The sequence below is a fragment of the Trichosurus vulpecula genome, chromosome 1 (genome assembly GCF_011100635.1).
Source record: "Trichosurus vulpecula isolate mTriVul1 chromosome 1, mTriVul1.pri, whole genome shotgun sequence".
In the NCBI taxonomy this organism is placed as follows: Eukaryota; Metazoa; Chordata; class Mammalia; order Diprotodontia; family Phalangeridae; genus Trichosurus; species Trichosurus vulpecula.
In genome coordinates, this window is record NC_050573.1 from 275,944,474 (window position 1) to 276,232,831 (window position 288,358).

Consider the following 288,358-nt stretch of genomic DNA (forward strand, 5'->3'; position numbering starts at 1 on the left):
GTTCTTTTGGGAGGCAGTGCTTGTATTCTGAAAATAGTGTTATTACTAAAAACAGTTTTGTAACACATCTTAGAACTGTCTATAGAGTTAGTTTATTGGCCTCATTGATTTAGAGTCAAAACTTCTTGTTTTGCACTGACTCAGTTTCATCATATCTGACTTCAAATTGCTTTTGGCTTTTCTGACAGTCAGTTCCACTCTTACTTAAAATTTGCAACTATGGTGAATATTCAACAGACTATTTCTAGGTGGCTAATTTTGGTAAGGGGTAGCAGACAAAACTCACTTGGTTGGAGAAATTCCAGGTAAGTTTTGTCTCTCCACTAACCAAAATGATAGTGCTGTGTGTGTGTGTGTGTGTGTGTGTGTGTGTACATATACATATATGCTAAGGGTAGTTTCAAAAATTGTTTTAATTGTCTTATTTGGCTTTGATCTAAGGTAACATTTAGAATGCAGTATGTAATTCCTTCATAGCAAGAACTATTTCATTTTTTTTCCCTTTGTATCCCTACCACCTACTACAGGGACTTATACATAGTAAGTACTTTGTAAATGTCTATTGAATTTCTAAAATTGGACAGGAGTCCCAGAACTCTTTCCTAAATAAAAGTAAGAACACAGCTTGCAAAAATCTATTCCATAAATAGTTAACAGTTTGATACTATCCTGGACTGAGGGAATACTTCTTGTTGTCTCTTTTTGACAAAAAACAAAAACCTTCTCAGGCTCTTCCCTTTGAGAGTCATATGTGGTATTTCAGTACTTTACCTGTGAGTCTGCCCCTTTCTTTCCTTTAGTATTGTGAAGCCAAACTTCGGGCAGGAGGTCCTTTCTTGCAAACTGTGGTTCTAGCCATTTTGGTCATTTTCTTCAAGGAGATGACAGGAGGTATTTAAGGGAGTTTTAAAAGTCTTCTGAATGTCCCATTTGTAACAGTTTCTAAGACCACTGGCTTAATACAAATAATCTGTAGAGTCAATGTTCACTTCTCAGCATACTGATAGTTACTTAATAATTTACACTGAGTGAATCCTCATTGATGCTTTTCTTAACTAATTCTTTTTTTAAAGTGTTGATTTTTTTAAGTGTTAAATTTCTCTTGTTTTGTACACCGCTTTCTTTCCCTGATCTATTCCCCTACTATAATAACCCTTCTCTTGTTTAAAATAAAAATTATTTAAGTGAAATTGACCTACTACAATATGCCCCAGCTGATGGTAATGTGCTATACCTGTAGAACCCTATCCCAATACTGAGATGAGGGAACTATATTTTCAGCATCTCTTCTTTTGGGACCAAGATTGGCTATAATTAGTCTGAGTTCTGTGACCTTTTCATGAGTTTCAAAAATTTGTTTGTTTACATTATTGTAGTCATCTATAATTGCTAGCTTTTAAGACAGGTTGCTATTGCTACAAATATTTGTTATTTTTTTAGACATCAGTAGAATCAGGGAGTTTCTGAAAAAGGACTTTTGTCATACTTGTAATTGTGTAATTGGCATGCTTTCACCTCTATTTTAAAGTAGAAGATGGATTGAAAACACAATTATTCAATTTTTCCCATCCATCAATTTCATTGGAACAGTAAGTAATGGTGACCAAATTAGTAATAAATATTACTGTAGTAGGACCTCTCTTATTTGGAGTTCGCTTATTTGGCAACCTCATGGCTAAGAATCATGAAGAAAGTAAAAGGCCTTTGAGCAGTCAAAAGAGACATCAGGAAATCTTAGCACTAAAATTTAAGCACTTAAGCACTTTGTCTACAGTCTCATTCAGAGCCTGTTTGCCCTTTTTTTACACGTGATTTTAATAACCTTGGTTATCCTGTTACCCAGTCAGTAGACTCCTTTACACTACTATCATTTGAGCCTGATAGTGAGGAGAGAAATAAAGACAAAAAGACCATTAAAGGCTAGAATAATAATACCAAAAAAAACCCCCAAACCAAAACCAAACCTTAGCCTGGGGCCATATTACATAGGAGCAATATTATATAAGGGCACATAGTCCTGTATTTCCTCAATAGCCTGTTAGAGCCCTACTGTAATACAGAAACAATGTTTATCATGATTCCAAGTTACCAAAACAAGGTTAAAATGTGTTCAACACACAATTCAATTAATCAGAAATTTTTAAAAGTACCTGTAAGGCCCTGTGGGAAGTGCTCGAGATACAAAGATGAAAAATGACATAGTGTTTGCCTTTATGAATCCTATTTGTAGAGGGATTAGAAAAAAATCCCATGTATAGGAATTGGTCAGTTTCCATTGACCCAGTAGCCCTTGTTGAAAAACCTTGGGTTGTTTTTTGTTTGTTTTTTACTATTCCTTATTCCTTAATTTTCAGATCCATTTATATATCAAGTCCTATGACTTCTCCCTCCTCAGCATCTCTTACCTCTAACCCCTCTTTTCTTTCCCTCATACCACTAACCCCTTAATACCATCCTTCAGTACTTTTTGGTTACTTCTTATCAGAGCTTTTCCAACATTCTCTGCCATTTGTCATCCATCTTTCAAAAGCTGCCTGAATTGTCTTTATATATGAATTTAGTTGTGATACTCTTCTGCTCAAAAACCTTTAGTGACTCCCTATTAACTAGTCAATCACCTAGCAAGCATTTATTAAGTTCTTATCAAATTCAAACTCCTACCTGGAATTCAAGTGTTTTTCATAATTTGGTGAAACCTACTGTTTCCTGCCTTTATTTTATGTTATTCCATTCTGTGTACTCTACACTGAAGCTTAAATAGTGCCTCCTACCTTCTCAGAACATATCCGATATTTTCTTACCTTTATGTCTTTGCTCAGGCTGGTCTCCCCACGTGCAATGTCTTCCCTCCCCATCTTCCTTTGTTAAATTCTTTTTTAACCTTGAAAGTTCAATTTAAATGTCACCTCCTCTGGGAAACCTTTTCTTTATTCCTGTCATTTTACTCTGAGTTGATAATGACCTTTCTTCCTTTAACCCACATATAGAGCACTTCTGTCTCTTCCATGCTCTTAATATTGTGTATTGCCGTTTTCTTTGTTATTTATCCTTTCACCAGACTATAAGCTATGTGAGGGCAGGGTTCATAGCTTATCTAAATTTGTCCTCTCCTTCCCCAAATACTGCTCTGCACACAATAGAGGTTTGATAAATGTTTAGCAAATGAATGAAATGGTGACCTGAGATGTTAGGAGGTACAGGGTTCTCTTTTATGTGTGTGTGGGGAATCAGAGATGATATTATCAAAAAAACATGTAGATCCGGAGATTGGAAGGTGGGAAAATGTCCAGAATGAAGGGGGAAGAAGGACCTCTGAGTATTTGGCAATATATAACAGGTATGAAGTGCTTCCCACAGAGGAAAGGTCTGGAATGCCTGATGAGGAAACAGCTTCTCACACTCCACTGAAAGAAAAGGGGGATTCACAGATGCCACCAAGAGTGAGGGCATCTGTTATTGGCCCCAGGAAGAAGAGTTGTGTCGTGGTGTTAGGTGGCTCCCTGGCGATAGGTACGGAAGTGGCCATATGTCGACCTGGCATGTACAATTGGGAGGTGTGTTGTATTCCTGGGATATTCATTTGGGATGTGACACAGACTGTCCTGAGGCTTGTCAAAGTGAAGTAGCTCTACCCACCACTGGTGATCCATATGGGAGCGAATGATAACTGCCAAAAGGAACCTGGAATAATGGAGTTCCAAGCAGCAAACTGAAGGACTTAAGGACACAGGTAGTGTTTTCATCACTTTACATTGTTGCCAATGTAAAGACCATGGAAGAAGAAGTAGGATATAAAAAGTGAATATCTTGCCAAGAAGATGAGGTCAGAGTGAGATTTGGTTTTCTCAATGATGGCATGATGATAGCTTCTTGACCAAGAAAGGTTTACATCTAATAAGGCTACTCCTATGGGCTGACTGGTCTGATTAAGAAGTCTTTTAAGAAAATCTAGCAATCAAGTTGGCAAAGGATCTGTTGTAGGGAGCAGAGATATAAAATAATTAAGAACAGCAACTAAAGTGGTTGTTATCTCATAGGGGACATTCACCAGAATAGAAGGGATCACCACAATCTACACAAAGGGTCACATATTGACTTAGAAAACCACAAATTAACATTTTCCATATTGTATTTTTATTTATTTTGTTAAATATTTCCCTGTTACATGTTTACACAGCTTGCTCCAGGAGGGCCATGAGTTTGATGCGATCTATATCAGTCAAGGGATATGGCTATTTACAAACCAGCACATCAAAGAATGAGCACACTTAGAACATTAAAGAAAATGATAATTACAGGTAATATTGAGTCTCATAGAATGTTTAATAAGAGTATGGAAGTATGAAGACATATTTGGCTTAAGAGGAACAGATTAGTAGATGAGGGAGAGTAGTAGTGCATCAACAGTATATTCACTTGTGGGGAAATCATGAATTTAAGGGAAAAACATAGTAAAAAGCCCTTCTCAGTGGATCTAAGGAAAGGCAAATAAACTGATATTTGAAACATACTACCAAAAACTTCCTAATGAGAAAGCTCCCTAAAATATAATAGGATTCCTGGGAAAGGGTGGGATAAAGGAGAAAAGTAAATTCCTAGTCAGTGAAGTCCCTGAGTAGAGGGTGAATAAGCCTTCTATAGAGTACTGAGCTTGGAATCAGAAAAACTCACCTTCTTGAGTTCAAATCTGGTCTCAGACACTTCCTAGCTGTGTGATCCTGGCCAAGTCCCTTAACCCTGTTTTCCTCATCTGTAAAATGATCTGGAGGAGACATGGCAAACCATTCTAGTATCTTTGTCAAGAAAACCCCAAGTGGGGTCATGAAAAGTGGGATGCAATGAAGAACAACCAAACAACAAAAAGGATTCCATAGAAATAGAGAAAATCAAATAACCAAAGCTTCTCTCCCTAAACACCAACACTTTCTTTTCAAAAAGAATCTTACAGAATTATTGGAATCATTCACCAATGATGCCAGATAAATGAGGTATTACTCTCACTATTGTTTTTTGACTTCAGAGGCATAAAGTGCATCACAGAACACATTTTTCCTGTTCTATAGAAAGAAGCAAGCAGAGTTGCAGTAACAATGATGACTACGGTTTCATAGGTGTGGAATTTTGTATATGATCAGTGTTCTTTGTAGAGAATAGACAGTTTGTATTTTGTAAATTGCTTAGACTAGTTGACATCCAGTTGACTGTCTGAGATCTCTTCCAACTACTAAGATTCTTTGATTCTCTTTAGCAGTGGCACACCTGAGCTGGACTTGGGAGAAGGAGAAAGATTTCAGTATGAGTACATGATGGTTGGGGAAGTTCAAGCCCTACAGGACAGAATCAGGGAAGAGTGAGACTAATAATAGTAATAATAATAATACTTAACATTTACTTAATGCTTGCTATATGTCAGGCACAGCGCTTTGCAATTATTATCTCATTTGATCCTTACAACAGCCCTGGGAGGTAGGTGCTATTATTTTTACAGATCCTTTTTTACAGATGAGGAAACTGAGCCAAACAGGGTTAAGTGACTTGCCCAGGGTCACATAGCTAGTAAGTATCTGAGGCCAGATTGGAATTTAGGTCTTCCGGATTCTAGACTCAGGATCTATCCACTGTATCACCTAGCTCAGGATTTATAGGAGAGTACTTTGAAAGGGTAGAGTCAGACTATGAAGGAATTTGACTAAGAAATTTCTACAGGAATGCTTAGGTCAGATCCCAATATTATTTTGGATTTATGAAGGATGGAGGCAGGGAAACCAGTTAGGAGGCTATTATAGTAGTTTAAGCTATAAATAATGGTGAGTCTGAACTAGGATTGTAGTAGTAGGACTAGAAAGAAGTAGGAATGATATGAGAAGTGTTTTTGAAGTAGAGTGACAGAACTTAGGAATTTAATTGGATGTGAGAATGAAAGGGTGGAAAAAGGCCAAGATAATTTTGAGATTTCAAGCCTGGGTGAAATTTGTGCTATTGAGAGAAATGGAGAAGTTGAGAAGGATGGATAGGCTTTTTGGGTAAGAAGATCAGTTGAGTTTGAGTTATCAGTGGGATATTCATCTGTCCCATAGATACATGGAAATGTGAGATTGTAGCCTAGGTTATAGTCTAGGGATTTGGGTATAGATTCTAGAGAAAATCAAGTAAGTACGTGATACAATTTAGATTGCCGTAGAAATAGAAAAAAAATCAAATAACCAAAGCTTCTCTCCCTAAACACCAGTACTTTCTTAAAAAAAAAATCTCACAAAATTGTTGGAATCGTTCACCAGTGATGCCAAATAAATGAGGTATTACTCTCATCATTGTTTTTTGGCTTCAGAGGTATAAAATGGATCACAGCACATATTTTTCCTGTTCTATAGAAAGAAGCAAGCAGAATTGCAGTAACGATGATGACTACATTTTCATAGGTGTGGAATTTTGTATATGATCAGTGTGTTCTTCCAGTTCAGTCCTGTAGTGTTTTAATTTGTTACTAAGCGTGACGGGACTTTTTTTTAAAGGGAGGGATTTCCTAAAAAGGGAGTGGGAATGTACTTTATCATCTCCACCTCTTAAGATTCCTAGCTTTCTTCAAAGCCTTAACTCAAGTGCCACCTCCTTCATGAAGCCATTCCTGATCCCTTCCCACTACTAATTGTTCCCCCTATTTTGATTCAAGTATTGTATATTTTGCACTTTATGTATATTCGTGTTATTTCTCCCCCAGTATAATGTAAGCTTCTGGAGGGCAGGGACAGTTTCATTTTTTTCTTTGTATTTTCTAGCACTTAGCAGGCACTTAAAAAAGATTACTTGAAAGAGAGAACTTAAGGGAAGTCTTTATTAATTATCTACTTTCCAAGGACAATATGAGAAGAGTTGAAAAAGCTGTATGTCAAGCTGTCACCCCATCTTATAGCAGGGAAGAAGCTGGAGGATCAGATTTGACCCGTTGTTTCATTAGTATAGGGAATTCTTTGGTGAGAAAACACTTTACCAAGCAAGGCACATCAACACTTTGTCTGCCATTTGTAGAGAATTATGTAGAACACTATAAAGTTAAAATTCTTTGCTTAGGTTTCGCGCAGCTAGTTTGTATTTGGGATAGAACTTGAACCCAGCCAAGACCAGATAGAGAGGCTCTATGCACTATGCCATGCTGTCTTACAGCAGGTTATTTCTCTATAAAAGGGATCTAGATTTCAAATGCCAAATAATGTTGAACTTTTTACCACTATGCTCTATTGATCACTACTACCTGTGGTAAGCACTACCACCCAAATCCTTCTGACTACCCTATTATTGTTTGAGTAAAGTGTTTCAGGAAAGGATAAATTTTCTTTTCACCTGGTTCAGGCAAGATTTCTGATAGGCAGATTGAGAAAGTGAATCTCTTTAAGGTGTTTTCAGATTTAATATAAAAGGAATGTGTTAAGAGAATAATAGAGTAGATAAGAAAGCATTCATTCTTGGCTTTGTGATATACTTATTAGACTTTGTTTAAGTACCAAACTGCTTAATTTATTATTATCAAGTTTTAAGTACTTGTTTTTACATGGCTGCTGAAATATCAGAGAACAGCCCAGAAACAAATGATGTAATTGAATTTATTATGAGATCTGTTAAAAAAAGATGATGGTACCATTTGGGAACATCATATTGAGTAAACCTTTCTTACCAATTCATTAATCTATGAAATATGTGAAAATACCATTATAAAAAATTATTATATGTCTAATTGCCTATGATATTTTGCTGAAGACTATAAAAACAACTATATAGATATAAGACACATGGTTTTAGAGCTTATAATTTGAGAATGTCAGTTCATTGCGTTTTGGGACCATTCTAATTATGAATAATATTTTACATTTACATTTAATATAGTCCTTTGAGTTGAAAAGTGCTTTTCTTACAACAACCTTGTGCAGTATTATAAGAATTATTATCCACAATTTACAAATGTGGAGAGTGCAGTTTAGAGAGAGAAAGTTACTTGCCTGTGGTTACATAATTAGTGTCTAAAACCAGCTTTGAATCCTGGAGTTCAAACCTCTTAACATAAATAATAGTCCATGAAGTTTGCTGTCATTCATGGTATCCCTTTTTTTGGTGGGGTGGGGAAGTGGAGAGAGAGAAAATAAAAGGGAAGTAGGTGAGAAAGTGATAAAATCAGGACTGTAGGAAGAATAGTTAAAATTTGCCCCTTTGAGTGTAGTATGTTAAGGAAAGTGTTCAAAAGTTTTATGTCTTATTCACCTGAACTTTACAATTAGCATTGTAACTTCTATCCATTGGTCCTAATTCATCCTTCTGGGGCCAAGCAAAATTAGTCTGACTATGAGGTAAGGACCTTCTTTCCATCAGATGACATAAAAACCACCACAAAGGATCTTCACCAGGTCTCAGAGTATTTAGGATAGAGGATGTTATAGGTAAACTTAAAAAAAAGTTACTGTATTTACCCACAATTCAATTAAACAAGCATTTATCAAGCACTTACTATGTGCCAGGCACATAGCAGACGGTACTATGAATACAAAGGTACTATGAATATAAAGACAAAACATGGAGTACTTTCTATTCCATAATGCATCTATATGGAAGTGAACAACAACAGAAATTACATTCCTTCACATTTACCAGAATTTTTAAAACCACAATTGCAAAGAAGTAATTTAGTGATTTGGAGGTGGTGGTAATGGGGACCTTTGCTTATTGTGAACTAGACAGTTGAAGTTTTATTCCATTCCATTTGTCTTCCAATTCAGTTCGTATTATAGATGATAGCTATTCATTTTTGATTTAAGGCACATTTTGAGAAGTGTAAAATGTCGATTCACAACAGGAGACTTTTATTGCACTAAGACTTATTTTTTTACATTTAATTTTTATTTTTTTTTCAATTACATGTAAACAGACATTTTAAACAATTTTTTAAAAAAATTTTGAGTTCCAAATTCTCTCCATCTCTACCTCTCCTCCACCCTTCTAGAGAAGGCAGACAATTTGATATAGATTATACATGTGCAGTCATGCAAAACATTTTCATATTAGCCATGTTGCAAAAGAAAATGCAGACCAAAAACTCCTCAAAATAACAAAGTAGAAAAAAAATGCTTCAATCTGCATTCAGGCTCCATCAGTTCTCTGTCTGGAGGTGGATAGCATTTTTTATCATGAATCCTTTGAAACTGTCTTAGATCATTGTATTGCTGAGAATAAGTCATTCATAGTTGATCATCATACAGTATTGCTGTTACTATGTACGGTGTTTTCTTGGTTCTGCTCACTTCATTTTTCATCAGTTCATGTAAGCCTTTCCAGGTTTTTCTGAGAGCATCCTGCTTGTCATTTCTTATAGCCCAATAGTATTCCATCACAGTCATATACCTTAACTTGTTCATCCATTCCCTAGTTGATGGGCACCCCCTCAATTTCCAATTCTTTGCCACCACAAAAAGAGCTCCTATAAATATTTTGTACATATAGGTCTTTTTCTTTGATCTTTTTGGGGGTACAGACCTAGTAATGAGACCTCTTTAAGTGGTGGAGTGGGTCTGCTGAGTTTTGGATAACTGAATTGTAACTATTAATGTAAAGAAGGGAAGTAGTTATTCTTACATCAAACCTCAGAAAAATAAGAAATGTTCAACTGTAAGTCTCTATGCAGTGGTATTTATCACATCCCCATTTGTTTCATTAGATGACTGATACAAAAAAGTGTATCTCTTAGATTCACAAAAGATCCAGATTTTCCACCTCTTATCTAATCACTCTGTTACTACAGAACATTGAAAGTATTTGAAGACAGATGCACTTTCCATTCTTAATTCTTTCCCCCTCTAGACTAAATGCCCCCTCATTTCATTAATTGATCTTTATGGCATAATTTTGAGACTTCACTATCTTAGGCTCTTCCTGGATGTGCTCCAGTGCACCTTAGAAAGTACCCAGCATTGGATACAAAACTAAAGATGCCTATTTATTAAAATGACTTCTGAGTCTTTTATAACTTAATTATCTAATGTGAATTTGAATATGGTAGTGACTTTTGTTGGAAAAGTTTACAATCTGGTTCTAGTCTCACCTTTTATTACTCTATTTCGTATTTTCTTCATTCAGCCAAAATGGATTATTCTGTGCTTTTCTTGCTTTTTTTCCATCTGCCCATCTTTCAAACTGGAATGGACCTTCTCTCCCACAACCTAGAAATTCTTGATGCTTTTATAGTCTTTTAAGGTTTAACTCACATGCACCCTTATCTGTGAAGCTAATCTGATCCCTCCAGATGAAAGTGATCTTTTCTTTAAATGTCTCATAAAAATAAAAATTTCTCTTTTCCTGATGCTTTTCTTTCCATAGGCTGCTGGTGGTGCAGTGAATAGTGTCCTGGGTTTAAAATCAAGAAGACCTGAATTCAGATCTGGTCTCAGACATTTACTAGTTGTGTGACTGAACAAGTCACTATACCTCCACTTACTCCAGTTTCCTCAGTTGTAAAATAGGGGTAATAATAGTGCCTACCTCCCAGGATTGTTGTGAGGATAAAATGAGATAATAAGTGAAAAGCTCCTAGCTCAGTGTCTGGCACATAGTAGATGCTATATAAATTCTTTTCCCCCTCCTTTTACCTTCCCAAATTTACCTTTCTCTCTCTTGTGTCATAGTTATTTGTTTATTCATCCTTCCTGAAGAAAAGTTAAATGAAAAATCAGCTGGTCGCATGGTGACAGTGAAGGATAACCAAGTGGGCAGTCCATGGGTTCGTTTCATTGTTATCCTTGGATTGTCAGTATAACTCAAGGAAGGTGCTCTTTTCCCCCATCAATTCGAATGAACTCCCTGTTTTGAATTCATGGGAGAACACGGACAAGAATCATACCAGGTGGTCAGCACGGATGGATTATTATATTCATTTTTGGAAGTAATAGACAGATCCCCAAGGTCACAGATCTTATTGGGAATATTGTCTCCTTCCTCCTCACATCAGATTGTAAGCTCTTTGACGGTAAGGTCTCTATTACATATTTGCAGTCCCAAGACCTGGACAGTTACTTACATATAGGGATCAGGATTGGATCTGTAATTTCATTGGGCTGAGGAACATCTGTCTACCAATTCAGATTGGCCCATTCTCTTTAATTTCTTGTATTAGTAGATCAGTGATGTCAAACTCTAATAGAAATGGGACCACTAAACCATACATAACAATCCCTGCCAGGAATATATTGACTTAGAAAACCACATATTAACATTATTTATGTTCTTTTGTATTTTTATTTGGGGAGAGGGGTAAGGTGTTTGACATCCCTGGCCTAGGTCACTGGAGGTGAAGTGACCTGCACAGAACCACATAGCCAGTACATGTCAGAGACAGGACTGAACTCCAAGGCTGACTATTTACTACTCTAGTTTTATATATAGTTGGTGCTTTGTAAGTATTTTTTGAACTTAAACCAAATACATAACTCCAATTATAAATTCTCATAAATATCCTTAAATTAGGCTGATCATTTTCATAACAAGAAACTTAGAGGTGGTAGCCAATGGTTTCTTATCTTTTCATGCTTTCTAATGTTTTCACTTTTATTTATAGTAGTCTCTTTTACTTGGATAACATGTCATCAAATTAGTTTTTAATTGGTAAAATCCTTAAAATGGACTCTCTTTGGGAAATCCAGAATGTATAGAAGGACCTAATATGAGATGAGGCTGGAGAGAGAGTGGTGCCACATTTTGAGGGTCTTTGTATTCCACTGCCATCACTCTAGTAATGCTCTCATTAGCATTAATCTGAACTAATATATAGCCTCCTTATAGATGATCCCATCCTCAGTTATCCCCCTACACTAATCCTTCCTTCATGCCACTGTCAGAAAAAAATCTTTCTTACGCATAGATCTCATGCCACTGTTTTGCTCAGAAATTTTCGATGGCAGAGCGAAAATCACATTCCCCATCTGGTCGATGAACCCGCAATACATGGTGTGTAAGCCTCTCTTTCCAGCCCTAGCTTATGTTACTCCCTTCTATACGTTCTATGTGTCAGGCAAACTCTTCTCCCCTTTGAACTCTAGTTTTTCCCCATTTTGTTATCTTTGCTTGCTCCCTAATCCTAGAGTATCCTTTCTCCTTCCCACTTGTTGAAATCTCACTTATCCTTTACAAGTTAAATTCAGATGCCCTTCTATGAAGTTTGATCCTCCTGAGTTGCTTATGAGGTTCCTTTATAGGGATCATGTAATGCCTTGTTTTTTAAACTCTACCTGATCTGTTGTGTAATACTGTGTATAAAGCTATGTTAATAACTTATTTCCCTATTAGACTGTAAGTTCCATAGAGAAGGGATGGCCTCAAGGCCACATGTGGTGTGGCCCTCTACGTCCCTGGGTGCAGTCTTGACTGAGTCCAAGTTTTACAGAACAAATTATTTCGTTAAAGGTATTTGTTCTGTGAAGTTTGGATTCAGTCAAAGGGCCCTGCTTGAGGACCTAGAGGGCCACACTATACGTAGTAGATGAATATTGATTGACTCGATTTCCCAAAAAAAAATTCATTTTGAGCATTTGTGGCAACTAGGTGGAACAGCGAAGAGTGTGCTGGGTCTTCAAGTCACTTACCTTCTGCCTGCCTCAGTTTCCCCAACTGTAAAAAGCACCTACCTCACAGGATGATATGATATGTAGTTCCTACTCTATGCCACCCTGTGCTAAGTAAATGCTTTTTTTCCCCTACAAATATCTCATTTGATCCTCACAATGATCCTACTATGAATAGATGCCAAAGAAATGCTTATTTCCTTCCCTTACCTTCTCAATGTGGTAAAAGTTTTTCTGTGCCAAAATGTATATTTTGCCTAGCAAAGAGGGACAAGTTTTAATGTCAGGAGTTTTAATTTATTGAAGCCTCTCACCACCAGATTGGCCACAGGGTGATGAATTTTCTATCATAGCATTTCTTAAAGACCATTTAATAAGTTGTAGAGGACTTGTGATTTGCATCAGTAGAGGGAAACAAATTATTGAACTTGTTACACCATAAGCTATTGATGGAACAAGTGTTATCCCGCTGTAATTGCAATGATATGTTTTGGGGGCTGAAATTTAAACTATCTACTAAAAATTAAGTAATTTGTTTCACTTATACTGAAACATCCATCAAGAACTATATAATTTTTGAGCTTAAAATCTTAAAGCTCATGAAGTACAATTTTTATACTTTACGGGGGAAAAAATTGTAGCTCAAAGAAGTTGAGTGATTTGCCTGAGTTTGTATAAGCAAATGAATCACTGCAGGCCATTTCCATTGCGCTCTGCTTATTTTGAACTTCTGCTAAATTCAGGATGGCTTTCAAAATGAATACTCCTAAATGTCATCAATAGTTAAATTATAGAATCACTGGATCATAGAGTTATCTACTTTACACTTCTCATTTGAGGAAAACTGAAGCCCACAGAGGTTAACTGATTCGATATATTTTCCTCCGAATACAAGTACAATGCTCTTTTAACTAATGAATATATGTTAATGAGTATATTTTAATTATTAAGAAAATATTTTGTTTATTGTGTAACAATGATCAAGAAATATTTTTGTAAACTATTCTTTAATTTTATTGTAATTCTTATCACAAATATAGTATGTATGCTGTATTTTGAAGAAACCTTTAGGCTTCCTCCTGTTCCAACTCCCTTCAGTTTTGATTATCCATTTTTATTGTGCATTAGTCTCCTTGCTTCATTGAGCATGATTGAAATTTGAAATATTATTCCCTATCATTTCTCTTTTGCATAAAATAGCCGTACATTAACAGCTGCAACCCTTCAGAAACCTCCCGGCTTACTGGTATGACCTCTGCCCTTTGTATCTTTTGACACTCAGCCTGTCTCTGTGCTCAAGTTTTTTCATGATAGATAAGATTCTCTGCCAATCCTATATGCTCTGCTCTAGCAAAGAAAGTAGATAAATTATTTTCATCTGTAGTCCTGCCAAACTTTTCAGGAGAAATGTTGGTAGTATGCATGCGGGAAGCCTCCCGTAACTGGAATACAAAAATGGGGCTACTTGCAGCTTCCTAAATGCTTTTTAAATTCTAAAAAATGTAGGAAATTGCTAGGTCAATTAATCATTGACAGTTGCAATAAGTGTACAAAAACATGGTCCTTAACAAGAGTGATCGGTTGTTCTGGGTATCTCCCCACCCACCCCCATCCCCACAACTTCAGTATGTTGCCCCTTGGTCCACCTCCTGAATCCTCTAGTGGTTTAGTGTCAGCTTTATGAGACTAATTGCTAGAAGATCACTTGACAGTTGACAGCAACAACACAATGCTCTCTCCTCCTTATCCAATTCTACTCTTTCTTCCTTTTTGGGTTTTCATCACATGGCTGTCCTGTGTACACCAAACCAGGTAGCTTAAGCATGTCTGGAATAAATGGGAGAATGATGCTTTCTAATGGTGATTTTTATTAGGTTAATAAATATGTGGCGTCAGTAGCTTTTATGAACTTAATCAATATTTTTGTTAGGCCTAGGATGTTTTAAAGGGTCAAGATATGATATTAGCCACCACATTTTCTAAAACTTGCACTATTCCAATAAAGCTCTACAGCCTAACTTTCTTTCCAAGAGCACTAAAAGTTGATTTCTCCAGTTTCATTAACATGTAACTTTTCTGTTTGTCTTTCTGATTAGTATTTTTCTCCAATAGATTTAAAGTAATTTAGGAAATTAATTTATTTAGAGATGTGACATTTTTTTAAAAGTGTGTTTTCTGCCTTAGTGAATTGTGAGGTCTTTCTGCTTCGTATGTTCTGTGTGAATTTAGCTATTTTAAAATTACAGACTTGCAAGGAATCTTAGACGTAATCTGGATCACCTTCTACCTGAACAGGAAACCCCTTGACAGCATTACTGACAAGTGTTCGTCTAGTCTCCACTTGAAGCCTTATAGTGAGGGGTGAACCACACCTCTTGAGACAGCTTATTCCACTTTTGCACAACCATAATAATGAGGATGGTTTTTTCCTTATTGAGTCAAAATCTCTCTGCTCCCTGTCACTTCCACTTGTTACTCCTAGCTCTGCCCTCTGGGGCCAAGCAAAACAAGCCTAATCCCTCATTTACATGACAGCCCTTCAAGTGCTTAAAAAACAACTATCTTGTCTTTCCTAAATCTTATCTTCTCTAGGCTAAATATCCCTATTTCCTTTACCTGAGCCTATATGACATAGTTTCAAATCCTCTTAACCTGGTTGCTTTTCTTTGGACATGCTCCAGCTTGTCATTGCATTTTCTATCTAAGCAGAACAATCCAGACGTGTTCTGATACTGTAGGGCTGTCACCTCCCTTTTCCTGTCTGAAGTTTTACATTAGCTTTTTTAGTTGCCACATCATACTGTTGAGTCATACTGAGTTTGCGATCTGTCTTAGAAACAATCTTCTTAAGTTTCTGATATTGAAAAGTATAAACAGACTCATCCTTAAATCCCAGCTTATTAGGAACTTGAAAAAAATGTATGTGATGTGCATCTATAGTAATGTATATATACATGAAGACAGGCTACTGTAGGATAGGTGGATGGCCAGCCCATGTGTTGTTGAAAGGATACTGCTAATGGAGCAAGAGTGCTTTTGAGGCATGGATGGTAGACCTTAGCCAAAATTTTTTGCATAGCTCTCTGGGACTCCAGCTTGCCTCTTTCGGGGATAGTCAGCTTCAGCTCAGTGGAGAATCTAGGCTAGACATCATACTCAGTCACTAGGTAAATGGCTTCCTTGGGCCACTAAAAAGGTGAGTTTTAGTTTTTCTAGAGTCTCTGGCAGTATCCAGTCAATCTTTTCAAATCTTTCAGTTTACCCATTTGTTAACACATTTCTTCTAGATTATCCTTCTGAGGACAGCATTAGCCAGTCAGCTGATGCACTGGCCAGTAAAGCAAGGGTTTGTGCATGTGTGTGTGCGTGCGCACACGCGTATGTGTGTACGTGTGTGTGTGTGTTTGCAGGCATGTGCACAAGAAATACCTAGGGGGAGTTACTTGATTATCATAGACCCTGATAGTTTTTCTATCCAGTGCACACAGTTCACTAAAATTCCAAGATCTTTTCATATAAACTGGTGCTTAAACACTTGTGCATCTGACACTTTTTTATATTTTTCTGTTAAATATCATCTCATATTCCATTCTTATACAATTTCAAGATCTTTTTAGTTTTTGATTCTGTTATCCAGTGTATTACCTCTGCTTCATGTCAACCACATGATAAGCATGTCATCTGTATTTTCTTCCTAGATTTTGAAAAATATTGAATAGAAGATAGGGGTAAAGACAGATCGCAGTGGTACTCTATTAGAGACTTCTCTCTATGTTGACATTCTTTTTAGAAGCTGTGAAGATAGTCCTGGGTCCTGTCTGTAGTTTACACTTTCTATGATGGTCATATTTAGCCATGTTCTTTGTCAAAAGCAGTGTACTCTTTCCTTTTCCCAGAGGACTTGAAATTTAAAAGGGTTAATTTCAAAGAAATAGTACTTTTAAAGTTGAAGTGCAGGGTGTTTTTCCTTCTGTCAAGGAACATGTAGAGTTTTCTCTGGCTCCCATGCTTTTATGAAGCAACTTCTGTTGCTCTGTAGGATCTCATTAATATTTTCATTGATTTTTCCTTTATTGTCACGTACTTGTATTAACCATGGGTTGTTAGGTGATTTTTTTTATGGCATGTGATTTAAAAAGAAAGCATTTAAATGTTCTGAAAATTCTTGAAGCTTAAATGTTACATTGAACATATTTTATCTTATAAAGAAACCACCATAATCAGACTCATTTATGTGGAAATAACTGAAATTTTTCTGCAATAAAGCTGTGAAATACTCTTATGTAATGTGGTACTAGTTCACCATTGCAAAAAATAAAATAAAATGTTAAGCATAACTGTGCTTTGTGTCTTGCAAAAATATGGGGCAAAACAAGTGGAATTACCTTAAAAATGAAATCATTTTTGGAAGCCACCTTTTCAACATTGCAGTTTAAATGTTCTTTAGTGATAATTTTTAAGTTGAATAATTATTTGTTGCATTTGTCAGAGTTACATATCTTTTTTTCAAATACAAATGTGTTTTAGAAATCTTTTTTTTAAAAGACAGTATCAGTCCTAGCATTCACAGGTGTTATTTATTATGTTAAATTGCAAAATGAAGCATAGTATAATTTTACAACACATAAATTTAGAATTATTCCTTTTTTCTACAAAAATGGAGTTTGACTACTGTTTACAAAATTGGTGGCACCATAAATGAATTCATAATACTTATTGACTTTGTTCTTTAATTTTTCTGAAATATTTGGAATTTTACAAACTTTACAGACACTGTCCTTTCTGTAGGACTTTACCATTTTGGCATATTCTTCTAATAAATTAATGACTGATATGAATATATATATATATGTATATGTATATATATCACATAAGTAGAAACTTATTGTATATTTGACAACCTAAGCTTGTAAATACTTTCTTGGTATTGATGGTAGAAGAGAAAATGATTGTGTTTCTAAAATAACAGATACTTAAAATTTCATTAGTTTAGCATGACTGTTCAAAGAAATTATTCCCTTCATAGTAAAAATTATGTTTTTAAGAAATGAAAATATGAGGAAAATATTTAGTAAGAACGTTATAGGTGTTGAGGATTTAAAACTTGAAATTTATCATGATGTTCAGGAATAATGGAGTTGTTTCATCATGTCAGTGAGTTTGGAATTGAAAAAAAAAGTAAATACCTTCAAAGTGGCGGTGTTTAATCAGATGCTATTTTTCTTGAGTGAGGATGTGCAGAGTAGAATTAGTTATTTTTTCCAAAAAGTATTGAATTTTTATTCCATCTAAGAAAGAACATTACATCTTACCTGCCTTGCCAAAGAATGTGATTTAGAAGGGAAAAAATATTTTGGACACTATTTGCTTGCTGCACGTGGTAAATCTGCAACTGATAAGCTATAAGTTCCTGCTTCTTCCTGTAGGTCACTGTTAGTTAAACATACTGTTCTTGATTGCCAGCAATCTGCCAGTTCAGTTGACTTGAATTTCCACTTCCCAAAGGTGGCAGATATGATGATCACACAAGATCCCATTGGGCATCTCTGATATAGCCTTTGAAGGATCCTAATAAAAGTACTTTATTGTAAATGGAAACTCACTGGTTTAGAATACTTTAATATAAGATTATTCACGCATTTAGTCATGATTTCTTTAACCAGGGCAGGGGGGTTGCTACTTTTTTTTAAGGAGAACAATTTGATTAGTTCAAGACACAAAAGTACCCTGTAGAATCCACTAGGGAGGAACTCATGTTGCTCCCATTTTGCTTGTGTATAAATTTGCCTGTGTTGGAAAGTCCTCATCCTTGCAGGATGGATGGTTGCTTACTCAAGTAGGTGGATGAGAAAGGTAAAAGAACTAAAAGAAAATAGTTTTTATATGAAACATGTGACCACATGACAAAAAAGCACATTTTAATAACTCCCTTCGGAGGAAATGTCCAGTATGTGCTACTAGTACTGTCAGATTTTTCCAGCAAACTAGTTCTAATGATAAAAGCAAGAATATGGAATATTATCTTATCTTAAGAAAATTGTATCTGTTAAGAACTAATTGTTTGAGATGTAGGAAATCAGAAATTAATGGAAAATAATTGAATACTATTTTTAAAATAAGCTCATTTGAAAATGTAGTACTATATTTTCTCCTCCTGATTTCCCAGGTAGCATTTCCTCCTTCTGAGGATTCATTTTTGCCCAAGCAAATGTTATTCTGTGGTTTTAACTTGGCATTTTATTTTCCCACTTCCTAAAGAAGCAGTTGAAATTCCTGGTGTGTGTTTTTAGTAGCCAAACCCTGCTGGCATAGGTGTTTGGCTCATTAAAAGATGTGTAACTCATGTCACCTACATAATCATTTTTAAGCATTGAAGGAATTTTCCATGATCCTTGCATGATCCAAGAGGTACTGCACAATTATTCCCCAAAAGATAAGAAATCCTTTATTTTATATTCTCCTTATATTTGTTTGTGAGTCATTTCTGAGTAAAAGGAAATGTATTTATATTTTTATTTTTCCCTTGTTATCAGATTCCATTTATTCGTTTTGTTTTTCTTGGCCAAAGGACATATGTTTAAAACTTATAAAAACCTTAAGAAGATGCTTGCTAAGTGAAATCTATAAAAGAGTTTCTTCTTCTGTAAAATGAGGAGATATTTGACAAGGTGATCTCTAAAGTTCCTTGTAGCTCTACATTTCTGTGACTCTTAGAATTGGTTTCACAGCAAGGCTCTATAATTCTGTTAATTCTCACCTTTGTTAGTTGAGAAACCTGATAATTCTTTTCCCAACCTCACTCATCCTACGAGAGACAAATAGAGAAAGGTTCTTCAATTCACTTTTCACATAATATTAAGCAGAGTGCTATGATGAAAACTCATATTACTGAGACTGTATTATATTCACTAGCCATATAGCAGGGCACTTAACTTATTTCCCCTGGAATATATAACTAAAGCAGTTGTCAAATAGATAACCAATGAACATTTTATGATATGGTATCTTTAGTATTTATCATTTTACCTTATCCTTTTACTTGTTGTCTAAAAGTGACTTTAGAAGTTTTACAAATTAGAATGATTTAAGATTTAACCATAATTTTATGTAAAACTCTAATTAGGCATAAATACCAATTAAATATTTGTATACTCTCCAAAGAGCAACTTAAGGGAAATAATTTCAAGACACCATTATTAACTGGCATTTTTATCTTTTTTTTGGTTTCCTCTCCAGTAATCTCGAACATAGCAATTTATTTCTAACATGATGACCGGGCTTCCTCACACTCTATGTAATTTTTAGGGCAGGGGAAGGATCCTTTGAACTCTCATGTTTAGTAAGATGGGGTTTTTTTTTTTAAAAATTCTGAACTTGACAACCACCAAATAAAATAAGCAGCCTATACATTATAGAATCAATTTGTACATAAAACTTTAATTCTTTACTGAGTAGAACTTATTTTCAAGCATATAATAAATTTAACATGTAATTTTTAAAGTTGTTTGCTTGTCAGTGATTCTCTGGCCTTTTGTTCTCTTTTCATTTTTAGTGGGGAGTAATCCTATCCTGAATGCCCTTCCTCAAACCACTCCCTTTAAAAGCCCATCCAAAAAGAAAAAGATAAGCAAAATATTTGTAACAAATGGGCATAATCAGAAGTAACATTTCCAAAAGTGTACTCCTCATTCTGCACTTTGAATCTGTTGCCTTTCTTTTAGGAGGTGGATAGTATGCTTCATGATTGGTCCCCTGGAATCATGGATGATTGTTACATTGGTTAGAGTTCTTAAGTCTTTCAAAGTTGTTTTTCTTTTCATTGTTGCTGTTATTATATAAATTGTTCTCCTAACCTTACCCTGCATCAGTTCATATGAATCTTCTCAGGTTTCTCTGAAACTGGGCCTTTTGTCATTTCTTATGGGATATTCCATTACATTCCCAGTCCAGAATTTGTTCAGTCATTCAACAATAAATGGACACCCACGTTGTTTCTAGTTCTTTGCTACTACAAAAAGTTGCCATAACTATTTTTTTTTAATATATGGGTCCCTTTTATCTTTTTGTTGTTGTTGTTATCTTTGGCTTATAGGCAAAAGGTATTTCTTGGTTGTTGGTTTTAAAAAAATAAGAAAGTGTTGTCTCAAAAATATAGGTTAAAATAAGTAATTTTACATGAAGATAACGTCTCCTTTTGTATTCTGGACCAGTCTTCCACCCCTAGGTAACCAAGAACTTCAGGGACTAAAGTTTGAAGAGCTTTGGTTTGTAAAAGCATTTAAATAGCTATATACTTCCCATGCTAAATCAGTGCATTTTCTGGTGAATAACTAGTCTTCATGATTTTAAGTTCTATCATAGTTTTTAAGTCATTATCAGTTTTAATTTCTAATATTTCAAGTCCAGTGCTTATGGTCCTGAAAGGGAAAATCAATCTTGAATAAATTAACTTGACTGAGCTTTTTAGGTAAATCAATTTAAAAGATTTCTCTTGCTTTTTGTGATGTTGGTTTCTGTTTTACTTTGTTTCAGATGCTTCATAGTACACTTACACATGTAGCATGTTTACCAGTAAATTTCCTTAAGTGCTCCCCTTATTTTCACCTATTTGATTTCTGTTTCTGGGAGGAAAAAAACCTAGATCTGAAAGGTTATAGCAGTCAGTAGCTTAGTGGAGAGAATGCTGACTTCAGTTGACAGCTGTCATCTGAAAACCACAGACCTCAGGACCCTTTTAGGTTATAAGTCTGTAGTTCTGGCATTGAATTGGGATGCTGTTTACATTTTATAAAAAGTAAATCATTGTCTTGTTAGGAATGTTAGAATAGGGCAAAATGAGTCCGCAAGGTTTGGTCTGGCTAGTATATTCCCATAAGAGTTTCTTGCTGTGGCCTTCAGGTCATTTAAGTTCTCATATGATAATTATCATCCGTAATTTAGACTCTCCTAGTAAATCACCATTGAAATTTCTTGAGAATTAATTGTTTTCAAGAGTCAGTATTGTACAATTCTTTTATGTGCTTATAAAGGAGAAAAAGTATAAATTTGAAAAATGCTTCAGATTTTAGTCATTTTTCAAAAATTAATTAGAACCTACATACAGATTCCATTAATGAAAACTCAGGAAAAAATACTAACTTTAACTACAGATTCATCTTATTTGAGGAATCGTAGTATAGTGGAAAGAATGTTAGTCTTATTATCAGAATACCTGGTTTGATTTTTGGTTTTGACAGTAACCATGTAACTAAGGTGAAATTACTCAGCTTCTCTAAATTCTCACCGGCAAAATGGAGATGATAACAGCATTACTACCTGTTGTAAGAAAAGAAATTTGTGAACTTTAAAGGGCTATTTAAACATGATAAGTAGTTGCTGGCACAGTGCAAAAGTATGGTTTGAAACCAAATGTTTCTTTGAAGCTATTTAAATAAAATACTATTGGAGACTACCTGCTAACTATGTGCTACAGATAAGGTAGTGCTGACTATATGAAATAGTTTAGACTTTGTTCCATGGAAATTACTTTCAGTATTGCCTAATTTTATTTAATAAAACTTTTATGTTCTTACAAATGGGAATAATCTTGTAGCTAGGGTTGTTTTTTGTATCTAGTCATCAATGGGATCCTGTTACGTCATTAGTAACCACTATGCCTTTGGATGAATAATGCATCTTGTGATTGAACTTCCTTTGTCATCAACACATAGAATTTTGGCACAGATCTTCTATTCAGTGGGCATTGAGCCATATTTATTAGTGTGAATATGGTACTTAGAAATTTGTCTTCTTGACAAATGAAAACTACCCTTTTAAGTCTTATTTTAAAGTATGTATATTCATATTGTTAACTATAATACAATTATGAATGTACTTTACTGTCTTCCAAGCTTGTTTTTCATCTCAGTTTTAGACAAGGACAGGTGGATGCCTGTGACATGGTATGTTACCTGCACATTTGTAGGTTGACTGTAGTGCTCTAATTTCAGATGTAATGACTTCTTTTGATGTTTATAAGGTACTTTCATAAATTGAATGATCTTTAGCTTATCACAGCCGTAGATGACGGTGCTCGCTCATCTGATTACACTGCCCAGGGGAATAAGGTTAAGGACATGCTGTTGGTAACTAGAGCATTTTCAGGGTTTTAGTTCAGCAGATGGGCTGCTTGGCTAGATTCATACATCTGCCTGCCTGCTGTGGCAGCTGCTGCTGCTGCTGCTGCTGCTGCTGCATGTTGTATGTTCTTTTGTTCTGTTCCATCCAAGAATGGAGCACCAGGAAGTGTAGTGAATGGATTAATTTAAGGTTAAGGTTAGTGTTTTGCTTCTGATGGAAGCTAATGAGTTTCTCTCAAAGTGAACTAGATTTACAAACTACAGTTCAGTCGGCGGGATAAATTAGTATTGTTTGAATTAAACCAAATTCAAATGTGTAAAGTCTTGACAATTTTCAATGTTTATTTCTAATTCTGTGTCTATTTTGTCTCCCTTCTCTTATTTTTTCAGGACTTATAATCAGACTTTGCTTGACACTGCGTGGTTCAAGAGAATTAAGGAAATATGGAATGACATGAAGAAGATTAGTTAAGGATTAAAGGCTTTGGTGACAAACACCTCAGTGAAGTGGTGAAGCACAGACTAGCTCTCTCCAATTGTAGCTCTGAGGAGCTGTATTGGAAGAAGATGGCGGATCCAGGAATGATGAGTCTTTTTGGAGAGGATGGAAATATTTTCAGTGAAGGGCTGGAAGGCCTTGGAGAATGTGGTTACCCTGAAAATCCAGTCAATCCTATGGGTCAGCAAATGCCTATAGACCAAGGTTTTGCCTCTTTGCAATCCTCTCTTCATCATCCCCCCACTAATCAAAATCAAGCAAAGTTGACCCATTTTGATCACTATAATCAATATGAACAGCAAAAGATGCATCTGATGGATCAGCCTAACAGAATGATGAGTAATGCCCCTGGGAATGGTATAGCCTCTCCTCACTCACAGTACCACAACCCTCCAGTTCCTCAGGTTCCTCATGGTGGCAGTAGTGGTGGTCAGATGGGAGTTTATCCTGGCATGCAGAATGAAAGACACGGACAGCCTTTTGTGGACAGTGGCTCTATGTGGGGACCACGGGCTGTTCAGGTGCCAGACCAGATAAGAGCCCCTTACCAGCAACAGCAGCAACCACCCCAGCCACCACAGAATCCATCTGGACCCCCTGGACAGGGCCATCCTCCACACATGCAACAGATGGGAAACTATATGGCTCGTGGTGATTTTTCAATGCAACAGCACGGTCAGCCACAACAGAGGATGAACCAGTTTTCTCAAGGTCAAGAAGGCCTTAATCAGGGAAATCCTTTTATTGCCGCCTCAGGACCTGGCCACTTGTCTCATGTGCCCCAACAGAATCCCAGCATGGCACCTTCTTTACGTCACTCGGTTCAACAGTTTCACCACCATCCCCCCACTGCTCTCCATGGAGAATCAGTTGCTCACAGTCCCAGATTCTCCCCTAATCCTCCTCAACAAGGGGCTGTTAGGCCACAAACCCTTAATTTTAGTTCTCGGAGCCAGACAGTACCCTCACCTACTATAAACAACTCAGGGCAGTATTCTCGATATCCTTACAGTAACCTAAATCAGGGATTAGTTAACAATACAGGGATGAATCAAAATTTAGGCCTTACAAATAACACTCCAATGAATCCGTCTGTACCAAGATACCCAAATGCTGTAGGATTTCCATCAAACAGTGGTCAAGGACTAATGCACCAGCAGCCCATTCACCCCAGTGGCTCACTTAACCAAATGAACACACAAACTATGCATCCTTCACAGCCTCAGGGAACTTATGCCTCTCCACCTCCCATGTCACCCATGAAAGCAATGAGCAATCCAGCAGGTACCCCTCCTCCACAAGTTAGGCCTGGTAGTGCTGGAATACCCATGGAAGTTGGCAATTATCCAAATATTCCCCACCCTCAGCCATCACACCAGCCCCCTGGTACCATGGGAATTGGACAGAGGAATATGGGCCCCAGAAACATGCAACAGTCTCGTCCATTTATGGGCATGTCCTCAACACCACGGGAAATTAGTGGGCACATGAGACCAAATGGTTGTCCTGGTGTTGGCCTTGCAGATCCCCAAGCAATACAAGATCGATTGATACCTGGCCAACAACATCCTGGTCAGCCCCCATCTTTTCAACAGTTGCCAACCTGTCCTCCAATGCAGCCCCACCCAGGGATGCATCATCAGTCTTCACCACCACCACCACATCCACATCACCAGCCTTGGGCACAGCTTCACCAGTCACCCCAGAACACCCCTCAGAAAGTGCCTGTCCATCAAGTAAGTTACTTCTCAACCTGTATTTATTGAAATGTGAAATTAAGCCCACATTCTGTCTTGTCTCATGTAACTTGTCTTTGTGTCTAATATAACTCTCCCCTAAATGAGCAGAGGTCTTTGCCTTTCCAGTGCTGTGCACAGTGCATGGCACATAGTAGGTGCTTAATAAATGTTTATTGATTTCAGTTGTAGCTTCCTTAGTTTATGTTTGTAAGCTATTTGCTCAATAAATCAAAACAGTTTTCCAGGTTTAACTAGGATCTTAAGGTTTGTAAGATAGTGTCCTCACAATAACTCTGTGATGTTAATGATGAATGTGTTATTATACTTATGATATAGTTGAGGAAACTGAGGCTCAGAGTGGATAAGTAATTAACGTATTTCCACCCAACTTTTTCTTTATGATAATGAATTTTTTTCAGAAGTTGTACAATACTTGTCCTTGCTTTTTATAGGGTGATTACACCTCTCTTTAACGTTTGTGTACACTTAAATTGCAAATATCAGAAAGTCAGAATAAACCATACACTGCTGCATTGTGTTTAGATTCATGCAGATTTGGTTCTTAAACATTGAGAAAAATAGTCTTCCTTAGCAAAAATTGTCTTTCAGCTATGGATTTTTTCATGCATTATGTTTTATGAAAGTTGCTAACTAAATAATGCATTCAGTAAAAGCATAGATCTAGATCTCAAGTTTTGTAAATAAACAGAAACTTCTTCCCATTCTAAATTGTGTACGTGTATTTTAACAAATATCAAAACATCTAAGTGAACAGATTTCTCTTGAAGTATTGTTGGGTAATGGCTTTTAGGAAGTACCCATTCTTGCTACCTGTATCACTCATTTCGCACTTAATCATAAATTGGTCTGTGTAGAGGCAGGGTAGATGATAGTGCCTCGTGGGTCTCCCTTTGACCAGAAGGAATGGAGTTGGTGGCTCTACCTTATTCTGGGGATTTAGGGGCTGATGGGTCTTCCTACCTCCCTGGATGGAGGCAAGTGTTGAGGTTCTTTGCTTTTTCTTAATTTTCAGGGATGTCCATGATCCTGAGGTTACTGTATCTTGACTTGTAAAGTCAGTGGTGGTGTAGTGGAAAGAACACTTGACTCAGAGTCAAGTGAAGCCTGGGCTCTGACATATTAGTTATGGAAGAAAGTCCTTTAACTTTTCTGAGTCTCAGCTTCCTCTTCTTTACAATGGAGATAATAATATCTGTGCTCTGTGTCTTTCACTGGGCTATTAGAAGGTTTAAATCGTGTGTGTGTGTGTGTGTGTGTGTGTGTGTGTGTGTGTGTGTATGTATGTAGACAGAAACACAGTGAGTTTTGAAGACCTTAAAATCCATAAAATATCAGTTATTGTTATTACTACTTTCTAGTCAGTAATAGCTACACATTTTTACATTCTTTCAGAAATTATTTTTAACCTTGTTTTTCCACTTCTACATTGTCTGATATTTTAATTTTTGTTGTAGTAAGATTGTCATTGATAGCATCTAAATTTTCTTCAGATTTCCTATCATATTCTCCCAGTAGGCCTTTTTAATTTCATTTTAAAAACCATTTAAAAATTCTAGCTTTAGTTCCTGGATTAAAAAAAGAGACAGTTTTAATTTCTCTCGTGATATGTTTACCACTGTTAATTCTTAAATTCTTTAAATGTGTCAGTTATCGATGTCCCTTTGGACTGTCTTTCATTGTTTCTTTTTCCCATTTGCATTACTGCTTGTACTTTAGGTATTGCATTTACTTTGTAGTATTTTAAAAATATATGCATGTGTGCATATCTTTCTATGTATCTGTCTATCTATCTGTCTTGGCCCTACTTTTCATTCTGCTTTTTTGGGGATTGAGAGGGTGGGGACAAGAGGATGGTGAGTAGACTTGTTATCTTGTGGCTTTTTTTTTGCAGTTTTTTTTCCTTCAGTATTTTTCTTATAGCTTTAGGAGAGGGGTATTGAGGAACCCATTTCCACTAGAAGTTCTTCCTCTGCCATACTGAGTGAGAAGATGGCAGAGGCTTTGCTGTTTGCGTCTCCAGTGCCTAGCACATAGCAAGTGATTAATAAATGTTATCTTGTTAATTGAAGACAGACTAGACAAGGTAATAAATGGAGAGGGATAAAAGGAGGTGCAACATATTGGAGGAAATGCCTCCAAAGCTTCTAAATTTGTTGGACAATGAATGTGCAGTTGATAGAAGTCAGAGAAAATTAATTTGGGGATAAAATATTCCCTTTTAGACATGAACTTGTTGCATTTCAGGTAACATTTTAGTGGAAATGTCATGTTGACATCTGAAATTAGAGGAATAGGGGACCTGGAAATAGATTTTGGAGTCACTTGCATAGAGGGGACAAAGGGATGGATTTTCCAAAGGACAAAGACTGGACAAAGATTAGAGGGCTGTTCCCAGCCCTGCAGGTGACTGACAATTAGAGGATAAGAGGATAAAGAATTGGTGGAGACAGTAGTTAAGTAAAAGAATTTTTTTCTATTGCCACAGAGACTAAGTGCAAAGACTTTAAAACTGAGCAGGTCATCAGAGCTTTCCAAAAAGTCATTGATTTTCCTTGTGAAAGTAGTGATTTTCTTGTCACTAGAGGTTTCCATACAGATTTCCAGATATTGTTGAGTTGGTAGGTGTTAGATGACTTTTTTGGCTTCTTCCAAATTTCTCTACTAGCTGCTATGATTCTAAAGGATGAGTACCAATAAATATCATTAGATTAGATCATAGTATGCAAAGCAAATGTAGCTACTTTTTTTTTGTTTTACCTTGAATTTAGATTTAAGTCTGATTATCTTTTATGTTCAAACTCCACTAAAGGCTAGCAAATTTGTTTTCAGGTCATACAGGGAAGGACATTTTGGGTATCTTAAGAAGACTTTATTTCTAGGCATCTTTTCTATCTGTCTAGAAATTCTGCCATTTACAATGAAAAGTGCCAAGTGATCCCACCTTTTTGAGTGGTATAGGTAAGTCAGTCAGTCAGTAAACATTTATTAAGCACCTACTGTGTGCCAGGTAGCTAAGTGGTCCAGTGGATAGAGTGCTGGGCCTGGAGTCAGAAAGACTCGTTTTCCTGTGTTCAAATCTGGCCTCAGACACTTAATAGCTGTGCAACCCTGGGCAAGTCACTTTACCCTGTTTGCCTTAGCTTCCTCATCTGTAAAATGATCTGGAAAAGGAAATGGCAAACCACTCCAGTATCTTTGCCAATAAAATCCCAAATGGGTTCACAAAGAGTCAGACATGAAAACATATGCCAGGTGCTCTGTTAAGCTCTGAGGATATGAAAAGAGGGAAAAGATAGCCCTTACCCTCAAGCATCTCACAATCCAGGTGCAGATTTATGGAGAATCATAAAAGTGTTAAAAGTTGGAAGGGACGTTAGAGTTCATTTAGTCTAATCCCCTTATCTTGTAGATGATAAAATAGAAGCTCAGGGAGATTAAAAAAAAACTACTTTCCCTAGTACTATGGTTAGATGAGTTGTAGACTATATTTACTTGGACAGGCTTCCTGACTTTTCTTACTATACCACCAGACATTTCAAACTCTCTATGACTTGTGATTCAAAGTCAATGCATGATTGTACCTACAAGAGATATAAATAAGAAGACATTGCATATGCTTAATAGAAATACGGTATCTTGAAATAGAGTGGCCAAAGCATTTAAAAAATGCAAAGGTGAAATTTTTTACTGTTGAATTTTATTATTTCTTTATTTTTAAAAAAAATTTTAAATTTTTATTTAATATTTTAGTTTTCAACATTGATTTCCACAAGATTTTGAGTTACAAATTTTCTCCCCATTCTACCCTCCCTCCCATTCCAAGACGGCATATATTCTGATTGCCTTGTTTCCCAGTCAGCCCTCCCCCCACTCCCCATCCCCTTTCTCCTTACTTTCTTGTAGGGCAGGATAGATTTCTATACCACATTCCCTATATACCTTGTTGCCCAGCTGCATGCAAAAAGAACTTTTTCTTTTGAGCATTTGCTTTTAAGACTTGGAGTTCCAAATACTCTCCCCTCTTCCCTTCCCACCCACCCTCCCTAGGAAGGCAAGCAATTCAACATAGATCACACCTGTATCATTATGTAAAACACTTCCACAATGCTCATGTTGTGAAAGGCTAACTGTATTTTCTTCCATACTATCCTGTCCCCTTTTATTCAGTTTTCTCCCTTGACCCTGTCCCTTTTCAAAAGTGTTTGCTTTTGATTACCTCCTCCCCCTATCTGCCCTCCCTTCTATCGTTCCCCCTTTTTTATCTCCTTCCTCCTTCTTTAGTGTGGGGTAATATACCCAATTGAGTGTGTATGGTATTCCCTCCTCAGGTCAAATCCAATGAGAGCAAGATTCACTCATTTCCCCTCATTTGTCCCCTCTTCCCTTCCTACAGAACTGCTTTTCCTTGCCACTTTTATGTGAGATAATTTACCCCATTCTATCTCTGCTTTTCTCCCTCTCTCAATATGTTCCTCTCTCACCCCTTAAATTTGTTTCATTTTTTTAGATGTCATCCCTTCATATTCAACTCACCCTGTGCCCTCTGTCTATATATATGTATATTCCCTTCAACTCCCCTAATACTGAGAAAGGTCTCATGAATTACACACATCATCTTTCCATGTAGGAATGTAAACAAAACAGTTCAACTTTAGTAAGTCCCTTGTGATTTCTCTTTCTTGTTTACCTTTTCATGCTTCTCTTGATTCTTGTATTTGAAAGTCAAGTTTTCTATTCAGCTCTGGTCTTTTCATGGAGAAAGCTTGAATGTCCTCTATTTTATTGAAAGTCCATATTTTGCCTTGGAGCATTTTACTCAGTTTTGTTGGGTCATCTGACTCTTGGTTTTAATCCTAGCTCCATTGACCTCCGGAATATCATATTCCAAGCCCTTTGATCCCTTAATGTAGAATCTGCTAGATCTTGTGTTATTCTGATTATGTTTCCACACTATTCAAATTGTTTCTTTCTGGCTGCTTGCATTATTTTCTCCTTGACCTGGAAACTCTGGAATTTGGTGACAATATTCCTGGAGTTTTCTTTTTGGGATCTTTTTCAAGAGGCAATGGGTAGATTATTTCAATTTCTATTTTACCCTCTGGCTCTAGAATATCAGGGAAGTTTTCCTTGATAATTTCTTGAAAGATGATATCTAGGCTCTTTTTTTGATCATGACTTTCAGGTAGTCCAGTAATTTTAAAATTGTCTCTCCTGGATCTGTTCTCCAGATCAGTGTTTTTTCCAATAAAATATTTCACATTGTCTTCCATTTTTTCATTCCTTTGGTTCTCTTATATAATTTCTTGATTTTTCATAAAGTCACTAGCTTCCACTTGCTCCAATCTAATTTTTAAGGTGTTATTTTCTTCAGTGGTCTTTTGGACCTCCTTTTCCATTTGGGTAATTCTGCCTTTCAAGGCATTTTCTCCTCATTGGCTTTTTGGAGCTCTTTTGACATTTGTGTTAGTCTATTCTTTAAGGTGTTATTTTGTTCGGTATTTTTTTGGATCTCCTTTAGCAAGTTGTTGACTTGTTTTTCATGGTTTTCTTGCATCACTCTCATTTCTCTTCTCAGTTTTTCCTCTGCTTCTCTTACTTGCTTTTCCAAATCCTTTTTGAGCTCTTCCATGTCCTGAGACCAATTCATATTTTTCTTGGAGGTTTTTGATGTAGGCACTCTGACTTTCTTGACTTCTTCTGGCTGTATGTTTTGATCTTCTTTGTCACCAAAAAAGGAATCTAGAGTTTGAATTTGATTTCATTTTCACTGCCTGTTCATTTTCCCAGCCAACTACTTGGCCCTTGAGCTTTTTGTCAGTGTATGACTGCTTGTAGAGCAGAGAGTACTTTGTCTCAAGCTTTAGGGTCCAAGCACTGCTGTTTTCAGAGCTACTTCTACTCCACCATCACCCCAGGCTCTGTCACAGCAGTGTTCCTCCTCCCCCAAGAACCGCCAACCAGGACCGCAATGCAGATCCAAGCAGGACACAGCAAGAGAACCTGCCTTTGTGCCCACAAAAAGCTCCTTGCACTCCCACTCTGACCTGCTGCTAGACTCCTCCCACCTTGTGAGCCAGGGACTTGGGAAGCAGCTGATGCTGCAGCTCTGGAAGCAGCCTCAGGAGCTTCCTGCTGCTGCCACTGCCATGCTGTACCACCTCCACCATCCCCAGGGCTGGTGGTTGGACCACTCTGAACTCAATTCCACAGTTTCCCACTGACCTTCTCTTTGGCCTTTGTGGGTGGAGAAGTTTGGTAACTGCCACAGCTCAATGATTAATTGTCCTGAGGTCTGTTTTGGCTAGCTGACTCCTGGTCTGGTCTGTTCTGGCGCAGCCCACACTGTGCGATAGACCCTTCCTGACGACCATCCAGGCTCTCCTGGGCTGGAGACCTGTTTCCCTCTGCTATTTCGTGGGTTCTGTAGCTCTTGAATTTGTTCCGAGCCATTTTTACAGGTGTTTGGAGGGATTTGGGGGAGAGCTTAAGCAAGTCCCTGCTTTCCAGGTGCCATCTTGGCTCCGCCCCAAATTTTATTATTTTTGCTATTGCTTTTAAAAACTACTTCTAGAAAAAATACTTTATAGTTTAATTGGGGAATAGTTAAATCATGTACACCTCATGGAGTACCTAATATCCTTTACATGATTTGCATTGTAAAATGGTGGATTCTCTGATGATGGTCTAGTAGAAATAGTTTCTGTCCACTGTTGGCATTGCAAGCCCTTCAGGGGCAGTTATTTTCACCTTTAGCACTGTTTTGTGTGGTCACCCCACAGGCACATAAATTAATTCAAATTAATATCACTGACTTGCAGTGCATTTGCTAATATTTTCATTAAGTGTGCGGAGGAAAAAAACATGAAAAAATGTGTTCACTATCCTTTTCCAACTATCAAGAACCTCAGAGTCTGTATGTAATATTGAATGCATTTAATATCAATTATGTGTGGTCTTCTGTTACAATTTGCCCAATTTTTTTCTAACAAATAGAACTTTTAGTTTTGATAGTTGAGTTTAGAAGTTCACAGTTGAGCATTTTGTCTTCAAAGATAGATACTAGGAAAATAATATTGTGTTCAAGGGAGTTACGCATTCAGAGACTTCAGAGCTCAGTTAGAACACTTACTTTCATTTAGCAACAAAGAAGCTCTTTTAAAAACCCAATGTAACACTCAAAGTACCATACACATTTTAACCATTTGCTAAATACTTACTGAAAAAAAAATGAATGAGTGTATTGGTGAGGACACACTTTACCTTCTCAAGTTTTCACCCAAAACAAATGAAAAGGGGGGAAAAAGTAAACCTAGGGCTATTTCAGCTATGCATTAATTCAGGAAATAGTTTAAGTTCTGGCCATGCAGGTGCCTACAAGCTAAATGAGAAACACCTTAATATTATTGACTCTAGATTTATTTCTCATTCTGTGATTTATTGATTAATTGTGCCTTCTATTGCTTGGTGCTATAGTAGGCCCTGGGAATGCAAATACTTTGTCTGAAACAGTTCCCTATTTCTAAGGAGCTTATATTCTAACAGGAGGATAACAAGGACATATATGTCTATATAGAATAAATATAAAGAAAATAACTCCAAAATAGTTAAATATAAGGTGGTTTGAGAGGGAGGACACAAGCGGTTGAAGGAATCCTAAAAGGTTTCGTATGCAACAAGTTTTTGGTCCTGGTTTTTTCTTTCCTGTTTTAAAGTATGATTCAATCTGCATTCAGAGCTCATCAATTCTCTCTCTGAGGTATATAGCATTTTTCACCACAAGTCCTTTGTAATTGTCTTGGATCAGTGTCTTGATCAGAGTAGCCAAGTCTTATACAGTTGATTGTATTTAAAATATTTCTATAGAACAGATATTCTTAACCATTTTTTGGTGTCATGGACCCCTTTGGCAGTCTGGGAAAACGGATACCTTCTCAGAATATTGTTTTTAAATACATGAAATAAAACACAGGATTACAAAGTAAACCAATTATATAGAGATACAGTTATATATATCTCATATATACACACACATATATATATACATACATATACATACACACACATGTGTGTGTGTGTGTATGTATGTATTTTAAGGTCAAATATAAGAGCCCCAGAAGTAGAAGGTTGTACTTGAGCTAAGTAAACCTTGAAGGAAAAAAGAGATTCTCTGAAATGGAGGTGAAGAGAAGATCCATTCCAGGCATGGGGATCAGCCAGTGCAAAGTCCCAGAAGATGGAAAATGATGAGTCATGAGAGGAATAGAGAGGAAGCCAGTTTGGCTGAATCACAGAATAAAGGAGGAAGAGTAATGTGAAGGTTGGAAAGATAAGTTGGGAGTTTGTGAAGGGATTTAAAAACTAAACAGGAATTTATATTTTCTAGTAGCAATAGGAAAATATAAGTTTTTTGATTGGGGGAATTGTCATAATCAGATCTGCAAACTCTCTTTGGCTGTGTGGTAGTGGGGAGAGACCTATGGCATGGATGCCAATAAAGACACCATTGCAATTATCTAGGTGAGAAGAGGGCCTGAAACAAGAGAGTAGCTGTGTGAATAGAGAGAATGGGTCAGATGTGATAAATGCCACAGTAGAAACAATGAGATTTAGCAAACTGATGGATATTTGGGGCAGATAGTCAAGGATGATGACAAGGTTACCAAACTGGGAGAGTGGAAGAATAGTGGACAGAAATAGGGAATTTTGGAGAAGGATCAGGTTTGGAGTGAAAGATAATTATGGCATGGTGAGCTTGAGATGTCTCAGATAGTCTGAAATGTTGATTTTGATACTTGTTGATGCTGGATTGAAGCGCAGTGGAGAGACTGGGAGAAGAGTTAGGGGATCTAGATCAGAACCCTGGGTAATGCTATGGTAGGGTGTGTGGATGATAAAGCTTTAGAAGCCTCTCAAGTTTTCATATTCCTTATGTGTGCCACTGTGCTAGGTACAACATAGGTTACAAAAGATATGTAAGACATTGTCCTTTTCTCTTGGACATTTTCACTGGAGAAGAATAGGTAACATCCATATGGGAAACTGTTCAGTTGCAATACAATCAGTTAATGAACATTAAGCACCTTCTATGTGTCAGACTCTCTTTTGTTCAAAGAACAGCAAGGAGGCCGGTGTCACTGGATTGCAGAGTATGTGGGGGACGGGTAATAAGGTGTAAGAGGAATAGAAAGGTGAGAGGTGGCAGGTTTTGAAAGGCTGTGAATGGCAGAGCATTTTATATTTGATTCTGGAGGTGATGGAGAGCCACTGGAGTTTACTGAGTAGGAGGGTGACATGGTCAGACCTACACTTTAGGAAGTTCATTTTGACAGCCAAGAGGAGGATGGACTACAGTAGGTAGAGACTTGAGGCAGGGAGATCAACTAGCTGGTTATTGAAATAGTCCAGTGGTGATGTGATAAGTGCTTTACCAGGCTATTTGCAGTTGGAGAAGGGAGAAGGGTCGTATATGAGAGACATAGCAAAAGTAGAAATGATAGGACTTGGAAACAGATTGGATATGCCAGGGGCTAATAGAGAGTAAGCAGTCAAGGATGATAACTGGGTTGAGGATTGTGAAGATGGTGGTGTCCTCAACAGTAATAGGAAATTTTGGAAGGGGGAAGATTTAGGGAAAATGATAATGAGTTCAGTTTTGGATACATTGAGTTTAAGTTGTCTTCAGGACATTTCATTTTGAGGTGTCCAGTAGCCAGTTGGAGATGTTATGTCTGGAGGTCAGCAGAGAGAGGTTAAGTCTGGATAAATAGATTCGAGAATCGTCAACATAGAGATGAAAATTGAATCCTTTGGAGCTGGTAAGATCACTAAGGGAAATGGTAATAGAAGGAGAAGAATAGAAACTTGTCTTGAGTTTCTAGGACAGAGCCCTGTGGGACACTCATGGTTAGTGGACACTGGCTGAAGATCCAGGAAAGGAAACTGAGGGGTGGTTGGATAGGTAGGAAAGCAGTGTCACAGAAACCTAAAGGGAAGAGGTTATCAAGAAGAGGTTGATCACAGCATCCTTAGCTGCAGAGAGATCAAGAAGGATGAGGATTGAGAAAAGGCCATTAGATTTGGCAAATAAGAGAGCAGTGTTGATTGAATAATGAAGTCACAAGTCAGACTGAAGAGAGTTAAGAAGGGAAAGGAAAGGAAGTGTGATTGAGTGCTAAAATGAGTGGGGCAGATGAAGGTTTTTAAAAGCTCAGGGAAGGAGATAAATCAAAGCTGAATTTGTGGAGGAATCTCAGCCCTGGGAGAGACTAAATCTGAGGGAGGCTCAGAATGATGGGTAGGATTTAGACTGATAGGTAGAAAGGGAAGCAGCATTCCAGATAGGGAAGTAGGTGTAGAGCAAATGTTTAGACTTGATAACCAAATCTTTGAGTGTTCAGATAATAGTGTAATGGGATGTAAAAGCAATAGATCCTTAGGATATAAAATTGGATTTGGTAAAGTGAGGGCAGATAGTTCACAACTTTGAATGGCTAGTTGAATGATTTTGGTGGTGAAGAGCCACTAAAGGCTAAATTAATGCTTTTGCCATGGATTTAAACCAGAACTTTTAGAGGAAAATAACTGTACTTTAGACATTTACTTTATCGTCTAAGTGAGTCTCATCTTTCTCTTCTGTTCCTAGTGTGCCTTTACTCTGAAATGCTCTTCTGATTTGTAAGTTCATATTTTCATCTCATTTTAGAAAATATTTTAGAAGTCTGCTTACACTGATTTTTCTGTAATAGGCATCTTGGTTCCTAACCCAAGCTAATTTATATGTCTAATGTAAAATGCTAATCTAATTTTTAGAGAAGGAAAATAAAATGTAATGTAAATTTACATGTTTGGTAGAAAATAAGTTAATGGGCTATGTGAAATTATTTTCTTGAATATTTTTTGAAATTTCATAATGTGGTCAACTTTCTACTTTCTGTACCAATGAAGGGGAATAAAGAAATAAAGAAATAAACTAAGAATTTTTACTTTTCTTTGAAATGAATTCTTTCCTTTTTCAGCAGTTATGGTTATATTTTTACTTTACTGCTATTAAAATTATTTGTCATTTCTTGATGACATACTATAAAGTATCTCTAAATAGGCAAAAAAACCCCACCCAATCACATCTATGATCTATTTCAGTCTTTTTAAGAAATGTAAGTGGAATTTTAGTTTTAGGAAAAAAAAATTGTCCAAAACTTACATTGAAGCTGTGTTCAAAATTCGTCAATACAATTTCTGAACTTGGAGGGATTTTCAGGTAATTCTTGCCTTGTTGTCTTCAGACAACACGTAACACTGTGTCAGATTCTGGGTGCCATATTTTAGTGGGGACATTGACTAAATGCAGCATATGTAGGGATAAGGTTTGGAATGGTGAGAAGACTGAACTCTACCATTTAAGGATCATTTGAAGGAACTAGGGAAAATAAAGATGTAAGGGCTAAATGATTGCTTTCTCCAAGTACTTGAAATTTTGTCATATGGCAGGAGGAACCAGTCTTGGTTTTGAATCAGTGTGGTATAGTGGAAAGAGTACTGGACTGAGATTCAGAATGTTTGGGTTTGATTCCTCATTTTCCCACAAATTAGGTGACTGAGCAAGACCCTTGATCTCTTTGAGCCCTAGTCTCCTCAACTCTAAAAATGGGAATAATAATACTTGATCTACCTGTGCAGCAGGGTTGTCTATACTAGACACTTTATAACCTGGAAAAGGCTCTATGAATGTGAACTGCTGTTATTGCTGACCCCAGAGCTTCCAGCAAAGCGTAGAAGTTACAGGGTACAGATTGTGGTTCAGGGTTAAGGGAATAAAAACTTCCTATATTTCAGTAGGAATTTCCCTGTTCCTTTCAGTCTTTAAGAAGAGGCTTGTCAGGAATATTGTAAGGAGGCTTAAAACTTCAGATAGTTTGGAACTGAATACCATCTGAGATCTTTTCCAGCTCTGAGACACTATGATTCTAGTTTGACAGATGGGTAAACAGATATTGAGAGACTGACTTGCTCAAAGTCACAGCAAGGTATTGGCTCTTTCTATTGTGATGGAAAGTTTATCCTTTAAGTTTTTTAAGACACTGGAATTTGGAAGAATTGTGGGTGGAAGCAGAATCTCACTATCACTGTTTTTTGTAAGTTAATTTATGCCAATATATTGTGTATGGGTTGTTTCACATTCAAAATGGCCTATTGCTATATAAAACAATGTGAAAAAATATTTTTGATTCATCAGTATTTGTGATTTAATCTGTGCAGATTGTTCCTCTACTGATACTGTTCACAGGCCCTCTGTACTTTAGCAGACTTCATGATGATTTCCCATGACTAGAAAAAAAATCCTCTCCTTGTTTCCATCCATTACAAAATTATCAAGGTTTGTGCTTAGTTGAAAAACCACATATAGGCCATCATGGCAATTTTGTGAGTTTGGTGACCATATTTAAATTTCACATTACAGAGACTTCAGAGTTCAAGTTATACTTCATGTGTAAAGAATCATGAAGAAAAGACAAAATCATGTTCTGCTTATGTGTAGGGCATTTTTCAAGGTCATGAGGATACAAAAACAAAACTCCCATCTGTGGTATAGTGATGAATTAAGCCTCAATCACATATCTGAAATTTCAGTGGTACATATGTTGGTACTTTCTCTATATAGTACTAATCTTAACCATATTTAGAGTCATTTCTTGCACCTTCATTGTTGTTTTGTCTTGGCATATTTCCTGCTGCTAAGTAGAAAATTTATTAATGATAGCACAACCACAGAATTAATTTTAAAAACAGAGAGATTGTTGAGATAGAGATTGTCTGCTTCTTCATGTTCTTGGTGAGCATCAAGACTTTTTTTTATTTTTAATTAGGAGAGTAACCCTTATTATCCATATCCTACCACTGACACTCTGTGAACATCATGAGTTTATATATTTACAAATTTGAGTCCAGTTAACTATTCCTTACTTTCCCGAAATTGTCTATTCATTTGACTCGATAACACATTAAAGTCTAGACAAATAGTTAGAATAATTACCAATAGGCAGATCTACAGGCACATGATGTTGAGTATTGCCAGATTGTAATATAATAATGTAATAGGTGTTCTGATAGCAAACCTGGATATGTCTCTTGAGCCCTAATGAAGACTATGGAAAATGTGGATTTTTATTTCTAAACTTCTTAAAGTTACATAGTGTGAAGTCCATCAGTTAATCAGTCAAATAAATACTTATTAAGTGCCAGACACAATATATAAAGAAACAAAATGCTTCTAAAGGAATAATCCTTTACTACCTCTACTTTCCAGTGTCCCTTTTGAGTGTTTCCAGATTAAGATAACAGAGATCATATTTTTATTTGTTTAAGGAGGCTTCAGATGATTGTATAGGCTCATTTATTGTAGTGGGTGACCAAAGTTTCATAGTATATTTAGAGTTTGCTAGTTGACAACTCTTTACTCTTTAAGGATCCGTTGCTTGTTAGTGGTCATGTTTCTCTTTCTAATAGGTTTCACCCCATCTCTTATTTACAATGAACCTTAATTATTGTTCTCTTTTATGGTCTTTCTTTGGCTTTTACTTCTCAGTCTTGATCCTTTAGGCAATTTTTATGAAGACTTTGTAGTGCTTCCTTCTGTTTGCTTCATGTTATCCTTTTCTGCCTCCTGTTAACGTGCCTTCTGTAATCTTCAAAATACACATTATTATTCTACCACCAGAACACGGTGCCAGAGAGTAGAGTTCCATTTAATATTACTTGTGATGGGCAGTAATACCAAACATGTTGTTGCTAGCAAAGGAGAAATTTTGCAATATCTGTTTTCACTGACATTAGCTAAAAATACGAATGACACGGACACATTATATGACAGCCTATTTTTTTTTTTTGCAACAGGTTTTTATTTCTGTTGGGTACCTTAGCAACATATTTGCCTAAGAAATATTTGCGGGAATAGAGTTTTGTGTGCCCCCAGGAAATCCAGGGCACTACTAAAATGTCCAAATAGACTTTTAAAACTTCCATCCATTTAAAGACCTATTCAGATGCTACTTCTTCCATGAAGTGTTCCCTGAACTCTAAAGTAACCTTCAAGGTTCCCCTTTGAGCCAAACATAACACTTTGTTTTACATCTATATGCTACCCTTACCGTGTATTATTTTGTGTTATAGCTACTTGTTTGTATCTCCCTCAAGGATCATTTCTTGTACCTGTTGTGTACAAAGTACTGTGCTGATTGGTGGAACAAAGCTAAAGTTTAGATAAGTCCTTTGCCCCTTATTCACTTTCCCCTACTTGACTGTAAGCTTAATGAGAGCCAGGATTACTTGTCTGTGTATCTCCTGGTGTTTAGCAAAGTGTTCTGTAAACAGCTGTTAGAAAATATTTATAATTTAAGTAGCATAATCCCACATCTTGGGGCGGTGTTTTTTTCTTTTTGGATGGGTAAAGGAGAGGATAGAACACTAGATATCTGTTTTTATTATAGTAGCCTATTTGAGTATAGAACTGTAGTATTTAGCAGGTATGTGTATATTTTAGGTGATATGTGAGATGATTTGATCTTTGAAGTGAGGTCCTTACCATTTGTTTAAATATTAAGATCTTATTGAAGAAAACCATTCTCCTTTTCCCCCTCTGCCACAGTATATCTGTCTGTCTGTATGTATGTGGGAAAGCAAGGTGGCATAGTGGATAGAGCACTGGGCCTGGAGGTCAGGAAGACTCATCTTTGTGAGTTCAAATCCAGCCTCAGACAGTTATTAGCTCTGTGACCCTGGGCAAGTACTTAACCTTATCTGTCTCAGTTTCCCCATCTGTAAAATGAACTGGAGAAGGACATGGGAAATGATAGCCCAGTATCTCTGCTAAGTCACTCCCAGAAGGGGGTTGAGAAGAGTCAGACACAATTTAAAAAGGACTAAACAACAACAGCAGTGTAGGTATGTATATATTACTCCAAAATGTGGCTTATATCAGTTTATAAATTTCTCTTTCAAATATTTTGTAGTTTATTGTTTTTTTCTAAGTCAAGCGGAAACTCTTAGTTTATAACACATCATTATAAGAACCTCTTGTAGCTTGGTGACCTAAGATTTGGAGTGAGGCAGATTTAGGCTCAGTGTAAGAAACAATATTCCCGTCAATAGACTTATCAAAAATATGGTCTGAGCTGTCTCTAGAGGTACTAGATTCTCTGCCACAGTAGACATTTATGAGCACGATCACAGATTAAGGTCACAGATTAAGAGCTGGAAGGAGTCTTAAAGGACATTAAGTGTAACCTCCTCATTTTACTTAAAAAGTAACTGAGACCCAGAGAAATTAAGCAACTTGTCCTGGGGCACACAGCTAGTATCTGAGGCTGGATGGGGAAATCACTTCTTGGGAAAGTCACAAAGGAGATTCCTGTTCAAGTATGAGTTGGCTAGATGACTTCTGAAGTCCCTTCTCACTGGTAAATTTTGTGATTCTTTTGTAGTGAAGGTATGGGACCTTTCTTGTTAACCTCTTTTATTCTTTTCCTCTCTTTTTCTTTCTCAGCTTCTACCATCCTTTTACTTTGACCCAGAAGTTGGCCAGTTCTGAAAGGAGGACAGTTTGATACAGTGGGAAAATGGGCAATTAGGAAGAAAAATCTCTGTATAGGTTAAGAGCTCAGATGGGGGAAAAGACAGTTTAGAGTAGAAACAGTGGAGAAAAAGTAATTGACTCCTGGGGAATTTATTAAAACCTCAACATCTCAAGATCATTCATAGTCTCTATATCCAGGCTAGTTGTAAATAAACTTCCAAGAAATGGCCCTTTCCTTCATCTATAACTAGATGTAAAAAAGTTTTTTAATAAGGGGGAAATTAAGCTTCAGTAGGAACCCTTGATGCATGGATGACATTTCATCAAAATAAGAATTTTTTCCCCCTTAAGGTATGAGTTTAGAAAATCTTACTAAAAGAAGTTAAAGTAAGTGAAACATGATAAAATTGATGCCATTTATAATGTTGCTGTTCCATAGAATGTTTATTTTTTTTTATTTTTTTTTTTATCTTCCTCCCTCTTCTTTCCTGTGGGGTAAGATACCCAACTGAGTATGTATGGTATTCCCCCTCAGGCCAAATCTGATGACAGCAAGGTTCACTCATTCCCCCCTCACCTGCCCTCTCCCCTCCTCCCATAGAACTGCTTCCTCTTGCCACCTTTATGTGAGATAATCCACCCCATTCTATCTCTCCCTATCTCCCTCTCTCAGTATGTTACTCTCTCATCCCTTAATTTCATTTTATTTCTTTTAGCTATCTTCCCTTCATCCTCAACTCACCCTGTGTCTGCTCTCTCTCTTTTACATATATATATATGCACATACATACACATACATACATATACACATAGATACATACATACATACACATTCACTTATATATATACATAAACATATATATACATATATATATACATATATATATATATATATATACACATATATATATATGCATATTCCCTTCAACTACCCTAATACTGAGGTCTCATGAATCATACTCATCATCTTTCCATGTAGGAATGTAAACAAAACAGTTCAACTTTAGTAAGTCCCTTGCAATTTCCGTTTCTTGATTACCTTTTCATGCTTCTCTTGATTCTTGTGTTTGAAAGTCAAATTTTCTATTCAGTTCTGGTCTTTTCACTGAGAAAGCTTGAAAGTCCTCTATTTTATTGAAAGTCCATATTTTGCCTTGGAACATGATACTCAGTTTTGCTGGGTAGGTGATTCTAGGTTTTAATCCTAGCTCCATTGACCTCCGGAATATCGCATTCCAAGCCCTTCGATCTCTTAATGTAGAAGCTGCCAGATCTTGGGTTATTCTGATTGGGTTTCCACAATATTCAAATTGTTTCTTTCTGGCTGCTTGCAGTATTTTCTCCTTGATCTGGGAGCTCTGGAATTTGGCAACAATATTCCTAGGAGATTTCTTTTTGGGATCTATTTGAGGAGGCGATCGATGGATTCTTTCAATTTCTATTTTGCCCTGTGGCTCTAGAATATCAGGGCAGTTCTCCTTGATAATTTCCTGAAAGATGGTATCTAGGCTCTTTTTTTGATCATGGCTTTCAGGTAGTCCAATAATTTTTAAATTATCTCTCCTGGATCTATTTTCCAGGTCAGTGGTTTTTCCAAGGAGATATTTCACATTGTCTTCCATTTTTTCATTCCTCTGGTTCTGTTTTATAATATCCTGATTTCTCATAAAGTCACTAGCTTCCACTTGCTCCAATCTAATTTTTAAAGTAGTATTTTCTTGAGTGGTCTTTTGGACCTCCTTTTCCATTTGGCTAATTCTGCCTTTCAAGGCATTCTTCTCCTCATTGGCTTTTTGGAGCTCTTTTGCCATTTGAGTTAGTCTATTTTTTAAGGTGTTGTTTTCTTCAGTGTATTTTTCAGTATTTTTTTGGGTCTCCTTTAGCAAGTCATTGACTTGTTTTTCATGGTTTTCTCGCATCCTTCTTATTTCTCTTCCCAATTTTTCCTCTACTTCTCTAACTTGCTTTTCCAAATCCTTTTTGAGTTCTTCTATGGCCTGGGGCCAGTTCATGTTTTTCTTGGAGGCTTTGGTTGTAGGCTCTATGACTTTGTTGTCTTCTTTAGGCTGTATGTTTTGGTCTTCTTTGTCACCGAAGAAAGAATCCAAAGTCCGAGACTGAATCTGGGCGCGTTTTCGCTGCCTGGCCATATTCCCAACCAACTAACTTGACTCTTGAGTTTTTCAGTGGGGTATGACTGCTTGTAGATTACAGAGTTCTATGTTCTACGTTTGGGGGGGAGGTGCCAGCTCTGTCAGAGCCGCACTCCTCCTTCCCCAAGGACCCCCAGTCCAGACTGGGCTCAGATCTTCGGCAGGCTGTGCACCCCTGCTGTGATCCGCCACTTAATTCCTCCCACCAGGTGGGCCTGGAGCCGGAAGTAACAACAGCTGTAGCTGCCCCACCTCCGCTGCCCCCGGGGCTGGAAGCCGAATCGCGAACTCCTTCCACTCCCGCAGCTTTTCCCACTAACCTTCTCCGCAGTCTTTGGTGTTTGTGGGTCGAGGGGTCTGGTAACTGCCGCAGCTCACATATTCAGGGCGCTAGGACCCCCTCCGCCCGGCTTCTGGTCTGGATCGTCCACGCCGCTCAGGCTGGGCTCTGCTCCACTCTGTTCCCAGCTCCCAGCTCCGTGTGGAATAGAGCTCACCCAGAGACCATCTGGGCTGTCCTGGGCTGGAGCCCTGCTTCCCTCTGCTGTTCTGTGGGTTCTGCCGTTCTAGAATTGGTTCCGAGCCATTTTTATAGGTTTTTGGAGGGACTCGGGTACGGAGCTCACTCTAGTCCGTGCTTACCAGCTGCCATCTTGGCTCCGCCCCCCTCCATAGAATGTTTAAAGCACCTTCTTTAGTCTCCTTTGTTATTCTCTTTTTTGCAGTCAGTGTTGGTTTTTGTTTTTTTCTTTTTGCATTTGTTATCTTTCTCTACAACTGTCCCTTTCATTGAACAATAAAATAAAATAACTCTCATAAAAATACGCATAATTCAGCAATACAAATTCTCACATTGGCCTTTCCCAGAAATGTATATCTCAATCTCCATTTAAGTTTATTTATCACCCTATTGGCTGGAGGTGAGTAGTGCGACTCATTTTCAGCATGCTAGATTTATGATTTACCATTGCATTAATCGTAATTCTAAGGTATTCCAAAGTTGTTTTGCTCTGTAATATTGACATTGTATAGATTGTCCTCCTAGTTCTGCTTACTTTACCCTGAATCAGTTCATATAGTTTTTCTCAATTTCTCTGAAACTTTCCATTTCATCATTTCTTGTGGCACAATAATATTCAATTATATTCCTATACCACAATCTATTTAATCATTTCCTAACATGTGGGTATTTCTTTTCCATCTTTTGACTACTAAGAAAAGAGCTGCTATAAATATTTTCGGTACATAATGATTCTTTTTCTCTTTCTTTAATCTCTTTGGGGAGTGGGATGGAGACCTAATAGTTGTGTAGTTGGGTCACGAAGGAAGAGCAATCCAACTCAATCCAACCCCAGACCAACACTTTAGTAACTTACACATAGTTCTAAAACCAATTCACAGCTCAACCACCAGTGCATAAGCATAATTGTTTTCCCAAAGCCCCTTCCAACTTGTTCTATTTTCTAAACAACTTTCTCATTTCTAAAGATATCCAGTTGAAGGAGCCATCATGACTGTTACACCCAGGAAACCAGGAAATTATATTGAGAGCCTGAGCCTTTAGTTCCCTGAGCCAATCAAATCTCAAGGATGGTTTTAATGTCTTTTAAGAATAAGGTAGCCTAATTTGCATAAGACAAAGGATTAGGATATTGCTTCCACTGCACCAAGTCTTTTCTTAAAAATAGATTTGGCTTTCATTCCCTTAATTCTGGGCTTAATTCAGATACCATAAAAGTAAGTCCCATTTAATATCCCCTCTACAGATATACCAAGAATTTCCTGTGCTATGAAAATTTAAATATTTTATTAACAATAAGACAAGACAAGGGATAGAATATTAGTCCTCCAGTCAGGAGCACCTGAGTTCAAATCTAGCCTCAGACACTTATTAGATGTGTGACCCTGGGCAAGTCACTTAACTCTGTTCACCTCAATTCCTCATCTGTAAAATGAGCTGGAGAAGGAAATGCAAACAACTCCATTATCTCTGCCAAGAACACCCCAGATGGGGTCATGGAGAGTCAGATATGACTGAAACGACTGGACAACAACATGACACATTTACAACAGCAAAATATTTAGAGTTTTAATTCAGTTCTTAAAATTGAATTTTTCAAAAAAGGAACTGATTAACTCCATTTTGCTCTTATGCTCTCCTTTCATTCTTGGAGAATAAAGGGTCCATGTACATTTTTATAAATAAGAGAATAGGGGTATTAGCTTTTATGAGAGTGTGTTGCAATTATATGTTTGAGAGAGAAAAAAGACATTTGGGAAAAGTGGATTTGAGGAAAGTACACACAATATGGATAGAAAATTCTTGTTAAGAATTATCTGTCCCCCTCAGGTGCTATAAATTGACTAGAAGAAAGTAATTTGTAGCATTTATTATTTATTCTTGGAGCTGACTAAAGCCAGTTTTCAAATTAGCATAAAAATACAAGCCCACCACCAGAGGTTTTGGTAGACTATAGAGTCATCTGACCTGTTCCTAAAGGGTAATGGGCTCTGTGTGGGTAGTCTGAAAAACTGTACTGGTTTTTGCCCACTGTACAGTTTCAGAATAGTAGTTCCAAAGTTGGTAATTGGATAAATGTGTGTGAGTATGGCCAAGCATAGTCTTTATTCAAGTGCCCATACAGTGTTTGTTTCCTGGGAATTTAAATACTTGTTTCATAATAGTTGTCAGTTGACTCTTACAGCAAGGAACTTTGTTTTACAACATTTTAGTTTAAGTTTTCTGATAAATTCCTTTAAGGGATTGTTGTTGGAATACATTTCTTTTTTTTTTCTTTTAAGGTTTTAGCTTAATATGCAGGGTGTCCTAAAAATCTTAGTTTAGCTTTAAGCTGTAGAAATGCACGAAGAGTTTTGGGACTCTCTGTTTGTATGAGCTTAATTAACATCATTGTGAGTTAGACAAACCAGGTATTCATCAAATTGGAGATGGGAGAATGAAGTGAGGCAAGAATATGTAGTATGCATTTAGTTTGACTCAGTAAATCCCAGGGGGAGTTCACACACACACACACACACACACACACACACACACACACACACACACACACACACACACGTTGAGTATTTCTCTGAGTCACACAGCTATTAAGTTTCTGAGACAGGAGGTTTCTTGAGGTGTTTCTAACTCTGAGCTGAGTGCTCTATCCACTAGGCATACCGCTTAGTTTTTTTTCCTTTTATTTCACCTGTGGTGTAATTACAGAATTTAGCTGATTTTTTTTTAAGCACTTCACTCTCTTTTTTTGTGTAGGACCCAGCTGCAGGACATTTCTTCCTACTTCCTATCCTTTAACCAACTACCAAGTAGAATGACTATTTCACATAGAATGTTAAAAAATATATTTTATTTCTTCAGCCTAACCCTCTAGTTGTCAGACCAACTGTGAGGCAAAAAGTTGACTGTATTTTTAATTCATGGGACTGAATTTCTATTGCATATTTTTCTTTCTCTTGGGATCTGTAGAGAAACAGTAGAAATCCAACTTTGCCATTTACTCACTAACTCTGAAAATGAAATAAAAAACTACAAAATTTAGTCACCAGGATTTAATGGATTTACAGCTAAGGTGTAAAATTTATCACCCAGTATTTACATCTGCAGGGAACCATAGAAATCATTGAGTTCAGTGTCCTCAGCTCTTTTGCTTGTCTTCAACCATTTATAAACTATACACTAAGTCTTAGTTTTGTAGGGGTGGGGAGTCATTTAGTCAGAGTATTGATGAAAGAAGGAAATAAATGTCTGAAAAATCAGTGGTACTGACTATAGGATCTTATTTGGTCCAATACCCGTCAGCCATGGTGGTATTTTATTCCAACAATATGTTTATATTTTGTCCAATTTTGAATTTGAGAATTAGATAAATTCAGTCAATTCTCTTATACGTTTAGATAATTGTGTAATTTACAAAAGGACTTTTCATTTAAGTGGTTTTTAGTGATATAAACAGTAAAGATTTTCAAGGCTGTCATGATTTCTTTAGATTCTTTCTCTGTCATCTGCCACAAGACATCCCTGTTAGCTTTGTGTCATTTATAAATTTGGTAGGCATGACATCTATGTCTTTATCCAAGTCATAGATGAAGATATCGGCCAGCAAATGACCAAGGAGAGATCTCAAGGCTACTCTACTGGAGACCTCTCTCCGTTATGACACTGATTAGTTAATGACTTCTCTTTAGTTCTCATCATCTGCAAGTCCCAAGTTTTCTTTTTTAATTGCACTGTTATTTAATCCACATTTTATGCATATTCTCCATAAGGACAGTACATGAAACTTTGAAAAATTTGTTGTTCAAACATATATATATATATATATATATATATATATATATATATATATATATATATATATATATAGTATGCCTGTGATATCCTGATATACCAGTTTAATAACCTTGTTAAAAATGGAAATTAGATGAGTCTGGCATGATTTGTTACATAATAATGCTTTAGTGACTGCTTATTCCCTTTCTAAATTCTTACAAACTATCCTATTAATGTGTCTTAGCAATTTAAAAATAATTGGACTCAATATATCACCATTCTATAGTTTGTAGACTCCATCTTCTTTTTTATTTAAAAAATAGGTACATTTGTTTTTTTTCTAGTGCTGTGGTATCCTCTGTCTTCCAGGAGTTTTCAATAATCACTAATAACAGTTCAGTAATTTGTATTTGGCAGCGATTTTTGTACCTTAATATGCAATTTATGTAGGTCTAGTGACTTGAGTTCATTGAAGGCAATTAGATATTTCTTACAATCTAATTCATCTTAGATTTCAAGTTCCAGATAAGCATTTTTCTTTTTCTTCTTGTCCTGAAGACTATTCTTTTTGGCAAAGAAAGCAAAAGCAAAGTAAGATTTCATTATTTTTGCTTTCTTCTCAGAGAATAAAGCAGATAGGGGCAGCTAAGTGGCTCAGTGATAGATTACTGGCCTAGAGTCGGGAGGACCTGAGTTCCAATCTGACATTAGACACTTGACTAACTAGTTCTGTGACCCTGGGCAAGTCATTTAACTCCCCATTACCTCAAACCTCCTCCGCCCTGCCCCAAAATAAAGTAGATAACTGGTATTTCTATTTACCTTTCTTTGGAAAGTATGCTATGGATTCTGGTGATGGGATTTGTAAATGTAGGGATTGATAGTGGAGAGGTATATGGGGAAGAGGCACACAGGTTGGGGCAAGGGTAATTTGTGGTAGTTCAGCTAAGTTTTAAGAATAAATGTGTATTATTTCTTAACATAGCTCTAATTTAAAATTGTGGCTTATAGATACAGAATTATTTAAAAAAGAAACACGAAACCAAATAGCTTAAGTTTTTAGCATTTTCTACTTTCTGAGTTTGAAGAAGTGTGCCACTAAATTTTGCAGACTAGTTATCAGGAGCGTCCAGTTTCTATGCATGTCTTATGGAGTCGTGATTTTTGGCTAACAGAAGTAAAAGTACAAATGAGATTTTAAAAGGAAATTATGTTTTGCTGCCAGTGTAAGCTTTGCATTTCCATTTTTCTTCTACTCACCAGATGGCCCTGTATAAACTTCCAATAGGGGTATTCAATGTTTTTTGGTCTTGCTAGATTGTGATAATACTGTAATGTTGCATATATAGTATGGCTAGTTGATATCTCACACTTTTTTGGGGGAGGAAATTGTTTGGATACAACCAGCCAATCGTCACTTTATATATATATTTTTAAATATTAGTAGAACTTCAGGTTCTAGGTTCAAATAGATAGTAGGAAAATAGCTGTGTTTATGTTTTCCAAAAGTGGCTAAATTACAAATGCTTCATAAAAATAAGACACAAACTTTTTTGGTAGTCAGTTTTCAAATTGAGTATAATATTGCATTGCTTAAAAGAATTTCTTTTGAATTTCTGATTTCTGGAAAAAAAATGCTTCCCTGCTTAATATCTCTTCTAGCCTTCCTACTTTTCAAAACTATGCTCAGTATTTTCCCCAAGTGCTTATGGGTGGCAGATGCACTCCATGTTTTTGGCCTCATGGACTATACTTTCTATGTTCCCGGTCAGTAAGTCTGCCACCTGTCTTGGTCTGCTTTGAGCAGTAGGCACCAACAGACGCTTTTGGCAACTATTTAGTTCAGTGCAAATAGAGAATCACTTTATGTACAGAGTTGGCTTGCAGCAAGCATGTGATGAGGGCTTATGTTAAAATTGACTTTGTTGCCCTGGAATTTCACAGGATCAATGACTAAGAGTAAAAGCAATAAAAACAGAGATTTAAATAGTCACCCTCAAATTAATATTTATCAGTCTCTCCAGCTACTTATTCATATTACCAGATAGCGTTATATATAGACTGTATTACAGGGAAAAAAATCTAACGGGAAAATAGTCATTACTCAGTAGATTTTTTATATTACTTTTCATATTTATTCAAAAAAGGACAACAACTGATATTTTTAAAAAATCTGTTAGTAACTTCTTAGTGGTTATATTTTTTAAAATTTTCCTGTCTCTTTTTTTTGGCTAACTGTATCCCAACTTTCTGAGTGACTTCCAGCTCTTTAGATATTTTTTTGCTTAAATAAAAGAGTATTCATGCTATTGATACAAAACAAAAACTTAACATCTTGGGTTTGCAAAGCTGGAAATCATTTCAGTGCATATCATCATCATCAAAAAGATCTTCAATATCACTAAAGAAATCTATATCAACTGTTTTTTTCATTGGCTGCCAAATCCATCCAGGGTTCCTGGCTGCCTCCTGCCTTGTCCGAATAGGGTCTTCCTCCTTTGGGAACATTGTATCTACAGGCAGTTTCATGTTTCCACCAGCCTAGCCATCCATCTTATCTTGGCCTGTCCAGTCCTGGCATGTCCAGTTCCCTGTTTGGCTTTCTCTGCACTTCTGTGAAGCCTGTAAATTAAAGGCGCATACTGAACGCTAAGTTAGGAAGACTTAGAATGGCCTGTTGAAAAGTGAATGAGATCTTTTTGAGAGGATTAAATTATTTGTAACAATGCACTATAAATATTTCATGATTTTTTTGTATTTTGTATTCATTTCAGCTTAAATGAATACATTTTATTCATTTTTATCATTATTGCTCTTTATTTTTCATCAAGGTTGGTTATTTTCTCAGCACAATTAGAGGCCACTCTTTTTTTTTTTTTCAAGGGAAAAGACAAAGTTTATTAGGGATTCACCATAATGGATTGTCTTAAGAAATCCCACTCTTTGTGACGCCTGTTTCGACAAGCGGGCCAGATTCAACCTACTGAGCCAGATTGAATCTGAGCGCCTTCATGGAGGCAAGATGGAGATTATATACACAAAGATTGTGGGAGGGATTGAGGGGTGGTCTGGGGTGACTAGAGGAGGGGTTTAGGGAGGGCCTTGAGGAGGAGTCTAAGGAGGAGCTTGATGGGACTGAGATGAGGTCAGACTCTAGGGTGGGAAATAGCTGAAGGCTACATGGAGATGACAGACAATAGACGAGGTCACTCTTGAGTTATTATATAAGCCCCTACATTTTCTCCAATACATTTTTAAATAGGTTCTTTAAAAGTTGTCTAAAGTAAAGTTACATATATTCATGTATATGCTATGTATATGTATGTATATATGTATATGTGCACATGTATATAAATATATTACATGTATTTATACTTATGACCTTATTTTCCACATTAAACTCTATTCTAAAATTGAAGATCAGTTTCTTTAGCAGTAAAAAGTGGGAGAGAGGGGTTTAGAAGTATATCCTGGACAGGGAGATTCCTCTGGGGTCTGTCCTGAGCTAGGGGGTGGGTCAGAGGTAAAGAAACAGCTATTTGTGCCACTGACAAGGATGACTTTTTCCTTCTCTCACAGCTTCTGCTAAAATGATCTTTCTTTTTTAAAAAAAAAAAAACATTTTATTGATACCTTTTTTTTAAATGTAGTATTCATTTCCAGATGTGTACCTCATTTACCTCTACTTCAACCCTGATTTCTCTTGTAACAAAGAAGTTAAGCAAAAACCTCTGAGATTGCATGATCAGTGTGGTCTGTGACCTTGTACTTTTGAGATTCTGTGGAGAGGAGCCAGGCTCTCTGAACCAAGATTATTTGTTACAATTACTTAGACATCCCCCTCCTTTTAGTACTCTTTCTTTACATTATCACACTGTATATTTTGTCATCTTGGTTCTGCTTACTTTATTTTGCATTAGTTACTACCCATTCCCATATTTTTTTCTGAATTGTGCATATTTCCCATTTCTTAGGCAGCTAGGAGGTTTAGTAAGCAGGTAGGTGGTGCAGTAGTTGGAGAGTTGGGCCTGGAATCAGGAAGACTTGAGTTCAGATTTGCCCTCGAACACTAGCTCAGTGAGCTTAGGTAAGTTACTCTGTCCGCTTCAGTTTTCTTGATTGTAAAATGGGGATAATAATACCACCTTCTTCCCAGGATTGTTGTGGAGATCAAATGACACTATATTCGTAAATTGCTTAGCACAGTGCCTGCACGTAGTAGAAACTTAATATATGTTACCTTCATCTCCCCTTCCTCTTATTAGTACACAGTAATACTCTATTGTATTCTTATACCTCTGCTTGCTCACTTGTTTCCCCAATTGAGAGTAATCTACATTATTTACAGTAGTTCTTTGCTGCTTGAAAAAAAAAGTGCTACTATTTATATTTTGGTATTCATGTAGCAAAAATATTTATTTGGCATAAAGTTGGAGAATTAGAAGGCTCATAGATTTTAGAGCTGGCTGGAACCTTAGAATTAATTTATTATAATCCCTCTTCCCCATTTTGAAAATGAGGCCCGAAGAGGTTGAGTAGTCTGCCCAAACTGAAACAGAGTAAGTGACAGTCACTTTTGACCCCCAAACCAGCATTCTTTCCACTGTATTTCTTGGGTGACTAGGCAGCAGTTTCCCCATGATTTGGAAAAGGGGGAATAAGGGCTACTTGGGCTCTCCTGGGGAATGAAGGCATCATTTAACTCACTACCAAAAGTTCCCAATTTAGAGATTTAGAAGTCTAGAAATGAATTCAAAGTAAGACATCAAATTAATCTCTTTGTTACATTTTATGTTTTAGCATAATCCTAAATTTTTGTTTATAGTATTTCAGTGGATATCAGTAATGCTTCAGGATTACAGGAAGACATTGCTATATAGTACAAGGAACTTTGAATTAGAAGTCTGGGAATTTGGGATACATCAGTTATTCAGAGACATTCACTAAACATTAGTACCTACTATGTGTAGGCATTATGCTAAGTATTGGGGACACAAAGGAAGACATGATACAGTTCCTGCCCTCAAGGAGCTCACAATTGAGTGGTGGAAGACAACACAGAAAGAAGCCGAAAGGGGAGGGAGTAAGCACAGCATGGGAACATGAGGAAGTGCTGCACCTGGGCAAGATCATCTGAAGAGGTGAGAATTTCAGAGTTGAGATATATAGCTTTCTACTTAATTACCCAGATATGAGGGCAGTATGATAGAGTGGATGGTGAACTATACTTGAGGTTAAGGAGAACTAGCTTAAGTCATAGATCAGTTGCCAGCATGAGGGGGATTACACACCTTTAATATTATGACTTTGGTTCAGATTTGAGCTTTTTACTTACAAGTAACTTTGAACAAACCATTTATTCTTGATCTGTTTTCTCTTCCCTTTCAAATGATATGCTTGAGCTAGGATGATTGGTAGGTCCCTCACAACTCCAAAACTATGATACCCTGACCTTTCTTGCTCCCCCATACTAAAACAGACAAACAAATGAAAGATTATAAATAATTTTTGCATTTCTTGATTGATGTTTTAAATAAATACTCTCAGCATTCAGTGATGCATCCACCCTCTCAGGAATGGGACGGGACAGGGTGGGGTGGGTGGCGGGGAGGAGGTATATGTGTGAACTTAGGTGACTCAGTCAGATACACATTTATAGGTTGAGGCAACATGAGATGGTGGAAATAGTCTGAACTTGGAGGAGTCAGAAGACCTGGACTTAAAGTCTGGTTCTGAAATTTAGAAAAACTCTGTGTCTATGGACAAGTGTCTTCACTTCCCTTCCCCCACCCCCATCTGTGAAACAGGGACGGTGATATTCATACTATGTAACTCACAGGATTGTTGTGAGAAAAAGTTCTTTGTGAATGGCAAGTGTTGTATAAATGTGGGTTTATTTACATTCTAATGGATCATCAATGTGGACATTACCTTCATTGGTGCAGATTATAGTCTATACCCAACTTTTCATCCTCTGCCATACTTATCTATTTTTCCAGAGACCTTCCATAGAAGATCTACCTACTTTGAAGCCTTCTTTTGGTTGTTTAAATATCGGTGTGTGGCATTCAGTTGGCTAGCTATTAATTTGTTGCTCTAACTACTTTACTAGTTGTACCCCTTCTTTTCTAGTCATATGTGTCTTTCGGGAGCCATTTCTCATTCAAGTGATCATTGGTTACATGGACCCCATTACAAGTATTTTATCCTGCCCTTTGGCTCACCTGAAATTTTAATCTTTCTAAATTCCTTGCCATGTAGCATCACCAGAGTAGTATGGTTGTACTTTTAAAAAATGTGCCCTTGTAGCAACAGGCAGCTTTACATCATTTAAAGTGCTACCTAATTCCCCCTAATTAGATCTCATTCTCATATTCAATTCTCAAACTATCTCATTTTTATCTCAGTGCCTGTTTGATACATACACATTCATACACACATACACCACACCACACTGTAATGTAGTAGTTCTATGGACTGCCCATCTAAATGCATGCCAATGTATTATGCTTTCTTTGCTGGATTTGGCAAAAGCCTACTGTGTATATATCTTTGTACTTGTTGAAAAAGGAGCAAAGCTGAAGACGACAGACTCAATACTTAAGAAACTTGCATTCTAGTTGTGTGGGAAAATATAAACATAGAAGAGCAATAAAAAACAAAAAACTGGAAATTAAGGGGATGCCCATCAGTTGGGGTATGACTGTAAGAACTGATGAAAGGAACAATTTGGGAAACCCAGGATGACCTATGTGAACTGATGCAGAGTGAAATGAGTGGAATAATTTACACAAACAACAACATTAGAAAGAAGAACTTTGAAAGACAACTCTGATCAATGTAATAGTCAATGATGATTCAAGAGAACCATTTAAGAAGCATTCCTCCCACTTCTTGACAGGGAGGTAATGGACTTAAAATGCAGAATAAGGCACCTATTTTTTGATACGGACAGAGGGAGAATTCAGTTTGCTTAAAAAAATGTTACAAGAGTTTTGCTTTCCTTTTTTTCCCCTGATGGGAATCTGAGGAAGGAGGGAGTAGTAATTGGGTTGTCAAAAATAAAAAAAAATAAAAAGAGGGTCATTGAAGCATTTTAAAAAAATTATCAAGAAAGTCCAAAAGGAATCACAGATGTGTGGGACTACTTTGAAAATTGCATGTTAAATTCATTATATACTTAGAAGCAAAAAACAAACTATGTAATAGAGATTCTTGGTTTATAAACAATTCTCATTTTCTGTTCTTTTTGTGTAGAAACACTCATTTGTCATTTGTTAAGTTCAGAACAAAAATAAATGAAAGCATCTTTAAAAAGGTAAACTATGAGGTAGAATGTGAGTTAGAGCAAAGGCAAAAGTACACTAGGAAAATATGAGGAAGGAGAGAAGACATTTAGTGAGGAGATCAGGAAAGGCTTCCTTGAGGAGGTAGTACTTCAGTTGAGTCTTGGAGAAAGAGAACTTTAACTGGCCAGATGTGAGGTCTCTGGCATGGGAAGCTGCCAATGAGACTGTATGGAGACTATATGGGGGTAAATTTGTGGCACGTTTCAGAGTCTTCTTGGGTTAGAATGTTGTGTATATGAAGGTGCAATGTTTGGAAAGGTATATCGGAGTCATATTTTGGAATGCCTTAACTTCTACGCTAAATTTTTACTTTATCCATGACAATATGAAACAACTGATGGTTTTTGAACAAGAGAGTGACAATGACAGCCATATGGCAGTGGTGTATAAAGGATGGATTAAGAGGACAAAATCAAGATAGGAGACCAGTTTGTGAGTTAGAGTACTACATGTGCTGAGAAGTGATGAGGGCCTGAGCTAGGAGAGTGGCAGCCTATGGGTACATAGACTGTGGTTCAGCACACCCAGCCTATGCTCTGTGCACATCTGTGCATGTCAGTGTAAATGGGAAGAGGTTATAGAAGTAGGATCAGCAGGATGTGGCAAATAATTATATGTGGGAGAATGAGATAGAAATGTTAACACTACTTCCCAATTTTTAGTTCAGTTTTGGACATGTTAAATTTGAGGTATTGTTGTAACATCTAAGGTGAGATATCTGCTGGGCAGTGCAGGTAGAAATGCAGGACTGGAGTTCAGGGGAAAGACAGTTAAGATATATAGATTTAGGAATCATTTGCTTAACTGAACTGAGAGGTAATGGGAAGAGACTATTATTGAGATGGGAGGACGGTGCCTTGGTGGGGACACCCACTTAGTGTGTGAAAAGAGAATGATGAAGGAGACTGAGAACACAACTCATCCTCTCTTCATGTGTCCCATCGGGGTGGGACATTCAGCTTCAGAAGAGAAGGCATAGGGGGTCAGGGACACGATAGCTGTTTTTGAGCATTTAAACTACAGCATGAAAAATTTGTTAGACTTGTTCTGCTTGTTCCAGAGGGCAGAATTAGGAATATATGGAAGTTTCCAAGAGTCCAATTTAGGTTTACTTTAAGGAAAAACTTCCTAACAATTAGAGTTATCCAAAAGTAGAAGGAGTGCCTCAGGGATGTACTTAGTGGGCTTCTCTTCACTTACATCTTCAAACAAGGCTGGATGACAATTTGTCAGTTGTGCCATAGAAGGGATTCTAATTGAGGCCTTGATGGATTCAGAGGTACCTTCCAAAGCTGGAATTTTCTGATCTATCAGTACTCTGAAAGCAGCACAGCATAAATGTGCAACTAACCCTGGGGACAAACACATCCCTTGTGCTTGTGCTTGTCTTTCTCAGAGGACAAGCAACTAGCAACACATGCTGATGCAGAGAAAAAGATGAGAGCATCTGTGAGCACCTATATTTGCCCCAGTGCAACTTTCTGCAAGATGTTATATATGGACTAGTGGTTACTGGGCTTAAGTTTTTTGCTTGACATACCTCTAGAATCAGCAGTTTCTCTCTGTCATCCATAGGATTTAGAGCTGGAAGGGAGAAAGGATGTTTATAGTCAGAGGTGGCTTACCAGGATGATATGGAGACTCTAGACCATATCATGTGAGCATCAGTTGAAAGAATTGATGATGTTTACCTTGGAGAAGAAAAGGTTTGAGGGAGACATGATAACTTACTTCAGATATTTGATGGGCTGTCATATGGTAGAAGGATTCGATTTCTTTTGTTTGGCTCTAAAGAGCAGGGCTAGAAATAATGGGATGGAAGTTGGAGAGAAAGAGAGAGAGAGAGAGAGAGAGAGAGAGAGAGAGAGAGAGAGAGAGAGAGAGAGAGAGAGAGAGAGAGAGAGATTAACCCTATAACTAATGAAAAACTTACCATTTAGAGAATTATAGAAGTAGAATGAGTGGCCTCAGGACGTAAGAAGTTCAGCCTCCATGGAGTTCTTCAAACAGAGCCTAGATTCTTATTTGCTAAGGGTAATAGAGAAGAGTTTCTTGTCCTTCCACATGGTAGGTACCTGATAAATGTTTGTTGACATTGCATATAGTATATGCCATAGACTTCATTGATGTGTTGCTCAGTTTTGCTGAACTGCCTTTTCTCTCTTTATTCTTACAAGAGACAGCTTTCTGGGGAAGGAGAGGGACAAGGCATATATTTTGAAATAAAGGTAATGTTAAAAACAAAGTATCAAGGAAAAGAATTTAAATATTAATGAATTCAGATCTTTGAGAGCTAACTCTGAGACCTCGTGACCTTAGTGTTCATCTAGTTCAAGCCCCTCATCAATCAGCAAACCAGCAAGCTTCTATTAAGCACCAGCTGTTTGCCAGGCACTGTACTGAATGCTGGGTATACAGAGAAAAAAGGGAAATCATCCTTTTTTTGAGGAGTTTACGTTTGAATGGGGGAAACAAGGTGTAAATGTAGACATAAATCAAATCTCCACGAAATAAAAACAAGGTAGTTTTGGGAAGGAGTGTGCTAACTGTGGAGGGAATCTGGAAAGGCTGTATTTCTTTAAGGTGGTTTTTGATCTGAATCTTGAAGGAAGTAAGAGATTGAGGAGGGAGGGCATTTCAAGCAAGGGGACACAGTCAATGCAAAGGCCTGGAGATGGAAGCACAGTTATATAGTGTGTTGAGGGGATTACTGTATTCAAAAACTAAAGGTAGAAAGATGCCAGATTATTAAGAAGTTTAAATGCTATTTTACAAATGAGAAAACTGTGTCCCAGAGAAGTCAAGTGACTTACCCAAAGTCACATAGTAATTTCTGGGACATTTTCTTTCTTTCAAAAGCACGACTCTACTGCTTTCTCAGCTTGGAACTTTCTTCAGCACCTGGAGCTGAGCTGGAATATTCAAGCATTTTTTTTTTGTACTGCTTTCCATGAAATATATCTCTGTGAGGCCCAGCCTCTCCTCCTGCCATTTGTGCATCCCTTCTGAAGCTTCTGTTTGGTGAAGGGCCCAGGCTAGCCAGCCTTCATTCTGTCCTTGCACTTGTTCCTGACTTTCTGTACTTCAAAGTAATGTCCATGTGCCAGCTACCTTTCCTACCCTGCTCCATGTTTATCTCCTTTTTGTGTTTTGTGTTCCTCTTTTAGAATAGAAGCTCTTTGAAGGTTTGGACTGTCTTTTTGCTCAGATTTGTATCCCCGTTGCTTAGCATATACTAAGTGCTTAATACATTCTGGTTTCCTCCCTTCCTTTCTTTACAATGTTACACCTGGGCTCTCTAGCCTCTGCACCCCACTGTTTTCTTTTCCTATGATAGCATTGATGAATGGCAGCAGTAACAAAGATATTTTGCCATGATTGGACAAGGCTTTGAACTGGAAGTTTGTTTTTATTTGCATCTGGTCCAGGCAAGTAGACTAAATTATCTGCAGTGGCCTCTATTCCATGCTCCCCAGGTGAGCTGTGGCCACTTTCTTTAGTCCAGAGTGGTTACCTGGCTTCTGAGGTCTGGTGATTAGTCACTGGAATAATATATATTAAAAGCATTTTGAAGAGTTAAAAAGCACTATTAAAAAACCTAAGGTATCATTATAGGGAGTCCAAGAGTCCAGAAAGGATAACAGCAGTCTGCTTGTCTCCTGGCCCTGACCTGGACCAAAATTTCCAAATCCTACTATGAAACTTTGATGGATTGTGTCCTGAATTAGAAGTCAAATCAACCATTAGGTGCCTACTATATAAAAGGCACTAACATTTGTTTATCTCTAGTCTATAATCATTACAAATAAGAAGGGCAAGATAAACTCCGTCCCTCAAGAAGCTTACATAATAGTTCCTTCTTCGTCCATTGATTTCCCCAGAAAGGGATCATGTAGACTGTTAGGAAAGCCAGACCAGACTCTGACATCTTGATAAGGATACTGAGTGTTGAAGCTTGCACTGGTCAATCACCAAGTCTCATGGGAAGGGACCAAGGCATAAAATCACTCTAATGAAGCAAAGATCACATCTTCACCAGAAAGTGGGATGGGGAGACCAGGATAGTAATCAATCTGGGTCAAGGGCCAGACCTGGCCCTTGTAATTTAAAATAGCATATATTTGAAAAGTCTTGGGATCAAAGGATTTAAAGCTGAAAGGGATCATATAGATCATTAGTCCAACTCTTTCACTTTATGGATGAGGAAACTAAAGCCCAGAGACATGAAGTGATTCGCCCAAGTTATTAGAGAGTTGGGATTTGAACCCAAGCCTGCTGATGTCAAATACAGCGCTCTTTCCACTCTGTTATGCTGTCATTTATATTAATCTTGAAATATCCATACACTCCATTAAAATGAATTTATTTTCTTATATTTTGCTGAGCCTGATATTGACATTAGTTTGCATTTTCCAATTGGATAGCAATTTAAAGAATAGCTATTATCAGCTAAGAAGAATTCTGGGTAGTAAGAGAAAACCATTTTGATATGAAAAATTTGATGCAGATAATCCAAAGGATGGACAAGCTTTATATAAGCGATTGTGAGTTGTGTTTCTCTGTGTTACTTAGGAGGAACCTTTAATTCATGTAAAATTGAAATTCATGTTGTATGTGGTTTTTCACTAAAGTTATCAATTTACCAGAAATTTCACTAGTCTCTCACACTTACATATGTGATCTCTGGAAAATAACATGTGATAATGTTGATTTTGTCATTGCTGTTCAGTTGTGTCTGACTCTTCATGACCCCATTTGGGGTTTTCTTGGAGTGTTTGCCATTTCCTTCTCTAGCTCATTTTACAGAGGAGAAAATTTAGGCAAATGGGGTTAAATGACTTGCCCAGGGTCACTCAACTAGTAAGTGTCTGAGGACAGATTTGAACTCAGGAAAATGAGTCTTCCTGATCTCAGGCCTATCCACTTTACCATCCAGCTGCCTGGTGCTAACTAGCAATGATTTTAGTTTCTATTAAACATTTCTCCTAACCATTAGAATATTTTAAGGCCCAGGTTAAATTCTTCTTTGGACTTTGCTTCTACTTGGGGACCCATGCCAATTTACATGCCTAAATTAGGTGTAAACAACTCATTGTTGATGGTTGTGGCTTGGTGATGCTGTTACCAAAATGTACATGTCAGTGTACACACCATTGGCCCCATCAGTAAGCCAGGTAAGTGATGAACCAGAGGGCGAAGTCTTGAGCATGTAAAGGTGGGATTGGGTTGCCGTTGCAGTTCCTATGTCCACCTCCCTTAAACATTGCTGACATTTCTTGGCATTTACTCGGAGTGTTGAGGTTTGTAAATCAGTTCCTATAGTGCACAAAAGAGTTACCCAGCTTAGGTGATGAGATTTTCTAAATCTTTAGGTGCCTTGAAACTGAACTTAGATCCTTCAAACCCAGCATGAAAACACTTTAACCTTCTGTTAAGTTTAAGTAGCCCAGTGCTGTATGGAATAGAGGGCTACACATTTTCCTCCGGTTTTATTATTAATTATTAGTGCACTAAGACCATCTGGTAATGGTTTCCTTATACCTTTTCCTCTATCTTATTTACATTCTTATATTTGGGGCCCTAATGGGGTTATCTGTTTTCTGCTGGTGAATGGAGGTGGTGGTTGTAGAAGGGATCAGAAAAATCTTTGAAAGGTGAAGTCTTTTATTTTTTACAAATGTTAAAAATTTCTAAGCTTGCCTTAGAAATTTTTTCTTCTGAGATAAAAAGTACTTCACAATTTGTTGGTTATATTTTATTGAAAATGTGTGAAGAATATCTTGGAACAGTCACCAAAAATATTTGTATATAACCTTTTTACTTTTGAAAGTTGAATTATGAGAATTACTATTAACATTGTAGGTGTCTTCCTTTATGGGAAGTTTTTTTTGCAAGGGTCTCACTAGGAATGAAATGAGTGACCAAAACTTCCTCAGCAGCATTTGGCTGCTATTTACTTTAAGATAATGTAAGTACTTTTAAGTACCTATGGTAAAGTCTGGCTCTCTTTTTTCTTGGAGCCTTTTGGAACTTTTTCATCACTTAAGTGTGGATGAATTATGTCATGAGTGGTTTAACTATTGTCTGATGGGATCCCTGGTATCACTGTCAGACTCAAAGCAAAGAAAAAGAAGAAGAAAAAGGAGAAAGTAGGGGACAGAGATCCAAAAATGAAAGTGATATATCTGGGCATAATAATATGCCACCAACACTTGCCTCAGATTAAACAATATTATAGTTTAGTGAATGTCAGCTATGTTTATTCAACAAATATTTGATTGCTTACTATGTGAAGGACATTTGGATAGACATTGTAAATGATCCCAAGTTATATACACCACTGCCCTTGCCTTTAAGGTTTAATGATGGATTAGAAGGCAGACACATAATTACATATAGCTACAATATGAGGCAGGCTAAGTGTACATGAGTGGCTTACACAGTGTTGTGCAGGAATTTAGAGGAGGGAGTTATCACCTCATACTGGAGTGACCAGAGAAGGCTTAATGGAGAAGGCATGTTTGAACTGGCCTTTGAAGGATGGGTAAGCTTTTTGACCATTGGAAGTGTGTGTGGAGCAATGGTCAGAGATAAGGGAGAGACAATGGCATGAACAAAGGTGTGGAAGTGAGAAGGCAGAAGATGTGTTTTGTGGGAGGGCAAACAGACCAGTTTGTCTGGAGGATAGGGTGTGTAAGTATGCCACAGATTCTCTGTTCAGGTTACCTGAAAGCAGAATCTTCAAGGCAGTGTTTATTAACTGAGGTTATTTTCACAACATAACAAGTACCCATGAAACCAAATTTTCCTTGGTGCTCATATCCTGTAATTTCTACTCCCACTACTGTAGTCCAGGGTAGTTCAGTTGTGAGAATAAGCCTATTTCTTAGATATTCTGCTTTCTTGTTTCTCTCAAGAAGACATTGCTTTATCTTACTTCCCTTCCATCCCTTGGATGGTTCAGACTTTTCCAAACACTTCCTTTGTCCCAAATCAGGTGGTATCGGTGACCTAGTTGCCTGTGTGTGGTATTGAGGTGTGATTTGTCATAGGTCTCCAGTTTCAAACCACTGTACCAGTAGAGACCCAGGGCAGACAGTCTACTTTAGGAAAAACACAGTGTCCCTCAGAGGAGCTGCTGGCTAATTTTTCTCCCCATCATTCCTCCTTTTTTTCCCCTTTTCTTTTCCCCATTTTACCTTCTTCATCTCCCCTCTTGTCTTTTCCTTCCATTTACCTCCTTATTTCCTCCTTTACCTCTTGAACTTTACCCTTTCTTTTTCTCTCCCAATTCATCTCCCTTCCCCCATTCACTTCCTCTCTTTTCTTCTTTTGCCTCTTTGTCTTTCTCTTTTCTCCCCCCTCCCCTTTCCTTGATTCTAGTATAGCTAGAACCTTAAAGAGTCACAAGCCCGAATGAACTTTCTATAGTTACATAGTGTTATGTCATCTATATTGTGGTACTTAATAAATATTGATGACATAATATTGAGTGGCAACAAAAATTTCTATTCCTAAAAATTATGGGATGCAGGTAACTTTTTTCTCTTAAGGGTAAAAAGAAAGCATTTATTTTAAAAATTCATTTAAGTATATAGAATGAAACTCTTGACCCTTGGGCTTTAGGAACCCTAGGGTGGTTAATTTTTATTCCCAATGAAGAGGCAAAACAGCATGAGAAGTTGTCTGTATACCTTCACCAACTTCCTGAATTCTTTTCCATGTTGATTAGGGAAATTTCCTAAATTCCTTCCAAACTTGGGCTTGGCAGCAGAAGTTCACAATCGCTGCTTCCAGAGAAGCTGAGCCTAGTGGATCTCTTCAGCTTGGGAGTTCAGAACTGCTGTGGACTAAGCTGATCAGGTGTTTATGTTAAGTCTGGCATCGATATGCAGAGCCCCCCAAAAGCATGTCAAAGCTCCCATGCCAGTTAGCAGTGGGAAGGGTCCTGTGAATACCACTGCACTTTCTGCCTGGGTGAGATAGGGAGACCCAGTCATGATGATGATGATGATGATGATGATGATAATCTTCTGGAAATTACCCTTACTCATTCTTCATAGGGTATTTAATTCCAATAAACATAATTAAAAAGCTCCCCTAGAATCCTTATTATGGGATGAGATATATTATGGGATGGAGGTGACTTTAAATCAATCAATAAGCAAAGTATCTACAAAGACAAAAAACAAAATAGACTCTGCCCTGAACGAACTTATATTCCTTAAAATAACATGTACATGTGTATTTACATACAAAATATGTACTAAATTTTTTTAAATAACAGAGTTGGAGGAGAGTCATTAGTAACTGTGGAAATTAGGAAAAAGCCTCTTGGAGGAGCTGGCATTTACATTGAGCTGTGAATGAACTGATAGGGATTCTTCAAGGTGGAGCAAGTAAAGAAGGTTTGGAAGATAGGAGTGAGTTTTGGGAAAAGATAATGAGTTCTGTATTAGACCTATTGAATGTGAGATGCCTTGCATGCATCTATTTGAAATGTCCAATAGACAGATGTAGGGCTGGATATATAAATCTAGGAGGTATCTGCATGGAGAAAATAGAAATCATAATTACTGAGGAGATCACAAAAACAGTCATGTCTAGCAGGGAGGGTTCTGGACAGAGCCACAGTACTACGCCCACAGTTAGGAGGTGGAGCATGAAAGAAAGATAACTGAGCAGTATCAGCTAGAAAGGTAGGAAGAGATTGTTATGAAAACCCAGTTTTGAGAGAATGTCAAGGAGGGAGAAGGTAAAGTTAAGAAGGGTGAGATCTGACAAGAGGATTTGGAATTTTCAAGTTCATTGGTTTCTGGGATAGTTCTCTGGGTAAGAGAAGGGGAACAGACATTTGAAAATGAATGTGATATAAAAATAAGAACAATAAAAATAGGAGGTTTAAAAGGGGTACTCGTAATTTTCAAGAGAGGAGTTTCAGGTAAGCAATGAGTTTGAAAACCTGATTTTGAAAGGTTAAGAAGTGAGTGAGAGCAGAGGAAGTGGAGCCAAGGAATGTAGACACCTTTTTCTAGGAATTTGGCTTGAAAAGAAGGAGGGATATACCTTGAGGCAATGACTAGTTCCAGTTAAAGTTTTTTAAGGATGGAAAGAACTGTACATTTTTGTTGGCAGCAGCAGAGAAGGAGTCCATAGATAGGTAGAGATGGCAGATTGGGAGATGGAGAATGAGTTTTCTGGGGCAGTCTACTGGAGCAGACAGGAGGTTATCTTGGATTGCTGAAGGCTCTGTCAGTTGGCAGCAAACTCTGGCAGGTCTTATGGAGTTGTAGATGCTGGGTGATCACTTGTCAGCTGTGTCATAGTGGGGAATACTTACAGCCTTATGGATTAGTCCTATACAAACTAGCATGGATGGGTCTTCAGCTTGTAGAAGAGTGTACCACAGTAAACTTCACTGCCTTTCTCATGTAGATTGGTATACTTCTGGCCTAGTCCTAAGGAAGTTTACTTTTCTTCTGCTGTAGCACCAGCAGGTCTCACCAAGGCCTTAGTTATCCTGAGGGCCTAGTAGTCAAGGAACCTGGTCCACCATCCATTATCCCTAAGGGAAATTGTTTTTAGTGTAAATCTGTTTTCTGGGCTTCCCTTAAAACAACTCTGACAGAATATCTGTATGACTATGGCAATTTACTTAAGTCACTGACCCTCAGTTTTCTTAATCTAAAATTTTAAAAAATGCATTAGATTATTTCTAGTGTCCCTCCTGGGTTTAAAATTATGTAACTATGGGATTGTCCCCAATTAATTTCTGTTTCTGAAATAACTGATGTGTAGTCCCTTGTACACAGCAGGCACTTAATGGAAAGGGAGGAATATAATTGAGCTATAGTAAAGACTAAGAGAATATTTAGTTATTTGTATTAAAAACCAACAAATTTTAGAATGTCAATTTCAACATAAATATAAACTTTTAAAACAAAAGCCTGTTAGGTTATATAAACTCATCTCCCTATGTATCCTTCCCTTTTCCCCTCCCAGAGAGCCATTTCTTATAACAAAAAATGAAAAAAAAGGGAAAATTAGTTATGTAAAACTGACCAATAACAAAAAAGTCTAACATCTGTAATGTTCCACATCCACCATCCCCTGCCTCTGCAAAATAGGGAGGGAGCTGGCTTCTCATACCTCTCCATTGAGTCCAAAATTGGTCATTATAATTTCACAGCATTCCATTTCAATTGTTTTGTTGGGTTTTTTTCCATTTACATTATTGTAGCTATTATGTGTATTGTTTTTCTGGTTCTATTTATTTCCTTTTGTATCATATGTCTTTCCATATTTTCAGTATTCATCATATCATTGTTTTTAATAGCATAGTAATATTCTGTTTGTGTGGTTGGTCAAGTACTGCTTATTATGTGCCAAGAACTGTGCTCTACTCCGGGGATGCAAAGAAAGGCAAGGAGCAGTCTCTGTTCTCAAGGAGCTAAGAGTCTAATTGGGGAAGATAACATGCAAACAACAATGTATAAACAAGATACATACAGAATAAATTGGTTAGATAAATTGAGGGAAGGCACTAAGGTTAGGAGAACTGGGAAGATGAGGCTTTAACTGAGATTTAAAGGGAGGCAGGGACTTGAGAAGGGGGAGAAAAATTTAAGGCATGGAAAACAGAGAAAATGCTCAGAGTTGGGAGACAGACTATCTTGTGAGAGGAACAGCAAGGAGGCCATTGTCACTGGATTGCAAAATACATTTGGGAGGGATGGGGTAGTAAAGTGTAAGAGGACTGGAAAGGCAAGAAAGGGCTAGGTTATGAAAGGCTTTAAAAGCCAAATACAGGATTTTCTGTTTGACTCTGGAGGTGATAGAGAAAGACAGGGGGATAATGTGGTCAGAACCTGTGTTTTAGATAGATCAATTTGAGGGCTGAGTAGAGGATGAATGAGAATGGAGGGAGACCTGAGGCAGAAACACCAGCTATTGTAATAGTCTGAGTATGAGGTGATGAGTTGATAGGTCCCGCACCAGGATGGCAGAGAAGGGTGCATATATGAGAAATGTTACACAGGTTGTGTATGACAGTTTGTTTAGCCATTCTCCAGAAATTGGCAGCTACTTTGTTTCTAGTTCTCTAATATAATTGAAAGCAATCTAAAATGATAATACATCTCATAGGATCTTAGAGTTGGTAGGAATGTTGACTTTTATCTAATCCAACCTATACTTCAACCAGAAAATCCATTGCTGTATCTCAAGTGGTTCACCTACGCAAGTGATACCTTATTGTGATAGAGAAATCACTATATCCCTCAGACAGCCCATTTTGCTTTTGGATTGCTGTAATTGTTAGGAAAACTTTCCTTCTATGGGGTCAAATTCTGCCTGTTTGTAGTGTTGGCTCATTGCTTCTGGTTCTGCCCTCTGGGGCAAAGCAGAATATGTCTATTCCTTTTTCTACATGAGATCCCTTTCAGATACTTCAACTGCAACTTTTCCTCTCCAGTTCCCTTTAGTTTTTGTCTATGTGGCCTGGTCTCTACAATAAGTATTTCTTTTATAATTCATGATATTCTTCTCCTCTTCAAAAAACACAACCTCTTCACACAATTATCTTATGGGGATCATGTCAACATATTTACTTTTATATATTTTCACTGTCAATATTTAACCATGTCTTATAGTGAGATGCGCCTCTCTGCAGTTATTCAGCATTCCCAAGTCCACAGGCAGCTTTAAAATCATCCTTTAATATATCTTTAGAACTGACAAAAACACTTTTCTTAAAGTAGCCATTCAAGTGATAATACACCATTTCTATAAAAATCACTAACAAAATTTAGGTACTATCTTCATATTCTCTAATTGTCTAATTGTAGCCACTTTAAAAAAAGTCTATTGAGTGGATGTTGAAGTTGAGGTGGAAAGTAAATCATACAGCAATTTGTGTTGAAATGGCACAGTTACACAGTTCATAGAATACTACCATTTTATAACCATATTTAAAAGTCTTTTCCTCTTCCACCCCCTCACACTGAGATCAGGGCTATAATGGATTCCATTACAGGTAAAAGGTCTGCGGCTCAACTATTGAGCTGCTCAAACTCTTGGCTTTTTTAATTGTGACCATTAAAGCTTTAGTACTTTTATCTCATAAAATTGATATCATTGATGTAAAATGTGTGCTTATTGAAGATACATGTGTATTTCTGTCCTTATGTTTAGAGGAATAAATGAACCAATTTTTGCTTGAAGTTAGGCTTCATATAGATCAAGGCATAGCATAGAATATATTGTATTCACTTTTAATCATTTAGAAAAAAAAGCCTTATGCTACATGATCATTATAAGGACAATTTTCTAGAATAAATATCTTTGGAGAAAGATGAGTTCTTTTGGTTAGCACTTTTACCATGGTTAATTGAAAAGGGTGGTGGTGGTGATGATGGTGGTGGTTGTGGTTCTCATTAGATTTGATCTTTTTTCAAGATCTTCCTTGAACTCTAGGAAACTAGTCCTTTGATTCTAATACTGTGATTATAAAGAGTCTCAGCAAACTTGAAGAACCATTCATTTATCCCTGCTTAACACATAGTTCTGTAAGTGTAAATTAGGGTAATTGGTGGATCCCATCCGTATCATCTGGTCTGGATGGCACAGAGGAAAGAAAGAAAAGCAATTGCAACAATTGCAAAGGGGAAACATATCAAAGTATAAAGGAAGCTCCAAGAGCAGAGTGAAGGTTAAATGTTCAAATGTTGAAAGCTACTTTGTTCTCCTGTTTTTCCCCCCTCTCAATACACTAGTGTGTCACACTCATTAATTATTCATATTGCTGTGAACAAACAAGGTAAAATGTCTCTAGAAGAGATGTATAATGAGGACATCTCAAGAAAGTGTAACTACTTAACCATTCTGTGCACATCTTTCTCTATGGTAAAAATAGATTAGCAAGTAATTGCTAGGGCTGTTTCGTTTCTTACTTTCTGTACTAATACCTATATGATTGTTGGATGATATTCAGATAGAAACAAAAATGTGACTTTAAAAACATTTTAAATACAACTTGTTATAATCCAACAGTTCTCAAACTCTATTAAAATCTACCCACACAAAGCATTTGTGATCTAATATACATAAGTAGGCTTCTATTCTTGCCCAGCTGTGTAGATTCAATTATAATAATTTTCTCAGTTGCATAACATTGCTGTTTGTTTATTACTGCGTTATTAGTCAGTGAATGAACCTCCCTCTTTTTGACCCCTTAGCAGTGTTTATAAAATACTTAATTGCTTTAGGATCTTCTGTTTCATGCGCAGTTCCAGCTGGAGGGAGTCATGGGGACTCAGTCCTCTTTAAATCTTAATATGACTGCTTCTAATGTACAATAAATCCAACCCTCCCCCAGATGAATTTGTGCCATTTTACTTCACTTTTGGTTATATTTTTGAATTCTGAAAAAAAATACTTTCTTTTTTCTTATACTTGAAAAAAAATCACCCAACTCTTGGGTGTGAATTTGAATCTAGTGCCTTGTACATTGTACAGTATAATTTAGTAAAAATTTTTTTAATTGAATTGAATCCTTAAGTACTTTTGGTATAAAAATTTCATATAACCTTTTATTTATGATGAGCCAGTTTCCCTTAAGAAATCTTTTGCATTTTCTTTGATGCAGAAACTTGGTGATTGATTAGTCTTATATAAAGGCATCAGTTCCTATTATATATTGGATAGAGTTCTGGAGCTAGACACAAGAAAGCCTTGGGTTCAAATGCTGCCTCAAAAACTTACTAGCTGTGTGACCTTTGCCAAGTCACTTTATCTTTCTGGGTCTTAGTTTTGGATTCCATATTTTCTAAATCTGTGTTCTTATGAATATTGTATAATTCATAGGGAAGGGAGGAATGGGACAAACATTTATTAAGTGCTTACTGTGTGCCAGCCACTGTGAAAAGTTCTTTAAATACATTATCTTAGGGCACTTGGGGGGTGCAGCGAATGGAACACTGGGCTTGGGATCAGGAATATATCTTTATGAGTTCAAATCTGGCCTCAGACACTTACTAGCTGTGTGACACTGGACAAGTCATTTGATTTTGTTAGCCTCAGTTTCCTCATCTGTAAAATGAGCTGGAGAAGGAAAGGGCAATCTACTTCAGAATCTCTGCCAAGAAAACCCCAAATAAGGGTAATAAAGAATCATACACAAGTGAAACAACTGAACAACAATATTCTATGTTCCTCCTCTGCTTAAAAAGCCTCATGTAAAATGAAGGAGTCAGATTCAGTAATCTTTTAAATTTTTCTCAATGTTATGATCCTCTTGGAATAAGAAAAAAATTCGCTAACACTTAAGAATCAGGGATCAATGAATATGCTGACTTTTTGATCACTCATATACTGAAATTTGCTCACTGAAAGACAAATATTGGGAATAAGAAAAGGCCTTATCCCTAAATCTAGAGATATATTGAAAACCATTAAGACTATTAAATCTGTCTTGAGATGTGGGACCTGTTTTTGTACTAAATTTTTTACTAAATTTCAAAATCTTCAGAACAAGCTTCTCATAAGAAATATGTGATAGACTCCATGTTATTCTGCTTATCACAAGTCAGAGGCAACTTGCCACTTGTATTGTTTTAATATAGAGATCCCATCCACCCAGTGTTGACATTTTAGTAATTTTATTGGTTCTAAATGCCCTTTTGTTAGGGAAACACTTGAGATAATCATGCATTTCTTCAGATAGACATATTTTTGCAAATCATCTCATAAGATTATCAAAGATACTGGCTTTCCAATAGTTGGACATATTTTGAGTGGTTTTTAAATTTTTCATAAATGGGGATGTTATACTAATCTAGCAACACTTTTTCATTCAGGCCCCATTTTTTTTACAAGACAGCCGGATATAATTTGATCATAGAAATTAAATTTTCTTTTTTTAAAGCTAGTTACTCTAAAAATAATATTATGTACTAACCAAAAATGTACTTTTGTAGAGCCAGTGTGACAGATTGAAGAGCAGTAGTAGTAGAAGGCTATAGTAGGAGTCTATAGATATGAGTTTTAGTCCTGTCTCTGTAACTAATAAGCTTTGTGACTCTTGGCCAAATCATTTCTGTTCCTCGATTTTAATTTTCTTTATTGTAAAGTGAGAGGGTTGAATTCAATTACCTTTTTTTTTTTTTGGCGAGACAATCAGGGTTAAATGACTTGCCCAGGGTCACACAGCTAGTAAGTAAGTGTCAAGTGTCTCAAACTGAATTTGAACTCAGGTCATCCTGACTCCAGGACTGATGCTCTATCTACTATGTTGCCTAGCTGCCTTTGGATTTAATTACTTTTAAGGTCTTTCCCTCCGGTTAATGGTAAGAATGTTATGGTAAGGAGCTTCTCAGTTATTAGGTGAGAAGGCCCTCAGAGACAGAGCCTGTTGTTGCAGGGATGACACTCAAAACCTTTCCAGGATAGTAGAACCTATACTCTGATGGGATAGGATAAACCAGGGGTAGGCAGCTTTGAGGCCACATATAGCCTTCTAGGTCTTTAGGTGCAGTCTTTTGACTGAGTCCAAGTTTTACAGAAGAATGGATTCAGTCAAAGGGCTGTACTTGAGGACCTAGAGGGTCACATGTGGCCTCTAGGCCATAGGTTCGCCACCTCTGGAAACTATCAAGTTTGACGAAACAGTGTTGTCTTCAGCTATTGGCCGAAATTTAGGGTTGCTATTACTAGATTAATTTACTCCTAAGGAGTGAAGTACAGCTTTTTCATTCTTGAAGTGAAGTCATCAGAAATCACAGAAGCAAAGAATGTCAGAATTGAAAGGACCTCAAATAACATTTAGTCTCAACTTCACCTCAGTGAGATGCCCCTCTATAACATGTACAGCAACTGATCATCTGGTCTTTGCTTGAAGACCTCCAGCAATGGGAAGCAGTCCATTGCACTTATGGTCTTTTGGCCAGTTCTCCCTTACCTTGTCTCTATCTGCCTCTTGGTTTTGCCCAGTGAGACCAGGCTTGATCCCTCTTCCAAAGGACAGGCATTCAAACAATCAAAGAGTTTCTCTCTCTCTCTCTCTCTCTCTCTCTCTCTCTCTCTCTCTCTCTCTCTCTCACTTTTTCTGTGTTCTCTTCTAAGCTGTTTTACCATCATAGCTGCCCTCCTCTGATTACCCAGATTATTAATGCCTTTCTAAAATGTGACACCCAGGATTCTTTGATCCAGATTTGTACTTATCAGAGAAGACTAGTGAAACTATTGCCTCCCTAGTACTGGGCATTGTGTCTGCTTTGATGAAGGCTTAGATAGCTTTAGGTTAATTTTTTTTTACTGTAATATTATACTGTTACTTCATTGAGTTTATAGTTCACAAAACTCCACTTTTTGGAGGAACTCTCTAAACATGCTTATTCTAGCTTATATTTGTGAGGTTGATTTTTTTTAAAACCTGAGTTAAGACTTCACATATATTCTTTTTAAAGTTTGTGCTTCTTAGTTTCTGTTCAGTGGTCTCACCTGTCAAGATCTTAACATGTTAGTTGTTACTCCCAGCTTTGTGTAATTTATAAGTTTATATGCACCCCGTCTCTGCCTTTAAAACAGGGCCAAGTGCAGAGTCCTGGAGTACTTAATTAGGGATTTCCTTTCAAGTTGACATCATACTATTAATGACTACTCTTTGGATCTGGTCATTCAATCAGTTTAGAGTTTACTTGACTTATTTTTAAGCCCATATTTCTTTCTTTTTTAAAAAAAAATAAGAGTAGCTTAGGAGGTTTTATCAAAAGTTCTGCTAATATCTAAGCAACTAATTTAACTTTTACTAAGTGTCTATCATGTCCAAGTTACTGTGCTAGGCAATCAAAATTGAGGGACAAAAATTAAACAGTACCTGTCCTTAGGGGACTTCTTGTGTTATTGGGGAAAACATCACTTACACAGTAAAATGAATACAAATTATATACAAGGGTAACACAAAGTAATTTTGAGGAGTGTTTCAGCACTGACCACTGAAAAGGCCTCATATTGGTAGGTAGAAATCTAGGTAAACCATGGCATTCCAACCTTGGGCTGGGGGGATGAGGGGAAGTGGGACAGCTAATGTCAAAGCACAGAGGCAGCAAATACAATGTGTACAGGGACCAGTTAGTAGGACAGTTTAATTCGAATACAGAGTGTGTGAGCAGAAACCACTTGAAATTATTCTGGAGAAATAACTTAGAGCTAGATTCTGATTGTATTTCTAAAAAATCAATTAATTTTATATCTTCTGTTTTTATACTTCCTATAGCTTCAGATACTCCCTCTGAAACTCTCCTAGTCAGAGATCTATTTCCCATAAAAAAAAAGAAAGAAAGAGGAAAAAAAAGCAGTCTGCTAATCTAGTCTACTCATTAACTGGATACAATGAACATACACAATGTCATATACAATGTTTCATGGCAATTGGGAGATTCCCCTTCTCCCCACCTCTCCAATGAAAGAAGGAAAGTGTGTTTCTTATCTTTTCTTTGAGGCCTGTCTTGGTCATTTAAGTTATACGGCTTTCAGATTTTTTTTTCTTTTCGTCCTTTCTTATGAAGGGACTTAAATGTGCCAGAGAAGTCTGCATTTTACCTTAGAGGGAATAAGGAGCCACAGAAGCTTCTTGAGCAGGGCAATGGCATGGTCAAACCAGTGCTATAGGATTTACCAATTTGGCAGCCCTGGGGAAGAGGGGTTGTAGAGTGTGTAGACTGGAGGTAATGAGACCAATTAAAAGGCAGTTGTAATAGGCTAGTTGAGAAGTGATGAAGACTTGAGCTAGGGTGGTGGCCATATAAGTAAGTGGAGGGAGAGGAGACAAATGGGAGAGATGTTGTAGAGGTAGAATTGATGAGACTCAGCAATGGATTAGACATGGTGGTGAGAGATTGTGGAGAGGTGAAGATGATTCTGTGGTTGAGAACTGGGGTGTCTGGAAGGAAGGTGGCATTTTTTACACAAGTTAGGATGAGAGGTAGATTTTGTATAGGAACCTGAAGTGACTTACAGCATGTCACTATCCCCAACCTCTAGACTCTTTTGAATTTAAGTGCCTTAGGAATAATGTAGTATGATTTTATTTTGAAATCCAGATTTCAGCCCTTTATGTACTTACTTGGAGATGTGTGTGTGCCCGCGTGCGTGCATGTGCATGGGTATGTGTGTGCATGCTATCTTTTTCTGTTTTTTTGGTAAGTCCTATGGGGCAGAAGTAGGAGCAGAGGATGAAAATTGCAGAAACGAGATTAAGCTCAGACAAAGACAAACTTTCTAATAAGTATAGTTGAGGTTCTTAACCTGGGGTCCATAAACTTAAAAAAAATTGTAACTAGATTTGTAATATAATTGGTTTTCTTTCCAATTCTATGTGTTTTATTTTACGCGTTTTAAAATATTCTGAAAAGTGGGTCTGGATTCCCTAGACATGACAAAAAAAGGTCAAGACTCTTGAATTAGAGGTTTCTATGAGTGGAATTGACTGCTTTGAAGTAGTGAGTCCTCTTTCATTGAAAGTCTTCATACAGAAGCTAGATAGATGACCATTTGTCTGTCATATTATAGCAAAGATTCATGTTCAAGTAAAATCTTATTAGTTGGGTGCTAGGTGTGGAGAATACTAATGCAAAAGTAAGTCCCTGTTCTCAAGGAGTTTATAGTCTATGAGAGGGTGCAAAACGATAAGTAACACAGGATATATACAAAATGGTATAGAGCGATGGAGGCACAAACTGGGGGTATCAGGATTAACCTCTTGAAGAAGGTAGCACTTTAGCTGAGCATTGGAGGGGAGCTAAGGATTGCAGAAGGTGTAGGTGAGGAGGGAATGCATTTCAGATTGGGGGTGGGGGAGTGGGAAGATAACTTGTGCAAAGTCATGGAGGCAAGGAATTGGAATGTTGTGGACAAGTGAAGTGTTGAGTGTGTTAGAGTCTTGGATTAATGGGCTCATACTTCCTTTGCAGTTATAGTGTATGAAAAATTAAAAGAAAACACTTTAGAAAGAGCTGAGGGAGTAGCTAGATGGCGCAGTGAGTAGAGCACTGGCCCTGGAGTCAGGAGGACCTGAGCTCAAATCCGGCCTCAGACACTTGATACATTTACTAGCTTTGTGACCTTGGGCAAGTCACTTAACCTCAATTGCCCTGCCTTCCCCCCTGCAAAAAAAAAAAAAAGAGCTGAGAAGTTTCTAAAATCATGTGTGTTTACATCAGGGATAGGTAAGGTCTGTTCCAAAGTTAGGCAGGAACAAGAAAAACCCCTGTTTTAAAATAACCTGGTAATAGGCAGTGGAAAGGAAAGTTGATGACCATCTTCAGGGCCTGATGAAGATAAGTGAGAACAAGATTTGGAAGCAAATTTAGGTTATCTATATCCTTGTAGGTTCTGAGAAAGAAATCCTATTCCTGTGGTGCCTTGATATTTACCTCACCCACCAATAGCTTACTTGCAACTCCCTCTCAAGTAAGCACCCCCCCCCCATTATCCTCCTCATCTATTGCTTTAACCCATCAGCCTCCAGTCACAGGTGGAATCCCCTGCTAATGAGTGAAAATTTATTTCCTGGCATGCAGCTCTGAACATAATGTACCATAGAAATATGTTTATGTATTATGGTCAGGTTCTGTAGTACTATTAGGACAATACTATATCTTTTGGATACATTGTAGGTTAAATAGGTTTTGGTGGATTGGCCCTGGGACTTAACTATCATGTATAACATTGTTTTACAGAAATGTCTAGTTGGGATATTTTGTGACACAATCCATTTTCATGTTGTGAATTACCTGCTTTTATCGTTTGTAGCTCCCTCTTTCTTTTCTCTTACTTTTTGAAAATCTTGTGCTGGCCAGATTTGTGTATATGGCTTGTATCCTAGTATTATACAGTAAAATAAAAAGATGGTTTAAAAATTTTGTTTTTAGATGGGAGAGTATATTCAACAGAATTGCATTAGTTTGCAAAGATTGGGAACATGTGAGCCATTAGAAACTGATAATTTGACATTACCTGTCATGTCATCCAGCACTGTTAACAGATTGAGGTTCCACTAGTATAATTAGGTTAAAACATGATTAAAGGAGATTTCTGTTTAACCAAGTCTGAAAGTGCTGTTGAAACCTGGAAGAACAGCACACCTGACTTAATTTCTTAAAAATTAATGTCTGTGGCTGCAAAAATATATGTAATTTCTCTTGATCCTGGCTTGTAGATAGAATGATAGAATTTTAGTGCTGGAAGGAAACTTAGGGATAATCTAGTTTAGTGCCTTAATTTTCCAGAAAAGGGAATTCAGGCCCAGAGAGGTTAAGATGTTATAAATACTTGGTGCTAGATCTAGAATTGGAACTCAGATCAGATAAAAAGTTATTTGAGCCATTTCACATACTTTTCTCTTTTTAACTATGATGAACTGAAGAGCTGAATATTATCTCAGGATACTTCTTTCCCATGGATGTGATTCTCATCTGTTATTAGGACTTAAGTTTTGGGTTGATACTTCAGTCTCTCTTAAAGCAACAGAAAGATTGCCTTCTTCCTTTTCTGTACTTCTTTCACTGACATTCATTCTTAGTAGATTAATTCAACAGTCTGCTACTTTACATAACAGACCTTGTTTGTTTATTCTGTCCATTTTAATAAGATATGAGTATGGAATTTTAAATGTAAATATTTAGTATTTCTAGCATATTTTCCTCTTAAAACCTTTTAAAATACACTGACTTGTTTTTATTTGCAATTTAAATATTGGACATGATGTTTTTAGTCCTAAAAACTTAGACACTCTGTAATTTTAAAATTCTTTAAAATATGTTGAAAAGCTAGAATTGGTTTTTAAAGTATTGCGATATAAGGCTCTGTGAAGCTTATTTTTAAATAATCCTAGTGCTAAGCATCATGCATGCTTCTTTTAGTAAATGTCTTGTGTGATACTATCAAATGTTAATGGCATTGATTAACTGTCAAGCAGTAGGAAATGATGAGAAAATGTCTACTGTAAAATTAAATAGTATTGGGGAAGATTCTACCATGCCTTTGGTCAGGGAGGTGCCTAGTCCTTGTAAGCTGTTGTAGGGGTATTAATGTGAGCTCCAGGTTTTTTTTTTTTCTTCACATGATTAAAGCAGGCCATCTGTTCTTTGTTAAATGTTTACAAAAACAGCTTTTCTCTAAAAGATTTAAGGAGATGTAGGTTTAGTAAACACTGTAATATTTCTGAGCACCTTTTTCACCTTATTTCAAATACTACCAAAACATAATTCTGTTGCATCTCAAATAGGATTAATATACATTTTATATTTAATCTTTATTTTGTGGAAGATTAAATTGGGTAACAAGATGTTATGTTATAGTCTCATTTATTTAAAGCAAATAAAATGCCTTGTATGTTTAAATAAACGGATAATTTTTAGATCTTTTGTTTAAATCTATATAGCATGCTCCCTTTTTCTTATTTGTAAATGGAAACCCATGTATCTCATTTAAGAACTAAGATCCTGTAGCCTGAGGTGATCCTCTACAGTTTAATGAAAGGTACAAATACTTGGAAATAAGTCACTATTCTGGATTTTCATTAGTATTTATTGATAGGCTTCACCTTGGCTCTTTTCTGTCACGTAACTTTTCATTTTCCTCAAAAGAGGCATCCACCGTAGCCTTAGTGTCTGTGTCTTTGTGCGTCTCTGTGTACATACACACATACATACACACACACAGACGGTGCATCTCATGTAGTTATGTCTTTTGCAGTAAGACATGAATTTTTCCTTCTTGCTTTGATATTAGGGAGCAATGTCACATAGCAGAGACAGTTTAAAAACACACCATAGTTGAGACCAGCATGAGTTAGGGGAAAGTGCTCTAGATTTGGAACCAAACCTTTTTAACTCTTCTGTTTACCTGTGTCACCTAGGGTAAATCACCTAGTGCCTCAGTTTCTTCATAAGTAAAATGAGGAGGTTGGATTAAATGATCTTTAAGGACCCTTCCAGCTATATGACTTCATGCTCAGTCAGACACATTATTGTACTCTGCTCCCTGCCTGCCCCCCAACTATTCTGAATTCTTGACCATTTCATTGGTAGCTGTGTGGAAGTTTATCTTGACGCTATTAATAGCATAAATAAGAATGTTCAATCTACTTAAGAGAGTGCACTATTTTAAAGCACTTTAGTAGCAGGCACCAGGAGCTGTGTTAATAACAAAATAGTCTTATCTATTCATTAGAACAGAGCTTAGAAAATTGTGTCATTAAATAAGTTATTTTAGGTAGCTTAAAGTAGTACACTGTACTTCTTTAAACATATTTAAAATAAAATTCTGACTTTGCAGTAGCTAAGACTTATCTTTTCAACAATTAGGAATAGTAAGATTACAGATTTTTAAAGAAAGAAAATGATATAACCAAAGGAATAGTAAATAATTACCTGCTGTATGTAAGTCACTGGATTGGGAATACAAAAAAATCTTGGTTCTCAAGGAGCTTTTATTTGCTGAGGGATATGACTAGTACACAGATAAGTTAGCATATGTTAATTTGAGGAGGGAATAAACCTAAATAACTGTGGGAATCAAAGAAGGCTTCATAGAATAGATGGTACCTGATGCGATTCTTGAAGTGACGTAGGATTCTAAGAGTCTGGGATAAAAAGAAAGTACTTTGTAGACACAGATAATGCTGAGAGGTATCTACTTTGGTGAGAATATATCTTGTGTGGAAGAGAATAAACCTAAAAACATAGACAGAAGCCAGAATCTAGAAAGTCTTAAATGTTAGGTTGAGGAATTTGTAGTTTAGCCTAGAAGCAATAACTGGTAGCCATTGAAGGCTTTTGATTAGAAGAGTGGCCTGGTCAATTGCCTTTATAAAATTGTTTTTGGAAATTGTGAAGAATGAATTGTAGAGGATGAGACAATGGCAGATTCAACACACTGGGTGATTGATTGGGTATGGGGAATGAGGGAGAGGGATACATAAAGGATGGTTCCAATGTTATGAACCTGGGTATCTGGGAAATTGATAGTCCCCTTGACAGAAATAGAAAACTTTGGAGAATGGGTGGGTTTGAGGAGAAATATGATGAAGTATATTTTGGCCTTATTCCTCAACTAAATAACTCCAAAGTAGAAATCAACTCACATAATGTGAGTCAAATATCATATCTTTCCATTCTCTGTCATTTTGGGGGTTCTCTTTCTCTTCTTATTTTCCATTATTCAGTGCAATATCTTTGAGCTACCACTAAAACCTGAACAAGGGAGATTTATGAATTGAAAACCTTAATCTTAGGATTTGGGGAATCTGAAAGAACATATTTCACAGGTTGGGAAACAGAGAAACCAAGAGGTTATGGTAACATAGGTAGTTTTTCTGGCAATTAGAAACTGACTTTCCTTAGTCCCACCCAGGTTATTGCTTTTTCCACTATGTAGTTGTATTTGTAATAGTGGAATCTCAACCAAAAGCAAACTTTTTGAGACACCACCTTTTGAAGTTCTAATTTTAGCGATTTTCTGTTTTCGAATTTGGCCTGCCTAATTAAAATCACTAACCTTTCTGTTAATAAGCCAGTAAACCTGCTCTCTGTTGACAACTTTTCCCCTATTTTTAAGTGTGTAGGGAAAGTATTAAAGTTGGGATTAGAAGTTGGATTCACATTGAGGACCAGACCAAGTCACTCAACCTCACTGGGTTCTCATCTGTAAAATGAGAGGGTTGGACTAGGTGATTTCGCTAATTCTAAATCTAAGGTCCTATGATATTATGAAAAAGATAGAAAATGTTTTCTGCATCTCACAGGAATCCTCTCTTGAGTTTGGTTTTCTCTTGGTTAAGTTTTCACAAGTTAAGTGGTGAGAAGGAAGAAAGAATTCAATGCGACTCAAAAAAAAACCAAACAAACCCAACAGAACAACAACAAAAGAAATCAGTATTTGAACTTTAGCCCATTGTTGTTAAGTGTAGGTATATTTTTTTTTAGTGATGATTAATTAAGAGTTGTGAGAAAAATGGTCTGTACTATGGTAAGAATTGTTTGTTGTTGGGATCCAGTGTCTTAAGTAATCAGAATATTGCATTATTGTATTACAAACTCTTGAATGGGGTGGGTAGGGGTAAGTAAATGACAAATTCTTACTTTGAGATCCCTGACTTTATAAAATTAATGGGCCCCACTGTGAATGTATTATTTTTGGTCAAACTTAAGGATAAGCAAAAATTTCATAATTTCTTATAAAGCCCTTTATGAGTAACTATGGTTAAATGCCAATATAAAATAGCACCTTTATTTTTCTTTGACATCTATTTTTAATGACTTCGCAGTAATTTTGTTTTTAGGCATATAGAATTATATTTATTCAAATGAACTTTCTCATGTTAATTACTTAATTTTACTATATGGTTATTAATTTCTCTTCTGTTTTCTCAATTAAACAAAGTACTACCATGTTATAATCATGGAAGACAGAATTTTCAAATGGGAAAAATATTAAATCCAAAATCATTTTTAATGGAATATTAATATAGTAGAGGCTAGCTTGAATATATGATTGATTCAGAAACATTACCTATTTTTTAGTTCCTTCTATTCTTTATCACCTTCCAAGGTTATCATAAACTAATTTCCATTTCTGCTTGTTTCTTTTAGCATTCTCCATCGGAACCCTTTCTAGAGAAACCGGTGCCGGAGATGACTCAGGTTAGCGGACCGAAGGCCCAGCTAGTGAAGAGTGATGATTATCTGCCATCTATGGAGCAACAGCCGCAACAAAAGAAGAAGAAAAAGAAAAACAATCACATTGTTGCAGAGGATCCCAATAAAAGTTTTGGTCAAGATGACTTCCCTGGTGGCAATGACAGCCAGGAGCTAGCCAGGAACTCAGTAGATGGGTCCCAGGAAGAGAAAAAGAAAAAGAAAAAACCGAAGGCAAAAAGAGATCCGAAGGAGTCTAAGGAGCCCAAGGAGAAAAAGGAGCCTAAGGAACCCAAGACCCCGAAAACCCCTAAGATCCCCAAAGAGCCAAAGGAAAAGAAAGCAAAAAATACCACACCAAAACCCAAGTCTAACAAAAAGACGAGGTAAGTTGAAAGGGGAAAAAAGTCACTGTAAATCAGTGATAGATTTCTGGAATAGACAAAAACAATGTCATTTTAAAAATCAGAGTATGTTAAGTGGAAGAGCAATGTATTTTGATATCTTTTTATTTTACCTCTCATATTCTTAAAATGAGAATACTTACATGAATGATAGTAGTTTAAAACTACCTACTTCATAGGCTTGTTGGGAAGAAAGTACTTCGAAAACCTTAAATGTGAGTTGTCCTTGGTTTATTGTCAGTAGTAATAATTTGTGGTACTTAATTCTGTTGGTGCTACCACTGTGCTTGGGAGAACCCCAAGAATCAGAATTGTTGATTTGCACCATTTTAAGGACTAGAAACCCCTTTGTATTTCAAGGCTAAGCTTTTTATTTGGCTCCTGAGTAGTTGTAGCAGGGAATATGTATGCTATTAAAAAATGCAACCAGGTTAGTAGCATTATTTTTTTTTTTGCAGTCAGAGACCAGAAACCTTATTTTCGGCAATCATGCAAGTTTGTAGTGGGAAGGAGAAGAATTGAAGAAAAAAGGTCACTACATTTCACTAAGCTTTTCAGCCCTGTTTCCTAGTAGTTGGAACAGGAGAATTAATTATCTCCACTTGGCAGAGTAAGCCTTTCAGGGGCAAAGTTGAAATCCTAGTGGGCGATGTGGGAGAAATCAAATAGCAGTTATCTATACTGTATGTGCTCAATAGTAGCATACATTGAAAGTTCTAAAGACCACCATCCCAGGTCCCACCTTAAATTTTTTTGGGTACAAATATTCACTCAGTAAGGAAAGCTGAGAGGAAAAGACATTGAAGACTAATTTTTTCATTTGTACTGAACATTTCTTACAACTGTTCTGAACGCGTTCCAAACATCTGAATCTATTTTTCAGGATGTGGCTCATGTTAGAAAATATAGCTTCCAGATGGAAATATGGCCAGTCTTTGTTAATCTGGATCCGTTTGCAAACTTCACTTTAAAAAGTTGATATTAACAAATCAGCTTTGCATGCTTCTTCCACCCCCCTACTTCCCCCACAAAGGCTTTCATTTCTGGATTGTCTGGGAGTTTAGGTACAGATAGACAAACACACAAAATGAGTCCCCTGGCTAACAATTCTTGGTAAATCAGATAAATTGACTACTTATAAAGCATGACCAAATAATTGTGTGAAATCTCTGAAATGTTTCTCAGCTAAAAAGCAAGCCTCAAGTGTACAATTATGGAAAGGCTTTTGACACTTGAATGCATCTCATCAGTAAGGGTAGCCCCTGTACTGTTACAGTTTGAAATAAACTTAAATTAAAACTAAACAACTTTTTAAAAAATTGCTCATGGCAGACTTCCATTTTGCCAAAATGAATGAATTGCATTTAACAGATTGTTCATTGAAATAGATAATATTTGCATTTAGCCATGGGCTCAATGTATTGGTTTTCTTTAGAACCATAATGCAGCCTCTTAATTTTGTACCTTTGAAATTTTATTCTAAACACATTAAGCTGTTATAAAATATTTCTTATTTGTGGCACAGTTTATCTACTTGCAGAAATCTCTTATTTTTTTTTGCAAGAAGCCAAATCCAATATTTGTCTCTATATTCTGTGACATTAAAATTTTCAGAGTCTATGTTTTAGAACAGCCATACATCATTTGAGAAGCAGCACTGCATAGTAGATAAAGAACTGACTTCAGAGCCAGAAAGACCTGGACCCACTTCTGACACATACTGACTGTGTGGCCCCGGACAAGTCACTTAACTTCTCAGTGCTCTAAGCCAATGGTGTCAAATTCAAATAGAAATTGGTTCCTGCTGGCTGCATAGTGACTTAGAAAATCACAAATTAACATTATGTTTGTTGTATTATATTTTTATGTATTTTGTTAAACATTTCCCAATTACATTTTAATCTGGTTTCTGGAGTGAAAGTTTGACACCTACTATAGGTAACTTTTTAAGACTACATTCCAGGGAAGATTGTAGCCTGTCTTGGTAAGAGCGTATCCTCACCTGGGAGTTCCCTATGCCAATGAAATCACAGGTCTAATCATTGGTCTGTCCATCTGATATTTACAAAATGCATTGCCAAATAGCTGAGACTTCTGTCAAGATAACCTACAAGTGTTAAACTAGTCAGGGCAAAAAATCCCTGCATATTTCATCATTTCCTCTGAAGCTATTCAACACTCCTACTTTCTGCCTATTTCATGTCCTTTGTTTTAAGAAGTGAGGTTATAATAACTTATATAATATTATATATGTATGAATTATTATACATATGCAATTATAACTTATTACAGATGTGCTCATCTATGCTGTATAACCAAAGAACAGTTTGGTGGCAGATGTTAATAGTTACCATAGAAAATAAGCTAGGTTTGCCAGGACTGTTTTGGGTGTTTTGGAATCAAGTTTCAATCACTGAGGAGATACTCCACAATCCCTTGATCCAGTAGGTAACAGACCTAATATTTAAGGATTTTTGCCAAGTATATAACTTGTTCTTTTCCCATCCAAAAGGCATGAAATCCACTGTAAATTGTAAGAAAAGTTACTACCAATGTGAAAATTAAATGTTGAGGGCTACTAATCATTGGAAGTATCTAATTTATGTTTAATACTGGAGTTGTGTCAGGAAGCAGAGGAATGGCTTTCCTTGTCTCATAGTCAGTGATTGTAATAAGTGTCAGGTATTCTTTTGCCTTAATAAATGAATAAGTAAGTAACTGAGTGAAATACCAATCAGGAGGCCTACAGACTTTTTCGTTGTTAAGTCAGATGAGCTAGTGTGGCCAAATAGGCTTTACCTTTGTAAATCCTGGGTGGGCACGGAGTGAGTTTTTTTGTTTCTTTTGTTTGTTTTCTTTTTTCAGTACACACTTACCTGAGTTGGCTGTGGTGGCTTTAAACTTTTAGAAACACCTGCTGACTTAATGAGGAAAGTGTGTTGGTAGAGAATAATTCCTGGGAGACTTGCTTGTCTTTAGCAATGCTGCAGATGGGAAGAACTATCCAGTAATATGATAATTGAATGAAGATTTTAAGGGAATCAACAAACTAAACCATTCATATGTTGAATGGTGTTTCTACTGGTCAGATGAATTGAATCTGTTGCATCATGGCCTTGCTACTATGTTATTATATCTAGGAAGGAAATAACATCCCCAAAGTAGGGATAACAAGAATGTGTACAACTAAATGTGAATTCTGAATAGCATAGCAGAATAATTATGTAAATTGAATATGCGGTGATGAAGGTAATAGGGGGTTTGGGTTATGTTAGTACTCATGTTGAATTGTCCTCGTAGTTTGCTTTTAAGCATTGAATTAGAGCAGTGGCAATTTTGTTTTTCAAAATGCTATGTGATACCAGCCATTTCCATTCGTGAATAAGTTAACTTAATGAATTTGTTTATACAGAAAATAATTTTCCTGCAGATGCTTAGAATAAAGAAACTATAAAGACATAAAATGATAAATGCTTTATGAATACTTAAATCTTTCTCTTAAGAAATTCTTTATTTCACATTGTTATTTTTGAGATTTTCTAAATTGCTGGTCTTCAGTTGGTAGGACATGAGATTGATAGTGGGTTTATAGGAATGGTGATATCTATACACACTCATCTAGTCTCTGTCATCATCAGAGGAATGGCTATGATGTGACTAGATTGAGCCTGATTACATGTAGTTTATGTGGAGAAATACTTATTTAGTTGGGAGGATGCATTTCTCCTCAATAATTATATCTGTGACCATGTTCTCATCAGTCCCATCTTGCATTTTTTTACTTTAAGCTAACCTTCCCAGATTCTGTAAAAAGGAAAGGCTATAGAAAGCAAGGTCTTTGAATCTTTTTTTTTTAACTTTAAGGTGAGAAGAATGTGAAAAGTTCCCATATTTGATTGGAATCGTACTTCATTACCTTAAGATCCCATAATTATGTCAGTTTGGATACACCTTCCATCGACAGATGACATCCTCTCTATGGTTTAGTAGATCGTCTTAGAGAGGTGCTATGGTCAAAAAAGGGAAAAAAATCATCAGCCTGTAGGATACCTGGTTATGAGCCTCTCTGAACTTAGCTAGAATGATTATTAGTCAGCAGATATTCAGTCCCTCACTCAGCCCCATATTCGGTGCCTTTCCCACCTGCTAAAACTTGTTAGAGCCTTTCCTCTGTTAATATGATCTTTGAGAAGTCAGAATCACCACCATGCTCTTATGAGGCAGTAGAGTAGGATTTTAATGGAGTCACAATTGTAGAGATCAGAAAAGGCCTCATCATGGTAGTTGAGCTGAGCTTTGTTTGTTTTGTTTTTTTCTTTTCTTTTTTCTTTTTTTCCACTTAATAGAATTTTGTTTTTCCAACTATGTGTAAAGATCAATATTCACTTTTACAAGATTTTGAGTTTTTTTTCTTCCTTCCCTCCATCCCCTGACCCCTCTCCAAGAAGGCAAGCAATCTGATGTAAGCTATACATGTACAATCATATTAAACATATTTCCACATTACTCATATTGTGAAAGAAGAATCAGAACAAAAAGGAAAAAAATCATGACCAAGAAAAAACTAGAGAAAATAGTATGCTTTGATCTGCATTCAGACTCCATAGTTCTTTCTCTGAATGTGGGTAGCATTTTCCATCATGAGTTTTTTGGAATTGTCTTAGATCATTGTATTGCTGAGAAGAGCTAAGTCTATAAAAGTTGGTCATCGCACATTGTTGCTGTTCTTGTGACAATGTTCTCCTGGTTCTGCTCACTTCACTCAGCATCAATTCATGGAAGTCTTTCCAGGTTTTTCTGAAGTCTGCCTGTTGAACTGACTTTTGAAGGAGTTGAGGAATTGTAAGAGAAAGAATTGAGGAAGGGAGTGAATTTCAGGCTGGGGAATGGTAGTGATTATAGTGGTATGGAGGACTGCCTATGTGTCTAGTATAGAAATTGAAGCTAGAATGCCATGTAAGGAACAGCAAGAGGATTCATTTGGTTGGACCAAAGAGTGAATGTAGAAAGAGAAGTATGCTGGAAAAGTAAGTTAGAGTGTGAAGGTACTTAAATGCCAATCAGAAAAATTCACATTGGATTTTAGAGTAATAGGGAGTCATTGGAAATTGTTGAAGAAGGGAGTGACCTGATCAAACTTGTATTTCAAGATTGTCACTTTTGACAGATGTGTGGAAGGTGGAATGGAGAGGGGAGAGACTTAAAGTCAAGAGACCGAGTAAGTATAGTAAGAGGCTATTTCAGTAGTCTAAGAAAGAAGTTATGAGTTTCTGAGCTAGGGTGAAGTCCTTTTGAGTGAAGAAAAGGGGATAGATTCAAGAAACTTGAAGAAGCAACAAGATTTGGCAACTAATTTAATATATATATATAGGGTGAAGTAGAGTGAAAGATGACCCCCAAGATTGCAAACCTGTGTAATGAGTACTGTTGATTTATTCTTGATTTTCAGTGCACATACTGTTAAATAAATGTGCATATTCTTTTAAATTATAAGAAAAAATTAATTGAAAGTATTTTCTTCAACTCTTGAAGGATTTGTGTCTTATATGTCTAGATATATTTAATAAGTATTTTTATATGTCATTTTCTAATGGGTTGGAAATGAGAAACTGATGAAAGATTTTGATTTGCCTACTGAAACTTTGGAAAATGTTTTCACATCTAATAGTTGTCCACACTTCCTCCAGCCTGGTCTTTCCTACCAAACAGACAAACTCGGAGTATCATTTTGTGGTTGAGATGAGAAAGATATTTAAAAAAAAAAGCTTTATGATTCTGAAAAAAAGCCTATAAATAACACTTTTCCGAATTTATGCTCCTCTTATCACTATTAAATATAGTACTTAATTTTTATGTAGTCCTTCTCTAGTGCCTCATCTTAATGTGGAAATAATCCTGGATTTACAAAGTCTATACTTCTGGAATATGAGTTCTGATAGTTTCCACCAGGCTGGAAAGGCATTGACTAAGTGACCAGAAGTGGTTCTGTATGCTGTTTAAGGGCCAAGCTTGTTATATTCTGAGTGTCATTACATTACCAGGTTGATAGTGAGTGTGTTGATTTCCATTTTTAAAAAAATTACAGCAGCTTTTGAAGATCATCCCTAAAGTTATAGAGGGATTGTGATCTATGTTGGTGGAGGAATTACCTTCACTGGCAAACCTATAGATCTTTGAAAAACTACAGGATTTATACAGCATTTTTCTTCTAAGGATGTTCAAGTTCTCTCTAAATATTTGCCAGTTTGTAATCTGTCCGTATATTCACCTGAGTGTATTTTATTCTGCCAGTAAGCTCAAAGATGATCTGTAATGGCACATTAATATGTACTCCAGAGTGTGCTACTATATTTTGATGTCACTTAATAGAGATGAGATATAAAATCAGACCTGTTTGTAAATTTATTTGTAAGCTTTACAAATAAGTATAGAAAATCTGGCTTCTCAGCCCCTCTTAAGTGTAAGCTAAATAAGTCATAAATTAATTAGACCAGTTTTTTAGAAAACTACTCTCATACTAGGAATTGTTATTCACCTAGGGCAGCAGGCAATTTGCCAGGCTACATTGTATAATTAAGTGTTCTAGGTGCATCCATCAAGGAGTGAATTCTGTAGAAAGTATGGTTAAGAAAGAAAGCTTTAGATTTAAGCAGCCCTGAATGGCAAGTAATCAGGAAGAAAAAGCAAGTGAAGGAAGGGATCCCTTGACTCCCTACATTCTTTTATATTGGCCTTTTGTTGCCTGGTCTCTTATTCGTCATGGGATCCAAACTAAACATTGGGTTTGGGAGCAGTTTGCCTTAACCTCTTGACCTGAGCAAGCTCCCAATAGGAGAGATCTCGTGACCATGTACACAGGGAAGCTCTCCATCCCGACTTGTCTTTTCCAACAGGATAATCATGGGGCCTTTCCAAAGCCAATGAGATGCTTGAGGTAAGTATCTCTACTTAACATTTATGGGTGTGTATATAAGTGTATATATATATATATATATATATATATATATATATATATATATATATATATATATATATATGTATATGTATATGTATATGTATATGTATATGTATATACATGCGTAGGTATATATGTATATATACATGTATATATGTGAGTAAATATATATGTGTACATACATATTTATACACATACGCACACACGGATATACTTTGCACTTGTTTTTAATTTTACCGCTTTCCTACCTGGTACATTTAAAATCAGCCAAACAAAGAAGAGTAAAAGGCAGGTTGTTTTGTTGTCATTGTTGTGGTTGTTGTTTTGAGTCTAAATCATAGTATCTCCCCGTACCATGTGGTTCAGTTTGTAGTTGTCAGAGGAAGCAGACAAAACAACAATTCTGAAACTTAAAAGCAAGTCTTACTGCCTCTTGTCCTGCCAGCCTCCATTGACTGGGGGCAGTGGGCCTATTTTTGTGTCCAGTTTTTGCCAATCTATTGAGCTGGGGTAGAATTTCAAAGTTGTGGCCTATGGCTCCTTGGGTTACAAAGGAAAAAGTACAAATGAATCTTACTTTCAAATTCCACTACCACCTATCAAATAAGACTTGAGAGATGAGTCTGACAGTAACTTTACAATAAAATGGAAAAGAATGGCTCTGGGAGAGACATTATTTTTGAAGTTTTACACAAGTGGGATAATAGGATAGGGTATATGAATTGTTATAATGGGTTGGAACATAGGATTAGGTTTGCCCAGAAAGAAGCAAAATGAAGATTTTTCATATATCTGTATAGCAATACTAATGAAGGTCTTTTGAAAGGTCTAAAGCTCTGTATAGATGCAAAGGTGTTTTTGTTTGTTTTTAGCATTTACTGTGTAAATCTTTTTTTTTATTCTTGAAATGTTATTAAAAGGTATTGTAAATGGATCCTGTTAGTATACAAGCATGTCAGCCATTATTTTTAGTCATTCTTATGTCAAAGCCCATATAGTTTGGATCCTTTTCCTTCCTTAAGACTAGCAATGTGAACTAACAAAGCATGCACCCTTGTCAGAGAAAAAGGAAGGGAGAAAGGGAGAGTGGACTTTCCATCAGAACAGTGTTTCTGTGTGTGGTCCTGTCTTCTGTGGGAACTAATCTAATTTCATGGGACTTCAGCCCCTCCTGTTGGAGTAGGTGGTGGTCTTTTTTCTTGCTTAGGTTTAACCATATGCTCAATACTATACTCCCTCTGCTTAAAGCACCCAGCCAAAGTTTGTAGTATGGTTTGACTAATTTGTTGTTCCACCTAGCCAGGCTAGGAAGAATAGCTTATTTCTAAGGTCAGTATTCAGTTTAATTGGGATATAGATTGCAGGGTTTGGATTGCCAGAGTTAGCCTTGGTTGTTTCATTTGATGGGTCAAGACCTGTGGTGTGCGTAGATGGGAACAGGTTAAGTTAGAATTGTTTTGGTTCTGTACCCAGCAGGCATGTGAATATGATTAGCCAAATAGATATCTCACAGTTTAGCACTTGTCAAAGTGCAGTATAAAAGTGTTACTGAAAGGTGTTGCTAAAAGGTGCAATTTGAACAATCTATGATCCTTTTGTATCTTATTATAGTGTTAGTAACTGCTTTATGGACAAATATGCTGATATGTTAAATGAGAGTCATGTGTTGAATTGATCTGGTTGAATCATATTTTATCAAATAACTTTACCTCCTTTTCTTATTATTTCTGGCAACTCTTAATATGATCCATTAAATTTATTGAATTTGGACTTTCAGTTTTAATTCTTTACCGTGACAAGAGGGATAAATTTCTGGTGCAAAGAATTTAGTGTTAAAAAAAAAAGAATGGTTAGACTTTGCTATCAGCATCCTACTATAACTTCTCTCTATGATTTGCCAGCATTCCCTTTAAAGAACTGGCCAGCCCCCGAGCAGTCATTAGGACAGGATTTCAGAACTACATGAAGGTTTAAACTCAAATCTGTGGATAATAAAAACTAAAAAGCTAAAAACACAGGTGGATTTGTTTACTTGGACATTAAAACAAATTTCAGTGGGTTGGGAAATACTAGCCTGCTCTGTACTAGTTATGTGTAGGGTTACATTAAAAGAGTATCAAAGTATCATATAGCTATTCCTGATCCACTATATTTTAGCACCCAGGCCCTCTCACCCTTTCTTCATACCCACAAACCATCCTTTCAACCTAGAGGCTAAGGTCAAGGCTATCACATCTCTCAACCTGAACACTGAAGGTAATCTCTTAACACCTCTTCCCTGCCCTGGCCAGCCCAGCCCTGTGACTGCTTCCTTCCTTTTGTCCTTCCCTCCCTCCCTCCCTCCCTCTCTTCCTTCCTTCCTTCCTTCCTTCCTTCCTTCCTTCCTTCCTTCCTTCCTTCCTTCCTTCCTTCCTTCCTTCCTTCCTTCCTTCCTTCCTTCTTTCCTTCCTTCATTCCATCCTTCCATGGAAAGTTTACTAACAGAATTACAGGTTCCTAAAATGTATATGTTGGCTGTGAAAGGTATAGGAACCAAATAAAAGTTTTGAGTTCTCAAGATGTTTCAAGACACTTTGTTCTGAGATGGATTGTTTCAATGTATTCTAATAAAAGTGTGTGGAAAATGGGGAAAAAACAGCAGACTGTCAATGTCAAAACAAAGAGGAACAATTAAATTAAGCAATCATTGTTAAAATTATTTGCTTTTCTTCTATGATGTTTTAAACATAAATTTCACAATTCTACTTATGATAATTCTGTCTTACAAAATGAAATTGTGTGTGGGAGTTGTGTTGCATATTTTTAAAATTATCTAAAATAATGTTAGGGACAGACTAAGTGAAGACTATAATTTCATTCTAATTATGTTTTTCAATAGGCATAAATCATAATGAAGTTATGGGAGGTTTCATGGCAAGAAGCAAAAACATACAGAAGCTAATATAGTAATATAGATTAGTCCCAACCAATGTGGATATGTTCATTTTACTTATTGAAGAGAAAGACTAAAATGACACTGAGGATGAGTGAATCTTTAAATAGAAAAATACAATTATGAACAGAGATATATAGTTATGAAATGTATTATATGCATGTTTCTTTTAAAATAGAGATATTTTAGCAAATTCGATTTCCCAAGTGTCTTCCTTAAAATTAAGTATTGGTTGTTCACTACAGGAGCAATGTAGGTTAGCATCTTAGATACTTTTATAAGAGATGTAGTAACATCTGCCACTTGTTCACAGCTAAGTGTTGCTGTCTCCTGGACAAATAACTTTAAAATAGATCACTAATTTGTCAGTACACTGGGAAAATTAACACTAAGATAAAATTTATAGTTTTCTATAAATTATTGTTGTGTGCTTATATCTCTCCATACACGTACATAAACACACACATATGTATATATGTGTGAAATGGACTATGTAAATTGGATAATAAAAATGGTTTTGAAGATGGAGTTTAGGCTACAGGAAGAAAAGGGATTCCAAAAGAATCATAATTAAAATATGTATGCTTTGCTCTCTTTTTGAGGATATGAACTATAAAAATTTGAGGGTTGCCCTCTTATTTGGGACCTGAATATCACCCATTTTGGCTTTATAGTCTCTCCCATTCAATTCATCCATGAACATTTTAAAAATGTATTTATACTGTGTGCAAAAGATGCTTTCTCATGCTTTCTTTTAGTGTTCAAGTAAACAAATCCAGCTCTGTTCTTAGCTTTATACACGAAGAAATAGCAGGACTCAAAACCTATAGTGGTATACTTTGAAAATATTTTTTCAGAGGTAAAAAGGGCTCACTTCTTCCAGAACCAAGAGTAACAGGAGAGAAAGAGATGGAAGGGATGATGAAGCTCTGTGTGTGTGTGTGTGTGTGTGTGTGTGTGTGTGAGAGAGAGAGAGAGAGAGAGAGAGAGAGAGAGAGAGAGAGAGAGAGAGAGCGAGCACTATTTGTAGGTGAGAGTTTTTTGATAGATCTAGGTAAATGGCCATGATTTTGGAATTGCCCCATTCTTTCTAGATCTAAATTACACATGTCATTGTAAATCTTCATACTTTTATGTGGTGCTTTCTTACTACTCCATTGACACCATTGAGAAGGACTAGAACAAACTAACTTTTCTTAAAGTGGAAACACTTTGTTCATCCATGCTTGCAGACTCATCCAGGTAAATAGACAGTTGTCAAAGAATTAGTGATGATCACTGGTGGAGTTAGTAGTGCAGGTATCAACCACTGTGTATATAACACCAAACACCTCAGTATAGCTTTTCTAGAGTATATGCTTCAACTTCTCTGAACTCATTGCAAGCATATTTGGAAAAGTTCTCTTCTTTTTACAGTCATGCTTATTTTAATCTTTACATAATAAAGATAATGGAATAGCCTGAATGTTATAACCTTAAAACTACAAACATTGAAGTTAAGCATTCCAGATTGCCATCCAAATGTGTAAAATTTTGGCGAAAAAATTTGGACTATTTCAATCTTGAATGTTGATTTGGAAATGTGTACCTTTGCTAGTATGTGGCTTTCATTGGTTACATAAGCTTGTAAAGAATTTGCTTTGCATTTATCGTGCTTAAATTTGAGGAGTTGGGTAGAACTAGTGGACTGAGTGAGATTGCTGATAACAAAGTTTGAAGTTTATTCCCCAAACCATCAAATGCAGTCTTGTTACTGTTAACAATTTTATTCATATAATATTCGTTTTACTCATTTGTTGTATTGGTTTCTTAGACCCTCCCCTCATTAACTGTGTATGCACTCTTGTTTTATAAAAACTTGCTTCTTTCTTGAGCTAAGAAAAACAGCTTCTTATAAACCATTTCCATCAAATTTTATAACAAACTTGAACTAACATGTCAAACCCAAACTATATAGGATTGCTAATTATTATTTGTGAGTGTAAACCATTATTTTTCTCTACATTATTTTGCCAAGATTGTATTTGGACGCTTACGACCCTGAATGTGAAGTATATTTTCGGGGTTTTAGTTTGTTAGAGTCATACTTTTAGAGCTGGAAACAGACCTCAGTCGTGATTTAGTCTAATTCCTTCATTTTACAAATAAGGAAATCAAGGCCCAGAGAGATAAGGTGACCTACTTTATGTCACATCAAGGACTGGGCTTGAAACCCTGGTTTGCTGACTATATGTGAGGCACTGTATTAGTTTTGTTTGAAAATTTCAAAGATGAAATTTCAGATTAAAAAGTCATTTAATATCATGTGTTTCTTGGTTGCAATGGATTTTGGTAGACATTAAGCAGTCTTTTGAGGTTTCTTAACTCTGTGTGTGTGTGTGTGTGTGTGTGTGTGTGTGTATCTGTATCACATATACTTCTAGTGAAAAACCATAGCATCTGCAGATGACTTGTATTCTGATTAATGTTATGAGAGGATGTAAGGATGAACATGTTGAGCTCAGTCTCTGTACAACGTCAGTAGGGCAAGGGCTAATGAGTTTAGAAATTTTTCGGTAGTCAGATCCAGTACCAGTGCCCCACTTGGCTGCATGCTCTTTGTCTGAATTTTCCTATGTGATAAGCAGTTGGAGAGATGTTGTATGACTTGAACAGTCATGGAGGTTCCATGGAACATTCTTAGGAAGATAAGAATCATTAGCACTTTTCTGCCTTCAGCAAATTGATATTTTATCAAACTTGGGCTGTGCTATTCTTCAAGACATTAAGCCTGTTACTCATATGTGATAGTGCACCAGGGCACAGTAACTACTACTAAATTAAATTGTGTGCTTTGCTCTGCTTCATAGAGGTCACCAGTGAAAAGCACTAGGCTGTCAACTTACTTTACCTGGCAGCGGTTCAACTCTTTGACAGGCTTACCTTTGATTTAAACAAATTTGAGAAATATGTAAAGTTTTGGAAGCAGTTTTGCACTGATTTGATAAAAGAAACCACAAAACACTGCAGCGCAGGTGTTGAGAATGTTTGAAAGCTGATTGAGGGAAGCAGATGGCTTTAGTCAGTGGCATCCAGCCAAAAGAGCAGGTGCTGATCATGTGACCACTGGTTACCAGGGTAATCTGATTGCTCTTGGCGTGCAGATGAAAGGAAAGGGGCCCAGTGTTCAGCTGTAGTATTGTATAATTTGTGGCAGTTAGAGCGGAAATAAATGCTGGAAATGGAGCCTCATAGTAGGGGAGACTTCTGTCCATGTGTAGCGTAAACACTAGGACAGTTGGAAGAGGAACTGTTGTATGGATTTTCTTATTTTTTTTAAAAATGTTATGCTTTATGTGGATCTTTCAGGGAATTAAACTTTTTAAAGCATTGTCATGATTTGAAAGACCTTTTTGGAGCAAAACTGCCTTTTGCTGTGCCCCTGAGTTTTGCTTTAAGTTGAGTGCCATTATTTCCTTATGCTTGAAGTTTTATCAGTTGTTGGTTTTTTTTAAGGGGGGAAAAACTCGAAACTGTTATTCTTCAAATAACTACTTTTACGAGCTTATAGCATTTAATCTAGTAGTCCAAAAGATAATAAACTTTACATATGATGGTTATTAACAATACTTTGGAAATCAAATTTTATTTGATACCAGATTAACTTTAAGAAAATCCAGAGAGCTCTCTGCTTCCTTTAAGGGCCATGAGGTTGAAAAGTACTGTTTAGTGCATTCAGTCAGCATCTTTTTCTGTGAAATTACAAATTTCATTGAATAAAAACTTTTCAAAGGTGACTGAAAGGAGGATTTTTCATTTTCAAAACAACTCCGATTCCTGGGCAGTATAGTAATGATGTAAAGTAATTGCTACTCAGTATAGATTCTTGTAAACATTTTATCAAAAATGATAGTTGATCTTAGGAAGTCCTGGTGCCAGACTAGAAATTGAAGTTGAGTGGTAGAACCAAATTTACCTTAAAAAAAGAATTAACAAGTAGAGCATACAGAATTGTGTGGCTCTAGTTGCTGATAAACAATTTTATTCCATTCTCTTTTCTTGAAATCCATTCTTATGTTGGCTGACTTATGTAATATTCAAACTCTGTTAGCCTTTAAATATACAGTGGGACGTCTACTTTGCAGCTATGCTTATTTTACTGTATATCTTGTCAATAACCTGGCTTTTAAAAATAGTATGCTGCCTTAAAGATAATATATGCCAATGAATAAACATACTGTTTTAACATTAAGAAAAAATAAAATGAACAAAAATATTGATACAAACAAAACTAATTGATAATTATTTTAAGGGATAAAATACTTGGTAAAAAAGTAGTAAAATCAGTAGTGCTTCTTATATTTTAATGTTATATGCCATTTGACAAATCAAATAGTATACTATAAATATATTTCAAAGCATTGATCAAATGGAGGACCTAAATAATAGCAGGGTTTAAAGCCAACTGCAAAAGGCAAGGGAAGAAGATAATCACATTCCATTTTCTTCCCCACCATTAAAAAAAAGGTGTTCCGACACCTTAAAAACTTGATAGTAAAATTATTTCTTAATGAATGGCTCCATGCTATAGTGTATCAAATATATATAGCCAGGATAACACAGTGATGTTTTATATGATTTCTCAGAATGAGTTAGGGTTTTGGCCTGCATTTTGCTTTGTCTTGGTGAGCAAATATACAGGACATGCATTGTGAGGGTTTTTTCTTTTCTTCTTTCTTTTGTTTTTTGTATGTGTGTGATTCCTTTTTTAAAAATTAGGGCAAATATTTGCAGTGGTCATCAAAAATAGAGTTTTGCCACAAGAACTTAATCCTATGATACCTCCTTATAAAAAAGAAAAATAATGCGTTATTTTATTATTGTAGATAGTTTGGAGGATATTAATCTGGGAAATATGAGGCATATATCCATGGGAGAAACTTTAAAAAGAAACCAAAAAACAAAACAAAACAAAACTGCCACTGACTAGGGAACTGTACTTTGAATTCTAGTAATAAGAAACCAGATTCTGAAGCAAGTGCTTTGAAGAAAAAGGTCAACAAGGGAAAAACAGAAGGTTCTGAAAACTCAGACTTAGAAAGAACTCCGCCACCGTCTCCTCCTCCTGAAGAAGATGATGATCCAGGTGTTCAGGTAAGAGTATTATTCTGATATCCAAGTGTTGATTAATTTTGGATAACTTCAGATGACTATAAGGCACAGCAGAAGCTCTCCTTCCATCTTTGTTAAAGAGATGCTTTAAAAATTTCTCTGTTTTAAGCTGGGACATTACTTCCAGAGAGTGAAAGTCAGAGAGACCAAGAACGAATGGAGTGTAATGCTCACTCCTGACTAGAATTTTGTAGCTTTTGCCATAGGATCACAGGACTTAAGCCTAGAAAAGGGACCTCAGGGATCATCTAGTTATCACAGCCCTAATTTTACATGACCTATAGAGCTGTAAAAAGCTAAAAAAAAAAAAAAGCACCCGAATAAATTCCGAAGTTCCTTATGAGAGTTTCTGAGTGCTTTTTCTGTGCATTCTTGGCATTAAAATTTGATCTAAAGATTTAGAAAAATTCCCTGTGTTTTTGGCAAACATTCTTTTAAAAACTACAGTGCACCAGTTTTGTTAACTTTCTTAAAGTTTTGTGAAAGTTTTCACAATATGAAAATTTTAGGCACAAAGCCATTTGTGCCTGGATCCATAGCTTATGTTGACTTCCCTTGGTCAGAGTGAGGCATCTTTGTGTGATGGCTAGACTTCTATTTTCTAGACAGTTGGTTCAGCATAAGTTTTCTTGTGTTATATTCATTTATTTCTTGGGAAATAATACATACATCAGTTGCAAAACTGCCCTTGAAATAAATACGAGAAATATTAGTTCTTTCAAACAGGGTACATTGCCTTCACTGATCAGGCTAAGAGAGACACTCAGGACATAACAGCTAGAAATCATTTCCTTTTTAGGTTCCTTGGAATCATGCCAATATGCTCTACCGGGATGCCCTGGAATGTATCTTGTGTGACATCATAGTTATCAAGGAGTAGTTATCAGGGAGCCCTGCTGCAATAGGAAACCAACCCCTAGAGGCTTGAGTGACTTTTCATTATCACATAGTAGATTCTCAATGAATATTTGCTTTATTTTTGTTTTTCTCTTAGAGTTTTGAAATAAAATACTTTGGAGTTATAGATGCATTCCAGAGTTGTAGATACTTTGGTTTTTTTTTTCCTTTAGCAAAGCTTCGTGTTATCTGTGACCTCATAAAATTATATTCTTTAAGATGATATGAAAAAACTGGTGTGTATTTTTTCTTTTTTTTCTCTTTTTAAATATTGCTGGCGTAGTGCTGATATCATCCATTTAGGATAATCATATGCTTTCCTTTTATCACTATGTACAACAACAGTAAGACTTGACAAGGTTAGTAGATTAATGAGATTTAGTAGAGAAATTGTGGTGAAAGGAGGATTCTGAATTTTATATATTTGGGTATTTTCTGAATCATGCTCACTTTAATTAGGACTTTTAAGAAAACATTTTATGCAATAGTAAGAAGATTTCTTTAAAATTCAGAGCTAGTTCTGAATTTTTTTACAAATACCAGTTTACTAAGAAGAATCATTATTAAATTTTACTTTGTAGGTTATAGAACATATGACCAGGGTTTTTTTAAGGTAATACCCTAAATGCTTTTTAAAGCATACCTTTGAGTTGGCATTTTAATCAGTTATAGAATATGTAACAGTAAAGAAAATAATTAGCTCTGTTTTCAAGGAAGTACTTTTTCTTCATATGTGCTATTCAGGAAGTGATGCTATAAAGTTGTTTATCATAGTTCTTTCTGTAACATATGCATGAAGGGTAGAAGTTAAACTTGAATTCTGTGACTGTGATTTTTAGATATTAGTAAATTTCATATAGTGCTATCCAGTTCAGAAGAAAGTACCACAGAATGGTAGAGTAGTGAGATAATGGAAACCAATTAGTTATTCCCTTCAGAATGACCATTGTGCCTACTAACCTTTTAAAAGCATTTAAAATACAGTTCTTCGGAGTGAGCCTTCTGTTGCTAATGAAACTAAAGCATTTCATTGTGGTGTGGTTGTCAAAAATAAACAGATTCTTATATTTCATTCTTACCTACAAAATCAGTTTGTGATAGGAACAGATATAAAAATTGTGATAGGAACAGAATAAAAAATTAGTTGAGTGCAGAAATGTCAAAAATTTTGGTTGATGAAGAATCAATTCATATTGGGAATATGATAAAAGAAATCTTGGTACCTCAGATAAATGCCTTGAGGATCAATACATAACTAAAAGTCATAGAAGCATTGTATCATTCTACAATATGTGGAAACTCTGGGATTCGAGTTCTAATTCTCTCTTTGTGATTGGTCTGCTAATTGGCTTTGGAAAAATTACTGTTCATCTGAGAATTTATGGGGGTAAATATAATTTACTTCATAAAGTTTTTATAAGGAGTAATTTTTATTTAAGAAATGATCCTAAACTATAAACTTCAGAGAAAGAAGGATTTCTTAATTTTCCTGAGGAATTACAATGCTATAGAGTTTAATTCAGTATAAAGCTAATTCTGGAACCCCATTCCAGAAGATTTAGGTGCTGTAGTAAAAATATATAGTTGATACAGGTCACATAGTATGGAACCCCAGCAAGGCTCTAGTGTGTTATTAGCATCCAGCTCTTTGCATTTAAGTCTCATAATCAACCTGTCTCTGTCCATAAAAATGCAGCTTAATCCTGTTTGGGTGTATGTAAATTATAATACAGCAAATTAGATCTAGAGGTTCTGTTCCATTATATCCAAATCTAGAGTTTGTTCCATTCTTAATGTGCTGTGTTGAAGAATTGCCATTCCAATGGCAGTCTGTGAATTTAATGTATGTTAAGTCAGAGATACAGTAACTCACTATGTGAACATGGATGAGATTTAGTATCTGTTGCAGTATCATTCCTTTTTAAATATGAGTTAGCTAATATTTTTCCATACCAATTTTCAGGGTTATTTTAAGAGGTGTGAACATGTAACACGTTTAAACTCCTTTTTACTCCTGTATAGAATGTACAGTTATTAATGACAGTTTTCTTATTGTGTTCTTTCCACTTTCTATATGCTTTACCAATTCTTAGAAGTATATTGTTATAGAAGAATATGGTGGCACTTCAGAACTCTAGGCAGTCATTTCAAGTCCGTGTTTTCTCAGATGATTTTCTTCATCCCATACCCTCCAACTTTTATTTTCTTTCATGTATGCTAGATTGACATTTGAAATGAAGTGCTAGACTTAAAAGTCAGAAAGGCCTGGGTTTGAATCCCTGTTACAGGTACTTATGAGCTGTTTGATGCTGAACAATACATTGAACAACTCTCAAGCTGTTTCCTTATCTTTAAAATTGAGAGAATACCTAAAGTATTTTCCCTATGGGCTGCTGTGAAGCTCAAATCAGATTATATATAGTGCTTCGGCACCTTAAAGTGTAGTTAAATTTCAGCTATTATGACAAAAGTAATACTATTTTCATATTATGTTCAACCTATATTTTTAATAAAGTTTCCAAACTATTTAAATTCGCACCAAGAACAAGAACTTTGAATTTTTAAATGATGATTTGTCAAAATCACTCTCAGCATGCATGCACCATACCTCTCCCTGCTTTCAACACATATGAGGAATGTCAGTAATTTTTAATTTTTTGTTATTTTTTTTCTTTTAGAAGAGACGCTCTAGCCGGCAGGTTAAGAGAAAGCGTTATACAGAAGACCTAGAGTTCAAGATTTCTGATGAGGAGGCAGATGATGCAGATGCTGCTGGGAGAGATTCCCCTTCAAACACTTCACAGTCCGAGCAGCAGGTCAGCTTGCTGTTTGGAATAAATAAATGAAGATGAACTGTGAACTCCATACCTGGGAAGCTGAATAGTTCAGTAGAGCCACTGGACTTTATAGCTTAGGGGTCTTCATCCAGTGTTGGTATAATATGCTAAGAAAAACTAGTTGTTTTGCTGTTTCCTTTAGAAAGCCATATTCGCTCAAATTTATTTTTCTACAAGCCTGTGATATGTAATTTGACACAATTCGGGAGAATTAATGGTCTCTGCTGAGGAAAAAAATCAGAACTAGGCTACAAGGAGACTGAATTTACCTCTGAGAATTCAGTGCTATAGCTTCTATGACTTTAATAAACCACTCAAGCTTGTCTCCTGCTGTTAGGAACCATAAGAACTCCTTTATGAAATTACAGCCTTGTAGTACCCAGCAGGGTCTACTTTATTCTCTGTGCAATGTAAATGATGGATAAAATAGTTTGTATAAAATGAGAGGTAGTAATATAAGAATGATTATTGTAAAGTTGAGTTTGGGTTTTTTTTTCTTTGTATAGTGCTCTTTTCTTAGCACTGCTATACTTTAGTTAACAAACTGGTAACCCATTGAAAAGTGTGTTAAATTCATGTCAGTGCTTTATTTGGTAATTTGGCCAGTGTTAAGCTGTTATATAATATTTTATGTGATCCCTATAGATAAAAAGAAGTTTAAAATAGTAGAGTGATCACTATATTTACCCCATGGGTATAGATGAAGAAAAGTTGCATTTCTCATTGCTTTCATGTGGAGAGTATTCTGTATTGGCAGCTGGATTTTCTGAATACTGGCTAGCTGTAGGGACTGGTGAGAATCCACAAAATTAAACCACATACCTATGAAATAATAAACAGGTATCTCTCATTTCCTCTGTAGAGTTAATTTCTTTATATCTCTAGTGATTCTTGCTTGAGTAATAGCTGGACTCATCATACTTCAGTGCCTAGCAAGTACTGAATTTGAAGGGTTGAATTAGAGAGCAACATGGAATGATCACCTATATTGCAAATGGCATAAAATCTTTTTGTAAAAAACCATTCGTTTACTTTATTTTACAGGAATCTGTTGATGCAGAGGGTCCCGTAGTAGAGAAAATCATGAGTAGTCGATCAGTCAAAAAGCAGGTAAAGAAAATTTTTATGATGACCAAAACCATATTCCTAAGATATGCTGTTGTTGATGCTCATTCTCCCCCTTTCACCCAAATCCATTTTAGAGTTGAAAGGAACCTTGGTGGCCTGCCTATCGAGCCTATTACTCTTTCTGTCCAAAAGCATTTCTCTTATTGCTTACACTTTTCTCTTATTCTGATACTTCCTTGTGTTATGGAGGATAACCATGGATTCTCAAAGGCTATTCCAATGGAGCACAAGTACTCTCAGTTCCTACTAAGCTGGAATATCTCAAGTATAGACTGTTTACCTGTTATCTGAGATGTTAAGCCAGCTCTCAAGGACCAAACTAATCAAAATTGGAGAGGCTCAGTACCAGAAGATTTGCCACCAAGGGATGACTTATGTTGGCCACATCAATTTAAGAAGACTCTATACTGATAACTAGAGGGGTTATAATCTACTTTAATTGAGGAAATATCTGATTTAATTGATGAAATAGTCCTTTGTAAAACCTAGTTCAGTAATTCTTTATTCATTCACCTTTCCCCATTCCCCAACCCCTGATCAATGAAGGTCATTATCTCTTTGGGAAATGAGTGTGTTTTATGTATGATATTTGTATTGCACATGTGTATTTTTAATAGATTATAAGCCTCTATAGGAAGATCTAGAATTAGATTGCTTTCATTCAGATGTTATCTTACTTTTCAGTTTGTATATTTCAGTCTGTTTATCTAAGTTGATATGAGGTGATTCTCTTCCCATGTTGTTTTGGATTTTGGTGGGACTGGGGATGAGGTGGGAAGTTCTATGTAGTATGCTTTTAGTCAACAAGATTTTTTCCTCTGTCAATCTTTCCTTCCCCTCTTTTTATGAGTCTTTTTACTTGTACCAATGAAATTTTTGTCACTTTCTCTATTGTTACTCTGGAGGTGGAATACATGACTATTTCTAATGTAATTTCAGATGACAGTATGACTCATTCTGAAGCATTTAGAGTTGTGCAAAGTTCATGTCCATATGACAGAGTGAGCTGGGTGCATTTATAAAACTAGCCTCTGATAACAATGTTGGATTTTTATAACTTTAGTGCCAAGTACCTTATTTGACATGACTTCTTGTTCAAACAAGAGAAAACAGTTTGAATAAATGCTCTACTCAACTCAAATCATCATGTACATTTGAGGTTTCCCTGAGACCTACCCAACAACTAAAATCTTCTGTTTCTATTGAGGTCATTTCCATCTTCTCCATTACTGAGGTTGATAACCTTGAAATTGTGCTTACCTTTCCCTTCTTTCTCATCTTCCATTACCAATCAGTTGCCAAGTTTATCAATTCTATATTTCATGAATCTGTCCCTTTGATTCTACTCACAGGGGTACCATCTTTGGTCAGGCCTTCCTCACCTGTCCTCTACCATTGTAAGAGTCTCCTCTTTGGCCTCTCTGCTTCCAGTTTTTTCCTTTATCCAGTCCATCTTACACACAGATGTCACAGTAATCCTTATAAGCTACAGTGTTGGTCATCTCTTTCCTGCCCTAAAGCATTCATTCTCTCCCCATTGTCTTTAAGATAAGATACTAATTCTGTAGCCTGGCATGTAAAATCTTCCACAGTCTGCCTCCTGTTTACCAGCTTTATTTCATCTTCCTCCTTGTCATCCACTTTGTGTGTCAATCAATCCATAAACATTTATTAAGAATCTATTATGTGCCAGGCATTGTTCTGAGTACTGGCATCAAACAAGACTACGCACTGCTTTTTGAACTCAGAACTCAATCTCTTGTTTGTATGCATTTGCTCAGACTGCCCCTCATGCCTGGATGTCCTGTACAGATCCTGTCATTTCTGCATCTCAGAATCTTTGTCTTCCTTTCCTGTTCCCCACAGTTGTTAATACTACCTCAAGTTACCTTGTCTTCTTGCTGATGACTATGTGCATCTCTGCCCAGTAAACTCCTTGAATGCGGGATCAGTTTTGGTTTTTAATCCTTGTTTGCTTAGACCTAGTTCAGTATCTTACATGTAATATTTAGTTACTGAATTGAATTGCTTTTAGATAATCCATCATGCAGTTTTCTATTCTTCTGGAAAGCACACCTGCACACATACCTGTATATATTCATTTTTGTCCATACATGTGGCTTTCAGACACAGTCACTCTTAACTTTGATTTTCATTTTTCTTTGGTGTAAGTATGGCTCCTACCATTCTTCATGTTAAGGAAGCATGTTTTAATTTACTAGTAAGTTTAATACAGCGTAGTAACTTCCTAATGAGAAAGATGAGAGATCCAAGGAGACACTTGTTTTTTGCATGGGTTATGGTCTAGAATATGAGTTGTTAAACTTCTTTTGTGTCGTACACTACTTTGGCAGCCTGATGAAGCCTATGGACCTCTTTGCAGAAGAATTTTTTTAATGCATAAAATAAAACACATAGGATTACGAAAGAAACTAATTATATTGAGATACAGTTACCAAAATATTAAAAAACACATATCCTCAGAGTCCAGTTTAAGAACCTCTGCTCTAGAAGGGAATATGGAAGTCCATGAGTACTGTATTGTATAATTAAGATTTTTCCCTTCTCTTCCTGTCTGTCATTTGTTTACCTATCACTTGCTATTCTTTAAAGTTACACAGTTCAGGGTATGAAGTGAATATAAAACTGTCACAGAGATCAACAATAAAAGATCCCTGAGTTGAGGGAAATATATATTGACTCTGATAATAGTTTACAAAAACCCAAACACGAATATATGAATTTTGATCTCCTCCTACAAATTGAATTAAGCGCTGAATCTGAGTAAAAAAATTTTGTAATGAAAAATTAGCATTATTTAACTTACCAAGGCTAAATTTCTGTTCCACTGAGGACTTTAGGGGCAGTTCGCTTAAGATTGTAGAGGTTTGGGAAAATATTGCTTTAAAGAATAATCTCCTTCAATGAGTCAAGTGACTTATTTGCCTAAATAGCATCTTGTTTGGAGAGAACAAATCAATTTTGATTTAGTTGATAGTGCTTCAGTAGACATACTCAGCAGGTTTGGTGTTTCAGATTATAATTAGGATACAATTATTCAGCAGCTAATTATTTATACACAGATTATGCAGGACATTGTTCCTCTTTCCTCCTATAGTTTGGCCATTTCATTGTTCGTTAGCAGCCCCAGTAAAGGACAAGTGGGCTTTAGAGGTAGTGGTAGTGGTAGAGTTTAAGAAGAGGTATATCCTCTTTTCACAAAACTTACAGTTTAATAGAGATAATAAAATCAACATCAGCATGTATGCGTGTAGAGGAAGATGAAGGTGTAGTGTTGTGGTAGTAGGCTAGAGGATAGGTGGAGTTGAAGAAATCTATCTAAAGGACTTCAGTTAGCAAACATTTATTAAGTGCCTACTATGTGCTTACACAGAACCCAGAGATTACAAAATACTTGAGATTACAAATACAAAGAATGAAGCAGTCCCTGTTTATAAGGATCTAAGCTTTGAATTGTGGAGACAAGAAGTAAAACTAGAAATATATACTCCATAAATAGAAAGTTAATAAATTCAAGTATATACAAAGGAGTTAAATAAAAGGTAGTTTGGGAGAGAAGGAACTAGCAGAGGTGATCAGGAAAGGTGTCATACAGAAGAGGGTACTTGAGCTACATCTTAAAGGAAGAGAGATATCTGTAAGGCAAGGTCAGACATGAGAGATGTCTGGTGCAGAGGCACATAGATCAGAAGGGAATGTCATTTATGTGAAACAGAGAAGGCCAGCTTGGCTGGATGGCAGTATATGAGAAGGAAAATAATACCCACTGAGGCTAGAAAGGTAGGGTAGAGTCAGGTTGTGAAGGACTTTAGAAGCTAAACAAAGGCATTTTATATTAGAGGCAGTGGAGAGCTGCTGCGGGTGATTGAATAGAGGAATTGCGTAGTCAGACCAACTCTTAAGAAAAATGACTTTGGAAGCTGTGGGTAAGGTGGACTGGAGTGGTGAGAGACCTGAGGCAGGGAGACCAGTTAGGAGGCTTTTGTAATAATCTGGGTGAGGGTTGTAAGGGCCTGAACTAAGATGGCAGCAGGAGGATCAGTGATTTAGAGCTGGAAGGAAAGGACTTTGTAGGTCATCCTCTCAGTTTATAAAGGAGGAAGCTGAGGACCAAAGGGATTAAGGTAGGCGATTTGCCACATAGTAAACGACAAAACTAGAATTCCAACGTGTTACTCTGGCTACCTAGTTTCGTACCTAGTTTCCCCCAAATGGGCTATAACTTAAAGAGATATAGAAGTATTATTTCATGCTTATGAGACAGCGCAGTCCAGAGAGTACAAACCAAATAGAGATTCAGAAAGCCCCTGGACCTGTGATTTTATTGGTATAGGGGAACTTCCAGATGTGGAAAATCCATCTACCAGTGGAGGTCAACACTGTCTACAACATAGAAAGAATTGTTTACAGCACTGAGAGGTTAGGCCCAGAGTCACACAAGTAGTAGATTCACAGATAGGACTTGAGCTCAGGTCTACCTGATTCCCTGGTGGGAAATGAGAGCATAAGAATGAGGTGCTGAGAACTTTTAAGTAATCCCTTCTAAAATGTAAGCTGCTTTAGGCAGGGATAAGGTCTTATTTTTTTCTTTTATCTTCCACCACTATTCACACAGCTTCTTATATATAGGCAGTCAGTAGATGTTTTATGAGTGAATGATGATACATTCTCACCAGTGTGTAAGCCTCTTGTTGACAGGAACTATTTCATACAACTTCTGTACCTTATAGTATCTATCACTGTGCTGATATTGATAGCATACCTTCAGTAAAATGATTTGTCATCTGATTATATTTGGAGAAGACTAGAAATTACTATTAGGTTACAAATTCTGTTACTAAAGGACAATTCTTTCTGCTCTCTAATCCTAGAATCTTTTGCTTTGCTGGCTTTCTGTGTTTCCTTATCTGCATATCCACATCCCTGTGGAATGTCCACCGTTTGGTTTCTCTTCAGCTTCAGGGCTGGGCATCCCTGGAGAAAACTGTCTAAAGGACAAAATCAAGTTGACATCATCTACCCTATAACCTCAGCTGGGCTCTTGCTGAAGCTTGGTAGTACTATTTACTCAGTGCCTATTGATTCCCTATTTCATTCTCCACTGTGGCTATTCCAAGCTTCCTTTCCTTTTCCCTCCCTGAGATTATTTGGCAGGGGGCTCCCTCAGCCATCCTCCTTCATTCTTCAGATCTTCAAATCATGAGATACTTTCCTTTTCCTTTTTAGAAAAGATTCTTCTGCTTCTTACAAAAGTCCATTCCTATATGTGCCTTTGATCCCGTTTACTCCTGCCTCCACAAGGACCTAGCTCCAACAGATGTTGCTACTTTATCATGTACCTTCAGTCTCTCACCATTTTGCCATACAGATATACTCAGCTTTCTCAATCCTTAAAACAAAAAGTCCCTACTGAAATTTTTAGTCTATCCAATGACCTTTCCTTTAGTGTTGAAAGTCTTACAGTCTATACCCAATGCTTTCACTTCTAGACTACCCATTCTCAGTTTATAATCTGGTGCACCCCTGCCATTTGAATGAAACTGCTCTCCTAAAAGTCATCAATGATTTAAGTCCTAACTATCAAATCCAGTGTTCTTTTGTTCTTTTTTCTTTTCATTCCTCATCCTTTACGATCTCTTTGGAGGGCAATGAGAAGATGTTGAAAATTGCTATTAAGTTAATTTTTTATCTTTGTGAATTTTTATTCATAGTTTTTTTTTATATTACCAAAATTTTTCCCATTGTTCCTTGCCCTCCCCCTCCCAGGGAGCCATTTTGTGTAACAGTATTTTTAAAGAAAAAAAAATCAGCAAACCTCATTAATACATCAAAAAAGCCTGAAAATGTATGCCATGTGCCATACCACCACTCTGCAAAGGAGTAGTGTTGGAGGTATCTTACATTTCTTCTTTAAAGCCATGCTTGTTCTTTGTAATTTTACAACATTGACTTTATTTTTTGTGGTAGCATTTTTCCATTTATGTTGTCATGATTGTCTGTATTATTTTATTGATTCTGCTTAGTTTCACTTTATCTCACATCATGTAAATTTTTCCGTGTTACTCTATTTTCATCATGTTTGTCATTTCTAAAAGCACTGTAATATTCCATTACATGCCTGTATCTCAGTTTGTTTAGCCATTGCCCAGTAGATGGGCATGTACTTTGTTTCTTATTCTCTGCTATCATAAAAAAAGTATTGCTAAAAGATATTTTGGTGTATGTGGGAACTTTCTTCTTATCAGTGATCTTCTTGGGGGTATAATCTTGGAAGTGGAATCTCTGGATCAAAGACTATGGATATTTTCATCGCTTTATTTACATAATTCCGAATTGCTTTCCAAAGTAGTGATATTGATTCATAGTAGTAAGAGTAATTTTAACTCTCTTTACCACTCCTTCCTGTTGACTACTGCTCTGACTTCAGAGACACCATTTTCATAGAGTCATAGATCTACAACCAGAAAGGACTTTAGAAGCCATCAAATTCAACCCCTTTAATTTACAGTTAAAGCAGCTAAGACACAGAGTGGTTATGTAACTTCCCAAGGTCACACTGCTTGCTAATAAGTGTCTGAGGCAGTATTGGAATTCAGGTCTTACTGACTCCTGAGGTCAGCACTCCATCCACTATACCACCCAGCTTCCAATACTCTATTGCTGCTTCTTCTAGCCCTTTAACTACTCCTGGCTCCCATGCTGACCTCTTTTAACCTAATTTACCTCTTAATATGTGGATGTTGCCCAAAAGTCTTCCTTCCTTCTCTCTCTTTTGGTCAATTTCATTCATTCCCGTGACACTAACCATTCCCGTGCACTGGTAACTCTTCTGCACTCTGGATCCACATTTCCAATTGCTCAGCAGCCGTTCATGCTCATTGACACCTCCTACTCAATAGTCTAACACTGAGGATATCTTTCCCCCAGACCTATTCTTCCTTCTGACCTCAGTATTTCTCTCGGTGGTACCTCTCTTCATTGAGTCTCCCATGATTGTAATCTTGGTCTTATTTTTGGCTTTTCCTTCACCTCATATAATTAATGATCAGATGCTATCAGTGTACTCTGCAACAGCTCTCCTGTCTTTTCCTTTCCTTCTGTTCCTACTGCCATCACCCAGGGCATCATTGCCACTCACTTTGATGATTGCAGTAGCCTCCTGATAATTCTTCTTGTCCCTATTCTCCTTTCCAATTTGTCCCTCATAACACTTCCAGAATAACTTTTGTGGGGGGCAAAAATTTGGTCATATTACTCTTATGCTCTAATCTTTGTAGCTCCCTAGTGCCTACTAGGTAATACTCCAATTCTGCTTCCTGGCATTTGAAGCTCTCTATAACCTGGCATCAGTCTACTTTACCAGCGTGACCTCATCTTATTCCCTCGATGGACTTAATATCCCCGCCAAACTGATATCCTCCCTATCTCATGAACACTTAATCATGATCTCCTCTCTCAGTGCCTTTGATCACACTATGCTAGCAATGCCATCCCTCCCCCTCTTCATCTATTGAGGCCAAATCAATTAGCAAGCATTTGTCAGATGCCAGGCACTGTGCTAGGTGCTGGGGGTAAAAAATGTAATGATTGAAACAACCCTTACTCTCAAGGTGTTTACATTCTGTTGGGGGAAAAACGTGCGTGTGTGTGTGTGTACACGTAGAGAATACACATAACAAATAAATACAATTAAATATAAGATAGCTAAATAAATGTCAGTTTGATGGGGAGGGTACTGTCAGTTGGGTAATTGGGAAGGACTTCATGTAGAAAGTGGTACTTGATTTGTGTCCTGGAGAGATCCCATGAGATAGATATGATGAGAAACTGCACTCTAGACATGGAATATGGGGGTGGGGGTGAGGAGGGCCAGTGCAAAGGCAGAGGAAGAAAGGAAATGAGGTGACATGTATGGAAGAGAGAGAAATCTGGTTTGGCTGAAACATCTGTCCTTTAGAACTGAACTAGAATGCAGTATCCTCCATGTGTTTTTTCTTGAGTTTTGTGAAAAAAGTCAATTAAAAAAGATCCCCCACTCCATTTATTTTTAGCAGCTCTGTGATGCACTTATAATGTAGCATTATACAATATAGTTAGCCATCATGTCTTCCTACTGGACTTTAAACTTTATGGGGGCAGAAACTGTCATTTATTAAAACATTGCCTCTCCCCAATGTCTAACATAGTACTCTGTACACAGTAGACACCAGCTCTACTGACTGTTTTGTTGTTGTTGTTCATTAGTTTCAGTACTGTCCGACTCTTCATGACCCCCTTTTGAGGTTTTCTTGGGAAAGATACTGGAGTGGTTTGCCATTTCCTTCTCCAGTTCATTTTACAGATGAGGAAACTGAGGCAAATAGGATTAAGTGACTTGCCCATGGTCACACAGCCAGTAATTGACTGAGGCTGGATTTGAACTCAAGAAAAAGAGTCTTCCTGACTTTAGTATGGCCCCCTATCTGATTGACTACTTACTATTCCTCTATTGAATGAATGAACAGTTTTTATTAGCAGTTCTAGTTAGGAGGAGAGGATTTTAATTTCATATTAAAGTAACATTTGAAGCCTCTGTGTATATTTTAATTATCAGTACTATTGTCTTTTCTCTTACTGTGGATAATTGCTTTTTAAGAGGTCAATTAAAACCTTTGAGAAGTTTCATTTTCTGCTGGTCATATTCCTGTAACTATAGCAGGCAATACTACAGTTGTAGCAAGGAGAATAGTACTATATCTTTATTAATACAATGATTGAAGATCATAGAGGTCAGGGGTCATGTTTTATCTTTCTTTTGTGCAATGCCTTAGCCAGAACTTCTCAAACTATGAGCAAAAGTTAAATATAAAGAATTATACAACATGCTAATCAGGGATGACTCAAGTGTTGATGATACTTCTGAAACCAAATCAGTTCACATAAACTTTAGCACAAGGGATATGTTTGGTTCTTGTGACTAAAGTGGACTCCTTTATATGAGTGTAAAAGGCTTTTGGTGAATTAATTGTCAGTTTTTCCAAGTTTAGGTCATCATATGAATTTTGCTAAGCCCTCTTCTTTGGGATTAAGGGATGGAAATAATAACTTAAATTCACTTTATGTCAGAGTAGAATTGTCTTCCTTTCTAGTTAACTGTCTGTATTTCCTGTTAATATTTGTAAGCTTAATAGAGATTTTCTTTTAAAAAGGATTTTACTCTTTTGTCATTTTTAAGTTACAATTATGATATTCAGATAATCTGTCTTAAGGGGAAAGACTTAAACCTTTTTGCATTAACATCCTTACTAGTATTCTTATTTCCTCACACAGTTAAAAATATCTCCATATCTTTGGCAGTGAATTTTCTGAAGGGTTAAAGCTTTAGTGCCTTTTTAATCATACATTTGTGTTATTGAGCAATTCACTTCAGTAGCGTTTACTAAGCACCTACTCTGTACCATGTGCTGTGCTAGACTCTGGCTCTATGAAAAAAAAAATGAAAGCAGTCCCTGCACTGAAGAAGGTGGCTTGGGTTCTACTGAATAAAAATAAGATATTTACAGATAAGTTAGTGCAAAATACATAAAATAATTTCTGGGGTTTGGGAGAGAGGGAAAATGGGATCAGGAAAGGCTTTGAACTGTACCTCGAATGTATCTAGGGGTTCCAAGAAGTGAAGGTGATGAGAGGGAGCACTGCAGGCATGAAGGTACCTTTCAGAGGTGTGAAAATGTTGGGGGGGGGGCGTGGAATATACCATGTGAGGAATTGCAAATAGTCCAGTTTGTCAGAAATGTAGAATGTATGAGGGGAATAATATAAAACCAGTCTGGGAAAAGAGTTTTTAAAGAAATTTCATTCCAATACTAGTTTTATTATTTTGCAATATATGTATTTAACTTCCTCCTTTGTGATTCTCTAACTTGGTAATAAGTGCCTAAGAAAGGCTTAATGGGTTTCTGGCTGTGTTTTAGGATTTTAGTATCAATAGGGATTGATTTGTTTACCTGGGTAACTTCAACAGTAATGACAATTTGCCTTACTATGTTTGGAACTTTTCAATTTGAATGTAAAACGTGTGGCTCTCAAAGTGACCTAATAAACTGACCATTCTTAGAGCATCAGTATAGAGTGTTCATTTTTATGCTAAGAATATAAGCATCTGTTGCTAATGAAAATGATTAGACTTTTGCCAGAAACAATACCTTAGAACACTTAATTTTTTTGTTCATAGTGATTACTTTAGACATGCACAGTCAGTAACATAGTTTTTAGTAGTTCTTATGTTTTGGAATTGTAGTCACTTGCACGGGAAATGTCCTGGACTATTTCTAAATATTAATTGTAAATGCTTATAACATAAAATGCTTTCTTTGAGCTGTGTGGGTAGCTTTGGTAGAGACAGCACTGGACTTGAAATGGGGTGACGTTGGTTTATATCCAGCTCTGCCTATTCCAGCGATGTGACTTATCATTTTTCTGAGTTCATTTCCTTCTCTATAAAATGAGGATAATGCTCACCATTCCCTCTCTCACAATTTAATTCAACTAACATTTATTGAACACGTATACTGTGCAAGATGCTATGTTAGATACAAAGGCAAAAATAATCCCTGTCATAAAGGATCTTAAGTAGTATTTAACTATAGGTTATTTGTGAAGATCAAACGAAATCAGGTGTCCTGGCCTTTGAGATAATTGTGTCAGCTGCAGATGCTGCTTAAAATAGAGCTAAAGTCTAACCCTGTGAGATGTACCCCTACTTTTTAAGCATTTTAAGACTGTGGTGCTTCACATAGATCATTCAGCAGCAAGATCCAAGATATAGTAGCCAGCGAGGGCAGGAAAACAAATACTCATGACAAAGTTAGGAAATGGTGGTCATGTGTTCATTGAATCATAGATCTAGCGATTCTTTATGGGAAATTTTCTCCAAGGTCCATTCAACACTTCTGGGAAGGTAAGAACACCCAACAGACTATACCGTACCTGGCACATAGTAGTTGCTGATAAATGCTAATTGATTGGAGAAGACAGTAGGAGAGAACTTTAAGCAAGGAAATCTAACTTAAGTTAACTTATGTAGACTTTGTGACATACTTTGAGGGGTCCAAAAGGTAGCCAGGTGGCATACTGGGTAGAGCATTGGCCCTGATTGTCAGGAAGACCTGAGTTCAAATCAGATCTTAGACACTTACTAGCTGTGTGACCCTGGGTAAGTTACTTAAACTCTAAAGGGTATAATACCAGCACCTATCACACAGGGTTGTTTTGAAGATGAAATAAGGTAATATTTGTAAAGCACTTCACACAGTGCATAGTGGATGTTTGATAAATGCTATTTCCTTTTTTCCAGTAAGGTGACTTCCAACTGGCTTTTCCAGTTTCAAATTGGAACTATATAAGGGGCACAGCAGAAGGAGAGTGGGGGAGATGAAAAGTGAAATGATTTTGGGAGAAATTATTATCCTAATGGATAAGACTTTACATTTATTTTTAAGATTCTAAGTTCCTTCTGCTACATCACCAAGTATGCAGGGAACAGATTTCTTTTTGTTTGTTTCAGCAAAGACTAGCAGTCTGGAACAAAGACGACCTGCCCTCTTTTATATCCCTTGTAGAATACAGCCTTCATCATGGGTGTAGGACATGGTAATAACACTGTGACATTTTCTAGACTGACCATTCTGGTAGTAATTCACCCTCCCATGGGGTCACTAATAGTTGTTGACCATATTGTGGGACCTCATTCCATTTCCTTCTTGGTCAGATATCTACCAGTGTTCCATGCAGGTGAGCAATTCCAAACTATTAAATGTTGTAGAAGCTGGATATATGTCTGCAGCAATTGGATAGTGTGATCACAGTAACTGATGATTAGAAGTTAACAGAGTTTGATGAGAGATCAATTTTTCTGAACGGATTCTGTAGCTTCTTCTCTAATTGGCAGGAGCTTTCAGATTTTGTGGTCTCCACTCTGTACTTGCATTTATTTTCTTTACAAGTTACTCTAAAGCTACCCAAAAGCCACATGTTCGCCTTAAGGGATGGTTTGGCCATCCCTGTAATATAATATAAAGACAATTTCTAAGCATCCTATCTCATCAACCCTTCTAAAAGAAAGTGAGCATATCTCAATCTGTTTAACACTGAAACCAAATTGCAGGGGTGGGGGAGAACTTCAAAGGTCGAGACATAAACCTAAAATAACATGAAGTATTGTTATTTTCCATAAACACACTGTAGTACTCTGGAATAAGAGATGTTACAGTCTTAAGTTTGAATACCCTTGTTTTTAATGGCATACATCACAATGTCAGCAGTACTTGAACGCAGTATTTTGGTGTTAATTTAATTTGGCTGCTATGTATGTGTGACATCTTGCTGGAGAGAATTTAATTGTACCATTGAGTAAAACTAAAGCCATGCATAGTGATGCACTAAAATTATAGCACAAGAACAGGCTTTAGTTTTATATGGTTTTTTGTTTAGAGTTATTAACTATATGGAGGATTAAACTTGCTTTAAACTATTTTAAAACATTACAAAACCCACAATGTAAAGTTGCCATGAGCCAGCCAAAAATAATACATATGGCATTCAGGAGTGCAGTTGCTAATTGGCTACTGCCTGAGAAAATGGTACACTTGGCGTCTACTTAACGCTGTGGGTTTGGCAGAAAGCCAGATTTGGGGTCAGGTTGTTGTGAATGAAGCTGCATGTGGTTAGGGAGGAGTTAAAATGATTCATGTCTTAGAAGTTAGAGTAAGCAGAGGGTAAGCTGTTGTAGAAAACGCTTTACACATACAGGCATTCCATATTACTAGCCCTCCACTGAGCTACAACATACTTTTATCCCTGAAAGGTGAACACATTCTATGCTTTGGTGGGAGGGAATAATTAAGCTGCTGAATGTCCCAGTAGATGATTTTAAGCATATTGCTGAAAATTTCTTTTGTTGCAGAAGGAGTCTGGAGAAGAGGTGGAAGTAGAGGAATTCTATGTGAAATACAAAAACTTGTAAGTAAATTGTGATTTTGGGGGTGGGGGCAGTCATTTTTGGAAAGCATACTTGAAAATCTCAGTCATTTTATAAAAATAATGTTTTGACTATTGCTCACATACATTTATTTTTATTTGACTAATAATAATTTTTAGTGACTTAAACTTCTGTGTGAAGCAAAACACATGAGATTTTTTAGACATCTCTTATGAATTGTTTACTTTGAAAAGACTCTAATTGGTGTATGGTGAATGTTAATTTCCTTGCCTAATAAACAAGAAGAATTTATAGGAAAAAAGTCAGCTTTAGTAAAAATGAATGAAAGAAGCTCTGTACTACAGTTTCTCCCCAACCTCACTAATAATAAGCATGTTAAAGATAGGCTTTCCAAATGAACTTCAGTATTAATGAAGGATATACAAAAGGAATTGTATCATTGGAGGTATTGAATACAATGAACCAAACTTTATAGCTACTAATTTGGGCAAAAGTCTATAGAGGATGAGTAGGAAACAAAGATAATGTTAACCTGACCTGAATAAAAAATAGTGTCATTTTTTCTCTCTAAGAGAAATGGTAGAAATGCTGGTTCAAGGCAGCAGCTGAAAGAACTAGTTATTCTCTGTACTGGCTAAATTCTACAAAGAGATCACTTTGGCCAAGATCAATTTATCTGGACATGAGTAGCCACAAATAATTTCAGTGCAATTTTTGGCAGTTTAGGTAGAACATTACAGTAAGTTTGGGAAAACATCAGAAAATTTTATTATGACCTGATAATGTTAGTGAGGAAGACAGTATAAATATCTTAATAAATGTGTTAGATTATGACTACTAATAACTACATTAGTCTTTTAAGCATTGAAGATTTTTCCATAATGTTATAACCTGATATTATCAAATTGGATGGTAGAGTCAGGATCTAAAAAAAAATCTCAACAGGGTAGAATTATGACTTAAATTTTATAAGATGAAATTTAATAAATGTAAGGACATTAATTTGCATTTTGAAGAAATCAACTTAACAAATATGAGATTGAGGAGACATTGCTAGACAACAATTTCTGTGAAGGAGATGGATGTTTTCATATACTGAAAGCTTAATGTGAATCAACAATGTGGTATGGCAACTCAAAAAGCTAATGCAATTTTTGAAGTCATCACTGTGCCCAGAACAAGAGAAGTGATCATTTTACGGTGCTTTACATTGTCAGACCACAGCTAGAGTACTGTATTCAGTTCTGCGCCACATTTAGTAATTGACATTAAGTTAGAGGGAAGAACTAACAGAATGGTAGTGGGATTGGAGACCATGCCATGCCAAAAAAAAAGGAACTGGAAGTGTTTATAACATGGTAAGAGAAGCCTTAGAAGGGGACATGGTAGCTGTCTTCAGGTATGTGAAGGGCAGATGTGTAGAAAAAGATTTAGGTTTGTTCTTCCTCACCCTTGGTAGAAGCAATGTGTAGAAATTGCAGAGAGGTAATTTTGGTATCACTGTAGGGGGAAAATGAAAACCTGCCTATCAAACAACAGTTGTCCAGAATTAGAAGAGAACTTAAAGAGAAACTAAGTTCCTTTTTGTTCGTTGACCACTTATGATGTTATAAAAGCCATCGCTGCCCAGGTACAGGTTGCACTAGATGATCTCTGAAGTCTTCCAACTGTGAGATTATTTGATTAGCCTTCATGGTTTCTCAGATCATTTTATATTGACAAGGAAGGCATGAATGATGGAACAGAGTAAAAAAACTTGGGTTCTGGTCCTAGATTTGTCACTATCAAGCCACTGAACTTGGCTGGTCTCAGTGTCCTCATCTTTAAAATAATGAAGATAGCTAAGATGATCTCTACGATTTTTCAGTTGTAGGGTTCCTTGATTTTAATAGAACAAATGGGAAAATATATATTTCATCTTGTTCAGTTTATTCTGTATAATCTTTCGAGAACATGCAACGAGAACCATGGAAACAGATACTAAGATAGGATTCCTAACCATTAGAAGCATTTCTATTTCAATACATCTTTAGTGTTCAGGAAAAACTATTTTAACTTAATTAAAAGTTTTTAGGAATTGATGACTATAATAGAAGATTAAACAATAAAACATAAACAAATTGGGATTACTTTGTAAAGTCATATTAGTGCTACAGATTAACAATTAGAAGATTTGGCTTGTATACTCAAGGAAACAAGACAAGGATAGTATACATTGACAATATGTGGGATAAAAGCTTGTTTTTAAACGAGTGCTGCTAGAGAAGGAGCTTGAACATCATATCAAGGAATCCAGGGGAGACTTATGTGGCTATGATGTTGCAAGTAAGTCTGAAGTTTTCTTTAGTCATGCTTCTGTCCAACCTGCAAGAGTTGGATTGACAGATGCACTAGGAATCATCACTCCCTAGTGCAATGTGTAGATCTCACTGCTTAGTTTCTACTACATAGTAGAAACTTCACAAACGTTTTATGAACAGAAAGTACCAGGTTCATCAGCAAAATTTCGTTTTCTCAAATAAAAACACCAAGAAATGCCATGGTGGGTCTTATGAGTATAATTAATTTATTGATCTTGAAGGCAACAAAGTAAGTAGAAGTAACACTTGGACGTAGCAAACCCACACACAGGGCCTAGATATTGAGTGCTGGGAAAGGGCACTTCAGGATAGGTTGATTATACTGATGGGGAATGGCTCAGTTTGAATAAGAGGCTTATCTAGCCTATGAAGAAGACAAAGACAGAGCTTTAAATAGTTCTACTAATTCACTTATAGACTCTGGATGGAATGACAGCAACTCATTTCTGTGGGTTTTTTTTAAAATTAATATTATCATCAGATAACCAAATAAATTTCATATAGCTACATTAGTATAGGAGCTTCAAAAAATAATTTTATTGTAGTATATTTTATGCAGTTTAAAGGGAAAAGACAAAATCCATATGGCAAAATGGTAAAGAAAACTTCATTACCAGAAAGAGGTCAGGATTGTGCCCCCCCTCCCCCATGGAATTTCCATGTGATATGAATATATAATATTTAGACTATGCAAACTGTAGGTACTATTTCAGACATTTTTAAAATCTCATTCTCTTTATGTCTAATCCTAATCTTGAATTCTTACATACCCCTTTCCCTCCCTCTAATTATCTATTATGATGAAGCAGCACAGCTTTAATCATCAACTCTGATTCAGCTTTCCTGTTCTTTCTTTCCAAAGTTGGTTATTATCGAGACTTAAAATATAGAGTCACCAACTGACTGGGAATTTCATCCTGCTTTGTAGGAATTGAACTGAGGCCAGCCATATTTTCCTGAGTATCTGTCTCTATTTCGTATTCTAGGCACTGCCTCCAAACTGGAACTGGAAGTTGTTTGCAAATGTGCCTGTTTCCAGTTCTAAAGGGTGGCTGTACCATAACTGACTTTTAAATATAGTGTTACTTCTGTTGACCAGGAATGTATGTCTCAGTGACAGAGCCTCTGTGTCAGAAATTTTATCACCAGAAGTAGAAACGTCCTAGGAGACATAGGGATGTGTTCTAGGAAATATAAAATGTGGGCAGAGAGGGGAGGGCAGTTTATGAGTTGAGATTAGGGAAAGGACAAGAGAGGACTCACCCATTTCTGCTCATGTAGAATATGGGTTGAGTCTGAAGGAGGGAGCCTTTCAGCAGGCAGACCATGCTTAAAGAAAGGCTGGTTGAATTCCTGGAAAAAGCAGGTGACAAAAGGAACATAGGCCATCTTCTTCCACCCATCCTTACCTCCAAAGCCCACTCTGGAAGTGTGTTCTAAGAATTTCCAGAGGCTGTTTTTATCTTCCTTTGTAGGAAAATTGGGGCTTTCTGTGATTAGCACAATAATCTTGCCTCACCTTTTAAAATGGTGGTGTGGGGGAGAAACATTGTCATAAAATGAGCAAAGTTTACCTTCACAATTAATTGAGTAGACATAATATGATGTTAAGGCCCCTTCTGATCTCCCCACTTTCTCATCATACATAAAACCTACTTTAAGGAGAAAAAGAGCCTTTTATTACAGCAAATGCCTGGAAGAGGTAACACTTTAGTATAAATGAGTTTCAGTTCAAATATAATCGCTAATTCAATCAACAAATATGAATGACTGGTTATCAGATCTTTCCGTTTTGATAGAGGGGAATAGGGTGAAGAGAAGAGGAGGCTGGAAGCGGAAGACAAAATTTCAGTCTTCTCAACTTTGCTTAGGACAAGCCTTACTTGCCTTCAACTGGGCTGGGTCAAAGAGAAGGTGCTGCACTAAGTCATTTTTGTCCAGCAGGGATAAACACTGACAATTCTACTTCTTAGAGTTTATTATTTTTTAAAGGCAAAACTGAGTTTATGTAAAGGGGTGTCCTTCACAGGGAGATATCATTATACATGTACCTTTTAGCGCCCAAGGTAATGTTGTATTCCATAGTTATATTCCAAAAATATAACTTAAGAAGAATTTGACCTTGGTAAAAGAGATTATGCTTCTCTCTTCCATGTGTCAGAGAAGAGGAAATTAGTCCTACTCATCAAATTTTGGCCATTAGTGACTACCTTTCATCTTTAGTTTTCCTTGTATTTGTTGTTATTTCTTGAACATTGACCAAAGCCATATTTGGAGTAGTAGGGAGAAGGGGTGCAGTGCTATAACTATTAATGGCTTATTTAGTTTGTTTAATTCAAGAGATAAAGGACAAGGGTAAGGTGGAGAATAAGGATTTTGTTTGTTTTTCAAGGATTATTATTTTATTCTTTTAGCTCTTACCTTCACTGTCAGTGGGCATCCATAGAAGACCTGGACAAAGACAAGAGAATTCAACAAAAGATTAAACGATTTAAGGCAAAGCAGGGCCAGAACAAATTCCTTTCAGAGGTAGGAAACATGAGGTTAATTTTGAAAAAGACTTTATTATTGTGTTAATGTGCTAAATTTAGAATTTAAATTCAATTAAATTATCAGGAGAAGTCGGTTTGCCTCGTTTTTTGCTGTTTCTTGCATAATCCTAATTGGTTATACCTAAAAAATTTGCAAATAGGAAATTTTTTTCACTTCTTCCATTGCCTGTTCTAAAAGATATTGATCTTTTCTTATAATCTTCTGGGGAAATAATTGTGATATTCTGATTAAAATCACATAATCAGGCAAAAAGGCTAGTACACAAAACTCTACTAAAGTGTAGTGAGTGAGAAAAGTCTACATAGATAAAAATGTGAATTTTAGAGTTTTATAATCCAAAATGCTGATTTGGAGGATGTGGACTGAGTTTTTCTTATACTGTATTTTAAATAGCTATATATTTGCAAAAAGGTAGCGACATTTTTAGAAATTATGTCCTGTCATAGAGATGTTATATGCTTCCTCATTCAGAGTTATTTGTGACATGAGAGAGACCACAATACCTAGGACAGAAAAGGGAGTCTGCATTCAAAAGCAATACTGGGTCCCCCTCCACAGTAGCCAATTATGCTAGAAAAATGCCTGGCATTTTCTGTGATTTGGCTTAGTGCCCACTCGGGACTCAAGGCTTTTGATCACCAATTTAATTTCACTTAGAGCCACAAATAACATAAGAGAAGAGATCGTACGAAAAATTAGACTTGCTGATTTACCCAGATCCTCCCTATGTAGCAAGTTAGAAAAAGATCTAGAGGGTTGTGAAGTTGTATATAAAATTATCATTCCTTTAACAAATAACTTTTATTTTGAGGGATAGAAACACCCAGTTAATTCATTTCAATAAACATTCTCGCTATCTTACATAGAATTTTTTTTTTAAAAGACCAGCCTAGAGGACATTTTAGGTTCATCTAGAATCCTTTTATTTTCTATGAGTCCTGTCTGACAGATTTCAGGTCTTATTTTAGAAAGGAGATCAAGCTGATTTATTTTAATCTTCACTGAGAAATATGTTGATAGATTAGCCTTTGATTTATTGATAGTGAGCGGTTTACCTTTTACCAGCCATCTCTTCAGGTTCATGGAATTACTTTACTTATTTCTTAGAGGTCTCAACAAGAGCTATTTCTAAGGGAATCCCATAAAGTTTTATTTTTGCTGTTGTTTTTCATGAGGTCCAAACAATATAGGATATTTATGGCAATGGGAAAGTGGAAAAATCAGGCTTCATTTTGAAGCCTGCATCAGAGGTTGAAAATTATAGTAGGCAGAGAGTGCCAGGCAGCAAAAGTGCCAACTTTTGTCAGTGATGAGAAAGATAGGAAATAGCAATAGTGGTGTCTACCTAGTCCTACATCTGGTCCTGACCATAGCTGTAAGTTCAGCCAAGCCATATTTCACTCTGTTCTCTATCTAGTCTCACAGTAGAGAAATTGGATTCTAATATCCTAGGGAATTTTTTTTTATTTTTTTAAATGCAATTTATTTATTTAACATATTTGGTTTTCAGCATTGATTTTCACAACAGTTTGAATTACAAATTTTCTCCCCATTTCTGCCCTCCCCCCCACTCCAAGATGGCTTATATTCTGGTTGCCCTGTCCTAGGGAATTTTTACTATCAACTGTCTATGACTTTAGGAAAGTGACACTTTCACTGAGCCTCATTTTCCTGATCAAGGAGTCAAATTTGATCTATAGGGTCCCTTCAGTATCTAAAATTCTAATTTCCAAAATTGTGGGTCAAGGCACATCACAGAATGTATGTTTTTCAAAATAGCAGTAGAAGAATAGCCTCCACCTAGCAAATAGAAAGTTTTAATGCTGTCCTGATGAAAAATATTTAATAGAAAAAGTCACATCTGTATAGAAAATGGAAGTCTTCTCACACATTTTTGTTGAAAATTTTTTAAAAAGAACCCAATTACTGTCTGTCATCCTTCATTCTACATGGTTCCACCTCTAGACCTTAATTTTCATTTATACCTATGTTCATAGCAGTTGATTCCCTGTGTTTATACAAAGTTCTTCTTTAATCTATACCTTGATAAACTGACTAAGTTGCAAGTGTTGCAGTTTACGACTATAAAGCCCACATAAAGCAGAGATTCTTAAACTTTTTTGCATCATAGACCCCTTTGGATATCTGGTGAAACCTCTGCACCTCTTCTCAAGGTGTTCTAAAGTGCATGAAATAAAATATACAGGATTATAAAAAAGAACTATGTATTTATATCAAGATACAGTTGACAAAATGTTTTTTAAAACAAATTTGCATACCCCAGGTTAAGAACCCCTGAATAGATGACCTTTTCTTATTTTTTAATTTTAATTTAAATTTTTTACAGTAGGATATTTTTTCCATCAGGTTTGTCTGTTTGATGAAACTGGGTCTAAGAAAGTATTTCAATGCAGTATGTATGTAATTTTTAGATTCAGGAAGAGGTTATTATATAGGGAATACCTCTTTAGTCCTGGTCTATAAATATTTTGGTTTCAGTGATGAATATAAATATTGCATTTATATTTTGCACGTGAATCATTTTGAATAAGGAACTGGACATATAATTTCAATGCTGTAGGGAACTTCAAAGTGAGGACACTCCATTGTGGTCAATACTTTCTCTGCAACTTACAGTCTGAGAGCATCCTTGGGTACTAAAAAGTTAAGTGGTTTGTGTCAAAGGTGGAACTTGAATCTAGGTCTTTCTGGATCTGAGATCAGGTTTCTATCCATTTCACCATATCACTGCTCCCTTTTAAATAAATCAAATAAAGCATTTACATTTTAAATAAGCTAAACATTTTACCAAACTCTTATATCTGATGTACAACTCTCTTTCTAAAACCTCAAAATACCTTACAGTTTTGCTTATTTATCCCTGATTTGTAGTGAAAAGTACCAACACACACACACACACACACACACACACACACACACACACACACACAGAGTCTCCTCAGATCTCTTGACTTAACTCTTGGCCTTATGTAATAGAATTCCATTTTTGTTAACCATGAAACTATCTTTTCAGCTGACATATCAAAGTCTAAGGATCAAAGATCAATGGTTTGTAACATGTTTAAAAATTCTTGAAGAAATCATAATCAATTATGGCAGCATGTGCCTGATTATAAGCATGCATAAAAATGGCAATTTTAATTACAATGTATTATTTGTTTTCTGGCCAAAACTTTAGCAACTAATCTGTTTTGTTTCAAAAGAGTAACATAAATACTCTTCTTTTTAAACTTGCTCTTTCTTTATGTTTCATAATTTAGCGAGTAAACTATACTTCTTAATAGTTATTTTTAAAAAAGAAAGTTTTAGGATGTCAGCCAAAACTTAAAATCCATTTCATTGTTCTTTTCCTTAATGCCTTGCTCTTACACACTATCAATATAGACAGATCACAAAAGAATTTAGAGCAATGAAGAAATTTTTTGTAAGTGGTATATCAATATTGATCAGTAAAGAAGAAGCAACAAATGATGAGCTCTTTGTATGTAAAAATTATGAAACAGCAAATAGTATTTTAGTGCTTTCAGTTTTTAAATAATATACTGTAAATGGTACTTTTGAAGCAGATAGACAAGCGCAGTGGTTATGATAATCTGATATCACTTAGTGTACATGGCTCTAATTTCTTTATTGCAAGCTGTAGTTTCAAGAATGTTAAATGCATTGCATGCTATAAGCCTTTTGGATTGCTCATTAGTGAATTGTAATTTCACACTTCATTTAAAATATTCTTAAACATTCTCTCACAGTAAAAGGTTTCACACAGTAATTAAGAGGCCCAGTTAACAAAGTCTGAGAAGTCTGATTTCCTCACGGGGAATGATCTTGCTGAATTGTAGCTTTTCAATTAACATATTGAAGTTTGCCAAATATAAATTTTGTTTTGCCATGACCCAAAATATTATTGCCTGGTGAAGAGTATAATATTGAAAATAAAGTGAATTTTGTTGTTGTTTTTATAGATTGAAGATGAACTTTTTAATCCAGATTATGTAGAAGTTGATCGGATACTGGATTTTGCACGAAGCACAGATGATAATGGAGAGGTAAAAGAAGACAGTGAAATGAAATGAAAAAGTAGCTGGGGCTGATTCTTAGCTGAGTTTGTATGTTGATTGCTTAAAATATAATTTTGATAGCATATATGTTCGTGTACAAAATATGGTATATAAACATAAAAAGGAATTTCATACTTCCCCAAGAGTAATAAATTATTGTTCTATTTACAGTACACAAATAATTTGTTGATGGAGAGAGAAGAAAAGACAGAGAGATCTAGACTATAATGACCAGTATAATGTAGTGGAAAGAGAATTGGACTTTAGTATATTTGAGTTTGAATGCTGTCTCTAACACTTACTAGTTATGTGAGCACAGGCAAGTCACTTAACGTCTCAAAGTCTTAGTTTCTTAATCTTTAAAGTGGAGATAATTATATTTGTACTACCTACTTCACAGTATTGTTGTGAGGCAAGTACTTTATAAAACTTAATGTGATACATACATAGGAGCTATTTTTAACACACTTAACCCAAGTTTAAATTTTATTTCTTCATTTATGGTGTGATGAACTCTAGTAATGCAAAACAACTTAAAACCAAATATATTCAGTGTTTTACACACACACACACACACACACATTATATGTTACTTTATAATCCATTTAGCTTGAGAAGTTGTTTATAAAATAATTTTTCTATATGAAGCCAAACTGCTTGAATATGCTTAGTGAAAAAGAATTGGTGAAATTCATTTAAATACATAGTAGGGCACCTGTTAACTTCATTTTGGTTATCTGTTTGTTCATCCTTAGTTACAATAATGACAAAAATAATAATTCACATTTTAGTAGTGATTTAAGGTTTACAAAGTACTTTTCTCACAATAGCTCTAGTACTGCTGTTTAGCCTCACCAGGTTTAATGACATTTGGTGTTAGAGACCCTTAATTCATCAACCAAATTCAAGTTTGGTCTGCAGTGGATAATATGGGATACTCATTTACATGAAGCATCAGTTAGAGCACTGCCACCTTGCTATGTGTGAGCTGGTCTTTTGCTGTTTTGGGCACTGGAATGTGCCAGCAATAGTCCCTTTTGTGCTTCTTTCACATCAAAGCTTTGGGTCATATGGCAACTATCAGCATGATCCTTAGCCAGTGTTTGAAAGTTATTGTAGTAATATCTTTTCCAGTTTTTATAAGTGTACTGAAATGGTTTCTGAGCACTTGTACAAAGATGGAGATACAAACTAGCAAAATATCAGTTTAGATGTCTCATAAATCGTATTACCAAATAACCAGAATGTCTGTTTGAGAATCTGTACCAGGACATGAAGGTCAACAAACCATAGTTGTTTTCTTAGGGGGAAAGAGGAAGGAAATTCCATAGATGAATGACTTACACTTAATGCTTTGGCTTCAATTCTTACAGAGCTCAGAGCTAGAAATACATGATTATTTTAAAACTCAGTCTCTTACACAAGATTGTACAAATAGCAATTAAGCACTTGGACTCGAATCCAAGTGATCTGACTTCAAGTATCTATCATCTCTATCTCTTTGGCTCTAATTTTTCTTTTGGAAGGGGGAAGGCAATTGGGGTTAAGTGACTTGCCCAAGGTCCCACAGCTAGTAAGTGTCAGTTGTCTTATGTCGAATTTGAACTCAGGTCCTCCTGACTCCAGGGCTGGTGCTCTATTCACTGCACCACCTAGCTGCCCCCATCTCTATCTCTATAGATATATAGAGATATAGAGAATTTTTGAAGACAGAGGGACAGGGAGGGAGGAAGGAAAGAGAGAGACACACAGAAACAGAGAGAGACAGAGAGCATGCAAACACACTTTCTTTTCAGAAAGATAGTGTGATACAGTTGCAAAAGTGCTCTGAACTTGGAGGCCAAATTCAAATCTTAAGTTACTTAACATTTCTAAGTTTCAGTTTCTTTGTAGAGTGAGGAAGTTGAAGTAGATGATTTCTAAGGTCTAAGACTATAATTCTCACTCTTTTCTCTCCCCCCCATCTCTTTCCCTTTTATCTTCCCTCTCATTCCTTCCCTTCTTTACTCCTCTTTCTTCATATTCTTCCCTTTCCTTTCTTCTCAAACCATTTCTCCTCAGACCCTCACCTTCTCCTCTTCTCTCCTCTCCCCCCTCTATCTTTTCATTCCTTCCCTTCCTCCTGCCTTTGCACTTCTTCCATTCCCCTTTCCCCTATTTTCCCTTCCCCTTGTATATCTTCTTAGCATCCTTCCCTTCCCCTTCATCTTTTCCTTCTTTCCCTTCTTCCTGCCTCCTCCATTCCCCTCTTTTCCATTCCCCTCATATTCCTTCTTTCTGCTAGCATCCTTCCCTTTCCCTTCCTTCTCCTCTAATTCCCTAGAGTACCTCTCCTTTATTTCCCCCTTCTCTCTCTCCTCCCTTCTCTCTTCCTCTCTGCTCCCGTTCTCTTTTTCTTCCCTTCCTTTTCTCTTCTTCTGCCCTCACTCTCTCATTCGTATATGCATATATATGTGTGTGTATGTGTGTGGGTAAAATCAGCTGTCTTGATAAACTAAGACCTATGTCTGTTTTATTTTTTAAAAACTGTAATTGAATAATATCAATAAAACACATGTACAGACAGTGTGATGTGGTAAGTGGTGTTGGGGTTGGCATTAGGAAGACCTACCCTCCCTATGATAATATATCTGTGACCTTGAGAAAATTACTTCATCTCTTGATGTATGTCAAGTAAAGCTGTAGCCTCATCTACTAAGTTAAAAATGGTTTGCTTTTGGAGGATATTCATAGACTCATAGAAGCATAGATTTAGAACTCAAAGGGGCCTTAGAAATCATCTAGTCCAGATTCCTCATTTTACAGATAAGCATACTGGGGTCTAGTGGTTAAGTGAGTTATCCAAGATCATACAAGTAGTAATTAGGTAGCAGAGCCTGGGTTTGAATCCAAGTCATTTAACTTCTGCTCTATCCCTGTTCCCACTACATCAGCACCACCACCGTTATTACTACATCTTCCTCCCCAAACCAAGAAATTACAGGTCTTTTCCATAGTTGCATAATAAAATATATACATATGTTTAGCTTTCAGATCAAATCTTCATTTAAATTTCTACTTGTTACTTTTCTAAAAGGGGAAATCGTATTTGTGAAGGTATACAATATCTGTATAGACAAGATTTTGTCTAGGTGTCAGAGTGAAAACTATATTTACAATCTTGGTGCAATCAAACAACATTATTTTCTATTTAGGAAGAGAAGAAGAAAAAATTATTAGATTTATTACCATGAATGTTTTTTCCCTAGCACTTTATTATATATAATTTCTTTTGAAAATAACTGTGACCTACATAAAGACTGAAATGAATAGCATAACAAAATACTTAGTACAGCATTTGGTTTCAAATCACTCTTGTCTTAGAGGATGATGCTTGGTTCTTTCTGATGTGAGAGAGCACTGTGAAATATTTTAACTACTTTTTCAAACTTGGTTATCATAGTGTTTCTAGAATGAGTAGCATAAATAGATTGTAAAGTAGCAGATTTTCTTCCAGATTTTTTTAAATAAATAATCTAATTCTTACTTATCTAAACTATTAATCACAAAGCCTGTGACTCATTATCTGGTGAAGTGGTGTTCACTTCCTTATGAAGACAGCACTTGGGAGCTAAAGCAGGACATAGACCAAGCTAAAATTGAAGAATTTGAGAAACTGATGTCCCGGGAGCCAGAAACGGAACGTGTGGTAAGAATTGACTCAAAACAGAGGATTTTGTATCAAAGTAGTGTGGTCTTTGAGAAACCACTAATGGGATTTGGTGTGTTTAAAATAGGAGCGACCTCCTGCTGATGATTGGAAGAAATCAGAGAGTTCCAGGGAGTATAAAAACAATAACAAACTCAGGGAATACCAGTTGGAGGGAGTAAACTGGCTACTTTTCAATTGGTACAACACGTAAGTAGAGGCTTCTTTCTTTTCCCTTTTTTAAAAAAAATCTAGTTACTCTTGTGTTTTATTTAAAATAATTTCTATTTTAAAAAATCTTTAAAAACAAGATTATTCTTGTTAGAAATGAAATAAATAATCAATGTCTAATATTCAGAGATGCATATACTAATGTGTTATTTATTAGAATTTTATTTCTTAGAGATTTTTCTGGTGAAATTTAATTTTATTAAAAATCAAAGAGGACATTTAAGCCAATGTCCATGTAGTCATGCATTTAACATTATAGTCATTTATGTGTTTTGAAAGGATGGCAAGAATGTGTATCTGTTAATTTTCTTTATTGTTGTTCCCCAGGAGAAACTGCATTTTAGCAGATGAGATGGGTTTGGGAAAAACTATCCAGTCCATTACATTTCTCTATGAGATATATTTGAAAGGAATACATGGCCCTTTCCTAGTAATTGCCCCATTGTCCACAATCCCAAACTGGGAAAGGGAATTCCGTACCTGGACGGAGTTGAATGTGGTTGTGTACCATGGGAGTCAAGCTAGTCGCCGGACCATTCAGTTGTATGAAATGTACTTCAAAGATCCACAGGTAAAGTTGTATGCCTTCTTTCCTCATGCACATGCATACAATTTTAAGAATTAAGTTTTGGCCTTACTCATTTGGGATGGCATAGATCCTGTTGGGCTGAGGAATTTGCTTTAAATCCCTTGCACAGTTTAGTTATTTTATTGTATTTCCCTGTCATAGAAACACAGCTCTATTTCCCCCTTCCTTCTTAGAGCAAAATAGAATTTAATAACCAATAAATTATGGGCAAAAGAAAAGTTTCCATTTCTCTTATATCCTGCTGTTTATTCCCCTTGCCTTTCCCTTTCCTTCTCCTTTCCTCTTTCTTCTTCCCTTCCCTCTACCTCTTGACATTTTCCTAGAAAGATCAGCTTCAGAAATCTGAGTCCAGATCCTACCACGGGTGATTATTACCTATGTAAACTTGAGAAAATCGCTTCACCTCTCTGGCCTCTGTTTCCTCATCTGTAAAATGAGGCTGTTCAACCAGATGACCTCTGAGTTCCCTTCCGGATTTTGACTTATACTCCTGTAATATCTTTTTTATTTTTCCACCTCCCCATCCTTCCTTCCTGGTCAGTTTGGAAGGAGTTCTCTAGTGGAGGAAGGAGGGGTCCATTCTCAGCTTTGTACTGTTTAACATTTTTATTTGTGACTTAAATTATAGCCTACATGGCACAATTACCAGATTTGTAGATAACACAAATTTGGAAAGCATCCCTAATGTGATAGCCATCCAGAAATATATGGACAGGCTAGACTATTGGACTGGGGAGGCAGTACAGTGGAAAGAGTCATGGTTCTGGAGTCAGAGGTCCTGAGTTCAAATTTCACTTCTTATACCTAGTACATTTGTGACCATGGGCCTAAATGGGCCTCATTTTCTTCATCTGTAAAATAAAGGAATTGGGCTAGATGGCTTCTAAGATCCCTTCTCTCTGATGATGGAATGTGAAAAGGAATTAAGGAGCCTCTTGATGACGATGAAAGAGGAGAGTGTGAAAGCTGGCTTGAAGCGTAACATAAAAAACAAAAAAATAAAAAAAACCCCAAAAAACTAAGATCTTGGCAACTGGTTCCATCACTTCCTGGCACATAGAGGGAGAAGAGATGGAAGCAGTGTCAGATTTTTATACCTTGGGTTCAAAGTTCATTTTAGGTGACAACCATAACCATGAAATTAAAAGATGTTTGCTCCTTGGAAGGAAAGCTATTGCAAATCTAGACATTCTACTAAAAAGCAGACATTACTTGCCATATAGTCAAAGCTATGATTTTTCCAGTAGCAATGTATGTGTGTGAGAGTTGGAGTATAAGGAAAGCAGAGCACCACAGAATCAAACTGTTGTTCTGGAGAAGACTTTAGAGAGTCTGACAGCAAGGAAATCAAATCAGTCAATACTTAAAGAAATTAATTCAGGCTATTCACTGGAAAGTCAAATGTTGAAGGTGAAGCTTAAATATCTTGGCCACATAATGAGAAGATGAGACTCATTGGAAAAGACCCTGATGCAGAGAAAGATTGAAGGAAAAAGGGAAAGATAATGGCAGAGGATGAGATGGAAAGATAATATCATGAAAACAATGACCGTGAAGTTGGACAGACTTTGAGAGAGAGTGGAAGACAGAAGGGCCTGGCATGCTATGATCCATAAGATCACAAAGAGGTGAACACAGCTGAACAACAAGAAGGTCCCTTCCGGCTCTTAATCCGTGATTGTGTTAGACGAGATGTAAGGGGAAGAATATATTCAGAGTTGTATTTGGGTTAAAAAATTAACCTAAGAAGTACAGGGTATCAGGAGGACATGAGTTCAAATCCAGCTTCAGACACTTGATACACTTACTAGCTATGTGACCTTGGGCAAGTCACTTAAACCCAATTGCCTTGTCTTCCCTCCTCCAAAAATAAAAAAGAAGTACAAGGTGTTGGAGGTGTAGCTAAAGTGCAATTCCTCTGAAAAAGAGATGGGATTTTTATGGACTGAAAGAGCAAGGTGAGTCCAACAGTGTGGCATGGGAGGCAAAAAAGCTAATATGATCTTAGATGGCATAGTTTACAGGATTAGGAATAGAGTAATTTTTCTGTACTCTGCCTTAGTCAGACCACATCTGGAGCACAGGATAATTTTAGGAAAGATGTTGATGAGCTAGAAATCATTCAGAGGAGGGCAACTAGGATGGTGAACAGCCTCAAGTAAATGTCATATGAGGACCACTTGAAAGAAGGTAGGAATGGTTAGCTTGGAGAAGAGAAGAATTTCTAGGGTAAGGGAAATAACATGGTAGTTGTCTTTAAGTGTTGGAAAAACTAACCAGTAGAAGAGAAGGGATTGAGTTTGTTGTTTTCATCTCTGGAGGGCAGAATTAGGAACTATGGGTGTTGGTTATAAAGAGGACATTAGTTCAATATAAGGAAAAACTTTATCGCTATTATAGCTGCATCAAAGTGGAATGGGTTGCCCTAGGAGGTAGTGAGTTTCCTTTCTCACTGAAGGTCTTTCAGCAAAGGCTTGATGATTTATCACTCATATGGTTTGTTGTAGAAGGGATTCCTGTTCAGGATGGGTTGGATTAGATAGTCCTTTCCAACTCAGAGCCCTCCTTTCTTCCCTATCTTCTTTCTTCCCTCCTTCCCCTCTTCTCTCCCTTTATTCTTCTCACCTTCTTTTCTTTCCCTCTTTATACTCTTTCCTTCCATCCCCTCTCCCCATTTGTCACCTTGATTATCAGAGAATTGTTCTTAGTGAGGCTGACCGCTAAATAGCAAATATATTTTATTGTAGTGATTACCTTTGTTTTGTTAGTAGTTTTTTTATTAATAAGCAGATAAATTTTGTTTTAAAAGAACCTATAAATGAAAGAGTTACATTAAAAAAGTAACTGTTATCATTGTTTCTATTACTGTATAAATTTTCTTATTGTCTAAAAGTCCAATCTTAACTGTTTGATTTTGGGTTTTATCAGAAACAACCCAAAGTTAGGCAGCTCAATATGCATTCTTTTCAGCTCAACAGTTCGGTATGAATCTACTTATGTGCTGCCTTCCTCAGTTTATATAATCTATAAGAAAATAGGGCCCAAAACTAGACTGCCACTTCACTTTAAAAATGAAAGATTGGAAAAGCTATAATTTTCTGCAAAAGTTTTAAATCTGTTAAAAGGCAAGTCATCATGAAAGTGTTTCAAAATAAATATTAGGATATATTGATAGGTGATAAGGTATGGCTTTTCGTAGACAGACATGGTGGGGTATTTGTATAGTAGCTAGGTGGCCAGCCTTGGGAATAAGTAGCAATCTGGGTTCAGATTGTATCTGTGTGTATACTGTGTGTATATGGCTTTGAGGCCATAGAGAGTCACTAAGTCTTTCAGTGCCCTAAGCAACTTTCTAAGACTGTTACAGATGAATTTCTGATCCCTTTCATTCCATGAAATTTCCATACTTTGAGTTCCTTACACTCATTAATGAAATGACAATGCCACATTTAAAAAAAATAGCACATAGACAAGACCATACCTTTACCACAGCTACTTGAATTTGATAACAACTAACTGTGTGTCCTTGGGCAGGTGATAAAACTTCACTACGTCATGATTTCCTCTTCTGTGAAAGGAGTTGTACTAGGTGATCTCTGATATCCCTTACAGAACTAAATGTATGATCCTATTACCTTCCCATGACTTTGTCTTTCTATATTGGTCTAAATGGGAAAAAAATTATCTACGGGAAGGAGCTAGGTACTCCAAAGCCAAAAACCTTTTATTCTTAGAAAGATCTATGTGAGACCAAGACTTTCCTGTTCAGCAGTGAAACAATATAGTATCTTAGAATTAGAAAGGATCTCATGGGATAGACAGTGAAAAGGGAAACAGGTGGGCTAATCCCTGGAGATAGGAAGCAATGAAAAAAAGACTTGCCTGTTTCCTATTTGCTCTACAAGCTACTGTCTAAATCTTACCAACTTCACCCATTTCTCAGTATGTTTTCTCAGTAAAAACTCAGTAACCTGAGCTTTTGGGGAAGGCTGTAATTGTCCACTGAGGCAAGGCATGATGAGGAGAATGAGGAAAGATAAATCCTTGTTATTGCCATACCAGCCCATGTTCTACTATCCTTTCTGTGGAATATTGGTTTTCCTCTTAAACTTAACATTTAACACATGGTATAGTGGAAAGAGACCTAAATTTGGAGTCAGAGAACATGGTTTTGAGACCCAGCTGACAACAAGGTCTATGTGTGACCAAGACTTTTCTGTTCAGCAGTAAAATGATGTAGTCTTTTTAAAATTGTTACTTATTTTAAACATTCTTTTCTTTTTGAGTTTCAAATTGTCCCTTTCTCTCATCTCCCTGCTCATTCACTGAGAAGGCAAACAAAATACCATTTATACATGTGAAATCATGCAAACCATCTTTCCATATTAGCCATATCACAAAAAAGGGAGAAAAGTATACTTCAATTTGCACTCAGAGTTCATCAGTTCTCTCTTTGTAGTTAGATAGCATTTTTCTTGGATCATTGTATTGATCAGAGTAGTCAAGTCTTTCACAATTGATCTTCACTGCAACATTGCTGTTACTGTGCACAATCATCTCCTGGTTCTTCTTACTTCCTTTTGCATCAGTTCATATAAGTCTTGTCAAGGTTTTTGGTTTGTTGTGTTTTTTTTTTCTGAAACCACCTCCTTCATTATTTCTTATAGCACAATAGTTCTCCATCACAATCATATACCATGTTTTATTCAGCCATTCCCCAATTGATGAGCATCTCTTCAATTTCCGATTCTTTGCCATCACAAAAAGCTGCTATGAATATTTTTATACACATAGGTCTTTTTCCTTTTGAAATACAGATCTAGTAGTGGCATTGCTGGGTCAAAGGGTTTACACATTTTCAAAGCCCTTTGGACATAGTTCCAAATTGTTCTCCAGAATGGCTGAACCAGTTTACAACTCCATCAACAATTTATTAATGCACCTGTTTTCCCTCATCTCCTCCAGCATTTGCTATTTCTGATAGACATGAAGTGGTACCTCAGAATTGCTTTGATTTGCGTTTCTATAATCAATAGTGACTATAGATAACTTTGATTTCTTCCTTTAAAAATTGCCTATTCATATCCTTTGACCATTTATCTATTGGGGAGTGACATTTATAAATTTGACTCAGTTCCCTATGTATTTGAGAATGAAGCCTTTATCAAAGAAACTTGCTCTGAAAATTTTTAACATTACTTTGTTGTCTGTGGTACATTTTAGCAAAACGTAGTTTCTCTATGTCTTTCAATGAAGTCTATTTTTGCTTTTCTTTGTCTGACATCATTGTTGGTGGTACCCCTGCCTTTCTTACTTCAGCTGAAGCATAATAGATTCGGCTCCAACCCTTATTTTAACTCTGTGTGTGTCTTTCTGTTTCAAGTGTGTCTCTTGTAAACAACATTTTGTCCCATTCTCATTTCTAATGCATACTGCTCTCTGCTTCTGTTTTATGGGTGAACTCATCCCATACATATTTATGATTACTAACTGTATTTCCCTTCATCCTGTTTTCTTCTGTTTATCCTTTTGTCTTTCTTTTCTTTTTGTTCCTCCTCAAAGTCTGTTTTGTTTTTGTCCACTGCCTCTTTTAATCCCCCCATATATCTTGTCCCCTTACCCTCCTACTTTCCTATTAGGTAAAGTAGATTTTTATACTCCACTGGGTATTTATATGTGTGTATGTGTGTGTGCCCGTGCCCGTGCATGCGCAAGTATGTGTGTGCATGTATTCTCTCTTTGAACCAATTCTGATGAGAGTAAGGTTTAAGCATTGCCTGCCACCCCCCTCTTTTCCCCTCCACTATATAAACTTCCTTGCACACCTTCTTTTATGTTAGAAAAGTTTTCCCATTCTACCTCTCCCTTCCCTCTTCTCCCAGTTCATCCCTCTTTCTCATTGCTTCCTTTTTTTGAGATCATCCCAACATGATCAACTCATACTCATGTCCTCTGTATGTGTAGACTTCTTCTAACTGTCCTAATAATGACAAAGTTCTTAGGAATCATATATATCATCTTTCCATGTAGGAATATAAATAGTTTAACTTTATTGTGTCCCTTATGATTACTTTTTCATGTTTTTCTTTTTATGCTTCTCTTGAGTCTTGTTTGAATGTCAGATTTTCTGTTTAGCTGTGGTCTTTTCATCAGGAATGCTTAAAAGTCCTCTATTTCATTAAATATCATTTTTTTCCCTGAAGGATTAAACTCAGCTTTGCTGGGTAGGTTATTCTTGATTGTAATCCCAGTTCCTTTGCCTTCTGGAATATAATATTCCAAACCCTCTGCTACTTTAACGTGGAAGCTGCTAAAGCTTGTGTGATCCCTGACTGTGACTCCACAATATTTAAATTGCTTCTTTCTGGATGCTTGAAATATCTGCTTCTTAATATGAGAGCTCTGAAAATTTACTGTTATTTGTGGAGGTTTTCATTTGGGGATCTTTTTCAGGAGGTGATCGTGCATTCACTGGATTCTTTCAATTTCTATTTTACCCCCACATCTAAAGTATTGGGGCAGTTTGCCTTTATAATTTCTTTAAATATGATGTGTAGGCTCTTTTTTTGATCATGGCTTTCAGGTAGTCTAATAATTCTTAAATTCTCTCTCCTCAATCTATTTTCCAGGTAAGTTGTTTTTCCGATAAAATAATTCACATTTTCTTCCTTCTTTTTTAAAAATTCTTTTGACTTTGTTTTATTGTTTCTTGATCTTTCATAGAGTCATTAGCTTCTACTTGCCCAATTCTAATTTTTGAGGAGTTCTTTTCTTCAGTGATTTTTTTGTACCTCCTTTTCCATTTGGCATATTCTGCTTTTTAAGGAGTTTATTTGTTCACTGAATTTTTGTGCCTCTTTTAACATTAGGCCAATTCGGATCTTTAAAGTGTTATTTTCTTCAGTATTTTTTGTGCCCCTTTTACCAAGCTCTTAATTCTCTTTTCATCATTTTCTTGCATCACTCTCATTTCTTTTCCCAATTTTCCCTCTAGCACTCTATCACACTTTAACTCTTCTAGGAATTGTTGTTGGGCTTGGGTCTAATTAGCATTTTTCTTTGAAGCTTTGGTTGTAGCTTTTTTCACCATGGTGCCTTCTGGGATTGTGTCCTGGTCTTCCTGCCACCCTAGTAGCTTTTTATGGTAAAATTCTTTGTTGTTTGCTCATTTTCCAGCCTGTTTCATGACTTTGAATTTCAAGTAGGACTTGGCTCACCTGGGAGTGGGGAGGCATTGTCCCAAGCTTCAGGCTTTGTTGTACTGCTATCTTCAGAACTAGTTCTGGGGGTTTGCAAGTTTTCAGTACTTCCAAGGAGTTGTGATCCAGGGAGAGGTGTGTTCAGTTTTCTTATGGTTTGTACTCTGGTCTTTATCCAGAAAAGCCCCTGCTCCCCTGTAGCCACAAATACTAGCACTCCTCTTGGTTTTGTAACTGGGACCAGGTCCCCTGCTCTCCTGCAGTCACAAGTTCCTTTCTGCCTTGGAACTGAGACTGGGGCCCCTGCTCCTTTGTCACTGACCACAAGCATTCTCTGCCTTGGAAGTACAGTCCAAAACTATGTATGGGCAATAGATTTGCCAATCAGCACCAGCTGCTCCCAGTGCCAGCAAATAGTCCCTAATAATCTTTTTCTTACCAGTTGGTCAACCCCTTTACTGTCTCAGAGTTGAGAGCTCCCAAAGCTGCTGTTGCTGCTGCCTGTGCGGCAGTGCCTCCAAGGTTTGCTCCCTGAACTGGCCCCAGCCCAGGGTCTCAGACTTGTCCTGTTGACTTCCTAGGTTGTGTTAGTCTGGAAAAATGTCTGACCTTGACCTTTTGTTGGTTCTGCTGCTCCAAAATTTGATTGAAGGAGTTATTTTAACATTGTTTGGAAGGTAATGTTGGGAGCGTTCAGCTGGTTGCTGCCTGTACTCTGACATCTTGGCTCCCCTCCAATATAGAGTCTTAAAGTTGGAAAAGATCTCAGGTTCACAATGAAAAGGGAAGCAGACATACTAATCCCTGGATATGAAGAAGTAAAGAAAAAAATTGATTGAGAATTTGTTGGGAACTTAGAGGTATCTCTGGGGTTTATTGTAGCAGAAAGACCTAGACCCTATATTGCCTTGCCCCTAAAGTCCTGATTCCTTCCCTTGTCCTTTGAAAACTTTATCCTAGACCTTCACCATGGGAGTCATCTCTGATGACTTGGAACTGGAAGAGACTCCAATCTTGCTGTACAGTAGCCAGGGAGGGAAGGGGAGATGTAATAGTAGCATCTGAAATATATACTCTGAATGAATTTTTTTTCTAGAAATATTGTTATACACAATGTCGGTTTATTTCTTTGTTTCAGATATGTCATGAGACAATAAGTTTCTGCATTTGGGTTTGGGAAACCTAATTACCATGCATAGTATTGTTCCTGCAAGGAAATGAGTTGCAAGTGTCAGACAATGAATTTTTAGAACATAACCCATTCATAAATAGGGGCTATTTAGTCTTAAAACACTATATTTAATCTCTTTCATTAAACTGCAAGCTAATATATTAAATTAGTACTCTCTTATTAACAGGGTCGAGTTATAAAGGGGTCATATAAGTTTCATGCCATCATCACTACATTTGAGATGATCTTGACTGACTGTCCTGAGCTGCGGAACATTCCCTGGCGCTGTGTAGTCATTGATGAAGCCCATAGGCTGAAGAATAGGAATTGTAAACTGTTGGAGGGACTCAAGATGATGGACCTGGTAAGTGTTCATATAGTGTCACCATCCTTTTATATATGAAAAAAATTACTTGTGTTCGTGATTACTGCACATGTGTATGACTCTAAAAACTACTGACATCATGAATAGAAATCAGGAGATTCAGGTTTAAGGCTGTGACTTTGGTTTGTGGTTACTCTATTTACAGAATCTATTGATGGTTGCGATTAAGCCACTTACTGTTGCAGTGAGTCCGATCTTCTATTAAAAAAAATCCTTGTTCTTCCTGATTGTATGATTTGACACTGGCAGCTATAATTTCCCAAGAAGCTGTGGAATATAGCAGTCTGGCAACATGGAAGGAGTACCAGCTCTGTAGTCAGAGGACCTATTGCCCATGAGACTTTGGACAAAGTGCTTAATCTCCCTAGGCTTCAATTTTTGAACCTCTAAAAGGAAGGGGTTGGACTAGTTTGCTTATGAGGTTTTTTCTAGCTCTAGCTGTATGATTATATGATCTTATGTCACAATGAAACTAATGTTTAATATTTATTTCTCTAAATTACCTTTTTTTAAAAAAATTGATTTAGAAAGACTTGGGAAGGTGTTGTCAACGTTTTCTTAGTTTTACATTCTTCACTGTAGATAAATGTGGATAAAGGGGAATATTTTACAAATCTCCTAAATTTCCTCCTGGAAACTGGATCTCTTAAGACCTAAATGGAAGGGGATAATATTAGAGTAGGGTACAGGGAGGGGAGGAGGGGGAAATGTGTATGTAAATTTTACTCTTCTATTTTTCTGTTTCCTTTCCCTCCCTTTATTTTATCCTACTACCCTTTAAACTCAGATGATCTTTTCCTTTTCCAAGTTAACAACTTTAACTTGAATTCCTTGATTTGTGTGCAGTGATATCAGTCTCAAACTGTTGCTCAGTTTTAACTAACCAGTTTTTCTGTGTTATAACATCTCTTCCTTCCCAACTCTATCTCTTTCCTCACCTTCCATGATTATATGCACAGATACAGGTGGAAACAAACAAGGCTGTTGTGTCCACCTCCACCAAGTCTCATTCCTTTTTACAGAAAATCCAATTATGCTTAAAAGAGAAATGAGTATATACATCCTAGACTTTTCTTAGTATGGAGTGTTACTGATAATTATAACTCAGGTATGTATTTTTCACGCCTGTTAGTCAATTCAGAGATAGCCCTGCCAGATCAGGCAGCCCTATTCCATATGACACTTTCATTCTATCTTGAAAAAAACATTAAAAAAAAATCTATACAGGATGTTGCTGCTGTTGTTTTTTAATTAGATTCCAGTGTTCTGAGGGGAAAAAAAAACCACAACATTTTTGTTGCTTTGAAAAAGAAAGTAGTTGGGCCTACTGAAGGAAGAACATTTCAAGCCCAATATGAATTGGGTATGGGAGGAAACACATTTAGGATGAATTTAGCATCAGAAGCTCTGGGTAGAAATCTCTGTATTCTACCACCTACCACTTATGTGACCTGTGGGCCTCATTTTACTGTTCTGTAAAATGAGGGGATTAAACTAGAGGCCCCCTTAGGTTCCTTCCAGTTCTCTATCTATAGAGTCCTACGAGCTTTGTATTATGGTGAAACTATGCAGACTGATATACTAGAACAGATACCTATATCTTTTTGAAAGGCCTTGGTTTTCATAAGGATGTGTATTGATGTTAAGTCTGTTGTCAGAACGGTCCTCCTCAAATATATATCCATCCATATGTGTTTACTAAATTGTCTAATTTTAAAATTAGCTTATTCATACTCAACATGATTAATTTTGCAGCTAAACTTTCCTTTATCCCTGTATTTAATCATATACGGTTATGTTTACTGATTTCTAGAAACTGATCTTTTGCCACAAGGTACATGAAGAAGTTTGCACGCAGTGAGACTCAAATTCAGAGAAGTCATTGGATTAGAAACTGTAGCTGAAATGATTTTAATATTAATTAATGTACTCAATATCATCCTGTAGTGATCTCACACATCTAATTGTGTGAAACTAGACTATGAAAATTTCGATGACTGCAGAAGAACACACCTCCAATTCTGAAATGATCATCGCCAAATGGCACAAAACCCTCGCTTAAAAGCAGCTTAAGACAACATTCAGTCTATCTTCTCTGACCGTTCTTCCAATAGTAGGTCACAGTGTAAACAGTATGTGGTGGTTTTGAGATGACATCTCCCAGATTGCTATTTGCATTTATAGTAGGGATAGTGAATTGTGTGTCACCAAGACTGGTTTGACTAGAATGATAGATACCAAAATGAAGCAAGTGCTCAAACAAAACAAAGACCGCTGATATCCTTCACCTCCTCTCCCCTCCCATCCAAACCCCTCACTGGCATAGACATAAACAATATTCCAACACCCAAGGAATATTGTGTATTAGTGTGCTATTTTTTGAAAAGAAGGAAAAAAATCACATAGACTTTGAAAAGCAGTGATTTCTCCTTATTTGTCACTGACAAGAAAGGAATGCGGCAGAGATGGTAGTAATTCAGTGATCCTATTATCTCACCTTTCATTGTCAGGAGGCCCTACACAAATAAAAGACTGCCAAAATGCAATTATATGGACATCATTTGAGTCAGACCTATAAAGAATGATAAAGTTCATGAGCCTGCCGCCATACCTGCTGGCATGGTTGAGCTTAGAAGTGATAAGCCATATATACAATCTATATCTATCCCCTGACATTTATATTATCCTGTGTTAATAGTAAGTTATTTGATCTTTCCCATCATCAATTTAATGCCCATATTTATTCACCTTCTTATATGTAGCTCTTAGGTTCAAATAGTGCTCGAAGAGCCCTGGTGGGTAAGAGGGCAAGGGGAGGGAGGAAAGGAAGGGATGAAAAGGAGCTCTTTTCCCTGAACATGTTTATTTTGTAACAAAAAAAAGATATTAGGTTCTTTTCTGAAATTATGAGTTGGTACCTCAAAATTTTGTGTCATACCACTAAGAAAGTTGCAGTAATGAACTTAGAAGCAACCCTGAAGTTTTTATGTCTCAGCAGTCTAGGATCTTACTCAAAAGACCCTGAGGATCTTATAGATGGTCTTAGAGGAAAAGCTAGGTAAACACTTGTTGACTATGTTGTCATGGGGATTTTTGTGAAGATAGAAATTGGACTAGATGGTCACTCAGGTTTTTTCCAGCTCTGACATTTGGCAATTCTTTGAAAAATTATTCAGGAACTGAGTGCAGCAGTGACTTTGCCCCACACAAGTCTATATCCAAAGTCCTGCAAAAAGAATTTGGTTCTGTTTGCAGATGTAATCCATAAGCAATTGATTCAGTAAATCCGAAGATGAGAAAATAACAAATTTTTAGTCATGGGAGCCCTACATACTATGGAAAAAAACAATCATAAGCACATATTCAATCTGTAAGCCTGGTACCACATTATCAGATGGATTCATTAAAAAATAAAGAATAAAATAGATTCTAAGTAAGCTAACATGCCCCTTGGTATACACTTCAGTTCAGTCTGTGTTTATTGAGCACCTACAGTTACTCAGTATCCAAACCTTGTTGGGTTTCTGGCTGCAAAATGATCACTGTGAATGTTATGAACCAATTTTTTTTATTAGCATTGTCTCAGAGCGACACTGAGTATGAAATGGTGAAATAAAGTTATGACTAATGAGGCTCCTAAGTATGATCATACCAGTGTTATTACAATTCTAATAATTACAACATACTTTTTTCATTCTGGATGGGTCAGGGAATGGGTCATAATGAGATGGTATAGGGTTTCTATAAAGTAAGCTTAAAAAATCCGTATAAAAAAGGAAGTCAAAAGAAAGAATACTGAGCCATCCCAGCTATAAGCCATAGATACTTCAAACTTGATGATCTGCATGAACATCAAGCATTGTTTTGATTTTTATTTAGCTCCAATTAAATATTACTTTTTACTTAACATGTGAAAAAATACCTACAAGAGACCAAATCAGTATGTCTCATAGACATGTACTGCTTTTTTCAATCATATGTAGAGATGATGGATGAATTACAAATTCCTTTATATTTTATAGAATTTGTGCTACCTTTTTATCCTTATGTATTTTTTAATTTCCATTTTTTTCCTCATGCATTTTCTCAATCTGTGGATGGTTACTAATAGCACAAGTACAAAATTTTTTGACATTACAAAAGCATCCTCATGCTGGATAAGCTAGGAAATTATTGAATGAAAGGAACAATAGAGTTAAAAAGAAAAAAGAAGGGAGGCTCAGTTTTAATTAAAGTACAACTTTCCCTCAAACATAAAGTTATAAGCTAGTACTTGTATGATAAATAGAGGCCAGAGAATTTAAGACAAAGTTGATCTCTTTGCTGGCTAGTAAATTTTCAAGCACAATCCTTCACCTGCTGTAGCATGTAGAACATCTTTTGTCTCTACATGTAATGCAGGAAGGAGATGGAGAAATGACAACTCTATGTGTTGACCAGAGAGACAAACACTGTCTGAAGCTAGGAGTGTTAGCGAGAAATTTGAATTTGAGAGAGATCATTGAGACTTCTTAGGCCTAAAGTGCCATAGAACTAAGATATTGACCCCATAATTCCCCTATGAAATTCCCCTGTGAAATTCTGGAGAAGCTTCATGTGTACTTGTTTCCAGTCTGTATCTTTATTGAAGGTAAGAATTATGTTTTCCTGTGTCTTCTCTTCCTTTTTATGCCTCCCACAGCACTTTTCTTTACCAGTGGTAGGTTCTCAGATTTGGCTGACTGACTGTAGAGAGTTAGGGAGGAGAAATTTAGCTCTAAAGAATCTCCAATCTTAAGAAATAAGATTACGGTCACTTTGGTCAACTACCTCTTTTGTGTCCTAATAGGAACACAAGGTGCTGCTGACTGGTACTCCATTACAGAACACAGTGGAAGAACTCTTTAGCTTGCTTCATTTCCTAGAACCAACTCGCTTTCCATCAGAAACCACTTTCATGCAAGAATTTGGCGATCTGAAAACAGAAGAGCAGGTATTTATCATATATGTGCATATTATATGTTCAAAGACTATGCCATGCTACTATGGAAATATGTTTTCACATGTATAATTAATGTCATATTGCTTGCTGTCTCAATGGATGGGGGAAAGGACTGGAGGGAAGGAGAGAATTCAGAACTCAATTTTTTAAAATAAATATTAAAAATAGATAATGATTTTTTTAAAAAAAGAAGGGCTCTGTTCTGACTTCGCTTGTGTAATGGGTTATTGATTGCTTGCCTTCTCAAATGGATGTGGGAAGGGGTATATGAAGGGAGAGAATTTGGGACTAAAAATAAAAAAATTGAAGAAAAAAATCCCAAATAAATAAATGGATGGATAAAAGTCTATGCTGGACCTCCCTTCCTTTTGCGGGGTGGGGCAGAGATAGGGCACTCTGAGTTTGGTATACTCAGTTTATGGTTAGCCTACCTGAAGTTCTTTTTTTTCCTACTACTCTTTTTTTCCATGGACAACTTATTGGGTATGTTTATGTTCATGAATTATGATGTAAAAATAAAAGATACCAACAATTTAAAAAATAATTAGAAAGTCTGTGCCAGGAATAGTAATATGGGATGAAAAGGGTACTGGTTATGTCAATAAATTTCTTAAATAATTGAAGTTTTTGAAATGTCAGAAAATAATAATTTTTACCATTTAAAATGGAAATTTTGGGGGCAGCTAGGTGGTGCAGTGAGTAGAGCACCAACCTTGGAGTCAGGAGGACCTGAGTTCAAATGTGACCTCAGACACTTGACACATGTACTAGCTGTGTGACCTTGGGCAAGTCACTTAACCCCAATTGCCCTGCCAAAAAACCCCAAAAAAATAAAAAGGAAATTTTTTCTTCCACACTCCGAGGTACTTCATTCTTATATTGATTGATAAAGGTCATCATCATAAATATTATTTAGTGCACTTTGCTCTTTGACATGATATCCTGAGGTGTGGAAAGTTATCTCCTTGAAAGCCTATCTCCTAGCTTTTCCTCTGCTACAAACTACACCCAATCATGAATAGGGTCTGTTGATGACATCTCTAGCCCATCTAGTCCCAGGGTGAGGAAGTGGCAGACCCAACAATTTTCTGCAAGATAAAGAAATATCTGTTGATATTTCACATCTGACTGACCACAAGGAAATACACAGTTGCCTTTCCCTCAGTTCACCAGATAGCTCTTCGGGCCCTGAATTGTATTTCTACCATTTATTATTAAAAATACTGCTAACTATGGATATCTTTTTCTGTATTTGGGTATACGCTAGTAGGGTGGCTTTGACCTCTCTAAAAGCTCTAAGCAGATTTTTCATATTTTGTATTAAAGACCTCTGTAGTACCTTGAAAAAAGGGCTTCCTGGCACCTGAACTGCCTGAGTTTGCATTGATTGGTGGGTCTGCTTTCTCTCCTCTTCAGTGATGCTCTCAAGGGTTATTGAGGTTTTTGAGAACTATTTGCTCCTATGCTAAATAGTCCCAGACTGGACCTTGCTATTTATTATGTATACATGGTATATATAATGTGTATCTTTACAATGTGACATGTCTATACCTGGGTTATGTTTTTGCCAACTCTTTTAACCCTCTCTGCTTCATCTCACTTCTTTGGTCTCCTCTCCATCTCCTTTCTTCTCCCCTGTTTTTCAATTTATACTGTTTAGCTGCCTGTTCATTATATAGTCTAAGGCAGAACTGAAGATTTTGCAAAGGAAACAATATAACAAATATAACAAATGCATAGGGAAAGGGGCTCAATAAAATACATGGACTTTGTGAAACTTTTATGCTTATTTCAAGGTTTGTAGCTACCCCCAGAAGATAGGGATTTTTAAGTCTGACTGCTTGACAAGGCTAGTATTACTGTACTTGCATTCTTTAAAATTCTTTAAAATGTATTAGACTGTCTACCATTTGCAAAGTTACTATATAAGTTTTACTGCAAGCTCAGGTTCTGTTTGAACGGAAATACCGTGTTGATCTTTAGGTTTTTTTCCTAGTACCATTCTAAACTTTTTGTCTTTGTCTGGGTACCAAAGTTTTTGAGTAATAGTTAAATTTATGCAGCTCAGCATAGAGAATATGTTTTCATCATCAGTCAAATGGAAGGAAGAAAGTAGGAGTTTGGAGGCCACATGATCCCCCTCCTAGGTGCCTTTTACATTAGCAATTACTCAGATGCAGAAGAGAGCTATGACGTGTCAGTCTTTCCTATGTAGGTGCCCAATGACCCTGTTGTGATGTTTGGCCTTAGTTCCTAATATCACTATGACTAAAGGCAGACAGAAGGCATTGATTGATTTTGAGTTATCTTTTCTTAAGTTTTTAATATTATTTAGGATTCAATTTCAGTTCAATAAACATTTATTAAGTACCTACTGTATGCCAGGCAGTGTGAGAAAAAGAAGAAAAGAAAAACAAACAGTCTCTGCCCTTAAGGAGTTCACACTGTAATGGGAGACGACAACACACAAGAAGAAGCTGAGAAGCCAGGAGGGAGGAGGTACCTCCCAAAGAGTACCTGTGTGGAGGCATAGTTTTCCATGGATTCAAGGCTGAGGAGATCTGCTGATGGAAAATGAAATTCAGGACTGAACAGGAGCCATATAGAGTCTACAGGCATTTCTTAAGCACTAACTGCACTAGCCACTATGCTAAGTGCTGGGGATCCAAAAAAAAAAAAAAGGTTCAAACATGGTCCTTCCCTTCAAAAAACTTGCATTCTAATGGGGGAGACAGTATGCAAATAACTATGTATACAAGGTATATATGGAATAAATGGAAGAATTCCCAAGCGATAAAAAATTTTTTTGTATGTGTGTATTAATTCATCCATTTCATGGGTTTCAATTATGAAAGGAACGATAGAAACTGTTCCCTCAACAGAACAATTAGAAAGCGTTGGGAAAGAACAAAATTGATTTCAAGTCATTGGTAGACACATGGTGTGCTCCTCAGTGTTTCCTCTTGGAACTGGTAATATGTGGGTTAAATCATTATGTACTTATTTACCAAAAGTATGTTGCATTTGGGGTTTTTTTTTTTAGGTGCAGAAGCTTCAAGCTATTCTGAAGCCAATGATGTTGAGACGCCTCAAGGAGGATGTAGAGAAGAATTTGGCCCCCAAAGAAGAAACTATTATTGAAGTGGAATTAACCAACATCCAAAAGAAATATTACCGTGCCATCCTGGAGAAGAATTTCACATTTCTCTCCAAAGGGGGTGGTCAGGCTAATGTCCCTAACCTTTTAAACACTATGATGGAATTAAGAAAATGCTGCAATCATCCATACCTTATTAATGGTAAGCCTATTTATTTTGAGCTTATTTGATTTCTGGCCAAAGCACATTCTACCTGTTGAATATTCATTGCATTATGTAGTACATGCTGATTTCAAACTACCTTTGAATGGTGGCTGGCACCACCAGCCTCAGCCTTCCCCTGCCTATGGCTAGTTGCTCATGATTGCTGCAGACGCAGCTGAGACTGTAGCATAGAATCTTAGTTCAAAAGGAGATTAGCAGCTCTCTTAGGCTGAGTGTACTAGGAAGCTCAAAGATGGTAAAGGGAGAGCAGCACCTAATTGAGATATTTGTTTTAATTAAGTCAGAAAAATTGGAAAAACATTGGAAAGAAGAAAGCATCGGAGAGAATACACAGCTCTCTGTCCCCAAGCATTTTGTATTTGGAATGCATACTTGAGGCTTTTCTGTTGGTGAGGGGGATCCTGACAAGAGAAGGACCTCTAGAACATCTCTCCCCTGTGAATGAAGAGAATACCTTGTAACTTCGATATGAAATTATTTTATGTCAATTATTAATGATGTAATGGTGATTTTTTTCTCACCCAAATTGTTTCGATATATGGATGATTATGTTATATAAAAATTTTTATGTACCATATTGACTACCTAGCATGTGCAATGTGTTCAGTTGACTCTTTGTGACCCCATTTGGGATTTTCTTGGCAAAGATAATGGAACAATTTGGCTTTTCCTTCTCCAGCTCCTTTTACAGGTGAGAAAACTGAGACAAAGATGATTAAGTGACTTGCCCAGAGTCACATAGCTAGCATCTGAGGCCAGATTTGAACTTGCAAAGAGGAGTGTTCTTGACTGGGCCCAGCACTCTATCCACTGTACAACCTAGCTGCCTTGATTTATGCTATATACTGAGAGATAAAAGACAAAGAGGATGTAGTCCCTACCCTCTGGGAGCTTACAGTTTAGGGAATCATAAGACCATGGATTTAGAGCTGGAAGACTTCTCTAAATTAGCTCTCTTGTGTTAAAGCTGAAGAAATTGAGGCCTATAGAGGTTAAAGTACTTCCCCAATTTCACACAGGCAGTAAAAGGAAGAACCAGATCTCAATCTCAGGTCATCTGACTTCAAATTTACCACCTTTCTCCTGTACCTTCCTGTTTCCATCAACAGTGTATTCAAATAACTCTATTAAACGGCAATATGTTAAGTGCCACAAATGAAGTACTGTAAGAGAGGCACACATGAGTTGAGGAGGTAGCATTTGAGCTGATTCTTGAAGGATGAAAGTGATTCCAATATATAGACTGAGCTCAGGAAGTCTGGAATGGTGGGGGGACACTATCTAGATCCAGACAGTGGAGTGGAAAAAGCATGGGACTTCTTTGGGAGCTAGCAAATACAACAGCTTTGCTGTATGTATAGGAACATAGTGGGTGGGAGGTTGGAAAAGATTAGTTAGGGCTTAAAAATGAAGTACCCCAAATTGCAGGCTCAAGAGTTTGGACCTTATCCATTTGGCAATGGAATGTTATTGAAAAATTTTAAGCAAGAGCAGCCATTGGTTTGGGAATCAAGAAACTTGGATTCAAGTTTTAACAGTATGTGAGCTTTTGTCAGTCTCTTGAACATTCAAAACTTCGTTTTCCTCAGCTATAAAATGGGGATAATAGAACTTGCACTATTTATAATACCAGATCTTTATGAGGAAACTGTTTTACAAACTTTTTTTAAAAAGGCTGTTTTTATTAAACTTGTGAATGAGTTAACTTTTAGGAAAAGTAGATTAGGACAAGAATATGAATGTAGGCTAACCAGTTAGGAACTGTGTTAGTCTGGATCCAGGTCTAGATCCAGATCTAATTGCAATAGTCTGAATAAAAGATAAAATGAACTCTTGAACTCACATAGTGGGATTGGAAAAGAGGAGGATGAATGGGAAAACCCAGTTAGGGGAAATTGTCAGCATATTTTGGCATAATTTTTGTGTACAGCACACGCTATCATTCCCTGTTCTTTATCTCAAAGCCCTTAGATATGATCCCTCAGATTTTGCTTCTTTATTCTAATCCCTGATGATGATACAGCCCTTCTCTACTTATACTCTTGATCCTACACCCTTCTGTCTCTTTTGGCAACCTATTGCTGCAGTCATCCTCTTTCTTTATGTATTCATTGTCTGTATCTACTGATTTCTTCCCTGCTGTCTTTAAATAAGTCCAGCTCTCCCTTTTCCTTAAAAGAAAAAACAAAACTCCTTCATTTGACCCTGCTATCCCCCTGAAATTGACCTTTTTTAACATTTAAATTCCTAGATAAAACTGTTTACATCCATTGCTGCTACTTTACAGTCTTACTTATATCATCATTCAACTGAAGCTGTTCTCTCTAGAGATACCAGTATCTCTTAATAGCTGAATCTAATAATCATCTTTTTTTCTTGATCTTTCTGCAACATTCAACATGATTGACCACCTTTTCTTTCTGGATACTCTCTGGGCTTTTGTGGTACTTTTCTGTTCTTCTTTCTCCTACCTGTCTGATCACTTTCCTTTCCTGGATCTTCATCAATCATTTAATCAACAAGCATTTATTAAACACTTGGTATGTGCCAGACATTGTGCTAGGTTCTGGGTATACCAAGACAAATGTGAAACAGTCCTTGTCCTTGAGAAGTTTGCAGTCTAGTGATGGAAGATATGAGAGAGACAGAAAGAGAGAAAGAGAGACAGAGAGAGTGTAGTAGTATCTGGGCTGAACAGGAAAAGCCTAATGTAGAAAGCACACTCTGCTGTGGGTGTCCCCCAAAGCTCTGACCTGGGAACTCTTCCCTTTTGGTGTGCTCATCAGCTTTCATGTATGATTACACAGATGATTCCCAGATATGTATATCCATCTTTAGTCTTTCTTTTCTGAACTCCAATCCCACAGCACCAGTGCTCTATGAGATACTTTGAACTGGATGTCCTGCAGACATCACAAACTCAGTATGTTGGAACTGAATTCATTTTATAATTCCACCAAAATGCTGATCCTCTCCCTTACCTCTCTATTTCTGTCAAGAACATTACCATCTTTTTGGTCATCCAGATCTGTGGAATTCTCCTGAACACTTCACACCTTCTTATCCCAGACCTATCCAGTCAGTTATTAAATCTTGTCAATTCTATCTTTACGGCATCTCTTAGATCTAATCCTTCTCTATACTCACATGTTCACTATCGAAGTTCAGTTAAGTCAACAAATATTTATTAAGTGTTTTTGTGTGCCAGGCATTCTGCTAAGCACTGGATTCAGCCCTCTTACTTGGACTATTGCAGTAGCATCTTAACTAATCTTTGCTGCTTTCAGTATCTTTTCTCTCCAGTACATCCATCCATTCATCCAACTGCAAAAAATAACACATCTGACATGTCATTATTCTACTCAAAAAACTCTAGGGGTTCTCTGTTACTTTGAAGTTAAATATAACCATCTCTGTTTGGTATTTAAAACCTTTCACAATCTGGCTCCAGTCCCATCTTTTTAGGCTTCATTCCCCCTCATATATCCTAAGTTCCAGTCACAACACCTTATTTGCTGTTCCCCGTATGTGACATTCCTTCCATCTCCCTGCTTTTGTATGGGCTGTCCTTTCTTACTGGAATGCAATCCTTTTCACCTCTGCTTCTTGGAATCCTTAGCTTCCTTCCAAGCTTAGCTGAGATGTCATCTCCTACATGAGGCTTTTCCATATTTCACCCTCACTCACAGTTACTTTATATATATTTTGTACTTTCTTATATATTTACATGATGTTTCTCCAAATAGAATGTACACTACTTGAGGACAGGGATTTTTTTTCATCTCAGATCCCCTGTGGCTATCAAAGTTCCTGGCTCGTATTAGGGGTGAAGTAAATGCTTATTGAATGGATAAATCCATGCCTGAGAACTTTCTAGTCAAGAGGCAAAAATGGAGCTCTTCTGCTTAAGTAGTTTAATGGGACTGAGTCACCCATTTCAAGGAATTCACATATTTGATTCCCCTGTCCTCATCCCATCTACGAGGAATTCACCTTTATAGCAACCCCATGACATAGCCCTCATAGCATTATTATATTAAGAGTGCAGTATCTTCTCATAGAATCATTGTCTCTCAGAGGTCTTCTGGTCCACCCTATGCTTGAATGGGAATCACTTCAACTCTAAACTCTCTTCAACTTTTGGACTACTCTGATGAGTAGGAAGTATAGCCAATCCCCAACATTTTGGTGTTTAACTTTCTTGACTTCAAGCAGTCCTATGATTTTATTAGTAATCTCGTTTTCACTTTCCCATTGGCAACCATGCACATTCACTACTATGTTCAGTGGAGAAAAAAAAAATGAGAGGCACAATGCACACAAGTTTGCGGAGTACCTGATATCCTGCTAGGCACTTTATTGATCTTGTTCACCCTACTCAAAACTCAAGTTTTGTGTTGCAATTATGCTCCCAAAACATAGTGCAAGTCCTTTGGGCCCTAAGCCCAAGTGTGCAAAGTCAGTGATGAAGCTCAGTGAGAAAAAAAAGATGTTAGATAAACTTCATGCTGGAATGTCTACAGTCACTGTTGACTTCGAGTTTGATGTTAACAAATCAACAATTCATTATATCTTCAAAAAGGAGGAAAATATTCATAGAAGGTTTTGTGAATTCGCTCCAGAAAGTGCTAAAATAACTTCTCAAGTGTGTGATAAAGGAATTGAAAAACTGGAAAAGCAGTAAGTTTGCAGGTAAATAAGATTATGATCACTCCTGCCCTCTCTCCAGCCAGCATCCCACCTTCCCTGTTGCCCCTGCCACCAAGGCATGTGCTTCTCATCCAGGAACTGTTCAACCGCTGAGCTGAAAGGAAGCTTAGAGGTGGCAGGTTGCCCCTTTCCCTCTTTTACGTCAGAGTTCTTCTGACATCACCACTCCCCTTCCCATCGAATGTTGCCTCTCTCTCTTCCAGTGTTGTAGGTTATTTCGTGGTTACTGCTAGGAAAAAATGCATATTATCAGAATCAGTGTTTTATTATAAAGAATTGTATGCAGAAAAGTGTATTTTTAGCAATATCTGGTGAAAGATTACAGTTTTTGGTGGTTGCAGGAATGTTACCCCTGCAAAAGCTGAGGATTGACTATTTCTTTAGGTTGAGCAAAAACTGACTTTTCTTCCCCTCACCCTGTCTTTTTAACTCTTTATTGTTTTTCTTTTGACTTAGTCATTCCACTAAAACTGCTCTCTCCAAAGTCATTAATGATCTCTTAATTGCCACATCTTAATGATAATTGATCATCTATGACAATTGATCTCAATCCTTGTCCTTGTCATCTCAACAGCCTTTGACAATGTTCCAACACCCTCCTCCTTTTTCCCCCCAACACCATCCTCTTGATACTCTCTCCTTTAGTTTTTTTGCGACACTGCTCTCTCTTGGCTTTCCTCCTACCACTCTGACTGCTCATTTTCATTCTCCCTTGATGGGTCTTCTAGATCACCCTCTTCCCTAGGTTCTGTAATAGATCCTTTTCTTTTCTCCCTTCACTTAATATTCTCATCAGCTTGCCAGGATTGAGATATCTCCAGGCTAATGATTCCCAGATATACTTGTCCATCCCTAACCTCCCTCTTAATCTCCAGTCTCACATCTCCATCTGCCTGTTGAACATTTCAAAATGGGTGTCCTGTAGACATCTTATACTCAGCATGTCCAGAACTGAATTTGTCTTTCCCTACCAAACCCTCTCCCTTCCCCCACTCCAAACTTCCCTATTATGGTGGCTAGCACCACATTATCCCAGTTATCCAGGGTCACAACCTAGATGTCATCTTCAACTTTACATCCCCCCCACTCCCCATATCCAATCTGTTGCCAACCCTTATCAGAAAAATTTCTACCTTCCTAGCTTACCTGATATATTTCCCCCTTTTCTCCTTTGACTCTGCCACCACCATAGTGCAGTAGTCCCTCATCACCTCATACCTGCAGTAGACTTCTGGTTGGTGTTCTTGCCTCAACTCTCTCCATACTCCAACTCAACCATCACCCAGCTGTCAAAGAGATCTTCCTAAAGCTCAGGCTTGACCATGTAATCCCCCTATTCAATAACCTCTCATGACTACCTGTTACTTCTAGGACCAAATATAAGCCCTCAGTTTGGCTTTCAAAACCCTTCATAATCTGTCCCTTTCCTTCCTCTTTGATTCAGTGATACAGGCTACTTTGCTTTCCTTCATACACCACTCCCCCTCCTCATTCCCTGAATTTTCACTGGCTATTTCCCATGCTTGGAATTCTCTTCTTCATATTTTCCTCCTAACTTTAGCTAAAGTCCCACCTTCTTCAAGAAGCCCTTTCTGGACCTCCTTAATCTTTGTGCCTTCTTTCTGAGATTATCCCAAAGTTACCCTGACTATATCTTGTTTGCATGCTGTTGTCCCTATTAGACTGTGAACTCTATGAGATCAAGGATGTTTTCCCCCCCTTTCTTTGTATCCCTGGTGTGTAGTAGGTATTTAATAAATGCTAGTTGACTTATTTACATTGCTTTGTCACTGTATAGCTCATTTAGTAGTCGCAATAGCTAATGACTGCTCAAAGTGTTCTCTTTGGCAATCACTGATTTGTTCTACCCTGGGGTTAGCTTATCTTTCTTTCCAAACAACTTCTCAAATGCTTATTAACTCTGTGCTTTAAATATATCTGTATACTAGGAAATTGTGGTCAAAAGCAGTGGTTCCCAACTGTTTTTTTTTTTTAGCACAAAGGCTCTCTTTTAGCATTATGAAATTTCCTAGACCTTCTATATAATAATTGTATTATTAAATTGTTGATCAAGAAAATATATAACAGATACTATGAAGTAATTTGTATTTTATTAATCACAAATGCATCTATATACATTTGAAAAGCAGTGATATGCTAAATGTGTTCAATTTATAGAATATTTATTTATAGATATTTATAGAATTTATAGAATATATTGAATCATATTGCATATTTTGTCAAAGGTAAATATGGATAAAAATGACAAAACTTGCTGTAGGTAGAAATTCAAGAGCTCCTTGCCTTAACTTCTAAGGAAAAACCCTGTTCAGAAGAATGTGGCTATTAGGCACATACCTGGCCAGAAGAGTTGTTTTGTAGATGGTATTACAAACAGCATATTACTAGCATTTTCTAAAAGTTTGTTTATTTTTCCAGTGCTTTTTAGCAACAACTTTATTACTCTGTCTCCAGTTTTCAAGGTCATCTAAAACCTGGCTCTACCCTAAATATCTCACCTTATCTGATCTCCTACTGCTCTCCTTACCTTGTTTTTCTAGGGCTCTTCTACCTTGTTTATGCTGTCCACCATCCTGTTTAGGCTATTCCTAACTCTGTCCCCCTCCCTTTCCTCAAGGGCCCTGCCCTAGGGTCATTTCTTCCTCAGAAGTTGCCCTGTTCTCTTCTTAAAGAGATCTCTTTAATCTCTGTTGCTCTTTTTTTTTTAGTTATAAGCTTGTCTCTGGCATCCTCCATCATTAGATTGTAAATTCCTTTTTGATCAGAGCTTGCAGTATTTCTATCTTTGTGTCCTTAGCCTGTAGCATAGTATCTTCCACTTAGAAGGCCTTTAATAAATTCTTATTCAGTTGAATAACCTGGAGGATGAAGTAGAAAGCATACCAGGTTAGTGCATGATATGGAACCTGAAAAGGACTCTATAATCTTAGAAGATAAGATTAAAATTCTAAATAAAGGTGGTATACTTCATTTAATAAGGGAAAATGAATTTGATGTACAGCTGTTTTTAAAATATAATATAGCAGAAAAGGATCTAGCAGTGATAGTAGACCATAGGCTGAATATATTCAATATATATATATATATATATATCATTTAAAAAATCATCTCTGTTGATGACTTCTGTATGCTGGTTAAATATCTATAATAAACCATCTCTGCATGACCAAAAAAACCCAACCTCACTACCTAATACTAACCACCAGATGATGATTTGCTGCCCTCAAATAAAATTTGATATGCAGAATTCCAGTACATGTAAAAAGAGTTTTAATTAAAGGTAAGTTAAAGCTCAGAGAGATTCAGGAATACCCATAAGTTTTCCACATTAAATAACATTCCATATGTGTCTAATTAAATAGCATTATGTGTATATATATTTATTTGCCTATATATATATATACCTGCATATATAGTATACTTTTAAGGTTTACAAAGTGCTTCCTTATAATAATTATCCCATTGGAGATAAAGAAATTGATACTTGGAGAATTTTGTGATTTGTCTGAAGTCTTACACCTAGGAAGTACAAAAAACCAACTAGGAAGTAAAAGTAAGACCCTTGGGGTTTTCTTGGCAAAGATACTGGAATGGTTTACCATTTTATTCTCCAGCTCATTTTACAGATGAGGAAACTGAGGCAAAAAGGGTTAAGCGACTTACCCAGGGTCATACAACCAATATGTGTATGAGGTCACATTTGAACTCTGGTCTGCTTGATTCCAGGCCTAGCACTCTGTCTCTTGTGCTACCAAGCTGCCCCTATATGCTTATATGGCCAGTTGTAGCCCATTTCCCACTCATGTTTTTGTTTAGTATTCTCCATATTCAGTGTGAAGGCCAGTCCTTCATTGCAAGAAAATAATAGCTGATATTTATCCAGAGTTTATAAAATGCTTTAGTCATTATCTCACTGCTTATAATAACTCAGGTAGGTTATGTAAGCGTTTTGATTTTCATTTTACAAATAAGGAAGCTGAGGCTCAGAGAGCTAGCATGTTCAGGGTCAGAGGTCTTAAGTGGTGGAACCAGAATTAAAATCTGGTTCTTCTGAATCTGTGGCAATAGCTCTTTTCCTACTGTACTATAATTTAATAAATGTGGACTATGACATAACATCTATCAATCATCTCTTAACATTGCCTACTATTAGAACTTTCAGGGCTCAAGGTGGATAACTTAATAAATAGATTCATTTGGTGATGATGGTTTAGAGCATCCTCTCATTATACCAGTTAAAGGAACTCAAGAACCTGGATTTTTTTTTTAATTGAAATGATAAATCTTAGGTCTTACTAGCAGATATAATAAGCTTACTTTTAAAATAGTTCATTTACCACTTGATTCTAATTTGAAAAATATTTGGGAAATTTAAAGAGCAGGGATGTTCTTTTTAATTTTCTAGTCTGAATGAACAAAGAGTATGAAAACTAATCTGCTTAACACAGTAAGTTCTAGCTTTTGTTTAATTGCATTTTCAAAGTTACCACTAAGAATTAGTTTTTTTTTTAAATTAAGGCTTATTTTGTCAAAATAACTACATACATATCATTGTTGATCAATAAAAATACCCAGAATATTTAGTTTATTTAAATACCTTTTTTTTTCCCCTTGGTAATAATTTTCTTGGTATGGTGGAATGGGGAAACCCCTGGACTTGGAGTCAGAAAACTTGAATTCAGTATGGGCTCTGATAGTTAGCTGTGACTATAATATGCTAACTATGACTGAGAAAATATTTTGTACCCAGGGTAATTTATTATTAATTAAAATATCACACAAGTATCTCTCAGATATCCAAAGGTTAGTCTTTTGTATTCAGAAAAGTTTTCTTTCCATGAACCTTTCATAGTGGGTCTGGAATCAGGAAGACCTGCATTCAAATCCAGCCTCACATACTTCCTGGCTGTGTGACCCTGGACAAGTCACTTAACTTCTGTTTGCCTCAGTTTCTTCATCTTTAAAGTGGGTATAATAATGGCACCTACCTTCCAGGGTTGTGCCATAATTGTAAAGTGCTTAGCACAGTTCTTATAACATAGTAAGTGCTATATAAATGTTAGCCATTATGACTGCTGTCGTTGATGTTAAGGAAATGTTTTATTTAAAGTGTAGAGGCCTGGATTCCAACCATACATCTAATAATGGGAAACTAATGGTAAATTAATGGATAATGGCAAACTTAGTGAAATTTCAGTCTTCATTTATAGAATGAAAATAATAATACACCACTTTAATGACAGAGCTTTATGAGAAGATTCTTTGTAGACCCCAAAATGCTATAGATTTATGAGTTGTTGAAGTAGGGCAGAAAAGAGGGGGAAATATCCCATTTGGAAACACTGGTATTTCTCTTGCCAGAGACCCTTTCTTTTGTCTATCCGTCTCTTATTTAAAGTATTAAAGCTTAAAACCATATATATCCTGTATGCCAATTTTAAAATGTTATTCAGAAGAAAAGTTAGTGTTTTCTACAAAGTTTTAATTCTTGATGAAGTAATTGAATGACTTTAAACTGGTTCTCAGTAAGGTATATACGTGTGTGTGTATACACTTATACACACATGTATAGATATAATTAACATATCATATTTGTACATATGACCATAACATGAATTGAATTCTACAGTTGCCTTTTTGTACCTACATTTGTAGTTAGTTATGCCATCAGCTTGTGAAGGTAATTCTGTTTGATTAAATGTTTTTCTTTCCATAGTTTAACTTTTTAAAACCTGGCCACATGCTTCACACACACACACACACACACACACACACACACGTGTGTGTGTGTGTGTGTGTATGTATATATATACACATACATACACACAATGCAAATATTGAAAAATAGTAATGGGAGGAAGAGGTTACCAATGTTTGTGCTTGGCATGTACCTTGCATATAGTTGGTATTTAATAAATGTTTGTTGATTGACAAGTTAATTCCTGGGACTAGGGAGGAAAAGTCTTATTAGGTGGTGTTTTTTATATTTATAATCCTTTGTAATCTACCTCATAAAAATTTTTATTTCATCTAGACTTTCATTCTGGCTAGATTTTGTTGAATCTATCTTGATTCAAAAGCCATGCCATATTTATTTCATGGACATGATTAATTCAACTTAATTCTAAGTTGAAATTCCTTAGCAGTTTAGAAAGTTTTGTTTGCTGCCATCTGAATAATCCATCAAGAACAAAAGTCTCTTTTGGAAAAAGAAAATACTTCATTCTTTTATACATTTGTCGTACCTCAAAACAAGTACCAAATATCATTTAGATGGGGGAGGAGGACTTCAAGCTTAGAAGTTTTTATATGAAATATTTACCACAATGTAAATAAAAGAGCTTTGGATAATTATAGGTAGCATTTTTTTCTTGGCTCACTACCAGGAAAAAATATCAAAAAGAAAATGCTTTGAGGTAGATTTTCTAAAACAAACAAAAAAAATGATCAAATAACCTAGAAATATGAGCCTTGCTTTGTATTGATTTTGGGCAACAAGTATATTAATATGTGTTGATGGACTAAAATTGCCATACTTGTACTCTAGTTTTTAAAATGTCATTTTCTTAATCCTAGAACATATTTTGGTTGTTTGTGTTTGTGTTCAGCTAGTAAACATTTCTTCATTTTTTTTAACAATTTAGCTTCCAAAATTTCAGTAGGTATCTGGCCCATTGGCTTGTTTCTGCCACTTCTGGCTTGACAGTCTGTTGTTGAAATTCAGTTTTTACAGACAGCAAACACTTGTTTGTTGGGAAAATGTCTTTTTCCTTCAAATGTGTTATACTTAAAACTTTGATCCCTTCTGTGCATTTATATTTTTATATAGGCTTAGCTAGGAATAAATTGGTATATTTTTCTTCGTAAGTATGAGTATAGAGCTTACACTGTTCCTACAGCTTGCATCAGGTCTTGAAAGCAAGTTCATTGTTTTTAGTAATAAAACCTTTTACAGTATTCACGTAATGCTGTCCAATCTCTGCAGGTGCTGAAGAGAAAATTTTGGAAGAGTTTAAAGAAACACACAATGCAGACTCTCCAGATTTTCAGCTCCAGGCAATGATCCAGGCTGCTGGCAAGCTAGTGCTGATTGACAAGCTGCTGCCAAAACTGAAGGCTGGTGGCCACAGGGTGCTTATCTTTTCCCAGATGGTGCGCTGCTTGGACATACTGGAAGACTACCTCATTCAAAGACGGTAAGGGCAACAGTATGATAATAGTAAGAATGAAATAAAAATCAACCTAAACATATATTAACTTTTTGACAATTTTAGTGACACTTATGATAAATGGAGTGAAAATTGAACCACTAAAGTTTATCTTATATCAGTCATCTAACTGATATGGGGGTAGGGAGGGTGGGAAACATTCACATAGCTATAGAATTATATGGCATTCCTCTTTAATTGTATTTTGCATAATGACTTCAGTATCTACCTTTGTAGATTGTACTGGGGCTATCCTTTAATTCATCATTTCCATCTTTTTTTTTTTGGATAGGGAAGGTAAGAGGCATTTTTCACAAGTTGCAATTTGAGTTTATTTAGATAATTATTTTGGTATTGTGTATGAGAGTTATTTCTCTGACCCAAATGTTACAGTGGAAGGGGAAAATTGTTTTCAGGAGGAGAGTAGAGGGAAGAGATGTCTGCTATTTTTTTTTAAACAAAGAGAAAAAGATAATCCCTCTTTGCTATGAAACAAATACTGGTTTCATTATCTGTAAAATGAAAGAGTTTGACTAAATGATCTTTAAGAAAACTTATAGCTCAAACATATTATGAATTTAGCCCAAACATATTATGAATTTACATATTCTTATTCTGCTGGTAAATAAACATGTCCATCATACTGAATAGTGTGAATATCTAATTTGTATTGGGTTGAGGAGAATGAGGATTTTAGAGAAACACAAAATGACCTGCCAGACTTTTTTGTAATATTAATGTATTTCAGGTACCCATATGAGAGAATTGATGGCCGAGTAAGAGGCAACCTTCGTCAGGCAGCTATTGACAGGTTTTCTAGGCCTGACTCTGATAGGTTTGTTTTCCTCCTGTGTACAAGAGCAGGAGGTTTGGGCATTAATCTGACTGCTGCTGATACCTGCATCATCTTTGATTCAGACTGGAATCCCCAAAATGATCTTCAGGTAAACCCAAGAGGCAGTTCTTGCTTACTTTTTTAAAAACAGCATTTAAGGGGCAGTGAGGTAGTGCAGAGAGTAGAGCAAATGACCTTGGGGTCAGGAGGACCTGAGTTCAAATCTGACCTCAGACCTTGGGCAAGTCACTTAACCACAATTGCCCTGCCAAAAAACAAACAAACAAAAAACCCCAGCATTTAACTATTATGATCCTCAGTAAAGAGGATCAATTAATAAGCATTTATTCCTTCTGTGTGCCATGTACTATACTAGGCTCTGTTAGTGCAAGTATACCAAATAAAACAATTCCTACTTGTAAGAAATTTACATTCTAACAGGAAAGATGTCGTGTGTGTGTGTGTGTGTGTGTGTCTGGGTATGCATAGATAACATACACTTATATTCGGAATAAATATAAAGAGAATAAATAATATGTCAAGCAGATAAGTACAAGAGCAGTTACTTAAATTTTTGTTGTTTGATTCTGGTAATGCCTTATGCTTTATGCAAAAAAAGTCAGCTTATATTACATTAAGTGTATTAAACATTGTAAATAATACCTTAGTGTCTTATTAATATTCTAAACAAATCTAAACTCATTGGATCAATTATGTTTATTTAACTTGCAATTGAACATTCTTCTCTGCTAGCCCCCACTAATTTATTTTTCTTCCAGGCCCAGGCTAGATGTCACAGAATAGGACAAAGCAAATCTGTAAAAATCTACAGGTTAATCACAAGAAACTCTTATGAAAGAGAAATGTTTGACAAGGCAAGCTTGAAGCTGGGCCTGGATAAAGCTGTTTTACAGTCCATGAGTGGAAGAGAAAATGCTACAAATGGGGTAAAAAAAAAAAAAAGAAAATTTCTCCAAACTCTGTACTGATTCCTTGCTTATTATTAAGCTTTTACTAATTTTGGGGGCAAAATAATTTTACCCTCAGAATGTATTAAGCATTTATTTGTATCATTCTTTTATGTATTATGCTTTACCTTCTCTCTTTGTGAAATAGTGTGAATGCATTCTATTTCTTGGTTTTAGGTGCAGCAGCTTTCCAAGAAAGAAATAGAAGATCTTCTACGCAAAGGTGCTTATGGTGCACTTATGGATGAAGAGGACGAAGGGTCTAAATTCTGTGAAGAAGATATTGATCAGATCCTTCTGAGGCGGACACACACCATTACTATTGAGTCTGAAGGAAAGGGCTCTACATTTGCTAAGGTATGAATTAATCTGTTACAATGAGATCTGATTATGTTAGGCAGAAGCAGAGTAAAGGAAAAACCACTGCTTTTACTTGATAACTTGCTGTTGTAATGTTAAATCGAGACCTTGCTCAATAACTGTTACCTATTTGTTGAATGAATGATTAAGTTCAGGAAATGTGTGTGTGTGTGTAAGCAACTTTTAAACAGAGCTCTGATATTGGTGCATATATCTCCAACCTCCAGGCTAGTTTTGTTGCATCTGGAAATAGGACAGACATATCCTTGGATGATCCAAATTTTTGGCAGAAGTGGGCTAAGAAAGCTGAGTTGGATATTGATGCTTTAAATGGACGGGTGAGTAAAAGTCCCATTCAAATACTTATCTGTAGAATTGTTTTTCACAAGGTTCACATTTCTTTCTGTTTTTGTTTCAGAACAACCTGGTTATTGACACTCCTAGAGTGAGGAAGCAAACTAGACTTTATAGTGCTGTGAAAGAAGATGAGCTGATGGAATTTTCAGATTTGGAAAGTGATTCAGAAGAAAAGCCTAGCACAAAGCCCCGGAGACCTCAGGACAAGTCACAGGGTTATGCAAGGAGTGAATGTTTTAGAGTTGAAAAGAATCTTCTGGTTTATGGGTAAGCAAACTGACTTCATATATAAAATGTTTAAGTTTTTCTTTATTATGGTTTCTAGTTACTGGCTAAATCACTGGATTTTGACACATGCATAATACATTCCAGTGATCAAGGTCATAAAACATGAAAGGCAGCATTGAGTCACAAGAGCTCAATTTTAAAGTTAGAATGATATAGACTTTCTTCCTCTCGCACTTGTTAGTTAATGGTGTGGCCATAGGTCCATCTTTTAACAGTTCAGGCTTTATACAATGGGGATAATCCCCATATTATCTGTCTCCCAGATTGAGGTTCAAATAAGATAACGTGGATAAAGTATTCAGCATCTGTAGAGCACTAGGTGTAACTCTTAGGTTGTCATTATTATATAAAATATATAAAATGAGAGTAGCTGTCCTGCCTACCTCCAAGGATTGTCTTGAGTGTGATCTGTGGTGCTAATTAATAGTAATGGAATTGTTCATAGTGAGGGGAAAGTGTGCTTGTTGTGTGAGAGCCACAGAGTGCTGCTAAAATCCTCAGCAAGGGGAAGAAACCATTTCTAATCAAATATATTGGTCAGTATCAGGAGGAAGTGTAGCAAGAGTCCCACTGATCCTTGGTAGCTAATTAAGCACATTCTTTCTATACGTTATTTGGTTCCTAAATCTTTTACTACTTTGTATTTGTGTAAAACTGCAAGGAGCACAAAATCCTTTATAGAATCTTCATTAATAGTAATAATAATAATAATAATGCCCATGTTAGTTATATAACTGTGATATGAATTACATTGTATCATTAGTATATTAATTATGTTATGTATTGTAATTGTGTTGGTTGTTATAATAATCCATATTATTCATTGCAAAAGATGTGTCAAAGATAATAAAAACGATTTTCCTTGAAATCTCTTCCAAGTCACCTAAAACAAAAGGACAGAGATAACGTGATGGAGGGTAGAGTAAATTCTTTAGAAGATCACTGGATATTAGGGGAAATCATAGTTTTGTTTTTTTAAAAACTTTTGCGTATGACCCCCATAGATTCATTGATATAGTTTACAAGACTTCCTATGTAACAAGTGTATTATCTTTTCTTCCCTAACAGCAACTGTAGCCAGGAACCAGGTTGTGTTCATTGAGTATAAGGGGGAAACTGAGATGTTTTGTGTTAGAAGACCTAGGCTTTTTTTTTAGGCTCTGTATTTGTTTTGTTTTTGTTTTTGTCCTGCCACCAAGGAACAGTTAGTTGCTCTTTCATTCTCTCCTCATTGTTGTATTGACTCTATCCTCTTTAGATCCCAGCCACCTAAACTCTCAGATCACCGGGGAGGATGTATGTGTAATACTTCTCTTTTTAGCTTATACTGTTTAAAGCATTTCTTTTTGCTTGCTAACTTAATATAGAAAAGATGAATGTCATCCTTGCTTCATCTCTGTCACATAGATTTGCAGTGAGATTCCTAGCAATGAATTAATTTGTTAAAAATCTATTACAATGGGATATGAAAGATGTGAACATATAAAATGGTATAATTTTTATATGAACTTGAGTTAGTCCTTTCATGTCCCTGGGTTTAAGTTTCCTGAAATAAACAGTTGGACTTATTATGACCTGCCTTCCAGTTCTGAAATCTGTGTTCCTAGGAACATAAGAGCATGGGATGATGATTTTGGAGGTCCCTTTTAGCTTTGAAATTCTGTCATACTAAAATTCTTTTATATTGCTATTTTCACTTTTTCTCTATTTTTCAACAGCAGTCTTGACTTGTCCCAAAGAAACTGTATTAAATATTTTTATTTTCAGATTACCTATAATTATCCACCCTGCAGATCTATGCAAACCAAACCTGCTTCGTATTCATATGGAGGGGCTACCTTTGTCTAACCCCTGTGCTATCTTACTTGCCTCTAGTCAAAGTCCCTAAGTGCTAAATGCTGTGGATACAGAAAGACAGTCCCTGTTCGCAAGGAGCTTACAGTCTAAAGGAGAAGACAATATGCAAACAGATATATACAAAACAAGCTATATACCAGACAAATAGGGAGTAATTAAGAGAAGGAAGGCATTAGAATTAAAAAGAGTTGGGAAAGACTTCCTGAAAAAGATAGGAATTTAGTCAGGACTTCAGAGAAGTTAGTCTGTGGAATTGAGAAGGGAGAGCATTCCAGGCATGGGGACAAGCCAGAGAAAATTCCCAGATTCAAGAGATGTGGTATCTTGTTCATGGAGTAGCCAAGACGCCAGTGTCACCTGATCAAAGGGTGTAGCAGGGAGTAAGGTATAAGAACACCAGAAAGATAGGAGGGAACTAGGTTAGAATGGTCTTTGAATGCCAAACAAAGCATTTTGCAGTTGATCCTGAAGGCAATAAGGAGCCACTGGTTTTTTTCAGTAGGGGAGAAACTTGGTTGCCTGTGCGCTCTAGGAAAATCACTTTGGTGGCTGAATGAAGGATGGAATTGGTAGAGTCTTGAGGCAGGTGGACCCTCCAGCAGGCTATTGCAATAGTCCAGGTGTGAGGTGATGAAGGCCTACACTTGTGTGGTAGCAATGTCAGAGAGAATGGGACATATTTTGAGAAATGTTGCAAAGGTGAAATCAACAGGTCTTGTCAACAGCTTGGATATGGAGGTGGTGGGGAGAGGGGAGTGCAGTGAGGGATGGTGAAATCTTGGGTGAGTCCGAGAGACTGGGAGGATGCCGTTGTCCTCTGCAGTAATAAGGAAGGTAGGAGGTGGGGAAGGATAATGAGTTTTGTTTTGGGCATATTGAGTTTAAGATATTTACTGAGCATCCAGTTTGAGATATCTGAAAAGTTGTTGAAGATGCAATATTGGAGGTCAGCAGAGGGGCTGGAGCACAATAGGTATATCTGAGAATCCTCAGCATTTAGATGGTAATTAAAACCATGAGAACTGATAGGATGACTTGTGAAGTAGAATAGAGGGAGCAGAAAATAGGACCAAGGACAGAATTCCGAGGAATACCTATGGTTAAAGGGCATGATCTGAATGAGGGTCCAGCAAAAGAAACTGAGAACAGTTGTTGGATAAGGAGGATCAGAACCAGGAGAGAGTGGTATCCCAAAAACCTAGGGAGAAAAGAGTATCAGGGAGAAGGAGGAGATCACCAGTGTCAAAAACTGCAGGAAGGTCAAGGAGAATGAGAAGGGAGAGATATCAGTATATTTGAAGGCAGTGAGAACAAGCCAGTAAACAGGGAGACATTAAAAATAAGTGGTAGAGTGGGAATGACAGAGGGGGCCAGAAGGGATAGGGAACCATGAAGATTTGATGAGGGATGAAAAAGTTAGGAAGAGTCACTGTGGAGAGTGGCACAGTGAGTCGATAAGGGAGGTATAGTAGAACTGCCTTGCAGCAGTGAGGGCCCATTTGAGGTTATTTGATGTAAGTTTTTAGTGGACCCACTCAGAACAGTTGCAGGATTTTCTCCATCTTCATTCTGTATCATGTATGTAGGAACAAAGGTGCTAAATGGTGAGAATGATCCAAGGCTGAGGTTTGGCAGGGCAGAATCAATGATATGATAAGGGAACTAGGAATTAAAGATACTAGAACAATATAGAGCTGAATTGGTCCCCTAAGGGTCAAGGTGCTTAAGGAGAAGAGAGTGACTAGTGCAAGGGAGGTGGCCTGGGAGAGAATTAATAGGTCAGGTCACAGTGTGGATGAAGAGTAGGATTTTGTAAGAAAAACAGAAGGAAAAGTGAAAAGCCAGTATGGTTATGATTAGATGAGGGAATTTCAGAATTCTTGAACATGGAGGTGCTGCATTTGTGAAGGATAGCAGGATCAAGGGTATGTCCATCTTTGTGTGTGGCTGAGATGAGGTACAGGAGTAGCTCATGGGATGTGAGTAGGTTGAGGAACTTGGTTAGGAAATTTGAAGGAGTGTCTCTGTCTTTGTGTCTCTTTATGTATGTATATATGTGTGTATTTGTGTATGTGTGTGTGTATGTATGTATGTATGTGTATCTCCTAATATGAGGCCAAGAGTTGGGAAGGAGAAAAAAGTTGTGAACTGTGTAGCGAACTCATTGTAGAAGGAAGGAGTGACCTGGGGGTCTATAGACAAGAGCTACCAGGATTTTGATTGGGTGGTATATATGAATAATATGAACCTCAAAGGAAGAGAGGTTGCTGAGTGATAGAGGTGTGGGGAGACCCTAGAAATAGCAGTGGGGAGCAAGGAGTATTCCAACTCGTCTGCTTCAACCAGTCAGCTGAGGAGAATGATCGAAGGCACAGCAAAGATACTTCTCCGAGTATCCGTGGGATAGCCATGTTTCTTTCTCCTTCCACGTAGCATGGATATTCAAGAGCTGATGATTTCAATTTTTCTTTTGAATGGATGGCATTGTTGGGTGCTTTTATGATTTGATCATGGCTCCTTTTTCAGAAAGAAACTCAAAACACTTTATAGTTTTTCTCATTAATTTCCATGACGTCCTTTTGAAATGTATTCAGGGGCGATGCTAGCATAACACTTACCATTGCACTGTTCTTTTCAGGGTAGTCATTCCTAGCTTTGAACTATTCTTTTAGTTTAAAAGAGCTATACAGCATTAAATCATGCCAATACTAATTTGAGGGGAGCAAAGTATACAATATCTTCCCAAATCCCTGGATTCCATTAGTGTACTAGGACAGCCCATTCTGTAGCTGATTTGTAAGGTCCATGTTAGACATATGTATTTGATTATTTTTAGGGTAGTTCAGCTGCTGCATTTACAAGCAGTGAACTTATTGCCTACTCTGTAAAATAAATACTCAACTCTTGGGTGCTGTGTTTCCCTGACTTGACCTTATGTAAAATATCATTAGTACTGACCAAGAATTTCGCAGCACAACTGGTCTGTGAAGATTAAAATGAAAGCCTCATAGGTAAATGCTAGTGTAATGCCAACATACTGAATATTTTCCCTACAGTTGGGGTAGGTGGACTGACATCCTTTCTCATGGACGTTACAAACGTCAGCTAACTGAACAAGATGTAGAGACCATCTGCCGGACCATCCTTGTCTACTGTCTCCATCATTACAAAGGAGATGAAAATATCAAAAGCTTCATTTGGGATCTGATCACTCCAACAGCTGATGGCCAGACCCGAGCCTTGGTTAATCATTCTGGTATGTTGGTGTCACTGTACTAGTTGGGGTTCATTGGTGGCGAAGAGCTGGCTGAGACCTTTGTGACATACTGCTGTTAAAAAGATGTAACATAAACCCTACATTTTCCTGTCTCTTAAGTATAAATATCTGACTCTGACACTGCAATTTGGATGGTGAAAAGCTTTTATTATTATTATAGGCTTATCAGCACCAGTGCCAAGGGGAAGGAAGGGAAAGAAAGTGAAAGCCCAGAGTGCACAGCCAGTGCTCCAAGATGCTGATTGGCTGGCAAGCTGCAACCCAGATGCCTTGTTTCAGGAGGATAGCTATAAGAAACATTTGAAACATCACTGTAACAAGTAAGCTTTTAAAGGATTCGTATCTGTGAGCACTGTTTCTTTTCGAAATGTGTGGTGTTTTTTGTTTTTGTTTTTTTTTAAAGGCTTCTGGAATGTGTGATTATTGTCTTTGCACAGCAGTGCTGTCTCTCTTGAAACATCGGAACAACTCAGGTGATGCCTGGCTGGGTGGTTATCAAGTCTTTATAGAGATGATTAATTTCCAACAAACATTTGGTAAAGAGTTATGGTCAGTTTATATAATGTGATTTCAACATTTAGCTAACTTCAGGAAAAAATTTCAGTGGGAGGAGATTCATTCTCTCTCTTTCTCTCTCTCTCTCTCTCTGTCATTCTTCTCCCACCCCACTCCCAAATTTAACATTTCCCAACTAGAATATAGGAATTTGACAATACAAAGTTAATAGAATGTATTGAGTCTGATGTTATTTCGGTACTTGGTAGTGCCCATTAGGCATTCAGCAAATATTCGTATAATTGAATTCTAATATCAACCATTAACAACATAACTGCAGACCAAAGGAAGACCCATGTACATTACTGCTTCTATGTTGTTATTAAAAGTAGAATTTCAAAGTCTGAAACATGAGAAGGTGTTTGCTTGGAGTTCTGGCACTTTTTAGAGACATCTTTGGATGATGGAAACTTCTTTCCCAATTTTGTACAAAAAGATTTTCTACTTTAAGTCTTCTAAATTTGCAATCCTAGGCTATTTATTTACTTCTAACATGCCCTGTTTTTTAAAGTAGTAGCACCCTCTAAAAGGGCCTTTCAAGTACTGCTGTTAGTAAACTTCCATTTGCTTGGGATTTACGTAAACCGTCTGATCTCTATTCACATCCTTTTGAGTTCTGAATGCAAACAAACCAGGAAATGAGGCTCATCCAAAGTAGATACATTTCCCTGAGTTTAATGTGGGAACAATGGCTTGTGTTACCAGGCACTACAGTTTCATTTCCCTCTCTAATGCTCCTAACAGACTTCCTACCTTAGTATGTTCCCTGCAGTTGCATTCCATATTTGTAAGCAGTAACTAATGTTCTTACTGCCTTTCCTCTTAGTCATTGTTGTGGGGAATGGGGCGGGGAGGGGGAGTTGTTAACCCATCTAATCTTTAGTAGTTTAAAAACATGTAAGTCTAGCCTACCTCATCTTCTTGTGTAATTCCTCTAAGCCCTGTTCGTATCTAAAATGAGATGATGTCCATGGATAGAAAATAGGAGTTTATATTGGTTCTACCATAATTTATTGAAGTATTCCATTTGCCAAAAATTTTGGATTGTAGAGGGTAGGCTAGACTTAACTCTACCCTCCACCCTTTCTGTTTCCTCCAAAAAGAGGAAAAAGATCCAGGATTCCATACAGACTCTAGTTCCTCTTGAAACAGGAAGACCTCCTGCTTCAGGTGGCAGAAGCCATCAAAAACATCTACTAGTGTTGATTTTTGCTTAACTAAAAAAAATTCTGTCAAAGGTTTGGGTTACTCTTTGTACTCTCTTTCTGATGGCTTTTGTACCAGAAGTAGAATTCAGATGTTTTGTTCCTACCAGGAAAAGAAAGGAAACACCAGACTCAAAGTTGCCCCTTTGGTTTGTATTACACAAGTAATCCCTTCCTAAATTGTCCCTTTGGTTTGAACTGGGCTATCCTTCATATGCTGTTAACTGTTGAGCCTGTCTGTCATAGGAATAACTGAGATGTAGAGAATATAAAATGGATAAACCAAAAAAAAAATTATGTGGGGCTTTGGAGCAGGCCCTGACTGATTAGAGGTAAGAGAAGGTAGCTCTGGATTGGTTAGATAGCCCATTCTAATAAAATCAAGACCTGACTTGCATCACTGAAACTGTCTGGCACAAAGTAGTTGTGATTTCACAATTTTAGAAGTAACCATTTGCTTCTTCCTTGAGAAAGAGGGTGGACTACTTCATGCAATAGTAACCTGCTTGCCTCCATGAGGGTGGTCTTCAGTAAAGTGTAACACCACAAGCTGGCCAGCAGGGGATGCTGTACTTGGGTAAACACAGTATAAGCCTGTGGGATTTGCCAGGTGGATTTTGTTGCAAAGGATAATGTCTTAGCCATTGTGAAAATCCAAATGGGATTTGATTACCTTGGAAAATCTGGTTCCTGGCATTCCAAGTGATTTTGACTGATCCCTTGGAAATCACTCCAAGAGCTTCAGTAAATAGGACACATTTCAAATCCTGAGGAAAGTTTCTGTTTTTTTGTTACAACTTATACACAGGTAAAAAGAAAAAAATAGTACAAAGTAGAGGAAGAAAAAAAGTGGTTTGCCCAAAGGGAGAGGGATTTCACCCACCCATACACACATACATACAACTACCACCTTTCTCAGAAACAAAAGTTGTATAATCTGAAAAACCTGACATTCCATATTGAAGGTTTATTGTAAGGTAGTAAAACCAGATTTTATATCTCGTTTATTCCTACAACTTCTGATGTGCTTCCAAAAATGGTATTAAGGCAGCAGCTGAGGAAATTTTATGAGATAATGAAGCAGAACAGTGACTGAAAGCCATCTGCTCAGTTGTTTACAAACTTGCTTCAATACTTCAGAGGCGATGGTGGAGTACGTGTCCAAACTTCACAAGCTGCACGAGGTAGAACTAAATGAAATGCGCCTGGGTTGGGCTGAGCTTGGTCCCTCTCTGTGCAGTGTAAGCGGTTGCCAGGCAGGCCTGTTGGAAGCCAGCAGAAAGCACCACACAGAGGTGATTATGTGCCACCATCTGTCACGCTTCAAGCCTACCATACAGCATGGCTAATCAGCCTTGGCAGGATGATGGATGAACAGCAGCAGCTGCCAAAAGCCACTGTTGGCAAACAGTCCTGAAGTTAAGAACTTTTCCCCCCCTCTGTCTTCCTCTCCAGGGTCCTGCTGCGTGTCCGCATGCTGTACTATCTAAGACAAGAAGTGATAGGGGACCAGGCAGATAAGATCTTAGAGGGTGCTGACTCAAGGTTAGTGCAAGTGCACATTTTTTTATGCCTTATTGTAGAGATTGGTGTAATCTGAAAACATTTTAAACATTGTGTTTAAGAACCTCCATAAGCTGCTATCAGTGACTTCTCTCTTTGTGAAACTTGAATGTGATTTTCTTAGTTTTGAGCTTGGGGGTATGGCAAGAATCTGGGTGAGCCTTGGTTTTTATTATGTGTGTGTTTAAATAATGTTCCTATGTGAGTTACTTTTAGTCACTCCTTTAAGTAGCTGATGATGGTTTGAAGGTAGCCTTTTAAACATGTTGCCACATAAGGTTTGTTTCTAGTAAAGGCAGACAGCAAAATGATTCACCTTGACCTCTGCTGGCTTCCTTTAGCCTTCACTTCACCACACTGCCCAGATCTCTCCACATAGATTCCATAAGGAAGGCTGTATGGGTGTACATATATTGTACATAAGGCATAACATTTTTTATTATAGTACTCACTTTAAGTGTAATTTAAGCTATTTTCTTTGCAGTGAAACAGATGTATGGATACCTGAAACTTTCCATGCTGAAGTTCCTACAGATTGGTGGGATAAGGAAGCAGATAAATCCCTCTTAATTGGAGTGTACAAACATGGTAAGTGAGGTTTCTCTTTGGGTATTTGAATACAACTTGACTGCATGGCTTTATCTGTATTTTAGAACTCTTCACACGCCTTCTTCCCGTCATAATATTAATGAACATAGTTCCAAAGGACTCTTGGCTTCTACCATTTTTCTGTATTAAAAGTCTAATTTGAGCTGTAAATATCAGATGCTGTTTTTAAATGTTTGTAGAATATTTGAGAAGAAAATATTTCTTTCTTGGCTGTAAATAAAACAAAACCATATTTGTTTTAATAATAGCCAAGTAGCACTATAGATCTCCATAAACTTTGCTTCCAGGACTGCTTCTCTTGCTAATTCTGCCAACCAGTGTCAAAGTGGACGGTGGGCTTAACCTCTGCTATTAATCTGTACAAGTGCCTCCTGGGCTTTGTTCCAAGCAATATTTCACAAATGTCAGTGCTGAGAACTCCCGGCTCCCTTGAGTGGGATGCAGCCTTGTTAACTTTGAAAGGCTGGGGATGTGGAGCTGGCAGGATATATACAGTGAGCGATTCCTGATTATAATCCCAATTCTCTGGAGGTCGCAGAGGTATTCTCAGCAGCCCAGCCTGACTAAAGGGGAGAATGATGGCTTATAAAACCTTTCATGATTACAGTTTGGCTTGGGGCTCTACAGCAGTTAGGAGCAGTGTGTTGTAGTACAAATCCTAATTGAATTGTGCTGTTCTGCCTATGTACAGCAGCCACGTTTTGTGAGCTCAGCTGAGGCAAGTCTAGCCTAAAAATCATTTCCCTGCCGCGCACTGTTGGGCTCTGCCATTTTCCATCTAGTCAACTTGGGCAGTAAAAAAGCAAATTGCAGTGTGTAAACCATAGAGGGAACAGCGTCATCTCTCTGACACGCGTCGTCCCAAACCTAAGAAGACAGGTCCTCAGGCCTTATGTAGAGGGGGGCTTGGGGGGGTGTGGGTCGGGTGACAGTACAAGTTCCAGCAGGACTGAAACTGTTCACAAAGGGGTGATGGGAGTGAAAAAGGAGTACCACTGTAGAGGCCATAAAGAGCCCATTAAGAAGCCTTTCAAATGTCCGACAAAATTAGACCTGGTTAAAAAGGGGGGGGGGGCAAAAAAATGTGCTTTCCTATTAGCATTGGTCTTATTTTTTGTAATATTCTTGAAAGTAACACTAACCCAAACAACCTTATTTAAGATGCTCATCCCTGGGATACTTTGTTTAAAAACAGATTTTTGTTTCCTTAAACTCAATATTGATAATAACCTTGATTCAGAAACAAAATATGCGTCATGTATCTGTGCCATGAATCTTTCTGTGACAAGGCCTTTTTTTGTTTCTGTTTTTGTTTGCTTCATCTGCGGGGTGGTGGTGATGATGGAAACAGGCTATGAGAAGTACAATTCTATGAGAGCTGACCCAGCACTGTGTTTTCTGGAACGGGTTGGCATGCCTGATGCCAAGGCCATAGCTGCTGAGCAAAGAGGAACAGACATGCTAGCAGATGGTGGTGATGGGTAAGAAGGATGTTTTAATATTTTAATAAACTTTATGTCAGTATCACATATATTGGCATGGTTCAATTTTTATATTTTTTGTTTACTATACAGAATCTAACTTGGGTGTTTAAATGACTGCCATTGATTTGGTCTGCATGGTGTTTAATGTTAAAATGGTAGTGAAAAGCAGACTTAAATATTTATTATCTCTTGAAGATAAATCTGGTCCCTACCAAATAATTCTTTTTTCACTATTTCATGGTCTAGTGCTATTTATTTTCCCTTTTAACATCAGGCCTCAGGTTCAAAGTAACACATAATAAATTGATTGTTGGGTGGGAAAGTAAAATTCACTTGTTTATTAATTTGATTTTATTTTTAAATTAAATTTTACATAGGGGAGAATTTGACCGAGAAGATGAAGACCCTGAATATAAACCAACCAGAACCCCATTTAAAGATGAAATAGATGTAAGAACTTGAGTATACTGATTCTCAATTCAACATTTATAACATATTTAGATTATTTTACACCCACAAAGCACTAGCTTTGGGGGCAAGGGTAGGGGGAAAGACCTTTCTCCTAAAAGCTAAGGACAAATAAAAATCTAAACAATTCACTTTTCTTCTCAAGGAATTTGCAAACTCACCTCCAGAGGAGAAGGAAGAATCCATGGACATACACACTACAGGTAATGCTATGTGAGAGTTGAAGAAAGGGAGTAAGTTCATACCAAATATTTGTGGTTCATGTTAATGCCAAAGATATTAGACACTTTGTCTTTTGGGGATATTTTGTTACTTTTTTAATGTTATTAAAAATCATTTTTTCTCATGCTGCTTGATCTTTCTCCCCCCCTGTAATTTAGCACTTTTAAGTTACCTGTAAATAATTGTTCTTTATGTTTGTTTTATGATTACACAGTGGGATTTATCTATAACAGAATGATTCAGGGTAATTTGGATTAAAAGAGTTAAGCTTTTGGATTTTTCTGCTGTCGGTAATAATTATCAAGCATCATTAGAAATGCAAGAACTATTGCCAAATATAGAGATTAAGTTTTACTATTGTATATAGTAAATATGACCTTTTGCCCAATATATAAAATCATTAAATTATCATGTGAATTTGTAGTCTTTTTGATTCATGAGCTTCCTTTGAAAAAGTATTGCTTAAGGAAGCACTTGTGATATAGAATGTAGGGTATAAAGTAAATTTATATATAGATATCTATAATCTATAATATCTATATAATTATATATAGATATGTGTGTATGTATATGTATATATATACACATTATATGTACACATATATATATATATACACACACGTTTGACAAATAACCATACATTTTTCTGAAGCAGTAATTTCATTTTTACACTTGACTAATTAACTCTACAGTAGTAATTATTCCAAATTTATATTTTTACATTTTTAGGGCACTGAGCCATCCTTTCTGCAATGTGGTCTGAATGCTAATAAGTCATCTTACTTTGTTGGGAATTGCGAAGAAGCAAGTAGGCATTTCAAAAATATTTTTTTCCACTCCTCTAGGCAAGCACAGTGAAAGTAATGCCGAGTTAGGCCAACTTTACTGGCCTAACACCTCAACCCTGACTACCCGTCTGCGCCGCCTCATTACTGCCTATCAGCGCAGCTATAAAAGGCAACAAATGAGGCAAGAGGCACTAATGAAGACTGACCGACGAAGGCGTCGTCCTCGGGAGGAAGTGAGAGCCCTGGAAGCAGAAAGAGAAGCTATTATATCTGAAAAACGTCAAAAGTGAGTTCTTTTTTTCAGTTTTATTCAGTTCCTCCCACATGCTTTTCCACTGTGTTCCCCTCCCCTTTTGGGGGGGGGCACTTGTAACCCATAGAAATCACCATCAAGGATAATATTTATGGGAAAATTTGAAAAACCAAAGCACTTTAGTTTCTGTTTGTCCTTTGAATATTTCGTTGCTAAGTTTATGAAGGGCAGGGGATGGGGGAGACTACCAGTCAACTTTAATCTCTTTTATTCAGGTACTATTCAAGATAATATCTTTCCTTTTCCAATAGATGGACAAGAAGAGAAGAGGCAGATTTTTACCGTGTAGTTTCTACTTTTGGAATTATTTTTGATCCAATGAAACAGCAGTTTGACTGGAACCAATTCCGAGCCTTTGCTAGACTTGACAAAAAGTCTGATGAGAGTTTGGAGAAATATTTCAACTGTTTTGTAGCCATGTGTAGGCGAGTATGCCGAATGCCAGCAAAGCCAGATGATGGTAGGTATATTGATAAATAAAAATGATTATTCAATGATAAATAAGGAACTGAAAGCAAATAAATAAAAAATTCGGTCATGTGTTATTTAGTTGCAGTTTAGAAGCTAGTTCTTTTGTTTTACCAAGATAAATAGAGTTGCTTTTGTGTTGTAGAACCACCTGACCTCTCTTCCATGATTGAGCCCATCACCGAAGAACGTGCCTCTAGAACTTTATACCGCATAGAACTGTTAAGGAAAATACGAGAACAAGTTCTTCATCACCCTCAGCTGGGAGAGAGGCTAAAACTCTGCCAGCCAAGCTTGGATTTGCCAGAGTGGTGGGAATGTGGTAAACATGACAAAGATCTATTGGTTGGTGCTGCTAAACATGGAGTCAGTAGGACAGATTATCATATCTTGAATGATCCTGAATTGTCCTTCTTAGATGCCCATAAAAACTTTGCTCAAAATAGAGGGACAGGTAGTGTATCTTCCTTAAACCCACTGGCTACTGGATTCAGTCAGACTCCTCCAGTCATCTCATCAACCCACGTTCAAGATGAAAAGGCTACAGAACCAGCCGAAGTGAAAGTGGAGGAGTCTGAGCATTCAGTGGCCAAAGAAAAACCTGAGGCTGAGGAGGAGGAAGCTGATGCTGGAGAAAAAGACATTAAGCAGGAATGTGAGGCTGAGACATCTTCTGTTAAAAGTGAAACAAAGGATATCGAAATTAGTGCAGATGCAGACCCAAAGTCTATTTCAGAAAAAGGTTCTGAAGAAGATGAAGAAGAAAAGTTAGATGATGATGATAAATCAGAAGAGTCTTCCCAACCTGAAGGTAAAGCCTACACACCTAGTTCTATGTTCTAGTTATCAACAACTTTCTCTAAAACATACTATATAACAAAATCATGCTAAACTTTGGCCTACGAAGTTCTCTACAGCATACAATGCAGAATTTCCTCTAAGAAGGGATTCCATTCCCAGATTTCTATCAGGTACTAAAAGTTATTCATTAGTTTTGATATATTATCCTGGTGCATAAACATGACACATTTAATACATTCTAAACCCTAAAGGAATGGGTTTAGACAAATTTGTAATATTTAATGGTTTAGTGACAAGAAGTTGCATTTATAGTTATTTTGAATCAGGCATAATTAACATGCCACTAAATGAACTGTTCCTCTTGAATTGGAGGATGAGGAGAGGTTGTTGAGGAAGAATTTTTAATTAGTAGTAGACGTCTTACCCAGTATACTGTCATCACTCAGTTTCTTCACTGTTTCTCTCTTTAGGTAAAAGGGATAGAATCAGGGCACATGAGAAATTTCCTCTAGAAAGTATCTTTTTGGTGTTTGATTACTGTGGACTACTCAAAGTAGAAATAAAGTACAAAATCATCCATTTCAGCCATAGCTGTCACTTCTAGTGAGCAATTGTTAGAAAATTACCCTTTCTTCTCTAACTTAATTCTGGTTCTACCTGAGTTTCAGTTACAGGGACAATCCTGTTTGTGGTTAATGCATATCAACTCTTCCTTCTCAGCAGGAACTGCTTCTCAAGGGAAGAATTTTGATGAAGAAAGCAATGCATCCATGAGCACGGCCCGGGATGAGACCCGGGATGGATTTTACATGGAGGATGGAGATCCTTCTGTAGCCCAGCTCCTTCATGAAAGAACTTTCACCTTTTCTTTTTGGCCTAAGGTTGGTGCTTCATCATTTCTTTTTGATCAAAATATATGGGGTGGGGGATCCTTTCCCAAATTGTTTCCTTTTGTTTTTTCCCCCAAATAATTATAGAACTTATACTTTCATACACAAAATGTGTAGGTGATATCTTTTTGTCAAAGATTCTTGAAAATACCAATGAAAAAAGTTTTTAGAAGGCTACCCAATGGGAATGGTGACAAGCCAGGGAGTGATTAGGGAGTGGTAAGCTGTAGAATGTGGTTATGACTTTAGTGTAGTAAGGTTCTTCTTTGATTAGATGTCATGGTTTACTAACTTGTATTGTTTCCTTGTTGTCTATAAATTATCGTGTCAACAGAATCACACTCTCCTGGAAGGAAGAAATTTATGAACCTGAATTATGGATTTTATCTGCAAAAGAGTTTCAGTATTAAGATCAAACTTTAGAATTTTAGAAGATTAAATTCTGTGTAGAGAGATTTCAATTTCAAACATATAATGTTAAATATAATTTTCTTCAAAGAAAAACAAGTTTTGTAGGTAAAATTTTGTTGTATGGAAAGCTATTCACAGTACAATGACAGTAGCGGAAGGAAAGACAGATTTGGGGTTAGAGGACCTGGTTCACTTCCTGCTTCTACCTCTTATTATCTGCGTGACCTTGGACCAATCACCTAATCTCTCTGGGCCTCAGTTTCTTCATCTGTAAAATTAGGAGGTTGGACTATATGTATGACCTGAGGTTCTTTCTGGCTCTGAGTCTGTGTTCTCTGTGCCTATGAATTGTTAACAAGGAGATGTTATATAAACTTAGGGAAATTAGTTTTCTTGCTGAATATAGTAATTTTGTCATAAATCCATTTTCAAATTGGTTCTGTTTTGAAGAGTGAAAAAATAGAGGTAGGAATATTTCTAATCATCATAAATAGGGCCATCTGGTTTAAAGCAAAATAAAACAAAAAACTTGCTTTAATAGGCTTATTTCAAGGGGAAAACAGGTCATCTGCTGCAGCTACCAAGATCACTGGTAGATTATTCCTGCCAATCAGGAAGTTAAAGGATGACCTTATATCCTAATCATCAGTAATCATTGCTTAAGTTGAGGGAACAGAGGGATGCTGAAAAAATGATTTTTTTTTCACTTCAAGATTGTTCTCTCAAAGGAATTCTTTTCCTTTCCTGTCTGCTTAGTTCCTGCAGAAATTTCATCTGCTTTATTGGATACAGAAAGGAGCTTCAGAGATGATTTGAAGGGTTCATAGTAACAAGCATTTTTAATCTGTGGAAACTCAGCCCAAGTAGACTAAAAGCTGTAATTAGAAATTTTTAATGTACACGCTTCAATGAAATTTGAAGTGATAATGGGTGTGGAATGCAAATTGACATTCATTAGGTGTCTCTAGGTTGATGCCCATTTCATAATACTGAACTTTATTAATAGTGACGCTAATGAGGAACAACTTCCTGGTATAGACTTTTAGATCCAGCCTGTTGGATGTGAAGGTGCCAGAACTTCAAGATGCAAAACACAGATGTTCAATGTTTGTCCTGATGACTTAAAGAACTGTATTTCTAACTACTTATGAAGTTGTCAGCTTTGCAGATATGAATGGAAATCTACATTTGAAGAGTTAAAACAAATTTTTTTTGAGGAGGTGGTTTTGTGTGTCTTCTGTTTAAAATGGTCTGTTCATGTGTGAAAAACAGAATTCTCTGTCCTAGGGCTACCTGAGGACTTAATCCATAACAAGGCAGTCTTTCTAGATTCACTAACCTACTTTAAACATTTTTCTTTATTCTTTGAATGATTACCAAATACTTCCATATCATTGTTCTTAACTAGAATAAGACTCAAAGTTTTCTCTGTGCCAACATTTCATTATGTCTTTTCTCCTTTGTATAGGATCGTGTAATGATAAACCGATTAGATAACATCTGCGAAGCAGTGTTGAAAGGGAAGTGGCCAGTAAACAGACGCCAGATGTTTGATTTCCAGGGACTTATGCCTGGTTATGCATCAACAGCTGTGGACAGCCCCTTACAGAAAAGGACCTTTACAGAGCTTTCAATGATTGGGCAAGCTAGCATCAGTGGTAGTGAGGATATCGCAGCTTCTCCCCAGTTGTCAAAGGCAAGTTAGAGTGATTTTATTTATTTAATATAAAATTAATTCTATGTCTTTTTAAAAACTGAAAACATTTATGCTTATTTGATCCCTTTTAGAATAAAAGGGGCTATCACACAGGTAGACTTCTTCCAAATGCTGTGGTTTTTATTCGTAATAGGTTAATTTACTTCCTTTATTTTATTTTTATTTATTTATTTAAGCCAGTCAGTAAACCAGATATAGCTTTACTTCTTTACAACTCCCCATCTTCATTTTTCACTAGGAAGATGCACTCAACCTATCAGTCCCTCGTCAGAGGAGGAGGAGGAGGAGAAAAATAGAGATTGAGGCTGAAAGAGCTGCCAAGCGGCGGAATCTCATGGAGATGGTGGCTCAGCTGCGGGAGTCTCAGGTGGTCTCAGAAAATGGACAAGAAAAAGTTGTAGATTTATCAAAGGCCTCTCGAGAGGCAGCAAGTTCTACCTCAAATTTCTCATCTGTTACTTCAAAGTTTATCTTGCCTAATGTCTCCACACCTGTGTCTGATGCCTTTAAAACTCAAATGGAACTGCTACAGGCAGGTCTCTCACGCACACCCACAAGGCATCTGCTTAATGGCTCCTTAATCGATGGAGAACCTCCCATGAAGAGGAGGCGAGGAAGGAGGAAAAATGTAGAAGGGCTTGATCTGCTTTTCATGAGCAACAAACGGACATCATTGAGTGTAGTAAGTCCAGTAGCTAGTTTTCATTCGGTGTGCACTCCTGTTTCTGTATCTGATTGAATTCATCTCAATTAAGGATATCAAATCTAGCTTATACCATTCAAGAAATAGGTGAGATTTGGGGTTAACAGAGTAGTATCTGACAAAGGTGGCTTGTAGGTGTCCCAACTTGTGCAAGGATCTGCTTCCTTTTCTTTATGTGTTTATTCACTCTGACTTAGTTTAGAAGTTACTCCTCCTTTGGTTATGATCTGTTGATTACTGCTGAAAAAGCTTGGTTTCATTAGCCAAAAAAAATGTTAGCACAGATTTATTAAGCTGTAGTAAGCTTGATTTTATGGAAAAATTTGTTTGGGGTCAGCCTTTGATTACATAAATGTACTATTTTTTTTTCTGGCCAGGAAAATTGTGGTGAGTTCACAGCTTCTAATTGTGTTTTTCTCCTTGGCCTAAGATCACTAGATTTTTTAACTTGAACTGATTGAAAATCACTATTATTTTAGTCCAATTATCACTTATGAAATAATTTTAAAAGAACTTATAATATGTCAGTGCAATACATTTATCCTTTCCTCTAATTTACCACCATAATTCATCAAAAAGATTGGCCATTTCTTATCATTGAAAGATTTCAGATATACTCCTTCAAGAGGACTCTGCCATTTCTAGCCTCAAAATTGGGTGTTGAATTTATGGCATAGTATAGATTATCCTAATTGAAACCCAAATCTGTAAGCTGGCACTAGAATCAATTCAGTATAGGCTTCTTTAGACTGTAGATGTCTATGTCTTTGAGACAGCCAGAATTGAAGTGCCTTTTAAAAGATAAGGCTCAAGGAAAACTATTCTCCCCACCCCCAACATTTGCGTTCTCCTTGATGCTACCTTTTTTTGCCTATCTTATAATTCTAGAACTTAGAAAAAATTTTTATGCAGATGGGATGAGAAAAAGCAAGACTGATTTCTTAGCATCATATTTTTAGAACTGGAATGAACCTTAGATCAAGTCCAAAGCCCTCATTCTACTGATGAGGTGATGAGGTGATGAGGTGACTTGCCTAGGTAATAAGGGTCAGGGGTAGAATTTGAATCAGCTTTCTTCTGTAGAGTGAGGGTGTTGGCCTAGGTGAATTCCAAAGTCCCTTTCTATTAGGTGTCAAAAGTTTCAAAGTCTCCCCTCCAAGTCCAACACTTTCCAACGCATCACACTACCTCTCCAGTCATATAGTACAATGTTTTGTTAGGTATGCAGAGTGCTCTGAAAATAGTGACTCCATAAGTAACTCCCAGTATGTGAATGCCCTCCACCAAAGTAGGTGGAGTAACTTACCTATGAGTTAGTAAATGAATCCTTGGGTATTGCCTGAGGCACATAGAAATTAAGGGAGTTGCCCAGGGTCACACAACTAGTAAATATCAGGTGGCATTTCAACCCAAGTCTTTCTGATTCCAAACCCAGCATTCTATCCATTACCACACTCCCGCTATAGTGTAAACAGTAGGCACTTAATAAGGGTTTATTTAACAGAATGTTGAAAAATAGCAATTTTGCTATAATTTGGTGTGTCCTACCTAAAATGGCAATTGTATCAGGCATGTCATCTTCAGACGTCATGCTATCACTAATGTTCTGCCTTCCTTCTTGAAACTGTACACCATTTTAGCATATCTTGTTGACTAAAGCAATCTTCATAAATTTTGACAAGTTCATAATGACAAATTTATGTTGTAGAAGCTATTAACTTTTCATTTAGAAATTTGAATCATAGTACATACTTTGCCAGGGAACTTGTGACTAGAAGAGGAACAATTTTTAATTAAGGATACACCAAGTTGCAGAGAGTTAGAGCTCCTCCACTTCACAGTGTTGCTCCATGTACCCAATGAATGTTATGCCAGCAAAGCAGTACTTTGTGCAGTGCACCAAGGATTAACCTTGCAAACTTAATTTTTTTAGCAAACCTCATAATTCCTCTTGATGACTTTGTCCATGACCCCAAAAAGAGCCGGATAATCTCCACCATTTTCACAAGGGAGTTACGTAGTTAAGAACTATTTCCTCATTTGGTTTATATGGGTCTCAGACAAAAAGTGTCTTGGTTAGAATTTCAAAGGTACCAGGGAATGGTAGGACGAAAAAGTATGAAAATTCTAACTGCATTATAAACAAGTGAAGCATTGTCAGTAATTGCCATTTCATATATGGAATTAAAAAATAAATCGTCCAACTCATTTGAAAGTTAACATTTTTGAAAAATCTTTTATCTCATTTAGGCGTGAAGTCTCATGACGCTAGGGGTGACATTCTCCTGGGATACAGTGCAATGTTGGAATGTTTTAGTTAAAAGTGAGAATTAAAAGAATTGTGGAATTGTTATCTTTCTACAGGAGGATGCTGAGGTGACCAAAGCTTTTGAAGAAGATATAGAGACCCCACCAACGAGGAACATTCCGTCTCCTGGACAACTGGACCCAGATACTCGCATCCCAGTCATAAACCTAGAAGATGGGACCAGATTGGTTGGGGAAGATGCCCCTAAAAACAAGGATTTGGTTGAATGGCTTAAACTGCATCCTACCTACACTGTTGATATGCCAAGTTATGTACCAGTAAGTATCATAGAGTCACTGAGTTGGAAGAGACCTTAGAGAAGGGGTTCTTCACCTTTTTTGTATGTCATGGACCCCCTTTGACAATCAGGTGAAGCCTCTGGTTCTCTTCTCAAAATATTTTTAAATAATCAGAGAAAATGCTAAATTTCGGTCAGAGATTAGTAAAAACAAAAATGTAATTCTTGTCCCATCCAAGTTCATAGACTTCCAGAAATCAATAGACTCCCAGATTAAGAACCCCTTCTTCAGAGGCTGGCTAGTCCAACCACCCACACAGTGCAGAATCTCTTCTACAACCTCCTTAACAGATGTTCATCCAGCCTTTTTGATTGGAATGCTTCAGTCTGAAAACTATACCGTTAATGTAGTCTAATATTGTGTGAGCTTTGTTGGCAGCTCTTTTACATGGCTGTCTCAGTAATTACAATTGTGCTTGACTAAAAATCCTAGACCTTTTTTTTTTTTTAGTAAGTTACTATTAAATCAGGTCTGTCTCATCCTAGACACATGCAACTAATTTTTTTTTTAACTTGCCCATTTGTTCCAGTTAAATTTCATCTTTTTTGGTTTCAGTCGTGTTCCAGATAGTTTTGATTAGCCTAACCGTAGTATTAGTTGTTGTTCTCTCACTTCTTGTTATCCACACCAATTTGCATATCTGAATCAGGAGTAAAAGTTAGTATGGTATTGTTTTACAATTATAGCTTATAATAGCATGACTTGATTAAAAGTTTAATATTTAATTCATTGAAAATCATATCATTGCGATGCAATAATAAGAATCCAGGAGACTATTAACCATACTATGTATTCATATACACACATATACGTGTACTTACATATATTCACACGCATATATACATACTTATACATTCTCACCTTATACACTTAATTTACTGCATTATTGTACATGAGAAATAGCATGCACATGTGGGCACACACACATAGAGGCAGACTATATATTAAATGTTCCAAATGCTTTACTGAAAATTGAAAATGGCTAATTAGTTATTTTCTTGAGTACAATAGAGGGGCTAAACAGCAACTGTTTTTTCCTTTTTCCTCAAAGAAGAGTGCGGATGTTCTGTTTTCCCCATTTCAAAAACCGAAACAGAAACGACATAGATGTCGAAACCCTAACAAATTGGATATCAACACCTTGACAGGAGAAGAAAGGGTACCTGTTGTAAATAAACGAAATGGAAAGAAGGTAAAGCTTTTTATAAGAAAAATCTATCAGCAGTTCTTATTTCAAAAAGGTAGTTTTTCCTAGTAATTTATTTCTTTGTAGGAAAAACCATTTAAAAAAGACTGTATGTATGTAAAGTATGTCTATAGTTTAAAATAGTTTTTTTTAATGTCTTTAATCAGATGGGTGGGGCTATGGCTCCTCCAATGAAGGACTTGCCCAGGTGGTTAGAGGAAAATCCTGAGTTTGCTGTGGCTCCTGATTGGACTGATATAGTAAAGCAGTCTGTAAGTATGAACTCAAGTGTATATGTGTGCATCTATATGTATATTCTTAAAACCTGACCCAAAATAGTGTGTGTTGCTGTCTGTAGGCCAAAGAAGACTCAGGTGTTTTTAGAAATCTTTTACCATGTTGCCTATTCAAACAGATTTTTAAACTAAGGGAACTGACACTGTGAATCAGATTTGACCACAGATACAACAGTAGTGGCTTAATTTTTTCAGTTTTAGTTGCAAGGAACATTAAAATCTTTGCATTGGATTTCAGAAAGAAAAAATTATCAGGTAATAGACAATCAGCCCCATGTGGAAGTCATTTAGAGGAAGGCTGTTCAAAGCTCTCTTCCAGCCAGACAGGGATATAGTTATCCTGTTTTAACTGGAAACCCTTTTTGTTCTCTTTCTTAGATCATTAATGTGAATTTGGGGGGCTCTGCACATAAATGGGCTGATCTACACTGCTTCATAACGTATGCATCAATTTAGCATAGTTCAATAGAGGGATATAGGATGGAAGATAAAATAGTTGCCATCATAAAATATATTGAACTTAGTTGGTAATATTTGCTAGTTTATCTCCATTCAGAATACTAGATTTTGATACATGAGGGTCCAGGTGAGTCTTAATCTGACCCCCTCACTCCCAGCGGGCCTTCCTTCTTGAAATGACTTTGTATTCATGTTTGTGTTGATGTTATTATCCTCTTAATAGAATGTAAACTCCTTGAGAACAAGGACTGTTTTGTTCTGTCTTCATATCCCTAGAGCCCAATACACAACCTCATGTGGTGATACATGGATAATAAATATTTGTTGAGTTGAATTGAATTTTAGCATTTTAAATCTAGTGTCCACTTGGAAAATGAGCTCAGCAGATGAGCCTAACAAAAATAAAGGAAGATTTAGAATGTTTTACTTGTTTTAGATTCTTCCATTCAGAATGTTAAGTGCTGCAATGAAATAAACCATTGCTGTCTCATACATAAAAGATGCTGATAGCTTTGATCATGTTTCACCTCTCCTTTCTAGGGTTTTGTTCCAGAGTCCATGTTTGACCGTCTCCTCACAGGGCCTGTTGTGAGGGAAGAGGGGGCGAGTAGAAGAGGGAGAAGGCCAAAAAGTGAAATTGCCAAAGCAGCTGCGGCTGCTGCTGCGGCCGCCTCCACTTCGGGCATCAACCCGCTGCTGATGAACAGCCTGTTTGCTGGGATGGATCTCACGAGCCTTCAGAGCCTACAGAATCTACAGTCTCTGCAACTGGCAGGTCTCATGGGCTTTCCTCCAGGACTTGCAACAGCTGCTGCTGCTGCTGCTGCTGCTGGAGGCGATTCTAAGAATCCTGCTGCCATGCTCCCTCTGGTGTTGCCAGGGATGGCAGGATTGCCCAACATGTTTGGACTTGGTGGGCTGTTAAATAACCCGCTCTCAGCTGCTACTGGAAACACCACTACTGCTTCCAGTCAAGGAGAGCCTGAGGATGGCACTTCAAAAGTAGAAGAGAAGGGGAATGAGAATGAAGAAGAGAACAAAGACTCTGAGAAAAGCACAGATACTGTTTCTGCTACTGACTCTGCAAATGGATCTGTCAGTGCTGCTACTGCCACAGCTGGATTGCCCTCAAACCCTCTAGCCTTCAATCCTTTCCTACTGTCCACCATGGCTCCAGGCCTATTCTACCCATCTATGTTTCTACCTCCAGGACTGGGAGGATTGACACTGCCTGGTTTCCCAGCATTAGCAGGACTTCAGAATGCAGTGGGTTCCAGTGATGACAAGGCTGCTGAAAAAGCTGAGGGAGTTCCCTTCAAAGATGAAGAACACCTAGAAGGCAGCGATGCTGAGGAGAGCCTAGAAAAGACTGCAGATTCCTCCATTTTAGAAGATGAAATAGCACAGGGTGAAGAACTAGACTCACTTGATGGGGGGGATGAAATAGAAAACAATGAAAATGATGAATAACCAGTACCAGTTACAGTTAAAGTGTTTAAAACTTTTGACAAGTGGTAGTCCTACTGTTTACACTCACAGTTAATGTTCATACCTAGTTTTTATAAGCTGTTCTGTAACATAGTGTAGCAAAAAAAAAAGTCTAAGTCATGTTATACAGATGTGTCAAAAGGTATCTCGGTCATTAAGTATTGTGCAGTGCATTATTTATTATCCCTAGGAGAGATGAAATTTGAGAGGTGATCATGTCTTTTTAAGGAAACTTACATAATGCTCTGCTTTTTTTTTTCTTTTGGTACCATTGGTATTATAAAAGCAGCAATTTGTAACAGAGTGGCACTAATAGAAGGAAGTGCTGCTTAAAGGAAGTATGAAGTTATATATTTAATTTTTTAATTTTAATTTTTTTTTTTGCTGTGAAGGTCAAGATGAAATTTACCATACATATCGTATTTGCTCATTATTTTTGACTGTATGGGAGTTCCCACACTTGCTCACACACACACACACACACACACACACACTCACACACTCTGACAATCTCCAAGATAGTGTGAATGTCTCTGTCTTGAGACACAGCAATAATAAGGCAGCTGTTGAATGTGAAGAGTACCTTTTGGAAATTAACCCACTGAGAAGGTTCTTACAGGATAAAACTACAGTTCAATTATCTCATGATCTTGTAATGCACTGGTATAAACAAAAAAAAAAGAAAGAAAAAGAGAGAGAATCAGGTACCTTTTTTTAAATTAAAGGACTTTGTTACTTTAGCCACAAAGCTAAACAGCATTACCTCAACTCTAAACTAGCCTTGAAGTTTACAGACATGACTTTGTAAATGTATTGTTTTTCTTTGTTGTGATGTCCTTTTATTTTTTCTTTGAAAACTGCTATCATGTAAGATAAGATGTAAATTGCTGCCAACTGTAGTAATGATACTTTTAATAAAAGTGACCCATGATATGCAGAGATGTAATTATAGAATGTAGTGTTTAGGGAAATCACAACTGGTGTTCACTCTATTTTTTGTATTTGCAATAGATGCCAATACAGCATTCTGGCTTTTGTACGGTTTCTTGATATATCCTCTTATACTAGATTAGCTGTTAGTAATACTCTGAACTGATTGTCTTTGAGACCAGACAGGAAGAAAAATCTTGAATTACCTTCACTCTAGCTAACTCTCCAGAAATGCACACAAAACCCCCTGCATTACCCCCTCGAAAGGGCATCAGAGACTGAGAATACTTAAAAATGTGTTCAGCATGTGATAATATGGTACACTAAAGAACAAAAGGGCAAAAGAAAAATGAAGCTTTAATAGGCACAATATCTAGGTCATTTATCCTTGGTTAATGGGTAGAAAAACACAATGCTGTAGTGTCAGCAAGGGACACAAAGGCTCTGTGGTATCCTGTAGACCAGTGCTTGTGATGCCAGAAACCAGTGTGTCAAACAACCTACATGAAACTAAATCTGACCCACTTTAAAAAAAAAGCCTTTTCTAGAGAGTTACCGATTTGTACCCTTTGGTGACCTTTGATATTTGAGATAATGTATCATCTGAGAACTACTGTTTTCAATCTTCTGTGTCACCTGGACAAATACAACTATAAAAGCAAGAGAGCAGGAAGAAAGAAGTGGGCTAGGCAGTTGTTTTTGTTTATATATTTTCTTTATGGTACCAGAAGAATTCAGTTTACAACTAGACATGCAACTTTAGTGACACCAAGTTGAACATCTCACACACACACACATACACACACACACACACACACACTCACATTATACCCAAAGTTCCAGAAAGAGGGACAGTTTTGAATCTTCACATAATAATGATGCTGTTGCTTTTCCCCCTTAAAAGTAACTTAAATAATATATGGCATGTATTGGAAGAAGTGCCCGAAAGGGCACATCTTCTGAAAGGGAGTTCTCTGCACGTAGAAAATAAAAAAATAAGAAGTGAATAAAATGTGTAAGGAGGAGAATAGCATACAAATGAATTGTTAAGTCTATATAGTACAGTAACTAGAGAACTTTTTAGGTCTTGAATAAGTCAAGCAAGAATTTGAAATTACTGAAATAAGCTAGAAAGGGAAATTTTTTATATCTTTTTATTATGGACAAGGTTGTTTTTTTTTATAAGTAGAATATACAATGTATATGTATCCATCCATATTGGAAGATAAATGTCATGAATAGTTATGACCTTCAGCATCAGTTTTTAGCTACAGTCCAGGTAGAGTAGTGTGATAGGCCAACTGTTGACCATCACAGCATAGCCTACAGGACACATTTGTTTAAACTTTGAAGTTACTTAAAATTCTATATTGAAAAGTGTAACTGCATATTTGCTCTCTAAGAGAGCTTCAAGGTTAAAGATCTAGGTGTCTGCCTACTTAGGAGATGTTTTTAGTTCAATTAGAGTCACAGATCTATACAAGGAGGGATTTTAGAAACCATTTAATTCAACCCCCTCATTTTATAGATGAGGAAACTCAGACCTGGGGAGGCTAAGTGAATTGCCCAAGGTCACACAGGTGACACATGGCAGATCTGGGATTTGAACTCAGCCCAAGTTAATCAACCTTCCACTATGGTCACTGAGAATGAGACAGTTCCCAGCAAGAAATGAAGTATTGAAAGATGATCCTGTAGGACAGGGATGCTTCTGTTTCTACATTTGTCTTCACTCACTGGGGAAGCAGAAAGTGTGTTAGATTTGGAGTTAAGAATAGTACCTGGTTTCAAATCCAAATTCTGCCATTTTTCTCTCTGACCTTTGGCTTGTTACTTAAATTCTTTGGGACCTCTTTCCTCATCTGTCAAATAGAATGTTGGTGTGGATGTTGTTTAAGCTCCCTTTTAGCTCAGAGTCATAAGATCATAGATTTATGCTAAAGAGTTTTTTATACTACATGTACTAGAGATGTGTTTTAATCCTTCTTTAGCATCTGTATTATTTTATCCAAGGACATGTTAAGATTGTGCACTTACTAATATGTTTTTAGTAAAGGAAAAGAAAAGATCCTTTGTATCTTTTGGTTTGTTTTAGTGAGAGTGAGACGACCAGAAAAAGCTTACAAGTAAGAAAAAGATAGAATATTTGAGAGGAGATCATAGATTTAGAGGAGGAAGGGACCTTAGACATCATCCAGTCCTTCCCTCATTTTACACATGAAGAAACTGAGGGTGAAAGAGTTTACGTGATTTGTCCCAGTCACATAGCCATTAAGGACCAGAGGCAAGGCTTGAATTTAGATCTTCCTCATGCTAAGCACAGCACTCTAATCACTGTAGTGCCTCACCGTCTAGAAAAAGAAAATACTGAAATAGTCCCTGATAGCAATTCCCATCCACCACTTAATTTTGGTATTTAATTTTGGTACATCAAGTGAATTAGTAGTTTCCCCTCTCCACCCAACGTTCAAAAACATATTTTACTATATTTCTATTCAAATATTTGTGGTAGTACCAGTAAAAGATATTCTCAGTAATTAAAAACAAAAACCCATTGCCGTTGATGCTAATGTTTTTTTTTTTTACTATGTCCCCATTACATAAGCAAGCTTTTCAAAGTGATGAAGGGTTTTTTTTTATTGCAGAGAAGCTCTACAAATTACTTTTTATGAATGAAGTTGGAAATGAACTGCCAATTACTATAAATTCTGTAGCAAAACAATTTAAATTACTAAGGTACTAAATAAACTCTAAAAAGTAACATGCAGCCTCTTTATAAATTCCTTAGCTTAATCTCTTGCATAATGGGCAATTTGATGTTTCCTCAACTTGGATAAGAGGTACCATCATTTTGTAGGCATTTTATGGTCAAGTTTGCATTTGACATGAGATGAGTAAGTTAAAGGTTAGGAGATTGCATTTAATGCAGCATTTTTTGGCAAAAATTATTTCATGGCCAAACTTCTTGTAGATTCTTATCCAAATTTAGTGGTAGCACATTGGTTTTTGAAGCATTACAAATTCTTCAGATGCTTTTACATTGCTTAACCTCTCCATTGCTTTTGCACATTCTTTCTCCCTTCAGACACAAAAAAATAACTCCATTCTTCTTTGGTATAACATTGTAGACTCACTAGCCCCATTCTAATACCTTAGAACTTTTAAAAAGTACCCTGGAGTTTCACTATAATGCTGTCATGGAGTTCTAGCCTTTTGTGAGGTATATGTGGATAGGTGTACAAAGATGGTCTTGTGAATTCCACACTAGTCAGTTGAACAATAGTAAAATTCTAATATATCTAATATATAGTAAATAAAAACAAGTAAGTCATTAAGAGGACATCATTTTGTTTTCTGGTATAAGATGTCTTCCTTGCCTTCCTACTTCATGGTATTTTGATCTTAAAAGCTTCATTTCAACATTGTAAATAGGAGAAACATGATCTCCATCTCTCTCTCTCCCTCTCTCCCTTTCTCTCTCTCTCTCTTTCCCCTCCCTCCCCCCTTCTTCTTTTTCTCTCTGCTAAAGGAGAGGTACTGTACTGGCTTAAAATTATTTCAGTCTCTTCTGGTCAAGGGCCTTTAAATGTAGAAGCAGGCTGCTTCACTGAAACTTAGGCTGTAAATTTAATAGTGTGAGGAGTACACAAGACATTTCAAAATAGAAAACTCATCCTGCTTGACATGTTCAACCCTGTTCCTGTAGGAGTCAGGAAGCTGTTAACATTTTAGTATTAATCATTTTTGTTTTTTAATCTGCACTGATGAGCTCATCCATACCACACCCCTATGAGTTAGGGAAACTGTGGCAACTGCCTCTTTCACCATTGAGGTGAAGTCACAAGCCACATGGTAAGCTAGAGTAGAAGGTATTAGGGCTCAGAATTCTTCCATTTAAATCTTGGCTTAGAAGAATACTTGACCATCTTTCTTCCTTGAATGTAAAGCAGGCATGCATGATAGTGTTAGTTTAGGATAAGAAAGTGTGAAACTTCTAGAAATTGGGCTGCAGGAGAACAAAGCATTTTACTGAGAAGGATCGCTTATGTCCTTTGCACACAGTAAGTGCTTAATAAATGAATGTTTAATGAGTGAACTGTTGAATGGTCCAACAGAGCAACTGATTATGTTCCTGATCAATGACTGCTGACCAAAAGAAAATGTAGCTATCTGGGAAAAACAACCTTTAGCTTGCCTGTATATCACTAAAGGGGCAACTCTATGATAGAATCAGAACACTTGGCAATTGCATTTTCAAATATTTCCCCACATCTTTGAAGAATTTATTCCTTGGGACTGTGGAAATGGAGCACTCTGCTCAGCAAGTAGAGACTGACTTCACTTTAAGTGACCCTTAATTTGACTCCTCTTAGATGCTGATGTGAGTGAGCAGAAGCAGAGATATGTAAGTCTGGAACCTATAGTTCATTCAGGAGGTAGCGCTAGCTGTATGGCTTTGCTATCAGTCTCCACCCACAGGGTTTGCTGGGCTATTGTAGGACTCATAAAGGATTTGCATATCTGTGGCTGCAGAGCTAATGTTCTCTCACTCGCCTCAGAGGCCCTGCAAGGCAACTCCATGATCCTTTTCCCTCTATTTCTAAGGGTTAGCCGAAAATAAGAGACAGCCATTGTGTTTGACTGCAGAGGCATTGTTCTTCACCAGACAAAGATGGCATGTTTCTCAGATCCACAGTTTCTGCTCCTTCAGCCATAGCTGGCTACTGAGAAGCAGCTGGGCAGACCCTGAATAGCCTGAAGTCTTTCTTAAAACCAATTTTAAAAAACAGCCCACTCTAAACCCCCAAACTCTCCATTACTCCAAAAATGTGAACAAACAATTCTTTTACAATACAGCATAATTTTATTTAGGCTGTGTATTTTAAATAGGAGTTTTATTAAGTAATGCAGAAATGGTGTACAGCCTAAGGTACCCAATTCTGCCCCTCTTTCCCTTGCTCCCTCTTAGTGGAAGTACCAGCATTAAGTGACAGATTAGTTGGAAGGCACTGATTTCCATCAGAATTATCAAAAACTTAAAATGGAAGATTTTTCTATTATCCCTCAACCTAAAACGGTAGTTGTGGAGTTCAAATTAATTTTTGTGAGTTCCTCTAAATGGTGTCCAGGTATCATCTGTGTGTCCAGGTTGTAATCTTATCATTAAAACCTTCCCACTGTGGTCCTGCAGAAGCCAGAATCCTGCCTATTGATACCTGAGGTAAAGATAGCCTTGAAGGCTTTTGCTTTTATGTCTTCCTTTGGTATGGTTTCTGAATAGGTCAAATGAATAAAACGAGAAAATTGTCCTGTGACTTTTAAGGATATCATGGAGGTGGCAGTAGGAATCTAGATTCCAGGGTGGAATCATGTTTGTCAAGACAAGCAACAGTGGGTAGATAAATTGCAGGGGGGGAGGGGGAAGGGAGGGAGAGAGAGATTCTGCTTTGTGAGCTTAAAGGATCAATTAACTGAGTGTAAGAGCACAAGAATTCATCTTAGCACAATTCCAACTGGCTTATATTTGTTTCCATACAAAAGAAGATATGCTTTTGCATGTATTTGAAAAAATCTAGCCCTAAATGTGCCATTTCCATTTGTCCTGCAGCCCAAGGGGTGGTGAGGCAGTGCAGAGGTTAAAATGTGTGGATCGATGAGATAACTAATTGTAATGCTCGGCTATTCATATACAGGGAGGAAATCCACATGTACAACTAATACGCATATTATAACTAAGATTCATTCAGCATCTTGGAATCTCAAAAGATCCTGTAAAGCAGGGAACTTCTTCCCTTTGAGGAGCTACTGGAATGCTTCCGTGTCTTAAGAGTCTGTGTGGTTTGATGGCAGCTACTGGCTATAGCTTATCCTAACCAACTAACTGTCAATTGTGGTCAAATTTATTGGATAATCAAAGAAGAAAATGTACTAAGCATAGCGACTAAGGGAAAGACTTATTTTCAGTGACAGACTCTGTGAAACTTCCTTTAACGTAACTGTAGAAAAGGGTAGTAGGAGGGAGACAACGTTGGAAAACTCTATCTAAAACAACCATTTGGGGGCTCATTTTTTTTTTATAGAAAAAGAAAAACTCCACTGAATCTAGTTTTCTACCAAAGAAAGAACCAGTTCTAATTATAGGACGAATACAATAATCTTTGTAGTATTGGAGGAAAAAGTTTGGATACAAAATGACCAACTTATAAAATATGAGGGTCGTATTCATTTTTAATTTACATTCTTATATGCCTAATAACCTGATTTCTTGTAGGCTCTCAGCCCTGGACCTGAGTCTGGACATGTCTGAATGACGGAACAGCTTCTTCTCTGATCTTAGTTCTGACTTTTCTAGATAAGACTATATCCTATCCTGATATCCCAGGTGCCTACAGGTAGAGGAGAAGTTTAAATTTGGAGTGTTTGTTTAAAAAAAAAAACACACATTAAATCCATAAATCTAAATCAACAAATATTTATTGAGCACCTGTAATGTGTCAAGCACCATGTTGTGAGGAATAACGCAAAGATGCTTAAGATGGAATTCCTGCCCAGTAAGGAGTCTGCAAAAAACATGGAGAATGATAATACTGTTTTTAATTTGTAGGACAATTTACAATCTTCAAAGCATCTTCTCATCTATTTTATTTTACCTTTATAACAACTGTGATGTAGACTGATCGTGGTACTCATTTAGTAAGGAAACTTGAATCCCAAAAGGATTCGTATACAGTTATCCCTTCTATATCTCCATTTTTCCCACCAAGGTTTCCATGTGTTGAGGGTTGGCATAAGAAATTAAATACTGGGGGATGGAGAAGGTGGGGAAGAGGCAGCAGCTAGATGGTGCAAAGGATACAGCACCAGCCCTGGAGTCAGAAGGACCAGAGTTCAAATTCAACCTCAGACATTTGACATTCACTAGCTGTGTGACCCTGGGCAAGTCACTTAACTGATTGCCTTGCAAAAAAAAAAGAAAAAAGAAATGGGAATTTGGGGGGAATTTTGAGGAAGCTGCAGGCAACACAGAGGCTGTGAACAAATGCTTAACCCAAATTTTATAATAAGGTACTGTAAACACTCCATAAAAGAAAAAGAAAAAAATGAGACATCTGCTATGAAGGGAGGACCAAAAAATTTAACTTGGATTTTCCAGATTGGCTGGGGCAACAGGGAGAGGGTGCAGCACCCCTTGTGGAAAGGTTAACTGTAGTAGTTGTTGAAGCTGGTACTAGGACTCTACACTGCATATTAACTTTGTGACCTAGGTAGGGCAAGTCACTTCACCTCTAGAAGCTGGTTTCCTTATTTCTAAAATGCAGATACTACCTGTATACCACTTACCCCAAGGACTATTGTGAGGTTCCAATGAAACAATGTTTTTAATAATAACAATAGCCAACATTTCTATAGCACTTTAACATCTAGAAAAGCAATTTACAACCATCTCCTTTGATCCTCACAACAACCCTGAAAGGTAGGTGTTATTATTATCCCCATTTTAGAGGTGAGGAATCTGAGGGAGAGGAGGTAAGTGACTGGCCCAAAGTCTCACGTATAGTAAGTGTCTGAAACTGAATTTGTTTTCATCTTTCTGACCCCAGCATCCAGTTCTCTATCTACCTCGCGGCCTGGCTGCCCAAGTGTCTTGAAAACACAAAGGCCTAATGTGTCTGTTGTTAGTCTACAAGCTAAGTAACAATTTGAACCAGTTATGTAAGTGCTGAATGTCTGGGTGGCAAGTGACATATTGGTTCTGAGAAGGAAGTGATCCTAATGTGTTGGGGTGGTAAGGAAAGAACTCATGGAGATGCTTGTCCTTAAGAGATGGCAGGATTTAGGTAGATGGAAAAGATGGGAGAACAGAATGAACAAAGGTGGAATGGTAGGAATGGGCATGACGTGTTCAGGGGATAGTCAGCAATGAAATTTACCTTTTGATAGTGCTTTTTAAGGTTCAAAAGTAAACGTACTCCTCACAACCTTGTGATACAGCAAGGGGCTGAGTCTATGTGGTAGGATGAAAAGAGTAGGAAATTTGGCTCTGACTCCATCTACATGAATTCCGGCAAGAATGTCTCAGAACCTCAGTTCCTAATTTGTAGAATAAGGAGGCTGGCCTAGATGACCATGTAATCTAGGTTCCCTTCTGGTTCAAAGCCATAGCTATGTCACAGGTGTTACCTTTGTTTTACAGATGAGGAAACTGAGAAATTAGATGGTTTTCCTATTGTGACCAAGCTAATAAGTGCCTTGTTTCCCAGCTTAAGTCCAGCACTCTTTCTAATAGATCCCATTACCCAATTCTTATATGGGGAGTAGTAGAAGGAAGGTAGAATGGCCAAGTGGAGGTTTTAAATGCAAAAATTTCTACCCTCCCCCTTCTTTCCCTCTAAGAAAAAAAAAACAAAAACTAGTCCATGTTATCCTTTCCCCAACTCAAACCATAGAGCTGGAAGAGACCTAAGAGGTCATCTAGTCTCATTTTACAGATAAGGAAGCTGAGACCTAGAAAGGGAAAGTGACTCATCCAGGATCACATACATTAAGGGAGAGAGCTAAGATTGAAACTCAGGTTTTTAGCTCCAAGTCCAGTGCACACAGCTTTGCCTCCCTCTCCAATTTAGCATTTTCCAGGCAGGGAAGGACCTGAGTTTGAACATGTAGGCAAAGGGGAGCCATTGAAGAATTTTGAGAAAGGGGGTGGAGGACTGAGTTAGTGCTTCAGAATATTCATCTGCTAGCAACATGAAAGCATACTTTCACTTAAGAATGGATTAATATGGGGTAGCTAGGTGGCTCAGTGAGTAGAGCACCAGCCCTGGAGTGAGTTCAAATCCGACCTCAGACACTTGACATGTACTAGCTGTGTGACCTTGGGCAAGTCACTTAACCCCAATTGCCCTGCCAAAAAGAAGAAAAAAAAAAAGAACGGATTAATACTTGGTCAAAGACCAAGATATGAATAGGAAAGACCAGTTGGAGTTCACAATTGAAGTGAATACACTAAATGGGACTTGTCCTTCTCAGACAGTCGATCTTAACAGCTAGGCCTGCAAGCAATGCGATCCCGGCAGCAATACAGAGAAAATCTCTTTTTCTCATGTTTGTATAAAACACATTCATTATGATTACTTAGGATAATCATGTCTGTTCAATTTTGTACTTAGAAGCAGCAGCATAGCATAGTGGATAGAAAACTGGCCTTGGGGAAAAAACTGGCTTCATGTCCTGCCTCTGACACGTGCTGGCTTGTGTGACCCTGGGAAAGTCACTTCCCATCTCAGGTTCTCTAAGACTAACTTAAAGATAGGTTGGACTGAATTTTCACACTGTATTATTAAATAATAGGTAGTGCATGACACTAATGCACAACCCTAGATATCTAGATATCTATTATTTTTCCTTCTAGTACATTTGGACCAGACTAGTATACAAGAGCAAGTTCCTTTGTGTTGTTTTGCTCTGAGAGATGCTACCAAAGGAGGGATGTGAGGATAAAGGACTCTCAAATGCCTCCCTCTGAGACTATAGTACTTAACTGTGCCCCACCCCCCCTTTCCACAAACCAAATACCCTCAGGATCTGGGGCACTTGTCTCTACTTGTCCCGTAATTTAAAAAAAAAATCCCCTTGGGATCAATACCTTATACCCTCCAAGGAAGAGGTGGTTTCTTTGTGTGGCTTTGATTTTGAATTTCCTTTTACATTTGACACTCTCCTTTCAGAAGCCGAGTACTCCTAAGAACCTGTCCGCCATCGCTGTCTCATGCTAGCAAGCCTCAGTGGTGATCAAGTTGCTGATATTCATTATTCAGTCCTGAATGGGGCCACTCCTGTGCAACATGAGAACTACTGGTATCTTGCAGGGAGACCAGGAAAGAGGGAAAAGGAGGTGTTTTCCAGGATTTAATTTGACTTGGACTTTGTAAGATAAGGATGGAATTTTAGATCTAGTTTTAGTCTGCTGGGGAGAGTAAGGTGTGGAAAAACACACCCTCCATCCCAACCGGCATCTATTACCAAGGCTTTGTTTTAAAGAGCTCCTGGACAAAAGGATTCCAGGGAGGTAGCCACTCACACTTGATAAGGAATGACTAGAAACCAAACAAACAGAAAATCACTGGAACTCAATTTAGAATGAGTTTCTTAAGCTCTGTCCTTGGAAAAGGAAATTGCTTTGAATGTCTTGGTATTGTGTTCATTTTCTTTCCACTGTGGTTAGGAGTAAGGTAGGTTTTCCTAAATTGAAGAAGCACAAGGCTGCCAAGAGGAGGGGCAAGATCATGGGGAGAAGCAGTGTAGTGTGACGGGAGAGGACACACACAGGACTGGGGGATAGGCATCTTGGGCTCTGGCTAGATATTTATGTATAACCTTGTACATAATAACTCCTCGGGACCCTAATTCCCTCATCTATGAAATGCTGAGGATATAACGTCCAAGGCCTCCCTTTCAACTGTCAGATTCTGGTCCTTTTCTACGCAACAGGGAAGGGTGGGGGAAATTTGTCAATTGTGGGAGAAGGGCCATCTCTCCTTGGGGGTTCCATGTCATAGATGGCACCATAGCCATAGATTGTAGAGGTAACCAAATAAAGGGAGTCACTTCACTAGCCCGAATGTAGAGAGATGTTCTTTTTTCTTGTTCCCTGTAATCACCCCTCCCCCCTTCACATAACCACCTTCTCCAAATCTCATCCTCACCAGCTTTAGAGAAAGTGAGAACATAAGAAAAAAACCAACTTACTTTGAGACCATAGGCAAACCGACTGCAGTAAATCTGTTTAGGTATCATCATGTTTGACTTTAGGAAAATGGCTGAGCTATGTGCAAGGTAATTCGAGAAGATATAAATGGCTGCATTATAATAAGCAGACACCTATTTTAAGCATGATCTATGTTTTTGAGAAAATTCATTATAATAAGTCTTACAACACCAACCTCTTCAATGAATTTTTCATGTCTGCATACCAAGATATATATAAAACGATCGTAATCATATACCTTTGGGGCAATGCTGAGCGCCAGCTGTTTCAGGGATGATTTATAGGTTGCCATGCTCAAGGTTAATAATCAGGAGGAACAGGTTACAGTATGCAATGTATTTATGTCAGGTTAGAAGTTCAGTAGCATAGATACCATGTTATAAGGCGGCACACCATTTTAATTATTTTCTTTTCCCCCTGCATTTCTATGCAATAAACTAAAAATAAATGATGTTTTATATAGGGGAGCCTCTGCCAAGTTGAGCTATCAGCAATGCTTAGCTTTGTTTAAAGGGAAGCTACAGCTAGAAAATGTGAGCTGCACATCTGAAAACACAGCTTGAAGGTACTTAAACATCTGTGTAATGGGCCTATGGGTGGGGTATGATGGAGATGCATAAACATTGAAGTAATTATTATCTTTTTTAATTTGTAGTACATACTTCCCCTAGCCAGGATTTGTCAAAGAGGAATTTTAGAGAAGTGGCATACACAGTGACGTATTTTACAGAATTACTGACTTTAGAGTTTGCAAGGTACCTTGGCATCCCAGCCTAACCCATACCCAAAGAGGAATTTCCATTGTACTGTATCTGTTAGGTGGTCAGCCAGGCTCTATCTGAAAACCTCCAAGGGTAGAGAACCATCTCCCTCCCTAGGCAGCCCATTCCAATTTGGGACAACTATAATCCTAAGGAAGTCTCAGTTCATCTTGTTCCTCCCATCCTCCAAGCTTTGTCTTTGGTAATTTCACCTACTTCCATGGCTAAAAGTATTCCCACCGTGCAGATCATTTCCAAAACCAAACCAGTCCTTTCTCGCTCCTGTATTTCCAACTATCTGCTGGATATCTCTACCTAGATGGCTCACTATTACCTCTTCAAACTCTTCTTTCCTCCCAAACTGATTCCTCCACCAATATCCTTGTTTCTCTTGATGTAACCACCATTATTCTAGTCAGCTAAGCTTATACCCATAGAATGACCTTTGATGCTTCCTTCTCCTTTATTTCTCATATCTATGTAATCAATTGATACCAATTCTCCTTCCATAATCTATCCTTTCTTGTTCTCTCCTACTTCCATCAGCCAAAGCCAGCCTATCATTATTCTCACCTAGAAAATAATGTTACATAATAATAATATTATTACGGCCTTCTAACAGGTCTCCTTTCCCAACTCCTTTCTCCAATCTATCATCCACACAGTTACCAAAATTATATTTCTAACAAAAAGATCTGACCATACCACTTACCCTTAAAAAAACTTCAATGAATCACTATTTCCTATAGAATAAAATATAAATAGCCTTGTGTGACAGTGTGGTATATTAGAAAAAGTGAACTTGGGGACAGCAGAGACTTAGGTTCAATTCTTTCTTCCAACATTAAGCTATCTAAATGATTATGTGGAAATCATTTCACCTCCCTGAGATTCAGTTTCTTTATCTGTAAAATGGGAATAATGATACTGACGGTACCAACCTAATAGAGCAGTTATGAGGATCAAATGAGATGATTTATGGGAATAATTTTGCAAACCTCAGTGTGCTTTATCAATATACAATATCATTATTGGCCTGACACTCAGGGCTGTCCATGATATTGTTTCAATGGGCCTTTTTCTTATGTTCATGTTTCATATTTGTCCTCTTCACTCTACATTTAAGTCAAATTGAAGTAGCTATCCCCTGACCTTGTGCTGTTCTTTCTTGCTACCCTGAATTCACTGTTGACATAATTTTCTCCTCAAGGCTTGGTTCCTACCTCCTCCATGAAAAATGTCCTGTTTCTCAGATGAAAGTGATCTCTCCTGAATTTCTTATAACACTTTAGCACTTTGTCTAGACATCTCCTTTGTCCTTATCACATTCTACCTTGTGTCATAGTTGTATATCTACCTCATCATTCCTATTGTATCGTAAGCTACTAAAGGGCAGATAGTCTATCTCTTGCTCTCTCTCCCCCACAGACCAATTTTTTTTTGCACATAGTAAGCACTTAATTATTTTTAATTATGTGAAATAGCTGAACATTGAAACAGGTAGTATTATTATCTACAATATTATCTATTTACAATTATTTGATTCATGTTCTTTCTGACTGGGTCTTTTAAAATTTGGATTTTTTTTCATTGCTGAAATTCAATGAGGAAATTTAATATCAGGAACAAGATACAGAAAAATTTGAGAACAAAGATATAATTACAGTAATGACCTTGTATCTCAAGTAATAATTTCTTTCAACACCTGTAGCCTTAGAAAATCCTCTGACTATATTTTTCTCAATTCAATGTAGTCACTGATTTATTGAACATAGCTAGTTCCTAATTCTATGAAGTCTGTTTAATCTCTTCAAATTTACCTTTTTTGTTGTAATTTTATGGAGACTTGGACCACTTCCTCAGTCCCCAAGCTACTAACCAAAAGAACATTCTCCCCAGGGCCTTTCACTACCAAAAAAACCCACAAAAAACGTAATTTGGGATGGGAGGAAGAAGGGTGATAGTGCTAGGCCCAGGAGAGGAATTTGTTTTCAGCAATACTTCTCCCAAGTTCTCTTGTTACAGGACAATCTTTAGCACAGCTAGGGACCGGGGGGGGGGGGGGGGGGGGGGCTTTTATGGACTAATTTACACACATTCTCTGCCCAAACACCCCAACATTTGTACCCAGGTACAGAAATGAAATCAGGCTAAAATGAATATCAAGGGTAGGCAGTTTGGAAATGATGTATGGAAAGGAGGAAGCATAATCAGTCCTTTGGCTTTATATGTATATGTGTGTGTGAGTGTATATATATATATATATATATATATATATGTGTGTGTGTGTGTGTGTGTGTGTGTGTGTGTACACACATATATGTATATATACACATATATATACATACATGCATACATACATATATACATATATATATAATGTAGATCTATACCTGCTTCATAATTTGTCTTCTTAAATTATTGCCTGGGGATACTAAGAGATTGTCTCACTTGCCCAGAGGCACAGGAAGGTGGGACTTGAAACCAGGTCTTTCTGCCTTGAGATGGCTCTCTAGCCACTCTCTTCAAGAACTTTAGGTTGATAAAAGTACTAGCTGAGCCACAAGCCCCTCCTCCACCGCTGCCCACCCCCCAGCCCCCCAGTCCAGCAGAAGCCTCTCTAACACCAGGTTCTGCAGGCAGAAAAAAGCCTCTCTACACGTATTAAACCTTCGATCTTGGAGCACAGTCATTTAGTAGTACCTAATGCTTTTGTGCTACTTCCTGACCACCCCCTGTGGGGCTTCACAGCAGGCTTACTCTTCTACAATGGGCTCTGATGCTGCAGACCTTTCTCTTCTGCCTTCCCTAATGCATCTTCCTGCCCCTCGTTAAAATTTACATAAGACAATTCCTATTCCCTGAAAACCCAGATCTGTGCTCCTGGGATAATGGGTGATAAAGAGGGCCCAAAGGGCATTCCTCCCAGGCAACACTTTAACTGCTTTTCTGGAAAGAGTCTTTTAACATAAAAAAAACAAACAAAAACCCAACAGACATTTGAGGAAGGGTGGCAGCAGAGAGATTTGGAGGCCAGTCTTTTAGAGCTTCTTAGATCATACCACCCAGGTGGCCATTTGTAAGACTGTCCCTGGAGACTATGGTACCTTTATACTACATGTAGAAATAGAGATGGAGATGGATATATAAAAATTCTGGAATATATATAGAGATAGATAAGATATAGATATATACACATGTATGTATATATGTATATTTGTGTGTATGTATACATTACATGTATTACATTATATACACACATTACCTATAATACACACATACATACATGTATATACACACATACACATTTGTATTTATGTGTAATAGAGCTGACAGGTTATCTAGCTCAACTCTCTTATTTTACGGATGGGGAAATCTAGGCCCAGGGAGACCTTGCCCAAGGTCATAGGCAGAAGTTGACCTCAAATCCTTTGACTTCAGAGTCAGGGTTCCTTTATTCCTTTCTTCCTTCCTTTCTTACTTCTCTGCTTTCCTTCTTCCTTTCTTTTCTTCCTTCTTTCCTTTCTCTCTTCATTTCTTCTTTTCTTCCTTCTTTCCTCTCTCTTTCTCTTTCTTTCTTTCCTTCTTTCTTTCTTTTCGTCTTTCCTTCTTTCTTTCTTTTCTTCCTTCTTTCCCTTCTCTCTTTCTTTCTTCATTTCTTCCTTCTTTCCTCTTTCTTTCTTTCTTCCTTCCTTCCTTCCTTCCTTTCTTCCTTCTTTCCTTCCTTCCTTCCTTCCTTCCTTCCTTTCTTTCTTCCTTCCTTCCTTCCTTTCTTTCTTTCTTTCTTTCTTTCTCTCTCTCTTTCTTTCTTTCTTTCTTTCTTTCTTTCTTTCTTTCTTTCTTTCTTTCTTTCTTTCTTTCTTTCTTTCTTTCTTTCTTTCTTTCTTTCTTTCTTCCTTCCTTCCTTCCTTCCTTCCTTCCTTCCCTTTCATTCTTTCCTTTCTTCCTTCCTTTCCTTTCTTTCTTTCTTTCTTTCCTTCCTTCCTTCCTTCCTTCCTTCCTTCCTCCCTTCCTTCCTTTTTCTTTCTTTCTCCCCAAAGTGGAAGGGGCTGAGAAGCCTGCTTTCTGGAGTTATGATGAGGTTTATTGGAAGAAGTACCTTAGAGAGGCTTTAGAACATGTATAAACATGCTTGATTGGCTGTAGTTTGGAGTCAGAATTGGGGGTACTTTTAAAAGGTCTTTGGTAGACCTTGCTCTCAGTCCTTATCTCCCTGTCCTTCCCCTTTCCTGGAAGCATCTGGTGAGCGACAGTGAGGTAAGGAAAGAGACGCTGGCCTTGGGCTCTCACCCTTCAAGGCCAACATGTGGCCCTGTGAATGTAGGCCTTATTTTTTCCTGTCTTAATTTTTATTCTTTCATTTTTAGGTGAAAGAAGTTGGAGACTATATCCTGGTGAGTATCAAAAAGTCAAGAGGGTGAGTCATCAGTAGTCCAGGAGGTCTAAGAGTCTGGTAACTGAGTCCATGCCAAACCAGCAATACCTGAATTGTGGACTCATTTTTTAGTCATGCTGCTTCTGGATGCAAACTTGTTAAGACCAATGCTTTGTGCTAAGCCTGAGCCTACTCTTCCCAGAGACTGAGCTCTTACAAGGTGTCCTCATTAAATGTTAGTGGGAAATATTTCTACTTTTGTTATTTCCATATCTTCAAAGTAATATCCCTTTGTAAGAGCTAATTGGTAATAAATGAAACTGAGAGCCAGTCACTGTGGCTAACAGCAGGCAAACTCCAGCTGTTGGGACTTAAACCAAAAACGTTAGAAAAGAGATCTTCTCTTACCCTCAGGGTAACCCCTAGATCTCTAAGGGGGAAGATTTAGCCACTCCTTGCCTTAGGACATTGATGCCACAAAGAACTTAGTACATTTTAATTACTTTCTTAAATTAACAAGCATTTATTTTTCTCTCCCTTCCACCCCTGCTCCCCCACCACTAGGAAAAGAAGAAAAAAAATCTTAGTAACAAACATGCATAGTCAAGCAAAACATATTCCTGTATTGACCATGTCCAAAACCATGTCTCATTTCACATATTCAGGCCCTCATCACTCTCTCAGGAAGTGGATAGCATTCTTCATTATTGGTCCTCTGGAATCATGATTTATTATTGAATGTTTTGCATGATGTTATAGATATAATTGATATCACATTGCTTGTCTTTGCAAGGAGTGGGGAGAGGCAGGAGGAAGGGAGAGAATTTGGAATTCAAAATGTTAAAAAAAAGTGCTAAAATTTTTTTACATGTAGTTGGGAAATGTTTAATTATGTACATATATGTATACATATATATTTTTAAATGATTTCTTATTGCATTGATCAGAGTTCACTTTTTCAAAGTTGCATATTTTTACATTGCTATAGTATTAATTGCTCTTCTGGTTCTGCTCACTTCACTCTGCTTTGGTTCATGCAAGTCTTCCTGAGTGTCTCTGAAACTGTCTGCTTCCTTGTTTCTTAGGGCACAATATTATTCCATTATATTTATATACTGTAATTTGTTGAGCCATTCCCAATTAATGAACATCCCCACAATTTCTAGCTCTTCACTACCCCAAGAAAGAATTTCTATGAGTGACTTTATATGTATAAGTCTTTTTTCTTCTTTCTTTGATCTCTTTGGGATTAGTGGTCTGATATACTATGTAGCTTCCAGATGCAGGTGTGTGTGTGTGTGGGTGGGGGGCAGCCTTCAGTTAACCCTATAGTTAATCAGGTGAAATGCAATCCCTTGGCTACTAAACCAGACCTTATGCTAGCATCAGTTCTCCATCCCACACTCGCCCCTCCCCAGTAGCTCCAGATTTAAAGATGCCCCATATAGGATACAGGGTGGGGAACCTGTGGCCTCGAGGCTACATGTGGCCCTCTAGGTCCTCAAGTGTGGCCCTTTGACTGAATCCAAACTTCACAGAACAAATCCCCTTAGTAAAAGGATTTGTCTTGTAAAACTTAGACTCAGTCAAAAGGCTGAACCCGAGGACCTAGAAGCCTACATGTAGCCTTGAGGCCACAGGTTCCCCACCACTGGAAGAAAGGATTGACTTACTATGACTATTCCTGGAATTGTGTAGCTAGAATGGACCTTAGAGATCTTATTCAGCCCTTTCATTTTACTAATGAGGAAACTGAGGCCCAGAGAAATTGGGTGATTCAAGAAAGCTCACACAGTTGGTTAGTGGCATAGATATAGAACTTAGGTCTCCGGACTCCTAATTCAAAGACCTTTCATAGGATGAGAAACAGCCATGTGCATCATATTTCACCAGGATGGACACCCAGAGAATTTAATTTAACAAAGAAAGCATTTACTGAATATTATATCATAAAGGGCATTTTCATTCTTCATACCAAAGAAACTAAAATCAATTAAATTTGATTTTTAAAATTAACAACTAAACTTTTCTTTAGAAACATTAACTTTGCAAAGGGCAAAGAAAGCATTTTCCCCACTGGATCCTGCTCCCTTAGCCCTGCACTTTGCTTTTGAAGACCAACAATTCAATTTAAAGTCTGGTGAACACTGGGGCCTCCTTTGAGATTTTAAAACTTTAACTTTTTTATCTTCCTTGCCTAAACAACCAGAGCCTCAGGGTCATATTCTATAGGTTGTTGTTCCTTTGTTCTCAGGCAGGACCAATGACATCACAAGGGTGATGTCTTGACTTGCATGTCGGTTGGATTTAAGTGGGGCAGAGCTGACAAAGTTGTCAGCCTCACACTCTCCTCCAGAGTCATCTGAGTCCAGTGGCAAGACAAAAGTCAAGATGTGAACACAATCAGAATGCCAGAAGAGTCAGGAGGGTTTAAAAATGCCTAGTTGCTTAATACCTGACAAAATGGCAACCAGTTACGTTTCTTTAGGTTTGGGAAGAGGGAACAGAAAGGAGCGGGACCAACAGCTATAGGTCTTAGGCATCTATTATGAGTTTTCATAAGCCTATTGTTAAAATTTGTAGTGAAAGCATTTACATGTCAGAAATCAGCAAATGTTACAAATCAGGGCTTGATTTATTGTTTTGTTGATTTCATGATTTAAGAAAGTGATGGAGAAAGTGCTAATAATGCAAATTAAACTGAAAAGTGTCTTATATGCACCTTTTCCCTCCCTGGAGAGCCAATTGTTAAAGATTAACCACTGCTTGTTAACATATCTCTGCTAATAGCCTGCCTGAAGCCACAGGAACTGGGATCCACCAAGCAGAAGAACCCCCAGAGTGTGGAAAGCGGAGAGAACCCCAGAGAGGTGCTGGAAAAAAGGAACCTAGATTATAGCCTGACCAAGTCACTGAGAACACTTCCTTTTTCCTTCTGCACCATAGTAGCAAGAAAGCAGGAGAGGGGAAGCAAAGACAGGAAGCAGGAACTGCAGATCCCTAGAGATCAGGAAAATCCACCTCTTCCTTTGGTGGGTTCAGGATCCCCAGCAACCCTGCCATTGCCCGAGGACTGGAGCAGATTAAGGTGTGACTGGGCACACCTTATAGCCATGCCTATGATCATAGATTTGAAGCTGTAAGCCATGTTAGAGGTCATCTAGCCAAACTCTTCATCTTATAGCTCTGGAAACTGAGGCCCAGAAGACTAACCTAAGACCACACAGGTAGTAAACCACTAAGGTAATTTCTTTCTCTGCAATAGCTCTTGCATCTTTTTCTACCTCTCTCCATTCAAAACCACCATCCTATTTCAGGCCCTCATCAGCTTAACTGGTCTACTGTAGTAACTTTTTATAGAGACTTCCTGCCTCAGATCTCTCCCTGCTGCAATACATTCTCCACGTAGCTGCCAAAAAAGATTTGAAAGAACAGGTCTGTCCATGTCACGCCCCAGAGGTGTGCTGGAGCTAGTTCAAAACACAATCAGGAGAGCTGATTGTTAAATTTTCAGCCTGAGTTTTTAAACCTCAGAAGTTTACAAATGTTATGAACCAGAGATTGATTTGTTGTTTTTTTGATAGTCTCTAGGCTTCAGGAAGAGATGGAGAAAGTATTAATAATACAGAACAAATTTGAAAGTATCTTATATGTGCCTTTTCCTGCCTGGAGAGCCACTCCTGCCCCACTCTCCAATTCAATAAATTCTCTCACGATGGTCAGTTTTGTTGTCGTTCAGTCATTTCAGTCATGTCTGACTCTTCGAGACTCCATTTCGGGTTTTCTTGGCAAAGATACTGTAACAATTTGCCATTTCCTTCTCCAGGTATACTGCCCTAATTGCTATCGCTCACCTATACCCCATCTCCTATATCTTTATATTTGTGCCTATAGTCCTCTGAGGTGTGAATGTTCTTCCTCTTCACCTTATACTCTGAAAATTCCTGCTTTCCTTCCTTTAGGCTCAGTTCAAGAGCCACTTCTAATATTCTTCCAGTTATCTTCTGTCTCTTTTATATTAATCACGTGTGCATATATATATATATGTGTACACACACACATACATATATATATTATATATTGTATTAGCCAATAGAAAGTAAGCTTCTTGAGGGTAGGGATTGTTTGCTTTTGGGGAGGTGGGGGGGGTATTCCCAGTACTTGGCATGTAGTAAGTGCTTAATTGAATGAAAGACCCAGTTCCTTGGACTCTTCGCTCCACTATTCATCCGATTGAGGGATTGAACTCATGTATGTGTCATGCATGGAAAGGCTGAGGTGTACCATTTTGCTACAGCATCTGTCTTTGACCCTGTTTGAATAGCCCAAATCTGAAATACAATTATCCTTAAAAGGGAAAAAAGTAAATACACTTTCCAGTGAACAACAAAGCCTATCATGTAATGTGTTGAAAATAACGAGATTCTGTCCTTTAGCCGCATGGTCTTCTAGCCCCAAGGGAAGAGAAGACATAGGATGATAAAATTTACCCCAGAATCTAGGCCACTAGAGCTTTCATTCGCATAAATTGCCTCTCTCTTACAATTTGAGTATATTCACAATGGAGAATTCTAAACAAGATAGGGAAAAAGCTAATTCATTTTATAAACATCACTTTAAATCTCATCTTGTACAGTACCTCTGCTGATAAATTAATTATGGATGTGACAGATGAAAAGAAAGCTGCTTAAACCAGTACAGAACATCACCATAGCCTACTTTCTTAACTCTTTTCATTCAGGAATGAGGGTACAGGTGGGGATCTTGGTAGATTGTCTTCAATGTGGGCACTGAATTAGGAAGCAGGAGACCCAAGTTCTACTTCTGACTGCCACTAACAGAGTCACTTAATTTCTCTGAGTCTCAGTTTCTTCATTAGTAAATTGAGAAGACAAATTCTCAGTTCCATGGGTTGTCATCTAACCAGATATCCATCCAACTGAGTATACGTCTAGCATACATATTTTGGAGAGATATTGTTCATGGAAAATCAACTGGGCCAAAAACCTAACAGAAGGAGCTGGTGACTTGTCTTTAAAAACTACAAAGTTCTTTTGATGACTTCTTCCTGAAACAAAAGCCCATCTTTTAAATATCACTGCTTTTCTGGAATTATTAAATAATTACAAAGTCATGGAATACTACAACCTCTAAGGAATCAAAATTGATGATCATCCAAGGGGGAAATGGGAAAGGTGCATAATGAGTGAAAGCAGGCTATAAAATTTGACAAAGAATTGTGAAAGAGAAATAGAATAAAGAACATAATTAAAAATATGTACCAGAGAAATGGAGGTAGCTAGGTGGTTCAGTGAATAGAGCACTGGGCCCAAAGTCAGGAAGACTTGAGTTCAAATCCAGTCTTACGCGTTCACTAGCTATGTGACCCTGGGCAAGAAACTTAACCTCTGATTGCCTTATTCCACTGAAGAAGAAAATGGCAAACCACTCCAAGATCTTTTCCAAGCAAACCCCCAAATAGGTCACAAAAAGTTGGACACAACTGAATAACTGAGCAACAATGAGAGAAAAAGATGAGCTAGTCACATTACAAAAGTAAGGGATATTGATGGAAGTGGGACCCATTGGTATCACCATGATGTTAAGAGAAACTAAGGAGAACTCTTGAACAATATTACAAGAATCTTCTAGGGTGACCTCAGGTAAGAACATGGGCAAGATTCCCGCTGAATGGGCAGGTATGGATTATTGTAATGCGCATTGTTGGAGAGAATGCCTCTATTGATCTGATGATTATTGGTCCATTAGAGAATTTGAGCATTCAAAGAAATACAAAGTAATTTCAAGAGAATAAAAGTAATAATAACTAAGGGAATCAGAAAAGGTGGTGGTCTCTGGTCTGTGCTTTGAAGAAAAAAGCATATGCCAGACATGGATGAACACTTCTGCAAAGCCAGGTACTGGAATGGCACTTAAGGGAAGAGTTAGCAGGTTAGTCTGATGGAATTGGAGGGCACACAAAGAGAAAGAGTTAAGGGGCTTAGAAAGAGAGACAATGCCAAATTCTAGAAGGTATTACATGCCAGGCTGAGGAGTTTGCATTTCATCTTAGAGACAACAGGGGAAGCTACTGAAGATTTTAGAAAAAAGGAATGACCTTGTCAGATCTGTTTTAGGAATGTTAATTTGTCAGTTGTGTGTAAGATGAACTGGCAAAGAGAGCGACCAGAGTGGGTATTCTTTTTATACATACAGTATTTTATTTTTCCCCCAATTACATATAAGACAATTTTTAGTATTCATTTTTAAAAAAAACTTTGTTTCGAATTTTCTTCCTCCCTCCCTCCCCTGAGATGCTAAGTAATTTGACATAGGTTATATATGAGCAGTCATGTAAAATTATTAGTCATGTTGTGAAGGAAGAAACAGGTCAAAAGGCAAAAATGAAAAAAAATAAAGTGAAAAATTGTATGTTTTGATCTGCATTCAGGTTCCATCAGTTCTTTCTCTGGATGGAGATAGCCTTTTGCACCAAGAATCCTTTGTCTTAGAACATTGTATTGCTGAGCAGAGCTAAGCCATTCATAGTTTTAGCCATTCATAGTTGATCATTGTACAGCATTGTACAGCATTGCTGTTACTGTGTACAATGTTCTGATTCTGCTCACTTCACTTTGTATCAGTTGCACCTGCTCTTCATTTCTTAGAGGATGATAGTTTTACATTAAATTCATGTACCACGACTTGTTTAGCCATTCCCCAATTGATGGGCATCGCTTCAATTTCCAGTTCTTTGCCACCACAAAAAGAGATGCTATAAATATTTTTGTATAAATAAGTCCTTTTCCTTTTTGCTAAGTCTCTTTGGGATACAGCAGAGTGGGTATTCCTAACTTTTTTTTGCATCATGGACCCTATTGGTAGTCTGTTAAAAACCTATGAACCCTTTTTCAGGATAAAGTTTTTGAATACATGACATGAAACATATAGGATTTGAAAGGAAGCCATTTATATTGAAATGCATTTATCAAAATAATTTTTAAAAATAAACAGACCAGTTCATGGATTCCAAGTTAGGAAACTCTGAACTAGAAGCAAGGAGACCAATTATAGGGCTATTGTACTAGTTCAAGGAAGAGGTCATAAGGGTCTGAACTAGGATAGAGGCTATGGGAGTGGAGAGTAGGAGAGGCTGTAGGAGTCACAATACTTGGAATCTGATTGCATAAGGAAAAAAGGAAAGAGTCAAGGATGACTCCAACGTTACATACCTGGGTGCCTGGAAGGATTAGTGGTACCACAAACAGAAGTTGGGAAGTTTGGAAGAGAAATGGGTTTGAGGAAAAATTTAGTGCATTTTGGACATGTTGAGGTTATAGGATACATAGATAAAGATGTCCAGCAGACAGTTTGTAAGGTAAGACTGGAGTTTAGAAGAGGGATATAGAGATTTTAAAGTATTTGTATAACATGATAATTGAACCTGTGGGAGCTGATGAAATCATCAAAGAAGAGAGTATAAAGAAGAGGGCTTTTTTTTCCAGGCATAGTAACCCATGACGCTGTCTACTAAGTTATGAAGGGGTCGTGGTCTATTTGGGTGGAAGGAGTACCGACGGTGATGAAATCATAGATCTTTTGAAGTAGCGAAGAAGTAAAACTAATCTGGGCTGAATGTGAAAATGAGTGTCAAAAGATTAAGGTATAATTCTTCCAGGTAATATATTTGTAGCTTACCTGGACCTTCTATAGTTACAAGACCTTAAATCAAAGGAATTGATCACATGTTGGGAATTATAAGCACTATGACAAACTGTCAAGAGAGATCTTTTCAGGGCAGGCAAATCTGATGCCCATAGTTCAATACCCTGAAGTCTACCATCTATGCATGTAGCCAAGTGGTGGTCACTGATCAGTCTGGTTGGCCTGGGAAAATCTTGAAGTTAGGCAAAGTGCCTAAATTTCAGAAGCACTGAAATATTCTTTCTGAAAATTCATACCTTCCTTTAATTTTCCTAATGGCAAGAGAAGGAAAAAGTGAATCAAAAGACCAGGCAATTTTTCTGGCTAGCTTTTCTAGCTTTCATATAGTTGTTTATTCATGACCCCCATGGACCATAGCACACCAATGCTGTTCATGGATGTTTTCTTGGCAAAGATACTGGAGTAGTTTGCCATTTCCTTCTCCAGTGGATTAAGGCAAACTGAGGTTAAATGACTTCCCCAGCATCACACACCTAGAAAGTGTTGGAGATTGAATTTGAACTCGGGTCTTCCTGACTCTAGCACAGCACTTGATCCACTCAACTATCTAGCTACCTTTGATTAATATAGTAGTGCTGGGTAAATAGTGATAATTTACTGAAATGGGAAGTCAGTACAGTAAAGAAAACCAAATTCATGAGGCCCTCATAGGGCTTGAAACTAACAGATGCGGTGATTGGGGATTGTCAGAAGTAAAATGTTGAGAGTATTTGTTAAGTGCCTACTGTGTGCCAGGCCCTGAGATAAACATTGGGAATGAAAATACAAGCAGAAAGACAGTTCCTGCCCTCCAGGATCTTACATTCTAATGGGGGAAGACAACACAAAAAAGGAAGTCAGTTGGGGGAGGGGTAGCTTTGGAGATCATCGGTCTAGAGCTGGAAGGGGTCTTTGGGGTCACTTAGTCTGATCCCCTAATTTTAGAGATGAGAAAACTGAAGTTTGGGGAGTTTAAGTCACTTGTCCAACTTCACACAAGGCAGCAAATGCCAGAAGTGAGATTGGAAAATCAGCCTAAAGCCAGTAATATGGCAGGCTGCCATTCCTCAAACTCTAAATAAGTCAACTGATGAGTAAGGACACCAATTTATTCTCAGTAATTTCTACCAGATATAAAGGTTAAAGCAAATTTCTAGTGTTCATTGTTGTTCAGTCATTTCAGTCAGGTCCAACTCTTCATGACCCCATTTGAGGTTTTCTTGGCAGAGATACTGGAATGATTTGCCATTTCTTTCTCAAAGCTCATTTTACAGATGAGGAAACTGAGGCAAACAGGGTTAAGTGACTTGACCAAGGTCACACAACTAATATCTAAAGTCAGATTTGAACTCAGAAAGGCAAGTCTTCCTCCTGGCCCACTGCTCTATGCACTGGACCACCTAGCTGCTCTAAATTTCTAGTGTAGGAATGGCCAATTTGAAAATCTGGCTCTTATATACCAACATATACAGGAAAGTATTTTTTATGGGAATAAAAAGAAATGGAAAGACACTTATATTACTGCATGCCAAGTACTGTGCTAAGCACTAAAGCTCCAAATAGAAAAGAAAGATAGTCCCTGCTCTCAAGAAGCTTAAATTCTAATTAGGAGAATTTAGCTTCAGAGAAGATAGACAGCCCCAGGAATCCAGAGGGGAAAGTTTTAAACTCGGATTTTTCTCTAAGGATTAATCTTCACTCACTCCCAAAACACAATGTTAATAATATCCCTAAAGCAACAGGTCCTGAAATACAGCTCTTTGGTGGAGTAGGAAGGAGGCTCATTCTGGTCAGTAGGGAGGCTGTTGGGTGGGCGTCCATCTGCCTGGAAACGCTAGAAACCAACAACCTAAATGACTAAGAGGGTGGAAAAGTGGTTTCAATGAGAAAAGAATGACGATAGTTCTACTCATGCAAGAGGTTAGGGAGAACATTGCTCAGCTGTTCTGTCTTTGTAGACTATAGAACAAGAAGAAATGAGCTGCAATTGTAGCATGACTTAAACAGAATTAAGGTGAAACTTCTTGGTCAAACATTGGAACAGGTTGCTCAAAGAAACCATGAGGTAGAAGTTCTTAGAGATTTTCAGAAACATCATAGACAGCCTTCTTCCGGAGAAGAAAGAGATCCTCCCACCCACCTTGTGCAGGCAAGAGCTATATCGAACTTCTGTTCAGTATTCCTCCAGTTCTATATTGTAACCTGTACTGTGTAGTTTTATAAATACAGGGAAAATACATAGTCCAATATTTTATATATATGCATACATACATATAAAATTCATATAAATATATACACTTTATTTTATATGTGTGTGTGTGCCCAGGTGCCCCATCATGGGTACACGCTACCATTATTGATAGTGAATAGAGAGGTGGCCTCAGGGTCAGAAAGACCTGCTGTTAAAGTCCTGCCTCTGACACAGGCTAACTACATGACCCTGAGCAAGGCTCTTAACCTCTCAGTACCCCCAGGCAACTGTAAGACTGCAAACTGCAGAGGAGGTCCTGATCTGTGGTGGAAGAGGGAGTTTCCTCATTGGGAGTCCCCTCATACCAGTGAAATCACAAGTCCAATCCCACATATATCTCTCATATGGTCCAGATCTCATGGACCATATATGGAGATCATATCTATATAGGAAATTCCCTGGTGAGGAAAGTCTTAATACCTGTGCTGATCAACAACTATTCTGCTACTTTTAGCCTTAGAGAGATGTCTGAGGCCCAGAAGGCTTACATGACTGGCCCAGGACCACACAGCCAGTGTGTCCTAGAGGGGACTTAAACCTAGGTTATCCTGACTTGAAGGTCATTCTGCCTCTCCCAATATGACTTTAATTCCATTTTAGTAAGAAGCTTTTTCTTACATCGAACATTTCATCTTCCCATCCCACGGGGAGTATTCTTGATAACAACTCACATTTATACCTAGTGCTTTCTGCTTTGTGCTTTCCTAATGACAACCCTGCAAGATAGGTTGTCCACATGCTATCATCTCTGTTTCAGGATAAAGATTAATCAAGAGGTAGCTTGTATGGAGTGCTGAACTTGAAGTCAGAAAGGACTGAGCTTGAATCTTGCTTCTGACACTTAATAGCTGTGCAACCCCAGGCAAATCTCTTAACCATTCTAAGCCTCAGTTTCCTCATCTGTAAAATGGAGATAATAAAAAGGTCTGGAGCACTTACCTCACAGGATTGTTGTGAAGCTCAAGCATGGTAATCACAATTACATTTATATAGCATTTAAGAGCAATATATAGATAGAGATATATGCTGATAAGTGACACCCCCAGTTATATATCTAGTAAATGTTGGATTTGAGATTCAAACCTTGGTCTCCTAACTCCAGGTCCAATGTACTTTCCTCTGCAACAATTGCCCTGACTTTCAGAATTAGTCTCTGTCTTTCAGAATCATCATTTTGCATCATCCCCCTAACTGGAAGTTTAGTAGTCTCATGTCCCTCAGCTATTTAGTGGTTTTGATTAAGAATCAGTCATTCCCTTACCCACTCTGACCTAGTATGGTTAGATTAACATCAGAAATAAAGGCTATTTTGTGCATATGTGAGTACATGTGAATGAATATGAGAATGAATGAATGAATGAATGAATGAACAATAAGCAAAATTTAAGTATTTACTATATGTCAATGACTATGCTAAGTGCTGGGGTTACAAATGCAAAACCAAGATATTTCCTGCCTTCAAGAAGCTGACATTATATCACGAAGAAACAAAGCTTATAAGAAAGCAGTGGCCAGTCTTTTGGTTTAGAAAATCACAGAGGAGGTCAGTGGAGCCACAAGGAAGCCTCTGCACAAAGGAAGCACAAAACTTCCTTTCCAGAAGCAAAAGTAGTATTGACTTGATTACTGTTCCTGGCTGATGGAAAGGGGAGGGGGGAGGAAGAGGAGGCAGGGCAGATGGCAAGGAAATGGGGGAAAGGAACAAGCATTTCTTAAGTGCCTAGTATGTGTTGTGCTAAGCACTTTACAGATACTATCTCATTGGATGATCAAGTTAAATTGTCGGATGGAGTGTGAAATATAGTCTGGGGCCTGGGACTGGCTAGATATAGTGGACCATGTGTGTTTGTACTGTCTGACTCACCAATCAGGATAGTATGGCACCAAGGTGATGATTCCAAAGCTGGGTGGATTACAATACCTCAAATCTCAGACCATGTTTCACTCCCTTCTAATGTATCTTCTTCCTCCATCCTTCTTGCCACCTATTTAATTAAATATGTATCACCACTGCCTTGGGAAAGGAGGGAGGGAGGAGAGAGAGAGAGAGAGAGACAGACAGAGAGAGAGAGAGAGAGAGAGAGAGAGAGAGAGAGAGAGAGATTCATTTCCAGTTTTGAAAGTAGCTTTTGTGACTGTTGTAATTTTAGAAGCCATTGTCACCCAGGTCCCATAATGGTTTAGTGTGGGGTGGAGAAGAAAGAGATGTCCAGATTATGCTACCATAAAACATGTTTGTCCTGGTGGTTAGGTCAGGCCATGTACATACAGCATTCAATTGAATTCAACAATTCATTTATTAAGTGGCTACTGCATGCAAGCCACAGTGCTAGAGGCTAGGGAGACAAGGACAAAATAATACCTGATGGTACCAAAGTTAAGGAACAGATGTACTGCCCCCTAAGCTTCTGGCTTTTGGAGGAAGTTGGAGTTATTTTGATATTCCTCAGCTCTCTAGACTCTTATCCTGAAGTGGGAGCCAGTCATTCCAGGGTCCATGAGTATCTATAAGAAGTGAACCATATTTCGAGAAAAGCTTAGGTTTGAGGAAACCTTGAAGATACTCAAAGTAGCCTAGAATTGGCCCATCCTAAGCTCAGGTACTCAGATATAGATTTGCAGTCAAAAGGCCTCTTCACTCTTCCATGGCACATCCCTCTACAACCAACTATTACCACATCGCTTGGCTTTCCACTACTCTTGAGATTTTATCTCACTCTCAACTGGAGCAGTATAAAGCCCAATCTATTGATGTTATGTGCTACATATTATAAGGTATGCAGGGAGAATGATTTGAGAGAATCACCTTTTTTACTGTGCAGGACATGTCTGTTTTAGTCACCATGATTTAAACTTTTCCAGTAGTTCAAAAGATACATTATTACATCAGCATGAATAATCTTTTACTGGTACCAGTCACAGCCTTAGCATGTGGCTGAATGAGGTGCTATGGATAAAAATATTCATCATCTGGTGGTCATGCTAATGCTGAGTCTCTTTGGCTCATCTATTGGTGGCAGACTAGCTAGCTGGCTAGTACTCTTAAACTTTTTTTTTTTTTTCTTTTTTTTTTTATTGTATTTTTTTTCTTTTTTTTTTTTTTCTTTTTCACTTTTTTTTTTTTAATGCAATTTATTTATTTAACATATTTGGTTTTCAGCATTGATTTTCACAACAGTTTGGATTACAAATTTTCTCCCCATTTCTGCCCTCCCCCCCTACTCCAAGATGGCGTATATTCTGGTTGCCCTGTTCCCCAGTCAGCCCTCCCCTCTATCACCCCCCTCCCCTCTCATCCCCTTTTCCCTTCCTTTCTTGTAGGGCAAGATAAATTTCTACGCCCCATTGCCTGTGTATCTTATTTTTTAGTTGCATACAAAAAGTTTTTTTGTTTTTGAACATCTGATTTTAAAACTTTGAGTTCCAAATTCCCTTCCCTCTTCCCTTCCCACCCACCTTCCCTAAGAAGTTGAGCAATTCAACCTAGGCCACACATGTATTATTATGTATAACCCTTCCACAATACTCATGTTGTGAAAGGCTAACTACATTTTGCTCCTTCCCAACCCATCCCGCTTTATTGAATTTTCTTCCTTGACCCTGTCCCCTTTCCAAAGTGTTTGTTTTGATTACCTCCACCCCCATCTGCCCTCCACTCCATCATCCCCCTGCCTTTTATTTTTTTTTTTTATCTTCCTCCCTCTTCTTTCCTGTGGGGTAAGATACCCAACTGAGTATGTATGGTATTCCCCCTCAGGCCAAATCTGATGAGAGCAAGGTTCACTCATTCCCCCCTCACCTGCCCACTCCCCTCCTCTCCTAGAACTGCTTCCTCTTGCCACCTTTATGGGAGATAATCCACCCCATTCTATCTCTCCCTATCTCCCTCTCTCAGTAAGTTACTCTCTCATCCCTTAATTTCATTTTATTTCTTTTAGCTATCTTCCCTTCATCCTCAACTCACCCTGTGTCTGCTCTCTCTCTTTTACATATATATATATATACACATACATACACATACATACATATACACATAGATACATGCATACATACACATTCACTTATATATATACATAAACATATATATATGCATATATATATATGCATATTCCCTTCAACTACCCTAATACTGAGGTCTCATGAATCATACTCATCATCTTTCCATGTAGGAATGTAAACAAAACAGTTCAACTTTAGTAAGTCCCTTGCAATTTCCATTTCTTGATTACCTTTTCATGCTTCTCTTGATTCTTGTGTTTGAAAGTCAAATTTTCTATTCAGTTCTGGTCTTTTCACTGAGAAAGCTTGAAAGTCCTCCATTTTATTGAAAGTCCATATTTTGCCTTGGAACATGATACTTAGTTTTGCTGGGTAGGTGATTCTAGGTTTTAATCCTAGCTCCATTGACCTCCGGAATATCGCATTCCAAGCCCTTCGATCTCTTAATGTAGAAGCTGCCAGATCTTGGGTTATTCTGATTGGGTTTCCACAATATTCAAATTGTTTCTTTCTGGCTGCTTGCAGTATTTTCTCCTTGATTTGGGAGCTCTGGAATTTGGCAACAATATTCCTAGGAGATTTCTTTTTGGGATCTATTTGCGGAGGCGATCGATGGATTCTTTCAATTTCTATTTTGCCCTGTGGCTCTAGAATATCAGGGCAGTTCTCCTTGATAATTTCCTGAAAGATGGTATCTAGGCTCTTTTTTTGATCACGGCTTTCAGGTAGTCCAATAATTTTTAAATTCTCTCTCCTGGATCTATTTTCCAGGTCAGTGGTTTTTCCAAGGAGATATTTCACATTGTCTTCCATTTTTTCATTCCTCTGGTTCTGTTTTATAATATCCTGATTTCTCATAAAGTCACTAGCTTCCACTTGCTCCAATCTAATTTTTAAAGTAGTATTTTCTTCAGTGGTCTTTTGGACCTCCTTTTCCATTTGGCTAATTCTGCCTTTCAAGGAATTCTTCTCCTCATTGGCTTTTTGGAGCTCTTTTGCCATTTGAGTTAGTCTATTTTGTAAGGTGTTGTTTTCTTCAGTGTATTTTTCAGTATTTTTTTGGGTCTCCTTTAGCAAGTCATTGACTTGTTTTTCATGGTTTTCTCGCATCCTTCTTATTTCTCTTCCCAATTTTTCCTCTACTTCTCTAACTTGCTTTTCCAAATCCTTTTTGAGTTCTTCTATGGTCTGGGGCCAGTTCATGTTTTTCTTGGAGGCTTTGGTTGTAGGCTCTATGACTTTGCTGTCTTCTTTAGGCTGTATGTTTTGGTCTTCTTTGTCACCAAAGAAAGAATCCAAAGTCTGAGACTGAATCTGGGCGCGTTTTCGCGTCCTGGCCATATTCCCAACCAACTAACTTGACCCTTGAGTTTTTCAGTGGGGTATGACTGCTTGTAGATTACAGAGTTCTATGTTCTACGTTTGGGGGGGAGGTGCCAGCTCTGTCAGAGCCGCACTCCTCCTTCCCCAAGGACCCCCAGTCCAGACTGGGCTCAGATCTTCGGCAGGCTGTGCACCCCTGCTGTGATCCGCCACTTAATTCCCCCCACCAGGTGGGCCTGGAGCCGGAAGTAACAACAGCTGTAGCTGCCCCACCTCCGCTGCCCCCGGGGCTGGAAGCCGAACCGGGAACTCCTTCCACTCCCGCAGCTTTTCCCACTAACCTTCTCCGCAGTCTTTGGTGTTTGTGGGTCGAGGGGTCTGGTAACTGCTCACGTATTCAGGGCGCTAGGGCCCCCTCCGCCCGGCTTCTGGACTGGATCGTCCACGCCGCTCAGGCTGGGCTCTGCTTCACTCCGTTCTCAGCTCCCAGCTCCCAGCTCCCAGCTCCGTGTGGAATATAGCTCACCCAGAGACTATCCGGGCTGTCCTGGGCTGGAGCCCTGCTTCCCTCTGCTGTTCTGTGGGTTCTGCCATTCTAGAATTGGTTCAGAGCCATTTTTATAGGTTTTTGGAGGGACTCGGGTACGGAGCTCACTCTAGTCCGTGCTTACCAGCCGCCATCTTGGCTCTTAAACTTTATTTTTAATTCAATTGTTTTATGTACACAAAATTTGCTGAACCATTTTATGCATCTTTACCACCAGCTGGAGCATCACCACCCTAGGCATTTCTGGTATAGATCACTTGTGCTCTGTGACTGGCAACTATGCTTGATTAGACCCTTACCAAGCAATTCCTGGAGGAACGTTTTCTGAGGCAACTGCAGGGTGATAAAAACCTCCTTGTGGAATCTGTGATAGGTTGTTTTGTTGAACATAACCAAATTGCTGACTTTGTCTTGAATGTTTCCCTTAGACCATTCCTTTTTAGCCTTAACTCTAGACTTGATCATAGAGTCTTTGGTCTTCTTGGCTGACCTGCTGCTGTCTTTTTCTTCTTGTCATCCTTGGGGTTCATAGTGAGGCTCTGAGAACTCCAGCTGCTACCACCACCCAGCTAGGATGTCAGAAAGTAAGCTACTCTGAACTTTTCCAGCATAGTATGTCTTGCTGGAGCTTGTATCTGTTTCCACAGCCTTCCAGAAGCAAGAGGCCACCATATCATCATCATCATCATCAGGCAGTGGAGTATGACTTTGTTAATGATCATCAAAAAGTAACATGAATGACACTTATCACCTGCACAAGGCTTTAACTTTCCAAAGTACTTTCTCTTTGGATTGAGTAAGCATGCAGAATCAGAACCATAGATCAGGTTTCCTGACAGAAAGTACCAAAAGTGAAATAAGATGTGAGAATATAGTGTCTGACCTAGAGTGGGAGAAAAGAGAAATTGAATAGCTGGAAGTTAGATATCTATATAAGACCTTCTTACAGACAATGAACTGAGGGGAGCTATTATTTTCATGCGCGTAATGGTGGAAATTTGCAAATTTCAGACCAAAAACTTTGAGAAAGTAGATCAAACTTTGGGAAGAAATTCAGGAAAAATACCAGGTAAGGTTTTTTTGAGCCCTAGAAAAAGTTGGTAAAGCCAGCTATAAATAGAGGTTCACTCAGTAGTCTGCACAGACAGAGGCCAGCACAGCAAACGGGCAAGTCAAACAGCAGTATGCCATAGTAGTTATTTATGAAAGTTGAAAGCAAAAGGCAGCAGCAAAAGTGACTGAGAACAGAGGCTGTCAATTTCAAGGATGGAAGGTGTACAAATACTGTCTTATGATTATGTTTCTGCCAGGGTCAAATGACAACTATGCATGCACAAAATTAGGGTTGGTCTCCCTATCATAGGGAGGAGTAAAAGGAATTGAAGAAACATCTCTAATTTCCAATTAAAAAAGCAGCTATTGGTTGGCCTCATTTGAAAAATAGAGAGATCCAGTGACATTTTAGAGTGAGTATTTGGGATGCAACAAAGGCTTTGAGACTTGTTCAGCCTGATGACCAATACTCATTTCTAGTGATTCATGCAAGAACAAATGATATCACCAGAAGGAACCCAGGAAGGATTGTTAGTCAGTCAACAAATATTTATTAATTGCTAAGCTCTGGAAATACAAAAAAAGCAAACAAAGTAGAACAAAGCAAAACAAAAGAACCACAATAGTTCCTGTCTCAAGGAGTATATGTTCTAATGGGGAAGATAACATCTAAATAACTAAGTACATAGAAAATATTTACTGAGAGGAAGATGGCAGTACAACAGGGAAAGATGTTAATAAAGGGCTGGAAAAAAATTTCTTATTGAAGGCAAGATTTGAACTGAGCCTTGAAGGAAATCAGAGAAACTGAGAGGTGGAGGTATGGGAAGAGAGTGTCCCAGGCATAGAGGACACAGTGCAAAGGCATAGAGGTGGTAGGTATCCGACAATATTTGAGGAGCTGCAAATAGGTAAGTGTAGCTGAATTACAGAGTTCATGGAATGTATTAAAGTAGAAAATGTCTAGAAAAGTAGGAAGGGGACAAGTTCTGAAGGAGGAAAGATAATGAGTTCTATTATGGATGTGTTGATTTTGAGATGCCTACAGAACAACCAGGAAGCAGTTGGAGATGCATGACTGTAGCTCAGCAGAGAGACTAGGACTAAAATATAGGTCTGGCAATTACTGTATAGACATGGGTGCTCATGAGTTCCCCAAGTAAGATAGTCTAGAGCAACAAGAGAGGAGGACTTGTGACATAGCCCTGGGGACACCCACAGTTAGTGGGGTATGACATGGATGGAGAACCAACAAGAGATTGAGAATAAGAAGCAATTGGACAGATAGGAGAAACAGGAGAGAGAAATGTCACCAAAATCTAGAGAAGAGAGTATGCAGAAGGAAGTGATTGACAGGGTCAAATGCTTCAGAGAGGTCAAGGAGGATCCCGGTTGAGAAAAAGCTATTAAATTTGCCAACTAATAGGTCATTGGCAAGTTAGAAGAGGACAATTTCAGTTGAATGATGAGATCAGAAGCCAGATTGCAAAGGGTTTAGAAGAGAGTGAAAAGAGGAAGTGGATGAACTCATTGTAAAAGGCTTTTCCCAGGGGTTTAAGCCATAAAGGGCAGAAGAGATATAGGGTGACAATTAGCAAGGATGGTTACATCAAGCGAGGTTTGTAAAGGATGGTGAAGAAGGACATATTTGTAGGCAGTAGGGAAGGACCTAGTGGATTGGAAGAGGTTGATGATAAAAGAGAGGGTGGAGATGATATTACGGGTAATTTGCTGGAGAAGTCAGGAGGGTTTTGTCTCAAGGATGTGTGGAGAAGGGTGTGCCTTGACAAGGAGAAGGTCTGTCTTTCCATCTGAGACCATTGTGAAGGAGGGCAAGAGAAGAGACATCTGAATATTGTGGAATGACAATGGAGACTTCCACATGGATAATCTCAGTTTTTTTTTTTGGTGAAGTATCTTTATTACAAAGGTTGAAAGTTTGGTGAGGGGTTATCATGAAAAGCTTGAGGAGAGATGAGAAGTTTTGGGATAGCCATTATGGAAAGTGCGAGAAAAAAACAATTAGGAAGGAAGAGACTATTTGTCTAGCTTTGATGAGGGAACAGTTGGAATTAGAATATAAATTTGTAGTGGGCCTAGTTAGCACAGTTTAAAAAAAAATTCCACCAGCTCCATTCAGCAGCATGTGAATAGGAGCAAAGGAGATGGATGGTGGGAATAATCCAGGATAGGGGCTTGGCAAGACATGATTAGACCAAGTGTACAATGGAATTGAAGGTGAAGGATAGTGCAGAGTGAAGTGTAGAGTGCCCCGATAGGGCAGCTAGGTGGCGTAGTGGATAGAGCTTTGGGCCTGGAGTCAGGAAGACCTGAGTTCAAAGCTAGCCTCAGACATGTACTAGTTGTGTGACTCTGGGCAAGTTGCTTAACCTTGTTTGTCTCAGTTTCCTCTCCTGTAAAATGAGCCAGAGAAGGAAATGACAAAACATTCCAATGCCTTTGCCAAGAAAACCCCAAATGAGGTCACAAAGAGTCAGGCATGACTGAACCATAACCGAGTTGTTTCAACAAGGGTTGAGGTAAAAAAGGGAGGAAAATATAGCCAAAATATATGGCTGATGGCCTGGGAAAAGAACTGAGGGGTGAAATAAATAGGGGTCATGATGAGGATGAAGAATAGGGTTGGGGTGGGAATTATGAAGCAAAAATTCTTGGCTACTTTCAGCACAGCAACAGGCAGAGTTAGTTCAGAAAGGCATTTCTGACCCACAGGGTGTTCTGAGGCCCATGCTCAACCATTTTGCACAGGGCAGGGGGAATTCCACTAAAACCTCTAACACCAGCTGCCTTTTTAGGCTTTAGGTGACAAGGAAGTCAAACTAATGACAATCCTGAGAATGGCCTCTCAGTCCCCATAAAGGGAAACCAGCCCACCCACATAAAACAGATGCCTCTCCTACCACAGCAACAAATGGAAGACCGTAAGGGCCCGGGTTAGGGGCATTGTAGAGATATTGTAGATGGGCTAGGGGTTCAGATAGAGATTCAGTTAGATAACCTCTAAGATCCCTTTCAAATCAGAGAAGCTATGATTCTCTGACTCTTAAGTGGAGTTCTTCTCCATTACACCAACCTGTTAGGAGCTTTTGGTGTTCATCTAAGAACTCTTAGAAGTAACTTGTGCACAGTCTGTCCCCTCTAGCATCTTACATTCTGAAATTTTTGGATCTGTTTCTTTTAGTCCACTTGCTTCTATCCTCATCTCAAGCTCATCTGCCTTATTAATAATTGGCAGCAACCTTTTCAATTTTCCCCTCTAATAAGCTTGCTGAGCTTTGTAACTTATCACTTTGTGAGCTTAATTCTTCTACAAAATTTTTGACACGATTCCTCTAATGCTTCCAGGTAAATTAAAGGATCACCTGAATAACTCAAAATTGATGAGGAAGGCTCTGAAGCACACAACCCAGTTAGTCTTGGTTAGGATTTGAAAATGTCCCATTAATTGTCCTTCTGCCACTTGACACATTTGTGTCAGGCATTGCCTTTCACTCAGGGTGGAGAAAACAATGGGACTGGATTCCATTTATTTTTTTTCATAGTGTCCAAGTGCCACTATAAGTGCTATATGTCCACAAATTGGGTGCATGTAACGACAGTAGTCATCGGGGAAGGAAAGAAATCATGAAGTTTCTTAAAATTCTTCCTAAAATCTCTGGGGTTCATTTCCTGCTGGAATTAGTGATGCCCATTCAGGAAGTTTGTTCCTCAAATGAATTCCCAGAAGAGTCATTCCCTGGAGAAAGAGTCTTAGAGCCTTGGCTCTGGGGGTATCAGGATTCAAGATCCCATGGTGAAATGTATTTTTACTCCTTTTAGTTTGCTGTTATAACCTGATGCTTGTTAGCACCTGTCAAATGATTCTCTTTCTGGTTTAAAGACAATGGGAGGATGATGCTACAGTTTTGGGATGTGAGTCTGAAAGAAAGAAAAATATTTTTTTTTAAAAAAACTTACATTTATACAAAGCTTTGCTGTTAGTTTAGATACATTATCTCCTATCAATCTTATGAAGTAGTTGGTGTATCAGTATCCCCATTTTACGGATAGGAAAACTGGCTGTGAGAAGTTACTTGACTCGTCCAAGCTTACACAGCTATTAAGGGGAGACACCAAGACTGGAATATTGGTCTAATGACTCTACTCCAGAGGTCTGTCCACCTTACCAGACTGACCCTTCATGTTCTTATTCATCAGCAACTCCTTCATGTTTGGGGCAATCTTATTTCAAGGCTAGTCCTAGAAGTAACTTCATCATTGACAAAAAAATAAAAAGTGTTCGTTGTTGTTTATAAATCAATCAATAAGCATTTATTAAGCACTTTTGCATACGGCACGCACCGTGTTAAATGATGGGGGTACAAAGACAAAAGTGAAACAGTCCTTGCCTTTAGGGAGCTCGAATTCTAACAACATGTACACATATGAATATATAGAAAAAAGTCACTCAGCCAGAATTCATTAAGTACCTACTATGTGCCAAGCACTGTGCTAAGTATTAGGGATACAAAAAAAATGAAAAAAACAAAACAAAACAAAAACAACAGCAAAAACCCCAGTCCCTGCTCTCTAGGATTTCACAGTTTAATCTTGGGGACAACATGTAAACAACTAGGTACAAACAAGATATATCCAGGATTAATTGGAGATAATCAACAGAGGGAAGGCACTAGCATTAAGCGGGATTAGGAAAGGCTTCTTGCAGAGGGTAAGAATTTAGCAGAAACTTGAAGGAGGCCAGGAAAGCTAGGAGGTAGAGATGAGAAGACTTCCAGGCATGCAAAGTAAATACAAAGTGAACAACATTTGGACTGATTTAAATTGGAGGTGCATTCTGTCTCAGCTGGAATTACCCCATACTCCAGACTGGCATCCTTATTACGGATCCTTATATTACGGATCCTCCAAAGCACATATCTAGAGAGATTTGGCTATGGCCTCTGAATACAAGGGACAGGAAGGCACCAAATGAAATCAATTTATGCAGGAGAAAAATCCAAGAATATTTATCATCAATGTCACTGGTGTTTTCAGAATAGAATTCTGGGCTTCTAAAGGCCTCTGTCTGAAATCACAGCTTGCTCTTTAATATGAAACGTCTATCAGATGGAAAGGCAGCTTATGCCTTATTTATGCTTTAAGTCACAAGCAGCCACGTGTATCAGTGCCGGTTTATGTAGGTGGTTCTGGTTGTTGTTTTTAAATCTCACAATAAGGAGACATGATTGATACCAAGAGCAACTCTGTGATCTCTGCAAGGCTGTTGTTTCCTCTCTGAACCACCTTCTTCCCCTTCCCCTCCCCCTCCAGACTCAATTCTCCCTTCTTTAGCAGCACAGGGGACTCAAAGTAGAAAAAGCAAAATTGATTAGTCAGAACGCTCTCCTCACTGGAAAAACCACAATCAGAAGGGCCAGGAAATGACAATTTTCACCCTCCTTTAGTGAGTGAATTATAGCATCATGTGAAACCAGGGACACTCATATATTTCAGGAAAATTTTTTCAAGGTTGTTGTTTTTTGTTCTATATGAATAGCATTCCTGAATTTTCCTGCAGACCATCCATGATCTCTGCCGGAAGGAAACCAGGAGAAACTTAAAGACTCTGAAGGGAAGCCTACTGCTTATGAATAGAAAGTTAGCCCTAATGGAAACCTTGTTGCATTTCCTTTTAATACATCCAGGTTTGTCTGAGGGCAGAAAGGATAAGAATGACATTTTCCTTTTAACAAAAAGCAGCCTACTTACTGTCTGGAGAGATCTTGGACTCATGTTTTCTCTCTCCTCCCTGTCCTCACTTTTTTTTTCTTCCAAGAGACTAAATAATATAAAGAAGAAAATGGTTACTGCTCCATCCTTTGAAATTCTTGTTTCCCTTGGGTGGTTGCTAGTTCTGGGTTGATCCAGGATTTAGAAAACAGAAGGAAGAACGGGTCACTGGATTTGTAGCTGCATTTGGCCCCTACTGCAAAGAAGCAATGTTTTGCTATTTCCTTTTGAGGTCTCCCTTTAAGAAAAGTAGTTTTTAGAAAAGAATAAAAGTGTTTGGGTAGAATGTTCCATTCTTTATATTTAAACAAGGCAATTTAAATGTTCAAATGACTTTGAGAAGGAAAGGAAAGGAAAACATGGTATATAAGCACATCGTCAAATTCCTAATCAAGTTGTATTGGTCAGATAGGTAGAAAATGTGTTCCCTTAAGATCCAAGAATGTACTTGGGGTGAATCCTTCATATAAATTCAAATTTCTCAGCAGTGATTTTTCACACTCCTCAAACAACTCAGATAAGCCTAATACTTTTCAGTCGGTTTATTCTGGGTTTCTTTTGGAGGGGAGTTAGGGGAAGGGAGGTTTTTTTTTTCTTTTTTCCTAGGTGGCTGATAATTGGCACAGTAGATGGAGTACTGGGACTAGGGTCAGGAAGACCTGAGTAATCCTTGGCTTAACTGGCACTTAACTTCTTTCTGCCTCAGTTTCCTTATCTGTGAAATTGGAATATAATAGTACCTATTTCACTGGGTTATTGTGAAAATCAAATGAGATAATATTTATAAAGCACTTAGCACAATGCCTGGTATGTGTTTTGTTTGTTTGTTTGTTGTACAGTCACGTCTGACTCTTTGTGACCCCATGGATCATAGCACACAGGGCCTTTCTGTCCTACACTATCTCTCAGTCCATCCAAGTTCATGTTCATTGTTTCCAAAGCTCTATCTATTTATCTATCTATCCATCTATCTATCTCATCCTCTGCCATCCCCTTTTCCTTTTCCCTTCATCTTTCCCCACCTCAGGGTCTTTTCCAATGAGTCCCACCTTCTCATTATATGGTCAAAGTAAATGCTTTAAAGTTCATTTTCAGTATTTAACCTTCCAGTGAATCGTTGGAATTAATTTCTTTAAGTATTGACTGATTTGATGTCCCTGCTGTCCAATGGACTCTCAGAAGTCTTCTCCAGAACCACAATTCGAAAGTGTTGATTCTGCAGCATGAAGCTTTTCTTGAAAAACCCTAGCTTTGACTATACTAATCTTTGTTGGCAAGGTGATGTCTCTGCTTTTTAGTATGTTGTCCAGATTTGCCATAGCTTTCTTTCCAAGGAGCAATTTCAATGGTTGAATTTCATGGTTGTAGTCATTGTCTGCAGTGATCTTTGAGCCCAAGAATATAAAATCTGACACAGCTTCCATTTCTTTTCGCTCTATTCACCAGGAAGAGATGACACCAGGTGCTAAGATCTTAGTTTTTTTTTTAATGTTAAGCTTCAATTTAGCTTTCGTACTTTCTTTTTCACTCTCATCAAGAAGCTTCTTAATTCCTCTTTACCATCAGAGTAGTATCATCTGACTGATATCTGAGATTATTGATATTTCTCCCGGTAATCTTAATTTCAGCTTTTGATTCATCCAGCCTGGCATTTCTTATGATATACTCTATATATAAGTTGAATAAATAAGATGACAATATATGACTTTGTTGTACTTCTTTTCTGATATTAAACCAATCAGTCGTTCCATGTTTCTGGCCCACATTCAGGTTCCTCAGGAAACAAACAAGATGATCTGGTACTCCCATCTCTCTGAGGACTTGCCACATTTTGTTGTGATTCACAAAGTTAACTGCTTTAGTGTCATCAATAAAGTAGAAGTAAACTTTTTTTGAACTCCCTTGCTTTCTCCATAATCTAGTGAATTTTGGCAATTTGGTCTCTAGTTCTTCTGCCTCTTTGAAAACCAGCCTGCCCTTCTGGTCATTCTCAGTTCACATATTGCTGAAACCTAGCTTGCCCAATCTTAAACATAATGTTGTTGGCATCTGAAATGAGTACAATTGTTCAGTAATTGGAACATTCTGTGGCATTGCCCTTCTTTAAAATTAGGATGTAGACTGTTCTTTTCCAATCCAGTGGCCACTGTTGTGCTTTCCAAATTTGCCAGCATATTGGTTGCAGCACTTTAACAGAATCATCTTTTAGGGTTTTAAATAGCTCAGCTAGTATTCTATCACCTCCACTAGTCTCATTGTTAGCAATATTTCCTAAAGCCCATTTGACTTCATTCTTCAGGTTGTCTGGCTCTAGAACAGTAACCATACCATTATGTGGTTATCAATGATGTTAAGATCTTTCTTGTATAGTTCTTTTGTGTATTTTTGCACCTCTTCTTAATTTCTTCTGCTTCTGTTAAATCCGTACCATTTTGGTCTTTAACTGTGCATGAAACTTTACCTTAATTAACATTCCTAATTTTCTTGAAGAGACTTCTTATCTTTCCCATTATATTATTTTCTTCCATTTCTTTGCATTGCTCATTTAAGAAAATCTTTTTATCTCTCCTTGATATTCTCTAGAATTTTTTATTCAGTTGGATATATCTTTCCCTTTCTCCTTTCCCTTTCGCTTTCCTTCTTTATTCAGTTATTTTTAAAGCCTCATCAGATAGCCATTTTGCTTTCTTGCTCTTCTTTTTTTGTTGCTGCATTCTGTACAATATTTCGAACCTCTGTCCATAGTTCTTCAGGCACTTTATCTATCAGATATAATCCCTTAAATCTATTCTCTACTTCTACTTCATATTCATAAAGGATATTATTTAGGTCCTACCTATATGGTCAGATGGTTTCCTCTACTTTCATTAGTTTAAGTCTGAATTTTGCAACAAGAAGCTCATCATCTCAGCCACAGTCAGCTCCAGGTCTCCTTTTAACTGATCGTATAGAGTTTCTCCACCTTTGGCTACAAGTATATAATCAATCTGATTTCAATGTTAACCATCTGGTGATGTCCATGTGTTGAGTTGCCTTTTGGGTTGTTGAAAAAGAGTGTTTGTTATGACCAGTGAATTATCTTGACAAAACTCTATTAGTCTCTGCCCTGCTTCATTTTGTACTCCAAGGTCAAACTTGCTTGTTATTCCAATTATCTTTTGATTTATTTCCCACTTTAGCATTCTAACCCCATACAATGAATGTGACATCCTTTTTGGTGTTATTTCTAGAAGATATTGTAAGTCTTCATAGAATTGCCACATAGTAGGCACTTAATTGTTTCCTTCCTTCCCAAATGTTATTAGACATTCATTTTGGCAAAACTGACTAATACAATCTGATGGAACTAGTTGGAGATATTTGTACTGATTAATGGAAAGACTTTCTAGCTTTCTAACTATAGAACAAAACAAGTGAGTTCAAGAGTCCTGAAGTGAGACCATAATCTCCTTTAAGGCATGGACTGTTTTTCAATTTGCCTTTGTATCCTTAGTGACTCATATAGTACCTTGTATGTAGTTGGTATTTATTAAATGGTTGTTGAATTGTACTGTTGGTCTTAAAGCTGCTTTAGAGTTCTAAATCTCCTGCTTTGTCTACAGAGCACCTTTAGATAACCACATGTGAGAGTATAGTCTGTTTAACATAGACACAGTTACACATCTGCATACTAGTCAAGATTCAATGGGAAAAGCTCTGTATTAGAGAATTAGGAAATATGGTTTCTACTCTCAATTCTACCTTTTACTAGCTGTGTGACCTTGAGCAAGTCACAGCCTTTTTGGGTTTTGATTCCCACCTCCCTGTAAAATGAGGAGGTTGTTTGATGATCACTGTTTCCTTCTATCCTTAAATTTGTATGAGTCTATGAAATACAATTCATTATTATTCAGAAAATACATTTATTATAGCATTTGCTTTATTATAAAAAATCAGCACTAGCTCTCCACCCTCTCTCCTTGTGCATCAAAGCCCTTAGCACTGATGCAACAGATAACAATTTACTTTTCCTGATATGGGGTAGGTCAGTGTATGATCATCAGTCTCACAGGTGAGAAGTCAGAGGCTGAAGATGATTCTGGCCTTACTGGTGCTCAGAACCAAATAAGAGATAGTGAAGTTCAAGACGCAGAGCCCCACTGAGCCACACCAATTTTATCTAACGCATGTGACGTGAACAATATCCTTGTACATTTGCTCTAGCTAGTAGAGATGAAAGAGAAAGCATCATTCTATTCAGCTCAATTTAGCAAGCATTTATTAAACACTTGCTCTATGAGAGACATATGCCAGGCTCTAAAGATACAAAATTACAAAAATATTTCTAGCCCTCAAGGAGCTCACATTCTATTTCTTGCTGGGCTTGGGAAATACAACACATAGGCAGATAAGTAATACAATATAATTTTAACAGAACATCCACACTTAAGTAGGGAGAAAAGGAAAGGTTTTCCCTAGGAGATGTTACCCAGATGACCCTTGAAAGAAGCTATGAATGAATTAGTTTAATAGTTTCCAAGACCCTAGAAGGACAAGAGAAAGGACAGTAATGGGAAAGAAAAAAAATAGACAGGAGAGGCCTTCAAGGTCATCTAGTTCCATCCTCTAGATAAGGAAAGTGAAGCCCAGGGAGGTTGTGACTTGCCCAAGGTCACACAGGTAGTAAGGAGCAGAGCCAAATTCTCTGATACCAGATCCACTGCTCCACACTGCCTCTCTGGCATGACATAATAAGAGAGGCCATGAGAGTCTTAGAGGCTTTGCTTGTAACTATATTTTCTTCAACCAGGATCATCTGTGCACAGGTCCCTTATACCCTGACTTCTTGGCTTCTCTTGTGAGTCCTTTAGAGAATGGGCTACACGGAAAGTTCTAAACTAAGTGGTTCTGTAACAGGTGTGGCAGCTCTATAAACACTTTTAAATTACCCTGGTAGCCAGAGAGTAGAAGCCAAGGGATCTGCAGCATCAGTTCTATGTATCCTCTGTTTCACTAACTAGTAATTATCTTTTTAATGCTGCAATGCTAAATAATGAAGTTGCTAATGTACACTGTACTTTGGTCTACAGGTACCAGCTGTTACCACATTGAACAGCTGACAGTACGTTACCCACACGTGCACACATTCACTCTGTACCCCCTTCTCTCCACCTCTTCGCCCTTCTCCTCCAACCCCTTCCAAACACACACAAATAAATCTCAAAGCAATGAAAGTAAGGCCACCCCCCCCCCCTCGCCTTTTCCTCCTTGAGGGATGCCTCTGCCTCTGTGTGCCTCTCTGTTTCTGCTCATCTGTCTCTCACATCCCCTTCCTATCTCCACCCCCTACTGGGAGTGACTTCCTGGAACAGAAATTTATGAAGATATTACCCATTCCTCCTCCCCCAACCCCTCAATTTTTCTCTAATGCTTTGGCCTAACTCACAAGTCAAACTTGATTTGGATTTTTTTCTTTTCCCTGCCCCTGTGAGAAAGTCCAACTTTCCCATTCATTTCAGTAATCATATTCTTGCCTGATGAAGTTCCCCATTTTTTTTAGTCCAATAATTGACCCTTCATTAAAAAGAAGAAAAAAAATAGAAAATTACCAAGAACAAATGAGAGGCTGTTTGCCTGCCCAAAAATAAATAAATAAATGATGGATCTGCCCCACACAGGCTTTACAGAAGCAGCCTGTCCTAGACGACATCTGCAGAATGAGTACATTTTTTTCCCTGTAACTTTAATCTCATAACTCATTGTTGATGTGGTATTGGTTACAGTAGCTAAAAGAGAGACAACAGCAGGTCAATTTGGCATCAAGCAAATCTGAATCTGCTGCAAGGGGTTTGTCCACCTTAGGATGAGAGGTTGACTTATTGCCAAGAAAACTGGAAGGGGGAGGGGATGGGCATGGGTAGGGAGCATCAGGAAAAGTGTTGTTTCTTCTGCCTTTTATTTTTGTCCTTTAAATAAGAGTTCAGATCAGACGTTTCAACAGTAAGAATAATGATAGAGGTCAGAGCATATCTACTCCAAAGGAAAAATAAAGAGCAAGCTAGGTTTTTCTGTCGCCCTACATTTCATGGATGGATAATGACTCCAGTTGCCCCAGTCTGTAGAATTAACAGAAGGAAAACAGCTCCATCTTCTTTAAGGCCCTTGGGTGGCTTCCCTATCTTCTTGAGCTCTGGCTCCCCTGCCTCCTCCCTAGAGCATTTATCCTAGACTTCTTCTTCTCTGTATCTGTCATGCTGGAGGAGGAAAGCTGACACAGAGGGAAGACCTAACTTCAACTTAAACAAACTCTTATTTGCTGAAGTAGGCTGAAATGGAAGTTCTAAGTGCTCAGATTTTCTCGCTCCGTCTTGCACTTCATTCTAACACATAGATAGTGTATACTAATATGTTGTCCCTTTGAACCAATTTTAAAAAGGCAGGGTGATGCCATAGGAAGAGCACTGTCACTGGGCTCAGAAGACCTGTGTGATTTAGATGGTTTTTGTCTTGGCTCTGAGTCGAGGCTCAACATTTAATAACTGTGCAACCAGCAAATCACTTATCTCTCAGTCTCAGTTTCCTCATCTACAAAATGGGAATATTAATAACTCCTTTTTGGAAGATAATTTACAAATGGAAAAGTACCATATAAACAGAAGCAATTATTTTTGTTTGGGCTGACCTTCTGTAGGTATGGTGCTCCTCCAATTCACTGTATTGCCTGTAGGCCCGTAAGGGTAGAACTAGAAACAATGACGAGAAGTTTGCCTGTAGGCTCAATGTAAAGGAAAGCTTCCTAAGAACTAGAGGGTTCCCAAAATGAAATGGGCTGCCTTGGGAGGAAGTGGGTCCCGTATCACCAGCATACATGAATAAGCATTGCCACTATGGCATTCCCAACCAATGGGCTTGATGACCATTGGTTAGGAATGCCATGGTGGCAATACCTATTCATGTATAGTCTGGATTAGATGGTTTGAAGTTCTTTCAACTGAGGCAATATAGTACAATGTAAAGATATCTGGCTTAAGTCACAGGACCTGAGTTCAAATTCAACCTCTGATACTGCTTATATGACCTTAGACAAATCACTTATCTCCCCATGGTCTTAGTTTCCTTACTTGAAGAATGAAGAGGTTAGATCAGATGGGCTGTGAGGTCCCTTCTAATTCCAGATCTCTGATCCCAGGAGGGATTTTATGTACCATTAAGGAAACAGGAAATAAGATTCCTCCATTTGTCTCCCTCCAGATGCCTCATCACTGCATTCTAGAAAGTAGTCCTGGATCTCCAGGAATATGTCATCAATCAGCAAATCTTCATCAAGTCAGAACTCGGCAACAGACCATTTATCCTCCTCCTCCTCTTCTTCCTCATTATAACCAACATCTATATAGCACCTACTATGTGCCAGGCACTGCACTAAACACTTTACAATTATTATCACATTTGATCCTCACAACAAAGACCAGGCCAGCTAAATTTAGACAGAGTACTGGACTAGACCTCTCTGGTTCCATTCAGCTACAAGTCTGTAATTTTATGACTAATTAAAGGCCATCAGGTATCAATAATAACAACTCACAGTTAACTAGCATATTATGGTTTGCACAGCACTTTCTTCACAGCAATTCTGAGAGTCAGGTAGGATAAATGTCACCACTGCTATTTTCTAGTTGGGAAAAATGAAATTTAGAGGTTTGATGACTTGTCCAAGATCCTACAACTAGGAGGAATATTATCATAGATCATAGAGCTAGCAGATACCTCTGGTCCAATGTCTTCATTTTTACCAGTGAAGTGGAAACTGAGACCAAGGAAGGTTAAATGACCTGTCCAAAGTCCCATAGGTCTTAAGTGGCAGAGGGGAGATTCACGATTTCAGAGGCAATGTTCTTTCTACTGTATCCCCAAGTAGAATTCAAACCTAGTTCCCCTGACTCTAGGTCCAGAACACTGTTTGCCATTCTACTCTGTCTCTCAGTATGAGACATGTTTTGGCTGTGGTGACTCATGATTAAGAATGTCTGAGGAGCAGAAGGGTTGCCATCTGGGTCAGGCAAAATGTGTACCCACACTGATGAAATCATAGATGTTCTGGTCTGAGGAGAAGCTGGTCAAACCAAACCCAAATCCAAACAACCATTTACTCCCTCCCCTCCTCTCTTTTTCATTCTCTTTTTTTCTTTCTGAATTTCTCATCTTTTCTTCCTCCCTTCCACCCCCTCCACACCCAGGGATAGGATCCTTCAGGCAATTTCTGAGCCCTGATTCTCTTCATGTCACAAAGTACAGTGCTCCTGCTGACACTGACTGCTGCAACCTCTGAGTTCCTTCTCCCCCTCCTCCTCCCAGCCTCCCTGGGCTAATCTGTTTGTCTTTTAAACTAGTGTACTCGGGGAACAATAGAGAGCCTTGTGCTCCGGGGAGACTGCGCGTCCCCTGTCCTTGCAGCTGGCGCTTCCACCAGTGCTAAGCTCCAGTGGCCCAGGCTCAGCTCAAACCTCCTCTCCCCTTCATCCGGCTTCGAGAGCCTATGCCTGCCCACTGGGCCCGCTATCAATTACATGAAACATTTGGTTTCCAAAGGGGGTGTTTGTGCTGGAAGGCAAGGGTCTATGGGAGCAGCAGCAGGCAGTGAGAGATCCTAGGCACAAGCTCATCCTTGGGTTAGTTTACAACAGTTTCTCCCACACAGAAAAGTACAATGGAGACAGATCATGCACATGACAGGCTGGAGGCGGCTCCAGGGGATCCATAATTTATGATGTTTTTCTTACCAATCCGGTTTTGGATTTCACAAGCATTGCCAGTGAGTTTTCTTCCCATTTGTTGCTTCCTTTCCTCATTGGGGAGAAACTATTCCTCCCTACTCCTCATCTCAAATAAGATCAGCCACCTCACTAAGATATTTTCTTTTTTTAAAAGTGTGTGTGTGTGTGTGTGTGTGTGTGTTGTGTGTGTGAGAAAAAGAGAGAGAGAGAGAGAGAGAGAGACAGAGAGAGAGAGAGAGAGAGAGAGAGAGAGAGAGAGAGAGAGAGACAAAGACACAGAGAGAAAGTTGGCTAGTTAAGTGAAACTTCTATGTACTGTTGGGAGCTACTGATGAGTAAATTCTGTCCAAGAATATTGGTTGGACAGTTAGGTGGTGCACTAAATAAGGCATCAGGCCTGAAGTCGGGAAGACCTGAGCTCAAATCTGACCTCAGACACTGTCTAGCTGGGTGGCCCTGGGCAAGTCACTTGACCCTGTTTGCCTCCATTCCCTGATCTGTAAAATGAGCTGGGAAATGGCAAACCAAATGCCAAGAAAACCCCAAACGGGGTCATTAAGAATTGGCCTTCACTAAAAAATGACTGAAAGACAACAAAAGAATCTTGTTTAGGAACCTCCTTGCAACTTAATTTTAGTCACTTGAGGTACTGAGAGGTTAAGCAACCTTTCCAGTGACACACAGCCAGCATGTGTTAGAGTTAAGACTTGAACCCTGGTCTTCTGAACTTCACTATAACATCTCAGCTTACGTAGCTTCTATGTAGGGGAACAATAGTTCTCCCAATGTTATTCTGTATTCCTTAACAGCAGCCTCAAATACCACTGCTCTGAATGATATTCAAGTTCATCAGGTCATCTGGCAAAACCTGGTCACCAGTGGATTCTGGCTATAGGTTGATGTGGGATAAAGAAGTTAGCATTGACTGAAGTCATTCCTCTTGAGATGCTCTGGTGAAGTAGTAAGAAGGAAAAAAAATAAAAATTAAATCATTTATATAATTTGTAAACCAGCCTCCGTATCCTTAACTGAGTTTTTTAAGCTAAGGAAATTTTAAGTTTTGCCTGTGAGGGGAAAGGGGTTCATTTCTGTCATTTGCTGAACAAGTCTACACTCTGAAGGCAATAGCATTTCTATGGTGAGGCAGTGGGGAAATGTTGGTTATGAGATGCTTTGGGACCCTCACTGGTGAACAATGCTATAATCAGACACATTGTAAGGATTGTTTCAATGACTAGTGAAAGTTTTATGAGTGAAGGGGATTCCTTATGCCATAAAGGAAAAAGTAGGGGCCTAGAATGTTCTATAGAGGGAAGCCAGAAAAAGTCTTCATTTTCCAGACAGCAAGGGTGAGGAAGCTAAGTAGGAGGGAGTGTAGTGTTTTTTAAAGAAGAGCCCACGTCCCCCACTTTTTCCTTTGGGACCTTGCTGCTGTCTAAATGAAATGGAGCTTACTGTCTTGTCTATAAAGGCAGAGAAGCACCTTTTGTAAAGTCTACAGCTCATCTCTTTTCCTCTGTTCCCCTCACTGCCAGTGTCTTTCTTCTGAGATTGCCTTCCATTTATATCAACTTTATCTTATATTTATAATTTTCTATATATTTCCTCTATTAGAATGTAAACTCCTTGAAAGCAAGGACTGTGTTTTTGCCTTTCTTTATATACCTAGTGCTTACCATAGTGCCTAGCACATAGTAAGCATTTTATAAATGCTTGTTGACTGAATCTAAAGCCAAAAATCAGATTTGAATTCAATGGAGAAAGATTTGAACTGAAAAAAGGTTTGAAGTGAGAGAAGCCCAGCCTCTGACTGTGCAGGCCCTTCCTGGACAGCGAACTGTGAATGAGCCACTTCCCATCCCAGATGTATGAGGCCCAATCTCCTTAGACACTCTAGGGATGGGCTGTGAAGCTCACAGACAGAGGCAGCCTAGCTGCAGATGGCTGGGTCATCAATGTGGTTTACAAATGACCAAGTAAGGTTAAAACCACAGTCACTGTGGTTACAGATGACTGTGATTAGTCACACAGTAAGTGATCCAATTATGGCAAAACCCCTATTTGGCCTGTTTTAAAAGTACAATATTCAAGGCCTGGTTTAGCTTGATTTTAGAACTATATGACGTATAAAAGGAAGATGAAAAATCAAGTGTGAATTGTTTGGATTGGATGGTAAAATAATCCTCAAAAAACACAAGGTGTATGTTCACTTAAAATGTGTATTTTGTTTTAGTTTGTATTTTTTTCTTTCTGAAAAAGAGCATTATAACTCTGGTGTCTGTTTTCAGGGCAAACAAGTGTTTTCATGACATGAGACTATAGGGTTTTCCAAGTTTAGCTGTGGAGCCTTTCTGGGGTAGTCCTGAAAGGAGGATGGGGAGATGGCAACCCTGGAGATTGGGAGGTGTTCAAAAAGTGCACCTTGGGTAAGGTGGGATCTTCTGCTTGATTTATTCATACATTTGTGGCCATTTGTAAAATGAAAGCTGAGAGACAGGAAGGGGAAGAAGACTACAACATATGGAGGCTTATGTGGGTTTTTATTTTTCAAAAATAACTTTTTTTCAACCGCTGTGGCATAGGAACATGTAAACACATGTTCTTAGCAATATTCAACATATTAGTCAAGGTTCTTTTATCTGAAAAGTAAGTCATGTAAGTTGTTTGTCTCTCTCTCTCTCTCTCTCCCTCTCTCTCTCTCCCTCCTTCTCTCCTCTTCTTTTTTTTCTTTCTCCCTCTCTTGTCTGTCTCTGTCTGTCTGTCTGTCTCTCTCAACAAAAAAGAAATTACAAAGCCAAGATCCACTTCCTCTTAAAGGCTTCTCTGCTTTCTGCAGTGAGTATTTGTCCAGGGACAAATACTCTTTCATTCGTGTGGTCTCCAAAAGTTCACAAGCAGAAAAAATGTTCAATGTCTGGTTACCCACAATCCATTCAGCAGCTATATAGCAAAGCTCTTCTGTCCTGAGTTTGTGAACTGCTAGCAGTCCTTTAATTTCTTTGAACAGAAGGCTCTTTGGGGGAAGAAAGTCAGGGGTGGAGCAACATTCAAACCGGTCTTTTATTTCCCCCCTCTTTAGTGGGCAACTTGTTCTTCTGATCTTTTTCTCAGTATTTTATTGAAGTGAGGGCTATGGAAGGGTTAAATGAGGAGGCCACAGGCAGGTTTCCCTGCTGTAAGATTTTGCTGGGGTGGAGCAGCTGACTGGAGCACCACCACTGCTGAGCTGTTCATAAAATGAGAAGCCCCGCTCCTCCTTACTCCCTTTTTTCCTTTAGACTTTTCCCTTTTGGAGAAGCATTTAATACCATCTCCAACAGTGAACATCTTTTTAAAGCCATGGGAGCTCCTTAACTCTTAGAGTACTATAGATATTTCCAACATTCCAAATATTACGGGGAAAAGAAACACAACAATCAGAAAGGGGGTGAACTGTTATTGAGGAATGGGCAAAAACTGCTTTAAAATCAATTTAACTTTTAAATTAATCAAATCATTCAATAAATACTCACTAAGGGCCTACTATGAGTTAAGCACTATAGGGAAAGTAAAGATAAACAAGATATAAACAGGACTCTCAAGGAACTTATAGCTTAGTTGGGGAGATGAGACATGATAAAAACTATAATACGCACTTCTCCCCTAGAAAGCGCTAGATTTGTGGGATTGCTTCCCATGAGGTCAGGACTGTATCTTATTTGTCATTGTTATATTCCTCCCTTCCAAAGCTACCTACCTCCCCTATCCCACCATTTTACACATATAATACCTGGGGCATCCTCAGCTCTCAGGGTGTATTCCCAGGGAGCAGCTATTCCAGGTTTGATGAATTCTATCAAATCTAAATCAACTAAAACCATAGCTCATCAGCCCCTACCAATGTGTTTACCTTTAAGAATCAGCCAGAGGACACATAGAAAAGGCATTTAATGAAATGGTGTAGTAAGAAAAGTAGCAACAAAACATTTCCCTCCTACATCTGGAGCTCACTCTCCTGTAACTATGTACAACATTAATAGGAAGAGTGGATATGTGTAGGAAACACATGTGGAAAGGCATATGTGTTGGGAACATACATGGCTAGGGCTCATACGTGTAGGAGTATACATAGAGCTATGTTGGGAAATGTTTAATAATCAGCTTTCCAGAAAATAAAGACGTGTACATGACATACTTTTAAGTTTAGTTTGCGTCGTTAACATTTCCCCTATCATTTTTTTTAAGTCTAGGCAATCAACAAAAGACTAATCAAGGCCTGATTTGTAGCATTTGCCAATTTCCAAGGTGCAAATGCTCACACTAAAAATTTAATAATCAGGTCTTGGGAGCCAAGATGGCTCCAGCACACTCCTGAAGAGGAAGCAGATATGGAGGAGCAACTCACACATACAATATTTTGTGTCTGCTGATGTCTTCTAGAGATTCCAAGGCCTATCTCATAGTTTCAACTTTACACTGTTTAGACAGACCCATCATCCAGGCTGCTGGATACTGTTCTCCTGGACTCTGTTCCACCAGATGTTGTACCACTGGATTCATGATCTCCACCATCTCCTGCTTCTGATCCAGCTGAAATCCTTGTCTCTCACTACTCAAGGGGCAATAAGTACTATATGTCAGAGACCTCATCCTAGCTTATTCCATATATCTCTAAAATGTTCATCTCTGAAAGCTAACCTGTGGTTTTCAGCTCAGAAAATACTAAACAGTTCTGGGTTCCCAATTTTTCAAACCCCAAGTTTTTTTTCCTTCCTATATTGATTAATAGGTTGAAGGAAAAAAAAAACCGAACACATGACAAGCTAAACTCAAGGGGTAAGCGTATTGTTTCTTCTACTGAAACTGCTCACTCCAAAGTCACCACTGATCTCTTAATTGTCAAATCCAACGACTTCTTCTCAGTCCTCATCCTTCTTTACTTCTTTTCATCCTTCAACAATGCTCCTCACTCTCTTCTCCTTGACACTCTCTTCCCTCTCGGTTTTTGTGACACTGCACTCTCCTGGTTCTCTTCCTACCTTTCTGACCACACCTTCTTACTCTCCTTTGCTAGATCTTTATCCAGATCAAGCTAGCTGTCCATGGGTGTCCCCCAAGGCTCTGTCTTAAGCCCTCTTCTCTTCACTTTCCATATTATTTCAGTTGGTGATCTTACCAGCTCCCATGGTTTCAATGATCAATTTTGCTTGTGGTTCTGAGATCTATTAATCTTTCCTGACCTTCTCCAACTGCCTATTGGGCATCTCAAACTATCTTAGGGGCATATCCCATAGACATCTTATACTCAATATGTCCAAAACTGAATTAACTATCTTTCCCCCACAAACTCTCCCTTCTTCTAAACTCCCCTGTTACTGTTGAGAATACAACCATCATCCCAGTCACCCAGGGTAGCAACCTAGGTGCTATCCTCTATTCTTCACTCTCTCATACCCCTCAATAGTCAATCATTGTCAAGTCCCATCACATCTCTCATATGTGCTTCCTTTTGTCTGCTGTCCTTGCCACCACCCTGGCACATCATCTCATACTTGGATTATTGTAATAGCTTCTTGGTTGGTCTCTCAGCCTCTAGTCTCTCACCACTCTGGTACATCTTCCACTCAGCTATCAAAAGGATATTCCTAAAGTACAGATCTGATCATGTCACTCCCCTAATCAATACATCCCACAGCTTCCATATTAATGTCAGGATCAAATACAAAATCCTCTTTTTGGGTTTTTAAAGACTTTTATTGCCTAGCCCCTTCCAACCTTTCCAGTCTTCTCACACCACTCAATGGGATCTATCATCCAGTGACACTGGAACTGCAGTTCTACACACAAAACACTCTATCTCCTGACTCCAGATTTTCACTGGTTGCCCCCATTCTCTTCTTCAACTCTACTTCCTTGCCCCCTGGCTTCCTTTAAGTCTCAGGTAAAAATTCCATCTTCTGCAATAAGCTTTCATGGTCTCCATTAATGCTAATGCCTTTCCTCTGAGATTACACCCAAGTTATCCTGTATATACAGGGTACACAGTAACCTGTACACAGAGGATTGTACAAGATTGTACATAGTTGCTTGCATGTTGCTTCTCCTTTAGATTATGAGCTTTTAAAGGGCAGGGACTGTTTTCACCTTCCATCATGTCCTTGGCACTTAGCATAGTGCCTGACAAACAGTAGGAGCTTAATAAATGCTTGTTAACATGACTTATGTTCTACCTATATAATGGTATTTCTGGCCTTTACACATGCAGAGACAACTAGCCCCCAAACCTCAGAAGAGCTGTGAAACATTCATGCTCTCTCACACATAGTAGGTGTTTTATAGGTATTTATTTCATTGAGTTCATAGATCATTGCTGGAATTCACCTAAAGAGATAATTTAGTTTGGAGGTTCCCAAACTTATTTGGCCTACCACCCCCTTAAAAAAATTACTCAGTGCCCCCATGGAAATCTACTTTCCTCTCCCCTTTAACAGTTTTATTTTTGAAATTTGCATCATTTTAAAAATGACTCATCTTAAATTTAATAATTTATTGTAAATTTGTGGGTTTTTTTCTGCATTGACATTTTGATGATGCAATATTGTGTCACGTAACCATATAGTTTCGTATGGTAAACGAGCCATTACACACACATATTCCTGCTGGTGAATGTAGGACTTCCCGACAATGTGCAACATTCACCTGCCAACACTTGCTTGTTAAGACCTGTTGGCAGACTTGACCATTGATAGGTTATAACTTGCATTTTGTGTTTATTTGGAAAATGATGTAATCACTATAATCTTAACTCTGTTACACAACAGGTGAAACATGTATGCCCAGTCCCCTTATTTTTATTAAATGCCCCCCAAGCACACTCAAGTCTACTACTACCCCCCTGGATCTATCCAGTGCCCCCACCGGGGTGGTATCACCCATTTGGGAACCTATTATTTAGTTCAATTCTCATTTTACAAAGGAAAAAACTGAGAGAAGTGAAGATGCCACCAAAGTCACCCACCTAATCAGTGACAAACTTGAACTTGGTGATGCAGGTCTTCTGATTCTAAAGCAAATGGCTGATAGGAATTACAAGTAGGCTGCCTTGTGCTGAAATTCTTCCAGGGAAGTGAGCCAAGGAGGGATGGAAAATACTCAAGGAAGAAATTCTAAACATGAAACAAGAAAAAATTCCAATGAGGAGGAAAAAGTGGAATTATCTGAAGAGACTAAGTGGATGATCAGGGAACTAATTAAAGAATTTGGATTTTAAAAAGAAGTATGTCGTTCAGTCATGTCCAACTCTTCATGACCCCATTCGGGGTTTCCTTGCCAAGATACTGGAGTGGTTTGTCATTTCCTTCTCCAGCTCGTTTTACAGATGAGGAAGCTGAGGCAAACAGGGTTAAGTGACTTTCCCAGGGTCATATAGCTAGTAAGTGTCTGAGGCCACACTTGAACTTAGGTCTTCTTGACTCACTGAATCACATAGCTGCCCCCAAAAAAGCACATAGAAGATGAAAGCATGGACAATTAACAGAGGATGAATGTAAGAGCATGACTTGTTTCCATAAAAACAGTCCTGGAGTAATGCTAGAGCTTTAAATATACTGAGGCTGGTGAGGGAAGTTAAGGATAACAATTAGTTTGTAGTTGTTTTTCAAAGTATATTGGGAGAAAAAAGAAGATCAAAGAAAGGTTAAGCCTGTTGCTTGGGGTGGAAGGGACAATGACAAATGATAATAGAGAGAAGGTATTTTTTTCCCTTCTGTTTTCTCTGCCAAAAAGAATGACTTTTGTGTTGGAACCGACAGAACAAAAATATGTGAGAGAGTTGATACTCTAGTAAGAGAGTTCCTAGTTGCCCTGAATGAATTGAAGTCACCTGGCCCAGATGAACTACATTTTTGGCTACTGAAAAAACTAGCAGATATGACCTCTCACTCAGTAATATTTGAAAGTTCATGACAAATGAAAGCCATACTACAAGAGTGAATAAGGGCAAAAGTTGATCCGATTTTCAAAAAAGGGAGAGATGAGAGTCTGTAAATGACAAGCCAATTTATATTCTTGAAAAAAATTTAAAACAGACCATTAAAGAGATGGTTGATGAACATCTAGAAAGGGAAACAGTGATTACTAGAAGCTGTTATGGCTTCCTTAAGAATCGTGTTTAGTCATTTTCACTCGTGTCTGATTCTTTGTGACCCCATTTGGAGTTTTCTAGGCAAAGATACTGGAGTGCTTTGCCATTTCCTTCTCCAGGTCACTTTACATATGAGGAAATGGAGGCAAACAGGGCTAAATATTTGCCCAGGGTCATGCATCTAGTAAGTGTCTGAGGCTGGATTTGAACTCAGGTCTTTCTGACTTCAGGCCCAGCCCTCTATACACTAAGCCACCTAGCTTATTTCTTAAGAATACACCATGACATGATTGCACATGCATAACCTATATCAGATTTCTTACCAACTCAGGAAGGGACTAGGGGAGGAAGGGAGGGATAGAATTGGGAACTGAAAACTTTAAAAAACCCGACAAATGCTAAAAATTGTTTTTACACATAATTGACAGGAAAATGTTTTTTTTTAAAAGAATATACCATGTCAGACTAACTTTTTTATTTTTTGAGAATTATTAAACTGGTAGATAAGGAACGCTAAAGATCTAGCTTATGCAGATTTTAGCAAAGTTTTTGATAATGTATCTCATACTATTCATGTGAAGATGATGCAGAGATATAGACCAGACAACAATATACTTTATAAAGCCTTGGAACTAGTTTGATGGTTGGACTCAAAGAGTAGTTGTTAATAGTTCAATGTAAACATGGCAACCGAGATCTCCAGTGCCTCAAGGACGTGTGCTTAGTTGGCTTTGTGCTTTTAACCAGTGGTTTGAATAAAGGCATAGATCACGAGCTTCACAAAATTGCAGATGATACAAAGCCAGGAGAGTTAGCTAACACACTGGGTGACAGAGTCAAGATCCAAAAAGATTTTAGCAGTTCTAGAGCATTGAATTGAATCAAATGAGATAGAATTAAATAGGGCTAAATGTAAAGTGTCGCACATGGGTTCAAAAAATTCAGGTTCATTATTAAAGAAGACGGTTTTATGGTTCAACAGCAGTTCATTTGAAAAAAAAAGATCTAGGGGTTTTAGTGGACCCTTAGCTCAATATGAATCAGCAATGTGATGTGACTATCAAAAGAGCTAGTGAAATCTTGAGCTGCATTAAGAGAGAGAGCTTCAAGAAATAAGGAGGTGACAGTTTCTGTCTGTTCTACACTGGTTAGGCCATGTCTGGAGTATTTTGCACAAGTCTGGGTGTAATATTTTAATTAAAAAGCTGGAGAACATAAAAAAAGAAGGTGATCAGGATAACCAAGGGCTGAGTCCATGCCATGTGAAGGAATTGGGACTGGTTAGCCTGAAAAAGACTCTAAGATAACATGATAGTTATTTTCAAGTATGTGAAGGACCATTGATTGTGTGAAAGAGGGTTTAGACTTGTTTAGCCTCAGAGAGCAGGACCAGGAGCAATGGGTACAAGTCTCAGAAAAGTCAATTTTGACTTGGTATCAGGAAAAACATCCTGTTTAAGGACTGGAATGGCTCCCAAATAAAATGTGCTGGCTCAGGGTGGGGGGTGGGGTTCTTTCACATTAGAAGTCTTCCAGCAAAGTCTGGATGACCACTTATCATTTATGTTATATTTGGGATTTCTTTTGAGTATGGGTTAGACTAGGTGGCTACTGAGATCCTCTCCAAACACAGGTGTGCTGGAGACAGATCTTAGAGGCTGACAAGGGCCTAGTGTTAAATTTTTCAGTTTGAGCATTTATGTTATACCTTGGAAAAATACAAACAGATTGAACTTAAAAGTGTGTTCTGCGCGCAGTTAAACATTTGCCAGCATACCCTTGTTTCCAACTCTCACATTCTGTTGTCTTGTTACTATATCATGGCTACTTCTTAGTCATACCGGGCAATGGCAATTGGCTTTAGTGGATGCTTGGGGCCTGAGCAAGTCCTTCTTTCTGTTTTCCCTTGGAACACCTTACACTGAGAATTCTAGAAACAAAAAGAACACTTGTTCTAAATGCATACAATAAAATATGTAGGGTTACAAAGGAAATCAATTATATTAAAATAGCTATCCATCTTTCTATCTATGCACCTCTCATCTATCCATCCATCTATCTGTCTATATCTATCCATCTACCTATCTCTTTCTCTGTCTGTCTGTCTGTCTGTCTATCTATCTATCTATGTCATACTGAACAAAATGTTGGGGGTAATAGGGTAGCTGTCTAGCAATCTCAGAATTGCTTCTCTTCTTAGAAGACCCCAAGATATGGAATGGTGCTATGAGTGTTAGAGGCTATATAGGGCCCTGGTGGAAGGTGAGGATCGCTATAGATGAATTGTATCAATTGTTTATGGCTACTGTAATCCTTTTGAGCCTTTGACTTGTGAGCCTTTCTGTATTTCTGTGGGATGAAATACTTTTTGCATTAGCCTTTTGATTGATCTCCCTGCCTCAAATCTCTTACCACTCCAATCTATTCTCCATTCAGCTATCATTTTCCTATTCAATAAACTCCACTAGCTCCCTATTAACTCCAGGATTAGATATAAAATCCTCTGTTTGGCTTTCCCAAGCCCTCATTGCCTGGACCCTTTCTCTACTTTTTCATTCTTTTCATACCCCACTTCCCTCCACATACCCTGTGAACCAGTGACATTGGCCTCCTTGCTGTTCCTTTAATAAGACTCTCCATCTATTAGATTCTTGAATTTTCATTGGCTTTTCCTCTTTCATAGAATGCTTTCCTTCAAGTCTCAGCTAAAATCCAACCTTTTCCAAGAAACCTTTCTCAATCTCCTTTAATGCTGGATTTTCTCCAAGTTATCCTGTATATATCTTATTTGTAAGTTATTTGCATGGTGTCTCCCCCATTAGACTGTGAGCTCCTTGACAGCAGGGGTTATCTTTGACTTTTTTTGTATCCCTAGCATCCAGTACTGTGCCTAACACACGGTAGGTGCTTAGTAAATTTTTGTTGACTTGACAGTCCTATAACTGGTATGCATTGTTACCATGAGTGCTTCTGCAGAATCTAAGAATCCTTTTACTTATATCTAGGAATCCATTTACATCTATCTTTAGAGTGCGGCTATAGTCATAGATTTCCTAGAGGTAGTGTAGGGTGAATGCAAAACAAGGTAGAGATATATGATATTTTGTGGGCCCTCTCAGGATTGAACTTGTCCTATATAAAACCAGAGCATGAATTTATTTATTTATGAGTCAATCCCTAGGTCAGTCAACAAGCATTTATTAATTACCTATTCAGTACCCTGAACTTAAGGAGCTTGCAGTCTAATAGGGGAGACAAAATGCAAACAACTATATACAGGATATGTGCAAGATATGTGCAAGATATGTACAAGATTAAATGGGAATACTCTCAGAAGGAAAGTCTTAGCATTAGAAAAGACTGGAAGAGACTTCTTGCACAAGTTGGGATTTTAGATAAAGGGCTTTAAAAGCCAAACAGAAGATTCCATATTTGATTCTGGAGGGAAAGGGAGCTTCTGGGGTTTATTGAATAGAAGGGTCACATAGTTAGATCTGGGGTTTAGGAAGACCAATTTCCCAGTTGAATAAAGTATGGACTGAAGTAGGGGAGAGACTTGAGAAAAGGAGACGAACTAGAATGCTATTGTAATAGTCCAGGTGTGAGGTGATACTACCTTCATCAGGGTGGTTGTAAGTGTCAGAAGAGAGAAAGGGGCATAATATCTAAGAGACTCTAGATGTGATAGGATTTGATAATTGATTGGATATGGGGAGTGAAAAAGAGTGGGGAGTTGAAGAAGATGATGGTACTTATGACAGTAATAGAGAAGTCAGAAAGAGAGGAGGGTTTGGGCAAAAGATCATGAATTTAAGTTTTGGACATATTGAGTTTAAGATGTCTTTGGGGCATGCAGTTGGTGATGCCCAATAGGTAGTTGGAGATGTGAGACCAGAGGTCAGAAGAGAAGATAAGTCTGGACAGATAGATTGGAGAATTGCTAATTGAATCTATGGGAGCTGATGAGATCCTCTACTGTGGAAGGGAAGAAAGCCCAGAGCAGAGTCTTTGGGGGATAGCTATGAGTAGCAGGCGTGACTAGGTGAAAGTCCAGCAAAGGAAACTAAGAAAAAGGGGTTTGACAGGTAGTTGAAGAACCGGGAGAGACAAGGGTTATGGAAACCTAGAGAGAAGAGAGTGTGAAGGAGAAGAGGGTGATGGGCAGTGTTAAAGACTGCAGAGAGGTCAAAAAAGATAAGGACTCGGAAAATCTATTAGATTTGGCAATTTAGAAATCATTAGTAACTTTGGAGATGACATTTTCAGTTGAAAGATGATGGTAGATGCTAGACTTCAAAGAGTTAAGAAAAAGAATGAGAACAAAGGAAGTGAGACACTTATTATTGTAGTCTTCCCAAAGAGTATAGCCATAAAAAAAAGGAGAGATTCATCAATAGCTAGCAGGGATGGATGTATCAAGTGAGGGTCTTTTAAGGATGCGGGGAGATACAGGCATGTTTGTGGGCAGTAGGGAAGCAACTAGTAGACAGGGAGAGATTTAAGGTTAGTGAGAGAGTAGGGATGACAGAGGATTCAATCTGACAGAGAAATGGCAGTGAAATTGGATCATTTGTGCATGGAGAGGGGTTTATCTTGGAAAGGAGAAGGGCTACTTCATTATGTGAGATGGGTGAATGAGGAGATAGTAGCAGAAAGCATCTGAGTAATGTGACATGAGAAATGAGAAATTGGTGAGAAGAGGGAGCTTTCTGTGAATGACCTCAATATTTTTCAGTGCATTATAAACAAGCTTTTCTTCTGATTGGGAGGGAGGGAGGGAGAGAGAGAGAGAGAGAGAGAGAAAGAGAGACAGAGAGAGACTGAGAGAGCACTATAGGAGGTGTGAAAAAGTTTGGAAAAGAGGCTTTGGTGAATGGGATAATGAATCAATTAGAGAGGTATAAAAAGTTTGCCTTCCTGCAGTGAGTGCCCAGTTGAGATCATGTAGTATAAATTGATAGTGTACCCCATCTGGACAATTTCATGATTTTCTCCAGTTTTGTTCAGTAGCACTTGAGGAATAAAGGCAGTGGATGATGAGAATGATGCCAGACTGGGGTTTGGAAGGACAATACTCTCAATAGGATAAAGAGGCAAGGGACTTGAGAGAAGAGATCAGTTTAGAGTTGCCCAGGTTTACCAATGGGCCAAAATGAGGGAAGGGACTAGTGTAGTCAGTTGCTGGGCCTGGGAAAGAACTGAGGACTAGAGCAATTGGCGATTGTTGAGGACAAAGAATAGGGTCAGCAGTTATGAGGCTGAGGAGGTGGAATAGTAACAGATTGTAAACTGATAAAGGGCTTTCAGATGATTTTACATTCAAACATGAATGTGGAACATTTCTTGGTGATGGCAAGATCACAATGCCCTAAGGCCCCTCCTTTGCCCTCTTCCCTTCCTAACAATAAGCATTTCCCAAGATTAAGTACCAACCTTCAAATTCTCTCTGTACTTTCACTCTTGGAATTCTTATCTATCCCCACTGTTTCAACTATCAACTTCTTGTGGATTACTTCCAAATCTCCAGCCCTCTCTTCTTTCCTGTATACCAGTATTGCTGGTATCTCTAACCTGCCTCCTGGAAATTCACTTGGTTGTCCCGTTATCACTTCAGATTTTACTTCTTTAAAAATGAGCTCACCAATTTTCCCCAAAACCTTTGAATATTAAGGTCACATGTCTATTTCCTCCCATCTCTGATTCCTCTTCCTATGTATTTCTGTGTATTATACTTATTTGAACACTTCTATAGTGATGGAAAGTAATTTTCCTTTTTAAAATTTGCTTTGAAGTTATGATTTAGTTGTAGCTAGATGGTTCAGTGGATAGAGTACAGGGCCTGGAGATAGGAACATGTGAGCTCAAATCCAGCCTTTGATACTTACTAGCTGTTTGACCCAGTGCAACTTACTTAATCTGTCTGCCTTAGTTTGCTCATCTGTGAAATTAGGAAAATAATATTGCCTATGTCCCAGGTTTGTTATGAGAATCAGATGAAATAATGGAACAAAGTGAGTACTACGTAAATGTTAGTTATTGTTGGTCTTACTCATTAATTCTACCCAGAATTTTCGGTGACTTAACTGGATTGCGTTTTCTAGATTACTTGGAAATACCCCTAATTTATAGTATCAGAAGTTAGAGCTAAAAGGGAAGCTAAGAAGTCATCTAGTACAACAGAGGTTTTTTTTTTAAACAATTGAGAAAATTGAGGTAGAGAATAATTAAGCAATTGATTCTAAGATCACATAGCAAGTTGATGGAAGAACCTCATCAAAACTCTGACTCATCCCAGAACTTTTTTTTTCCATGACTCCAATTTAGGATCATAGGAAGGAACCTCAGAGCCCAGTTAGCTCCCCTCATTTTAGATCTAAAAAAATGAGCCTGAGTGACTGAGCCCAGGTCGCGCAAGGAGTAAACGTCAGAAGCAGGATTTGAATAGAGGTTCTCTGTTTCCAAGGCCATTGTTCTTTTCAGGTACCATACTGCCTCCAACTAAAATAATTTCAAAAAATATTTTACATTTTTTTTTATTTTTATTTTTTAAAATTTATTTAATATATTTAGTTTTCATCATTGATTTTCACAAGAGTTTGAATTACAAATTTTCTCCCCCTTTCTACCCTCCCTCCCACTCCAAGATGGCGTTCATTCTGGTTGCCCTGTTCCACAGTCAGCCCTCCCTTCTGTCACCCCACTCCCCTCAAATCCCCTTTTCCCCTCCCTTCTTGTAGGACAAGACAAATTTCTACGCCCCATTGCCTGTGTATCTCGCTTCCTAGTTGCATGCAAAAACTTTTTTTTTGTTTGTTTTTGAACATCTGTTTTTAAAACTTTGAGTTCGAAATTCTCTCCCTTCTTCCCTCCCCACCCACCCTCCCTAAGAAGGCAAGCAATTCAGTATAGGCCACATGTGTATCATTATGTAAAACCCTTCCACAATACTCATGTTGTGAAAGATTAGCTATGTTTTGCTCCTTCCTAACCTATCCCCCTTTATTGAAATTTCTCCCTTGACCCTGTCCCTTTTTGAAAGGGTTTGTTTTTGATTACCTCCTCCCCCTATCTGCCCTCTCTTCTATCATCCCCCCTTTTTTATCTTCTTCCTCCTTCTTTCCTGTGGGGTAAGATACCCAATTGAGTGTGTATGGTATTCCCTCCTCAGGTCAAATTCGATGAGAACAAGATTCACTCATTCCCCCTCACCTGCCCCCTCTTCCCTTCCTACAGAACTGCTTTTTCTTGCCACCTTTATGCAAGATAATTTACCCCATTCTATCTCTCCCTTTCTCCCTCTCTCAATATATTCCTCTCTCATCCCTTAATTTGATTTTTTTTTAGATATCATCTGCCTTCTTAATACAATTATCTCTCATAAAAGTGGCAAAGGAAGGGCAGCTGGAAATGGCAGCTTCAGGACCTCCAAAAGGAACAGTAACTACGACTTTGTTTTAACTTTCTACTGCATTTAATATAACAAGCCCTTTAGTCTTCTAAAACTACTCCATCTTTTCTGGACCACTCCTTCAAGTGTTTCACGGTAATCAAAGGGCTCTTCATGTGATCTATACACTAGACCCTTTGGTAGGGGCAAAGAAGGTATTGCCTTTAGTTAGGTAAGTCTTAACTCTCTTCCTTTCAGGGAAGGTGGAAAGCAACAATCTTAATTAGACAAGAGGCATTTTTGTTTCAAATTTGGTTACCACTTTTAATCCAGTTCTCTACTATCTTACTTTTTGTTTTTGCATTTTACATAGCTGCCTAAAGGAAAAAATCTGGAAAGGACTTTAGACTAGAGAAATGTTTGTTTCTTAATATTTTCAGTTGAACTTAAAGGTAATTTTAAATATGCATCCACATGATGCTTTCTCTCTCTTACACTCCTTACAGTTACAAGGAGAAACTTTTGTGGGCTGATGAAGAGGACACCAGTAGGTTGGGATTGCTGTTCTTACCTGGGTAGCAGAGTATGTAATGGGAGAAGTTTCAAAACTGTCCTTCCTAGGACAGGAAACAGACATTTATTACTATGTGCCCTGAGGCACTGTGTTAAGTGCTTTACAAATATATCATTTAATCCTCACTGAAACTTTGTAAGGCAGGTGCTATTATGATCTGTATTTTATAGTTGAAGAAATTGAGGCAGAGGTTAAGCAACTTGTCCAGCTAGGAGGTAAAGTGGACAGATTGACAGGCCTGGAGTCAGGAAGACTCATCTTTGTGAGTTCAAATCCAGCCTCAGACATTTACCATCTGTGTGACTGTGGGCAAGTCACTTAACCCTATTTGCACCTTCTCATCTGTAGGATGTAGCTGGAGGAGGAAATGGCAGACCACTCTGGTATCTTTGCCAACAAAACTCCAAATGGGGTCACAAAGAGTCAGACGCAACTGAAATAACTAAACAACCAGCATCACACAGTGAGTGTTTGAGGTCAGATGTGAATTTAGATGTTTCTTACTCTAGGACCAGAGCTCTATCTACTGCACCAGCTAGCTGCCTCTATGTACTAAAAACAATCTACAGAGGTTAATTATATCTTTGTGAAACAATTCCCATAAACTTCATGCTTTAGGCTAGAAGACCATATTTTCTGAAGAACTTATACTACAAAGGACACGTAGTTCTTTTAAAGAGAAAAAGTACTGGACTGTGGTGCTGGTCAGAAGATCTAGGTTAAATCACTACTCTCCCGCTTATTGGCTGTATAATTTTTATTTCCCCTCTGAAGCTGTTTCCTCACTTGTAAAATTGAGGGTGGAGGATTGGAGTAGATATTCTCTAACTCCTACAATCATTCAATTCAATGAACATTTACTGAATGCCACTAGTGGCAATAGTACAGGCACTATTCTGACTGCTGAGGATGCCTTTCCCCTTCAAGAAGTTTCTGTTCTACCCAGGGGATCCAACATCTATACAGATTAGATAAATACACCTTGAGTAGGAAAGGAGCACTGACAAGGGTGGGATCCGAAAAGATTTCCCCCACTGGAGATGGCACCTGAGATGAGCCTTGAAGGACACCCACTATTCTAAGAGATGTATTCCACGTATGTTGGATAGCTTCTGTGGAAAGCTGATTTCCCAGGCAGCAAAGGGCCAGTTTGACTGGAATGTGGAGTTTCTGAAGTAAAGCAATTTGAACTCTTGTCTCCAAAGATAGATTGTGAAGGGCTTTGAATGCCAAACTGAGGAATTTGCATTTTACTGAAGAGGCAATAGGGAGCCACTGAAGCTTCTTGAGCTTCAACATAATGACAAAATCAGACCATAAACCTTAATTAAAAAATACACAGAGTGAACCAAAAGCCTTAGTGCAGTTTTAAGTATTCAAGCCTAAAAATACTAAGACTTTTTGGGACATCCTGTACATTCTCTTTTCCAAATTGATAATCCAGAAAATCTGGGACATGCAATTACAGTAAGCTTGACTCTCCTATATTCTGTGAGGTGTCCTGTGGCCACTCAGTAGCCCTTAGTTCATAGGAATAGTTTAGCCTAAAGTTGGAAGAGAAAATGTGTTCAGGTGAAACTCTTGTTTTGTGTCTGTAACAGCTGAATTTTCCCTATGGTTTCCTTCCCCAATCTTAGAGCAACATTCTACATTCAGGTGGTAGGTTAAGAGCTGGTGGCTGTTTGAGGCCTGTTTGATATTGTACTTGCTTGTTACCACGTTGGTGGCATCAAATATCTGTATTGATTTTTGTTTGATTAGTCCATCCTGGAGCAGGATCAGCTTAGTAAATGGGACAACTTGTGGTCTGAAATTCAATATATGTTTCAACAAGCCACTCTTTATCATCTTCTCTCCAAGAAAACAGAGGAAGGGAATTTTGTGAATCTTCTCTTGGATTTCTCCATCTTCCTTCTTATAAACCTTTCACCTCCTTCTTACAAACCTCTCACCCCCTTCTCAGGTCCATTTTCATTCCTCATCTCCTCTAACTGCCTACAAACAATGACAATTCAAGCAACGCTCCCTAAAGTTTTAATTTCCCCGCCCCCTTAGCTCCTGAATCATCTTGCTGCTGATTCATTAGAGGATATTGGGAAGTATACTATTGAAAATGTAGCCCTTGCTAGTGAAAAAAAAAGAAACAAACAGCTTCATTCAAGGGTTTTGGAGTTGGGATTCCCCTTTTAAATTACTCAAAGGCATAAATAAAAGGGTACAATTTGCAGTTACAGCTCAAGTAGAGAATCCCAGTTGTTGTTTTTAACAATGAAATTCCTGGATTGTTTGAAAATTCCAACATGAAGCTTTAAATATTTTCCATGTCAGCTCTATTCCGTGCTACCTTTGTTTTCCAGCCTGCTTGCCTTCCTTCCCTTGAACAGCTGGACACATCACTATTCCATTTTTCTATTGGTTGTGACTGAAGTAGCTTGAGGTCAATTATTTCTCGAGCTATTGACAAAGAATCTGGAGGAAGAGGAAAGTGACATTGTCCCTTAGACAACACTGCTCTCTTCCTCCCCCCCTCCCTACCCTTGTGTGAGAGGAGGGCATTCCCTTCCTTTTGCCTAGAGCCCAGCATGACTGTGGCAATGAATTCTGTGGAGTGCATGTGCAACATATGGTAAGTGGGGAAAATATTTATATTCATGGTAAAAGAGCAGAAGATCTGAAAGAAAGCCACTCTTCGGAGAATTCCAGCTAGAGAGATGTACACTTCATCTACTGTCTTTTATATGGATACAACAGGGAACCTTTAGAGACTTTTTTTTTTTCCTGGACTCTTTGTTGATTGGACATATAAAAGTATGCCCTCCCTCCCTTCTCTCTTCCCTACCACTAAATGCAATACCTGCATTTAGAAAATTAGAGCCCTCACGGCCCCCACCCACTCACCCATTGAATCATTTGCTGGGAGGCCCATTCCAACCCCATAGAGAAGCCTGAGCTTCCATGCTTTCCCAGAGTCTGGCCAGGGCTCCAAACTGTTTCTCCCCTCCCCCTTCCTCTGCCCCTACAGACCCAGAATTCAAAGAAGCTCTCTCTAGCAGGCAGGGCTTTCAGCCTGTTGGCGTTCCTTCTCGTTATTGTTTTGACAGGGAGACAAGGTAATGCAGAGCACACATGCAGAGTGGGCATTTTGGGCTACAAGTTCTTGAGGAAGACATAAATAATTAATCGGTGTTAGATTACTTTCTGATGAGTCACATGAAACCTCCAGTCCCTTTCATCAATGTTTCCCAGACTGTATTATGCAAAATAGCTCCTTAAGGAAGTTTAAAAGGCCCTCTTTTAGTCCCCCCATTGACCAGACTCTAGGTTCTCACTATCATGGGAGATCTGAATCTTACCCACCATTCATTCCCTTCTATGTCTGTCTTCACATACATACAGAGCATACCTTCGGCAATTTCTTACATTCTTTCCCAGTGGAGCAACTGTTTGCATTCATTCTTCTGTACACTCAGTGGCACGGTCCAAGAATACTCTCAAGAGCTAGGAGGCTTTTGTAAATTAGTAGAGGGGGTGGGGCCCATTTACTTGGTCTTTAGATTTGATGGAATTGTGGGGTGCCTTGTGTATGCATGAATACGGGCTCTATCATGGTGGGTGCAGACTGTCACTGTTTTCTCAGTCCCTCATTTATTCTTGGGATAGCCAGAAGAAATCAGCATGGACAGAAAGAGAATAAAATGGATGACTGTGCTGGTAGTTTATTGGCAGTTCCAATTTCTCCCTGTGGCCTTTTGCAGACAAAGCCCCCAAGTACCTGGGTGGGGGTGGAGGCCTAGGCAAGGCCCAAAGCCCTGGTGTTTCTTCCTGGGGCTGTGGTGGGGTCCCTTGGGGTTGGCCTCTTAGAATAGCGAACAGAACTGAGCAGATCAACTGGACACAGGAAAACCCTTTAATGGGTTCTTTTGGATAAAAGAGCCTGGGCTACCTTTCTTCTCCTATAATGGCCCCTGAGGCTGATGTCTTAAAGAGGAAACAAAAGGATTTTTTTTTTTTTACATCACACAAGTGGGGCAGGAGCACAGTGGGTGAAAGAGGCACTTGAGTAAAGCAGTACTGCCTGGGCTCTCCAGTGGAAAAGGAAAGGACTGCAGCATGGAAAGGGGAGCCAGGCAGGCTGGGGGAGGGGCGCAGCTGGGCCTAACTTCTGCTTTGCTCTGTGGCCTCTGTTATTAAACTCTTAACCCCTTCACTTCTGCTGGGAGGCAGCCTATGGGTTTCCAGCTGGGGTTTTCTCCTTTTTGAACACTGGAGCAGGTAGGCATAGATGTAGAGTTGGGAGGGTTGAAGACAACTGAAGACAATGGAATCCACTGAAAGGCCTGACTTCTCTTACATTCAACTTTCTTTACTTTTGGGCTATTCCCCCCACCCCCAAATAATCTTTAAAGTAGAGATAAAAGGAAATGATTAAGAGGAAGGAAGGAAGGCAGGCAGGAAGGAAGGAAGCTTCCCGAGAAGCTTAGTTGGCTTCAAATGCCGTAGCCATTTAGGCTTGTCCTTACTACCCACAATCACATTTTTGCTCCAAATCTTTGGTGCATTCTAGCCAGCTTTGGGGATGGTCAGGAGAACAGGTGTGAAGACAGGAGAGACAAAGGAAGAGAATAAGAAAAAAAAACCCACTGGAAAACTTGGAGAGCCTCAGAAACCCCAGCTTTCCCTTTTATTTAAGATTCTTAAGTTTTCTTTAGAAAAAGCTCCTTTTCAAGGATTGCTCTCTCTTCTTAAAGGAAGTTTACATTTGCAAACCTTCAGAAGGTGGAAGAGGTGAAAGTTGTAGTCACATCTGCTTCCTGGCTGTTTGCTGGGGCTCCTGGATAAGATCAAAAACAACAGCTTATTGGAGGCAAGTAAGGTAAGAAACAAACAAAGGGGAAAAAACCCCACCTACACAAAGATTTTTAACTGGTAGCCATTTAACCAAAGGCAGCGTTGTTAGTGTCTATACTGTTTGACTTTTTGACTTCTAAATTTGGTTCCCAGCAAACAGATCATTATAACATTCTTTTTTGAATATTTTATTTTCTATAGATGGCTTTTTGTTTTTACACCACACTCATTTCCATATATATCACTTCCCACTTCTACCCAGCCAGATATCCCTTGTAACAAGGATTTTTAAAAAGAAAAAAATCAGCAAAACAAACAAATAAACAAACAAAAACCCCCTTACTACCATTGCCTGACAGTACACGCAATATTTCAAACATAGTCCCTCACTTTTGCTATGAAATATGTGAGATGCTTTTTTCCAAATCTTTTCCTAGTCCTTGTTAGGTAATTATAATTAGTGTTTAGTTTTAAATAGCATATAATCATATGAACTATAGCCTTCTAAGCACTCCAGCTTTCTTGCCAGTAATTCCACTGTGTTCCTAGTTCTCTCTTTATATATAAGGGTCCTGGAATAGTGTTTTGCCTCTTGGGACCCAGACTCTGCCCTTTAGGATCTCATCTCCGCTGCCTCCCTGGAGTTCTTTCTACAAGGGTTTGCAATCCAGCTGTCCCATCTCTGTCAGCTAGTGGGTCATTCTACCCTAGGTCACTATCCCTCAGCTAAATAATTAGCCCTCGCCTGTCGTCATGTACTCCCATGACCATCATTTATCCCAAAGCTTATTCCTAACGAGGCACCTGATCCAGCCTGGAGCTGCCTTCCCCCAGGACTAAGGCTTTGAACGTTAGGGTGTATATGCAGCACCTACGTCAGAGCGAGCACAACAATAAGATTTTGAATCTGCTACATCCTATAGGCTTCTTAAAGGACTCCAGAGCTCCATGCCCCCAGGGGGAGCTGCTCCACGCTGCCTTTCCCTTCCTATAATTACTGGGATGGGAAAAGGAGAAATTCCAGCCAGTGGCATCAGGAAGCTGGCTGACATTCAAGTCCAGCTGAAACTTCCTCAGTTGATGGGTCCTGATAAAGAATCTAGCTGTGTGTCTTGCTAAGAGTGTCACCACAGCCCTTATTCCACACAGCTAGTCTTCAATTTGAAACCTTGATCTGGGCTCTCCCTTACAGTCCAGGCTGATGCATGCTTTGCCTCCCACGCTTCCTCCCGCTCCCCCATTCCCCCTCCTTCTTCAGCTTTACTTTAATAGGTCTCTCCTTCCCTAACTTCCTTCTTCTCTCTGATTGTCAGTTCTTCTCTACAGGACCTACACTCTTCCTCTTCTTTTCCTTAGTTGGGCTCTCACAGAAGATATCTCTCCTATATAATTATTACTGTCTCTCCCCTTCCCTCACTCTCCAGATGACAGTACTAATTTTTCTTTTCTCTATCTGTTCTAACAGAAGGCTCCTGGGATGGATCCTGCTTCTCTCTCAAGAAATTCAACATTTGCCAAAGCTCTGTCCTAGCTAGCTCTTTAATTTTTTTTTCTTTTTCTCTCAGATCTTTGAGTGTTGGCTGTTACTTTTCCATTTCCTCATGGTTCCTTCAAATGAGACACATGACTCACCTCTGCTATTCTTCTCTTTCTCAAGGAAATGTGGTTAACTTTTAGTTGGGGTCATATGAGCAGCCTGTGTCACTGTCCCCTTTGGGTCCTATCCCACCTAGTCTTAGTTGGTGGTCTTTCCACCTCCAACTTTGTTGTCTGCTTTAGTTATGTTTTCATTGCTGTCATCAAAGAAATTAAGAAGCTCCTCTTTCAAAATAGGATCTTTGTGTTACTTTGCTATATAGAAGTACCTTCTAAAATTCTGGCGAAGTGAATGTCTGGCAATGTCTTGTACTCAGTCACTAAAATTTATTAAGTACTCACTACATGCCAGGCACTGTACTAAGTGCTGAAGATACAAAAAATAAAAAGGCAAAAGACAGTTCCTGCCCTCAAGGAACTCATAGTCTAATGGGGGAGACAACAACAACATGTAAACCACTATGTACAAACAGAGCTATATTCAAGATATCTTGGAGATAATCAGCAGGGGTGAAACACTAGCATTAAGAGGGTTTGTAGCTGGGACTTGAAGGAGGTCAGGAAAGCCAAGAGAGGAACCATAAGGAGGGAGAACATTTCAGGTATGGGAAGAAAGTCAGTGAAAACCCCCAAAGTTGGAATATGGAGTCTCTTGTTCAAGGAACAGAAAGGAGACCAGTGTTAACTAGATCATAGTGTGTGTTTGGGGGGGGGGGCAGGGACAGGAAAGGGGGAAGGGAGGGATTAAGGTGTAAGAAGACTGGAAAAGAAAACAGGACAGGTTTGGAAAGGCTTTGAATGCCAAACAGGATTTTATATTTAATTTTGGAGATGGTAGGGAGCTACTGGAGTTTATTGAGTAGTGGGGTAACACAGTCAGATCTGTGCTTTAGGAAGGTCATTTTGACCACTAACTGAAGTAGGGAGAGGCTTGAGGCAGGAAGAACAAGCAGCAGGCTATTGTTGAGGCTTAATTAATGCAAGTTCAATGAATGAATGAATTTATTAAAATATCCATTCCTATGTAGCAGAACCAGGACTAGGTGTAGGCCAGGTAGGAAACAACCTAGATTAGGGGTGGGGAACCTTCAGCCTCAAGGCCATATGTGGTCCTCTAGGTTCTCAAGTGTGGACCTTTGACTGAATCCAAACAAGATTTGTTCTATGAAGTTTGGATTCAAAGGGCCTCTGCACTTGAGGACCTAGAGGGCCATATGTGGTCTCAAGGCTGCAGGTTCCCCATCTCTGGTAGGAGATCTGGGTTCAAGTTCTAGCTCTGAAATTGAACCAGCTATGTATCCTTGCCCAAGGCTGCTTACCACTCTCCATTTCCTTATGTTTAAAATGATGGAGGTAGACTCCGTAATTTCTGAGGTGCCTCTCAATCTGAAAATGATGTCATTCTGAGTTTCATCCTCTCTTATGCCTCCGGGACTTCTTATTCCATCTCTTGGCCACCTTTTGCTTGGATGGCCAATGAGAAGATCTGAGGGAGAAGCAGAAAGGGATTAGAGAAGGGGTGAAGATCACCATAAGGGGAAATAGTGATCAGAGCCCCATAATTGGTAAGAGATTTGGGTAGTCATGGGAGAGCGCACTGAGGGAGAGGAGAGGTTATAGGACAAAGCCAGCTGCTGCTGTGTTGTTACAGTAACTATTACTCAGCTTTATTTAATAGCCAAGGGCTGTGGCTGCCACAAATATAAAGCAGCTGAATTTGGGTGCATCGGCATGATCTTGGGGGAAAGTTGCTGACTCTCTCAACTGTTTGTCTCTCATCCAACAAATTTGCAGGATATTGATATGTCTAAAGCTTATCATTTATATATGTATCTATGTATGTATCTATCTGTGTATCTATGTATCTATCTGTGTATGTATGTATGTATGTATGTATGTATGTATCTGTGTATCTATGTATCTATCTGTCTATCTGTGTATCTATGTATCTATCTGTGTATCTATGTATCTATCTGTGTATCTATGTATGTATGTTTGTATCTATCTGTGTATCTATGTATCTATCTGTGTATCTATGTATGTATGTATCTATCTATCTGTGTATCTATGTATGTATGTATCTATCTATCTATCTGTGTATCTATGTATCTATCTGTCTATCTGTGTATCTATGTATGTATGTATGTATGTATCTATCCATCTATGTATCTACCCATGTACTATCTGTCACCATTGCCTTTTCGTGTTGATAGAATAACATCTGTTTTCAGTAATTCAAGAATACCAAGAAAGGTTTGGGAAGATTCCTCTTGCTTTCTGTCTTCAGAGGCGATGTCGTATAGTGCTAGAGAACTGCCAGAAAGTCAAGAAGACCTGAGTTCAAGTCATGCCTCTGACAGATATGGCTTTCTGACAAGGCAAGTTGTACCCTCTCAGTGTTCTAGGCAATTCTCCACGACTCTACATTTCAGAATATTTTAACCTTCACTGGTAGAGGGAATTTCCTTACCTGTAAGTAAGTACTCTATGCAAGCTTAGACCAATTCCCTATTACTTTCTGCCTTGGTTCTATCTTCACATGGGTATTTGGAAAAATAAAATACGTGATTTTTAATAATAATTGACATTTCTATAGCATTTTAAGTATTTTTAAAAGCCATTTACATATTTATATTTTTCCTAAATAGTTACATATTTCAGTTGATCCTTGCCACAGTATTGTGAGGTAAGTACTATAGATCTTATTATCCTCATTTTATGATAGGGAAACTGAGGCTTCAGTGGTTGTGACTTGTTCAGGGTTATATAGCTAGTAAATTTCCTGGCCAACTCTTCCTGAATCCAAATCCCGGTGTATGATTATCCACAATGCCAAACTTTTTTGGTTATTCAATATTAAGACGAGTTACCTAACTTGAAATCAGGTGACTCTGTTTCCTTCCTCCTCTCCTATTTTCATTATGTTAATATTTCTGTTGTTTTCAGTTTAAAAAATGTATTGAGTATAGTTCAAAGGAGGACCTATGTACAGCAGCTACTCTTTGCAGCACAAAGACCTAGAAAGGTGTCCTCTAAATCCAAGACTATCCAAGATAAAGCAGTTTAGAAGCAGTCATCTCCATTTATTTCAGGTGAATCATTCTGCCCCAGTTGATGATTGGTGAGTCACTGGAGTAGTTGACATGTTAGAGCTGTGGAAAATGATCTGCCAAAGGTCTGATCCCTGGAGAACATTTCCTGTCTTAGAACCTTCGCTGAAGAAATCAGGGGAACTGTGTTTTTCCTTTTCCTTTGGAAAAGTGGTTGGACTCACATAAACATAGAGAGAGAAAAAGAAAGAGTGAGGCAGGTCTGGGTCACTGGAATCAGTTCCACTTCACCACTTGTCCTAAGTTCATTCTCAAAGCATCTCTTTGAATTGTAATTGACTGGCAGGAAAGAAGAAGCAGCTGAAGAGAGAGGATGTGGTTACTGTGCAAGATGCTGGGCTGTTATAAGAGCAAAAAAAAAAAAGATTGCAAAACATTTTCATGTACCAAATTACCATATTTGAAAACTCCTTTAAACAGCTTTGGGTAAAAAATATTTTTCTGTGTATTACTGTGTGGAACATAGCTCTAGTCACATAAGCTTCTGGGGTCCAGGATCTTCTGGTATGAACATATTGGTTTGCAGCATGCTGGTTATCTTGCCTTGCTTGGAGTGACCACTAAGCCAAGTAAGACCATGGGGACACAGTCATTACACAAGTTTACTCATTTCAACAACTCATTCACAACATTTCAACATAGACAAGAGTTTTCATGGTTAAAGCAAGCATAGGAGTATAATTATGGTACTTTTCAGAATCAACTTTTTTAAAAACTATCCTGAAATACTAAATTCAAATCCAAACAGTCTATTCTGCTGCATACTTGTTTACTGACAAAATATATGAATGTTTTGTGATAGGTTTTGTTTGTACTCTCAGTGTTTATAGTCTGATGAGACATTTCAAGTCCCTCTCCTGGCTGCTCACAATACCTGCACCAACAAAAGTTGAGACAGGTTTAACTACTTGAGTTTTTCCTGATTCTTCTGAATAGTACTCCATTCCCTTCTCTGCAAAAACAACATGGAAACAGTTGGATACAAACTACTGCTTGTGACTTACCTGTTTGAAGAAAGGCCAGAAGTGGTGTATGGAAAGCCTCTTAATTGGTTCTTCTTGTCTGTCTTTCATTCTACCCCAGTCCTGTTTAGTCAGTGGGAATAGGTACTTGAGAACCAATCGGGAGACACTTTCGTGGTACTTCTGACCATCTGTACATCACTACAAATTTATCTTCAGTAACACAAAACTCTATAATCCAGACATTGAGAATCTGTTACAAAGGAATGTTTTAGGCCACATGAGCCATTCAATAGAGGACCAGTTGTTTTTCTAATACATAAACTGAAAATATATAGAGGTTATGGGAATTAGAAAGGAGAAAATAGTGCTAGATATAGGCAGAATATGCCTCTTTAAAAGTTACTTTTCAGCCAGGATCAGTGGTGCCTGTAGTCCCTCCTGGTAGGGAGGCTGAAAATGGTGGGTCACATGAGCTCTGGAATTCTGAGCTTCAGTAGGGCTAAAGCCAATCAGAAGTCCTCACTAAGTCCAGTATCAATATGGTCAGGCCCTGGGAGCAGAGGGCTACTATGCACAAGGAAGGATAGACTGGCCTACATTGGAAAAAAATGGAACAAATAAAAAAACTTCTGTGCCAGATGGTATTGGAATTAGGCCCTTGAATGGCCTCTGCACGTCTAGTTTGGGAGAAAAGGAGAGACCCAGACTCAAAAAATCATTTAAAAAATAAAAACAACTTTTGTGAGACTGGAAAATTTCTCTTCATTTATATGTAAACTCCCATTCTCAAAATAATCCAGTTACTTCCCCATTGTTGTATTAGGTAAGTAAATTCTAAAACTATTCCTAACAATAAGGAAGTTATATGTAAATGCATATATATATAAAATATATACACACACATTCATAGAGATACTCTCTGACACATATATGTGGCCCCTGATAAAAGCTTTTGAGATTAGGTGAGCCTGCTACTTCATAGAAATATCAGAAACTTAAATGAAAGCTAGTAAACTGAGACGAATTTGTACAAGAAATAGGATTTCTAAAATAAAATTAAAAATAGCCAGGGATGTGGTGGGTGAGGGGAAGAATGTACAGGAATCTTCCTAATTAGAATACAAACTCATTGTAAATAGGGATCATTTCATTCTTTTTTTTAACTTGTATTCCCTGTCCCCAGCACAATGCCTAGCACATAACAGATGCTCCATAACCACTTGGTTAATTAATTGTCCACCAGTTAGTCACAGTTCCATGGGGGAAAAGTGTTAGTACAAATGGGCAGGTACTTGGATGGAAGATGGCTACAACACTGGAAAAAGGAAAAGGATTTAGGGATTGTGGAATGGGCGGGCTATTGCTCCTACTCCACAGGAAACAAGAGTCAGGGCAGGAAGTGGGAAGAGTGGGAAGAGTGAGTGAGTGAATGAATGAATGAGTGAATGAATGAAAAACACTTATTAAAAGTTTACTATGTGCCTACTATTGCACTTAGTTCTGGGGATACGAATGTCTCTTGGCTGTTGCCTGAACAAGACACTCCATCTCTTGGCTCTGGGCATTTTCTCTAGCTGTCCTCCAAGTCTGGAATCCTCCCACTTAACTCTATCTCCTGACTTTCCTAGTTTCCTTTAAGTCTCAACTAAAATCTCATTTTTATAGGAAGCTTTCCCCAAACATCCTTAATTCTAATACCTTCCCCGTGTTAGTTATTTCCTTTCTGTCCTGTATATAGCTTGCTTTATGTATGTGTTTGCAGGTTGTCTCCCCCATTAGATTTCAAGCTCCTTGAGGGCAGGGATTATCTTTTGCCTCCTTTTGTATCCTCAGCACTTGGCATGAAGCCTGGCACATAGTAGGTGCTTAATAAATGTTTATTGATTGATTAGAATCCAAAAGCAATATAGTCCTTGTTATGAAGGAACTTATATTCTCTAATAAGGGGATACAACACACATAGGGCAGCTGTGGCCAGGGGAGCATATTTTGCTTTAAGAAGTCACAAGGATGGTGAGGGAAGCCATAGGTGATCACATATTCTAGAAGCAATGTTAGTATTGATTCAATTAGAATTCTCAGATAAAAAGTTATAGTGGAAGAGGTACATATATGGGTGGTAGGGAAGATAGCTGAAGATAATATGGAAGCATGGTCTGGGGGTCTGTGGCTGGCTAGACTTAGTGGACCATGAGTTTGTGTTCACTAACTGAACTGTTAGCACAGCTGAGCCTCAAGGTAGGAGTTCTGAAAAAGAGTGGATTAAGTGTCCCAGAGGATGGTCTGCCAAGTAGTTTGGAAGTGACAAAGTGGAATGACGAACATAACTTTGCATGAGTCCTTGGAAAGGCTCCAAAAATTAGGTTAAATTGTAGAACAACAGGTTCCAACTCTGGGGTGGAATCTATGCTCTAAGAAAAAGTGGGTTCATGATTGGGGAGATCACTGAGCCTGAGATATGGAAAGGACATATTGAGGGGGACTTTGAAGCCCAGGTGAGTTGAGGATCTAAGAATTCCTTTCACCCCTCAATCCACAGCCTTCCAATCTACCATTACTGACCATCTAGCTTGTTTGAACCTAGATGGAGTCGGACACTGGCCAGCCAATGAAAATACAGTGCAAAAGAGTAATTAAACTAGCAATGACATTCCTAAGGATAGAATTGATGAACAGTCCACAAATGTGCTTCTAGATTTGTACAGGTAGAAAGCCCACAGAAGAGAGGAGTTAGGTTATCCCCAGTGGAACAGGAAATTCCATAGCTAATTTAAGAACTTGTACACCTCTGAGAGCCTGGCAAGGGGATGAATGAGTGTTCCCCATTTCCATGTATTATTATACACTGGTGCAAGGGAAATGACCAAATATCTAAGGATATTGTCTCAAAGCAGATACCGACTCTGGTAGACCCAAATAGGCACAAGGATCCCTTGTTTAGTTGGAAGCCAGTAGGAGATAGGTAACTGAGGAAATAATGTGACAGTTTAGCTAATCCTGGAACCCATGAATCTTAGATTACACCTTATAGTATTCTCAGTTAGGGGCAGCTAGGTGGTACAGGGGATAAAGTGTTGGACTTGAAGTAAAGAAGAGTCATCTCCATGAGTGCAAATCTGGTCTCAGACACTTATTAGCTGGTGACCCTGGGCAAATGTAAGGGCAAGCAAAGTGGGACTTTTTGCTGTTTTTTTCTTTTGGAGTTCTAGTTCTTCTCAGCACTAAGGCAATCAAGTGCTTTTGATTGAGTCTTGCCTTTGATTGAATCAAGAATCTTTGATGACTTAAGTCACAAGAAAGCCTAAGCCACATGAGTTCTAGTCACATGAGCCTGGGTCATGAGGGTCGTGATACCCTCTGACCCTGAAGAAGTGTTTATGTACTCTAAGGTTAGCATTTTGCTTTGGGGCTCACTCATGGGAAGAGTGTTCATGTGATGTAGCCAGAAGAGACTCTGGGTAGCTGTTAAGGAGCCCTGCCCCCCGCCCCGGCTTTGAAAACACAGACGTTGGTGCTTTTCTCTCTGGTAACCATGGATGTATTGTCTTGGTCAGACAGTTAGAAGCCCTGTCTGTTGATTTGTGTTATTTTCTCTGTTTATAATTTCTGCTTATAATTTCTGGTTGTATATTCTCTGAAGTTCAGGGTGTTGACTTTTCCCCCTGAACTAAGTGAATTATACATGTATATTTAATTAAAATAAGATTGTTAACCCCTTAAAGTTGCTTTCCTTTAGAAAAGCAGATCAAAGAATCTGTTCTAGCAGCCCTCCTATGTGCTGGTGTTATTGGCCTTATACCTCCACAGTAGCTGCAAGCAACATTGTTGTTACAGTAAGTCACTTTACCTTGTTTGCCTCAGTTTTCTCATCTATAAAATGAGCTAGAGAAGGAAATGGCAAACCACTCCAGTATCTTTGCCAGGAAAACCCCAAATGGGATCACAAAAAGTTGGACACAATTGAAACTATTGAACAACAACAAAAGACTTACCTATTTTTGAATGTATTGTGGTAAAAGACATAGTGAATGATTTGGCATAATCTCCATATTGATTCCTATACCCAGAATATTAGAGTTGTCCTGATTGGCTAGGCAAAGTGGAACTAGTAAGATTCTATTTCTTTCTAAAATGATAAATCAGAAATAATATCAAAACAAGGCAATAGTCATTCAGAAATGGACAGTTTTCACCCTCCAGCTAATGTCCAGTTTAATGATATAAGATGAAAAGGACAGCAAATATCTCAAGTATCTGAACTGGAAATGGTTTATAATGGTAAACATGCCCGAGATGAGACCTGAGAGGTAGTGTATATTTATATGCATTTGTCATCTGTAGTCAAGGGCATAGTTGAATGATGTGAAGCATGGTAGCCATGGTGGGGGTGGGAGATGGAGAGGAACTGGAGATGAAGAGTTATAAGGCATGATTCTTTTAGTGGATATTCATTGATTGGAAATGCCATTTGAATTAAAATCAATTCAAAAACATTTATTCAGTCCCAGTTTTGTGCAAGGCACGAGCACACAAAAGACATAAACAAATACAGTTCCTGCCTTTGAGGAATTTCCATCGCCAGTGGGCAAACAACCTGTACCCAGATAATGAACTACAAAATACAGTCTTAGTGAATGGTCCTGTGATTTCACTGGTAGTGGGACCTCCAAGGTGAGGAAGTTCCCATTACCAATGTAGTTTGGTTCTTTCTCTACAACTTAAGTCATAGAGAGTTATCCAGAACACTGAGAATTTAAATAATTTGTCTAAGGTTAAGATAGTCAGTATGAGTCAGAGATAGGACTTGATTGCAGCCCTTTCTGGCCTCAAGACCAACCCAAACTACTAAACCAGGCTGCTTCTTTAAATACAAAATTAATGCAAAGTAATCTTTTTTTGTAGGGAGAGCACTAACAATGTGGGTGGGTGGTGGGTGATCAGGAAAAGTCTCTTTTAGGTGGCCATTTGAGATGAGGCTTGACAGGGCTGGGGATGCCAAGAGTTGATATAAAGATAGAGATTGTGCTATGCATTTATTCTGTGCAAAGGCACGAAAAGTGAAAGATAGAATGTAAAGTACCTAGAATTAACAAATAAGCTGATTTGGGTGGGATGTTCGAAGGGGAATAATGTGAAAGCATCTGGAAAGTTCAATAGGAACCAGGCTGTGAAGGGCTTGTGTTTTTTCCTAGAGGCACTACAGAGCCAGTGGTTGCTTTTTTAGGTGGGGACTGATGTGGTCAGATCTCTGATTAAGCAATATACATTTTACCAATATATAGAGAATGGATTGAAGATGGGAAAGACTGGAGGTTATTGCAATAACACAGATAAGAGGTGAGAAGAGCCTGAACTAGAGTGGTGGCCATGTGAGTTGAGAGAAAGGGATGAATGTCAGAGATGTGAAGGTAAAATGAAAAAGAAAATGGCTGATTTGATCCAAAATGATTGGGTCTAGGGGGTGAGGGGAAGTGAAGAGTTGAGAAAACTGAGCTGTTGGAAGGATGGTAGTACCCTTGACAAAATGGTTTGGAAGAATGATTTAGGTTGAAGTCCATTTTAGATATGTTGTTTGAGGGGTCTATGGCACACTCAGATGTGGATGTCCAGCAGGCATTTGGTGATGTACTGGAGCTCAGGAGAAAGGTGAAGTTGTAATCCCTAGATTTAGGAATCATCAGCAGAATAATGATTGTATGCATGTGAGCTAATGAGATGATCATGAGATCATCTCAGGAGAGAATGCATGGAGAGGAGAGAAGAGGGCTCAGGATGAAATCTCAGGGTAGGTCTGTACAAAGAGGGAAGGGTATGGCTAATGATATGACTAAAGAGACTGAGAAGGAGAGGTGGGATAGATGGAGGAGAACCAGTAAAGAGTAGTGCCATGAAAACACAGGGAGGAGGGTATCCAGGTGAAAAAAGATGGCCAATAGTGTCAAATATTGCAAAAATCTTTAGAAGTATGAGAACTGATAAAGGTCATTGGATTTTGCAATTAAGGGATTATTGAGAAACTTCACTGTCCTTGGCATGCAGTAAGCTTTTAATACATGCTTTTTGACTAACCTTTTCATCATCTCCCACTTTTTTCTCCATTATTCCATTCTCTGAAAAAAGAGGAGACTCTTCTTTTTCCCAGGACCAGTTTTTTTACAGACACTTGATTCCATGTCCTCCCCTTTTTCCTACAGATTGCAGCCTCAATCATTCCCCTGTTGAATCTTCAACCTCTTTCTATCAACTGGTTCCTTCTCTACTGACTTTAGACATGCTCAGATCTTCCTCATTCTTAAAATTTTCACTACCCCTCACCATCTCTTCACACTATCATCCTATAGCTTCCTTCCATTTCTCAGCCAAACTCCTTGAAAAGACTGTCTACATCAGCTTCCTTACTTCCTCCCTTCTCATCCCTCAACCTTTTGCAATCTGTCTTCCCATCTCATCACTTAACCGTAACTGCTTTCTACAAAATTACTAATAATCTCATCCAAAGGTCTTTTCTCAATCCCATTTCTTCCAGACCTATCTCCTGTATTTGACACAATTGTCCACTTTATCCTTTTGGACATTTTCTCTTTTCTGTGTTTTTGTGACACTACTTTCCTGGTTTACTTCCTGCCTGCCCAATTGCTGTCTCAGACTCTTTTTCGGGCATATCATCCATATCACAACCTCTAATTTCAGTGTTCCCTAAGGTTCTGTTCTTAAGTCTTCTTTTCTTCTTTCTTTATATTCTCTCTCTGTAACCTCAGTTCCGTTGGATTTACTATTATCTCTATGCAGATGACCCCATATCTATCCCCAGTCTTTCTCCTTAGTTTTAGCTCTTGATCACATAATGCCTATTGGACATTTCAAATTAGATGTCCTAGACACATCTTCTTCTCAACATGTCCAACACAAAACTCACTATCTTCTTCTCTGTCCCCCCACAAAACCCCCTTTTTTCCAAAATTACCTATTTCTGCCAAAGCTACCACCATCCCTTCCAGTATCCCATATTCATAATCTCCGCATTTTACTCACCTCCTCACTCTTCCACACATCCAATCAAATGCCAAATCTGGCCATTTTTACCTTTACAATGTCTCTCACATCTGACCCTTTCTGTCAACTTACATAGCCTCCACCTATCTTGCCTAGATTACTGAAAGTGTCTCTTAATTGGTCTCCTGGCCTCAAGTCATTTGCCATTACAGTTCATCTTATATGCTACTTCCAAGTCAAATAAAATCAACAAGCATTTCTTAAGCACCTACTATGTGTCAAGTACTATTCTAAATGCTAGGGATACAGTATAAGGTGAAAACAGTCCCTGACCTACAACAGAACGTGGTAGATATCATACAACTACGTACAGGAAAGACTGTATACTATATGTATGCATATATGTGGTATAGTACTGTATATTAAAGATTATTAAATAATTATATGTATGTGTGTATATACATATATGTATACACACACATGTGTGTGTATGTGTGTGTGTATGTGTGTGTGTGTGTGTGTATGATAATCTCCTGAGGAAGGCATTAAATTAGGGAGAATCAGGAAAGTCTTCTTATGGAAGGAGGCACTTCATCTGAGACTTGGAGGAAGCCAGGAGCCAGAGGTGAGGAGAGAGAGAATTCTGGGTGCGGTGGGTAAGCACTAAAAATGCCTTGAGTTGGGTGATGCTGTATCTTGTGAGAGGAACAGTCAGAGGGGCCAGTGTCACTGGATCATAGAGGACATGTAGGGGAGTGAGGTAAGAAGACTGGAAAGGTAGAAAGGGCCAGGTTGTGAAGGGCTTTAAAAGCCAAACAGAGGATTCTATATTTGCTCCTAGAGTTGATATGTAGTTTCTTGAATGGGAGGAGAGTGGGGTGACATCTTCAGACCTCCACTTTAGGAAGACCAATTTGACAACTGAATGAAGAATGTACTAGAATGGAAAGAGACTCAAGACAGACCAACCAGAAGGTCCAGGTATGAAATGGTAAGGACCTTCAGCAGGGTGGTAACCATGTTAGAGGAGAGATTGGCACATTCTGAGAGATACAAAAGAAATTTTCCTTAAGAGAAGATTTGACCATGGGACTCCTCTATTCTCAGTTCCAGTGGCTTCCCATTGCCTCTAGGATAAAATACAAACTCCTTTGCTTAGTTTTTAAAGTTCTTCAGAACCTGACTGCAACCTCTCTTTCCAGGCTCATTGGACATTATTCCCTCTCTCACATTCTCCAATTCAGCTAAACTGGACTTCTTTCTTTTTCACACACAACTACATTTCCCATCTTTGTGCTTTTGTCACCGTACAGGCCTGGAATGAATTCCCTCCTTACCTCTGTCTCAGAGGTAGCTCAAGCACCATTTTCTGAATGAAGTTTTCCTGATCCACCCTCTTTAACTGCTAATCTGCTCCCTCCCATACGACCTTGTATTGAACTACTTTATATATACTTGCATAACTTGAATTTACAGCCAAACCCAGAACTTTTTGCTTGAGACTCTTGTAATAGGTGCAGAGAATGCTGACACAATGCTGTATGCTTGCCTGAGGGGCAAGACTAATTTAAGAGCTTTGGAGAGGAGAGACATTTCTTCTTCTTTAAGAAAGGATACCCTATACTTTAGGGGATCAACTCCAGATATGTGGAGAGAGAATCAGAGTCTGGAAGCTGAAGTGGAAAGTGAAGGGAAATATGGCTCCTCACTGTATCCCTAATTTCCAGCTTGGCTCTCTAGAGACTTTGGGAAATTTTCTTTTGGGTGAGATTTTATCTATTCCTATCTAAAAACTCATTAATTCTGTATAGTTTCTAATATATTCTATTCTGTATAATGTCTCTGATTTCTGTTTTCTATTGGCTTAGATAAATGTGTTTTCTTGCTATTTGGCATAGCCTTTTTTATAACCAGTATTGGTGGGAAGGGGAAGGGGAAAGTTAGCAGGTAGAAGCTTGTGGCAGCCCACTCCCCTTAAGAATTATCATGAAAATGGATTTTTATTTTAAATCTATCATGCCACTATAGCAGCAATGTTGTGTGTGGGGGTGCAGAAAGATATAATTTTCGGCTGGTGCCTCTCTTGGAAATAGGAAAAAAGGGTTGCCCCAGCTTTGGAGTGCTCTGAGGGCTTGTGTACCACTAAACCTTTCAACTCCCAGCTATTATGTTGGCTCTTTGCCTCTCCTCAGAGGTGGTCCAGAATTCAGATCCTATCTGTATATACTTCCTCATGAGCCTTGTGTCTATATATACGTATATAATCCTTGTGTATATAGTACATCTTACCTGAACAATACATATTTATATTTGTATTCATCAGGCAGCTAGGTGGCACGGTGGATGGAGTGGAGACCCAAGTGGAAATCCTACCTTAGACACTCAGTAGCTGTGTGACCCTGGGCAAGTCACTTAACCATTGTTTGCCTCAGTTTCCTTACCTGTAAGATGGGTATAACAATAGCACCTTCCTCCCATGGTTATTAAGGATCAAATAAGATAATAATTATAAAGCACTTAGCACGGTACCTGGAACATAAGTAATATAAATGTTTATTATTATTGTTGTTGTTGTATACATTGACTTTATATTTATGGTGAAGCTGTACTTGTTTACTTTCCCATTGGAATGCAAGCTCCTTGCATGTACAGATTATTTCATTCTTTGTATCTGTATCCCCAGTGCTTGGCATATAGTAGGTGCTTATTAAATAGTATTGATTGGTTGACTTTGGAAAAAGCCATTTCAGTCAAGTGATGGTGTTGGAAGCAAGATTGGAAGAGAATGAAGAAAGGTTGGTCAGGAAATAGAGACACTGAGATTTTGTCTGAGAATAGCAGATATAGGATGGTAACTTGAGATGACAAGGTCAACTGAGGTGGGAGAGTTTTAAGAGGGAGAAGATTCAGTTATGGTTTGTAGGCAGTAGGGAAGGAGCCAATGGATAAAAGAATAGGAAATCAGCTCGGGGATGATCAGACTGGGGTTCCTGGATGACCTTGGAGGGAGCAAGATCAAGAGCACAAGTAGAGACCCTTGGAGAAGGACCATCTCTTTTAGCAAGACATAGTCTTTATTACCCACCAAAAATGCATCATCTTTGAACAAAAGCATAATAACATTGTAAGAAGCTACCAAAGAACACTGTTAGGATTCCCTGACCCTCATAAGCTGATTGTGTAAGATGAGCAGACATGGAAGGATGGCTTACAGAGCACGAGATACCATTAGGTAGATCTTTACTCTGAGGCAGTTACCTGAATCAGCTGCAAGCTCATATAACTTGCTTTGAATCCAGGTTTGTAAAAGTCTCAGAGTAAGAGCAACTTGCCACTTGATGGTGGATTGACTTTTTAAAACCATCAGCGAAAGGAGTGGAGAATTGTTAACTGGCATTGGTATTCAGGACTGCATTGTGCATTCCCAAGTTGCTGAACCATGGCAGAAATAACCTTCAGGGAGCTAACAGAGTTCCTGATATACTACCATGGAATTCCATACTCTATAGCTTCTGATCCAGGACCCACTTTGATACAGTGCAAGTCTTAGTGATCCCAGGAATGTAGGATAAAACTGACTTTCCATGCCATAGCACCCTCAAGTGACTAACATCACAGGATGCTGTGATAGGTTATTTAAAACTCCAGTTAAATCACTGGTCATTTCCAAATTTGGGGGTAGAAGTCTCCTCAAGGTATTTGGGGAACAATATTTAACTATTAGAAGAAATAGTTGGGAGGAAATGTTATTTTCTGAGCCATAAACTGTGACAGGGATTACCTGGTAAATAAGTCCAAGAGCCCCAGAAATAGCACTTCCTGCCTAGAGTGGTGGTTCCACTTTCAACCCATCAGCTAAAGCCATGACACAGAAAAGCAGGTCCTATGGAGAAGGGATCAGCCATCCTAAGCAAGTGTCACTGGGATAGGCAAGCCAGCCTCCGGAAGTGGCAAGGTTACCCTAAAGGAGAGACAATGGCAGGTGTCAGTAAAGTCAAACTACCATCAATATCTTACCACCTTCCCTCAGATCCTGAGGTAAATAGCCCAGGACTGAATCTGAGAGTCCCTGGAACAGGAGCTCCCTGTACCCCACTGATTCTAGACTGCCAGCCTTGCTTCTAAATCACTCCCCAGAGCTATCATCCAGGGAATCAGTTCTTCAGTAGATGTGGTCTGGCTACTGCTTCTGTGGGTATCGAAGTTCCTGTCTTCTCTGCAAGCAGCCACCACTACTGATGAAGAAGAAGAAGAAGAAGAAGAAGAAGAAGAAGAAGAAGAAGAAGAAGAAGAAGAAGAAGAAGAAGAAGAAGAAGAAGAAGAAGAAGAAGAAGCAGAAGAAGAAAGAGAAAAAGACAGAAAAAAGAAAAAAGAAAAAAAAGAAAATTGTTACTATCAAACGGTTCAATGTGAGAAATGAATATGGTTTTATCAGTGGAAATAGCATTAAAGAAAATAGATTGCCATCTGCTTTGGTGCTAAACTCTAATGACTATGGAACATAATAATTCTTTCTGACTTGTAGCCAAAGCCTCCCATATATGGTGTCTTCTTTATTAGAATGTAAACTCTTTGAAAGCAAGATTGTTTTGCTTTTCTAGTTGTATTGCCAGAACTTAGCATAGTGTTTTGCACATTGTAAGTACTTAGTACATTTTTTTTCATTAAACATTTTGTGGTAATGCAAGTTTTTTTTTAAAACAATCAGGATTTGCTGCAGTAACTCATCAGTCTTATACTCCAGTCTGATACTTGAGATTAACTCCCACAAAGTGTTATATTATTATGAAATGAATCTATCCCTTTCTTACAGTGGGAGAAACATCCTAATCCCTGACCCTATACAAGTTATACTAATATTTCCTTTTAAGCTATTGAAACCCTCCTCCAGATTTGATTGGCTAAGGAGGTTAAATGCTTAGGCCGTTGTCACTTCCTGGTCAACGGAGTACAAAACAGCTAAAACAGCTTCAGGAACTCTGGTGCTTGGCCGACAGACCACAATGGGCAACTCAAGCAAAGCCTCAGCTTCAGGTTTGTTTCATCCAAATGAATCAACTTGAAGTATCCTCAATGCCTATCCTTGGTGAATATCTTTATCCTCTGAAGTCTGTCAATCTCCCTTTGTTAACTATTGAATAACCCTATGAGTGCCTTATTTTGTTTTAATACCAAACTTTAACTACTAGGGGACTGGCCTGAATCAGGACCAGCCCAGAAGATTCCTAATGACTTGTCTTTCCAGGTTCAATGACCTGGCACAAATTTGGAGACCTTTAAGACAGAACTGCAGACTACTATTAATGCTGTAATCATGGATTAGTATCACACAGCCATACAATAGGAAAAGGAAGGGCAAATTATTTATGCTTTATGAGCATAATAGTACCTTTGTATCTTTTGAATGACTGTGGCGATGCTCTGTATCTGACAAAGGTGGTGGGGAGCTTTTATTGGATTTGAAATTATGTATTGTTTATATACATATACACATATATATACACATATGCAATTGATTGTATACACTATTGTAGAAGATGTGGGAAGAAGACAAAGAAGATTTGTTCAAGTATTGTTGTAGATGCCTATGACAATGATGGGCAAGAAAAGGGACAGACTCTGAAGAGGATCCATGTCCTCAATAATTAAGCGCTGTCAGAATGCTCAGTTTCTATTGTATATTTAATATATGGTATTGATATTGCTGCATTTACATTGTAATGTTTTTATAATGTTCTTGGTTGTGATGATGTTTGACATATCTGATAAGCAAGGGGTGGAATGGGGTGGATAAACAAAACAGTTCTGCAATGTGCTCATTGTTTATCTTGTATATTTTAGTACTCTTATGTTTGTAACATTTAAATATTAATTGGCTCAATGAGGAAATTCCACCTCCTCCCCCTTGATTGGATGGGGCCTGTCATTGGGGGCCATTAAACTAATTGGTATGTGTCTGATAAGGATATTCTACTGTCATGACATTAAGCATGTCAACAAATGGATAAAGTCTAAGGGGAAGTTGTAGAAGAATGCTGGCTGAGAACCATCCATGAAACCAATGGAGAAGATGGGAGAACACCCATCTTACAATGTCATATGAGTAATACCCTTGTTGTATTGATAGTTTTCTAATGCTACATTGCTATATGACTGACATTAACACATGTATGATCCATATATACAGATGTATGTTTATGTGTGTGTTTTGAGTCCTTACTAAATATTTTGGGATTTGAAGTTGAGTCATTTTTGTCCTTTCATCTTCTGCTGAAAGCAAAAGAAACCTTTTCTAGGTTTCCCTGACATCCATCCATCCATCCATCCATCCATCCATCCATCCATTCATCCAACCATGTATGTATGTATGTATGTATGTATGTATGTATGTATCTACCTATCTATGCCTTCCTGCCTTCTCTTTCTGTACTGTTCTTTTTTTGCCAATTATTGCTGCAAAGCTTATACCAGAATTCTTAATTCAGCTTTCTGGTTTTCCATCCTTTAAATTTGGAACATGCACCCTCACTTCTCATCTTGAAGGGCATCATCAAGATGCTATGTCTCCCAAGAAACTTTCTTTGACACAGCAAAAGTGAAGAGGCTACTGTCCTCAAAACAACCACTTATCCACTCCTTATCACAGAAGTCTGGATGCTGAGTATGGTATAAAATTTACTTTCTTTCTCAAGAGTAGAATCATAGTATGTTAGTGCTAGGAGGGACATCAATGGTCACACAGCTTGACAGTATGGTTTAGTGAAAACAGCCTTGTATCAGAGGTCAGACAACCTGGCTTTGAAGCCTGATTCTGCCACTTATTGTGTCATCTTAGGCAAGTCATTAATCTCTCAGCCTCAGTTTCCTCATCTGCAAAAAGAGGCTAATAATACTTGCATGACCTGCCTCATAGGATTGTGTGCTGGTGGGTATCATGTGCCCACCTTTGCTAATAGATGGAGGGTTCCGTAAACTGTGCCATATAAAGTGGACTATCATTATCACAAGTGAGGAAGCCCCGAGAGGCTGTATTGGTTCTCATGGTTGCTTTCACAGCTTTTGGAACAGTTCTTTTTGCAAACATCCTTTTTGTATATGTATTTCTCTACATCAAGATTGTCTGTTTTAGGTTTTTAATTTCCAAGGGCTCTTTAAACCTCCTAGAGGCAGCTGGATGGTACAGGGATAGAACATTTGACCTGGAATCAGGACAGCATGAGTTCAAATTGAGCCTCAGACATTTACTAGTTATGACTCTGGGCAAGTCATTTATCCTCGGCCTGCTCAGTTTTCAGTGCACCTACCTCCCAAGGTTATTAATGAGATAATATTTGCTAAGCACTTTGCAAACCTTCAAGTGTTATATAAATGTGAGCTATTAGTATTGACTTCTTCATGTAGTATTCCATGGTGAACGCATGGATACCATTAGTTGATGATGACAGTCCTATTTAAGGCCATCCGAATACGTTGAAGATAGCCTTGACCTTGTGCTATGCTTAAATTTAATAATAAACAGATAAAAAAGAATAACATTGAAACATGATCTTCATGGCTTCTCCCCCAGAGAAATAAAGGAACAGCTAGAATTTCTCCTGTCTTTGAATTTGGGATCCTTTATAGCAACAGCTAAAGGTTAATTGAGATGGGGATCTCTCTTGCCTGCTTCCTTCCAAAAAAATAATCAGCCAAGTTCCTTCACAAAAATGCAGGTGCAGAAATGAGGCCTGTTGTTTTCCCAAAGCATTTCTCTTGTTCATTTTTCCATGAACTGTCTTCTCTTGAATGAATTGGAAACAACACCTGTAACACTTGACACCAAGTGGTGGCTGGTACTCTAAGAACACTCAGCCCCTAATCTCTGATTCAGTGAGGCCAGCCATACTGCACTCCTGTCACTTTCAGACCCTTTCTGCCTGCCTCTAGCAGGGCAGTAACTCATTTGTTGGTCCCTGAGGCCACTTATGTTTGGTCCTGATAAGAGCATAGAGTGCTAGAGCTGGAAGGGTTGAACTGAAGGAGAGAGAGGTTAAGTGATTTAGCCAAAATCATACAGCCAATCAAGTGGCAGATTGGCAACTAGAACCAAAGTCTTTTAACTCCCACTACACAACATTGATTGCCATAATTTTACAGCTAAGGTTAGTTTTTCACTAATAAGTTTAAAAGATGTCCACTGGATTGATAAAAATAGTCTTAGAATGGTGTTCAAGTGGTAGGAGTGAATTGGTAATAAGAGACTCTAAGAGACAGATAGCAAGCTATCAGTGAATTTTTACTTGTCCTATTTTGTCTAGTCCCTCCTTTTTCCCCCTCCACCCCAAGACAAATTCCTTCTCAATATTTATCTCTTCTGGAGCATCCTTGACTATTTCAGCATATCCTAAATTTTCCTTCTCTGCTCAATGTTCTGTTAATACTTTCTCCTAACCCTCTTTCCTTGTGGACTCTCTCTTTACTGGTACTTTTTCGTTTGTTTCAAACAAACTAGCAAATAAAAAACAGTTATGCAGGAACATTTCTCAGTGGTTATAACAGTCACTGCCTCCAGAAATTTTTATGCTCACTAGTCCACTCTAATTGTGTCCATGTCACCTCACACCCTACTTTTCTCTTCTCAGTGGCCTTTGTGCTTGTTCCTCAGACCTTTTGCCACTTGTAGGAACTTCCTAAAAATAACCAGCCAACTGGAGTACATGGAGTTCTCTCAACTTGCTCAGTACAGCCCCATTGGCTAAGCCTATAGATGGGCCCTGCACCTGCTGTCATGGACATTCCAAGAGAGTTCCCCCAACAACTAGCCACAGAGGGGGAGCATTCTTTCCCTTAGGTTAGTTTTAAAGGACAGCTGAAACTCTCTAATCTAGTCCAGGTCAGCATGTTCCTGGGCACCATGGGCATCTTGTCACACAACAATCTAGTGAACTTAATTGACAGGTGCAAAGTGTGTCCCTTTTAACCCATTCACATTCCCATCTGCCTTCAAGGGTGGGCTAAGTGATGCAGACTCACATGGGAGCCCAATTAGCATGTCCTCTGTGTGTGTGTGTGTGTGTGTGTGTGTGTGTGTGTGTGTATGTGTGTGTGTGTATGGGGGAAAGTGAGAAGAGACAAAGAGAAAAGAAACAGAGAAGGGGGAAGAGAGTGGGGGAGGAGAGGAAGGGAGGGAGGGAGAATATGCATATAGGAGGCCACTTGGGTGGATAAAGTGCATACAAATTGAGAATGGAGTAGTGTAGGATGTCAGGCCCATCTGGAGGACCATGTGTGAATAAGACCAAAATGAGAGTCTGTAAAGGTTTGTTGCTGTGTTTCTGATGACTGAACAATGAATGAAGTCAAGTGGATGGGCTAGGACAGAATTAGATTTGAGAGCCTGCTTTTCCATGGTCACATCGCTAAAGTCTTAATCCCCATCAGCATTTCATAAATGGATGATCCTGCTCATTGGTCACAAGTTCAAAAGACCCAGGCCCTTCAACACTTCTGGAAAAATGACAGCAACTCAAAATGCTTGACAGAGTTGATGCTGATGGACACAGGGATAACTGATAAGAGCTAGGATAATTGGGGTGGGGGTGGGGGAGGAAGTGAAGACTTGCTAGCTTTTCACTTTTTTTTTTTGTTGCCTAACTGAGTATCTTGACTTAGTTCTGCACCAAAAGAAATCATTCTCTTCTTCACGTAGGAGGTATCATAACATATGCAGATTCTAGAAGCTCTATAAATAAAGCATTTTAGGTTTAATAGGCTTGAAATTGTTTGGGAATTCCAGAAATTCAGAATCCTGGAACTGGCCAGTTTATTGGGGTGTGGGTTTGGAAAAGACATTCTTATAGTGAAAAACCAACTCTCAGGGGGATGTGATAGCTGTCTTCAAGTATTAGGGTGGCTATCACATAGAGAGGAATTCAATTTTGTCTTCTTGGCCTCATAAGGCAGAACTTGGAGCAGTAGGTTAAAGTTTTAAAGAGGCAGATTTAGCTTTTATTTAAGAACCAGACAGAGCTGTTCAAAAGTGGAATGGAACCTGCTGGGGCAGGAAGGGGAAACAGTGGGATCCTCCTCCTTGGAGGCTTTCAAGAGTTCAGCCCTTCCAACTCTGACACTGTGATTCTGGGATACCATCCCACATCCTCCATGTTGGGTCTATTCTTATTTAACAATTTAAGGGAAATACACCCTGGCTTTTTAAATAGATGAGGTGGCATGATGGGTAGAGTACCGATCTGGAGTCAGAAAGAACTGAATTCAAATCCTGCATCAGATATGTACTAGCTGGGTGATCCTGGGCAAATTCATTTAACCTCTACCTGCCTTCATTTCCTCATCTGCAATGAGGAGGTAATAATAGCACCTGTGTTTCACAGTTGTTGTGAAGATAAAAGGAGATAGATAATATTTGTCGAATGCTTTACAAGCCTTAAAGAATTATTATGACTATTAGCTATCACCATTATCATTTTATATCATAGTCAATCATACCCATGTGAAAGATCAAAACCACACATACGTAATCATACATATATGAAAGATCAAAGCCTTATTTAAGGTAAAGAAATATGAATTTAAAGACAACAACATTAGCTTTCCTATGCTGTAGTACTAATATGTAATTATTTTTTTTAAAATGCATCATATAGCTGTTATACTTTGAGCAGATCTTCAGTTGAGTGAGGCCTATTCTTTTAAGTTATAATATTTAATATATCACACAGTTTTTAGAATACATAGGCAGAAATAATTGTGAAGGTATTAAAATATTTACAACTCACATTTACATACGTATATGTATGCATTTACATACACATATATGTATGAGTATACCAATAAACACATACATATACATAATGCAATAAGATCCACGACACATTTCCTTCACAACAGCCCAGTGAGCTGGTGGCATTATTCCCATTTCATAGATTAGAAAACAGAGGCAAGATTTCACAATGTAGTTATTAGAGCTAGAATTCGAGTCCAGATCTATTGGCTCCAAGTCCTGTAATCTTTCTCCTATCCTTGCAGCCTAAAGAGAATTTTTTTTTGGAGGGGGGTGTGTTGGTAAGCAAAAATGGGCTCCTTAGCACTTAGTTCAACAAGTGCCCTTGAATAGTTTGGCTTTTGTTCCCTTTTGAGGCCCTAAGCCCCAGGCCCAAACCCCTATTAGGTGTAAAATCTCAGTGGGTGTGGATTGGCAACTAAGGTGGGGCCCAAGGTGGGGCTAACTCCAGGGAGGGCCTAGTTTACATGTCTGGGACAGCAGAGGCTTTTAGACCACGTGGGTTTAAGTCTGCCTCTTTGTGACGATTCTCGGTCACCTGGGTGAGTCGCATGTGTGACTCACCCCTGATGTTGAAAAAGATATAAAAACCAGGGGTTGGCTGTCTGTTCCTTGGAGCTCTTTGCTGCAGCACTGGTGGTGCGAGTGACTGGGCCAGGCCTTGTTCTGAGCTCCCGGGCTGAACCTAGATGTTGGTAATTGTGAATTGTATTGGGTCTGTCTGTTGATATTTGTAATTTGTTTTTATTTTGATCTGAAGTTCAGGGTGCTGGCTTTTTCCCCTGAACTAAGGGAATGCTGTCTGTATGCTGGATTAAAGTAGTCCTGTCAACCCCTTCACCTTGCTTTCCTTAGTTAAGCAGATCAAAAGAACCTGTGCTGTTGGCAGTTTTCTGGGTGCTGGCTGTGGGTGGATCTTACACCCCCACAAAAGCTGCTAGCCAGAGTGTTGAAACAGGGGGAAGGCAAGGCAATTGGGGTTAAGTGAATTGCCCAAGGTCACACAGTTAGTAAGTGTGTCAAGTGTCTGAGGATGGATTTGAACTCAGGTCCTCCTGACTCCAGGGTCTCAGGACTCACTGAGTCACTTAGCTGCCCCATCCTAAAGAGAATTTGTCAGTCTCTTAATCTGATATTTGGAGATTAATCTCTGAAGAGCAAACAGAATTCTCACTCGAGTTTAAAGCTAAAGTTATTTTTTTCCAATTTTTGTACTACCAGTGTATGTATGTATGCATTTTGATATATTTTCATAAATCTATGGACAACTGTGGAGTCCAGTAATGTACTTCAGCCTGGTGTTTATAACCCTCTGTAATCTGATTCCAATGCACCTCCTCAGCCTTATTTCACGCTTCACCCCTTGACACACTTTACAATCCAGCCAAACTGGGCTACTAATTGTAGCTCTCAGTTCTCCCTGTATCACACATCTCCCATGTGTTTGAAGCCTCTTTCCTCATGACTGCCTGTTGATATACTTCTCTTTCTTTGAGGTCCAAATCAGGAAACTTTAGCCTCTCCAAGCTAAAAGCATTATTTCCTTTCTCAAATTTTATTATAGCACTTTGAGTCTTTCCTTTGCCCTTATTACGTTCAATATTGAATGCCTTGTCGATTTGAGTTTCCTTTACCTCATTAGACTGTGAGCTCCTTGAGGACAGGGATTGTGGTGTTCATCTTTGTGATCTAAGCACCAAACATAGATTCTTGCACATAGTTGTTGCTCTTTGTGCTTGAAGAGGATCAAAATGACATCTCTATGTCAGGGTCAAGGTACAGTGTGTCTAGCTGTGGTTTATCAGACCAAATATGGGCTCAGAAGGCATAAATAGTTCATATGGACATTTGGAATGGAGCTGTCTCTAAATTTGCACATCTCGCATTTTTTGAACATAATAGGTTCCTAATGAATGTTTGTCGAATCATTGCATTGACTACAAACAGAATTTGCTCTCCCTCCCTCCCTCCATGTCTCTCTCTCTCTCTGTCTCTCTCTCTCTCTCTCTCTCTCTCTCTCTGTCTCCCTCCCTCCCCCCTCCACCTTCACCTTTCTCCCTTCTTCCCTGTCTCCCTCTCCCTCTCTGTCTCTCTGTCTCTGTCTCTCTCTCCCTTTTTCTCTCTCTCTGCCTCTCTCTGACCTAAGATTATACTTTTCCTCTGCAGATTTCAGAGCTGTTGAGACCCCATGTAGAAATGACCTGAATCCTCACTAACTACCCCATCAGTTACAACTTCTGTTTTTGATTGTCAGCCGACTGCCATTAAGAAAAACATGTTTTTGGATACATCTCAGTGAAGTGACTGAAGCTTCTAGCAGCCAGATAGGTTTGCTCAAGTGTGCACAGTTTGTGGGTTGCCTTGGGGTGGAGATCGCTTCAGCCTCAGCTGTGTTAAGGGCATGGGTTTGAGAGAGCCTGCAGTGGAGGAAAATCCAGACAGTCTCATTCTGTTCAGCCATATCCTTCAGCTGTCATTTATGGATATTTTAAATGATGCAATAGTTGGTTTGATTCTGATTAGCTGTCAACTGTGTTTTAATATATTGTCAAGTACCACTTTTATTTGCAAGTAACTTGAGCTCTGCCTGCAGTTTGGTGCTTACCACAATTGCCTACTGAGGGGGCTCAAGTTAGAGACTGAATGGAAACAAAACACCGAGCTGGGCACAATCTTTGTTCACACATGCTTTGTTACGTGTTATTTTTCTCCTAAATTAATAGCGCCGATCAAACCTTCGGTTAAAGAACACATCTGCCTGGGGTTTGGATAGCAATTCACAATATGTTTTTATTCATTATTGCTTTAATTATGGATTGAAAATCTTTTGACTGTCTCCCAAGTAACAGGTGGTTTCCTGACAATGATAAGTACTAAAAGTGGTACAGAATGAAGTAGTTTTGTCCGATTTTCCAAGCTGTGGTTGCACCCAGGTTCCAGGCATGTTCAGAATTAGCAGCTAACCACTGATTGGAGCTCTGTGGGAATCCCGCTTAACTCTTTGGCTGCTGGCATGTCACCAAACCTGCTCTGTGCCAGCCACCCTGATGCCATATAGTTTCTTCATTTATCCAGCAGTCACGCAGATGTATCACACCTTTGGAGGTAGCTACATCATTCAGGGTAGGTCAAAAAGTTAATATATCCAAATGAAGGGTGGGAAGTGGACTTGGGAGTAGAGAAAAGGGGATTATTTAAATTCAGACTGCTTTTTAAAGAATAAAAGCATTCTTTAAGATAGCTGCAATACAGTGTAACAATTAAATAAGTCACACATGAATCATAGAAATTAGAGTGAGAGCAAAGACCTATTAGATCATCTGAACAACTCCCCAGTGAGGACAAAATTATTCCCTACAATATTTTCTTGAGTGCTTTGTTCAGGATTATTTAAGAAACTTGAGCAATTGGGGACTTTATCATTTCCTCAGAGAGACCTTTTTTGGGTAAAAGATTTCAGTGTTATCCTTTTTTTGCCTGATATTCAGATGAAAACTGCATATGGGTATGTACAAATATCTACAGTCACACAAAGCCATGGGTATACATCTACTGTACTTACAGGAACCCTATGCCTATAGACTTCAGGGGAAAGGAATAGACCCTTATTACATTATCTTCATTGGATTTGTCTTGCTATCATTGGGGGTGATGTTGGCTGAAATATACTTTGAAAGGCTCATTGTTTTTTGGCATAGCCAATGGCAATTGGTAACATCCTTATTAATTTGAAACCTTAGAAAAATGGAAAGAGATTTTGAATTAAAGAAGCAACATGATGCTGTGGAAAAGGCTTTGAAGTTGTCCTCAATAGACCTGTCTTTGATTCCTGTGTCCTTAACCTGGAACTACGTGAACTTGGGCAAAGTTGCCTGACCTCTTCTGTAAAATGGTGGTTAAAAAAATTACTTGTATTACCTCTCTCTCAGGGTCTTATCACAAAGTAAGTGCTTTGGAAAATGTAAAGGAATTGGAACCCCCTCCCCACTTTTTAAGGTGGTGTGAAGCAGTATATTCAGTGGGTAAAATGCTGGATTTGGAAACAGAGAACCTAGGTCAAATCATATCTCTGCCACTTAAAACCTGTGTGATCTTGGACAATCACTGTACCTCTCTGGGCCTCAGTTTCCTTCTCTGTAAAACTGAACTGGTTGGCCCAGGAAGTCTCTTCCAGTTATAAGCACCTGCTTTTCAAAATGTGAAATAAAACAAGGGAATCTACAGTAGGAGAAAAAGAACACAATCCCCAGTCAGTTAGCTGGGGCAAAGCAGTTATCTCAAATTATGTACTATTCTTTTTTTCTTTTTGGCAGGGCAACTGGGGTTAAGTGACTTGCCCAAGGTCACACAGCTAGTACATGTGTCAAGTGTCTGAGGTCAGATTTGAACTCAGGTCCTTCTGACTCTAGGGCCGGTGCTCCACTCACTGCACCACCTAGCTGCCCCGAAATTATGTAGTATTCTGAATAAACTAATATTGTCTTAAAAAAGAGGCCTCGTTGCACTTGGACAATCTATGTGTTGGTAACGCCTATGATTCAAAGGTAAAGACTATCCTTTGTTTTCTTGAGAGTCCCTCATTGGATTTCTGTGGATCCAACAAATGCTTGATAAATATGGCTTCATGATGAGCTGTCATTATGCTGCTAGGGTGTGGGTTTTTTTTTTGCATGTGATTGTTTTCACTTTCAAGGTATAAGATTCTCTTTCCTGGGAGTTCACAGACACTAAAAAAAGAGGGAGGTGGGAAGATTGTACATATTTCCAAGGCTGCCAATTTGTATCCCTTCTATTTAAGTAATCTGTGGAATAGTACAGAGATAGTCTTACTAATACTGTTTCCTTTTGTCTTCAGCCTTAATTTTTTTTCTATAAAAGCAAAGGAATTAGGTTATCTGTGGGTAATTAAAAACAATAGCAACACTTCTTCCTTGTGAGGTAGGAGATGTCTTCTTTGTTTTTAGCGATCGGTATCCATTGTGGCACAGTAATGGCATGGGAAGTTTAGGAGATAGGATTTCCAGTTCAGCTGCTGGCACTAAGTGGCTGTATGTCCTTGAGTAAGTCACTTCATCTCTGGCTTTTTTTTTCACCTATAAAATGAGAAAGTTGGATTATGCTATCTCTAAGGTCTCATCTGTTTCTAAGAATTTAAACTATTAGATTTAAACATAGTTTCAGTGCTATCAAGTTATATGCCCAGTGACTAGCTTGATTAAATCAGAACGAGAGATGAAATGACCAGAAAGAAGGTGGCAAACACACAAACACTCTGGTTCCCTGGAGGGAGTCTGTGTAACCTCACTGTCCCACAATCCCCTGTAGCAAATCCTAGCTATCAAGAGGGTAGTGCTCACTGTAGGAACAGTTAGCTTGACTCAAGCAGTCCTGAGTTCTTTCTCCTGCTGCTGGGGGATGGGAGGAGGCATGGGAGGAGGGAAGAAGAGACCTCAACATTAGATTATTGCTGGAAGACTGCATAGGTCCCCAAGGGAGGTGGAGAGTCCCTGGAGAGAGAAGGAGAGTTGTTTTGACTATTTATGGGCTCAGGTGTTAGTCCTTTGTATTTTGTGTTTTCTATCAGGAGAAATAAAGCCTGACTTGTATTCTATGTATTGTTTGCCTGGGTGCTTGCATGGTAGAGGAGGGCTCATTTTCCATTTGTTGTAGAGACCTACACACAAGCCAGATCCTGATGTTCCAAGGGGAAATCTTGGGTGGGGGAAAAGTAAGTCAGATTTTGATGTTTAAAGGGGAAACCCTGCATGGTTACAGGAACCAAAGAGTGATTTGTGAGAAGCCCCTAGGATTGAACCTGGTTCCTATGAGCCCAAGACTTTAGTTCTGGGCCTTGTGCATTACAGATTAAATAAATCACATGATGAAGTGCTTTCAAATGGTCCAAACTCTTTGATCTATTTTCTTCCTTCTTACAGCCAAAAAGGTGGGAGGAGGAGGAGGAGGTTTCAGGGCTCCAATGCACCTGACCCTAAACCTTCCCTTACAAAGCCCTTCATTTTCCTCTCAAAGGGTAATATTCTCTTCTTTTGCAAAAATGCTTGAAGGAAGGGCAGGCTCTAGGGCAAGAAGGGGCAGGCTCTCCTGGGCTCACTCTTTCCTGCCCTAACATAATGAACTGGGGGAGGAGGCAAGGGAGAGAAAAGTGGCATTTCCTCATCTAATAGCAAAAACTGAAAGGTGAGGTCAGACTAGCTTAGGGGTTTGGAAGAAGGGGCTGGCTACAGGAAGTATGGAAGTAACTGACTGTGTTAGGTGGTAGGTTGTTTTTTTTTTAACGGTGAAGCAGAACTCGAGAATGGAACATCTGAACAGGATAATGGATGATTTGTAACCATGGCAAAAGAGCTTCCCTGTGTTTAATAAATGTTTGTTCACTAACTTCCTTTCTTCTCTCCAGCCCTTCCCTCTACCCCCAACTTTTGGATTGGTCCTCAGAAGAGGCTGGGGCAAAGCCAGGTAGTAGGGCTGGAATTCCTGTCGGAGAGACAATTCTCCCTTAGCCATTACAATACTTTGAAAAGAAGTGAATGATTATTATTGAAAATACCATCATGATGCCATCTCTAGACACCATGACCACTTGGCACCCAAGATTTATGTCTTATTTCTTCTATGCCCTATTTATGCCCTATTATATTTATGCCCTATTATTTTCTTTCTGCACTAGCTAAAGTTGGATAGGCAGTCAGAAGAAGATGCATTTACATTATTCATCTTGACAGAGATGAAGTCAGTCAGTCAGTTAACAAGCATTTATTAAGTGCCTACTGTGTGCATAGCACGGTGCTAAGTAAGCACATGATGGTGGCGGGCATGTCTATGGTTAATTCTTGGCTAGAAAGGATATGGATACTTTCTGAGTTCATTAAGACTGTTCCTTGTGCTTAGCATGTAGTAGGTGTTTAATAAATTCTCACTGAATTAAATTAAATCAATTAACTATACGTGCTTGGTTAGAGAGCAAGGCTAAGTGCCTATCTTTCAGATACTGACCATATTTTCCTGTCATTTCTAACTTGCTGACTGGCTTTTACTGAGGCATGAGCCCCATGAAGGGCATGGCTAGTATGCTCAAGTGTATAGGTCATCTGGGCTTAGTGACAAGGGTATTAATTTCTAAAGTCCATACAAAGATTTATTACATTCAAAGAGGAAATCAGTTCCTGCTAACAACTATATTTAAAAGCTTTAAAATGTCCTAGAACATTGTTATGAATAGGAAGGTAGTGTATACTAAATATCAGATAAAAGGAAACGAGCTGGGCACTAAGGGACAAAACAAACAGGGGCAAAGCAGTTGTTAGAGCTAAAATTAAATACTGGGAAAGGGAAAGCCAACTTCTTGTATTTACTCATTATTTAATTAGCATTTATTAAGCACCTTGTTGGCCAGATGCTCTTGCCAGGGTGCTAAAGACACAAAGACAAAATTAAAAGAATCCCTGCCCTCAAGGGGCTTACATTCTGTTAAAGGGGGAAGCAAGAAAAATAGAAAAATTAATTCAAAATATATGGATAGTAAAAAAAAGTAGTTTCAGTGGAAGAAGGGGCCTGGGCAACTGGGAGGATCAAGTGAAGGCTTCATGGCACTTGAATGGAACTTTCTTTGACAGAAGGCTGAGAGTCTAGGAGGAGGAGGAGATAAGGAGGGAGTGCCTTCTGAACATGAGCAATAGCAAGTGTAAAGCCATAATAATGGGGTACAGGCTCTGGGAATCCTCTTGAACTCTCTTTGAATCTTCCCACTTGATCTGGCGTTCACCTGAGGCTATAAATCTTTCATTATGGCTATGCCCAATTTTCTGTTACCCTTAACCTAGCCTAGCCCTCCATTGTCTGTTATCTAGGATCGCCAACTACTTCCCACCCTTGATCTTAGTTCCTGGCTTCCTACCTCTAGTCACCCCAGCCTACTGGCCACTCCCATCAAGATTTTCCCTAGACCCCCCTGCTTCCATCATCCCAGACTACTTATTTATTTTCATTTCCACTACTTATAATGAGTAAATCAATGTCACTTATTAAGTATTTACAATGTGCCAAGTACTGTGCTAAGTACTCAGAATACAGACGGAAAAGTAAGACAGTCTCTGTTCTTAAAGAGCTCACATTCGAATGGAAGAGGTAACACATATGAAAGATTTCAGCTGCAAATCATGTGGAAAGGTCCGGCGGTTCTTAGGGTGCAGTGGAAAGACAGAGGTTAGCCTCTCTTCTTAAATGTCATTTCCATTAATAAAATCAGGTCTTTCTCTGATATTAAGCTATTTGACAGTGTGAGACTTTGGTGACAAGAACTTTCTTTTTTGAGTCTTCAATAGAAGTTGTAGCAACTCCAGGATGACTCGCTTCCCAGGATAATGAATAAGAGGACTGGGCTAGAAGCATCACTATTCCAAAGGCCCCTAGCTTCAGGGTCCTCAGCTATCTCTATTGGAGTCTGAGGGGAGATGGTAGTCAAGGTGTTGGTGGTGGTTTCAATAAATGTTTACTTTAAAATTTTCCCCTTTTCCCCCTATAATTGAGTGAATACTCAATTATGCAGGACATTATTTTTATTTATCCAACAAATTAAAGAAACAAATTTATTTTTAATTAAGAACTAAACATCACATAAAATACAATATTTTTAAATGAAACAAAAATATATCAATTTTTTGGAGACAGAATGTGCCTGGGATACTTATTTCACCCTTGATGCATGCATGCCTGTGGCAGAATGATATGGAAGGCAAGATAGCTAAGTAGCTCATGAAATAATTGTGTTGATCATTTTAGACAAATGATAAAATTGACTTTCTACCAATTCCTTTATTTGCCTCTCCAAAGAGAAATTGTACATCATCTTTTCATTTAGTTGCAACTTTATGACTTTTGGTTTCACTCGTAACGAGAATGTCAATATTGCTGTTCAGTTTTTCTAGTCATATATCCACTCGTTCATTATTGAACGAAGATTCCATATTTAGAGTACAACCATTAATTTAATGATTATAGTGATATAAATACTACATAATCCTTAGCTACCTTTCCCCCCATTTCCACTCATTGTTCCACTGTAATTATAGAAACAGAAGGGGGCTTATGTAGAAATAAGGCACATTTTATATTTTTCTTTGTTTCATGGGTTGCTTGGCTTAATTATATATTATTAAGTGGCCAGTATATTTAGGATGAGCCTTTCCCATTCTGTTAGGCTGATCCTCACCCATTCTAGTCTGGGTCCCTACTCAAGGCCTTTTGCTGCTCTGCTGGCACAGCCTTTGAAGACCATGTCCATGCCACATGGAAGCATCAGAGTATAACTTTTTGTGGAGGCATAGGTCCAAGGTATGCTGATAAATATTTAAGGACCAGCTTCTCACCCTCTCCCCATGTATACACAGGACACACTTTTACATTTAATATTCATTCTTAATGTTTTCTCCATCGCTTTCTTAAGTTTGGGCAATCAACAAAACAATAAATCTAGCCCTGATTGTGGTGTTTGTTGATTTCCAAGATATAAATGCTTACACTGAAAATTTAATAATTGGCTTGAGCTGGTACAAGTTGGCTTTAGTGCACCAGTTTACAGGGATGGGGATCCTGTGGCCTCAAGGCCACATGTGGCCCTCTAGGTCCTCAAGTGCAGTCCAAGTGTGAATTCAGTCAAAGAGAGCTACATGTAGCCTCAAGGCCGCAGGTTCCCCACCCCTGACTTAGTCCAATGTTGTTTAACACTTATGACTTTTTTTTTTTGGCATTCTCATTATACCTTTATGTGCTTACTGTCTTTCCAACTAGAAACAAAGTCTCTTTAGGGCAGACGTGAGGTTTTCTATTTCTTATGGGTTTCCTCATAATACAGAGTATAAGTCTACAACTCTCTATTCATTCAATTTATCTTAAAAAAAACTCAGCGGAATGAAGATAAAACCAAATTTGTTTTCAGTACAAGATTCTATAAAGCTCCTTAGTATAAATGAAGAGCTTCTAAAATTTTGCTTCAAATGCTAGATTTGATTTAATTGAAATATCTATGAATTAATCAATAAAAATATTTAATAAATATCTACTTTGCGCTCCATGCTAGGTACTGTTGATACAAGCAAAAGAATGAAACAATGTACTCTCAATGAGTTTATGTTCAAGTGGGAGGGATAACCATAACATATATAAACATATGCAGCACAAATATAAAGTGAATATATACAAATATTTACAATGTAATTAATATAAGGTAGTTTGGAAAGAAGCACACTAGTATTTGGAGAGATCAGGAAAGGCTTCATGCAGAAGAAGGTGCTTGATCTGCATCTTAAAGGAATAGAGGGCTGCTACTAGACAAGGAGGGAGTGAATTCCAGGCATAGGCAATGGCCAGTATGAGGGCATGGAACTGGGAAATGAAGTATCAGAATGGAATCTGGTCCAATGGAAACCAGAAAGATAGGTTGGGGCCAGACTGTGAAAGGCCTTTAAGGCTAAACAAAGGCAATAGGAAGTCCCTGGTCTTGGCTGAGGAGGGGAGTTACATGGTTAGATTTGTGAAGGATAGATGGAAAAGTGGGCTTAATATTACTTGATGACTAGAGCACTGCATTTTTAAGATCAGAGGTCCTGTATTTGAGTTCTGGCTCTTCCTCTTATTAGACATATGACCTTGGACAAATTATTTAACTGCTCTGAGCCTTAGTTTCTTTATCTCTAATTAGGGATGATAATATTTTCATTATTTCCTGGAGATGTTGTCATGATATTATTTTGTAAACTGTAAAACATTGTATAAATATGAGTTATTATTATTAATACTAAATGACGTTTAGGAAATCTAGGATGAAATGTCATTAAGCCTCTTTAAATTTCCTTTTTCTCTTATGTTGTTAAATGCTGAGTTATCTTATAGTGATTACAAATGCACTACAATTAAAGAAGGCAGCAAGGACTTAGGAACAGGGATTATTCCCTGTGGTTTCTTTTGAATGAATTGGGAATATTGGTGCATGGTCATTTGAATGTTTTTTTCCCTCTCCAGTTCATTCTTAGTAGGCAGGGAGCAATTTGAGAACATATTAAAAGTGTTTGAATTCTGTCCTCATTTTAAGGGAGGTGGTCCCTTGTGAAAATTGCTTTCTTTGTAAATTAAATGGGTGATTTTGGTTGGGGCAAAATTACCTGCCTAGTCAGTTTGATGATAGGAGGTAATCCATAATAGAATTGAACAGATGCCAATTGGGAAGCTGAAACCCAAAGGATCACGTCAGAGTCTGGAGATGTGTGTGAAGCGAATTCAGCTGTGTACCCGAAGCTGCAGGGCCACGCAGATGCCTGCAATTGCTAACTGAGTTTCCCCTGGGTATATTTAGGGAATGTCAAGATGGAACTTTGATTTTGGTGTTAGAGAAGACATGGCAGTTGACATGGGTGTGTGAATCAGTAGGCACTTTTGCGAAGGGAAGGAGGGATTCATGAGGACTGTGCTGCCGTGGACAATAGCACACAACTATCATCCACACAGGATGATAGGAAGAGAGACAACAGTAGTAGCCATTCGGGACTTGGAAACAGCAGGTAAGAAGCTTGGAAACATGCTGCCCCTGTAGTGACTTATTGTATAGGAGCAATATTTAATTGTAGGGCCAGTATGGAGGCTGGTACGCCTTGGCTCTGTTTTGAAATCTGAAGTCACAGGGTCTCAATGTCAGAGTCCTAGCTCCTTCCCCACACAGAGCTTTCATCAGATTCTGTTTGTCTTAACTATGGGCAAATTTCTGAGCTCCCAGAAAAAAGAACACCCAGGGAAGAGGACTAGGTTCCATGTTGGGAGTAAGATCAGTGGTAGCAGTCTGATTGCCTGTAGGTCTATGATAGTTTAAACTTGAACCAAAAAAATCTCTCAAATCAATGGCTGAGTGTCCATTTCACTTTGCTACTTAAGAGGTATTTCCCCTTCTAATCAGGGCCACCTGGCCCTCTAAGGAGGTGGAGTGGCTCTCTATGTGGTTTGATTGATTTGAGAGTATCCACGAGGACTCTCTGCCTAATCCAAACTCCTTTGGCCTGATCACCTACCTGAAATTCTCATTGGGAAAATCATTTCTTTGAGTTTAGACATCATCTCTATTCTCATAAATTTGACTCAGTTATCTTTATATTTGGAAAATGAGGCCTTTATCAGAGAAAGACATTATCTCTAAAGACAGCCAGTTACTTGGAAAGGAGGGTCAATCTCCCCAAAGCACATAAGAGCAGATTAGTCAGTCAGTCAATCGTTCAGTCCACAAGCATTCATTAAGTACCAACTATGTGCTAGGCACTGTGCTGATCACTGGGGATACAAAAAAAGACAAGACAGTTTCAGCTTTCAAGGAGCTTACAGTCAAATGGGGGAGAAAACATGACGACAGCTCCATATAAACAAGCTATAGACAGGATAAATTGGAGATCATCAACAGAGGGAAGGCATTGGTATTCTGGAGGATTGAGACCTTGCAGAAGGTGGGTTTTTAGCAAGCCAGAGGTGGAGATGAGGAAGGAGAGCATTCTAGGAAAGGAAGACAGGCAGTGACAATACCCAAAGTCTGGAGATGGCGTGGCTTGTGTGAGGAACAGCAAGGAGACCAGGGAGCCCTTGTCAACATCTAACCTCAGTAGAGATGCCAAATTTAGCCGCATAGATCCAATTCAATTCAGTGCTAAGTACCTCCCAGTGCCAAGGGTGTGTGCTGCGAAACGGGGATAGATTCAAAGATCAATACAAAAAATCCCTGCCTTCAAGAAGCTCACATTATACTTGAGGGCAACGCAACGCCACATATACATTAAAAAAAATACTAAGTAAATACAAAGCAATTTTGTGGGGAGGGAGAGAACTAAGATTGGGAGAATTAGGAGATTAGGAAATGTGTAGGAGCTGAGTTTCAAAGGGACCTAGAGAGTCTAAGAAGTAGAAATGAGGAAGGAGAGAATTCCAGGCTTGGGGATCACTCTGAACCAAGGGTCAGAGGTGGGAAGTAGAATGTTGTGCACATGGTAACAGCAAATAGACATTTGGCTGGAGTGCCGAATATGCTAAGAGGAGTAGATGTGAATTTGCTTTGGAAATACAAGGTGGAGCCATATTGTGAAGAGCTTTATATACCAAATAGATGAGTTTACATTCTATCCTAGAGTTAATGGGGAGCCATTGGAGGGTTTTTTTTTGGTGGGGGTGGGATAGGTGAGTGGGAGTTGATATAGTCAGGCCTGTGCTTCAAAAGGATCAATTTGGCAGATAATAGAGAAGAGACAGGAACAGGGTGATGAATTAGGAGGTTTTTACAGCAGTCCAGGTGAGAGGTGATGACGGTTTGAACTAGGCTGGTGGCCATGTGAGCAGAGGATGGGGTGGAAGGGAGTCATATTATGGAGGTAGAGCTGACAAGACTTGACAATGTTGGCTCTATGGGTGAAAGAGAAAGGAGAATCACAATGTGAATGAGGAATATAAGCTTACATTTTTATCCCTCTCAAGTATTTGCATTTTATCCAGCCCCAAATCTTAAGCCAAACAGATGGATGAACTGGGGATTTTGATCCTGGAGAAGCAAAGACTTAGCGGAGACATACGAGCTGCTTTTGAGTATTTGAAGAGCTGTTATAAGGAACAAGGATCAGACTTGTTATGGTTGGTTTAGAAGGCAGGACAATGAGCGACGGAGAGAAGTTTCAGAGAGGCTGATTTTGGTTTCATATAAACTCAGCCCAGGTGTTAGGCAGACAACCCTAGGCTGAGGCTCCAGGGCTTAGTGACCTTTTGGAGTCGTCTACCTGCTCTCACAGTTTGCCCCGAATTCATCTGTCTGGAGTTGCCTTTCTCCTCAATAGAGAATTAGTCTTCTTAGGCTTTGGTTTCACCCCCCCCCACCTCATATTCCTGAGGAACAATTCTATTTTCAGTTTTAATCTAAGACAGTAAAGAGGGGAGGGGGAAGTACCCAGAGTACAAAGAGGAACTAGGTATGAAACCAGAAGTTTTATTCTTACACAGGAAAGGGAAATACACGTAATAAAGAGCCATGGAACGATTACCATTGGAACCATGGAACAGGGATGCAACTTATAAGAAGCAATTGAGAGGCTAGTATTCATGCTTTCTTGGGACATTTGCAATAGGATTGCTAATTAATTTTTTTCTATCTCCTTTTTTTACTGTGCACAGCCTGATCAATGCCACTTCCACATTCTCTCTCCCTTCCCTTTCCTATCCCCCTCCCTACCCCCTCTTTGCTTTCCTTCCTCAGCTATGAAAGCTTGTGTGAAAGCAGTTGTGAAAATGCCACCTGTGTCCTTAGGCCTTTGAGTTTCTTACCTAAAAACCTTAATCATCTTTAGCAATGCCTTCTGGCAATATCATTTATGCCCATTGAATCGCTAGTATTGTAGCCTAATCATCTAATCTGACAAATCTTGGAGATTCTCTGGTATGTCCTGGATATATTCCCCAGGAAGATTACAGACCGCTCTATTGTTAGGAGGTTGACAACTGCTCCAGTACCCTTTGGTACAGAGTGTCAAACCATCACTAATCCTTTCTTCTTCCTCTGACCTTTTCTGGATGACCTCTCAACTGAGGGCATCTGTGGATACTTTTCAGCATCCTTGGAGGACAAACAGCTGCTTCCTGATCAAGGGACCAATTTCCTCTACTTTGGGAAGAGCCTACCCTTTCTTTGTGGTAATATGCTC

The 288,358-nt window shown here is 38.0% G+C and overlaps 1 protein-coding gene across 1 annotated transcript; it reads left to right on the top strand.

The window, feature by feature from the left end:
* The first annotated feature begins 23,101 nt into the window (after positions 1 to 23,101).
* On the top strand, positions 23,102 to 182,028 carry CHD7 (chromodomain helicase DNA binding protein 7). The gene is made up of 37 exons (XM_036757487.1): positions 23,102 to 24,946; positions 78,982 to 79,412; positions 94,309 to 94,450; positions 98,044 to 98,181; positions 99,247 to 99,312; positions 112,295 to 112,350; positions 117,105 to 117,219; positions 121,227 to 121,310; positions 124,873 to 125,010; positions 125,099 to 125,220; positions 125,569 to 125,812; positions 134,388 to 134,564; positions 139,414 to 139,557; positions 142,610 to 142,865; positions 154,606 to 154,816; positions 155,577 to 155,772; positions 156,443 to 156,610; positions 156,809 to 156,988; positions 157,219 to 157,329; positions 157,410 to 157,615; positions 162,550 to 162,749; positions 162,931 to 163,090; positions 165,986 to 166,075; positions 166,578 to 166,681; positions 168,054 to 168,183; positions 168,564 to 168,636; positions 168,800 to 168,857; positions 169,722 to 169,950; positions 170,229 to 170,437; positions 170,591 to 171,256; positions 171,967 to 172,127; positions 174,016 to 174,243; positions 174,503 to 174,946; positions 177,332 to 177,553; positions 178,626 to 178,766; positions 178,928 to 179,032; positions 180,056 to 182,028. The coding sequence occupies exons 1-37, from the start codon at positions 23,279 to 23,281 to the stop codon at positions 180,983 to 180,985; spliced, it is 9,003 nt and encodes a 3,000-aa protein (XP_036613382.1). The 5' UTR covers positions 23,102 to 23,278; the 3' UTR covers positions 180,986 to 182,028.
* Positions 182,029 to 288,358: the final 106,330 nt, after the last annotated feature.

Bases quoted from the DNA above. Each gene is read 5' to 3' on its own strand.
- CHD7 (XM_036757487.1), top strand. From the start codon at position 23,279: ATGGCGGATCCAGGAATGATGAGTCTTTTTGGAGAGGATGGAAATATT. The intron at 99,313-112,294 runs GTAAAGAAAATT...CTTTTGTTGCAG, and splicing joins GTCGATCAGTCAAAAAGCAG to AAGGAGTCTGGAGAAGAGGT. The intron at 169,951-170,228 runs GTGAGTTCTTTT...CTTTTCCAATAG, and splicing joins ATATCTGAAAAACGTCAAAA to ATGGACAAGAAGAGAAGAGG.